The 202,124-nt window shown below is 35.6% G+C and overlaps 5 protein-coding genes across 10 annotated transcripts; 3 read left to right on the top strand and 2 right to left on the bottom strand.

Moving 5' to 3' along the window:
* Positions 1-2,278: 2,278 nt before the first annotated feature.
* Positions 2,279-87,530, bottom strand: bicc1b (BicC family RNA binding protein 1b). 2 transcript variants are annotated; one of them, XM_042767228.1, is made up of 21 exons: positions 87,198-87,530; positions 72,088-72,134; positions 48,338-48,407; positions 29,866-29,953; positions 28,559-28,715; positions 27,073-27,126; positions 22,202-22,393; positions 19,140-19,391; positions 17,124-17,255; positions 15,199-15,418; positions 13,962-14,111; positions 13,383-13,564; positions 13,093-13,234; positions 11,823-11,976; positions 11,559-11,715; positions 10,304-10,343; positions 9,001-9,155; positions 8,484-8,637; positions 7,762-7,919; positions 7,372-7,471; positions 2,279-4,399 (listed from the first exon to the last, which is right to left on the bottom strand). In XM_042767228.1, exons 1-21 carry the CDS (start codon positions 87,388-87,390, stop codon positions 4,269-4,271), a joined length of 2,928 nt encoding a protein of 975 aa, XP_042623162.1. In that variant the 5' UTR covers positions 87,391-87,530; the 3' UTR covers positions 2,279-4,268. The 2 variants fall into 2 exon arrangements, with proteins under 2 accessions (XP_042623162.1, XP_042623161.1); XM_042767227.1 differs by lacking the exons at positions 29,866-29,953; positions 48,338-48,407; positions 72,088-72,134; positions 87,198-87,530 and having other exon boundaries at positions 13,917-14,111; positions 28,559-28,712.
* A 1,121-nt stretch (positions 87,531-88,651) lies between these two features.
* Positions 88,652-94,429, top strand: zgc:171971 (uncharacterized protein LOC569690 homolog). Of its 4 annotated transcripts, none has more exons than XM_042767221.1 (9): positions 88,652-88,745; positions 89,095-89,269; positions 89,513-89,559; positions 89,833-89,981; positions 91,204-91,328; positions 91,415-91,517; positions 91,623-91,888; positions 92,184-92,336; positions 93,815-94,429. In XM_042767221.1, exons 2-9 carry the CDS (start codon positions 89,096-89,098, stop codon positions 93,965-93,967), a joined length of 1,170 nt encoding a protein of 389 aa, XP_042623155.1. In that variant the 5' UTR covers positions 88,652-88,745; position 89,095; the 3' UTR covers positions 93,968-94,429. The 4 variants fall into 4 exon arrangements, with proteins under 4 accessions (XP_042623155.1, XP_042623156.1, XP_042623154.1 ...); XM_042767222.1 differs by having other exon boundaries at positions 88,712-88,853; XM_042767220.1 differs by lacking the exon at positions 88,652-88,745 and adding an exon at positions 88,778-88,917.
* LOC109076364 (transcription factor A, mitochondrial-like) lies at positions 94,375-100,387 on the bottom strand. Its single transcript, XM_042767224.1, has 7 exons — positions 100,128-100,387; positions 99,716-99,843; positions 99,537-99,607; positions 96,218-96,367; positions 95,931-96,026; positions 95,481-95,537; positions 94,375-95,043 (listed from the first exon to the last, which is right to left on the bottom strand). The coding sequence occupies exons 1-7, from the start codon at positions 100,211-100,213 to the stop codon at positions 94,804-94,806; spliced, it is 828 nt and encodes a 275-aa protein (XP_042623158.1). The 5' UTR covers positions 100,214-100,387; the 3' UTR covers positions 94,375-94,803.
* Positions 100,388-101,144: 757 nt separating this feature from the next.
* Positions 101,145-107,631, top strand: LOC109076363 (ubiquitin-conjugating enzyme E2 D4-like). Of its 2 annotated transcripts, none has more exons than XM_042767225.1 (7): positions 101,145-101,345; positions 103,192-103,255; positions 103,346-103,377; positions 103,702-103,779; positions 103,861-103,966; positions 104,075-104,168; positions 107,129-107,631. In XM_042767225.1, exons 1-7 carry the CDS (start codon positions 101,322-101,324, stop codon positions 107,172-107,174), a joined length of 444 nt encoding a protein of 147 aa, XP_042623159.1. In that variant the 5' UTR covers positions 101,145-101,321; the 3' UTR covers positions 107,175-107,631. The 2 variants fall into 2 exon arrangements, with proteins under 2 accessions (XP_042623159.1, XP_042623160.1); XM_042767226.1 differs by having other exon boundaries at positions 101,147-101,356.
* A 542-nt stretch (positions 107,632-108,173) lies between these two features.
* Positions 108,174-124,727, top strand: LOC109076380 (inositol polyphosphate multikinase-like). Its single transcript, XM_042768271.1, has 6 exons — positions 108,174-108,986; positions 110,825-110,910; positions 112,719-112,815; positions 112,909-113,081; positions 121,063-121,071; positions 122,883-124,727. The coding sequence occupies exons 1-6, from the start codon at positions 108,830-108,832 to the stop codon at positions 123,450-123,452; spliced, it is 1,092 nt and encodes a 363-aa protein (XP_042624205.1). The 5' UTR covers positions 108,174-108,829; the 3' UTR covers positions 123,453-124,727.
* The last annotated feature ends 77,397 nt before the right edge of the window (positions 124,728-202,124 follow it).

The following is a 202,124-nucleotide window of genomic DNA, read 5'->3' as shown; positions in this document are numbered from 1 at the left end:
ATGATTTGTTTGTATTGCCACCGGCTGTAATGACTAGAGTAAAGCACAGTTGATTATAACTTATTTTACTGACATTTAAAATCTGCATTGTTTGTGGCAAACTAAAACAAGAAAATAATTCAAAAAAAAAAAAAAAAAAAAAAAAAAATAAATCTTATTGATTTTCAATAACCAAAATCAACAATATTCATCCTCTCCTTTCTGTTTTGTCCAGGTTTGCGTGTGTAAGCAGTTTGGGGTCCGTTACATAATGGGAAATACTTCACAGTGATTGTACATCCCATAAACAGATCAGATCACCTCATACGACCTGTCTTCAGTCAGTGTCAGACGAGGTGAAATGTTTTAGTATGGTTCTCTATTGATGTTTAAATCTAATATACTAATGATTGTTATGCTGGTAAGGGATGCACTAAGGCTACTGAATGTAAATAAGGTGCATTAGCAGAATGCAAAACAGAGGCAAAGCACCCCGGCATGTGAAAAGATCATGAATGTGATCCAGGTATATCATGTTCATAAAGGCTATAATATAATGAAAATATTATGTCTGCTCTGAGGTAATCCATTATTCTTATAAATGTGGGTTGCTGTTTTTAAACAATGTTTGCTAATTTCATGTGTCAGAAAGGAAATATGAATGAAATAAAGCTATCAGAATAAGTTCTGACATTAACTGACAAAAAAGTAAAATTTATTGGCAGATGCAGATGATTAATAATGCGAAATATTGCGGACCAGTAGTTTAAAGTCATGCCTTGGCGCCCCCTGTTGGAGAACAAACTACAGTAATTCATTTACATTGTAAAATGCATAAAACACAGAACTCATTAAAACTTACAGAAATATAGAGATTTAATGCTTTTCATATTTTTATGTCGTAAAAATAACACAACAATAATAAAAATTCGTTTATTCTCCATTTTTATGTGAAACCCACAAAAAACTCTTACACTGAGGTGTAACTCTTCTTACTTCTATGTATAATGAGCATATGTAATAAACATAATGTGAATTAATAATCATGAATAATAGATTAAATTACCTGAAAATAACAAATGTAAAAATTCAAAAGTGGTGCATAAGATGGCCTTTCAAATGAAGGCAGTCTTCTCAGCTTCTCAAAAGAATTTACATTGACACAATGTGGTCTGTCTGTAGACACTAGAAAAAATGGATAAAGCTCTTTTGGTCCAGCTTATGTGAGTACACACATTCTATCTAAATTAATAAATAAATCCCTTCATGTTTGTATCTGTTTATGAAAAGATGTCTGGACGTTTAGTTTTGTTGTGGTGAAATAAACACATTTCATCCTCTCAGTAACCCTTGGGCACTCTCTTCACATTGTATCCACAATCCAGACAATGTGGCAAGATTTAAAAGCTGGAATGCAAGCTTGCCAGAGGAAAATGAAAATGTTTTCCTCTTGTTTCAGCCACAAGCTGTCCTGTTCCATCTTCAGTCCAGGCCTGGCTTACAGTACGTTCAGAGATAATCCAGAAAAAACAATCTAGCAAAATAGCAAAACAATTACACCCGGTTTTCAGACTATACTTCTTTATTCTGTTCCTTACAGATTCATATCTGCTTGCGAAAAAAAAAAAAAAAAAAAAAACAGATAAAAAGAACATCCTTTTCCCAAAAGTCACATCCATTTCCCAAAAATCCATGTGTGTGTGTGTGTGTGTTTAAGCAAAGGATTTCACTGCGATCACTAACATATTTGTGACATACAGTAATCAGAGGCTCATAAGCTCTGACTGGGTGCGGTTCATCTCAAAGCACATTTTACACTAGTCTTTCCCCTCTACTGCCATTACATCTAGTTTTGTCAGAAGTTTACAGAAGTTCATGTCACTAATGATGGAAATGAATCATTATGTAGCAAGTATGCAATTTAAAAACACATAGCAACCAAATGTCACACCCAGAAATGAAAATTCTTTCATCATTTACCCTCATGTCTTTTCAAACCTGTGTGAGTTTCTTTCTTCTGTTGAGCACAAAATATGTTTTGAAGATTGTTGGTTTCCAAACAGTTGACGGTAGCTATTGACTGCGAAAGTATTTTTTCCATACTATGGATGTCAGTGGCTACCAGCAACCCTTTGAACATTCTTCAAAATATCTTCTTTTGTGCACAACAGAAGAATGAAACTCACACAGGTTTGGGACAATTTAATGGTGAGTAAATGATGACAGAATTTTCATTTTGGGGTGAACTATAACCTTTAAATGTCATTGTACAAACATAACAGTAATGGAACAAAGTACATAAGATGAAAAAGATTTACATACGCTTTATTCTTTCATAACACCTTCAACTTATGAAGAACATTCAGCGATACCACATTTATGGCAATTATACAAATACATCACCACAGAACATTATAATGGAGTATATTACAGAATCTGCACCACACTCACAGATTTTAAAAGTCATTCCCAAGGCACTGGCAAATTAACATACATTTGGAAAAACAATACTGGTTAATGTGCTTTAATATCCAGTTTTTACTTCACTGCTTTGTACATTTGTGCACATGATGTAACCTCATAACCCAGAGGTTATGCATTTGACTTTGGCCAAAAATACTCAAATATGTGCTGGCCATGTGAAGACCATGTCAGAATATTAAGACGTCGTCTGTCCCTTATTTTTCCCTCTTAGGGAGAGAACAAAACAATTCTACAAATGAATTACAATTGGTCTCTCACTAAAGAGGCATTTGATGCATATAAAAGGCTCTAATCTAAGATATATCAAGCCATTTACTGAAAACAAAGTCTATAAAATTCATTCGCTTTAAAAAACAAGAGACAACCAATAAAAGCGTACAGTATGTGCTTAAAAGGAAACATTTAAACCTAAAATGGCAAAGTGATCCTTTGCATAGTCTGTTGCATTTTTATTATTACTATTAATATTTTTAGGTAACACCAAGAGCTATTGTTTCACTCATTTGTCAGCTTAATTTGATAAAAAAAAACAACAACAAAAAAAACAATACAAACCATTACACAAATTGATCTGTCCGTAAATTAACAAAGCAAATGGCTAAAAAGTCTATAAACACTCATAATAAGACAATACACACAATACAAACTCAAATAGTACCTCTATCACGTGAGGTACAAATTCAACATACTCAAGAGCTAAATGAAAATACTAAATATATACCGTACATGTAAAGATAAAGCAATGCACTGCAAGATTACTTTGTAAGTGGTACTTCCTAGTAAAATATTTGTACCTTTGAGAGACCGATAGTCTTTGATTGCTTTGGAAAAATTGTCAGTGCAAGACAAAAGGCACTTGGTGGTTTCAATACTTCGGTGTACATCTGGAAACATTCACAGCTTTAGTTATAGTATATATACTATATAGTATTTATACAGAATATATACTATATGTCCCCCTTGGTCCGTTCACCGCGGGGACCCCTCAAGGTTCATAAAAGTTTGAAGCAAAATACTTCCGGAACTAACGCTGGTGAAAAAGTGGGCGGGCACTAATGTACTTAAATGACTTTCATTGGATGGTCGAAAACAGCTGAAACATTCTAAATATCTTCTTTTGAGTACCATAGAAGAACTAAAACTAAAATTAATTTTCCATTCAACAGTAAACCATTTCCAGGTTTAGAAATAATAGATAGAAAATGTACTGTGGAACTCAGGGTAGACTTGTTTTAATTTGGCCTGAATGAGGGATAGACCTACACTTAATTTCATTTGTGTCAAATGTAATATGTTGTCTACTCTGACTAAGATCCATAAGTAATAACAACAGGCTGGTGATTTTACTGTAATGTAGCCGTGGGATGAAATAAGCTTCCCTTATGGATATTTTGTGCAGAACACTTTGGCTTGATATCCATTTAAGTGCTTTAAATAAAATCCATGCACGTCTAGTCAGGCAAATCTGCCCATGGACAAAGTATTTAGCATTTTTTTAAAGTGCAAAGAATTGGTATGTCGAAGCCGAAGAAGAGCATATAAATAAAATCTGCCTGCTCCATATACAAGCACAGTGCAGGGGCTCCAATGATCCTTCATTGTAACATGAGTACCATATTGCATAATGTACCATACTGCATATAATATTCAACAGTTCTTTGACCCTTAACCTCTGATCCATGGACTTTGTTTAAATGGCACAGTTTCAGAAGGTCCGGGTTTTGGTCCAGTACTGTATATCAGGTTGGAGTTGGGAATGGGAATTTGTGCAGTTTAAGGCTGTCCGTTGGTGCATTGGCATGGGCTCACCAGCGCCCGCTCACACTGGCAATGTCTGTGTGGAACTGGCGTGGCAGTCGACCGCTGGCGCCCCCTTCTAGGAATGATGAGCGGATGTTGGGCGGCTCAAAGAGCTTTCTTCGGTTCTTGTTCAGCTCTGTCAAAACAAAAAGAGGGCTTAAATAATGCAGACATTCATGTTAACATCACAGTAAAATGGAAATAGTGAAAGATCTCTTATCCATATTGCCAATTAAAAGGTCAAAACATTTGTATACTATGGCACAAATGCATGTATGAATCAAACAACCGCTCCTTATCTAAGATTATAGCAAACTACTGATATTGATTTGGAAACCTGAAAACGAGTTAGCAGTTCCATCGTCCTGAAATCAGTAGATATTTGAAGCTCAAGATATCTTCATGTTCTACGACATAATATACATCAGTCTGTATACATTTTTTTTTGTTACTTTTTCTTAACACGTGGCTAAACGGGTCTAAAGAGGTTGTCAGGGACATAAACGTCTCATGCCAAACTCATCTTCTCACTAGTCGACTTTTACAGCCTCACTGTTTTTACAATCTCGCCCCCGCAAACTGTTCTAACTCAAACATTCAGGGGAAATGGTTTTAAATAAAGACTAAAAGAGTTGTTTTAAGCTTAATGGTGATTACGTTAAAGTCATGTGATGGTGGTTTAGAACATTTATAGCCTACATTTAGCTTTTTACCTCTGGTATTGTATTTAGGTTTCAAAAAATCATAAAAGTTGTGTTAATTTGTAGAGCTTATCATGATGAAAAATGTGTTAGGATAATAAAAGTTGGACAAAAGTTAGCATGATGCTAACTCTGATAGCACACGTACATCACATTTGATGTCTGCATTTACATCTGCAAGATGTATTTTTTAGTGTTTGCTCATCTGCAGTATGTCTTTTGGACATTTCAGATGTCAAATAGACGTTTAGAAGATGTCTTTAAGATGTTTATGATTTAGAATGTATAAGAAAACACAAAATATTAAAGATGTCTATCAGATGTTTGTACACAGCAGATGCTTTCCAGATGAAGTGATCTTTAACAGACATCTTGCAGACGTACGTGTGCTATCTGGGAAGCTGATACAACATAATACACTTAATACATAATAAATACACAATACATACAAATATTGGGTATATTAATGCATTTTTAAATATTTTTCTTTTTAAATCAATACTTTTCAGTAAAGAATGGATGCTATTTCAACATCACTCAGTTTGTTGCATTCTCCCTCAGTGTCTTAAAAATTGGTCTAAATAAGGTATACTGCCTTAAAATGCTGCCTGTGTTGACAGCTCACTAGTTTTTGACAGCTCAGTCTCAGTCTAGGTGGCATTGACAATTCAAACCTTCCAAAGGAGGACATGTCTCTCTCTGGGACCAAACTTGCATCAGCCCAGATTACAGTAAATTGTGTCCAAGGTCAGTCAGAGACATAAACACAGGCCTGCGGTCATTTCCTGTCTTCCTCATGCCTCTACTCTTTAGAATCCCATCCGCACCATAATTTCATTTTTAACAGTGAAAGGTCGACCTCAACCTCAGGCATTGTGTTTTATTCTCCAACCACAGGGCTGATAAAACCAGAACAATGTTTTTGTTTTAGTAAATATCCTTGCCAGACTGCAGGAAGTCATAATGGTTATCGAGCAGTGGGTGGTCGAAATATATCACAGATGTTTGAGATGTCTAATGGCCATGTTGTCACTTTCACTTGCTGTCATGTGGACAGTCAGTCAACCCTGGCTGGTTATGGAAGTGGAAAGCCAAATCCAATTTCATCTCTGACACCTCAATAAATCATAATCATAATCCCCAAACCCTGCAGCTGTCCAAATTACTCAAAGCTATTAAAAAGGCAAATCTTACATGGCATGTTGTGTCCATCTGCTATCACGGTTATTGTTCTGTTGGTTGGTATCAAGTTGATATTACACTTTCTTAAAGAAATGTAACAAGACCAGTCTTTCAGCAGTAAATAGTTACTCAGTTTGGTACCTGAGGGGTGTCTGACTAACAGGTGGCTGTTTTCCAATAATCATTTGTATTGGTGTGGGCTTTCTGTGGAAGGTGCTTATGTTAATGCAGTTGTGTGCATGAACAGTCAAATGAACTTCTTGGTATTATTGCACAGTACATCTTCAGTGAATGTACAACAAAAATATCAGATCTGTGCATTAGGATCGACCTAACAGACCTGCCACTTGTCTATTATTATCATTAATATTAATCAAACAGCCATATCAATAAAAAATACATTTTAATTAACTTCAATTACCTACTGTTTATATGAAAAAAAAAATAAACAACTTAAAAAGCTACTTGAAAAATATAGAAAAATAATTAAGAAAAACTTGACATGCCAGTTTTAATATTATTTGTTAACTTAAGATAATAATAATAATAAATAATAACTAATAAATCTGGCTGTCTGTTTTTGATCCTGTCAGTAAGATGCTTCTCTCAGTGATTAAGACATGCTGGAGTAATTGCAGAATTAAAGTGTAAATACTTGCGATGCTCGCATAAAAATATTTATACAAATTGTTTTAACAATTAATTTTCTTTATTTTTTAATTAGACTTGGTGGGGGAAAAAATGAGAGAAAGACATGATATCAAGACATAAAAATCACTATATTAATAAATAAAACACATAATATTAATGGCAGTGCTAAATGGGTATACTGTATATAAAGATTGTTTTAAGTTCATGCAAATTAAAAATGATATATTTAAAAAAAAATTATGTCACAAATTTTACTGTAATGTTTTAGGGCTATATTCATTCTTTTTATCCCTAGAAATTGATTAAAATCTATGTGGACGCATCAGTATGAGCTTTGGTATCGGTGATACTTGACTCTATTCACATTTCAAATTAGAAAAATATTTAAAATATACAGTCTTTATACTGTTTCAACATACATTTGGTGATTCAGTGGCAAACTATAATTATGATTATAAATTGTAATGTTAGGTGTGACTTATCATGATTTACTACAGAAAAATGGCATTAATAAATCAGTTTGTTCCTATATAACACTATTATGTTAACCCTAGTAGTTCAGAAGGGAACTGACCTGAGATGGCCAGCAGCATTTTCCTGCGGGCTCCGAATGTAGTAATGCCGAGCTCTTTCAGGTCCTGATCGGTCAGTGTGAGGAACGTCTGAAGGTCAATCTGTGAAATTCAAAAAAATGAGTTAGCTGTTCACTCCAGTATTTCATGTTGCTTCATAAAAGCCTATTTTGCCAAAGACTGTGTTGTTAAATAGATTTAAAGTGCATTTTCAACATGCTTTCTACTGAGTTCTGCGCATGAAAATATGTGCAGCTAAAATGGGTTAAGCACTAAAAGACATAAGACATAAAAACAACCTCCCAGTGACAGAAATCATCTAAAAGTCAATTACGTGTTCTCATTTCAAACAGCAACACTAATAGAGAAGGTATCGGCAGCTCCGTCTGTACCTCCTGCTGTTGGAAGACGTCGGTATATTTCCCGAGGCCAAGTTTACTGAAGAGCTCAGGCAGATCTGATCCTTTGAAGGATGTGTTGAGATTACAGCCATTAGTTCCCGTCACCGACGAGATGCAGTCCATGTAGTTGCTGCTGCTTAGGTAGTGCTCTAATAAAACAAAACCAAAAAAAATGGTTACCAGTGTTTACCAGGTTACCAAACTTTACACTTAAACCAGTGAGCTGCCTTCCTAAACAGCATTTTTAAGGCTTTGCAGATACCATGGTGTGGCCAAACTGCATTCATAACCTTGTGAAAAAAAGTGAACTTATTATTTTCAGATAATATTGTAATAAAAGTAGTGCACTTAATATTTTTAAAAACTGCACTTGCAGATATCATAAGTTCATATGGTATATCATACAGTATTTTTTGTGGTACTACTGTATACAGTACACTCATTTTGATGTGTAATTGACATGTAAAATACTTGATTTTTAATTTATTTGAACTGTAGTGTTGTTTAATATTACATTTAAAGTAAATATATTTTAAATGTACAAAATTGCAACTTCATTATTACAAATGATATGCATGATTCAATAGAAATTACACAAAATTTTAGTCTACTATATAGTAAATGCTTGTTAGTAGATTTGTCAGTACTCATGTATTTCAGAGTCAATATAACATAAGATAATACAGCTCAGTCATGCTGACTGAAGAGCACACCTGTTTTGTTCTGCTTTCTTTTGGGGCTGATGGGAGAGGGAAAGTCACTGTGTGCTGGGAGCCCGCTCCCATTCCTTTCCCTCCAGTTATCCGAGTCACTGCCACTCGCCACCCCCTCTCTACTGTTGGAGCGGGACAGGGCTAGAGGCGACCCTATCACATATCAAAACACATATCATATTAAGTTTATTCCTCTAAAATCATGCAGTGATGCATCAATAAAAATTATTAATAACAAGCATATAGGCATTGCCAGAGCTAATCATCTTCAGTGAGGACTCTGCACACACTTGTACACACTGAATGAACCGATTGAACTATAATCAGCATACAGCAATTCACACGACAAGGTCAAGGTTTATTTATATAGCACCTTAAAACAGCACGAATGTTGACCAAAGTGCTTCACAAGCAGAGCAACAGACACACATAATAAAACAGAACACACCAAGTATTTTATCTGATAAAGATATAGGAGATATGTGCTTAGCCCATCTGCTGGAGCGCTTGAGTTTACCTCATATGTAGTTGACATGGTGGGTTTATATGATACGTGGTTTGCCCTGCGCAACTCCTTAATAGTTTCTGCAGGCATAGACTTTGAGAAGCCCAGACCGCTCCACGTGTTAGTAGGGGTACGGACCTCCGTCACCACTGGCTTCTTTAACATGGCTGAACAGAGAAACACAGAAGATGGTGTATTTAACAAAAATACAAAAAAACTCGTAAGATGTCAAATAGAGGTCACTTTGTTAAGAATTGTCATATTTCACCCTTAAATAGTAAAAAAGAAAAAATATTAATAAAAAAAAAAAATGACATTACAAAAATTAAAAATTACATATTACATTTTTTTATATTTATATATTAAAATTACATAATAATATATAACAATAATATAACAATAATAATATATTTAATATTTATATAACTACATTATGCAATATAATTAAAATTGTATATATATCTTGTTAATAAAATATATTGTCATGGTATATAATTAAGTACTTTACAAAAAATCTGAATAAATATTTATTACATTAATTTTTATTTTTTCAAATATTTTTTATCTGATTTAAAAATAAAAATTAAAAAAATATAACAATATTTTCACACAACACAAAAAAGAACACTCTTATATAAAATTTTTTTTTTTGTTTTGTTGGAGGAGGAATTGTGAAGTAATTGTCATGAAAATAATATCACAGCACAAAATATGTAAATAGTCCTAAGACTTCTTTTAAGAAAATAAACTTCTTTTCTGTCAATTTGTGGCAAAACATGACCGAAACATGAATGTTATTGGTGGTTTTTGTAGGAATCAGGAATTATAATTAGTTGATCAAGAATTTGATGACAAATTCTCCTGCACTGTGTCAAAACCCAGAAGTTTTACAATAAAACAGTGTGCCACATTTACATAAAGTTCCAACATAAATCATTAACAAAGAACTATTTACAGTATGCAGGCAAGAAGAGTGTTAACACTGCGTGCATTCTTCATTCTCAGGTCCTAAGTTTACATTATGAACGCTGGACACAGGACGTGAGGTGTGGAGAAGCTTTATGAGGCAGAGTGTATTTACCGTAAATGTGAAACAGGACTTTAATGACACCCTACTCACTGCCAGACATTCAGCCTATGAAGACACTGTAGTCCTGGTTTGTTCATTGCTGGCACACTAGACTAAACACAACCGGTTTCCAATTCCCCCAACAGCCTACCAGCAGAATTGTTTTTAACAATACAGATGGGTGGGAGACACTCTTTAAGGCTCTGTATATAGCTTTAACTGTGATTTGATTTGTCAAGCACATACCTTTGGTTGCCAATAACTTCTTTTGCTCGTAGTCGAACGCCTGTAGAAGTGAACAGAGAAAAGAATGTTTAGGCTGTTAGGAAGGATTTAAGAATTATGTCCCTCATTTCTCCTGTCAGCTCAGTTTATAGAATAAGAAAGGCAAATGGTAAACATTGCTTCATTCTGTCAAAAACATTTACTAGACTGGCAAACAGAATAGTGACGACTTTCTGTTGTTTCAGAAACATGGCATTGTCTTGAGAGGCAGGGCTTGAGATCACAACACAGACAGAACATGTAGTACCTGTCAAAAGTTTGGAATAATTAAGATTTTTTTTTTTTTTTTATAAATACTTTTGAAAGAAATCTTTTATCCTTACCAAGGCTGCATTTATTTGATCAAAAACAGTAAAAACTATAATATTTTGAAATATTATTCATTTTTTTAATGTTTCCTATTGTATTATATTTTAAAATATAATTTATTCCTGTGATGCAAAGCCTTCAGAGTCACATGATCCTTCAGAAATCATTCTTAAATGATAATTTGCTGTTTAAGGAACATTGTTGAAAACAGTTTTTGCTTCATTATATTTTTGTGGAAACCATGAAACTCTACCATTCAAAAGTTTGCGATAAGTAAGAAAAAAATATATTTCCATTCACAAAGATGCATTAAATATAGATTTTTATGAATTTATGATTTTTATGAATGAAATATAATTTTTTTTTATTCATTGCAGAATCCTGAAAGAAAAGTGTCATGGTTTCCTACAAAAATTTTAAGCACTAAAAACAGTTTTCAGCATTGATAATAATAGGAACCATTATAAATAATTGATCACGAGTAATTATTGATAATAATTGAGCTGCAAATCAGTATATTAGAATGATTTCTGAAGGATGATGTGACACTGAAGACTGGAGTAATGATGCTGAAAATTCAGCTTTGCCTCACAGGAATAAATTACATTTTAAAATATAATCAAAGAGAAATCAGTTCTTTTAAATTGTAATAATATTTCACAATATTATTGTTTTTGATCAAATAAATGCAGCTTTGGTGAGCATAAGAGACTTCATTTTAGAAACATTAAGAAATCTTAATTATTCCAAACTTTTGACAGGTAGTGTATTATTTCCATAAGGGATGTTACTGAAACGCTGAAAGCTAACTGAGATATAGATGGCTGCTCTATTCATTTGAAAACTGTCTTTGGAACTAAGGGAAGCACTATGACTGAGTTTATAAGTCATTTTAAGAGTTCACTACCTGCATGCTGGGGAAGGAGGATTGGGGCGGCAGACGAATTCTGTCTGAATTCTGCTGAGCGGCCCGTTCGGCTGCTCTTTCACTGCCTGGAGCGCGTTTATCAGCCACCGGACTCTCCGAGGCACTGGAGTCAGAGTCTGACAACAGACAGTCTGAACTAGATGGGTAAAAGCGTAGATAAATAGAACAATATGTTTAATCACATGCTGCATTAGTGGCTAACTCTAACATCGACTAGTTGAGGGAATGTGTGTGTGTTCATACTGTAGGAGGGAGTTCTTGGTGCCCTGAAGCAGCTCCAGGGCTTGCCTCTTTCCTGACGTCGTCTTACAAGATGCCAACATCTGCTTCAGTTCATTGCTGTTTCCCGAGTGAGAGGGACTTCGAGGCATGCCCACCTCCACGAACGTATCTGATCCTGAAACACACACACGTACACATAGACGAAACAGTGTTATTCTATCCTCAAGCCCCCATATTGAACATTTTGGTGGAGTAGTTTGAGATTGTATTCCTGTTGCACTTAGCATCAGAAAATATTACATGAGATTGAATTGACTTCACCTCATCTGAAAGGAAAAACAGACTGACTAAATGGATGTTAGGCCAACTCAAACAGCTTTAACAATGCTGGAGCATGGAAAACCTTGGCCTTGTATTTCCACAGATGTCCCGTTCAGAGAGCAGGAAGGAATGGTATAATAATTTGGAACTGAGTTTATATTTATCCATAATTAGACTGACCAAAGTCAATAAATTCTCGCTTTCAATCTAGAGAAGGTCGAGGAGTTGTTTCAAGTGCTAATCAAATGGTTGACATAATTCAGCGGTGAATGTCACTGGTTGCATAAAGAGTATAATATATCTTTCAATTAATGTGGCCTTGGCAAGGGGCATGCATGAAATGTTGATTCACATGGCAGACATTGCAGTTTAAATGAAGCTTGCTGGCATTTACCAGTTAAAATGACTCAATTCTGACATATGTCAGGATATGCCATCACACTTGACTGACTGTAAAGTTTTTGTTTTTTAAATAATAAATAAATAAAAATAATAATAATCGCAGAAATTTTTTTTAAAAAATAAAATGCATTTATTTGATCAAAATTACAGTAAAAACAATAATATTGTGAAATATTAGGATTTAAATAAACTTTTTAAAACTGATTTAACTGATTCTTTGATAAATACTGTAGAAAGCTCAAAAGAACATTTATTCTATTTTTTTTTAAATATAAATCTTTTTTTAACATTATAAATGTCTTTACATTCACTTTTATCCATTTGATGTGTCCTTGCTGAATAAATTATTAATTAAAAAAAAACTGGTAGTGTGTATATGTATAACAATTAACAATTATTAATATTAATATTAATATCTTACAATTTGTTTATTTTTCTGATCAAATTGGAAACGTTTGATCTTATATTAAGCAATTTTTTTTTACCAAGAAAAAATACAAAATTACTTGTCAAGAAAGTGATTTTTGCAGTGCTGAGGATTTAATGAAGAGCCTTGGAAAATGCAGACCTTGGTCTTGGCTGGATTTGCTGGACAGCGGTTCAGAAGGGCAGTGGGGACTGGCTTCCTGTACAGAGTCGCCATGAGCTGCGGTCAGAACTTTATCTGCCAGAGACGCTGAAGACATTCTGCTGTACATGGTGCTGGGCTGCTACACAACACACATGCACACAATATTCTGGTCAAGAGGATTCCAACGAAGACTAACTATGAGATATATACACAACATTAGCATAATTATATAACATTTTTAGCATAACTATATATCATCTCACGATGGTGAAAGAATACTTGCTCACTTTGCTACTAAGGGAGGACACAGCTTTACTGCAGTCTGATACTCCGTTGACTTGGGCGTCTATGGGGGCGAGACCAGGTGGAGGGGATGGAGTGTTCTGGGTGTAGCCCGGCACCCCTGACAGCAAGATGCTGGTTAGAGTGGCCTGGGTGGCTGGGTGGATCATCAAGTGCGATGAGAAACCTAAGAAAAAAAAAATTGTTTAGATTGAAAGACCTTTTACTATTGTATAATAAAATTCTAACATTAACTATAATATATAATACAATAAGATATAATATAATAATGGACTGCGTTCTAAAAAACAACAACGTAAATGTAAAGTGGACTCTAGAGAAACATTCCTATTATATAATGAAATTCCAATATTAAAAAATAAAATAGACTGGGTTCTAAATAACAGCGTGAATGTAAAGTAGACTGAGACCCTATCAGAACTAAAGGGGAGCAAAGTAATCCACTTTCAAATTCAGGTACTTTGTTCTTTTATTTCAAGATAATGTAAGTGTTAACATATGAGATGATGAATCCATACAAAGTGTGTTTGTTTGTGGAGGAAGTCTGTCAGTCTTCTCTTGACCTGGAGTGCTGGCTAGTGAGCTGGGCCAGAGATTGGGGCTGGGTGCTCCAGAGGTGGATGTCTGTAATGGGCTGATGGAGCTGTTGAGAGCGTTGAGAAGGGAGTTGGTGGAAGGTCCTGTCATGGAGGCTGCCGTAGGTCCCAGAAGACCTATAGGTCAGACAAAAAATATGAGAAAATAAACTATAAACACAATTTCAACATAAGACATATCCTGAGCACTTAAATAAATAGTTCAGAAATGAAAATCTGCAGCAAATTTACTTACTCTTAAGCTGTCTAAGATGAATGGGAGTTTTTTTTTTTTTTTTCTTAAACAGAACAGTTTTTGAAAAATTCAGCATTACATCATTTGCTTAGCAATGGATCCAGCAGTGAATGGATGCCGACAGAATTAGAGTCCAAACAGTTGATTTGTTTCTTACAAACATGCAGCTTTTCACAGACATTAATTGATGGACTGGAGTGGTGTGGATTATTGTGGTGTTTTTATCAGCTGTTTGGACTCTCATTCTGACGGCACCCATTCACTGTAGAGGATCCATTGGTAAGCAAGTGATGGAATGCTACATTTCTCCAAATCTGTTCAGATAAAGAAACAAACCCATCGACATCTCGGACGACACGAGGGTGAGTAAATGTTGAGCAAATTTAAACTTTTGAAAGCACTTACTGTGCAAGACGTACATCTCATTCAGCTGTTCAGCTAATGTAGTGTTAATTTTGCAAACAAATTTGAACCTAATTTTAGTGATTTAGACTTCTGACTAAATTCTTTTAGTCACATTTTGGCAGGGAGACAGAAATAATAATTGATTTAGTCCCCCTACTTTTTTGGGGAAAAAATTCGTAATTTTTACTCATTTACTCATCTTTGGTGCAAAGAAAAAAAATGCAAAACTCATGTAAAACTACAAATTCAGGACCATGCAGAAGTCTAAGCCAACTGGTTTAGTCGGCAGAACCAGCAATGGCATAGTAAGTGGAAGTGGCAATCCTGTTATGCTTTGCACCCACTTACAAGCCTGACAATAATGCCCCCTTGCTTTTTGTATTGTACACACACCCCTGCATTTTAGACTTTTGAATACTGTGAAGTGTTCTCCAGTTTCAGTCCACACACACACACACACACACACACACACACACACACACACACACAAAGATGATTAGAAGTTGATTAGAAGACTAGATGTACTTTAATAGCCATGGGCTAATAAATGTACTCTTTTCTTACCCAGGCTGGTGAGGCCGAGGCCGGCAGAGGCCAGGATGTCGAGGCCAACAGGGCAGCTGAGAGGTGGAGGTGGAGCAGGGCCAGACGGAGGACTGCTGCTGTAACTGCTGCTGATGCTGCTGGTAGGGACTGATACGCCGCTGCTCTCCAAACCCAACAGATAACGCCTGGCCTCATACATGTTCAGAGCGTTCCTCTCCACACTCTTCACTATCACTGACTGACAGCCCAAACAAAAGAGTTTTACAGTTTAGAAATCAGCTCCCGTCCACTAGTAGGTGCTATATTTTATTAGTACTGTGTTTGTTTGGTGTCATTCAGAAAATAACAACAGCAGAAGTTGTTTCAGCAATGATAGAATAATTAGTAGTCATGAAGACAGTAAAGGCCCGCTTACACCAAAGACTATAACTTTAATGATAACGTTGTAAAAATCGTTCTCAATTGTTGTTCTCAATAGTTGTTGGAATCAGTTTCAAAGTAATTTTTCCCACTCTTCTGGTGTTGGCATAATCAGTATTTGTAGTGCAGAATGGCACCATTATGAATATAATGTACTTGGTGTTTCCTTTTAAAGGGAGTTTATTATTATTGTTATTATTATTTTTTTGCCCACTTATTGGATGTTAAAGGATCTGCAGAGTGGAAGGTGCTACACACAGCAAGAAACAGCACATGGTTTGGTGAACTTTACCTTTTTTACTTTTATCATTAGTTCTTTTGTTTTCTGGGAGTTTCTGCTGCTTAGATTCAATAGATGGTCTTTTTTTTCAATAGGAAGTACATTCTGATTTCAGTATGTTTTAAAGTTACTATATGTTTTAATTTAACATCAAGTTCTTTTATTTCAAAAGATCAATGATATTTTTATGTCTCATTATCCTTAAAATTCATGGAATACGAGTTTGAGCTTGCTGAACTAAAATGAATCTGAGATTGGAGATTTTCTGTGGCTGTACTTAAATTCTTCATGTCCTCATATTTCCCTCTCAATTGGGAGTTTATACAGTACTTACTTCTTAGCATATGTGCTGTATATACTAGTCAAGGCTACTACTGTAGCAATCTATTAGCAGAGTGAAAGAAGAGAAGCCAGAGGCATCAACACAAATCACTGAAATGGAAAAACAGAGGTTTATACTAAGACTGATAATTTACAGTGCAGCCATTCAGCCTAAACCCAGTATAGGATTTCACTCTTGACCATGACCAAGGATGTGAAGTGTTCCCAGTTTCCACATACTGTTAGTAAGCCACCCACAAATCCTATACGTTCCATACATTACTTTTACAAGACTAGGCATCTTAATTTTAAGCCTCTTAATGCTTGATGTGAGGATTCAAGGTCTCACATGGTGGTATCAAAAATCTGGAGACTTAAAAATGTATGAATGTACTTATATTACACTACTGGGACTACTGGGGTCAGTAAGATTTTTTGTATTTTTTTGAGAAAGTCTTTTATGCTCACCAAAGCTGCATTTATTTGACATTATATTTTATGTTACATCTATATATGTCATGTTACATCTATATATATATATATATATATATATATATATATATATATATATATATATATATATTATATATATATATATATATATAGACACACACACACACAAACATATAATATTTTGTTATAAATGTTACATATTTTTTTGTAAAGTTCTGACAACAACACCTGCCATTATTTTACTGTGAATTTCACCTTGAACTCGAGAAGAACTGACTTCATACATCCACAAAAAATCCCCATGTAAAAATCCCCATTGCTCAAAAACAAAAAGTAAGTTCTCAGAAAAGCTCAGAGTGTGACATCCAAACGTATCCACCACCATATGTGATAAATGTTGCATATGTACTGGAAGGTTGGGTTTAGGTCATGTAAATATCTTTGAGTTTGTGGCTGTGAGTGTGCAAACCTTGCTAGGTTGCTTGGGTTTGGGTTTGACACTAATGAACACATCAAGCTGTTCCATTAGGGAAGTAATGCACTGCGGTTCCACCTCGATGTCCTCTTTGATATCAAACATCAGCACCAGTGGCAGGCAGCCCTGAGGAAAGCACAAAGAAGAAACCAAGAAAAAAAATAAATGAACAAAGTTTTTCTACACTGTTGTAAATCATTCATACAGTCCAACTTTAAGTGTTTCAAGGACTCCGCTGGCCTCGGTCCTAAAGCAGCAAAGCTACAGCTATTCAGCAGTGATAAATCACCTTCTTCTCATGTTGAAAAGAAAAACAGCAGCAGGTACTCCAGGCCTAAGGCTTTCATTTTACCGGGCCTTGACCTTCTTTTCCCTTTCCCGACACAGCTAACTCAGCAGGCATTTAAGAAACTGCTACATATGCAGGAAAACTTCTAGAGCCTATTTGTGTGGTGGGAAGCCTGCTATGACAGTCATAATTGTGAATGCTAAAAATGTCCATAATGGATCTAAATTGAGCCAAAAACTGTGAATAAATTATTCCTGAGTACTGTGTCTTTCCTCGGCCTCAGCTGAGTGTTTAAATCAGGATTTGTGGGGACAGACGGGCTGATATCTGTCTCCAGAGAGGACCGCAGTGTGGTGGAGGGCTAATTATTCTGCTTTCAGAACGAAGGAATGCTCTCCACTTGTGTGTTCCTCAAAATAATCGTGTTTTTCCTGGTGCCCCTGCCTTTGTCAGTTTAATATTCTTCTGTGTTGGTTGGAAACCATTAATTTGAAAAAGACCACCACATAATGAGACAAACCAGAGCTGCTATTTGTAATGGCTTGAGGGAAGAAGAGATTAGATGAGAGTAGAGAGAAACTGAAGCTTCACATTTTCTGAAGAAAATACATGCTCGCCTCATGCAAAATTCAGCTTGACAACATTCGTTATCTAAGGTGTTCTGGGTTGTTGCTAAGGTTTACTTTACAGTTGCTAGGTGGCTATTTACTGAAAAAAAAGAATGAAAAAAACCTTTTAAACCTTTTTCATTTCATTAAAAACAAGAAACATTTCATTAAAAATAATCAACTTTAAAAATCAACACTCAAATAAAAACAAATAAGTTGTATATATATATATATATATATATATATATATATATATATATATATATATATATATATATATATATATATATATATATATATATATATATATATATGTATATAACTGACAAATAAATAAATAAATAAATATATATATATATATATATATATATATATATATATATATATATATTATATATATTATATATATATATATATATATATATATATATATATAGTATATATGTATGTATATATATATATATATATATATATATATATATATATATATATATATATATATATATATATATATATATATATATATATATATATATATATTTATTTATTTATTTGTCAGTTTTTATTAAAACTGTTTAATCATATATTAGTTAGTTGCTGAAACATAAACATTTAAACTAAAAATATAATAATGTTTTTTCAAAAGTAAATGAAATGTTATGTAATATTTGGGATATTGTTTACAAGCTGTAAATTAATTTGATCAATGATAAAATTGTTTTGTTAGAAACCGAAAATAAAATTTTTGGCCAAATATTTTTGTTTGCAAAAATTTCAGTGCATTGCTATCAACTCTCATAATTTTTAATTTTTTTTTTCAAATTAACTGATATTTTAAGATATTTATTGACCACACAAATTAATTGATACATCAGGACAAACAAAATAAGCATCACTGACCTTATTACTGGAAAACAAGAGTAGAACAGTAAACAGAAAACGAGTCACTGCGATGCAAGTGTGGATTTTTTTCACCCATTTTTTGCCCAACAAGTCTGAATGCTTAGAAAAAATCATAAATTTTCTTCAACAAGCTGCAGGATTTGGGGCATCATTCATGTCAGTAGCACAAATGCTGAGGGATGAGAAATAAAGAGCGAAAAAATCTCTCACCATTAGGTACTGGCGAGCCAGACACACAGAGTCAATGGTTCCCTGCACGTAGATGGTGGATTTCTTCTGCGGGCAGTTTGGGTCTGGGAAGTGGACCTGCGCTCCTGTGCGCTGCATGATGTGCTTGATATTGCTGCCGTTACGGCCCATCATGAAGAGGTGGTGCTGGGGTGCGATGTCAAGCTGTGTGCTGACTGTGATGGCGCTGGCCAGGCTGCCCGCGAGGTGCTCCAGTAACACTGCTGTGCCCCTCTGCAATGACACCAGTGTTGAAAATTTACGGGGACATAGGGCAAAAATGCCACCGAAATTAACAAAACTGCCTCCAAAATTCAATGAAAGCCCCTTTCTGCAATTGGATAAAAAAAAAAAAAAAAATTGACTTCTTATCTCACAATTCAGATATTTTTTATTCTTGCAATTGCAAGTTTATATCTCCCAATTTGGACTTTCTCTGAATTGTGAGTTTACATCTCGCAATTCAGATTTTTCTTATAATTTTGAGTTTACATTTCACACTCTTTGTCGCAATTTTAAGTTTACATAACGCAATTCTGACTTTTTTTCCTCAGAATCACAATTGCAAGTTTATAGACTATTATGGAAGCTTGTTTCCACCACTGAATAAAAAATAAAATGGTATTGTAATTCTGACTTTTCACAATTCAGAATTTTTTCTTGCAATGGCAAGTTTATATCTCAGAAACATCTGTTATAATGTCAGAATTGTGAGATATAATCATGCAATTGTAAGAAAATATCAGAACTGTGAGCTTTGACTTTTTAACTTGCAATTCTGACTTCATTACTTGCAATTGCGAGTTTAAATCCTGCAATTCTGACTTTATAACTCGCAATTGCGAGATCTGCGAGATTAGTTGCAATTATTCATTCATTTTTTACATTTTATTTATTTTTCAAAGAATTGCGAAATATAAATGCGCAAATGTTTATAAGTTGAAATTGTGAGATACGTTGCAATTCTGAGAAAAAAGCCATATTGTATGATGTTATCATTTATTGTAAATTTTAAGACGAATTGTAAGATTTTTATAACTTAAAATTGCAAGATTTAAACTCACAATTCTGAGATTGCAGGTGAATTTGTGAATTTGTGAGATGTCAACTCATAATTGCGAGAAAGAAAGACTTTTGAGAAAAAAGGTTACAATGACCTTTTTAAAGAAAAAAAAAAAAAAAATCCAGTGGCGGAAACAAGCTTCCACTGTTTTGTTTTTTATGCTATTAAGATGTTAAAGTTTGATTTTAAAATACATAATGCCACGTCAGATGCAGCTTCTGTGCCCAGTTTGCAGTGTAAAGATGGCTTTTGTTGATCAAATTTTATTGATAACAGTCTATAGTTTTCTTACTGATGGAAGTAATTGTAATAGTAAAGTATTTGACTAAAAGACAACACATACATTTAATAAGGTAATTATAAAAATTGCCCTTCAAAGGTAAAAAAAAAAAAAAAAAAAAAAAATGGAGCATATTTTAGTAAACAAGAACCTTTTTATGTTCTTGCTTTTCCATCTGACATATACAAACCTGAGAATGACCTAGATCATAAAACTAGGGAAGGCAGGGGGGCTCTTTTGGGGTTCCTTTCTGGCTGTGTTCATAGGCGGTTTTGTCACTTTCTGGCCACAAACTTATCACTCCTTCTCATGGAAATCCTCACTCCAGCTCTTAACACATACCAGGCATAGCCAGCAGCCCACAGGGCAACTCCAGCCCTAGGCCCTTCCTCAAGACCAGAGATGGAAGAAGGTTCCCACACTAGACCCTCAGTCTAAAGTGTTGCCGGCAGTCATTAGCACAACATGAAGAGTTCAGCGCCACCGGCAAACACCACAGAGATCAAAGGTTGTGTAGGTTTGTGCTGGAGGATTTACTGTGATCTTTTCTGGAGCTTTAGGAGATAAAAATGCTTTGCAAACATATTACCCCATAGGAATATTCCTTTAAAATTCAGGGTTTCTGTAGGTTCTATGAAGGTAAATTTAAGAAATTTTTAAGACCTTTTTAAGACAAAGTCAATACGTTCTCTCAGACTAAATGAGCTGCACACAACGAGTTGCATTAGCAATAATTCTAAATTTCAAAATACAACTTAGTGCTGATCTCTATTTAATTATGCAATTAAAGATTAATGGAGAATTAATGGAATAATTGATTTAATTGATCAAAATGAAGGGATTTTATGATAATAATAATTAAAGAAAAAAATATCCACAAATAGACTTACATTTTCATATCCCATTTACAGATATTTGTTCTTGATTAAAAACTAACAAACAAACTAATACAATTTTGACTTCATATCTTCATTTTGCATCTCAAGTAAATGTATCTTAATTTAAAGATGTTTAGACATTTGAACTGGAAAACAAGACAAAAATACTAAGGAAGATATATATTTTTAGCAATGCATGCAACATTTTATGCCCTTTTTAAGACCTTTTTTTAAGTCTTATTTTGTGGAACCTTGAATTAAGACTTTTAAGCCCTCAGAAACCCTGATATTTTTCTTATAGAAATCAGTCTGTTTCTCAGATTTTTGTCCTGAGAAAAAACTAACATTTTCACAACCCTCCTAATGTATGCAATGCAAAAGACTCCATATACTGTGGCACTGTTTTAACAATAAGTCCTGTGATTTCTTTCTTTGCTGAGAAATCCTTTATTTTCCACTACATGCAAGACTTTTTGTTTTGTTCTGTAAGATTACAGCAGATATATCAATAACACAATGTTAGGTTTACATTAGAAAACCTAACATTTTAAATGCAAAAATGCAAATGAGATCTGAGAGCTGCAGTGGAGGGAAAGATGTTATTAGTGAAGTTGATACTTAAACGATAGTTAATATTTAAATGACTGAGAACATTAATTCTATCAAAACAAACAAACAAACAAAATACCTCCCAAAAAAAAAAAAAAAAAACACAATGCAATGAAATATTCTAAATTCAGAAAGTGATGTGTATAATATAGGGGAGAAAAAAAAAACTGCAACTGGAGAATTTGCCCCATATATGAGTTTATATATGTCTCACCTTCACGGCCGCAGCATTATTCTGTGAGCCCCGCACCACTCCTGTCGCTCCATAGAGTCTGGACCTTTGTTTGAAGGCCACAGAGATGTTGTATGTCTGGGAGATGTGCTGGATGGCAGGAGAGCTGGGGTCAGGGTTCAGCTGCTGCACTATGACTGGCAGCTCGAACATCAACACCAGCGGGAGCAGCTCCTGAAAGAAGACCAACAAACCCACAAGTTAATGTAATCTAAATTATCGATGTTGAATTATATTCATTAGATTGATGTAAATTTTGTAATTTCTGCTGGTGGCAGGTAAGGATTATGGATAATTCATCAACGGACCAAATCTGGTTCAAGTGGCCATTTTTTTTTTAATTATATATATTCAGATTCAGATTCAGATTCAGATCAGATTCAACTTTATTGTCATTGCACATGTGGGCACAAGGCAACGAAATACAGTAGACAGGGGAAGAGATAACAGCAAAAAAAAAAAAAAAAAAAAAAAAAAAAAAAAAAAAAAAAAAAAAGGAAGGAGAGAGAGGAGGAAAAAACCAACACCCAGACTGTGCTCCTTTGGGAGCACCGTTTGAGGACAGGAAAAACACCTCAGCACAAAAGCACATAATCAATACACCATAAAACATGACTTTGCAACTGGGGACGGAAGTTGGGGATCGAGGTGATCCAGCCCAGGCAATCAGCATCCGGTCCTGCAGCCATTACAGCGCTGGTCACAGACCCGCTCGCCAGACTGGTGGAACAAAGCGGCGAAGGCGAGGGATGGGGGTTGGGGGGGTGAATGCATATCTGTATATGTGTAAGAGTTAGTGTATGTGTAGGCCTGGAGAGTTGCGATTCTCTCTAGATGCCTCAGTCCGCAGATTATAGAGCGTCACAGCAAGTTGCCATGGAGACAGCCTTGGCCAGGTCCTAGACAGAGTCAACAATCATCAGGTGTGTGTGGGAGGGGGGAGGAATGCGAGAGCGTCTCGCTGCCGTGCTCACCCGGGAGATATTTGTTATCCAGCCAAGGCCAAGGCTGGTAGAGAAAGCCGAAAGAAGATATGATACCAGTTGTTTGGTCTAGTAGCCGCATTCCATTTTACGGTCACTATGATTGTTCATTGTCCATTTAGGTCTCCAAATTCTCCAATTTCCTTTCCAAAGCCGTGAGCTTCTTCATGATGTTATCCATATTGCGGTTAATAGTCTCAGTCTCAATGCTGACCACTCTGCCCACTGCTTCAATCATGACGGGCAGCCTTGTGAGGCTTTGGACAGCTGTTCCCGTCTTCTGAATTTTCCGATAACCCAGGGCAAAGCCTAATCCAATCAGCAGAATACCTGTTATCATGGTTCCGAATAGGTAGATGTCTTCAATGTCCTCCACGGAAAGAGCCGCCAGACACACGACCCGCCAATTCGCCCACGCGTCCATCGTGTAGTCAGCTGCGAATGTTCCGGCAGGGCAGTCAGGTTCCCCCGAACCCAAGCTCCTCGTCGAGAAGATGGTGTCAATTGCGTTGAGAGACCAATTAATCAAATCCATGTTCGAGTTTAGGAGAGCAGTGCAGAAAGAGTCTCTCAAAGTAGACAAGACAAGAGAAACCAAGCAAAGCAGGGAAGGCAGGGAGGAGAGGAAGAAATGCGACCGCCTCCGCTGAGAGCTAGAAGAGTTCTTCTCCGCTGAGAGCTAGAAGATATATATATATATATATATATATATATATATATTAAAATCCTCTGCAGTGAATGGGTGCCATCAGAATGAGAGTCCAAACAGCTGATAAAAACATCACAATGATCCACAAGTAATCCACAAGACTCCAGTCGACATTATTTAACACCTTCTGAAGTGAAAACTGCATGTTTTTTGGCTTCAAACCTTTGCTTCTAGCTAAAATCCTCTATCCATAATGAAGCACTGTTTATAAGCAAAAATAATAATAATAAAAATAAACAGTTGTTAACAAATATGTCAGTGGATTTTGTTGTGAGAGGCCAATAGGAGGATGGACTTTTTCCACTGGAGGAAGCATTATTATGGATATTATGGACTCATATTTTGGCCAGAAGTGATGGTTTAGATTGTGCACAGGGCGACAAGATAGTGTGCGCTTGGCTTTAAAATGTAAACAACATGGTTTGCTCTGAATGAATGCTGGCAAAAATTAAAGTTACTGCTAGCAGGGCATTTGGCCGACATTCAAACCATGAAGTCTTTAGAAACAAAACGGAATAAGCAAATATTTCCCATCATTCTACTGTGATTTATGGTCATCAAAAGCCCAGCAAACAGTGCCTTACCAAACTCAATTGGTAAACAGAATGAATAGCCAAGCCTTAAAAATGCAGCTGTGATCAGTCCCATATGCTGTGGGGGCTCCGCTCACCCTAATATTCTGTACCGGGGGCCAAAAAGAAAGACATTCTCTGCCCCTTTAGATGTGGTTAGGACAGTCACTCTCCCTTCAGACAAGGAGATGTTTATTATAAGGTTCAACTTTAGCTGGGAGCATTATAACTCCAATCAATCAACCTTTTTAATTCCAATCATCAATTTTCTTTAACAATTATCCTCATTTTCATTAAAAACATAACCATCCTTATCTTAAACAAAAGTCATAAGCAAAGCCTACCAAAAAAAAACCAAATAAAAACCGTTTCTCTTATTTTTAATAACTAATTTTTAATAAGGAATTTGGAGAGGAGTGCTGGATTCCGATCTTTTACAAACAAGAGGTCTAAGCTTTCCTCTGACCTTCTGTGGAATCAGTAACTTCTGTATTTACTTTCTGTTTTCACAGACAACACGCATCCATAGAGCGAGGAAGATGCTGTGTTGATCATTCCATTGAAATGAACTCGTTTCCTCCAAGAAAGCAAGGCTAAACTCTAAACGGGCTAATCGCTCAAGCGTTGAGACGTGGCCAAACACGTGCGGTCTCACACAAACATGTAATACAAGTATTTTGCTTGTGGGTCAATGACATGATGCTCAATCTTGAATACAACTCTTCTATGATGATGTTTTTCATTTCTGAATTAAAATAAATTTTGATAGTGACTGGGGACCATAATGTAAGAAATGTCAGGGTGATAAAATTGTCCTTATATCATAAAACGTCCTTGAAATTAAAATATTGTCATAGTTTACTCATCCTCATGTCATTCCGTAAAGTTGACGGCAGCCACTGACTTCCATAATATATATTTTTTTCCATTTCAGTTTGGTTACCCATGTTCTTCAATACATCTTCTTTTGTGTTTAGCAGAAGAAAGAAACTCATACAGCTTTGGAACGACATGAGGGTGAGTAAATGATGACAGAATTTTCATTTTTGGGTGAACTATGCCTTTCAGTTTGGAACAATATGTTATTATTATTTCTTAGAGGGGGAAAAAAAAAAAACTTTTTATGACAAGGCAACGTTAGTTCAGGTTTGTAAAAAAAAAAAAAAAAAAAGAAGAAAAAAAATAATTTACATTTAAGCTTTTCTTGAAAATGGACAATTTACCAAAACTATCAAAAATTAACAATTAAAATAAAAGATGTTAAAATAATTTTTCCTTTTCTTTATTGTGGACACTGTAACTTATCATTGACCTTTGTACAACATAACATTAAAGAGACATCCCTATCTTGGACTTGGACTTTATCTAAAACTTGGATTAAACAGCTTGTTTCTACTGGATTTGTTTTAAGCCGTCTTTATAACCTTTTTGTGGTTCCCTTCACTTTTAATGGAAGGACAGAAACCTGTCAGGTTTTATATATAAAAAAAAATCTTAATTTTGCATTCGAAATTCACAGCAACAATCTGCAAACAAACAACAAGTTGGTCTAAAAAAAGACTAAACATTTGACTTGAGATTGAGAGTGAGAATTAGGCTCGCGCTATACCATTCACATAAGTGTAATTGCCCGATAAAGCACCAAAACGATTGTGGGTGAAGATCTTTTGAAGAGAGAAAAGAGGAAAAAGTGGAGATGATTAGGCGGTCAAGAGAAGAATTCCTAGCATTTCTGGTCACGTGAACGAGGAAGACAGCACCCACAAAAAACAACTTTCCCTCAATGTTTTGGACAACAAAAATTTATAAGCCTTGTACATCAAAAATACAGCATCCTATACCAATTGCTCCTACACATTTTAAACAAATTGCTCCATGAAACAATAGTGAATGCTTATGATAGTTTCTGGTGTAGAACGTCCTCGAGTTAATTGGGGCTCGGTCTTTATGCAAACACTAAGGGAAGCCCGCTGTGCTCGAATGCTTTGGCTTGTTTTTCTTGGTTCTCTCTGAGGAGGAAGCACGTGTGCAGAGCCCTGGTGCTGGTGAAATCCGAGGAGAGAGTCTGGATGGAGCAGGAGCACGCAGGCGACACCCGGCCAAACAGTCAAGATATCACTAGAACTGCAGTTTCAAACCAGCTTCAATTGGCACCATGTGTTCTGCATCAAACCATTATTAAAGCTGGTCTTCTAAGTAAAACTCAAGACCTTGAGTGTCAAATGCTTCTTATTCCTCATGTTTTATCCTATTAAAATGCTTTTGCCTGTACAGCTTTGTGAAAGGAAGGTGTTTAAGTCATTGAAATGGATAGAAGTGGCTTTAATGCTTGTACAATACCAACAGAGGGCAGCAGTTCTGATTCAAGCACCAATTTCTCAACTAGAAACATCCAGAGAAAGATGAATACTGCTTGTTGTGTTGCCGGGATGACCGCTGGGATGCAGAGGAATGTGTTTATCTCATCCAAAAAACAAAAACAAAAAAACATTTATGTTAACACCACCTGTACCTGTCAACTTCCTCAAGATAAATAACAGCCTCCCACTTCTACTTCCTGCATTTATCATAGTATGAATGTTTATTTACCCGAATTCGGGCTCTGGCAGCCTCCACTCCTCCTGGCTGGCCAGCTATGGACACCTGCAGAAAAAGGAACAAGAAAGTCACATGCATGTTCATGGAAGTAAAGGAAGTGGAGTCTAGTACATCATTTGGTATGACTTAAAACAATAAAAATAAATATTAATATATGATGACATGATGAATGAATAACATAAAAGCCATAAGTCATAAAAGCTCCTCCTATGACATTTCTATTTGATTTTTTTTATTTGTTTTCCACAGAAAAAACAACAACAAAGTGATGCATTTGGAACTACATGAGGCTGAGTAAATGATTTTCATTTTTGCGTGAACTAATCCCTTAAGAATGAAAAATACTCGTCTGCCAAATGTTATCATACGAGCACCACTAGGAGGTGAGATTTCTTCATTCTAGCCTGACTGGCTCTCATTCACCTGTCAGCAAGTACCAGCCACTCTGAACCCAACACATGAGCCCACACTGAGGGAGGGCCATGCCACCGCTCAGTTTCCACATTCCCCACTTCATCAAGTCTGGAAACATGTCTCACATTCAATTATGGCTCAGTCCTTAACCTCCCTTAGGCTGCAGACAATATGCAAACATTCAGTAGCTCAGACATACATAAACTCATTTTAGAAATCAAAACAGGCCTCCAGAACCTGAGATGAAAATTATGATTGAATATCTCAAGAAACCTGTCAAGAACATGTCCAGGTCATGTTTCATCCCAAAATAACAAGAATGTAATTTTAAATATACATATACATATCATTTATAAGTATAAATTATATTATTATTATTTTTGCATATACTCTTCCATTCAAAAGATTTTTTAAGGAGATTAATACTTTTATCCAGCAAGAATGCATAAAATTGTTCAGAAGTGACAGGACGGACTTATAATTTTACAAAAGAATAATCCGGACAATAAGCAGCACTGTTTTCAACATTGATAATAATAAGAAATGTTTCAAATCAGCATATCAGAAGGAATTCTAAAGGATCGTGTGATACTGAAGACTGGAGTAATGATGCTGACAATTCAGCTTTGACATCACAGGAATAAATTACTTTTGACAATATACTAAAACAGAAAAGAGTTATGTTAAATTGTAATAATATTACACACTAGCACAGTTTTTACTGTGTTTTTAAATCGAATACATGCACCATAAGATATTTATTTTATTACCAACCGATTTATTTAATTTTATTATTATTTTTAGAACATCACAATTTTTGACATTTATCATGATTTATATGACAATCGATCATGCTCCTATTCTTATTTTTGCAGCGATATTTATGCAATTATCTTATGATAATTAAAAAAAAAAATACTGTATTACAGCATACTGAAAATAATAACAAAGTAAAACATACACAAAAATTAACCAAACCAAAACTTAAGATAGATAGTTAAGTCAAAATAAAACCTGGCCTGAATTCTCATCTCAGCCAAAGCTGGTTAAGTCAGAATCCCACCTGGTTGCTCTTCTCAGCCTGGTTGTTGCGGTTGGAGTCAGGGAAGTGGATGTGACAGCCCGTGTCCTCCATCACCTTCTTGATATTGTTCCCCCCTTTGCCAATGACATGTGAATGCTCGGTATGTGAGACGTCCATCTTTAGAGTCACGCCAATCCTCAGAATAAACAAAATACTCTGAATAAACAAAAGAATTACAATATTCAATTAAGTTATGAACGTTAAAATATCCATCTCGGTTTAAAGTTGTAATTTCTATGACATTATTTGTCCAATAGCATTCCCATATATATCAGAAGTACTGCATATATACCAGAAGTATTTGATTTAAAAAATGTATCACAAAATATGAAGCAGGACAACTGAATTTAACATTGATAATAAAAGAGTAATGGCTGCTGAAAATTCAGTTCTGCCATCACAGGGATAAATTACATCTGAAAATATATTCAAATACAAAACAGTTATTGTAAATTGTAAAAATGTTTCACATTATTACTGTTTTAACTGTATTTTTTTTACTTGTTTATCTCAATGATACTTGCTTGCCTGGCACAGGACTTCCCAGAAGTCTCTGATTCAAAATACGCCATGTTTGCTCATGGTGGCTAATTGTGCTTAGCATCAATGAGCTGAGAAAGTTGCTTGCACTTTCAATATTGAAACACTGAACTTATTTTAAAAGTGAACAAAATTGCTTCACTTTTAAATACAGGAAAACAGATCCCGCCCCTTTGAGCAGCTTCTTTAAAGTTGTCACAGACTGAATTAGATCTATTAGCTACAGCCAAGTCAGTTTTTCATTACATCAAGTCTACAGGTAGATTTCAATACACAACATTTCCCATTTCACATCAAAAATGTGAGGGAATTACCTCACAAATATATATCTACCTTTTGTCTTTTTGTTAAAGCAGAAGCCACAGATGTCATACATTATTCATTCAACAAATTACAAGAAGAATCTACATACTCTTAAATCAGTTGTACAATTTCTATAACAATCTCAACCAACACGAATTACTCCATAATCAACCAACTATAAAATTAAAAGGAACTCCTCATTCCAATCCCCACATAGATTTAAGCCATGATTCATTCCTTATAAATAAACGAGGAGCTCCTGATGTCAGGCTCCACATATTTCCTCTCAGGGTCTTCAAATTCAATTGCTTCAAATGTCACAGCTGTCATAAAACCAAACTCATCCAGCTACTGCAGCAACCAAGAATGACAGGGATGACGAATGAGGTATTTTTGAAATGCACAATGACATATCAAATAAGAATTACCCAATCTGACTTGACATGCTCACCTTTGTGTCCAGGACAGACATGATCTTCTCCTTGGCTTCCTTCACATTGTCTCTCTTACCGCTAACTTTGATATGTGGATCTGAAAGACAAAAATAGATAGTGTAAGTCATGTCATAAGGTTTATTTACCCCATATACAGCATTTTCATTAGCAAAAAAGTAGTTGAACAAACCACTAACTAATCAGCACAACTGTTTTGAGCAGCAAATCAGTATATTAGAACGATTTCTGAAGGATCTTGTACTGAAGACTGGAGTAACGATGCAGAAAGTACATCTTTTCATCACAGGAATAAATTACATTTTAAAATATATTTAAATAGAAAACAGTTATTTCAAACGAATAAAATCTCACATTATTACTTTTTTTACTGTATTTGGTGAGCATATTAGACTTCTTTCAAAACATTTAGAAAATCTTACCAACCTCAAACTTTTGAATGGTAGTGTACCAAAAAACTAAACAAAATAACACACTCAAAATACCTCAGAGTAGCTAGTCAGTTTTCAAAATTTTCATTTTCAGAAAATGTAAAAATCTAGTTATTATATTCATCATAAAGCTTCATCAACGATATGATCGTTCATCAATATGATCATTCGTATATTCATTGATTTATGTAGCAATTCATATTTCACATGAATAATGGTGGGTTCAAGTAGGGCTGGCATAAAACTGCATATACAGTGCTTCACGGTTAAATAAATCCAGACAAAATTTATAAAATTCCAGCACTTGCTCATTCTGTCATTGACTTCCACACCATAAACATCTTTGTGCTGCAAAACAACTCCCAAATTTTCCTGAACTAATCCACTTTCCCAACCTTCATGCCAACATGAATTAAATCTCTGCTTAGTGTCCCACAGAAAAACTTTGACTAATGGCACAATGTCTGGTCCATTTTACTGTGTTTTCCACCCAAGAGCCGCCCACTTAAGGCTGATTTATACTTCTGCGTCAAAACTATGCCATAGCTATGTCGTAGGTTGTGCGCAGCATGCGTTTTTTGCACTTTAATATACTTTAATGTTACACATTCTTATTTAAAATAAAGCAAAGAACAAGTGTATTATCATTTATTATACACCATAGCATTATACATCACTTAGCTGTCTGCGACAAACAATGTTTTTATGCCATGGTACAAATCCTTGTGAAGATTGTAAGTGCCATCCTCTCCAGTTCCGTTGTCTTCTCATTTTTTTGTAGTTGTAAATAAATGATCTGTTCTTGGATATTTATTTGCCGCTGTCACAACTGCTTCTCTGACAAGCTGCTTCTTCGGCTCTCGTCTTGATACTATGGGTTACACCAGCAACATGCCTGTGGACACTGCAGACTAGCGGTCTGCAGGTGTAATTGCACGTCAACGCAGAAGTACAAACGAAAACTGACGCATAGCCTATGTCTCACTTAGAAGTCCCAATCACCTCCGAATTGTAAAAAACAGGCAATGAACTTTGACGTGTGGAATTTTCATGCCTAGCCACTCCCTCATACACAGGTATACAAGAGGGCGGCATGCATTCACTCATTTAGATTTTTGCTTCGGAGCCGAGTGGTTGCTCGTGTTTAAGCAAACATACTCCCATTCATCTCTAAAAGAGTAGAAGAGAAGCGAAACCTCTCTTGCTGCTGGTGGTTCTGGCGGCACATTCAGTGGTGTTCCGCTGAATGAGTGCAGTGAATCCCCCCTGGGTGCTTCAGCAAATAAAAGAGCAGTTTACCCTAAAAGAGCAAAACGGAAGTGAGCATCTTTTTAAAGGTTTAGTTTCTGGATGTGGTCCTTTTTTGGCCTCTTCAGATGGCCACAGTCGCTGTCTCACGTGTCTGATAAGCCTGCTGAGACTGTTTTTATGGATGGGTTATGCCCTCGCAGCGAGAGCATAACAGAGGCTCTGACTCAGGCATCCCAGAGATAAAGGGGACTGCTCTTTCACAGGAGGTGGTGGATACACTGCTCCTCCTCACCAGAGGAGGGCCGGGGTGAGAGTCTTCTGTTTTATTCTGTTTCTGGCTCTGGCTCCTCATCACAAACCTGAATGAGTAGAACCTGAAACAAGTGTATGGTGGAGTGGCTGGGCAAGCAAATTCCACTCGCCAATGTTCATTGGCCTGTTTTTTACTACTTGGTGGTGATTGGGACTCCCAATTGAGACCCCTAATGTCAGTGTTGACGTAACGTCTCCATTCCCTCCTTCAGGGAATAAAGGTTACATATGTTACTGAGATGTTATGCAGCACTTTTTTTTGCGAAAAACTTAAATTAATTGTTCAATTTTCATTTGATTACATTTTAAAAGATTAATTAAATTGTTTTTGATAATAAATTTATATTAAATGATAAAACACAGAATCCAGAAAATTTTAAACAGAATTTATACATTACTGGTCACCATCATTTTTTATAGTTTCATAAATTAATACATTGAAAAGTTTTATTAATTCAGTTAAGAAGATATGCTTTTTCATAATTAACATTTATCAAAATGTTAAAATTGAAAAGGAAAAGTAATATGGGAAAAATTAAAATGTAACTTGAAAAAAAATTAAAAATAATTTTCATATAGCCCATACATGTTTTAGTAACAGTTTTACTAAATCTAAAACAACCCACAAGACATGCCAAGCCATGTAATACACTCTCCGTGAAGGAGGAAGACAAACACAAGGCTCCAGTTCTAACACTACATGTCTGGCTTTCTGTGCTATTGCTGCTGTTCTGGCACTTAAAGGAAACTCGTGATGACAGCTTTCAGTGCCAAAGGGAATGAGTAAAAAAGCCACGCTAAATCACTGTCCCACGCAGAAGCGAATTTCTCCACCACAAAATCCTGCAAACACCCATTTGGCCTGACTGGACGGACACTGCGGGAGGAAATCACTCCAGCCTGGCTCCAGCAATATTCCATGCAGCAGAAAACATACAGAGCATTTAGAGTTAGCCACTAAAAGACTGGCTTTAGTTAAAATTCTATGTAATATGACCATTTTCTGTGGTCAAGATCAAGTGCTTACTAGAGGTTCGCAGTTTATACTGTGGTTTTAGGGGGAAAACAACTGCATACAAAGGGGCTCGTCTCATGCAAACGTGCCGATCCAGTGTGGTTTAACACTTGTAGGATTACACCCGATGATTAGGATCTCTCAGCTTCCACGTTGCCAATTATTGTCCACTTCACCAGCTTTGAGTGGTATAGGGTGGTAAGGGTTGGATTTACAAGAGTGGTTAAAACGTTGTAAGGTAATATGTCTACTGCATACCGAGTGAAGCAATGCTGGTGTGGATGGTGTTCAAGGGTGCCACATTGTGCCAAACTTACAAATTTGTGCATGCATAGCAAAAATGGCTTATTAAATTGCTTCAAAACCATAAATCTTCATGCCGTTGGTGCATTTGTTGTTATGAATATGATGGAGGGTGGCTTTGTGGAAAGCACTGACAAATTGTTTGGGATTCCTGAGATGTTCATGGAAATATCTAGGCTTAAACTATATGTTCTAGCAGTTTAAGACCTTATTATAAAAACAGTTACAATATTTAAGCTAAGGTGACCAGATTTCTGAAATAAAAAAAACAATATCATTGAAATCTCACTTGTTATTATCTATGAATTAAAAACGAGGAATACAATTATTGTATTGCTAGCAAAATGCTCTAGTTTCACTGGAGGAATGGCTATTATGGATTATTGACTGGTATTTTGGCCAGAAGCGATGGTTTAAAGTTAAAACGCCTTAATGATTGATTTGTTTCTTATAAACACACAACTTTCTGCTTCACAGGATGTTCATTGATGGACTGGACTTGTGTGCATTACTTATGGACTATTGTGATGTTTTAATCAGCTGTTTGGACTCTCATTCTGATGACACCCATTGACTGCAGAGGATCAGTTGATGAGCAAGTGATGTAATGCTACATTTCTCCAAATCTGTTCTGTTGAAGAAACAAATTCATCTACATCTTGGATGGCCTGAGGGTGACTCCATTTTCAGCAAATTTTCATTTTTGGGTGAATTTTTCCTTTAAGACGGAATAGAGTTACAACATTTAAACTAATGGGACCAGATTTCTGAAATGAAAACCATCCTATAGGTCGAATTCCAGCATCCAAACAGATAGCAGTTCTAGTCCAGAGCTTTACACACTATACACCTGTAATCAATCCATAATACATGAAAAGAGCTATTTGTTAGCATTCCCATTCATCCCAATGGAATTTATGCAGTATGATGCTTGCAACATTTTATTTTATTTACTTATTTATTTGTGTGCCAGAATTCATGGCTACTTTTGAATGGCTATCAATAAAAGACCATAATGATGTACAGATATAGTAACCACTAGCAGGGGCCAACTAGAAAAACCCATCAGGGATGTTCTTTCACATGGTTTGCTCACACCTTTTGACTAGTGTTTAAATATAGCTTCATCTAAGGATGCTTTGCTGACACAAACCTCCATCCACAGCTGGCTTTGATAAGCGCTACACTGCGCTGACTGTGGTGAGAAACACATCTGTTGAAACACATTCCTCTGAGAGTCTAAATCAGTCATTTCAAACACAGCGGGGGAATGTGAAAAAATGGAGAAATCAAACAACCAACAAGCTGAATACACCAAATCAGTTCATTACAGGAAAGAATCTGTTTGTCATTTGAAGAAAAGCTTGTCATTTGGTGATCGGTTTAGGATCCATTGATTTGTTCTTGTAATTTTTAAAATTTGGATTCGTGGGGAAGTTGAGTTTAAGAGGGAAATGTCTTTTCAGAGAGTTGTTCATCCACCCAGGGGGTGGCATGAGCTAAATGGAGCATGCTGTTTTGGAGGCCGCAGTGTTTTATGGGCTGCTTGGAAATGCCCACAGAGGGTTGTGTCATGTGTTGAGAGACCCGCAAACTGTTGCAGTGCTGCCACTGTGAGTGAAAACAGCAGTAGTAAAAGACAGCAATAGCAGTTAGTATTAAAAAGATGTCCAGGAGAATGTGCATCTACATCCTGAGAGGCGTGTCTGTTTGAGAAATATACATTGGTCACTCTCACTTTAGAGCTGGGCTGCATGATGATAAATACTGCATATATACCACGTGACAGTAGTAAAACAATTTTTTCATTTTGTTGACATATTGGAGTTAATGTTTTGCTGAGGGGTATCACGTTTTACCACTCCATAATTTAGAAAATACTGTCAACAGCCAGAAAAAAATTACCATATTTTTAGGAATAAAATGTTGTATAAAATCAGGCTTATGATATAAGAATAAACCCCTCAATAAAAACCTGATGGGAATAAACCAGCAAACTTTGGTGCTAGTAAGTCCTGCTGAAGTGGAGAATTCTGGCTCAATGCAGTCTTTAAAGATTAGTAGGCCTATCTTGATTAAAATTTACACCGCAATAAAATAAAAACTTGAAAGTATATTTTGAATGTTATATTTCCACTAGTCTAAAACAACAAAAAATGAAAATCCAAATAGGCCTAAATCACAAAACTGACCTATTTAGAGAGAGAGAGAGAGAGAGAAAGTGTAGTTATTCTGTGTAGTTAACTTGTTAAATGATGTAAGGCAAAGCAGCAGATTTGTATTATTTATGGCTGAGCAATTAATGGCCATATTAATTCAAATGATGTGTAGTTACACGTGTGGGTATATTTTATGTATAACCACTGCACTTACTGCACTTAAAAATTAAAAGTGTCTGCTGAATGCATAGATGTAAATATGCGTATATAAAATATTATAAAATAACATTTACTTTTCTGAGTGTTGCAACACAAGTATTAAATAATGCAAAGCTGTTTTTAATGCCAATCAATCAATCAATCAATCAATCAATCAATCAATCAATCAATCAATCAATCGTTTTCTTGCAGCACAAGTGTTAAATAATGCAAAGCTATTTTTAACGCCAAATAATCTTATCTTTTGAAATAAATAAATATGCTTAATTCTCTGTCACTGATGGTTTTTAGGATTGCTGTACCACTAGGTGGCAGCCTCGAGACTTTCTCTGTTGCTTTAAACTTTAAGGTTGCCTAAGGAGGAAAGTATCCTTACAAATATATTCACCAATTTTTCCAAGATGCTTAAAGTACAGAAAAATAATATACTTGCATCCATGTTTGTTAGATACCACAAAATTCACGTCCAATAAATTTCCTCCATTCATTAGCCTATAAATTTGCGTTCTCATGTGCTTCATAAGTCACATGATTTAGCACATCTGGTGTCACAACATCTTGCACAACAAACAGTGCGAAAACTATGCGCCTCTACTGCTGTGTGTGACCGAACAGATGTTCGTGAGCTAACAAAAACAAAATACACTCACACACTCTGAATTCAGCCCTATTCACATGAAAGAAAGAAATGTATTATGGAGGCAATTAATTCCATTTCAAATGACAGTAATTTTTTAAATGACTCTTAGGTCACAGGCCTTTTTGCATGGAGGAAAAGCAGGAAGCCGCTCTGTTTTTCTACTACATACTTCGGATTGCTGCGCCATCATGAACAGACAGATGTAGCGGCAGCAATGGAGACATGATAACATCTCCTCGTGTGAGGGCTGCAACCAAAGAAGGCTTGATGATAATACTGAGACCTTAATGGAGAGGATCAGGCTTTCCTGTGGCCCTCCAAACATCAACGAGGCCTCCCAAGTGACTGGATGTTTATAGCAGTTGTGTTCCTATAAAGTCACAGAGAACATACACGTGAGCTCTGAATGTCTCGTTATGTAGCAGAACACTGCTGTGTGCTCACTGCAACATTAAGAGCTCAGGCACACATAGGTGACTGCATCAGTTTTGATATTGTGGGAAAATACCTAAGGGACTTAAAGGGAATAAATTATGTTTTTGGAAGGATTGAATTAAATAATTTGGCTTTCTGCAGTCTTTTGCCTCTACCAAATAAAAACTTCAAGAAAATCTTTGTAAACTTGTCATTTTGATTATATATATATATATATATATATATATATACCCGATTCCAAAAAAGTTGGGACACTTTACAAATTGTGAATAAAAACAGAATGTTTTTTAAACAAAAAAGTTGGGACAAGGCCATGTTTACCTCTGTGTGGCATCCCCTCTTCTTTTTATAACAGTCTGCAAACGTCTGGGGACTGAGGAGACAAGTTGCTCAAGTTTAGGAATAGGAATGTTGTCCCATTCTTGTCTAATACAGGCTTCTAGTTGCTCAACTGTCTTAGGTCTTCTTTGTCACATCTTCCTCTTTATGATGCGCCAAATGTTTTCTATAGGTGAAAGATCTGGACTGCAGGCTGGCCATTTCAGTACCCGGATCCTTCTTCTACGCCGCCATGATGTAATTGATGCAGTATGTGGTCTGGCATTGTCATGTTGGAAAATGCAAGGTCTTCCCTGAAAGAGACGACGTCTGGATGGGAGCATATGTTGTTCTAGAACTTGGATATACCTTTCAGCATTGATGGTGCCTTTCCAGATGTGTAAGCTACCCATGCCACACGCACTCATGCAACCCCAAACCATCAGAGATGCAGGCTTCTGAACTGAGCGCCGATAACAACTTGGGTTGTCCTTGTCCTCTTTAGTCCGGATGACATGGCGTCCCAGTTTTCCAAAAAGAACTTCAAATTTCACAGAACAGTTTTCCACTTTGCCACAGTCCATTTTAAATAAGCATTGGCCCAGAGAAAACGCATGCACTTCTGTATCATGTTTAGATATGGCTTCTTTTTTGACCTATAGAGTTTTATGCGGCAACGGCGAATGGCACGGTGGATTGTGTTAGATGATGATAACTTCAAACTCTTCACAATTTTTCTCTGAGAAACTCCTTTCTGATATTGCTCCACTATTTTTGGCCGCAGCATTGGGGGAATTGGTGATCCTCTGCCCATCTTGACTTCTGAGAGACACTTCCACTCTGAGAGGCTCTTTTTATACCCAATCATGTTGCCAATTGCCCTATAAGTTGCAAATTGGTCCTCCAGCTGTTCCTTATATGTACATTTAACTTTTCCGGCCTCTTATTGCTACCTGTCCCAACTTTTTTGGAATGTGAAGCTCTCATGAAATCCAAAATGAGCCAATATTTGGCATGACATTTCAAAATGTCTCACTTTCAACATTTGATATGTTATCTATATTCTATATAACATAAAAAAAAATTTAAATAAATCCATAAATTATACCAACAATTTTTAAATCACAACAACTACATTGTAACAACTTTTTTATAATCATTTTACAATATACACACACACACACACACACACACACACACACACACACACACACACACACACACACACACACATATATATACACATACATATATATAATACTATTCTTATAAAGCATATTTCCAATTATAATTTAGAATAAATGAAAACTTATTTCAGGCAAAAGAGTCAGTAGTCTTGTTGAAGAGATAATTAAAATAAAATAAAATAATATGGGTATAATGAATAAATAAATAAATAGTAAGTAAATAAAAGTGCTAATGTGTGTACTCTTGCTTCTTGATGTTTTATTGGTTTATGTATTTTATTTTATAAAGTTGTTTGCAAATCTGAATTAGTAAATACATTTATGGAACTATTTATAGAACTTGTTTTGCATGAACTATAAAATCCATCCTATATTATATTATATTATATTATATTATAATATAATATTATATAAAATAAAATAAAATAAAATAAAATAAAATAAAATAAAATAAAATTATAAGAAAGAGGTTTACTATATTAGATTCTTTATATTCTCATAAAGTATACATTTCAAATTAAAATAATTATCCAAAGCAAAATTTAAGCAAAATAATCTATAGTATTGTTGGTGAGATTAACAAAATAATTAATTAAAATAGTACAAATCAAATAATTATGCCTAAGTTTAATATTTTAAAACTAAAGTACAATGCGAAATGTATTGTAAAAATAAAAATGAAACATAAAATTCTTTATTTACATTTCTATTTACCTGTAGTAAGCGTGAGAAATAACAACATGAGCACTAATTTCCCTGTGTATTATTTAAAGTTCATTGCAGTAACTCTAACTTAGTGAATACATTTATGGAACTTTTTTTATAGAACTTGTTTTGTATCTATAAAATCCTGTTGGAGCCATAAAATTCCAATGTTCCTCACATCTGTTGTTATGGTAACGTCTCATTTGCTCCTCACACTGTAACAAAGTCATTCTGGGAAGAAATTTATTTCCTTGGGATCAAGAGGGTGAGTCTATTGTATCCAAAATCTGCTGACAAAAGAGCCAAATATGTTAATTTAAAGGAAGAAACAGCTCTCCATGGAGACAAGAGCCTGGTCTGATGCAACAGAGTGGTGGACCGGGTGATAAGCACTGGAAGAACGGAGTGCTTCGGACTGTTTTTACAGCTGCTGCCCCCCTTTAAGAGCAGGCCGGTGGGAGTTCTGTTCTGTCCTCCTATAAATCTCTTCATACAGCAGCCTGAGATTTATTCAGCGCTCAGAGTTGGACTGGCCAAGATGGGCTAGGAGTGAGGGCGAGTCAGAAATGTCAGCCAGGTGCTGGGTCTTTGTGTGTGAGAAGATGGCATCGCCCGGGCAGAGGGGGCAGCGAAGTCTGTGTTGGACATGAGTTTTCACATTTTTAGGGCATTTTAAATCAATAATTTAAGTATAGCTGAACTGATAATTTTTACTTTTAATTAAAGTACTAATATGTACCTCTAAGGTACTTATGCACCATTTAGGATTAAATAAAGTATAGAAGTGTACCTTTTGAAAAGATACTGCACCAGTGACAGAGAAGCCAATCCAGGAAATGTGCAAAAATCTAATCACTAATGGGCTTCTCACAATTTCTACACAAACTGTTAATCCAGAGTCATTTTATCCCAGGATGAACAATTCTGGGGTATATTAATCCATGATTCACACACTTTATATTTAATTAAATTAAATGTAATTCTGGCAATGGAATTAAGCTCTGCTTTGGAGCAGGGCCTCATAAAATAATAATTAAAATAATTTTTTTTTTTTTTCTCAGCAAGGATGCATCAAAGGTGACAGCAAAGACATTTATGTTACAAAACTTGCTGTTAATCAAAGAATCCTGGAAAAATCATGGTTTCCACAAAAATATTAAGCAGGACAACTTTTTTTTTTTTTTTAAATTTTGATAATTATGAGAAATGTTTCTAGAGTAGCAAATCAGCATATTAGAGTGATTTGAAGGATCATGTGACTCTTTAGTCTAGAGTAATGATGCTGTAAATTCAGCTTTGTATCAGGAATAAATGACACTGCAAAATCTATTAAAATAGAAAACAGTTCTTTTAAATTGTAATACTGTTTCACACTATTTCTGTATTTTTGATAAATAATATATTAATGTATTTTGATCAAATAAATGCAGCCTTGGTGTGCAAACTTTTTTTATGATCAACATTTTTATTCAGATTTATTCACTTTCAGAAACAAATCACAGTTCACGGTTCAGAAGAACTATGCACAAACAGATGCCATGAAGCAGTCCACTTGTACAGAAAAAGAAGAAGAAAAATAAAAGTGATGGTGATAAAAGTCAGAAAAGCATAGTAGGGATGTCAACTTTTCAGCCTTTCTAGCAACATCGCAGCCACATTTGTCCAACTCCGAATAGTGTTGTCCTTTGCGCCGTTGAGCCTGGCAGTGGTACCTTCCAGCAAGACAATGTCTCTGAAGTATGACAGCCAAATGAAAGTTATGGAAGTGGATGGTTCTATCCATAATTTCAAAATAGTCTTTTTGGCAGCCATACTTGCAGCTGATAAGGTCCTTTTTTGATGAACATTCAACTGGAGACTGGAATCGTCTAACAATAGAAAAAGTAGGGGATCTCAAGGTACATCTAAATGCATAAAATCTGAAAGAACAGAACATACAGTTTTCCAAAAAGGAACCACCACGGGGCATTCCCAAAACATGTGCAAGTAAGAGACTACTGTAGATTTATTACATAAATGACAGTAAGGATCAGATCTAACCTTCATTTTGTATAATACACTGGGAGTGAAATAGGCTCTATTAATACATTTATAATGTATCATCTGATGTGCAAGATTTTTAGAAGCAGTAAAACATCTGGCCCATACCACATCCCAATCAGGTTGAGCAAGACCATCCCTTTCCCAGGAGTGGATAGCTGGAATATAAGTATACTGCAGTAAAAGGATAGAATTATAAATCTTAGAAACTAAACCACTAGAAGGAGTATCAATGTTCAACCACTCCCACAAAGGATGAGAGAGCACATTGGTGGCCCAAGGAACGGCGTAGGCCTTTAAAGCTGACCTCAGTCTTATATATAGAAAAAATGAGAATCCAGGTAAAGAAAACTCTGCACTTAAGTCCTGAAACGACTTGAGGCCATTATCACAATAAATGTCATTCAGTGTATGAACACCAGCATCAGACCAAGTTTTAAAAACAAAGGGTTTGTTGCCAGTGCATAAACGGTTATTATGCCATAAAGTGTGGAGACAGATTAGTCTCAAATATAATTCACGCAAAAAACACGATTCACACATGCGTAGACAATTTCACATGCATGAAACCTAATTCACGTACGCACAAAAAAATTCACGTGCGTGAAAAAAAAAAAAATATATATTCACAAAAAGCAATTCACATGCGCAAAATAAAATTATATATTCATAAAATACATTTCACAAATGCAAAACACAATTCGTAGATATACAACTGTGCACAAAAACCTTTGAATGTTTAAAATGTACGAGTGTCTGAATGTACAAATCGTCATTTACTACGAATCCACTCGGATTTGTGTGTGTGTGTTTTTGAGACTTTCCTGGCAGAGCTCTCTTCCCACGTGAGTCTGTCGTACTCTTTAGCCAATCAGATGCGAGCTTACCATTCAACCAATCATATCATAAGCCACTGAGAGTGCATTCAAGGAGCACGATTCTGCGCACCTTTTGCGCAATATGGATTAATTAGAACAGAAATTAAGCCTTTACATCAGTAATCCCATAGACAGTAAAAGAAATGGACACAGCGACCCAATTGGAACTCAATTGAGACAAGTGAAGCCCATTTTTAGCGATTTTTAGAACTTCCGTTTCTGACGCGCAGACTCAAACTAAGCTTGATGACGTCAGCAACCTGTCTGACAGATGTAAATCTTCTAGTAGCTGTGCGTGCAAACTGCCATCGATAATCTTGCAGAGACGGCGAGCTTGAGCGGGGAGTTCTTTGGCGTGAGTGAGCAGGAGTAAGTATTCTGATTAATTATTTTGTATAGTATTTTAAAATGTAACGCCAGGGCTTCTATGGGCTTCTCTCTTGACGTCTCCCCGATTGCCTGCGAGCTTCTGAATGCACTCTCGGTGGCTTATGATATGATTGGTTGAATGGTAAGCTCGCATCTGATTGGCTAAAGAGTACGACAGACCCACGTGGGAAGAGAGCTCTGCCAGGAAAGTCTCAAAAACACACACACACACAAATCCGAGTGGATTCGTAGTAAATGACGATTTGTACATTCAGACACTCGTACATTTTAAACATTCAAAGGTTTATGTGCACAGTTGTATATCTACGAATTGTGTTTTGCATTTGTGAAATGTATTTTATGAATATATAATTTTATTTTGCGCATGTGAATTGCTTTTTGTGAATATATATTTTTTTTCACGCACGTGAATTTTTTTTTGTGTGTACGTGAATTAGGTTTCATGCATGTGAAATTGTCTACGCATGTGTGAATCGTGTTTTTTGCGTGAATTATATTTGAGACTAATCTGTCTCCATAATAAAGGAGTTGTCTTAGTATATAAGAAAGGTCCACCCATTATTTTCTCAACCTTTTTCCATGCATCAAGTAAATATTCAATAATTGGTCCATAAGTTTTCTTTAAGGATTTTGAAATACCTGAAAAGGGGAGATCCTGTAATCGAACTGGATGGATAATATTCGCTTCCAGAACTCGTCATGGAACCGGAGAATCTGAATTAACCCAGATTCTGATTCCCCTTATTTGAAAGGCTAAATTATATAATTCAAAATTAGGCAAGGACAGACCTCCATCTAATTTCTTACGCTGCATCGTCTTAAGTCGGATTCTGGGTTTTTTCTTCATCCATATAAACCTAGAAATGGCCGTATTAAGCTCCTTGAAAAAATGTTCAGGCGGAGGAAGAGGCAACATGGAAAATAAGAAATTAACCCTGGGGAGCACATTCATTTTAATTGTAGATATTCTTCCGTGAAGAGCTAAACATAAGGGGGACCATCTATCTAAGTCCTCCTTTATCTTATTCAGGAGAAATTTATAATTACAATTAGAAATAAGATGCATAGAGGGAAATATAGTAATACCCAAATATGTGAACTGGCAAACTTTTGAATGATTGTGTATTTTTATTTTTTATCCAGTTTCACCCAGTTGGTTGATTTTAAGCCAACCAGCTAATCTAGTTTTTGGCATTTTATTTAATTTTAATGTTAGTGAGTTAGTGTAAGTGAGACTTTCAGATATCAGATATCAGTCTGCATCTTATTATCTTATTATTGTTGCTTCCATTTAAACTGACTGTTTTAAATAAAATATCAAATCAACCTTTAAAGTCAAAAAAGCAGCATTTACAATATATGTTTTTTTTTTTTTTTTTGTAATATGATTTATTTTGCGAGTAAAACAGGATATTCAACCAGAAAAAAAAAATAATAATAATACAATAAATTACGCCACAAGATTGCATCATGATTTCATTGTGAAAAGTGGTTTCTATGTGACAAGAGGTTGACCAATAGCAGTTCTCAGTGATATCCATCTGTAAGGAGTTTTCAAGAAAGATAAAAAAGGCCAGCATTTTTTTTCTTTTACAATAACATTCACAGATTTTGCATTTAAAAAGACCATGAACGTGCATTAACAAAATAAATACAGAGTACATTCTGAATCCATGTTGACTTGAAAAGATCCAGCAATAAATTAAATGTTGCTAATTTTAGAACAGGACATTCACTGCATACTGCTAAGATGCAACAAAGAGGACATCATTCTGATTTAATGTCAACATACAGTACACAGGCAGAATATTTACTCTGAAAGAAGCAAAGCCTTTCAGAGTAAATTAAAGACAACCTTTTTTGTGACAATGCTCTCTGAAGGTCTGGGGAGTATCAACCTGAGCTTTACGATGGCAAATGAGTGAAACAGACAACAAGAGACTTCAGAGACCAAGATGAAAACCCTACGTCTGCTCAGACTCTGCACAAATGGAATGCATCCTCAGGAGCCACATAAATATACCGCAAGCTGCATTTCTACTTTTAACACACTTCAGCATTTCAGGGCCATTTCTAGTTCCTAGCATTCCAGTTAGGGCCCATCCGAAAGCGATGATGACTGCATTAGTTGTGATGGCTCTTTGGCCAATAGAGGCGAGAGATAATAGCACATAGCTGTGGGTGTTGGTCCCATCCCAGATGATTCAGGGTTCCAGAGACTCTTAGGAGCCTGTGAATGTGTCTGCAAAGTATCTGTCATTATTAAACTGTTGAGGCTCTGAAATTACTTTGCACTTTCAGCCACCAAGAGACGTGCCTAGCATACAGACGAAAATATTTAACTGTAACTAATCTTCTATTTTTGGCAGACAAATAAAATGCTCAAATGCTGTTTCCAGTAATGATGCTTATAGTGAAAAATAGTTCAGTGTAAAAAGAATGAAGACAACCAACATAGGTTCACTGGGAAATCCTCAAACGATTTTACCATAGTGCGTGATATGTAAACTATACATTTTGAAGTTTGTATCACATAACCAGCTTCATATTTGTGGATTTTCTGATGAAGTAAACTTGCTCAGTAGCTCACCCGGTTACAGCATCGCACTTTCATTAAAAGAGTTCAAAGACTTGTAGAATCAAGCTAAAACGGCATGGTTGTTTCAGTAAATGCTTGCTTTTCTTAACACTATTGGTTAGCTTTATTGGGTTCAGTTTAGTTAGAATGTTATTTTCAAATGCAATAGAACATTAACCATTTAACGCCACTTCATTTAATTTCTGAACTGTCACAGTGCCTACAATGTAATAAAACATTGGCAGGTTCAAGTTCATCTGTTTCATGGCTGATTTTTAATACTTGTTCAGCTTCAATCATAATTAAATTCCTTTACGGAAAGAATTCAAATGGTTCTACTTTTGTTAAACGTCACATATGGGTTTGATTTATAAATACGATTTTCATTAAGGAAGTTTTTCCTGCATAATTTACTAATAAAAGAGAGCTAGAGGACAGATGTGCACAATACAATACATATGCAATTGCAAATTTGCAAATACAGTTTGATTATGAGGATCATATTCATATAATCATATTCTAATCAAGTTGGTCAGATTGCCCATATGTATTGTAAAGGCAAGTTTTTAAGATAGTGAATGACACACATTTAGGGTGAAGAGAGTGTTTTCTAATTGCTTAGGATTTAGTTTGTCTCAGTTTCATCTGTTTCTTCATGTAATCACAGACATATACACACACACACAAAAAAAAAAAAAACACACACACACACACACACACACACACACACACACACATATATATATACACTACATGCAATAAAAATAGGTTAATTTATGTAAGTCACATAAATGATAATGTCATGGGCTTGTTAACATGGAATTATATGTTCACATACTTCTTTTCTGTTAAAAGATATCTGAATAAAGTAGATTAGTTTAGGGCTAGCACATTCAATGCCCTGAACTACAAACATCTCTGCTCCTGAACAATCACATACACCCACCACATCACTTTCTACGTGCCTCAGAGGCGGACCCAAGGTCAAGGCTGTTGGCTCAGTCGCATGCTGTGCTATCGAGCTGACCGGAGCCTGTTTTGTTCCAGAGCCGTTGCACAGGATCAACACCTCCAAACTGTCGTAATAAGCTGCAGACAGACCCACAGGAAACAACAGATCCCTGAAGGCCACACGGGCTAAGCCGGGCCTGGTGTGGTCCACATGTCAGAACCGGGCATGTGTTTTCCATCATTAATTAGCTGGGATGTTTGCTGCATGCAGTCACCAAATAACTGCAAAAGATTATGTAACATTTCTGCCAGTGCAGGCAATGCACATGGCGGCTAGCCAACATAAACCATGCGCAGGAATGCAAATGGCCTTTGATTTGGGCCGTGACCATGAAAACATACAGTATTGTTAGCACTATTAACTTGTATGAACCTGATCCGATATTTGTTTGGAATGGCCAAGCTGTTGTTGTTATTGTTTGCATTCCGTCCTCTTGATCGCGACGTTATTACATGAACATGACTGTTGCCATGAGCTGTTAAAACTTTAAAAAGAAATGATGCACTTATAATTGCATAATAAATATTTGATTGACACTATGGCTTAGAAAATATTTCAGCATCAAATTAAGCTCAGCAAAGTTCACCAGTAGTTTGCTGTGACCTCTGTGTTAATGCATCATTTGGAAAACATTGAATTGTACCCTTAAGTGCTGTGGTAGTACCATGGTACAGTGATGTTTCAGATGGTAATACCATGGTATTGCAATTGCTTCTTGGTTTACCAGTTAAATCCATAAATCCAAGAATAAAGTTATTTTCAAAAAATCATAGTATATGTCAAAACAATGGCATGCAGGTCCAAAATACATGTAATATGATATGTTTGGTACTTTGTACTTTATTATTTAAAAATTTGGTTGGTAAAACTTAATATTTTTGAAAAAATCTCTTATCCTCATCAAGTCTGCATTTATCCTAACTTTTGAACGGTAATGTAAGAAGTAGTCAAAATCTATTAAAAAGAGCAAATTCACATAAGTCATAAACATCTTAAAAACCTCTGCTAGATGTTTTAACATTAAACATTTTAGCAAAATGTTTCAGATGAGAAACCACTATAAACAAGACTTCTACATATTCTCACAAACTGCTTTGTGTTTGCAGTGCATGCTTGTTCTGGGTGGTTGCTTACTTTTCCAGGTTTAAAGAGTCAAATATTGTAAGTCTGAATGCTTAGAAAAGCAATAGCTCACCTCTTCTCAAAAAGCCACATCATTTAATCATTCATTTCCACATTCAATTTCCTGTAGCAAAATAATTCATTTTTCTATAGCAGTAGTTCAGGTTGAGTTATGTGCCAAAGTTTAATAGGTACAGCATTAAATAGGAAGAACCAAAGTTTCTGAAGATTCCAAACAAATACAGCAGCCCAGTGCAAACCTCTCATGAATATCCACTGAAACACTGCAAATATGATGATATTCAAAACAAACATATTCTCAAAACAGAACTGATAATCCAAAGTGCAAGTTGTCCTCTTCTTATGATAACTTAGACAAAAGATGCCCATAATCAGGGTAGCCAATGCTGAGATACTACTAAAAGGATCCCTCTGACCCTGAAGCCAAGATACTGTCAGTGATGACTATGTGAAGATATTTAAAATGTTGTTTTGCAACCACACCATGTATGTAACACTTCGATAAGACAAATTCCAGTGAAAAAAGAGCAAGAGTGTTGAATGCTAAACAGTACTGTAGGTACATTTACATGCAATCGGATTATGCATTAATAATCAGATTGATAATTCATGTAAACTGAATGAAATTTTGATCAAATTGAAAGGGGCGGTGTAAATCTTAAATAATCTGATTAACATGAAAATTTTAGCTATGTAAACCCTTGAATCTGACTACTTTCTTAATCAGATTCCAAAATAGCTTGCACACACATACAGGGCCTTGATATGTATGTTTCTTAAAGCAGAGGAGACTGAGTAAAAATTTGTATGAAATTTTATGAAAAATTTGTAAAAACAGTGAAATCACATGCATAAGCATTATGTGTTCAGTCCATTGTTATGTATGCTGGCTCGTAGTGTTTCTTTACAAAGTGACATCACCAATTACTGGCCTGGCAATGCATAATACAGCATTTTTACAGATCCATGTGAACAGGGATCGATTCGACAAAGTTGTCGTCTGTGCACAAAACTTTTCAAAAAGGCAAAGGAAAAATGATTTTTAGTACAATCATTGTTGTGTAAACGTACCCTGAACATACTGAATATTTGCTAAAAAGCTTTTCTGACAGGTATGTCAAATTTCTCTTCAGGCACATCATCAAGGCAAAAATGCAGTAGATATGGTGACGTTTTTACAGTGTCTTTTTCCAGTTCTGAATGCAACAACTGGGCATTGCACATTCACCGATATCTTGCTCAGAATAGATGTAATCCATGTGTAAACAAATATGTGAATTGGACTGCCAAGTACAGAGTTCATATAAACAAAAATTTCTGAATCTCAAATCAAATTGATTTCATTCCGACTGACTGAAATTAGTGCACCACAGCTAAGAAACTAGTATATACACACACACCTTCAGCAGAGCATGTTTCAGATGTGGGACGCCAGGACAGGTCTTACCTTTCTTTGACTTGGCACCGATCTTTAGCTTGGAAGGCCATGCAATCTGAGTATCTGTCTCCTCCATGACCTGTTGGGCAAAAAGGACACACATGTTAAAATGTCAAGGTCAATTCCCACTATTACATTTAGTGTAGGTTTTTTTTTGTGTTTTTTTTTTTTTTTTGCATCAAAAATAGTCATGATTTGGTTTTAATCACAAACTCTCACTCTCTTTCTGACCCTGGACTATCATGTTAATGTGCTCATTGTTGTCATTGCCCAAGTATACATTTCAAATGTACTTTCAGCTATTTTCTTGGACAACTGTTTGTGCACAGAGATTTCAGTACTCAATAATTTCAGAGATCTCAATACTTTGTGGAACATCAATATGGTCTAAATAAGCAATGTAATTAACATGTTAATAAATTCAGTAGGAATCAATTTGAAAAGACCTTATGAACACCAAGTCACCATTTGTTCTCCAAATAACATCAATCCCCAAGATAAAACTGTACGTAATATAATATGTTGAAACCACCCAAGCTATGACCCATATCACTCTTCCACATATGTTGTTCAGTAAGAGTAAAATAATACCACCATATTAAAATACCTAAAAGTATCTAGAGCAATAAATCAAAATATCTGGAAACCAAGGAACTATATATGGAAAACAGAAAATATCCCTCTGAATAATTTTAGCATTACAAATGGAGCATGTAAATGCCCGCAGCCATCAGGAGAGAGTTTGAACAGGATATGAGGGCCAGTAAAGTGATTGTGAAAGTCTTTGTGCAGCTGTATCTAGCGATACCAGCAGTGACCAGTACAGTCCTGTAGGGTCACTGATTCAGATTGTTGTTGCCTGGATAATTACAGGTCTTATAGATGGCTCTGAGGTGTCTTCACCAAGTACAAAGCAAATAAGCTGATGTCACTTCTGGGCAGTAGGTATTTCCCAGGGCTCTTACTAGCAGATGTCACTGCTGGCTCTGTTCCAAAACCTATAAGCTCCCTCCGTAGGGATCACAAGCACTCCAAGTTGTGAAGCCAGTAAGCTGCATAATTATGCCTCCTAAGATGCCTTCTTTTTGCTGAATTCAAAACCAATATTACACAATATTGAAAATCATTGGAAATATGACTCTAAATATATTTTTGCAAAACTCCAAAAACGTACTTACTGCGTATATACAATTCACAGCAATTTCCAGCTGAGATGAACACTAGAAGCAGTAAAACACCAACAAATTGTATTTCTTTAAAAAAAAAAAAAAAAAATGGGCAGACTATGGATTAATAAACACTTATTTCTGCATAGTTCCTTGCACAATACTATGTTATGAATTCAGCGTCTGGCATTTGCAACACATAAACAGTTCCATATGTATGGCTTTTCAAACATAGTAAACTTGCTAGGTAGCGCACCTGGTACAGCACTGCACTTGTAGCATCAAGCTAGAATGGTATGGTTTCTCCAGCAAATGGATATTTTTATCTCATGTTTGCTTTTGTTAACACTATTGGTTAGGTATAAGGTAGGGTTTCGTGTTGGTGGTACGTTCATTTCCGAACTGCTGCAATACATACTGCAATCAACGTAATAAAATGTTGCCTGATGTTCATCTGATTTGGACAAAAATTAACATGCTTTTTGCACCACTCACTGGACATTTTAAAAAGTGCAAGAAACAACATATCATTTTGCAGAAATGTCACCACAGCCATGTATTTCCAAAGAGCCTGGGTTGATATTGCATGTATTTTTCACAGAGAATGCAAACCCAGAATGCACTGCAAAATGAAATCCAAGATTTTGAACAAAGTGAGATAAATCTTTATAACAAATACTTATAACTCATCAAATAACGAAAACACATTTTAACTTATCGAAAATTAACTGTTTTACCTAGCATTTGTACTGTATGCTCAAAGTATCACATGCTTAGCAACCTGCTTGAAATCAGTTGTAATTCGAGTCTTTGTGTGAGAAGTGCTACTTGTATGATACGTGAGGACTTGTTGCCTATCAACAGTGTTCAAAATGAGCTTTCATTTCAGATGCTGCTTTAGAAGGCAGTACTTTATGTTTTGGAACAGTGTGTTGAATGCTATGGTGCCACTGTACAGTAGGTCTCATTTTCCTCTTTTACGGGTTCTTTACCAATTACTCACTCGCTCACTTACTCACAGAACTCTGGCTGGCGTACTCCTATCTAACAATGACCAGCATAAACGCTTCCGTGAATGCTGTTTTTGGCAAAGCTGTGCCCGCTTGAAAGATGTTTTCGAACAGACCACACACAGCTCCCGAAAACTTACACAGCCAAAACATTTTACATGTTATAGGACACCTCCTTAAAGGGCCTAATGTTCTTAAGTGGGTTGTTAATTTAACAAGCCCAGAAGTAAAACTCAACACTGGTTGCCCACAGACACACTTTCAAGGATATTACAATTACATTACAGGCAGATTAAATTTCAATTAAAAGATGGTATGTGAATATTAAGGTGACAAAAAGCGCAAAGAGCCTAAGATGTTTTCTGATATCATGAAATATAACTCAAATATGAATAAACAATGTACAGCAACCTATGACAAAATATTTCACCAAATCAGAAAAAATTCAGTTCTAGAAATTGATTGGTCAAATTAAATACATGATATGCCAATTCATTTGTCAAATGTACATTTTGATTTACTCTACAAATGTATAAATAGGAATGTGAATATAAAAGTGATGACAAAAGCACAAATATGTCTAAAAAAATAATAAAAAGCAAATTAAATAGATGTTATGCAAAGTAATTTTTAATGGGAAAAGCCCCCACATGAAGATAATGTAAAGGCATATGGCAGATGAGTACAATAGACAAAATACTTCTTTTGAAATCAATATATAGTTACATATTTCCATATAATTGAACATTTGCCTATCTTTGGACTTTAGTCAACAGAAATCCAATGAAGCAAAATTCTATTAAAAACGTATGTGTGGACATATGTATAAAACAGAGGTTTCAAAAATAAAAATAAAAACGTGTTGGAAGCATTAAAAAATGGGACCTCTGAGAAAAAGCTTGAAAATCACTAGTGCACACCAAAAGGAATTTGCATTATATATTAAACCATGTGATTACTGTATATTTATGGTGTGAGCACACTCCTGCTGAGCTCCACTCCGAGAATGGACAAAATGATGCAAGACTGTGTTTGCCACCTGTTTCCTGTCCCAGTCCCGCTGTGAGGTGCCACAGGTGTTCGGCAAGGAATTCTGGACCTTAGGACCAGACTCATTTTGGGCCTTAGTTCACATAAACAACTTTAAGTGTCATTAAAAAAATATTGGGCCTTCTATTGACTCAGCTGAGGCACTGGAGTGTGCTTGGTGCATTGGGTCGGGGTGACACTGTTCCTGTTTTTTATCAAAGTTTAGGTACGTAGGGAGCATGGACTTACACAAGTGAGAGGGACACGTAATACAAATCCAGCTCAGCATCAGAGATGTTTGACTTGCAGGGTAAATAACAAGAATCAGTTTTTACAGAATCTCATGCTTCTACAGCACAGGCCAGATCTGTATAATATGACCCTGTTTTTCTTGATCTCCTTGATCTTTGAAGATTCTCTTCCATAAATAGAAAGCATCGGGAGAGCTCAAAAACAAACCAGGGTGCTTTATTCAAGCTCACTGAAAACAAAAGCTCATCTACTGTTTAGGCGAAGAAACCAGATGATTTCCTAAAGCTGTTTTACATCTGTGATTAAACACTCAACGTCACTCTGGACCTCTGAGCAGCATGAAAAACAAACTATTGCTAGTTTTAATAAATTATAGAGAAAAAGCAACCAAAACAAGACAAATACTAGAACGCTCTCATCCTGTTATAATCAACAAAGCTGTCACTGAATGTTTATACAGTTTTGTGCGACTGTTTGCGCCTTGAAGTATAGCTTCAGTTTCTTCTGGATTCTCATCAATACTCTCATTATAATTTACTAGGAGTCTCAAATCTCTTCCACGAGTGATATTTACCTTGATTTTCTCAGATATCATGTTTTATATTTTACCTCAATTAATATTTCAATTGATATAAACTGACTATGTTTACATGCACACCTATATTTAGGTTGCAACCATATTCTGAATATAATGTTAATACTTTTTCTCAATATTAGTACTTTTTTACAATAATTTAATAATAAGGACTCAAACATTTCTAGCCTTCAAAAATGACTCACACAATAAACGGAATAGGTCATACAATCATTAATTTGAACTGGCATCAGAATTAAGGAAATCAGAATTTTAATTCGGGAGAATCGGATTGTGGCATTTACATGACTAATTAGAATATTGCCAAATTCTAAATAAACTTTGGAATATTGATGTGCATGTAAACATAGTCACTGACACTGCTGTCTTCTTGCTAAACAAGCACAGCAATTTTTTGAGAAAAAAAAAAATAAGAGCAAATTTGATCAATGTGGTTTAAATCACATTTTTAAAAAATATATATTTAAATCACTTTCACAGTTGTACTAATCAAGAAGTGGAAATTAGCAAAAATCAGCAACCTATTGTCTACAGTAGGTAAAAATAAAAGCTGCTTGTGTTATATTTTTAATGTATATAAGTGTATATAATACATATTTTAGAATTGTATTGTATACCTGTTGCTGCCATAATAATGGCCCATTTCAAATGTGTATGTGCTTTTCTTCTCCCTCTCGCTGTTGTGGAGTGGTGATGAAATGCTGTTCTAGTAAATACTTTTCAGTATTTCAGTAATAAAAGTGTATATCTTTTTTTTTGCATGCAAATTAGAGTGAAGTGCAGCAGTTACCATACGGTGCTTAGCAGTGGTCAAAAAGGATTTAAACAGTTCATTTTGAATCGATCCTTTCTTGTAAACTCAGAGATGTGGATTCAGACGGCAATTGGTGTTAGTATAAACAGTAGATAATTCAGCTGAGGATTTTTTATGTGGGTGGAGGAAGAAAAACACTGAATCACTGGCTAACCCCTGTAAATACTGAAAAATAGTTTACATTCCCATAAGTAACAGTTACCGTCCAAACAGGGCTTTTGTCAGGTTTTTCTCAGAAATTACAGTTTAGGTCCTTTGCTGGATAAAATAACACATTTTAAAGTGCTAGGCATAATTGATTTAGGATCATGCATTTAAACACAAGGATACAGCTAAAAAAACACTCAGGGCTCCCAGAGTTTTTAGCTACAGTCCTGCATATAAAGTCTGAGGAAGAGATTGAATGAACCACTGAGTCTGTAAACTGCATGGACATAGACAAACGATCAAATGGAAACTTACACTGTTAAATGCATTCAATAAAATTTGTCATTTAGAAACTTGGACAGAACAAAGCTGTTGTTTTCATTAATGGTATCCATGATCAAAAAGCACATGGGTAAATGGCCAGATATCTGTCACTTGCATGGCTGAGCAAAGCATTACTCTTTAGCATACACAACACAGTGTATGTAACAACACAGTTTCTTTGAGATGAAAGGAGTCTCTAGAGGCCCAAAGCACTGTTAACCAATCAAAGATGTGCCTTTTGCTCCTATGAAGGGATACAACTTAGTCCAATGAAAGGAAATGTACTATCACATTCAAAACAAGCTCTCTCGATTTGACTTAACGAGAACTTATAAATTATATTCCGACCTCACACAAACATACACCCTGATCCAGGCTTGGGAAAATCCCTTGCCTTTTGTTTTGGAAAAAAATGTGTGGTAGAAAGGTCAAAAAATAAATTCGGCCAACCAGAGCACTTCATTATTTACACTCAGCGGAAATCAGGCAGACAGACAGTGAGCAAGAGCGAGTCAAGTCATCTATCATGAAGTGCGGGAAAAGCCTGGCAATATTACAAACTCGCAGAGTAATTCCATGTGATCCCTAACGCAAACAGATTCTCTTATATCTGTGTGAGGGAACAAACACCCGCTGAGGGCCAGGAGTTTGATCCATCGCGTCAGCACACAGAGGCTTACCTCACAACTTGTGTGTGAACGGGATTGTGGGTGGAGGGCTAGAAAAACGGCCCAAATCAGTGTTTCCATGAGAACATTGCTTCAGCGTACTGTGCGAGATGTTGTTGCTCACCCTGTGCATCGTTGAGATTGGCATCCTGTACTACTGATGAATAGTGTTTGTTTTTCTATAATTCAAGACATCTTGTCAAATAAAGAAGGCAAAACTCAGAGTCGGACCAAATGTTTTCGTAGACAAAAACAAGGCTTCGGCAGCTAGAAGAAATCAAAAACAGGAAGGATCAGGTAAGGCTGAGAACATCACAGGTGCAAATTAGTAAAAGTAAAAAAAAAAAAAAAAAACTTCTGTGGAACACAAAATAAGAAATTTTGCAGCATGTTCACATTGCTCTTTTCCATGCAATGAAGGTAAATGGTGACCAGAGGCTGTCAAGCTACAAAAGGACAAAAAAAAAAAAAAAAAAAAAACATAGAATCATCATGAAAGTCGTCCATATGACTTGTGCTCGATATTCTTCTCAAGTCTTGAGTTCAGCAGGTATGATGTATTTTGTAGGTTAAAACCTGGAAACAAATTAGAATTTTAGCACTTTCTGTTTCCTTTGTGCTGATGGGATTTTTTTAAATGAGTTTTTTGTTAAATGCCTGAAATGACAAATGACAGAAAAGGTCTGTCAAGCAAGATATTTTCAGAGTTTATTTTACAAGTTAAAAAGTTAATCAGTCCAAAGTCTCATTTAAAAAATAAATAAATAAACACATAAGCACAGACACCAACAGCCTAGAAGGGTTAATTATTTTAATACTTAACTAGTTAACTACAAATTAAATTAATTTTAAATGGCATAATAATTAAATAATGCATTCAATATTTTTTAATTTTTTAGATTTAATTTAAAAACTTATAAAGGACTCATCAGAAAGAGTGCTTTAAGATTTATCTTTAACTGTAGAAGCTGCTAAATATATTCAACCAACACAGACTTGCTGATGCTGTAGTTTTGTTACTCTGAATTTACTCAGACTTCGGCTTTTCAGACAGTTCTGTCCAGTGTTAAAGTTATCACCGTCAATCGTGGAACAATTTGGCAGATTCACTCACATAATTTTTTACACTCAAGTTTGTCATTCATTCATAACTATGTAAACTTGCAAAAACAAAAAATAGTTTATAATGGATTCTGTCTAACCTACAGTAAACACTGATTGGCCATTGCTTTCAACAGAGATGCCTGTGATTGGCTACAATCACCAGAGAGCATGCACAAACACATTTGGTTCATTTGAAAGCAGGTGACTTCAAGTGGATACAAAATTGAGTTGGTGCTAATGGTACTGTAAAAAGACCCCCCCCCCACCCCATACACACACACACAAAAAGAAGATAAAAAAAAATAAAAAATCAATATCAGCCAAGAGGAGACTGGTTTTCCTTAGCAGTAAACAAAACTTGGTTCTCGTGAGACTAGCATATTCTCACTGGAGCTTACGCTATGCTACGTATGCCACACTCTCGTGAACATGAGTACGAAAGTTAGCAGAAGCTAGAGATTACGGTTTATAAAGTTTTAAATATGAATATTTTTCTTACACAAATGCATAGATTCTGTCACAATCTCTAGCAGGAGTACTCATGAGCTCCTCTAGAGAGCAATCCATCCCATACCTATGTCACTTACCCCGGACTCCATTTCCCATAATCCTTTGACTGGACTCATCAGCTCACAGCTGTCTCATATCAAAACAAACACAAACACACAAAACACAAAACAAAAAAACACAAAAACACACACACACACACACACACACACACACACACACACACACACACACACACACACACACACACACACACACACACACACTCTCTCTCTCACACTACTGAGTATTGTTAGCCTGTAATGTTTTCCAGTTTCCGTGTTTCTGAGTTTTATTTTCTTGTTTTCCTGTGCCTTGTCTTGCTTTGCCTTTCATTTGTGGTTTTTGGATCTAGGACTCCTTATCTGGTTCCCTTTCAAGGGAACTTCGAACTGCGTCCTCTAGGGGTTGCTATGGGGGAACACCTCGTCGTGACCCGTGTCTGAAGCATACAAATGAAAAAACACCAACGAGTTGGCCGGCGACAGCCTCTGACGTCACTACCGGTGCGACTATAAAACAGGCATCGGGAAAACACGTCATTCTCTTCTTCGTCTTCACTGACTGTTTTGTTTGAAGCGTGCATCTGAAAGAACCGGTAAGAGCGCTCTTTTCTCTGTCTATCATGGCGACTACTAGCAAGCGTTTAGACAATGTATGCATCCGTGTCGGCGTTATTTGACACCCGATGACACACACGATCTTTACGTGATTTGTTTGGGTAAAGAGCACGCACCCGATGTCTTTGAGGAGGCAATCTGCGTGCATTGTGAGCATTTTTTCAAGAAAAAAGCTCCGCTCTCGTTCGTCTCTCTTTCCGAAAAAAAAAAAAAAAAAAAAAGGCAGTCATCTGCTTCCCGCGGTTCAGGACCCGCCGTTGCTGAGGCACGGAGGAGAATGAGCTCGTGAGAATTTCAGGTGGATCTGTCTGAATGGTTTAAAGAGGGACTTTCCCTTTCGCGCTCAAAATGGCGGCGGACTGAGAGAGAGCCTCGGGAGGATGATGTTATATCTTTAACACTTTCTGATACTGAGGTTAGTGCTCTGCTGGGTTTTTACCCAGGAAAAGCAGGAGATATTTAAGGATGGTGAAGAAGCTGAGGCTGAGCCTTCTCAATTCTCCTGCCCTGCGTATGTAGAGCTGTTGGAGTTTATGGATCGCACCTCGATGAGCGTTATCTTTCCGACCATAGCCCTCCAGCTCAGGTGAGCCTTCCATTTCTGCCTGATCTCCATACAGAGATCGAAAGGAAATGAAAGAGGCCGTTTTCTTCTCGCATCCATTGGTTTCAGCATAAGAGTTTTGCCGACATCGAGGCGATGCGCGGGAAAAACGGCTATGAGAGGATGCCCCCTGCAGAAAGAGCTTTCATTCTGCGGGGGAGACATCCTCTCTTAATCTCCCTCCTTGCCATCTAAGCCCCTTCAAGCAATGCATCTTGACTTAACGGGCAAGGCATACGCAGCACCAGGTCAGGCTGTGGCTTTATTACAAAATAAATGCTTCAAGCATATCAGACTGATCTGCTGAGAGACCTGGATAGAGGCGAAGGCCTTTTTCCTGATCAGGTAGCCGAGCCGCGCCGCACCACAGGCCTCTCTCCGGGCTACCAAGCAGGCCACCTCTGCCAAGCGCAGGACTATGGCGGCCATGGTGGTGGCGGCGAGACATCTGTGGATGAACCTGGCAGACATCGGGAAGAAAGAAAAGGCTTTCTTCTCGATGCTCAGGTTTCGCCTTCTGAACTTTTCGGTATTTCCGTTGAGACGGTGATCGAGAAGTTCGGGGAGACGAAGGCGCACTCCGCTGCTTTCAGATTCTTCGTTCCACGAAGGTCCAGGTCTGAGCCCGGAACAACATAGGGGTCCTGGCCTGTCTCGATCTGAGGATCAAAGACGGGCACAGAAGGCTAGTGTCGCGACTCACGCTCCTCCCCCACCTGCGGGCAGGGTTAAGAGGAATTGTGGGTCACAAGGGGGTAAGCAGAACCTAAGGGATGTGATCCAGACGAGGCAGCGTTCTCGTCTGAGTCAGAGTGATACTGAGGTATCTACTCGTTCCCTTTAGGGATTTTTAACTTCTGCTTTTATCCTCCCCTTCCTAATTCCCCTGTAACCACCAGCTCTCCACCTGATCGAGGTTAGGTGGAAACCTCTAACGCATAACAGTCTCCTATGCTGGACCTATAATGTTTTTGGCTGGTTCTATGTTCATAGCAACCACCTTACTGATGGTCCGGACTAAAAGGAGGCGCCCCTTGAGCGGGGCTCCAGTGCAGGAGGGTGGGAGTATAAAAAATAACCCTTTCTGTATATACTTATTTGTAAATTGCTGGTGGTTATGTGTCTACTAATAAACTCTGTGAGTTTCTTTTGCAGTGCTCAGTTACAGTGTTTACTAAACACTCGTCAGCACCAGCCATCCGGCTTCATGTTCCGGTATTAGGCGGCTGAGATCACAGGTTTCTGCGGGAGCCTCCTGGATCATCAGGCCTGGCACAGCACTGCAGGGAATTTCATGGATGCATGCCAGGTCACCCTGAGGGGTCTCCTGGCCGCTTAGGTGCTGTCGCATCCAGCGGGAAGTGAAGGTGGCAGTTACAGAAGTCTTCTTGTATATGCTGCCTCAGGTGATGCTCCCCTCGCTAAAGGTTTATAAAATTCGAGCTTGCCTCTCCCGTGCGGTTCAGCACCTCTGCGATGCTTAGGAACCTTTAGGTACACACGCTAAGCTCTGTGTACTTTCTAAAAGCCACATGGTGGTCAGTGTGCACGTGAACACTTTGCGCACTTTCTAAAAATCCACGTATTGGTAAGTGTGCACGCAAGACTCTGCGCACTTTCTGAAATCCTGTATGGTAAGGGTTACGCGCTCCGCCTCGTTCCCTTTCTTGAGATGATTAGACCTTGGTTCCTTGGGCTCCATTCAGCCAGTGTGTATTTGTTTATACACCTCAAGCATCGCTTCCCTCAACATGAAGGGCTATTCGGGCGATTCTCGTGGTAGTTTAGCAGCGCTCCCCTTTCCAAGAAGGGTCGCCTATGAGCGTGCTTCTCTGTATTCAGGAGTTCTCCTCTCTCATATATGAGACTGAGTTCACTGTTTTTCCCAGAGCACTCCAGCATTATTTCCACAGATCGAGTTGATGACTCTCAAACATACTTTTTTGAGATGCACCATTCCATCTATGAGCTACTCTATCAGAGTGCCACGAGAGCCCTTCCTTAGAACAGTATTTGAAAATCCATGATATGGTAAGTGTGCACGTGAAGTCTTTGCACACTTTCTGAAATCCAACACTGTGGTAAGTTCGCACGCTAGTACTCTGCGTTCTTTATAAAATCCTATATGGTGAGGGCTTCGCGCGGTTGCTGTGTTCGTGCCCTTTCTTGAGCTGGTAAAAGCCCCCGTTCATCTTGGGCGCCACTCCACCCATGTATCCTCGGATACCTATCTAAACAGGGTGTTGCTACTGGAGATCTGTTGAGACAGCTCCTTCAGCAAGCTTTTGCGGAAGCAAGCTGTAGCCCCTGTGTGACAGGCTAGACTTAGTATAAAATGCTAGGTTCCTAGCAGTATCCCTTTAAAGGAATCTTTCCTGATTCCAAGCCTTTAGCTCTACCACCGGGCCGAGGCCCTAACAATTAAGTTGGGTTGTAGCTTAGGCCTTTGGCCGTAAGGGGTATTGTCACAGACAGCCGTCTAAATGTCCCGGGGGCAACTCCCATTGAAATGGTAGAGTTGGTACTTAGTGTTCGCCATGATTCTGGCCTGCACTCCCCTCAGCATGGCGGCGTGGGTATACTGTTCCCCCATAGCGACCCCCTAGAGGACGCAGTTTGAAGTTCCCTTGAAAGGGAACGTCTCAGGTTACGAATGTAACAATGGTTCCCTGAGTAGGGAACGAGACACTGCGTCCTCTAGCTCCCTGCCATGCTTCGGACGCAAGCTTCAGACGAAGAAGTGAATGACGTGTTTTCCTCCCGATGCCTGTTTTATAGTCGCACCGGTAGTGACATCAGAGGCTGTCGCCGGCCAACTCGTTGGTGTTTTTTCATTTGTATGCTTCAGACACGGGTCACGACGAGGTGTTCCCCCATAGCGACCCCTAGAGGACGCAGTGTCTCGTTCCCTACTCAGGGAACCATGGTTACATTCGTAACCTGAGACGTTTTTTACTATTGGTTTGCTGCCTGCCCTGACCTTTGCCTGTTTTGTGGATTACTCTTTTGCCTGCGTTTTGGATATCATTGTTTGCTGGTGTTTGACCCTACCTGTTTTGACTACTCTTTTGAATAAAATCTGCATTTGGATCCTTAACTCTGCTGTCACACGCCTCACATTACAGATTCATAGAAGTAGCCAATCTTATAAGCTGAATAAAAAGCAGAAACGTAAACACAGTAAACTCACAATTGCAACAATATATTTATGTGCATTTTTAAAGTCATCTCCAGGTAATATGTAGGAAATTCAGGAATAAAATATTATGGAATATAAATTTGCTCTCGAGTGTGACGCACTCACATTTGAGCTAATTATGTGCTGCCTGTATTAAATTTGATCAATGTTTATATGTCTTGTAAAAGACTTTAGTGTAGGCTAACACTTAAGGTGACATGTTCCAACCCTTATGTTATCCTTAGGAAAATTACAGTTAAGGGGCTTTATGCAACACTAAATGGGTTTAAAGGGATACTTAAGAGAAATTCTAAGGCTTTATGACGTTTCACCTAAAGAAACCCTTAAGTAACATTTAAGTGATATTTTATGCAACGCCCTTAAATGTAAGGGAAACTTAAGGGCGATCTCAAGGGAAAATTACATTTAAAGGTGCTTTATGCAACCAGGCCCAGGAATTTTTTTTATATAACTCCAATTGTTTTTGTCTTAAATAATAAAGTTATATACACCTAGGATGGTTTGAGGGTGATTAAATCATGGGATATTTAAAATTTTGGGGTGAACGATCCCTTTAAAAATCATAAAATATAATACAAGTACCTCAGAGGGAGTTTAGATTTCAGAGCTGTTTAAAGGCCCAGTATGAAATTTATTAAATTATGGCACCCCATACAATACAGGTCTTTGTACAGGCACAAGTGGCATGTTTACTTTTTATGCCCACCCTTCTTGTTGAGGCTTTTTGTCGTTGCGCCAGCCAGCATGCACCTGTTTTTCATTTCCTTCCCAAAATTCCACATCAGCCTGTTGACAAATAACTTTACAACAGTGTACAATTCATCCTCATTCTTTGAACAACTAGGAGTGTTTGAAGGGACAAAGAAGAGTTTATAAAATGCACCCATTATTTTATAAAAATCCGAGATGAAAAAAGGCACCATCCAAGACCATCCAAGACCTGGAATATCATTAATCATGATATTCCAGGCCCTAAACATGGGACTTACAGTATTTTCTAGGGTTGCAAGATGTATGGGGAAAACATTTATTGCAATTTATTTAGATAAAAATTGTGAACGTGAATTAAAATGTGATAATGTGCTTGTTTTTAGGGCTGCACAATTTAGGATTTTGTTATTTATTTTTATTTATGTATTTATTATTATTATTAAATAAAAATATAAAAATACTAATTACATTATTATAAAAAAATATTGTTTTACATCATTTTTTTTTTTTTTGTGCAGCCCTAGTGTTTTCAAAAGCTGTCAAAAATTAAAGTCAAATTAAATAGAAATGTCCAATTACTTAGAAAAGTAAAAGCACTCCTCTCCTTAACAAGCTCAATTTGATGTATTACTCATATCCATTTATAACTGTGCAGGACAAGTAAAAAAAAAAAAAAAGAAACGTTTATATAAATATAAAATATGAATATGTGTGTTCTATGTCGTAACATCTGAATTAATACATTTTTTTTTTTTTATATTATTCAACATCATAGGATCGACCTACTTAAATCAGGTTACACCACCAAAACTAAATTTAAGGTAATATTAGGTAGCTTGCCCACTCTCCCCAAGTATGAGCAACAGGCCTAAGAGTAATGCTTGCACTGGCAAACACCTCTAATAAATTCAATCAATGAAACGCTCTTTCATTCAGTACTGAAACAAAAAACACAACACAATAAATGCAAAATGCATTATTTTGTTGGGAATTCAAAAACAATCTACAAAGCGACTATTTAAATAGCAGTATGAATAGCTAAGCCAATATTCTGTTAAAAAAACTCTTAATATTGCTGCATTCTTCAGAGAGATGAGGCAGGGTTTCCTGAGGTTTCTTCGTTACCTGATCGGCGCTCTCAGCATGAGGGTAACATCTAAGCAAAAAGGGCTGAATCCCATCATTGTGCAGGATCACGGAATACCTGATGGCTCAGACACGAAAACGCAGCCGCCATGGTGGACAGGAACGCAATGTTGTTATTGAAAACACACAAAATTTCAACAGGCTGGTATCACTCTACCAAAGACATGCTCTTGGGGCGTGGGACGCTGAATCGGCAGAAATATTTTCTTCACAGTCAAAAGACTCCTACAGTTCTTTTTTATACTATTTTTAAGAAAGACTCCTTTTAAAAGGATTGTTGCTGTTTTCAACATTTGTGAGATAATTTCTAAGGTCATTTTCCATGAATTCATTTGTCTCTGGGTGCAGGCTGAATTACACATTTTTACATAGTGTGTTTAGATAAAGTATTTGTTTTCAGCACAAGTATGTTGACGTGAGCAGAAAAATACCACTCTTATCTTTTGATCACATTTACAAGGTTCCTTAGGAGATACACTGTGTCATTTCACAGAGGAACTATCATATCCTTAATTTTTAACGTTCCCTAATTCAGATAAAATATAGGGCCCATCCCAAAGTCTACTCTTTGCCGCATAAACTGTCAAGTAATCATCTAGAGTAAAAGTAGCTGCAAAAGAGGCATCCATGAACCATGAACCCTCAGGCCATCCAAGATTTAGATGGGTTTGCTGAAATTTAGATCACTTGCTCACCAATTCTCTGCAGTGAATGGGTGCCATCAGAATGAGAGTCCAAACAGCTGATAAAAACATCAAAATAATCCACAAGTATTCCACTTGACTCACAATGTGGAAATCTGTGTTTGTAGTAGACAAATCCATCAAGATATTTTTAACTTCAAATCATCGCTTTCTGAATAAAAAAACAAAACAAAAAAAAAAACATGCTTGTCTGAATCAGGAGAAAAATATGCACAGATAAAGCACTGATTACAAGCAAAAAACAGAAATAAGTAAGTCAAATGGATTACTTGTGGATTATTGTGGTGTTTTTTTGTCACTCTCATTCTGACGGCACCCATTCACTGCAGAGGATCCTTTAGTGAGCAAGTTATGTGATTTCTCAAAATTTGTTCTGATGAAGAAACAAACTCATCTACATCTTGGATGGAATGGGGGTTACTCAATTTCCAGCATTTTTTTTCTGGGTGAACTATTCCTTTTATTTAATATGTTACATAGCATTCCTTTGTAACTGTTCGTGAAAAAAGCTTTAAATAAAATCCTACACCATTTTTTTTTTTCAGTGTATGGAGGAGTGGACTTCATGGATGCACGCCATCAAAGTCCATGAGACTGCAAATCCACATTTAGTGTGTCATTTGAGAAATGGCCATTGTTAACACACTGTTCGTGATATGATAGGTTGTGTTTATTTGAAAAGCAGGAACTGGCATTCCTAAATCTTTGCATCAGTGCAACTACCCAAATCTGTGGCAGCCCAAGGCTTACGGTGCAGCCAGCCGTATCTTCCAGAACAGGCACTTTCCAAGCTCTCTTAACTGGGTCTGATTATTTTCCCTCACCTTACAGTTTAAAACAAATGGAACATTGACATGGACTGTATTTCATACCAATATCGACTTGCCTGCAAGTGTGTTTATTTTGAAGGCCAGCATGCTCTGATTCAGGTGCTGATTCTCATTCCTGCCCTGAGCTGTCTGGCTTCTCCAGTCTGTATTTATTCACAGCCTGCCAATCAGTCCGGCAAGTGTTTGCCCCAAATACTGTTCTACCCCACTGAGTCCAAATACGCCAAGTGTGCTTGTTTTGGCGAGGCCATAAACGCACAGGAGACCTGTTTTGAGTATCCTTCAGGGAGAGGTGTTTTGGCGTGAGTAACTGACTAGGCTCTCGAAGCAAATGTGATTTATCACACATTTCACACTTTTGAATGGACTTCCTGTACACTTTTGTAGAGATCAATCTGAATGTAGTTATTTTGCCATTTTACCATGCAGATTTTGAACAGGGGGAGTTCAGCACTGCCAAGTAAATTAAGTAAAATATCACATTTCTCACTCATTTTATTTTGGATTATTATTTTTTTTATTTATAATAATAGTTTTATATTAAATCAAAAGTTGCCTATCAAAAGTTTAGGGGCACTAAAATCTGTAAATATTTTTGAAATAAGTCTCTTATGCTCCCCAAGGCTGCATTTATTTGACCAAAAATACAGTAAAAACAGTAAACGTGACATATGATTAGAATTTAAAGTAACCATTTTCTACTTTAATATATTTTAAAAGTTAATTTATTTCTTGGATGGTAAAACTGAATTTTCAGCAGCCATCACCACTTCAGTGTCACTAGAGCCATCAGAAATCATTTTAATATTTGACTAATTTCTGATATTTTTTTGGCCATTAAAGATGTAGATGGGTTTGTTTCTTCATCTGAACAGATTTTGAGAAATTTACCATCACGTCCTTTGCTCACCAATGGATCCTTTGTACTGAATGGGTGCCGTCAGAACAAGAGTGTAAACGGCAGATAAAAACATCACAATAATCCACAAGTAATGTAAGTAATCCACAAGCTGCATGTTTGTAATAAACAAATCCATTATTAACCATCTTAATGGTTAAAAACCAGATATAATATGAGTCAACAAGTCTAATATGAGTATGCTTTCTCCAGTCAAAAAGTTGTCTTGACTGATTTAGGAGAGAAATATGCACAGATCAAATGCTATTTACTGTGCAAAGCTAAACAAATATGTAGGTGATTTTGATATGAGAGGACAACAGGGGATGGACTTTTTCACTGGAGGAAGCATTATTATGGACTCATATTTTGGCCAGAAGTGATGGTTTAAAGTTAAAATGCCTTGACAATGGATTTGTTGTTTCTTACCATCATGAAGCTTTTTGCTTCACAAGACATTAATTGAGTGGTGTGGATTATTGTGTTTTTATCAGCTGTTTGGACTCTCATTCTGACGGAACCCATTCACTGCAGAGGATCCGATGGTGAGCAAGTGACGTGATGCCAAATTTTAATCTAAATTTTCATTTTTAGATTAAAATATAATATATATAATATAATCAACTTTTCATTTTCCGTCGGTCTTAGTACACGATGTAACTACAGAAGAGTCAAGTTTTAAGTAGAAAAAATATCAAAACGATTTGTTCATTTTTGAGTGAGATGCTAACGGTCTAATCAGATTCAGTGATCTATGCTAAGCTAAGCTAAAAGTGCATGAAGGTATATCAGTTGCAAAACTCGAAAGGTTGCTGGTTTGAATTTGAGAACTTGTCATATTAATATTTGTATTTGTAAATTGAAATTTACACTCACGGCCCTGATGTGAAAAGCTGAATCTTTCGATTTGCACACACAGACAATAATCAAAACACCCCTGTTTCGAACTTGAAGTTGCAGATTAATAGTTACAAATGTGTAGAATGGCATTCACATAAACAAAATGACAGACACAAATGTGTGTCTTTTGCACTTTACTTCAGTTTTGGTGTACAGCTTCAAGTCGGCACTTACAACCTCTCAGATCTGGCAGTGCAAGTTCAATTCCTGGCGCTTTGACCTTTGATACTCTTTTTGCGATATTCCTGTTGTGACTAACTGACTTGTGCACTTGTAAAATGAAGGGGGGGGGGGGGGGGTTGAAGCCGTTTTATTGGTAGATGCCCGAAAAATGAACAACACCGGCCAGTGTGACTTGGCATGCGGAAATATACATTTTTATGCATTTGTATGAGTTATTGTTAAAACTCTTGGACAATATTTTCTCTAAATATCATTAGTTTTAACGGGATTTTATATTACAGTAAAAGAGTAGCAAATTTGTTTATTGGTTGGAGTCAGCCAATGAAATGGGACATTTTTGTACACGATGACTTCACTACATAGAGCAGATTTCACCGTTTTGGTGGTCAATGTACTGTAGCAGCCTGTCATCACTATGGAGGCATAAAGCAATCCCAGGGTTACGTTTTTCTTTTTAATAATTATCTATACGTTCACTACTGTTAGCCAAGGACTGTGTTAGGTGGTTCTGTAACTTTTATAAGTAACTTTTTCATATAATATGAATTTTGTGTATAGTTACATATAAATAAATATATTTATTTATACCAGAAATACACCAAAAATAAATAAATATATTTATTTATATTATCAGTGTTTTTTAAACATTGTGAGTGACCCATGTAGAATCTTTTTGTAATTGAATAAATACCCTGTACCATGCATGTGGGGTGGGGGTGTGTTATTACTCAATAATAATAATAATAATAATAATAATAATAATAATAATAATAATAATAATTATTATTATTATTATTATTATTGTTGTTTTTGTTGTTATTGCATTTTACGTGAATTCAACTTGTATTGTTTTCTTTCTACAGGAGCAGAATTCAGAAATAGAAAGTGCTGTAAGGAATCTGCTTAGCTGCATCCGAAGGCATAGCAACCCTCAAGCACATGGAGATTCCAACAGTTCTCCCACCGTGGCACATCAGCCTGGTACCAGTGCTGCCTTTGGGGTTGGCCAGGCTGTTAGTAGGCTAAACACAGTTCAGCAAGAAATGCAAAGGTAAGGAATCGTGTACTCAAAGCCCTCATTTTTGCAGGTGTCAATATTTATTTTGTTAAAAATGTAATTATAGAGGGGAAAAATTACATTTATTCTATATTTGTATATAGCAATTTGTTGGTGTGATGTGGTAAAGATGTGGGCTGGTAACCGATGGATTAAATGAACCCCACAAAGACCCATCTGTGATCTGTCATCAATACAGCCCTGAACAGGGCTCTTAATCCAGGTTGTTAAAGGGGAATTCTACCACTAATTAGTACACTGCGAGTTGTTTTGGTTGAAGGTGTCCATTAAATGTAGTCAGTGAAAACCACATTTGTAAACTGTATCTATATAATATTGTATTTAATAACAGTTTACATCATATTTTTGGTTTTCTTCTATTTTAGCCTACACTGCAAATGGTCTGTTCCAGCAAGAGTTCATTTTATAACAATAACTTTGCTTATTTGAACATAATTTTTGTTGTTTTGTTAAAGAACTTTTCCAGCACTTTACCATGGAAGCTGTAAACGAATGAAAAAAAAAAGGCAAAAACCTGCAAAAGTTACATTTGTAAAGTTCTTAGAATTCCAGTTCTGCTTGCTGTCAAAAAACTCCCAAAAGACCCCCAAAGATGAAACTGTTCTATTAAAAGAAGGCCTAGGCAGAAGAACTGTAAATATTCCAGACAATGCTGATCATACTGAGATGAGCCATGGTGTAAACCTTGATGTTTAAATACAGGTCCTTCTCAAAAAATTAGCATATTGTGATAAAAGTTCATTATTTTCCATAATGTAATGATAAAATTAAACTTTCATATATTTTAGATTCATTGCACACCAACTGAAATATTTCAGGTCTTTTATTGTTTTAATACTAATGATTTTGGCATACAGCTCATGAAAAACCCAAAATTCCTATCTCAAAAAATTAGCATATCATGAAAAGGTTCTCTAAACGAGCTATTAACCTAATCATCTGAATCAACTAATTTACTCTAAACACCTGCAAAAGATTCCTGAGGCTTTTAAAAACTCCCAGCCTGGTTCATTACTCAAAACCGCAATCATGGGTAAGACTGCCGACCTGACTGCTGTCCAGAAGGCCATCATTGACACCCTCAAGCGAGAGGGTAAGACACAGAAAGAAATTTCTGAACGAATAGGCTGTTCCCAGAGTGCTGTATCAAGTCACCTCAGTGGGAAGTCTGTGGGAAGGAAAAAGTGTGGCAAAAAAACGCTGCACAACGAGAAGAGGTGACCGGACCCTGAGGAAGATTGTGGAGAAGGACCGATTCCAGACCTTGGGGGACCTGCGGACGCAGTGGACTGAGTCTGGAGTAGAAACATCCAGAGCCACCGTGCACAGGCGTGTGCTTTTGAACCAGAAACAGCGGCAGAAGCGCCTGACCTGGGCTGCAGAGAAGCAGCACTGGACTGTTGCTCAGTGGTCCAAAGTACTTTTTTCGGATGAAAGCAAATTTTGCATGTCATTCGGAAATCAAGGTGCCAGAGTCTGGAGGAAGACTGGGGAGAAGGAAATGCCAAAATGCCTGAAGTCCAGTGTCAAGTACCCACAGTCAGTGATGGTCTGGGGGTGCCATGTCAGCTGCTGGTGTTGGTCCACTGTGTTTTATCAAGGGCAGGGTCAATGCAGCTAGCTATCAGGAGATTTTGGAGCACTTCATGCTTCCATCTGCTGAAAAGCTTTATGGAGATGAAGATTTCGTTTTTCAGCACGACCTGGCACCTGCTCACAGTGCCAAAACCACTGGTAAATGGTTTACTGACCATGGTATTACTGTGCTCAATTGGCCTGCCAACTCTCCTGACCTGAACCCCATAGAGAATCTGTGGGATATTGTGAAGAGAAAGTTGAGAGACGCAAGACCCAACACTCTGGATGAGCTTAAGGCCGCTATCGAAGCATCCTTGGCCTCCATAACACCTCAGCAGTGCCACAGGCTGATTGCCTCCATGCCACGCCGCATTGAAGCAGTCATTTCTGCAAAAGGATTCCCGACCAAGTATTGAGCGCATGACTGAACATAATTATTTGAAGGTTGACTTTTTTTGTATTAAAAAAACTTTTCTTTTATTGGTCGGATGAAATATGCTAATTTTTTGAGATAGGAATTTTGGGTTTTCATGAGCTGTATGCCAAAATCATCAGTATTAAAACAATAAAAGACCTGAAATATTTCAGTTGGTGTGCAATGAATCTAAAATATATGAAAGTTTAATTTTTATCATTACATTATGGAAAATAATGAACTTTTATCACAATATGCTAATTTTTTGAGAAGGACCTGTATGTTTTGGACAAAAGATATTACAAGTTTTTGTTCCTGTTTTTTACATTATGTATTATTATTTACATGTTTATTATTGTTTTTAGTATTATTCATTTTTAAAAAGTAGGAACAGTTTTACCCATTTATGTTGTCATAAAGTATTTTACTTGAGTCTATGCCTTCTAATATCCAGATAACCAAAGTACTTCTTCAGGAGTACCAAAAGTTGCAAAACTCAAGGGGTGGTTGGTTGCTCCAAAAAGCCTCAGGTAAGTTTAAGATACCAAATGCATTTTCATATCTCTATCTTTTTACCAACATTGTTATTGTTTTTCACATGTAACCTGAATTTCATAACATGCCCAAAAACATCTGCATGACCTGTGGTACATCAGTCCCATTATTTATGTTTAATTTTATACTGTAATTAGTCCTTGTGCCTGAATGAATGATTTATAGATCTCAGCGAATGTTTTACCATTAAATCTGCCTGTACCGATGGGTCAGATGGAGGTTAAACGCCTTTTGAAGTGTAAAGTTGGGGTTTTTGACAAGCTATTTGTGCAGTGAAGTGTGTGTTAATTGCAGTGAGTGATAAGTAATGGGACTGATGTACCACAGGTCATGCAGATGTTTTTGTGCATGTTATGAAATTCAGGTGCATCATATGGCAACAGGGTTATATCGATTTCTTCTTGGAAGGGGACGATGTAGATGACATTCTTGCAGGAACAGACCATTTGCAGTGTAGGCTAAAATAGAAGAAAACCAAAAATATGATGTAAACTGTTATTAAATACAATATTATATAGATACAGTGTACAAATGTGGTTTTCACTGACTACATTTAATGGACACCTTCAACCAAAACAACTCGCAGTGTACTAATTAGTGGTAGAATTCCCCTTTAACAACCTGGATTAAGAGCCCTGTTCAGGGCTGTATTGATGACAGATCACAGATGGGTCTTTGTGGGGTTCATTTAATCCATCGGTTACCAGCCCACATCTTTACCACATCACACCTACAAATTGCTATATACAAATATAGAATAAATGTCATTTTTCCCCTCTATAATTACATTTTTAACTAAATAAATATTGACACCTGAAAAAATTAGGGCTCTGAGCCACGATGGGAGAACTGTTGGAATCTCCATGTGCTTGAGGGTTGCTATGCCTTCGGATGCAGCTAAGCAGATTCCTTACAGCACTTTCTATATCTGAATTCTGCTCCTGTAGAAAGAAAACAATACAAGTTGCATTCACATAAAATGCAACAATAACAACAACAATTATTATTATTATTATTATTATTATCAAGTAGTAATCCAGCCCCACCCCCACCCCACATGCATGGTACAGGGTAATTATTCTATTACAAAAAGATTCTACATGGGTCAAGAAGTATCTTGTCTTATTTGTATTTTTTATTTTTTTATCAATTCTCACAATGTTTAAAATCACTGGTAATATAAATACATATGTTTATTTATTTTTGGTATAAATAAATGTATTTATTTATATGTAACTATACATAAAATTCATATTTTATGAAAAAGTTACTTATAAAAGTTACAGAACCACCTAACACAGTCCTTGGCTAACAGTAGTGAACGTATAGATCAGGGATAGGCAACGTCGGTCCTGGAGTGCGGATGTTCTGCAGAGTTTAGCTCTAACCCTAATCAAACACACCTGAACAAGTTAATCAAAGTCTTCAGGATTACTAAGGCTACAGACAAGTGAGGCTTTTTTTCAGGGTTGGAGCTAAACTCTACAGGACATCGGCACTCCAGGACCGACGTTGCCTACCCCTGGTATATATAATTATTAAAAAGAAAAACTTACCCTGGGATTGCTTGATGCCTCCATCGCGATGACAGGCTGCTACACTGACCACCAAAATGGCGTGATCTGTTCTATGTAGTGATGTCATCGCGTACAAAAACGTCCCATTTCATTGGCTGACTCCAACCAATAAACAAATTTGCTACTCTTTTACTGTAATATAAAATCCTGTTAAAATTTGGTCTCTCGCATCTGCATTTTACAAGTGCACAAGTCAGTTTTGCAACAGGAATATCGCAAAAAGAGTAGCAAAGGTCAAAGCGCCAGGAATTGAACTTGCACTGCCAGATCTGAGAGGTTGTAAGAGCTGACTTGAAGTTGTACACCAAAACTGAAGTGCAAAAGACACACATTTGTGTCTGTCATTTTGTTTATGTGAATGCCATTTTACACATTTGTAACTATTAATCTGCAACTTCAACTTCAAAACAGGGGTGTTTTGAATATTGTCTGAGTGTGCAAATTGAAAGATTCAGCTTTTCACATCAGGGTCACACATCAATATGACAAGTTCTCAAATTCAAACCAGCAAGTTTTCTCGAGTTTTGCAGCTGATTAACCTTCATAAAAGTGCTACCGCCAGACCCAGAGAAAGGCTAATTGGCTTTGAAAATGGTAAAACTCAACAGTTTAAATGTAGTGGAGTTGGAAAATTAACCTATTTTCAAAAATAGTGGAGTGTTTCTTTAATCACAAACCATTTTCATAGAAAACTGAATTAAGACCCTGTGTTTTTGTAACTGACAGTTTTCTATTTGACGTAGAAAGTGCTGTCATTTCATCTTGAGATTGGTAAGCTAAACTGTATACACATGTATACACTGAATACGCACAATATTTGCAATTACACAAAAGAGAAAATCAAGTGAGCATCTTTATGTTACTGAATACATGATTTTGATTCAAATTTGGAAGCATAAATACACACTGAGCATACAACACTAGTTATGGAAGTCCTATATTTATTCTATTACCACAATGGTAGTATTTTGTGGCTTGAAAACCACAAAGCTATTGCACTGCTGTATCGTGCAGCACTAATTGCAGAAATAATTACACATGCAACATGATGCTAACCTATTTTTGACTGCTGCATGCGCCTGCCAAAGCAATGTGGTTTTCCTTACCTTTTGAAAGAAGTCCTCACCTCCGTTGACTCGCCCCTCCGTGGCAGCTGCGGAGAAGAATGGGACATTTAAGAAAAAGCGTAACATCAGGAATCACTTATGCTGGCATATTAACAAAATCAGCAATTCATATCAACACATTCTTCCACATGGCCTTGGGTGGAAAAATGTCTGCAATTTAAGCAGGACGCGGGTCATTTTCCTGTCCATTTGGAGCTAGTCCCCTCTGTAGAAAAATCAATGCATTACTACTTTATTAAAGCTTTATGCAGGATTGTAATAAACTTTGTGATGCATAATACTACATTTAGAAGGTTTAAATGAAATGTATAATTTTTGATGTGCATGGTGTGGTGGGTAAAGCTGTGGGTTCAGTTTGAACCCCATCTAGGGACGCAAAATTCTGAGGTGTAAAAATAGTAATAGTATCTTACAATTTAATGTTAATGAAATCTCAAGATAATATTTAATGTCTTCATAATGTGTATTTCTTAATTGTAATTTCACCATTGCAAACAATAAAATATTACTCAAGTCGGAATCCCCCGTGTTTTACCGCAGCTGTATTCCCCGTGAACATCTCTGTGGATAGAGAAGTGGGTGGGGGGCACAATCCAAAAACAGAGATTCTGGCCTCCATTGATAAAAAAAATTAACCAATCAGCATCGAGTATTTCTATGCGTCAGCAGAGCGGCTCTATTTCTTAATGGCTTACAAAATTTACAGAGGAGGCTAGCCTCCCTTGGTTTATCAACCAATCACTGTTGAGATCTCAGTGACGTTGTAATACATAAAACAATCTTCATTATGCAGCCGAACGCACTGTTTTAGAAACAAATTATTTAGCAAAACCGAGTGGCTAACAGGCATGCAAAGTCTCGGAGCCTGTTAGCCACTCGCTTTTGCTAAATAATTTGTTTCTAAAAAAGTGCGTTTGGCCACATAATGAAGATTGTTTTATGTCCAGATTAGGCGTGGGTCTTCCTTAATTTTTTATTTTTAGCTGCTGCTCAAAAGGGAGCTTTGGAAATTTATTTGCGATAAAATATTCAATATCTCGGCCCTCCATATTTACTACATTATAGGCGCCACTGAGTCGTTCACATTACAACGTCACTGAGATCTCAATGGTGATTGGTTGATAAACCAAGGGAGGCTAACCTCCTCTGTAAATTTTGTAAGTCATTAAGAAATATAGCCGCTCTGCTGACGCATAGAAATACCCGATGCTGATTGGTTAATTTTTTATCAATGGAGGCCAGAATCTCCGTTTTTGGATTGTGCTTCCCCCCCTCTGCTTCTCTATCCACAGAGACGTTCACAGGGAATACAGCAGCGGTAAAACACAGCGGGAATCAAATTTAAGTAATATTTTATTGTTTGCAATGGTGAAATTGCAATTAAGAATTACACATCATGAAGACATTAAATATTATCTTGAGATTTCATTAACATTAAATTGTAAGAAAGGCCTACTATTACTATTTTTACACCGCAAAATTTTGCGTAGGCTGTGCCTCCCCGCCTACCCTGATGAGCCGCCACTGGCTATATCACGATTATAGTTTTATTTAATTATTTGCACAGCCAAATGTATTTATTTAAATTTTATATTCTGTTTAATGATTAGCTTTTCATCAACTCATTTGTGAAACCCTGTTGTAGATCACGGCACTGCCAATGCTTAATAATTAATTTGATTCCCAGACAACACTGTATAAGGGGTTCTGTATAAAAGTGTCTGCTAAATATGAAAATGTAACCCACATCATACAAGGAAACTAACATGCTTGCTTGGTTTTTCAAGAACATATAATTTAAATTAATCAATAAAATACAGTATGTTATTTGTATGTTATTTAAAAACTTCAAAACCACAAAATGCAGCTTTCGATAGACGTAAACCACTTTTTTTAGTCCAGATCAGGAACATGACCTACAGTGAGAGATGCAGGCATAGTCTTGTTGGGCCAAGCTTTAAAATATGTGTCTACTGTAATCCAGATGAATGCGACATGTTTATTTATATCCAGGAATTACAGGGGAGGGTTTTTTTTTTTTTTTTTTTTTTTTTTTTGAGTAGATTGACTGAAAATTGCTCAAACCACAGGCACCGGCTGAATCAGCCCTGCTTTACCGCTAAGACATGCTATCCAGTGGAGGAACCTCAGGAAGCCCTAAGAACAAACTGAACTCTACAGAGTTAACTACATTCAGAGAGAAAACTGTGATTGGCCAAGAAATAAACCAAAACAGGATCTAATGGATTTATGAGACTGTGGAAAGACTTCAGAAAACTTTTCATAAACACCTTAACCTTCTCAAAAAATTATGAACAGACATTGATCATTTAACTCTATGTTGCTCAATACATTTGATGTGTGGCCACCATGTACCAGTGACAAGGGTGGTCTCACCCTAACGCTCTTGGACACACAGATTGTTCTCTGACTGTTTGATATTGCACACGACCCTGGAAAACACTTGTTAAAATCCAATCAGACTGCTCTTAGTAACTCTTCACATTCCTGTAGCTCAAACAGTAGAGTATGGCACCAACAACAGCCATGGGTTCAAATCCCAGGATATGCAAGAAACTGCAAAATATATACCTTGAATGCAGTGTTAGTCACTTATATTTAAGGAAGATTAAGAAGTTTCAGGAGTTGGTTCACAGGTCTTTAATCACAAAATCATGTTTAAAATAGTGATACATCAACATTTTGGGAACAGAAAATGAAACCACAAACACACACCCACGTGTTAAAATATGTACACAAAATTAATGAGCAAAAATCATAAAAGTAAACATATCAGCACTTCACCATGACCAAAAATTATGCTAGAGTAGCAATGTGCAAAATTTGTTGTGCTAAATTATAGAGAAGAGACTCATTGTTTAAGAACTTGACTAAAATGGTTTAATTTATCACCTGACAACAGCATTAAGAGTTTATACACCCATTTAATTACTGATCCCTTTATTTTCAGCTTTGGATTTTGGCTAAATGAAAACTTTAATTTCAGTTTCTGAGTTCATCTCAGTGCATCTAGTTACTGGGTTGATATTATGAGCACTTCTAACTAACTAATCATTGGTCTTGCCAAAGTTTTCCAAGTGTGTGGCATTTATTCTTTAAAAGATAGTGTTGGTCAAATTGTCGGGTCTCAGAAGCTGTGGAACAGATAGTCAAAAGTCTTACTATTGATAGGCTCAGACTCCACTGACTTCCATAATATGGAAAAGTTTTGAAACAAATATCTTCTATGTTCTACAGAACACTGTTATAAATAACGGTTCTTTATTGCCATCTAAGGTTCTATGAAGAACCTTTAACATCAATGGAACCTTTCAGTTACACAAAAGGTTTTATACTCTTTAGATTATTAAAATGCTCTTCACACTAAGAAAAAATGGTTGTTTTAGGGTTCTTTGAGGAACCTAAAATGGTTCTTCTATGGCATCACTGTGAAACCCCCTTTTGGAACCTTTATTTTTTTTTAGGAGTAAATAAAGAAAATCACACAGGTTTGGAACGACATAAGAGTGAGTAAATGATGACGGAATTTTCTTTTTTACGTGAACTATCCCTTTAACGCATTTCATCTTCACAATATTTTTATAACATGTTTGACAGGATAAGCACCACTGGAAGCCAGTGTAAAATAGACAATAAATGTACACCTGTGACTGCACATCAGCTTAATTCTACATTACTGTGCCAAGGTATTAATAATAAATATAAGTATTTACTGAACACGAGTGTTATTTCTTCTATAGCTGTCATTGCCATTTTATAAAATCAAATAAGCCACACAAGGCAGTGTGTTACTGTGGTTTTACCACACATAACATAAGGGGATTTCAGGCACTCTTGTGGATTATTATAGTTTGCCCACAGAAAGGTACATTTAACATATATTTCATTATAACTGGGAGGTCAGGCAACTACTCTTCACTGTTATTCACACCAACTTCTGTATAATAGCTTCAAAGACAGATATCTTTTTGTAGTTAACATGATTTTTACTTGGCATTTAGTATCTTAGTGCTTAGCACAGCATGCCAACATAAGCCATATCCTTATGGAACATAAGAATAAATTATCAAAATGCTCAGCTCCACAGACAAATGTCAAGGCTTTGTCTGTCATCACATACAGTGAATATATATGTGTATATATATATATATATATATATATATATATATATATATATATATATATATATATATAAATACATTTATTTTTATCCAATATGGGCTGTGTTTCCCAAAACAGACTTGTGACCCAAATGTCTTCTTTGTGACTAGACTTCTTCCCTTCAGAGCAAAGTGCAAAGTTAAAGAGTATAGCGCTGTCAACATCCTCTCATGCAAGGTTAGTGGTTAACCTCACTTCAAACAAGGAAGGCCACCAGGTTCCTGAGTCTGAATAGGCTACACCGGTATAAGAGCAGGCTGTTAGAAATGGGTTCTTACTTTACAGAGAACTTAATCTTCATGTAATATCTGAAGGTGAGTACATTTGCAAAACAAAATACATTTTTGGGTGAATTTCAATGAGCCAATAAAAATGTCTTTTTTTATACTATACTCTCCACATAAATAATTTATTATCATTTATCATGTCAATTTTGGGAATCCTAATGGACAGCTCCAGGTATAATACACCTCCTTGCTTAGCTCAGTCATAGTATTTTAGTATTTTAATTTATATTTTAGTATGTAAGTGTAAAGCTTCTGTCTCAAGTAGATTGCCGTTTATATCCTGCTCTGTCACAACTGTTAACATTATTACATATTATTAGCACTCCTGATCTTACTTAAGGCACTGGAATTAATAGTCAAAGTCCTGGCCTGCAAAAACAGGGGTTATAAGTTCAATTACATGTGGGAGTTACCCATGAACTAAGAATTAATGAGATCCCATTCAGTTCTTTAAGAATATTGGCACCTGACACAAGGTTGCTTCAGAGGGACTCTATCTTTTATTTGTGCACTTTAAATTGCTTATGATGGAAAGCATATCTATTAAATATGTCATTATGCTGTTTCAATGGACCTCTGCGGGAACAACGGCTCACTGTTGCCTGGAAACTACCAAACAATCGCACAGATGTGTGATGCTGCCGGGTCCAAGGCTCTGGATTTGGATTTGCTGACCTCAGAATTGTTGTCGTCAGAATACTGATAGCCGGATGGTTTTTGAATGCATAAACAGTGGCAAGTTAAACACATCAAAGATTAAAAAATATATATCATTTTTTAAAGGGGTCATATGATGCGATTTAAATTTTTTCTTTCTCTTTGGAGTGTTACAAGCTCTTGGTGCATAAAGAAGATCTGTAAAATTGCAAAGACTAAAGTCTCAAACCCAAAGAGATATTCTTTATAAAAGTTAAGAGTCAACCACGCCCTCCTAAAACGACTCATTCTAACACACCCCCACATGTCTACGTCACGATGTGGGAAGATTTGCATAACGCTGCCCAAATGTTCACGCAAAGAAAGAAGGAGTAACTTTGATTCTTGCTGTAGTAATGTTGCCGCCGCAGACATGTTGTGGAGATGCTGTGTGTTTCATTGTGAAAGCAAAGCTACTTTGTTTGGTCTTCCAAAAGAGGACACAACTAGAAATCAGTGGTTAAGTTGTATTTACAACACTGTTCCAGAACAGTTCAACCCAAATATTCAGATGTGTGCAGTGCCTTTTACAGAGGACGAGGGCTGTTTCCTGAACCAGTAGCCTACAATGCTTCTGTGCACAAAGGATGTTTCTATAAAGTGGGGCAATTCCAACTTTGCAAGGACAGTCTGTCACTTTTGACTCAAAGTCTGTAAGTACGTTTACATATTTAAAGAATTTGCCACTGACGATTCAAATGCGAGTTTTGAGCAGTGTAGAGTATCACTTCTTTGTTTATCATTTCTCCGATCACAAATGCAGACATGGTTTTATGTTTATGTGGTGTGATGCGCAATGCAACACATAAACAGACAGTATAAGTCAGTATTATCAGTAATTATGTCCCCACTGGATGCAACAAATGCCTCGTTTGTAATGGGTTTTCCTTTTTTGTCTCGTGGTGCCGGGATACGGCATCACAATATGGTAAGGGGCGTAACATTTTCGTTACATGCTTGAGGAATTCGGCCAATCACAATGCACTGGATAGCTGGCCAATCAGCATACACCTCGCTTTCAAAACAATGAGTTTTGTAAAAATCGATGCGTTTCAGAAAGGCAGGGCATAGAGGAGCAACAATAATGTACATTATGTGGAAAATAAAGTGTTTTTTTTTTTACCTTAAACCACATAAACACATTGCATTACACCAAATACACAAAATAATGTTCTTTTTAGCAAAGTCACATGACCCCTTTTAAAGCCTCTAGGGACTGCATTACATTGCGTTAGGAACCCTGAGCACATGAGGTTTGTGACATTCAATGACGTACAGTGACATAACTTGCACAATAACATTTCATATCTAGCAATGCAAAGATGAATAAACAACTAAATAATTTGGCTTCCCATAGATGCAGGTGAAAATATCAGATCCTGCAATTATTTGTGCTTCATCAAAGGAAATAAAATACACTTGTGTCCAAGATTCCCAATTCATGCCACTCGTAATAATACTAAATAATTTAAAAAGAAATAAAAAAACAATAATATTTGAATACAATAGGGTTGGGCGATATGTAAAAAATATTTTATCGATAATCGCTTTAACAAATATCGCTATTCCCTACCACGCGCCGCCGCTGCCGGAGACAAGTAGCGTGTGATTCAGTATTTGAAATGAATTTGGTTTCGTGAAGACAACTGTTGAATTGAACAGAGTTTAACAGAGTTCATTGTAAAGATGGACATTCTGGTGGTGATTGTAAGAATGATAAATGCATGCTGATGTCACATAGTAATGTGTCTTGCCTATTTTTTTCGTAAGGTCTGATGTTTCATTTTTGGTGTCGTCGCCTAAGTAGACACATTTCATTATAAATTTAATTTCCTTAACGTGTAGCACTGTTTTTTTAAACTTGTAGTCAAGCTATAAGATATTTGTTATTTGTCTAAAATTAGCAGTTAACAACAAATTGGTTTCTTCTGCATGACCAAAAATGGAAAGGTTATTATTTTTTTTATTTTTTTTGCCGTGTTTTTAGATCTTCGAGGTTTCTTGATAGGCCTACGGGGAAAAATGCTGCATTATTTATTAGGAAAAATAAGTAATTACAAATGTTATGATATCTGGTGGAATAACTCCTCAAAATATTCATGATTTGTACAAATACTTTCGACTTTGAAATATATTTGATTTTTATTTATTTTTATGAATAGACTACTATGGTTACCCTTCCATTAACTTGGGTGGCACAAACAGAGTTTTACAAGATTTTTCCTTTCATCATCTCAGACATCCTTTGTCTCTGACCCGTAAAAGAGAGTTAATGGAAAGCATTAAAAATGATAAACAAAGCTTGCAGTTTGTCTGCAGATTGTAGCACATCGTCCACATGTCCCAGCTGAGCATGAGTCAGTCTGGAAGAATGCATGCTTTCTCCAGATTATCTGTGGATGGAGGGTACATATCATCAACGTACGCATTATCCACCAAAAGCTGGACCCAGCAGGGTATTGAGAAACCATTATCGCCAGCTGCCTTTTTTGGCTCTGTTTACTGGGATAAGAATCCGCCAACAGAAGTGTTCTCCTATTTAAAAACACACATACTGTAGATTACCTGCTATGGGGTCATATAATAAATACATTTAAGTTTAAAATGCACATGTATAATGCAACGTTTACAATTCGTCTATTTTCTAAATGCATGTTTTAGATCTTACTGTGAAGGATACATCTATGCATATGTGTCATTTAGACAACCTAATAAATAAATAAATAAATAAATAAATAACACATCTTTACAACAGACTCCTTTTTTCAGTGATGTATGCAGGACTTTAGAGGTTTATTTAGATCGACCTCCATCCAATCAACAACTGATGGATAGAAGGTATCCACCCTGTATTTTTTACATTTTATTTGACAATCAGATTCACTAAGATGTACGTCAAAATATATCTGTCGTAGGGCTGTGCTATAACACGATTTTTGATTGTGGATGATTAAAATGTCTCCACGGTCTGCTTTTGAAGAAATATCGTAGTTTCGTGGTACAGCGCACATTCTATCAGTTGCAGTTCTTGCGCCTCTGTCTCAATATACTGTACAATGCGACATACATTCACATCAAATATTAACTCAGTGTTACACTCACAGGACACTCAACTTTGCAACCACAAAAGTACATTATTTGTGTGTACTTATATGTGCTTTAAAGCCTTGTTGGTTAAACATTTCATTCGCATGCTGTTCTGACATGTGCTTTTTCTGAGCGCCTTCACCTGAAGCTCGCGCACACTAAAAAGCCTCTCAAATACCATCTGATTACTAGATTGATATCTTTCACGTCTGATAGCACTAAAACTGTCAAAAACACACAAGGTTTACATATAAACACAGTTGTTATGTCTAAGTGAAAGTAAAGTTGAGAGAAAAACGGATGTGTGCAGCTCTTAAAGTGACAGCAGACTAATAGTACTAAACATGCTGCCGTTTGTCATTAAAGGGACAGTTCACCCAAAAATGAAAATTCTGTCATTATTTACTCACTCTCATGTTGTCCCAAACCTGTATTAGTTTCTCTCTTGTGCTGAACACAAAAGAAGATATTTTGAAGAATGTCTTTTCAACATTACATTCTTCAAAATAACTTGTGTTCAACAGAAGAAAGAAACTCATTTAGGTTCTGAATGAATTAGATATTCATATCTAAAGTGTAAGTAAATTATGAAAGAATTTTCATTTTTGGTTGAACAATCCTTTTAATGTTAATAAAACAACAAAACACAAAAAATACTCTCTGCTCCTGACTGAAGAACTTTAATACAATTGCTATAAGAAACAATACATAATTTATATGGTGAAGTGTTTATAGTGTTTTATTTTTATATTTGTTCATTCAATTTATTAAAATACACCTGCTGCACCTGAAAAATAAAGCACTGTTTGTTTTATTTATATATTATGTGCATTGTGTTCCTGTGGCTCAGTGGTAGAGCACTGCGTTAGCAGCGCAAAGGTTGTGGGTTCGATTCCCAGGGGAATGCATGTTAGGTAAAAAAAAAAAAAAGAAAAAAGTTAGCCTGAATGCACTGTAAGTTGCTTTGGATAAAAGTGTCTGCTAAATGCATACATAAATGTATTTGAAATCTGTATCTTTATTCTTATTTTTTAATAACAAAGATAAAATAATGACAAAGATTTTTATCTTCGCCCACTTTGGCCTAAATATCTGCCATTCTTTTTTATTTTATATTTTGTTACCTTGTAAGGCTTTGTTTTTCAAATTAGTCTGGATGTGATAACTTCCAAAATAGTAAAACTAACCGACAAAGAATCGTGATATAATATTTTTGCCTAATCGCCCACCCCTAATTTGTCAGTACTTCTGTTACGTTGCAACTTTAATGTCAAGTGGCGTAACAGTTACTTTCAAAAACATTTTCTTTTTCTTTTTTTCCCACATTTTTAAGATTTTTATTATCATTCCTTGGCTACTCCATTTGATGTTTAATAATCTAAACATAACTTGCCATTCCATAAAACGGGGGAAATCCATACTATCCTGTATTATTATAGGACAGTACTATAATTTTTACATATTTTTTTAAGAATTTAAATATGACAAATAACACAAATAATAATAATAATAATAAAAAAACTATATGATTTTTAATATCTAAATTAAAAATATCTCTCACTGCATAAACACATAACCATACTGCACATGTAATGTATTCCTGAACAACTTCTGGACCAAAAAAAAGTGCCACATCATTGACTCCGCAGGCAGCTTAAGCCAACATCTGGGAAGCCACAGCCAGTAGGCATGCAGAAATCCTGGAATCCTGGGAAATAATCCATCCTATAACTTATGTCTTAAACTGTATGGATTTTTATGCGCAATAAGTGTATTAAGATTAAAATGCCAATGACATTACTCATTCTGCCGGGAAACTCTTGGGTGGATTCTACAAAATTGTTTTAAATGAACGGAGAGGATCACCTAAACACAAACTATGAAATGTAATCGCTGATTATTTTTGTATATATAGTCAATCAATGCCAGTGCATAAAAGAACATTTTTTTTGTCTATTCAACATAACAGGCATGCCTATAAACAAAACGTGACAATCCAAGATGTATCACATTTACAGGTTTGACTGCTTTGAAAAACAACCATTTGGTTTTCAACTCAGATGAGTTGAGTTAGTAGCTGTAGTGTAATGGCTCGTTCTTTTCCTTGTCATAACAAAGTCTCTGGTCCATGCCAGCATTTTTTAAAAACAGAGACTCTCCAACAGCTGCGGTGAATTATGTGCTGTGAGCACAGGGACTCTTCCGCCCACCACCTCTCTAGGGTCTCTCAGACCCGAACAACACAAGCCAGCGTTTCCTGAATGGTCCTAATATACTTGATTCAACCACATTTTACAGACTGATTTCCATTCTTTCCAACATTTACTGGCCTTTAGCATTGTATTAGGCTTACTATGTGCCAACTGAGTTGCTTTGTCTGTCAGATATGCTTAAAACGCCATATAGCTATGAGCTCAAGATAGAGGCCACAAGCGATTCACCTCAGCAGTGGTTCTTGAGGAAAATGCCACGTTTACCCTCTGAAAGCTACAGAGAAAACTGTTTCCCTAGGCCTCCATCCAGAGGACAGTTAGCCCCAACCATATTCCTCAGCAGACTTACTTCCTGTCTACTTTCATCCAACAGACAACAAAAAGATAAACTATTAAACCAGGCCTCGGCCAAGCACGCGCACAAATATACCAAGAACACAGTTAGCCAAAGTACACTTAACACACAAGCAGTTTTAGAGTGTACTCTTTGTATTTCCATAAATAGTAGGCTATTTTTGTGTCTAAGTTTACTAGGAATTTAGTAAGCAAGGATACATAGTAAATAAATGATCATCAAAGTCTTTAAAATGTAGAAAAAATAAAAAAACTCTAAAGCCAAACCAGAAAGCTTATGTGTTGGTGAAACAAACTTCACCTAAAGTTTCCACATTATAAACACTCTATAAAAACTGCAGCATTTTACAAAATCACCAGGCAGCAACACTGTTTTATTTGGGATGCCCAGAATGAATCAGTCCCATCTGTGATAAGAGTTATGCTTGTTAAACAAGGCATTTGATCCCTTCCTGTTTGGACTCTCAAACCAACTGCTAGTTCACTTTGGTGCCCGGCTCTGACTCAATGCTGATCAAAGACATTGACTCTATGAGCTGTCTTGTAAACTTGTACAGGAATTTCTTTTGCAAAGGGGACTTTTGCAAATCTCAAGCCAAGATGTGTGAAGAGAAACCTTTTCCGTCTTATCTAAGACGTAATGCAAAACAATCTGGGCTTTGGAAATTTGGAAAAACCCGAAGCCCTTGATGTAGACTGAACACAGAGAACTACTTAACTGTGCAGACACTATCTAGAAAGTCAAGAAATTGTAATAAACAATAATCTCCAAAATACAGAGTCAGTGACTGCTAGACACGACTGCATTCCTACAGTATAGCTTGAACAATTGGGTTGATTGCTCCAACTCTGAATCCATCTCGCTTATTTCCATGAGTCTTTCCCATTTGGTCTCAGAGCAAATAAAGCAGGATATGTTACAAGAATCAGCCTAAAAAATCTTGATGCATGAAGAGGAAATTAGTTTAGTTGTATAGCTACTATTTATCTTTACCAAAGACTAACTGATTTAAAGGAGACATATTATGCCCCTTTTTGCAATATGTAATATAAGTCTCTGGTGTTCCCAGAATGCGTCTGTGAAGTTTCAACTCAAAATACACCACAGATCATTTATTACATCATTCTGAAAATGCCTATTTTGAGTGGAAGCAGAAACACGCTGTTTTTCGGGCCTGTGTCTTTAAATGCAAATGAACTGCTGCTCCCCGTCCCCTTTTCCAGAACAGAGCTGTGCCATTACAGCTCGGACCTGCTAAAAACATCTGTTTTGGTTCTGATTATCATGTTTATCACGCTGAAATCATGCGTTTTAAACCATATGAGTTTAAACTTCTGATATGTGAGTACTAAACTAAGTTCTCTTTCACACAAGTTTACTTTAGATCTGTGTGGCAAACACAATATACAGTAAATGAATCAATAAATCCACTGCTCTGTTGCCTGGGATTCTAAATAGTGTTCTGTTCTCGTCTGTGCAGCCAAAGGCAGAACAGTTAGTATGTTTTGCTCAAACATTCACCATGGCATTAGAGCTGGTACACTGCTGTCGCTTGCGAAATCAAAATGATGGCGCAGTGGGTATAAACTTTCAGATTAAGGGGCGGTAATATTATAATGAGATCCCTTTGCCACTTCACCAAGGGAGCAAAATCAGACACGCTTGTTTTCTCAGACGCTTGCAGAAAAAGGCTTACCAAAACAAAGTTACTGGGTTAATCTTTTTCACGTTTCATTGGTTGGTAGATGCACCTGATTATAGCACTTAAAACCTGGAAAAGTCGTATTTTCATGATATGTCACCTTTAAATAGTATTAACATTTATGCCTCTGTATGAAAATCTAGTGGGTTACCATTCTGTCTACTATACAAGCGACCGTCTAAGGCAGCATCCTAACTGAAAGGAATCTCATAAGTTTCTGACTGACCGCTAAATTGACACAATTGATTCCGTTAAGAGTTTAGCATTAGCACGTTGCTAAGATAATGATGTAATGCTCTAATAATCATAAAGATACATCGAAGAAACTTTAATGCAAATTAACTAACTATCTAAAATGCAACATCTTTTATTATGGATGCACCAATTCTAAAATTCTGTCCCATACCAATACATCGATAATTATTTTCAGGTTATAGCCGACAAGTGATATTAAAATTCAATACTATTTTGTCTAAAAAAAACAAACAAACCAACAAACAAACAAAAAAAAAACAACTCTAAAAACTAAAAATTATTTATTTAAATGCAAGTTCATTTAGGAATCACCAAACATTTATATTCATTTTGATTACATTTAACAGTGTTATTACTAGTGTTTAATGATTATTGTAACTTGTGAGCTTTAGAAGGCAATTGAAATGTAAAAATTTAAGAAATGAGCGTGCACAATTAAATATTGAATGTGTGATATGAGCACCACCAGCACCACCATATATATATATATATATATATATATATATATATATATATATATATATATATATATATATATACACATATATATACTATATATATATGTATACACACATATTAAACATATAAGATTAGACAGACTGCTCACAATTCATCTTGGTATGAACACATTCCTTCTCAACACAATCTACACAAATGGAATCATTAATACACATCTGGAACAGAAAACAAATTCAGACCTCCTTCATGTGATTCATTACTGATTCTTGAGAATTCCAGAATGACAGTGAGCCATTCCTCCACATGAGCCAGCTAAAATAGTTCTAAAATGAAATGATTAATAGATGTTCCTATCCAAGAGATATAATAAGTTTCAGAAAAGCGGTCTTGAATGTTGCTTAACTGGTACAGTCTGACATACCAGAATGTCTATTCAAAGAATTTTTTTTTTTTTTCTTACAATAAAAGTGTTTTCTATTTATATGGATCACAGACTGGTTGTTTTGGATATGTAACACAAGGTCCCTTCATGTTTGTACTCTAGTTTTATGACTGATCTTAAATCGAATTGAGTAATGCTGAATTGCTATCATTTGTTTTGGCAAATAAATCTCATAATATACACAAGCTTCTCTGTGCATCTTCTAGGAATATCCCAATCCTAATAGCATTCCTTCAGCAAGCGGGTTGATCAAATACACTCTAAAACCCTGTGAGGAGATGCTGAATGACCTCAGCAGGAAGGATTGCTGCGGTTAACTGAACTTAGAGACTTTGTGAGTGTAGGATGATGATTATGTCCCTTTCTGAACTCATTCAGAACCATGAAACAACATGGAAAGCATGACCCGACATGGACAAAGTATTACAACAGAGAGCTTCAAAGCGTTTTACCATCCATACAGAGCCGGGGAATGAGAGACCCCTGTCGATTTCTATCAACTGCTTGGTAAATCCACTAATTGAAAAACAAAACAACTATCGATTAAAGGGAAAAGTGGCATTTAGAAATGATTTGCGTCTCTACTTAAACCAATACAACATTTTTCTCTGCTCAGTTCTGTGCTCTAGGCTAGTAAATAAAAGTCACATGCAATCAGAATCGTAAGCCAAAAACGTGACACAAATTTAATTTACTCTCATCCTCCACTTTTCTGAAGCAGTTGACCACACTGTCATTTGTTTTAAAATTACTTCAACAAATTGAGAAAAACACAACATTCAAGACCAATGTCAAAAGCAGAAATAACACTGCCCCCTATTGGTTGAGTTGCACTCAAGTTCACTGCACACTCAGTTCTTGTGAAAGAATATACAGTACAGTCCTCACATCGAAACAAAACTGGGATTTTACAATAAACACCTACACATCAGAATATCATAAGAAAAAAAACATAAATCAGTCCTTAAAATATGCATAAATTACATGACATGTAGTTATGTCTAATTTCAAACTATACTACAATACTACAAACTTTCTTCTAAACATTTGGAAGCTCTCTATGCAAACTGAACAATGGAGCCTCAACTACTGGTTTTTCTTATTTTTTATAAGATTTTCATTATACTATTTATTTAAACTTATGTTTCTGAAAACAAAATGGGCATGGAAGCGAGAATTATACAGAGGAGCTGAACAAAAGAGAAGAGAAACAAATGGCTCTGCAGATGCTGGAAGCAATGCATTAGATTTTACATTACTATTGTGTTTGTTCAGTTAAACAAGACAATTATTAACAACAATTGTGCATTTTGAGTAGTAAACTTTAAGTTTTACTTGCACAGTGTTGGTTTATAACTCTTTAAACTCTCTAAAAAAATGACAATTGTTGTCATGGAAACAACAGTTTTACCTAATAACATGATCTCCAGTTTTTTCCGGTCCACTCGGAACCTCTCCTCGGTCCACTCGGGATCCGGAGGTGCAGTGGGTCCGCTGGAGTCATCCTCAGACACGGGCAGAGGGGAATCAGCGCTGCGCTCGCTGTTGGAGCCCGGATCAGACTGCTGTAAGTATCCGCTTAAGGGTTCACACTGAGCGGCCATGACTTTCACAGAGCACCGCTGACTCTCCGTAGCCGTCCGATCAGCCGTCAGATCATTCCCGCGGAGAGTGAGCGCCAGTCATCGCGGCCACGGCTCTGTGTGAGTTACACTGACCCGAGGAGTATAAAGCGAGGGCAGGCAAAAGCAGAGCGCCGCCCTTTGTTCAGTATGAGCCAGAGGAAGGGTGGATGGAAGGGGTCTGTCACAAAACTTAGTGAGCTGCCTACTGGACAACATTTTGTTTACTTCATTACGGCATGCTTTGTTTAAAAACATATGTATAGTCAGATATATTTATTTATATAACTGCTTTATTTTAATATATATATTTTTTTTAATATTTGTATTTTTACTATTATAGTAGCCTAGGTAATTATAATACTGGAGAAGCTTTTAAAAAGATGTACAACACGAAAACAGAAGAATTACTCAAGCATGATTGATCTAAAGAGTGGTGATTTCAAACTAATAATAAACAGTTTAAGACACCGTATAAGACTATATGAGATTAATTAAAACTATTTTTACAATTAAAATTTGCTGCACCAATTGCACCCCCCCTCATTTTATTCATAAATATATAAATAAAATATAAAACAATATAATATAAATAATATAATATGTAATGAATAACTGATTTTTTTTTATTTCATTATTATTATTATTATTATTATTATTATTATTATTATTATTATTATTATTTAACCATTACACCTCGGGTGTGCATTATTTTCTAAAAATTCAGTGGACCAGATCAATTATTCCGTGTATACTACGGTTACCACACCTCACATATTGTTCAGATGTTGTATTAAAAGACATTTGTCAGGTTTTGTCCTTAAGGCCGGAGCCCTGCACACATACAGTTTAATATTAAGACAAGTATGATGCCATATAAGACATATAAGACATTATACAATGTATAAAAATAAATATATTCATATTTTACCATATAAATGCTATACATTATTATTATATGAACTGTTTATTAAGGTGACAGTGTGTAAAATAATACAATATAATATAAATAATATTTATATATGTAACACAATATAAATAATATAGAAGTAATAAAATAGTTTACGGTTTAATAGTAAGACAATTATGACACAATTAAGACCATATGACATAAATATAGACTAATAACATATTTTACAATATCCATTAAAATATATTCATCATTATTATGATAAAATAACAACAGTACAGAATAATATAATATAATTATTTTGTGACTTTTGATTCTTTGGTAAATCCGTATCACGTGACCAGTGATGCTTCTGCAAGGATGTAAAGTTAGCTGTCAGCTGGACGAATTTAACAGATATGACTTAAGGTGTTTACACCAATTTCAAGTACGTACGGTCTTTAATTTCACTTATATGTAACGTTATTCAGTGCAGCCGTATTTCCGTCATCATTCCACGCATTTCCAAATCCCCCGATGCAAATGGCATAAACTGGTATTGAAGGCTTTGTTTTGATAGCTTAGGTTGCTAACAAAATGGAGGCGCGCGCTTCTTGAATGTGAGCGCGCAGCAATTGTGTTTGAATGAACGTTTGTTTTATATAACACCCATAACTCTCCGAGGCTCTTTTGCCATTGTATTAGTCTGGGAAATCACGTTTGATGCCCAAAAACAAATGTCTATAGGCATCTCACTAGGGTTGTTGTTTTCAGTAAGTGTTTCTGGGTTTGGGCAGGATGTCTGAACATGGAGATGCAGATGGGGATGCAGAAGCGAGCTCCTCTAACACCCTCAGACCATCATATGCTCTGGGTCGAGGACTGCCAGGCCGAATATCACTGAATCCCCCTCCACCGGGCAGACTGACTTCTCTGCGCACCAGAGATCTGACTCTGGGTGGCTATAAAAAGGTTTCACCTTCTAATGTCAACGGTTCAGTATCAGATGCTGCTCTAAACTTTGTTTAAAACACAAAAGTATTAGATGCAGTCAGTGTTATTTTCACAATACACACTGTTTAAAAGCAGCTTTATAGAAAATATTATATATTTTACTGTAATGTTTTCAGTGTAACATTTTAAATACTTATCCAGAGCTGTCCGATATAGATAATTTAGCATAATATAATTATTTTTTTTTTTTTTCCTCTACAGAAAACCTTTGTACCAAATGTTCACTCTGTTCGCAAAACTAAAGATGGGTAACTATTTTAAAACTCGTAATAAACTGTATTTGTCATACTTGCCATGTTCACATTCCATTAACATTTTTAATTAAAGTTACAAACACATAGTTGCATCAGAGTTTTAAATCAGTTAATTGAAACTTGATAATTAATTCAAACCCTTTTTTCCCTCCTAAAGTTTAAATACCAGAGACTCATTTTCACTTCATCTTCAGCTTTTATCTGAAAACAAAACAAAACAAAAAATCACTATGCGGCTTTACCATATAAATCACTTGTTTTCTGGAGGTTACAGGAGGAGCCTCGCATTGCACCAAAGAAAAAGAGAAGAGAGAGGGAAGACAGACAGAGAGAGAGACGGCGGCGAGAAAAGCCTCTGACCATTCAGTCTCACTCCATCTTTGAGCAGGGTCCAGCAGACACCTACAGGAAGCTAGGTAAAACACTTAGTTATTGACTTTTAGTTAACCCTCTGTTAAATTGTCAAGGGGTGGGAGATATGATTGAAGTTTTAACCCTGTCCTTCATATGCATCATTTACCTTGGTGGTGATATGCATCCCAATGTAGTAATTAGGCTTGTCACTACATCAAATCGTTATAAATCCTCAATATCACCACATAACAAATTGATAACTCCAACCTATAACTACTGTAAGCATATTAAAGGGATACTCCACCCCAAAATTAAAATTTTGTCATTAATCACTTACCCCCATGTCGTTCCAAACCCATAAAAGCACAAAACACAATTTAAGATATTTTGGATGAAAACCGGGAGGCCTGTGACTGTCCCATAGACTGCCAAGTAAATAACAGTGTCAAGGTCCATAAAAGGTATGAAAGTCATCGTCAGAATACTCCATCTGCCATCAGATGTGCAATCTGGATTATATGAAGTGACGGGAACACTTTTTGTAAGTAAAAAAAAAAAAAAGACTTTATTCAGTAATTCATTTGTCAGCGGTCTCCTCTGTGTCTCTCCATTTCACCGTATGCTCTTCTGTATCATCTGCTCCACAAGGATGCGCTGTTTCTACGTGTATTTCGCTATGATTTGAAATAAAACAGCACATCCTTGTGGACCTTGACACTGTTATTTACTTGGCAGTTTTTATCTTAAATTGTGTTTTGAGGACAAACAAAGCTTTTACGTTTTGGAACGACATGGGGGTAAGTGATTAATGACTAAATTTTCATTTTGGGGTGAATTATCCCTTTAAGTTTAACCTACCTACGTACATAAAGTACACTCTCGTAAAGCAGCAATATTGAACTATATAGCAAATCGCAACTGCTTGGCTGTTTATATTGTCACAAAATGTAAACTTTTTTTTTTTTTATCGCACAACTCTATATTTAGTTCGATATATAAGTATATCCAACTTTATTTGCAAACAGTATACTCACATAACACAATATATAAATTATAGCAAATCTCAGCTGCTTCATGTTTATATTAAATGTAAACAACATTATTGCTAATCAGTCTGATCTGCAAAATGTAACTTTAAGGCATGAAGATATGTGCATTGTGAAAAGTGCTATAGAAATAAATAAATAAATTGGCACTTACTGCTAACTCGTGGCAGTACAATGAATATTAAATATCAATGAAAATTTCATTGTCACTTTTGTGTGCCTGTTTTTGATCTTGCAGGTAACTGGAGCGGCTCTGCCCTGAGTGACTGTGATCCTGCACTTGTCACAAAATGCATTAAAAAGGAAAAGAAAAAAACTGAGGATGATGATGATGAAATTTTGCAAAAACTCCAACGAGATGATGTAAGCCCCAATGAGCCTTTATCATTTGACATATTTCATGGAGTCTTGAAAGTTAATCGGTAGCATTTTTAATATTTTTCCTGCAGTTTTTGGATGATCCTGGATTAAAAAATGATCCCAAGCAAAGACCAATCAGACTTCCATTCTATCAATCATGCAGCTTTTTGTCAACAGATGCAGCTAGTTCATGTAAGTTACAGTTTATGCTTACAATGATGTTATGTGGCTTGTTTTGATGCTAGTTTTTGTTCGGTTTACAGTAAAAAAAGAACTAAATCCAAGATATTTTTGCAGTTAGAGAAGAGACAGTGTCTGATAAAGCACTGAAATCAGTCAGAGCTGAGCAGACATACTCTGTGCCGGTGAGGGGCACGCTTGCATGCACGCAGCAGCCAACGGTTGGGGAACTGTTTCATCAGCTGAGTGTTTCAGATAAGGAAGAACTACTGTTTATTCAACTTCCTGATACCATACCTGGTCAACCTAAAACCTCGAGCCCAGAGAAAACCAGAAAGGATGGCAAGCCCGAAGACAAGCGCTCATCGCAAAAGAAAGCTCTTGTAAGATTTCATACTGTGCCTTAATAAGGGGCAATAATATCATATATTCACTGTATTGTGATAATTGTTTTTTTTTTTTTTTTTGGCTGTTTTTTATGAAAGCATTTTTATTAATGTATGTTCGCACAAGAATTTTGTGGTATGATTTCAAAGCACTCTTGTTTCAAAAGATCAAGGAGTTCATTTCCTCATGAAAATGAACATTTGAAGGCAAACCACATTCACTTATAAACATTTAATATCATCTTCAGTGTCCACATAAGGATTTTAATGCTGTTTTTATATCATTCTTCAGGATCAGCCTGATAAAGCCGCTGTACCTATGCTGTCTGACTTCTCAGAGGGCCTGATTGGAAAACTGCAAATTAGAAAGTCTGGAAAAGTCCAACTGGTCATGGGAAATGTTACATTAGATGTCTCCAAGGGAGCGGCCTTCTCTTTCCTACAGGTGAGTAACAGATGCAATGTAGCACAAATAAAACAAAAAAAACAAAACTGTATCAGTTGTCAAAACACATCAGAATAAAGTTGTTGGACATAACGACCAAAACATCTGTATGACCAGTTTATATTAATAAAAATATATATATTGGAAACATATTGCAAGAATATGTAAACTGTTATTTTTTTTGTTTTCAAATTTCATCTAGTTTCAGCATGTTTATAACATACGTTATTTGTTTACTATTCTTATTTTTTTTATTTTTTTATTTAATTTTATATATATATGTGTGTGTATAAAAGCGTCTGCTAAATGACTAAATGTAAATGTAAATGTAATATATGTGTATATATATATGTATATATGTATGTGTATATATATATAGTGAAATTGTGACAGCTGGGCCTGCCAATCTCCAAAATGTACCATTAAAGTATCATTAATCCTAAAATTTGTCAAACAACTATATAACACAGAAGTAATATGGACCACTTTTACAATAAATTTAGTTGATTTTGAAGCCATTGATCAGTGCAATTATAAAATGTCTTTTATGTTTCATGGAAGAAAGTAGGGTTTGGGCATTATGGTAGCATTCAGGTGTTTATATTTTTGCACAGCTAATGTTGAAGTCGACTGGATCTGTTTAATTCATTAAATCAATTGTTCACCCAAAAATTACAATTGGTTGACAATTTTCTGACCCTCGGGCCATCCAAGATGTTGATGAGTTTGTTTCTTCATCAGAAAAGATTTGGAGAAATTGAAAGCTTTACATCACTTGCTCACCAATGTATCCTCTGCAGTGAATGGGTGCCGTCAGAATGAGAGTCCAAACAGCTGATAAAAGCATCACAATAATCCACATGACTCGAGTCCATCAACTAACATCTTGTGAAGTTAAAAACTGTGTTTGTAATAAATCCATCAAGACGTTTTTATCTTCAAACCGTTATTATGGATTATAAAATGAAAAAAGTGACGTGACATACAGCCAAGTATGGTGACCCATACTCAGAATTCGTGCTCTGCATTTAACCCATCCAATGTGCACACACACAGCAGTGAACACACACACACCATGAACATACACCTGGAGCAGTGGGCAGACATTTATTCTGCGGCGCCCGGGGAGCAGTTGGGGGTTCGGTGTCTTGCTCAAGGGCACCTCAGTCGTGGTATTGCCGGCCCGAGACTCAAACCCACAACCTTAGGGTTAGGAGTCAAACTCTCTAACCACTAGGCCACGACTTCCCCAAGACTGGGATTTAAAGTTAAAACACCTTAATGATGGATTTGTTTCTTACAAACACAGCTTTTTACTTTACAAGGTGTTAATTGGTGGACTGAAGCAATGTGGATTATTATTAATTATTAGTATATATATATATATGATCATTTTTGGGTGAACTGTCCTTCTAATGGACTGAAGATCTCTTATATGAAGTATGTTTCATGGGATATGATTGTTTTTGTGTCTGCAGCAACTTGTGTGTGTGCGGCTGTCAGAGGGCCTGACCGGGGACATGACTGTGCTCGGAAACATCACACACAAGCTGGTGTGTTCACCTGATTTTGAGACTTTACTGCAAGAAGCCAAACTGCCATCTGATGCCAGCTCGGCTTCCAAGTCCTGATTTTATCCCTCAAGAATATTTAATGTTATAATGTAAATATCTGTTAAATGTAACATTTTTAAATGTGAAGTTTCATGTCCTGAGTTGACACTTGCATTATAAGATAATATTCAATGTTAATCTGAGGCCACTTGATTTGTATTTAAAGGGATGGTTCCTCTAAAATCAAAATTGTAATTTATTCACCTTTTATGCTATAAAAGTGAAATTTTGAAAAATCTTAAAAATGGTTTCCCCCCATATAATGTAATTAAATGTACATTTGCACATTTAGTGATTGAGGCATCGCATGGAAAATACCTGACTTTGTTTTACACAAAATAATTAGGGGAACTATAACTTTAATCTTAGCACACTTATGAATTTTTTAATGAAGCTGCATAGCATTCTTTTGTAAATACCTCCTGTTGCTTTTATAAAAAATGTTAATGTTTATTTTTTAAGTAAAGACATTATACAAAACATGGTGTCCTCTTTTAAAGCATGATATACAAACTCATTCTAAGAAGCAAATGAAAGCTGATGTCAGTCTTAGTTTTATAGCCAGTCGAGAAATTCTACTTGCCTTCAAGAATTCTTCATCCTTGAGTAGCTTAAAAGAAATATAGCTCAGGACCTAACAATTGTTTACATGATACGAGTAAATGAAAAAAAAAAAAAAAAGATTTACTGAAAAATGAGACTTCATAAAGGACTCAGTTTTCACAGTTTTAAAACCTTCATGCTTTGAACACTATATAAATGCAGCTTTACTAACAGAAAGCACTGGCTTTTTATTGAGGACGGAACTGGCCTTTGTACAGCACACTCTGTCTAACAGAGTCATACACATCATCTCACTTCTTGGCGCTCTTCACAGTCTTTTTCACTGCCGTTTCAGTCTTCTTTTTTGGCGCTTTTGCCTTTAGCACTGTTACTTTGGATTTCTTTCTGTCTTTAGTGGGTTTGGCTTTGATGGCTCTCCTCTCTTTTCTCCGAACAAGGTCTTCCCTTCCAATCTCTATCATGTGTTCCTCCCACGATTTAATTTCATTCTTGTAACGTACTTTGTCATCCTCTGCCAGCTGAATGTACATCTGAAAATAAAGCAGTGAAGTCAGATAAAGGACCTCTTTTAAAACAAAGTAAGCTTTCAGTTTTTCTAAAATGCCTAATTATAGTAAAAATTCTAAGGCAGCATCACATGTATCCTACACAGAAGGAAATCTCAGAAAACATTTCAGCAATTTCTATTTTAAGTTAAAAATGCAATTTGTTCCTGTGATGGTAAAGCTGAATTTTCATCATCGTTACTCTGGTCTTCAGTGTCACATGATCCTTTGGAAACTTGGGAAAATTTCCTCACAGTGGAACCCTTGATTGTAAGTGCTATTTATATGATTCACAGAGATACTGCTCATGTAGTGTTTTTAAATTAGCTAGTTTATGAGGTGCCTTAGAAGACAGCAGGCAGCTCACTGGATGATGGAACAGAGCCATAGTTTGAGCTACTGATGCTCAGGGCAAAACTCACTTGTTTCTGTGTTGCACTGAAACGCTCCCAGTCGTCTCTCAGCGACTTCATCTTTGTCTGGAAGGAAAAAAAGACATTCAACACACTTGTTGCAACCAATAGACATGGTATGAAATACCTAAAATGCATATTATGAAGATATTTTTTGGTTTTAATGGTCTGTAATATCTTTGGTTAAACTGAGAGCTTCAAATATATTTATACACCAGATCCAGAAATAAATAATTGAAATTATTTATACAAAATACACTACAGTTCAAAGTTTTAGGGTCAGTAAGGATCAGTTTTAGGAGTTTTTTTCTTTGCAATAATTTTTATTCTTGTAATATTTTATTTGATGAGGATAAGAGACTTATTTTTTCTTTTAAACCATATTAGAGCTATATTTTAGATGTAGAATTTTTTGCATACTGTATAAACTGTATATACAGTATGTAAGTCCATTTTCACCTGCATATTAGTTCCTTTTGCTTCCTCAAAGTGCTCCGACATGAAGATGTTGAAGGCGCTCCTGGGGCGTTTGGGCTTGCCAAGACTGTTCAACTCCTGCAATTAAAGTACAACATTCCTTTACTACAAAGGTAATCAAAATACTTAATTTCTAAAGAACTCAGAAATGAAGATTTGCAAAACAAACCAAGGATAAATATAGTGTAAAAGGGAATAAAATAATATTTTTTCAGTGTAAATATTATTTTTGGGTATACAGTAGTTACATGATGAAAGGCAAAACTCACCTTCTTTCTCCTAATTGCTTTTCGTTTGGCCACTTTTTGTCGTTTTTCAATCGCAAGAGCAGCAGTCTGTGCAGGAGACAGCTGGGCTTTGTATTTCTCCACCGCAAGCTTATATTGCTCCTTGGATGCCAAAGATGCATCCTGAAATGGCTGCACAATGAGATATAGTTCAAATTAGAGGCTGACTTAGAATTCCTTTAATGGTATAATATGATACATTATTGCTATTGAGTGTTATATCTAAGAATAAATAGCATATATATATATAGAGAGAGAGAGAGAGAGAGAGAGAGCGAGCGTGTTTACAGTATTAATTGTGACAGATTTTTTCCTTAAGAAAAATGAACACTTTCTATACCTGATTTATAACCAAATTTAATTGAATATATCCATGAAATATATACAACACTAGGTAAAAATGCCCCATAAATCAATTCCATTCTGTTAAATACTGGCTCTTAACTTTAAATATTTCACATTTTGTTATTTTGTTGCCTTATGTTAAACTACTTTAAAATTCTTTTTCACATCAGTCTACACTCCATACAACAACAAAAAAGATTTGTGAATTATTTGAAAATAATTTGCAAAAAATTACATTGCATAAGTATTCATACCCTTTTCTGGAACACTTTCTGGGAAATTTAGCTCAGGGTCAATCCAATGTCACTTGTAGATATTACTACACTTCAAGTGGAGTTAATCTGTGGCAAATTCAATCCAATGGCTATGATTTGGAAAGTCACACACCCCTTAATAAAAGGTCTAACAGCTATAAATAAAATAAAAATAAATAAAAAAAACCCCATCAGAGTAAAAACCAAGCCTTGTGGTTAAAAGAACTGTCTGTAGAGCTCAGAGACAGGATTTGTCAAGACAGATCTGGGAAAGAAAAAAATTGCTGCTGCATTGAAGATTCACAGAAGCATGTAGCCTCCATTATCCTTAATGAGAGAAGTTTGGAACAACCAAGACTCTTCCTAGAGCTGGCCGAACTGAGCAATTAATGGAGAAGGGCCTTGGTTAGACTGGTGACCAAGAAGCTGATGCTCCATGATCATATACAGAGATGGGTGAAAGTTACAGAAGGACAAACAGCACTGCAACACTCCACCGATCTGGGTTTTATGGCAGTGTGGCGACACAAGACACATGAAAACCAGCTTTGAATTTGCAAAAAAACACCTAAAGGGCTCTCAGACTGTGAAAAACAAGATTCTCTGGTCTGATGAACCTCAGTTCCAAGCACAGAGAAAACCAGGCACTGCTCATCAGCTACACAGTACCTGTAAGCTGTACCCCAGTAAACTGAGGGAGTGTTTTTCGGTGGCAGGGACTGAGGGACTCGTCAGAGTAAAAGGAAAGCTCAATGCACCAAAATACAGAGATAGCCTTAGTCTAGAGCATTCAGAACCACGGACTGGGCAGAAGGTTCCCCTCCCAACAGGACAATGACCCCAAGCACACAGCAAGAGCGGCTTAAGGACAACTCTGTGAATGCCTTTGAGTGGCCCAGCCAGAGCCTGGGCTTGAACCCAATCAAACATTTCTGGAGAAACCTGAAAGTGTCTGCTGGCCCCCCACCTAGAGGTGAGCGATATGACGATTTTTGATCGTGGACGATAAAAATGTCTCCACGATCTGCTTTTGAAGAAATATCGTAGTATCGTGCTACAGCACACATTCTATCAGCTGCAGTTCTGGCGCCTCCCTCATATACTGTACAACGCCACATGCATTCACAGCAGTGTTAACTCAGCGGTATAGTTACTCTCACAGGAGTCACTCTCTCATTATTTTCATGTGCTTTTAAATGTTTCATTCGCGCGCTGGTCTGACCTGTGCTTTTTCTGAGCGCCGCATACAGCCGAAGCGTGCGCGCTAAAGCCTGTCACACAGCGCCTGATTATTGAACTAAGTTATCTTTTGCTCTAATACTGTCAAAACACACAAGGTTTACATGTAGCATAGTTGGTTATGTCTAAAATGAAAGTAAACCGTTGAGAGAAAAACGTATACGTGCCTGTACATTAGATGCGTGCAGGTCTTAAAGAGACAGTGGGCCTATTAAACATGCAGTCGACTGTCATTAGGGATAGTTCACCCTAAAATTTCATTTCTGTCATTATTAACTCACTGTCACGTTGTCCCAAACCTGTATTAATTTCTTTCTTGTGCTGAACACAAAAGAAGATATTTTGAAGAATGTGGGTAACCAAAAAGTTGCTGGTCCACACTGAATTTGTGAAATATTATGGAAGTCACTGTGGACCAGCAACTGTTTGGTTTTCCACATTCCTCAGAACAGTGTATATGTTCAGCAGAAGAAAGAAACTCATTCAGGTTTAAAACAACTTTTGAGTGAGTAAATGGTGGTATAAAAATAAAACACTATGACAGAATTGACAGACAGCTGACAGAATTTTTATTTTTGGGTGAACTATTCCTTTAACGTCAATAAAACAACAAACCACAAAGAGAAAAATCACTCACTGCTCTTGACTGAAGAAATTGAATACAGTTGCTTCAGGAATCAGTTTATATAGCGTTTTATTTTTATATTTGTTCATTCAATTTCTGGAATGCTCCTGCTAAATACACCTATTGTACCTGAAAATAAAGTACTGTTTGTTTTATTTGTATATTATGTGTAGTTATAATGTGTATCTTTGTCATACACTTTTGTCTTTGTTATTAAAAAAATAAGAACAAAGAGTTTTATCTTCACCCTCTTTGGCTTAAATATCTGCCATTCTTTCTTTATTTTTTTATTTTTTTTTGTTACCTTTAAAGGCTTTGTCTTTATAATAGGGAAATTAGTTTGGCTGTAATGCTCAGACAACTTGCAAAATAGTAAAACCAACATTACAAAGAATTGTGATAAAATCGTGAAATTTCTAAAAAAAAAAAAGAAAAAAAAAAAAAAAAGAAATTGTGCAAAGTTTGTTGCACCATACCCCAAAAAGACTTGAGGCTGTAAAGGTGCTTCAGCTAATTACTGAGTCAATACTTATGCAATGTACTTATTTCAGTTATCATTTAATGTTATAAAGGGAAATCATATCTATCTACACACACACACATATATGTACATATATGTATGTATGTATGTATGTATATGTATATATATATATATATATATATATATATATATATATATATATATATATATAAATATATATATACACACACATACACACACACAAAATACAGTAATTGAGATGTACACATTTAATTTAAGCTGAAAATTGCACAATATTTACACAAAATACACTAAAACAAGTGAACACACATACATATATATGAAGCAAAAATGTACCTGCTTCTGTTCAGGAGTCAGCATTTTCCACTGCTGTGCTAACTTTCGGACAATATCCACATTTTTGACTCCTGAACAAAACAGATGGCTCATTATCTTATTTCAAAACAAAACAGAAATGCAAGGTAGCCTTGCGACTCAAGTGGATACAGTAGTAACCCAGAAATATTCCAAAATACCTGGATTTTGTCTGCTGATGGTGGGATGCATCTCTTTCACATATGTAATGTATGCTGTCAGGGGTCTCTTAGGTGGGCCCCCGGTTGTGGTGCTAAAACTCTTTAACACTGGAGCTACACATGAACACCTACAATTGCAAAGTACTGTCACTGTACAAAAACTGTCACTGATGTTATATTATTATTATTATTATGTAAAAACAGCACAAAACGCTTCTTACACCTTACAAAAAGTTACATTATAGCTATTGAGCTTGAGCATCTTACATTAATATGTATGGCTGTTCAAATGTGAAAATATGAATGCATAGCGGTCTATATTGTAACTGCATTTAAATACAATCCGTTATATATGATATATTAACTAATAAACAAGTCATGCATCAATAACCTTAACTTGAAGCATGCTCACCTCACAACAGATGCACTCGAGAACAGACCGAAAGACTTCACCAGAAGATTAGCACCGACTGACATCAAGCTGAACGGAGCCATCATACACGTGCTGTGATCAGCCCAATAATATGAATCAAATATTTAATATACACGGATACGCACAGGCTGTCTGGAAATGAATGTTATGGTTGTGAATTACAGTTCTGCCTCCACTAGTAAAGGCGCCATTCCATCTGCCATCTGAGCGAAATGCATTATGGGAGAATTATTCGTTTAAAAGTTCAAAGAAGTACTTGCACTAAATGAACATTTGGGAAATAGCTAGATTTACTAGATTATTTATGTTCGTTTATTGATGTACGTAAAGGTTTTAACCCTTTAAAGCCTGACATCTAAAATAAAAGTTAGGGGGAAAGACCCAAAATAAGTCAAAATATGCTGCTGCTGTTATTTATATGGCCAAAAAGTAAGAAATTCTGATATATCAATGATTTATTTTTTATTTTTTATAACAGACTACAAAAAAATGCATTGAAATATCAGCTGCATGCTATATGTAGTTTTAATAGAATTTAATAGTTTATAATGCAATGATGATTGAGAGATGTACAGACAAACATTCATCGAAAGCCGGATATTTGATATTTAAATTATATGATTTTTCTTAATAAAAAGAAGATAAACAATCAAGTAAATCTAAGTTGCTTCAGTCCACAGATAAAGCTAAAATATCATTAACAAAATAAAAGTTATTCTTATGTTAATACTTACCAGTATTAAAGATTTCACTTTAGAAAAAAAATAGTTTAAACCAATGAGGATCGCAGTGGATGTCATCGCTAAGTTTGTACAGTGCTAAAGACTTTTCATTTCATTTTTTTTTTATTATTGTTTCACTGTATCTTTAATGTACGTAATTTAGGTATTTTGGGAATATTGTATAATGTTCGTGCAAATAAGGCTCTGAATTTTCAGCGGTTTTCTTTGAGCTTCTCTGGGGGTGCAATAAAAAACGAGGACTTTTATTTTATTTTCTCCAGCTCCGCACCGGAAGTGGGAGCTTGCTGAGCTACAGCTGTCTCTCTTTCTCGCCGCTCACATTTGTTTTTTTACTCAGGGAAACCCAGTATTGCTGAGCTGATTCGTAGCAATAATATCGGACAGATAAAATAATCGCGTAAATCTGGGGCGGTACACACAGTAAAGCAGCATGGCATTAAAGAGAATACAGAAGGTAAGACCTTGGTGCGTAAATGACCAACATTAGCCAAGTTTTTGTTAACCTGCTAGCGCTGTTTATATCGATTATGGCCGATAAAACATAGCGTTTGTGTATCAAACTAATAAAATATAATTTATTTTTGTTTTGCGTTGGTAGCCTGTATCAAGTCAAACTGTTTCAGAATAATCTACATCTAAAATGTCGACGGAATGTACCATATAACGTAACAGCTAGCTAGCTAGCAGTGTTTCTTCTCTTAATCATGACGATTTTACACTGTTGACTCTGCTTGAGGTAATACAAAAAAATATATAGATTTTCTTCTATTGTCAATTAAGTTGGAAAACCAAAACATAGTACGACACGTCAAGGTTGTCAGTCATCCATCGTATTGTGTGTGCTAGCAACGATACAACTCTGCACCTAAAAAACAAACAAATAATGTATAAAGTAGTAATTTGTTTACATCTCCACCTATAGTTTATTAACGTACATTCCTCACCAAGAAAACGAACTGAGAAGATGTATCATTTTAATGATAAACCTGTAATGTGGTCTGTTCCTCCGTGTTCGAGAAGGCCCAGAACTGAACAAAGACCGCAGACTGCTCCAGCCGAACGAGGCCGATCTTTGTGTGGATTCATCCACTTTCACGAGCCACTTTTGTGTGCTTTGTTAAACCTCACAGCTGATGGGACATTTCGAGGGACTTAGGCTACAATTGATCTGGTGTAGTTTATCTGTGTATGGTCGGTAGGCGCTATTGTGTTTGTCGTGTTGTGTGTTTGACACAAAGCAGCACAACCTGATTCTCTGAAGTTCCAGCATGACGCCATCACTTTGTCATTTTGACAGTTTCTGTTTCGCAACACGGTGATGTGTATCGCACTCCGGCAGTGTTGTTAAACACCCTTTAAGGTCCCAAAGTCCTTGCCAGAGGGCACACAATCAGATTATCTACGTCTATTAAAATGGGGTTATGTTCAGAGTAATAACTATGTATAATTAATAATTAATATTTATCTTATTATTGCATATTATTTGTATTAAAATCTTATATAGGAATCGGTAAAGATTAAAATGACAATTAATTATTTTCGGGGCGGAACTATGATCATTAAACAGTCTTCTAATATATGATCTAATATTTAATTCCTATATATGAATAAACAAAGTAAACCTAAGATGCATCAGTCCAGTAAGAATATAACAAGCTATTATTGTTTACTACATTGAAATCATTATAAATTTCACAACCAAAAAAAAAAAAAAAAAAAACATGTAAGATTGGCTTTTTTATAATTGTACTAAAAAGTATTTTTCTTGTTTAGAAAGTATAAACTGTCAGTCAGACAACAGAAGGCATGAAGTAGATTTTTCAACAAAAAGTTGATTTAGATGCCTTAGAAATTCACATATCAAATGTGATAATGTATGCTTTATGACTAAATTATATACTTTGTTCAAAGCAATTTTAATGGCGACAAATTAAATTTTTTTAAACCCAATTTGGATGCCACAAAACGTATCTAAAGCCTAACTTAATTATAATTGCCATTTTATTGCACAACAAAATACCAAGCCAGGTGGCTTTTATTTTAATGAGCTAAGACACGTTTGTGAACTGAGGAGAACTGACTTCAGGCATCCTCTAAAAACCATCTTGGCACAGGAAGTCTTTTAAAAGCTTTTTCGAAATAGCCTTGAGAATTGAAGTTAGCTAAAAACCTAAATTAGAAAAGGTTTTCCACATACGCCACTTGACATTAGAATGGCTGTATAAATATATAGAGAAACGCAAATGCAGAGTAATAATGTATTGTATTTAATTTCATCCTAATTTCTTCTTCTGTTTCAGGAGCTTCAAGACTTGCAGAGGGACCCTCCCGCTCAGTGCTCTGCTGGACCAGTTGGTGATGACTGTAAGTTCACTGTCAGTCTTTTTAGTTGAGTTGTTTTACATAACATCTGACACATCGGGCAAATTTTAATACGCCTTTTTTTATTTTTAGTGTTTCACTGGCAGGCTACAATAATGGGACCTGTAAGTACTCACCTCATTAGCAGTTTGCTTTGCTTAATAATACATGCACAATGTGATGTTTTAAAGTCAATTTTAGGAATAATTTGGGGAAAATAGGGCACAGTTGTCAAACTTTGAACATATTAAAATGAGTATATAATTTTTTCTTACATCTATTTTAAGATATTTTTCTATCTTGTCTTCAGATGTGACTTCACTTATGCACTTAATATTTGTTACTAAGCAACAGCATCTTTTGTTAAAAGCCTATCTTAGATGTATGTAACTTTTTCACACACCTACACAGTTTGTCTAATTTCTAGTGTCATCTCCTTTGATTTGTAGAGTGACAGTCCATACCAGGGAGGGGTCTTCTTTCTCACAATTCACTTTCCAACAGACTATCCCTTCAAGCCTCCAAAGGTAGACACGCTACACTCCACCTCCGTGTACTTGCCATGTTTTCTCAATATGCTATTTTTAACACCCATCTCGATTTAACAGGTAGCGTTTACAACAAAGATCTACCATCCCAACATTAACAGTAATGGAAGTATTTGCCTGGACATCCTGAGGTCGCAGTGGTCTCCAGCTCTAACAGTTTCAAAAGGTACGTGTATTTTGAATCTTTCTTGTTTATTAGTTGAACTACAGAATTAGTAATTTCCAGTTTGCCCATGTTTTCATGATTGGGATTGTTGTTTTGATCTCTTTTCAGTTCTTTTGTCCATATGTTCTTTGCTTTGTGATCCGAATCCTGATGACCCTTTAGTCCCAGACATAGCACATATCTACAAATCAGACAAAGAAAAGTAAGTATTATATTATGTTTTTACTATATATATATATATATATATATATATATATATATATATATATATATATATATATATATATATATATATATATATATAAATCCTAATTAATTTTATTCCCCTCATGTTGTTCCAAACCCATATGATTTTCTTGAACAGAGCACAAATCAAGACAATTTGAATAGTGCTGGTTGCTCTTCCGCATTCAATTACAGTCAAGGAAAACAAGCATCAAAGGGACACAAAAGCACCATAAAACTACGTAAAGTGCTCAAGTCAAGTGTTGCATATTTGTGTGCTATATTTCAAGTCTCCTGAAGTCATACATTAGCTTTGTGTGTAAAAGACCAAAATTTAAGCAGTTATTCGCTGATGATATTCTCCTCCAGTGTGTTCGGATCATTGGGTGCTTCCTATTAAATTGCGCATCCTTGTTTCGTTTCCATGCATCCAAGCTCCTGCCAAGTAGGATGTGAAGAAAGGAAAGTACTTAGTATTTTGGAATATTCTTGATCACTTAATCATCACTTTAAAGCATTGCCAACTGCGCTCAAGAAATCCCTTGTGCTGTTGAGGTTAGGTTATTAAAGAAATTCAAAATAAATATTTATAAAGCAAGATGCCTGGTTGAAATACACACGTTTAAGCCTAGATGTATGCATTTATATATTATTAATAATATTAATAGTTAATAATAGTTGATCATTAATATTTTTGTATGATTAATCATGTATTATGTATTTGAATTGCATATAGAATTTTAATACACAGTTTTAAGTTAAACTAATAAACCTAATGTGATGCATATTTGTCAGTCATACATAAATTAAATGGGTAAGAATCTGCACTCAAAAAAAATATCATTGCAATGTTCCCTCTGTTTTTTTTTTTTCTTGCTAAGCAAACTTTTCTCTATTTTATATCAGAACTGTACAGCGCACACACAAAAAAAGTGTAACTTTTAACTTTGATGTGCTATTAGAACAGAATAGAAAACAAACTGAATCATTTAAACTGAGATCTGTAAGCTACATTTTTTTTTTTTTTTTTTTTTTTTTAAATGTGAATATGAATTCTTTTGGTTATCTAAAACATCCCATGCAGTAGAATTTGCACACTACTACACCTGTGTGTAACTGTAAATGTCTTAGTTTTGTTACCCTTCTGTGCGCATCATCTGCTATTTCCACCACTTAATCAAGCCACTCTTCTTTAAAACATGATGTTTTATTTCACATGGTAGTACGTTTGCGTTGGCTCTCATACGTTTGCGTTGGGAAGTCGTGGCCTAGTGGTTAGAGAGTTTGACTCCTAATCCTAAGGTTGTGGGTTCGAGTCTCGGGCCGGCAATACCACGACCGAGGTACCCTTGAGCAAGACACCCAGCATAAATGCAGCATACTGCTCCGGGTGTGTGTTCACAGTGTGTGTGTGTGTTCACTGCTGTGAACTTTGGATGGGTTAAATGCAGAGCACGAATTCTGAGTATAGGTCACCATACTTGGCTGTATGTCACGTCACTTCACTTCACTTCTCATGTTGAGCTATTTAATTCGTTTTCTACAGAGACTGATTCGGCACACATCATTCTCTTTCTATGAAACTTGTAAACCGCATTAACCAGTTCTAAATGTATAGCGACACCAACTCTAAAGTGGTTTGCTTGAGCATTGCATTTCTTTTGTAGTAACTAGACTTCAATCAAATGGCTTTCCAAACTCCTTTTTGCATTTGTCCTATGCGCGGCATATTATTTCTTCTGTGTGGTCACGACACAATCATAGGCCCTTTATTTTATTGACTTTTTCTTTTATTTAAATCATAATGCATTCAAAATGCATTGATGCATATTGCTTTTATTCAACATAAATCACAAATTTAAAACAAATGTATTCAGTTGAAAAGAATAAACATGGTTAAAATATAGCTAGCTGTGAAACAACTGATATTCAATTAGTTAAATAGGATTGAAACAAATTTGATTTATTAGTGATAAATATATAAGCTTGATTACAGTCCGGTTCATTACTACTATTACAGAACTCTTACCTGTTTCTTATCTGTTTTATGTATGACTGACAAATATGCATTACTCTAAAACTGTGTAATACAGATGGATGGAAATTTGATGTGCAGTTCAAATACATATACTTTGCCCTGCATATTATTTGAGTGTATGTGAAATGTAAAGATTGTTTAAACTGCAGTTGTAAAACTGATAGTGACTGATGTGAAGGGGTGGAGAATTTATAGTAGCGTCAGGGATTTCATCAAGAAACACTTCTGCATAGAATACAGCTGTGTATTCTCGCTCCGCTGTAAGCTTCCTCACTCCTCGTTCCTTGCCTGCTCCTGTGCAATTAGATAATTAACATATCCTTCAAGATGGCTGACTTAGATCGATTTTCAGGTCACGGGCTGGAAGATGGAAATTGGAAGCACCTATTTGAGAATTAAATAGCATATATTAAGTCAGTGAACTGTAGAACAGGATCAGCCCAAATCATGAATGAATTCAGACCTGTTTTTTGAACTAGATTATTTAATTAATTGCAAAGATCCAATGCAAAGTACAATTATTTTACACCTTGGATGTCGCTGCTACTACACTATGAATGTGTAAATCAGTGAAAGTGCAGATATCAATAATTTTACTGAACAATTGTTCAGATTGTTTTCTCTCTTCCTACAGAAAGCTATCATATGACTTCACAGGACTTTAATTTATTGCACTGACTATAGTATATTTACTTAGATACAGTATTTTCACTTTCATTATATTAACAAGAGTCACCAGGTTACTTTCAGGAATTCACCTTCTGTGTACCATCAAACAGGTTTGGAACATCACGAGTGCGAGTTGCATGGACCATACTTGTTACGTAAGATTGGAATATCTGGGTAGACGAAGTAGATTGTTTATGAACTTAATAATTTTATTTATTTTTTTGTACCAGGTACAACAGACTAGCAAGAGAATGGACCCAGAAGTATGCAATGTGAAGACTTAATGGACATATTTTTTTAAGTCACAAATCACTGTAAATTCTAGCATCTAAAAGTAAGATTAGGTTATATTATTAAACACATCGTACTGATAACATTTACCATCTGAAATGACCAATAATAATAGCTGAAGTAGTGTTTTGGAGGGGACTGTGCGCTGCACAAAATGAAATTTAGCTTTTTATTGGTTTTGTGCATTTTGGTCATTCCCCGCAGTGGTGTTGGGCACTTTGTTTTCCTGTTTCATAAATCCTATTTAAGATTGGCATGATGTTATACAACTACAGTTACCCTACAAGAGGGCAATTAAGAAATTGAAAACAGTTTTATTGTATCTCTCATTCAGTTGATTACATTTTCTTTTAGATATTTTTATTGTATAGTTAAGAGCAACTATACTGGATCTATTTTTTTCCTTTTTTTTCTTTTGCATTAAAATTTGTTTAAAAGCGTGCATCTGTGTTTCTGATATGTTGATTTGCATTTGCTCATATTTGTACACAATAGTGTTTTTATTTAGCTTTGTTGAAATGCTATTTGAGCTGGCTTCAAGTATAAGTTGCCATGAGTTCAACAAGCTTTCAAGGCTTGATTTCCACTGGATCCGATGCAGTGTTGCAATATTCAGTGTGTCTGATTTCAAAACTTAATTTAGCATATTATGTATCCATCTGAAACACAATGTTGCTTCATTCTTCTTTCCTAATCAAAGATTTCAATTCATTCTGTTGCTTTTCTGTGTCTATTAGAACCTAAACGGTAAACAAAGGACTTAATTAGAGGTTAATTTATATATCCCCTTAGGTACTTACGTAATGTTTAGCTATAAATTTGGTTGATGTTTATAAACAAGTCGTAATATATCCATAATTGCAACGATATTTTCAGTGGGATTACACAAATTATGCCTGAGGGATTTTCTTAATTGCTCAGATTATGTAAAATATTTTCCATCTCGATGTTTGTTTAGTAACTTAGTTTTTATCAGCGTTCTCATTAGTCACAGTAACTGAACGTTCAGCTGCTTAAACAGACTTTTATCGTATCTGAAGATTACACTGTTTTCTACCCGGAAGTATTTACAATTAAGGCGAGCGGCCCTACTACCCTCCGTTAATGTTAGAGTTCATGTTTTTGCTGTTAATGTTTTCCTAATCCCGAAATGATATCCCGTGTAGACGACGTTTACTGAGGAATAATAAAAACTAGCTCGACGTATTCTGTGTTGTCCCGCTCGCGCGCTGTGCGTCGTGACGTCACACGCAGCGCGTCTCTGAGTGTGCGGGGCGGAAACAAGCAGCAAAAGCGTTCGCAGAGCCGCGAGTTCCCGTGCGACATGACTAACTCCGCCAGAATATCGTGTCAATCTGTGTACTCCGCTCGTTCCGTATCTAGCATCTCGTACCAATTACCGCGGGAGGAGTGTAAACATTTCTGAAGTCAGGAAGTGGGATGTGGCCCAGGTGAAAAGCTCGTTATATGGTTGCGCGCGTGGGCACCGGGACTGATGGCACGCGATCGGTCACACACATCAGGACGGCGCGTCGAGAGTGTGCGGTCAATATGTGAATTTGTGTGTGGACAGTAGTTGAGAGAACTAAAGAGCTATTGCAGTGAAGTCTTGTCTGTGTGAGTGTCAGCTCAGCATCATTATGGACTCGTCTGTGGCGCTGGGGAGGCTGGAGCTCGCGCGTCCGGTAACGACACACGGCTCGTGTTTACCGGAGGGCGCGCACGGCGCTCACCTGAACGGCTGCGTGCCGCTCTCTCATCAGGTGGCCGGACACAAGTATGGCGTGGATAAAGTGGGTCAGTACATGATTCTGTCGTTTAAAATTGTGTGCGGGGCTAGTTGTCAATATTCTTACCCCAATACTTTAAAGTTTTATCTGCAAAAACGACTGTTTAATAAATTACCGTTTTTACCTAAGAAACAAGATGCAAGGGTAAGTTGTCACAATGGGACTTTTCGTATGATTTTTAGAAAAAGAAATATACAGTAAAACAATTATGAATAGAACAAAACCATTAATGAAAAAGAAAAAAAAATGTATATTGTACCTTTAAAAAATAATGTAAAATGAAAAATAATACTATTACATTATAAACTAAACAATCTTTCATATGTTCTTGAGTAAAATTTAAACAATTATGGAGCACAATATTATTAATGAAAGCAAAAATGTATTAAGGAACATTTTAAAAGTGATGTGAAATTAAAAATCTAACTACTACTTTATACATTAAAACGGAAAATGTATGTCAAATTTAAAATATCAGATTTGTTTTGGCTAACAAATACTGTAATTGCACAATTTTATAAATAATAATAAAATACCACGTATAAAAATCAAGACAACTCAAATATGATGGAAATTTATGGGGGATAAGAAACTCATCCTGAGAACAAGATGTAGTTAAAAAATGCCCTGGTCTCTGATTAGTAATCATCCTTATTCCACAACAGATTTAATGAAAAACGGGCTGATAGGTTTCGTTTGTGTCTGTATAGTGCTGCTGACTCAATTTGGATTTGTCTCATGACTTGCAATAAACAGCTCTACATGTATGACCCGTGCAGTGAGTCAGTGGTAATGCAAATGTAAACGGAATTTGACCAATGCGGTAAAACACAGCCTAGACTTGACTTGCATTTGTGTCCACAATTGTTCTTTATTACTGCAACATACTTTTTGGGTGAACCTCACAAGAGCCTGTAGAACATTTGTTTGGGTCACACAAAATGTTATTTTGCATAAGAGTCTTTAAAAGTCTGTTTTTAGGACTCTCCATTTATTCATTTTGCATTGTTGTAGTATTTTAATGTAAATGAAGCATATTACCATAACATTTAAAAAAAACTGACACATAATGTACATTTTTGTACATCGTTCACATTAGTGTTTGTTGTAATTAATGCTAATAAAGTGTGGCCTGAATTATTTTTATTACTGTATTTTCATTTATTTATTTATTCCATTATTTAATTTGATCCCCATAAACACTTTCTCATAATAAATGTGTACAGTTTTATTTTTTTATTTTTTGAATTAGCATAATCATTCAAGATAATAAAATAACAAACAAACTGAAGAGTAAACCATCCAGATATGATACAGTAATGAAAATAAGAGGGAAGTGTAAATGTATAGTGCATTATGTACTGTGAGTCACTGGAAGAATTGCTTCAGGTAAAAGAGTTTTATAGTATGCATTCAAATAAAGGCTTTATTTAAATAGAGTGCGTGGTTGCAAATTCCCCCTAGTTGATCACGTTTGTTGTCATAAATTCATGCTTGGCGTGTTTGCTTTTGTTTATCAATGATGTGTACAGCTTTTAAAATAGCTATTTTTAAAGAGGGGGAGCCTGACCTAAATCCAGAGCTGCACAGTCTATGACTGTAATCTCTAAGCCCTGTCAACCCAGTTCTCAGCAGCATATAGGCCAGCCTGTGATGTCATAGACACTGCTGTGATCTCCCCTCATATCAGCTTCAAAAGGGCCTAATCACAGTCCTTCACTTAAACAACTCAATGGATATGAGCATTCACTCAACTATGTGAATCAATGTGTATTTCAAAAATGTTAGCATGTGCTTAATGGTTTGGTCAATGGTAATGATTCTGGGTTGTTTTTTTAATAACAGGTATCTTGCAACATCCTGATGGTACGGTCCTGAAACAGCTGCAGCCTCCTCCAAGAGGACCCAGAGAGATGCAGTTTTACAGTATGGTGAGCGTTACAGGAATTTTTTGGGCTCAAGACCACTGTGACACGTCCTTCAAAATCAAAAATAAACCTAATTGCACCCGAATAACCCGGGGTACTGTCAAATATAAAAGTTATATTTCATCATGCATGCATCATGGATACCAGAAGGGTATTGATTTCGTACAAGAAAATTCACCCACAGGAATTACATTAGTAAAGGCCCGTTCGCACTAGGTACAATATCTATAACAATAACAATATTTTAATAATCGCTCAAACTCTGAGAACAGGGCTTAACACTTACTTATTTTCTAAGGGAGCACGTGTGCATGAGTGCATTAGAAAACTTTACAGGCCCAATGAAAACGTATCAAATAATGTGTTTTCCTTAATAAAAGGATACAAGAAGACATTTACATCAGAATTATTTCTTTTTTTTTAAACAAAAAGTACACTAGATTTTTAAAACTGTATTTTATACTTAATAATGTGCTACCAAAATACAAAAAAAAAAAACTTAACATTTCTCAAAATATCATCTTTTATATTCCACAGAAGTCATACAGGTTTAGTACTACCTGAGGGTGTGTAAATGATGACAGAATTTTCGTTTAAACCAGAATTTTCCTTTTTGTGTATTTATTTGTCATCTGTTGTTCTTGGTGATATCAGAAGTCTGGAGGGGGGGCAGAGCCATTAGGGTTTCTGATAAAGTAAAAGACTCTTAAACCCATTAATGCCTAGTAAGATCCGTGTTGGTCGTGTAATCAGCTCTGTGATGGAGTTTGAAATGTTTTGTGATCTAATGGCTGAAACCACATAGTTAGTCACACACAAGTGAACGTGTAGTATTTGTAGTGCAAACACTAATGTCCTGGACAACAGTGAAGGGCCACCTCCTCACCTGTCAGTCAAACACTGCACTAAAACAAGGGTTTACCCGTATAGGCTTTTTGATGACCAGTGCTGATGTCTTACAGAGCAGGGGGCTTATATAAAGCTGCTGCATGATATGACACCATTTGAAACCAAGCATAATAATTTGCTGCGGTTATATTTTTATTTATTTTACATATTATTTACTTAACTAATTAGATATAAATAATTTATAAACAAATTAATAATAATAAAAACATCTTTAAAATAAATGGCTTTATACTTTAAATAGGAACTTTTTGATTCTGCAATCCTGCATTTTATAAAAATAAAGAAATTGAAAATATAAACACATGAAAATAAAAATGAATAAAAAACAACAATAGTGCACTCATTAATCAAGTTTGTGTGCACTGGAAATCATATATTATCAAATAAAGACCAGGCAACAAAAATTCACCAATTTGTCTTGCAATACCCACGGAAAAAAACAAAGTTGATATAGCGCAGCATAGTTTGAGTGTTTTTATAGAGAATACAATGTGCTCTTCCTCAGGATTTGCCAAAGTTTGCAAGGTTTTTGGAATTGAATGTGTAATAGGTATTCAAAGACTCTTTTAAAATTAGATAAATATATATTTTCTGAATGCTGTTGGTGTATTAAATATATTACAGGCTTTTTAGTTATTAGTTCCCTGCGCAGATTTTGTTTGTGTTCAAGTTGGTCACGAAAATTCACCTCATTGGGCAACAGAAAGCTGCTTGGTTTGAAAGTGATTCTGTGTGAGCTGTGCTTTATGGATCAGTACTTTTTTTTTTATTAATTTTTTTTTGTCTGCAAAATTTAGCAGTTTCGCTAATTTGAGTACATATTTACAGGCTTGTAAGTGATGTATGCATTCAAATCCCGTCCAATACTACCGAAATTTCACAGTGTGATCTTGTTATGTCAGGTGTATTCTGAAGACCACTGCGACCCCTGTCTTGTAGACCTCCAAGCGCAGCTTCCCAAGTACTATGGCACATGGTCCTCACCTGATGCTCCCACAGGTACACGGATGGGTGCATGGAGCCATGACAAGATTGGTGGATTTACTGTACAGCATGAGTTTAGTCAGCATCTCTGCTCGCTCTCTTCCACAGACCTGTACCTCAAGCTGGAGGACGTGACACGCAGGTTTCAGAAGCCATGCATCATGGACGTGAAGATCGGCCAGAAGAGCTATGACCCTTATGCTTCACAGGAGAAACGGGAACAGCAGATCAGGAAATACCCACTGATGGAGGAGATCGGCTTCTTGGTTTTGGGAATGAGGGTATGATTTCTTCTTTAAAATCAATGCAGATTTTATTGATTATTTCTGAAGAGCTAATGTGATGCATTACATTTAAGTTTTGTCCCCTGAATAGGATGCGCATGCTGTACACGTGCCAACCGATTTTTGTAACTGGTCACACATGCGCATTGACTTGGTATTGACTTTTTCTCTTTTAACGATTAAAGGGTTAGTTCACCCAAAAATTAACAAAGTGAAAAAGTCCTCCTGTAGCGAATCGATGCGTTTTTGTACGAAAAAGAACCTTATTTAAAACTTAATAATGAATTTAATCTAGCTTGCGCTCACTGTTGTAAACGGAAGCAGTTCTGGCATCAGCTTTTGGCAATCAGCTTGTACAGCCTGTAAATCGGGCCAAAAATCTAGGCAAAAGTCATGTTGCATCCCTACTCTTTCATAACTAGCCATGCAGATATAAAAGGTTAATTTTAGTGTGCAGATATAGCAAGGTCCAAAGTAGGTCTATTTTTGAATGCATTTGAAGTGATAGCTGATGTCACATTCACATCCTGAAACTTGTGAATTGTGTGGGGGTCGTGTATGCTGTGTAATGTGAAGCAGAAGCACTAGGCTTGAGGTGTCAGAATGTCTTTGTATGCAGCAGACACACAGAGTCACAGACTCACCTAACACGTTCAGAGGTGGTTGTTCTACTCTCTACCGGCTCTTTTGAATCATCACTACTTCCTGTATACAACCCAAACACTGCTGTCCTCAAACAGGTAGCCCTTGTCTTTTCGCAGATGCTCTTATCCAAAGAGAAAGAGGCATAGTACTTATTACTTATAATTGCCTTCCACTTAACTCAAGACACATATATTTAAAATATTTTTTGATCTTTCAATCCTGAATGTGGCTTTGCTCTTCCAGAGGTCCTGCCATTTCATCTAATGATGAGCTTGGGTACAGCTGGTGCCAGAGCCTTGTGTTTTAAGAGGTTTTAATTAACGATCAGCAGCTTTAGAGCAGACAGAAGAGGGTAAAGCTCAGTGGTAGAGCCACAGTGCTGTGTGCACTAGAGTCTCAGATTTACTGAGCTCTGGACACAGCATGCAATAGCAGCAGTGCCGTCAACACTGCTGGAGTGACATGTTTGGATAGCTTAGGAGGGAAATTTGGTTTGTATAATCAAACGGAGCATGCAAGAACACTTGTGAAGAATCCTAGTTTAAAAAAAAAACTGGACTCAGCATTTACTGCAATAGTGGTTGAAGAAATCCTCTGTAGGCTGGTGAACTTTGATCATCTCGACCACTGTAGTTAAGCTATAGTAATGTTGTTTAAACAGTTATAATCGACCACAAAATGGAATCCAGGCTTAAAAACCGTAATCACAAATTTAAGAAACATCTGAGATCTGCTGTTACTGCTCTCATAAAAATGCGTGTAGAATTAAAAATTTGCATGTAATGTCTAACATGAAATATTTTAGAAAAATGTAAATTCTAGTCTGAATTGTTTAAATTTTAGTTATTCCGTTTATTGATTATTTACTCTTATCGATTAGTTGTTGCAGCCCTGCTTGCATTGTTGTAGTTGTTGTTGTAATATCTTTATTTGTCCCTTTACAGGGCAATTTATGTAGGATCAGACCTCACAAACATACAAATTTATAAAAAAAAAAAAACACAACCCCGAGCATTTACAGTACAGTACACAGTTCTTCATATACTATTTAAAAAATCACGGTACACTTTTGGTACATTCATACCTAGTCATGCAGATATAAGGGGTTCTTTTTGTGCAGAAATAGCAAGGTTCAACAAAGTTCTATTTTTGAATGCTTTGAGGTGTTAGATGCTGTCATATCCACATATGAGAATGTAAATTTACTGTATGCACACACAAACACACTACCAGTCAAAAGTTTGAAATAATTAAGATTTTCAATATTAATGATTTTTAATGAAAGAAGTCTATTATGCTAACAAAGGCTGCATTTATTTGATCAAAAATAGAGTAAAAACAGTAATATTGTTCAATTTTATTACAATTTAAAAATAACCTTTTTTCATTTTAATATATAATTTTTTTTTTTTACATGTAATTTATAGAGGTTCAAAGGATCACAAAACAAACGGTTCGGATCATATTATGTTTTAAGTCACAGATCAAATCTTTTTCGGACCAGCGAGAATTTTTTTTTTTTTTTTTTTACTTTGCTATCCATTTTTTACTTAAAGTACTTCCATACCACAGCAAAAACTACTAGCCTTACAAAGTTCAAACCGTATTAAAGGCAAGTGAACAAATACACAAATTACAGGCATAGATAAATACAACAGAGCAAAGTTACAAATACAGTAAGGTCTAGTGGTGTGTGCACAGCAAAAGTGAATTTAATAATTTGCTTGAGTACAGAACATACAAAGTCAATGCAAAGACATGAATAAACGCATATTCGTGACAGACGAAGCGCAAGATGCAAATTCGGTGATGTGATTGACACAGATGCGCAAAATTTGCCTCAATCATGTAATCCGCGCAAGTTGGAAAATGTAAGCTTAAGCGGGAAATTCACATGACGCATTGTCACACAAGCCAATCAGTGAAGAGCTTATTGACACCTCTGTTTTTAGCAGATTATGGAGTAGAGCACACACGATTGTTTTTATTTGTGCGAGTAACACGAAAAACATCCCGTGAGTAATCTAGAGCGAGTAACGCGATGTGAAAATTCGCTTCACTTTTGGTGTGCACCCACTATAAATGTATTTTTCAGGTACATTGATTAACGTTAAGGACACAGACAGCAGCAGGTATTTAAAGGCTGCTGTCACTTTAAGACTGAACACACGGATCCAGTATAATGATAGACATCCGATTTCTTTCTCTGTTTATGTTCATTTGAGACATAACCGACTGTGTTTATGAGAATACTTGCAGAGACGGCTATTTTGACAGTTTTGTTTGAAAGTGTCTGTTCAAAAGCAGTGAGATGAGAAAGGGGAATCAGTTTTTTGTTTGTGCATCTGAAACGTTCTTCTATGTGTGCGTTTATTTATTATATTATTTAAAAGCCTTTGCTACATGTACTGTGTTTAAGCTAACTGAGACTTGTTATAGCACTTGTATATCATTGCTCTTTTGTTGATTTTGATTGCTTCCATTGTCCTCATTTGTAAGTCACTTTGGATAAATGCGTCTGCTAAATGACTAAATGTAATGTAACTATGATGCGTTTAACCACTAGTAATTTATTCCTGTGACGAAAAGCTGTATTTTCAGCATTATTACTCCAGTCTTATGTGTCACATGATCCTTCATAAATCTTTGTAATAAGCTGATTTGCTCAAGCAACATTTCTTATGATCAATGTTGAAACTTTGGAGCGGTAGTATATGTGTATGAATGCTCGTGAAGATGTTATTGGTCAGTTATTTTATTAATGAGCACACAGAGTCATGCACATGTGCTTGTATCTGTATTAGGGCCCTATGAAATAAACCAAAATAGCGTCTGTTCCATTCATTAACAGAGACACGTGGAACATGCAGGATTCATATTTAAATCGACTTTTGCGGCTTAATAGTTACAGATACTAGTCCATATTGCGATTTAAATGTAATGACCTACTTTTTATTAATTAATTTAAAATGTGACAAATTCAGTGACATTCCGCATTTAAACTGTGAATTCTGTTTTTATGATTGGATTCCGTGATTCCATCTGCGTTTTCCACATCGCAGAAATCATAGGGCCCTACTGTATGTGTTTGGTATCCATGTTCTGTAAATGCTCGGTGTGGATCTGAACGAGGTCTCTGCACCGGCTGTCTTGTGTAACACATCGTGTTCATTTACACTACCGATCTGACTTGTTTGTTTAGTAATATGTTTTCTTGGCAACACGTATATGTGAATAATTCTTGGAAATATGACAAAATTCCAGAGTTATCTGTAATTTCTCAAAGCTTAACAGACTTTTGGGGATTGACTTAGATAATAACAGCTCTTCCTGTTTATTGTGTCATTACATATAGTATGACAACAGCGATGGACAAATGACATGAAAGGAGCATCCATTCTAAGGGCCCGCAGGTCCAAAAGGGACCATAACAACTCCAAAAAGATTTAATCACCAAATCATCGTCTATGCAGTGCGAGTAGTTTTAATAATTCCATCTGTGGTCTCCAAAGACATTCCATCCTCCTCTGCTGCACATTCTAAAACTGAACGGATGAGAGAAAAATATCTGTTCACTGTAAAAGAGAAGAAGCAGGTAACCAAATCATATTAACTATAACAGAGAAGAAATGTTGCCACACAGGTCTGGAGAATATGTCCGGGTTTACCAGTTCTCTGAAAACACTGTAACAGAAAACCCTCGTTCAAAATAAGAAGAAAAACACCAGATTGCTAAAATAAAGTGGCTTTTAATAATTATCTACTAATTATTATGTATGCTGATTATCATGTAATAATAGTCTATTTTAATATATTTTAAAATGTAATTTATTCCTGTGATCTCATCTCCAATTCCCTTTAAGAGCAAGTTGCGCTCGTGCCATGACGGATTTGCTATTTACATGGCTGAATTTGCAAGTGCAAAGACAGAAGGCGTCTCCGAGATGAAACGGAGCTGCTCGAGCACAAGCAAATAGGTAGCCTAATTCTGATACATGCGATGACTATCCATTATGACATGTAGTCATTTTTATGTAGCCTGCACAATAATATTATTTTACATTGTAATTCTTTAATTTTTAATATTTGGCATGTTTGTGTGCTGCTGTGCATCCCTGTGTGTGTAATAAGCATCGTGTACACTCGCTGTGGACCCGCCTATACTAACACGCTCTTTAAATAACAAAGAAAAAACATTGCGCCAGACTTTAGACCAGGTTTGAGTTGGTCTATGGCGCAGTCTATTTTCAGTTCCTCAAAATAGCTATGCACCAACAATGCGCCTGAACACACCTCGTTTTCACACCAGCATGCCCCTGAGCGCACAATGGGCGCAAATGCATTTGCTATTTAAAAAAACGCGGCTCAGGACGGGAAAATGAGAACTGCGTAGGACTGAAACTAGCAAAAACACTTACGCCGGGTGTATGATAGGGCCCTTTATTTTAAGGTACAATTCTCACTATTAACTAGTTGCATATTACTAGCATATTGGCCATTTATTAGTATCTGTAAAGCACATATTTTAATGCCTTAGTTTAGATTCCTTAATCCAACCCCATACCTAAACATAACAAATACCTTACTAACTATTAATTAGCTGCAAAACAAGATTTTATTGAGGGAAAATGCTTAGTTAATAGTGAATGTGTTCCCTAATCTTAAAGTGTTACCAAAAAATACAGTTTGTACAGTATAAAAACCATTATGCCTATGGAATATCCCTATAATGATAGGAATGGCAGTTTGTGTGTGTGTGTGTGGGAGCAAGAGAGAGAGAGAAGGATATATTTGTATATCTGTGCCATCGGACAGGATGAGCTTATCACGCTGTGGCCTCTCCCAGCATCCTCAGGGTTTTTGCTTCTCTCTTGAGAATCATGGGTGGAGACCTCTAAACTCTTTATCATCAGCTCATGATGGATGAGGTTTACTCAACACCCATCACTTTTGCAGAGCCATGTCGTTCTTTATTATCTCAGAGGAAATGTGCAAGTCGTCTGCGAACAGGCTTTACATGAATTGCCTTTCTTTGTTTGTACATGGATTTAAATATCTAATGTAAAACCTTCCTTATCGTATTGCATGCAAGAGTGAGGTAAGATGTGTCAGTGCATCGCTCCTTGAATAAAATAATGTGTAATGCACAAATAATGTGCATTATTTTCTAATAATTCAATGGACCGGAGTCAAATTATTTTGCTTTTACTATAGTTACCACACCTTAAGAGGATTTAAAAAAAAAAATTATTTCCTCCAGATTATGTATTTCAAGACATTTGTCAGGTTTTTGTCCTTAAAATGCCCTTAGGACTAATTTCTCATGCATCTCATCTCAAACCTCCGTTTCTAATTCCATAATGTCATTTTAGAGCTATATAGAGGCTTGAGCCACTGATAATGCACTCTAATGTAGTTATTAGAAAGAGAGAGAGATAAATTGTAGCTGTGTGGAGCTTGTGTTAATAGTGTGCTGCAGGGATGACATCAAAACCCAGAAGACTAATTCACCATGGATTCCATTGAGATTTTCATATTTTTTTTAAACAATGGTGTTTTTTTCAATATTATTAAAAAAATAAAAAGTTCAAAATATCAGTGCTAGAAACTGTTGTGCTGCTCAATATTTTTTTGGAAACTGTGATACTTTTTTGAGGATTTTTTGATAAATAAAAAGTTCAAAAGAAGAGCATTTATTTCAAATAGAAATCTTTTCTAACAATATACAGTACTGTTCAAAAGTTTGTGGTCAGTACATTTTTTTGAAAGAAATTAAAACTTTTATTCAGCAAGGATGTGTTAAATTAAAAAGAAGTGATAGCAAAGATTTATATTGTTAGAAAATATTTAGATTTTGAATAGATGCTGTTCTTCTTAACTTTTTATTTCTCAAAGAATCCTAAAAAAAAGTTTCCCCCCCAAAAAAAAAAAAATTGGCAGCACAACTGTTTACATTAACATTTATAATTCTAATGATAAATCAGTATATTAGAATGATTTCTGAAGGATCGTGCGACACTTTATACTGGAGTAATGGCTGATGGAAAATCAGCTTTGCATCACAGAAATAAATGATATTTTAAAGGATTTTAAAATAGAAACCAATATTTTATATTGTAATAACATTTTGCAAGATTACTTTTTTTTTTTTTTTTTTTTTTTTGATAAAATAAATGCATCCTTAATAAGCATAATAGACTTCTTTAAAAAAAAAATTGAATGGTAGTGTGTGTGTGTGTGTGTGTATGTGTATGTATACATACATACATACATACATACATACATACCACACATTTTAAATATTTGATTAAATATTAAATCATTTTGTTTATGGATATAAAAAAAACTACATAATGTTCAAAATAAGAAGCTTTGCTTATCTTGTATTATCAAATCTAGTGAAAAAGTGATGTTCTTCTGTAAAATATGTATAAAGGGTAGGCATAATAAGCAAGGCTTCTGCCTACACCTTTTTGGAAATGATGGTCATTTATTTATTTATTTATTTATTTGAAAGGTTGTTTGTACGGACAGAAATAAACAGGATTGATTGATTGATTGATTGATTGATTGAAGCTTTTGGGGTAGTGCATTAATACATGTTTTCAATAATGCATGTTTAATACAATACATCTGTTCTTATATTATTTGAAATGTCAATCCTTTGTGTATTTCCCATTGATTGAACTTGATGCAGCTTAGAGTCCAATTTCTTTATTTCCTTATTTATTTCAGGATGTTTGTCTTGTTTGTTGTACTGCTCCTGGCTCAAAGGGCAGCTCAAGTAAAAGAAGCACAGTCCAATAGTTTACGGAAAATGATTGGTTGACCTTTTACTATGTTAAAAAAAAAAAAAAGAAAAGAAATTTGAAGTCTTCAGGATAGGAGTTGTCTAAAATTGCACATAGAAAGCGCAGCGAGGTCCAGTTCCTTGGTGAAATATTGATGGGGAGCAGACGGTATGTAAATTCTCAGTCTCAGGCCGTCCCAGGGGTTTAGCTCTCTGCCAGCCCGTACGGAAAAACAGATGGACGAAAAGAGCCCATCTACAGCAAACAGAACCATTACTCATAATTGTGCCATTGATTTGGATGATATAGAAAGGAACTTAATGCCCCTCTCAAAATAAACCCAAATTACACAGTACGATATTACATTGGCTCCCTCGTCATCCTTTCCAGAAGTTCAACTTGAATTTAATTTCCTTACTGGAGTTAATTCAATCACAGGAGATACTGTAGTGACCTCACATGTCCTCTAGAGGGAGAGCCAGACCTCTGGAGAGACTATTCATATTCAACTCTAGTTTAAAATGTTTCTTGCTGTCTTTTAGGTGTATAAAGTACACCTATAAAACCTATGACCATAATAACAGAATAATTCAAGAGAACTACAGTCAATCAAACAATCAAAGAACGAAAAAACGACCAAAGCACCAAACCACCAACACAATAACACCATAACACAAAACACCAAAAAGATTACTACATTGTTTCTGGTGCGTTTATCTAAAATAAGGAAAACAAGCTTAATTTACTCTTAAAGACCCCTTGAAATGTCTTGACAAGCACATTGTTCTTTCCTGGATTTAAATTTTGTCTTATAAAATGCAACTGGGTTGGTACATATCAAAGTTGTTCTCTTTTTTTAATAACTAGACATTTTCTTTGTGAACCAACTTGTTATTGTTAGTCACAGGCAGCTAGTATTAGCCATTGTTACCCAGGAGATTAAAATGTTTAATAGAAGAAGTGAAATAAAGAAAGTAAGGCAGTATTTCTGTGGCTCAAACAGTAAAGGATGTTTTCAGGAAATGCATTGTGCATAATAAAATTTAATGGTCTAGTGCAATATAAGTTGCTTAGAAAAAAAAAAAAAAAACAACATAAAAAAAATAAAAAAAAAAACAAAAAAAAAAAAAAAAATAATAATCTAGTTAAAAAAAAGAGGCATGAACACAAGGAATAATTATATGGTAAAATGTTTTGAATTATAAATTTTTCACATCTCTTTTACTCACCAAGGCTGCACTTATTTAATCTACAAAAATACAGTAAAAAGTAATATTGTAATTAGAATTTAATTTTTTTTTCTTTGAATATATTTTAAAATGTAATTTATTCTTTGATGGAAAGCTGATATTTTCAGCAGCCATTACTCAATAAACATTTCTTTTAATTTTCAGTGCTGAAAATAGTTGTTGTTTAGTTGAAAATAATTTTCGATGTTGAAAATAGTTTTCTCTCTTTAAAAAAAAAAAAATGTTTTCATGTTTTGTTTTTTTTTTCTGAATTTTTGGGTTAAGTAGAATTTAAGGTAATAATAATAATAATAATACTTTTATTGAGCAAGGATGCATTAAATTGATCAAAAGCAACAACAAAAGACATTTAATATGTTTATATATATATTTCAAATAAATGCTGTTCTTTAGCTGTTTATATTTATCAAGGAATTCTGAAAAAAAAGTTTGACTTTTTTTCCACAAAATTATTAAGCAGCAAACATTGATAGTAACCATTACTAATAACTGATCATCAATAATTGCCATGCAACATTAAAGACTGGAGTAATGATGCTGAAAATTCAGCTTTGCATCGTAGGAATAAATAGCATTTTTATAATCCAATAGAAAACAGTTGTTTTTAATTACAACAATTTTTCGCAATATTGCTGTTTTTGAATGTAAGGTGAATCAAATAAATCCAGCTTTGGTAAGCAAAAGAGATTCCTTTCAATAACATAAAAAAAATAATCACAGTTATTCCAAACCTTTTACTGGTTGTGCATTTATATATGTTTATATGTGTATTTTTATATGTATATGTACCAGTATAACAGTGCATAGTAATAAAGCAGTAGTATTAATTTGTATACATTTTTGCTAAAAGTTGTGATGTCACATGAAGACGTGAACACATAAGTGTGATGATGCAAAGAAATTGAATTTGAACAGGGTTTTTATTTATTTATTTTATTTTATTTTTATCCGATTCACATTTTGTCCATTGCTTATTTGTGTAAAGGCATATTTTCATTGGTATGTCAACTGGGCCAGACAGATGGCCTGCATATAAGATTGAAATAGTTTCAGATTTAACTGTCACAGTATAAAGCATTCGACATCTTCTGTGGTTGTTTCCTGACTGATCTTATTCCAGTGACGAGCAACATCCTCATTGTACTGCAGGTTTATCCAAGTTCTTCTACAACGGCGACATTCTTCGCAAAGACGCCATCACTGCCAGCATTCTCAAAGTCCAGAAGATCCTTCAGTGGTTTGAGGGCCAGAGTCGGTTCAACTTCTACTCAACCCCTATTCTCTTCTCCCACAACCTGATCTGTGTGCCCGGTCTTGTCTCTCAGAGCCTACGGGATAGCCAGATCGCACTCGAGGCCTGTGAGCAGAACAACAACATCAATCAGAGCCTCTCAACGATGTACTCCCTGCACAAGAAAAGCTGCGCCCAGAGCCACTACCAAGCCAAACAGGACAACAGCGTTAGGAGCTCCTCACAGCAGCCCAACGGCAACCGCGGCTTGGCAAGACTGGAAGAGGACAGGAAGGAGAGCAAGAGTCAAGCGGGACAGGAAACGGTCCATGACGTGGAGGTAAAGATGATTGACTTTGCACATGTCTTCTCTAGTGACGTTCCCGACCAGGGTTACATCTATGGCCTGAAGAACCTACTCAAGGTCCTGCATCAGATTCTGGAGGAGTGATGGAACAGTTCAATGTTGTTGAAGGTATGAATTTTGTAGCCACTTTCATGTCCGCCTACCTGGCTTTCTCTAATCTGCACTACCTACACCATCAGTGGAGTAACATGTTTGTAATCCTTCGTCTAATGTATGTGCTTTAGTCTTTTAAAAGCTTTGTATAATTTGTTATGATATCTTACTCAGGTAAATGAATCTATAGTGCTTGTATAATTTTCCAGACAAAAGAAGAAACACTCTCATCATATTATGCCTCAGATATTAGTTCCTGTTTCCAGAGCCATTGCAGGATTTTTTTTTTTAAATCAGTGTTATTAAAAATAGGAATTTGATGAGTGAAGATATAGGAAAATATATTTGATGTTTCTTTCGCATATGCTGCCAGTATGACCCTGCCTGTTTCAGACCTGTTGAATTGTGAATTTTATCTCAAATTATTATTATTATTTTTTTTATGTGATTTGAAAAGAATTAAACCTTTGTGTGTTCATGTTCTGTGATTACTGATGCAATATGACTGAAACAACAATGAAAGTAATGAAGTTGAGATCATTTATTTTTTTCATTGTACAGCCCCTTCGGTGTGTCTACATCAAATGCCAAAGTTTCCATCAGTGAAGTGAACTGGAATTGTTATTTTAGTAATACAGTCTTCTTCTGACCACTAACCAATTCACTTGGGTGTCCAGGTATTAGTGATTGCATAGGACATGATAGGAACTCCTGAAAAAGACATTTAATGTGACTCAATATGAGAGGACAAATAAGAATACCCTCAAAATTGTAAACAAATATTTTAATCTCAGAAATTGATTTTTATTTTTATTTTGTTGTTCTTATTTTTTTTCTTATTATTATTTTAGCATATGTGATTTATCAGTAACCATTTAACTTGTGTAACTTGTGCTTTTATTGTTTATATATTATGTTTATTAGCAGCAGAGACTACCTTTTTTTCCTTTTTCTTCTTTTTTTAACCAAGGCCTATTCAGGGTTCCCACCGTCATTAAAAAACTTGCAAATATTAGAGAATTTCAAAACAACAATAAAACTAAAATTTTATTTTATTTTTATTTATTTATTTTTATGCTCCGAAAATGTCATTGTTTTGTGTTATGTTTTATTTGCTTGGTTATGATTGATGTCAAAAGACCACAGCTAGTATAATGCGGCAAGTGTACGAAAAAACAATTCCATATTCTTGTTCACATGCACCTTTAAAGTGGCACAACATAGGGACTGTTTGGACCAATAAAGACAAAAAGTGCATAAATAGCATAGCTCTGTGGAAATATGTCTTTGGGCAAAGTTAGAAATTGCCTTTGTGCCTATCAAAAAAAAAACAACAACAAAAAAACAGTCTTTTTGCAGCTCCTGGTGTAATAAAGGTTTTCAGTAGACCTCAAGAACTGAAGTGGTCTACTCAAGCTCTGGAATACTATAGTGCCCTCCATTATCATATGCTTTTGTTCACAAATAAATGAACTGATGTCATGTTTACAATCTACCTTTATGGTTATCTGGACAAAGACACGTTGTTATATAGTCGTACATGCATAACTCAATAATTTGTGTCCATTAATCATTTTATCTTATTTATGCACTGAAAGTATAAGTGAAAATACTATGTGTACATTTATGCTTTTTGTTAATAACTAAAAATGATCTGTCATTTCTTTTTCTGATTGTTATACATATATATAGGTTACTGCTGTATTAATATATATATATATATATATATATATATATATATAATATAATATATATATATATATATATTGCTGTATGTGTGGTGCTTATATATATTGGTTACTGCTGTATGTGTGGTGCTGAAAGCACTTTAGTGAGCCTTTGAGACTGGATATTTCCCTGTGGAATAAATTTATCAATCTTATTTAAGGGCATGAAACTGTTGAATCCCAAATGGACAAATGAAGTCTGAACACTCACATTAACATTTGTACACTGGCTAGATCTTATGCTCGTTGGAACGGCAGGAATATTTCCATGGCATTCATTTTCTGGAAGATATGAGGTTATCTCTTTGGTGTCCTATGCTTGCTGTTCAATGTGCTAAAATATAACAGGCCTGGGTTAGCAGTGATGTCTCAATATACGTCCATTTCTGAAAACCTGACTTGAACTTTGTATCAAGCTAAACTTAGAGATTAACACAAAAAGACAGAATTCTGCAAATAAAAACTACAACTCAAATGTTATCACATTCCAACGGTTTCTAAATTAATAATGAATTCTAAATGTCAGCCATGGTTTCCTGGGTAGAATCATAGCCCCGAACTGTTTTTATAGTGATTTTTCATGAAAATTCAATAAACTAAAGTTGTTGTAATGGGCATTCGTCATGGAAAAGTGAACAAACTCAAAAGCGATCAATGAACACTCTGGTTGAAGCAAATCTGATGCTTACTGACCTGTATCGTGTGTAGTATTTGGAGATATAATGTCTGTTCAACCCTGACCTAATTATTCTCTAAACAATTTAACACTTTTGAATATAGATAAATGAACTTGATATTTACTTTGATGATATTGGGTGTATATTTGGCAAATTTTCATTAATAAAATCTACATTTAATACCAGGTTTTGTTGCTTGTGCTTATTTTATGGGATGGTTTATGCATGTAAACTTGGGAAATTCATAAGTCACACATAGTCGTAGGTTGATTTTCAGCCTCTTGAAGGAATAGTTCAACCAGAATTGAAGATTTACTCACCCTCAGGCCATCCGAGATGTAGAGTTTGTTTCAACATCTTCTTTAATCCACTCCCTCAGTTAATGTCTTGTGAAGCGAAAAGCTGCATGTTTGTAAGAAACAAATCCAGCTGGGCGTTTTAACTTTAAACCATTGCTTTTGGGTAAAATACCTGTCTATAATCCATAATAACGCTTCCTTCAGTGAAAAAGAGATCACGTTGCCATCTCACATCAAAATCCACCAAAATATTAATTTAGAACTGTTTTCTCTTGTAAACATTGTTTGATCTGTGCATATTTCTCTCCTGAATTAGACAACTTTTTTTTTCTTTTTTTTTTTTTTTCTTTTTTACTAGAGAAAGCTCAATAGCAGGCTTGTATTTTTGTTTTGAACTTGATGGATTTGTTTCTTACAAACACACAGCTTTTCACTTCATGAGATGTTAATTGATGGAATGGACCGGTGTGGATTACTTTTGGATAATTATGATGTTTGTATCAGCTGTTTGGACTCTCATTCTGACGGCACCCATTCACTCATTATTAGTTAGTGGTGTTTGGCAAGGCAAATTTAATTTGTTATTCAAATAGAATCACTGTTCAATTAGACCATTGTAATGTCTTGGTCTTAAAGGCTGACTATCATAATCAGTAATGAGCTCAACTTTATGGAGAGGGTGACTGAAAGCGGTGAACTGGTCTAGAACTCATGCTGTATCTACCATATGCTGCAAGCATCAGATTGATCTGGGTGGGTGTAGGTGATGTGATGAATGCACACACACAGATTCGTGATGGGGTGTTTAATGTCACATGTATAACAGACCAGTGCTGAACCGCTTGTCTCTCCTCGCCTGCACGTGGCCAGGGGGACGTGAGTGTCATTTAAATATTCATGAGTGACTGATGTGAAGTTGAATGTTATCGCACAGGGATCGAGATGTCTTTTGACACGTCATGTCATATTATGTCTTTGAAAGCCTTCTACTGTACTGTGTAGCCCATTTGCACTGAACTAGCTTACTGTACTCTGAGTTCCACCTAGCATTTTTTGAGCCTAATATCATTTCCTGTTTTGTTCACAACATATTTTGGGATATGAACAATAACCTTTGTTAATGCAAAATTTAAGTGAGATGTATTTGTATTTCATTATCTGGAATGGTAATGCATTATAGGAATAGTTTGATGTAAATATCTCAAATTAATACTGAAATATAAATAAAAACTATAGGCCATAGACAAAAAACTAATAAAATGGCAATTACAAGAGAAAAAAAAAAAAAAAAAATTCTAAATATTAATAAACTATATATAATATATAGTAATAACACTGCTATGCAATTACATGGTTTGTAAGGGACACAAAATCAGGAAATCAGGAAGGGGGCCAACAATTTTTCACACGACTGTATGTAGGTGTGTGTGTGTGTGTATATATATATATATATATATATATATATATATATATATATATATATATATATATATATATTATAAATTATGTGTGTGTATGTGTGTGTGTATATATAAATACACACACACAGACACACACACACACACACACATACATACTTATATGATAACTTAATGTTATATATATATATAACTTATTTGTAAAAATGTACTTTTTGGTGTCATTCTGTATTCCTTAAGTATAAATATATTATTAATAGTATTTTTCTTTTTAAATCTTACTCAAATCAACAGATTTTTAATTCATTTCTTTTTTGTCACTTGTCATCCAGTACATCCAGACAGGAGTCAACAAGTTGCATGTGTTTTGAATGTTGAATTTTATTTTACAGTCGAGTAATTACAATATCTTGCATGTTGACCAAAGCAATGGTTAGATATTTTTTATTGATATTCTTTGTGCTGTTTTAGGTTTAAAATGTTTTACTGATTAAATGTTTCTAAAAATCCAATAAATAGCATTTCATACATTTTAATTTGATGAAGATAGCCTTTTTAACTTTAGATATTATTTTAAGGTTTATTTTTCTTTTAAATGCCCAGCTATAAGCATAACTTTTATTTATTTTTTTCCTGGGAGTTAACAGTTGAAATATTTGGCAGCTTTTTTGTAGCAAAGACCTTTTGTACAGAAATTGACTTTCCAAAATAAATCTACCCTGGGAAATATTTATCTGGAGTAAAAAGCAGAGCTCTCTATCTCAAAGCAAAACCAGGACTGTAACGATCTTGAATATCACAATGTCCTCTTGGGGGAGCCAAAAACCTTCACAACATGAATAAACACAATATATTTTGAGTCATCCAAAAGCTGTATACAGTCATAATGAACAGTGTCGCAAGTAAATGTAGCCTTAGATTCACCAAAAGAATGAATATTTCAGAAGTAGATTTGTCTCTTGGAAAACATAATGAGCAATTAAGAGAATTCATCCTTCCGTGGGGTCCTGTCCAGGCGTGCATGAGGTATGAGGAATGGGAACTCGGAGGGGGCTGTTGGAACCTCTCTTAATAACCGAGCTTCATAATTTACTCACTGTGCCCCTGGGGCCAAAAGAGTGACGTCTTACAAATACGGCAGCCAGTAAACTGACAGCTCAGATGTAATGATTCTGGGTGATTGAATTTTGGGATCCAAAACTGTGGAGCCCGTCTGGCGCATCTCTCTCCAGTATATCGCAAGGGAAGGTGTGCAGGCTATTCAGACCGCACTTGAATATGGAGTGACTGTCATTTCTCAAAAATATCTCATGCTCTCTGACTCTAAGAGTAGAAAAAGATGCACAATTATACTCCTTTTATAAATTATTCATCAATGCAAACCACTATTTTTTTATATATATATATATATTTTTTTTTTATTATTATTTTATTTATTGTTCAGAACTTACGCTTTCAGTGCTCAAGAGACATTATTGAGTTCTCATTTGTTTTATTTATTTGTCATCTTGGTCTCAGATGTTTCTCCTAAACATAAGTCCTGATATTTATGTGGATTCAGAAAGGAAAAGTAGAAGACTTCATCAAAAGTCTCCAGTGAAATGTTCGATCTCATTTGGGTATTTTCTTTCCCCTGGGCAGTGCTAGTATAAAAGTTGTTGTAAACTGAGCAGCTGAATGTTCACTTGCACTTGTATTTCTGTTGCGACTAGCAGTCTTAACAGAGCCATAAATAATGCAGGCTTGCACGTTCAGAGTATTAAGATGGCCTTCAAGGCAGTAAGCACACTGCTTCCCTGGTGGTTATCAGAAAAAGCCTCGCAGGCTTCAGAGATGTTGTCTACTATGTTTAGTAAATAAAACAGACGCTTCCTGAATTTTTCACTGCCAACTTTCCCAGAAGATAAAGGAAAAGTATTCCCTCAAGATAAGTTGATTATGTCCAAACTTTACTTGTGTTCAAAGTCACTATGCATTTTTACACAATAATCATTGAGGACATTTTTATTAAGCCTATATTAATGGAATTTCCCAAGAGAAATTTGAGGGATAATTAAGTAGGCTGTTTGGTTCAGAGCCACCGCAATGACTAAAACTCTGAGTAATGCAGAGGATACATATTTTGTGTTGGAGCATTGCAGCAGAAACAACAGACTTGCCAAACGTCATGTCACCACGCAAACATCCTCACAAAACTTTTGGTTTGTTTGTTTTTAACTACCTATTGTTGTTGCGGTTCTCTTTCATTGACTATAAGTCTATACCAGTGGTCATGATTTGTGTTCCTACAGTTTGGACAGCATGCTTGAGTCATGTTTTTCGTGTACACACTTGGAAAAAAATGGTTACCTAAAAATTGTACAATCTAAATTACCTAGTTTTATTAAAGTAAAAATATCCACATCACTGAACCAACCTACAGACATCAAGTTATACCAACAAAACTAAATTTAATTAATTGAAATATATTTTTTAAGGTATCAATTGTAGATTTCCACTGCATCATATATGTGGGCTTGCTGATAATGGCAACAAGCTTTAACAAGTCTCAACATTCTGTGAGGGTTTTTATTATAAAGCTCATTTCCCAGAGGGGACTTAATATTGTTGAATAATAACATGGCATTTTAATAAAAATGTGTGTCCTAAATGTGTAGTACATCTGTTAAATAAGGTAATTAAGCACTCAGTAAAGCAACTCCTGCTGGAGCAAGACCCCAAAAACTGAAAACTTTGCCTCCAAATTTAGCACAGTAACCACTTATAAAACTGATTTTCCTCATTATTGAATCATATTTCTGTAGAGACCAGCGCAGCAATGGCTCTGACTCCATCTGTGCTCCCCAAGGCTTTTGCGCCATAACTCAACCCTTGCCACAATCACCTCCCTCATCAAATATAGATGAGGAAAACAAGGCAGTGGTAAGTCTGCAGCTCAAAATCCCCTCACATGGTGAGTCTTTGAGAAGAAATTTTGCCGGAGAGATATTAGACGGCAACAAACGCACTGCACAAACTGAACGTCAGTGTTTGTTTGATGTATACAGTATATGCATGACTTTGAAATGCATTATTAAAATTTGCAAAATATGAACAAAAGTTCAGACATCAGTCACAAAAAATAAGATGGAGCATCAAAACAGTGTTAAATCCTTAGCTCTTTTCTGGCCAAGCGAGTAAAACAATAATATGCTCTTATTTCATTTGAAATTTTGTCAATCTCTTTTCCGTGGGATGCCTAACTCAAAAACAAACAAACAAAAAATGAGAATGCAAGAATTATAATCATTTACAAATCTTTGAACTTTTTTTGATCCAAAACTTTGCTAACGTCATAAGTCGAGTATGGGCAAAGCCGCTTAAAAGGGAAGTCAGTTCGCATTGCGGACATCTTGGAGCTATCTGTGTAATAGGTGTAGAGAAAAATAATAATTATAAAAAAAAAAAAAAAAAAAAAAAAAAAAAAAACTAAGGGGCCATTTACACGACACCATTTTTAGCTAAAAACAGAAATCTTTTTATAATTTTTGGCAATTCATTATTTACACAACAACAGAATTTTGGAAACCTGAAAACACAAACTTTTGAAAACAGGTTTTCAAATGCATGTTTTTCGAAACAATGCCGTTATTGTCTCCTTGTAAACTGTAAAACTGTGAATTTGTGAAAACAGTGACGTCATGTGCAGTCTATAGGCATGCATGTTTCTTTACGAAATGACATCACCAGCTACTGGCATAATACAGCATTTTTTGTTTTTTTATATGCAATACAACATTTCAATAACATTTCAGATTAGCAGGTTAAAATTTTCCAGTATTTCACTTAATGCACACAATCCAAAAACATGCAGATTAGGTGAATTGGTGGGATGTGTATGTGTGCGTGTTAGTTAATGTGTGTCTTTTCTGTTTATGCTTTGTAAAGCACCTAGAGCACTGAAAGCACTATAAATAGTAAACTTTGCATTGCAGATCATTTTAATGACATTTCTCATTTCTCATAAGTGCTATTCATTTCTTTACGTGTAAAAGTTTTAATTAGCAAAACTGCACATTTAAATCCTTAAAGCCTACACACACCCTGGACCATAACTAATAAAGATAACTAGGATTGACTGGATTCTGATTGGCTGGATTCTTTTTTTATCATGTGTTTTTGTTATTGTTACAGCTGTGGTGTGAACTTGCCTATTCTCATAAAATTAGAATGGTTATTAAAACTTTATAGTTATATCCCTTGGTGTGAACAGACCTTTACAATAGCAGCTGCTATATTGAGAATTATTATATCTCCTACTCAACTATGAGTCACCTTAATATATTATGCATGTCAATCCAACTTTCGTCTGTGTTCACTTAAAACATTTACTTGAACAAGAGTTTTAATTTCCTACAAAAATATTCTACAAAAAAAAAAAAAATCCTACTTGCGTCACTAAGAGAAAGGCCAAAGATGTTTTTCCATAAATTTGACTGCAACCCACTAGTGCTTCATCATCATGGGATGCTTTTGAAAGGAGGCTGTTCACAACCAATTTAAGACAACCAGTTGTGATCCTAAAAATGCCTGAATCTTGGTTATCACCAGCGGAATTGGGCTTCCCGAGAAGTCCATAAATAATGTTGTGTCTTATTCCACATAGTAGTCATATGATGAAGAAATACATCAAAATAACATGTATTTTCACTTATAATAATGCACTACGCTATGACAGGTTTGAATGGCTCTGTAAGACTACTGTATTTCTCACATGTCCCTGTCTGTCTCTGTCAGCGAGGGTGACAGACCAGTCAATGAGCAGGTCTTACCTCGCTGTTGAGGTGATTTTTCACCAGGAACGCTGCTAGGAATAAAGAGTTCTAATTCAGTCTGGGATTTCAGAGCAACTTCAAATGCATTGAGTCCTGTCAGAGTAGCCATCCTTTTGGGACATCCAAGTAAGCACTATACTGTATAATACGACAGAGTGCTGTGTACCGATTTCCCCATGGTTCGTAATGTCTGAAGCTATCCTGAGAGAGATTTCTGTGTGCACATATCTGGAAAATGTGCTGCAGTCAAAGATTACAGAGGGGTTTCATTTGCGGATGGTCGACAAAGTCAGAGTTTGTAATAAAGTGGCACTTTATTCAAATGCCATGAATTCATTCATTAAACTTTAGTGATTTGCTCCATAGAGGGGTTGTGAATTAAATATACATTAAACAGCATGCATTTTCTTAGCTGCATGGCCTCATTGTGAGTTATTTTCATCAGTCTAATTCATGATTTCATTTTTTTTCATCCCAATACATTCAGACACTCTTCCTTTCATATGCATGCATATTTGATTTCCTTGAGTGGAAAAAAGAAGCGTGTCATTTTCAAGTAAATTGCATTTAAAATTTCCATCGATGAACTGAATGTCATTGTATGCCGATCAAGAATCAATAAGCCATTTTTATGTGTGCCACTCTCTCTTGCAGTCTATTTTCAGCTCAACTGCTGGAGACTGTCTGTAAAGTTCAAGGCCCAAACTTGAGTATCGCTGCTCCACAAGACAAACACTCACGCAGTCTAGAGTGACGCTCACTGCACTGCCGATTGGCCCTGTCGCCTAAAGAGGTTTTTGTTGCAATGCTAGCAGACTGAAATAAAAAACTGGATCTGATGTATATTAAAACCTTTCAATTCGGTGACCTTTCAGGTTCTGCTATATGGAATCCTGGTTGAAAATCCTATTTTTATCGATGAACTTGGTGATGTGGTGAAGTTTCTGACCTGCTTAAATAATGAATGATGACTCAAACTACAAATCAGGCACCGACAGGCTTCAGTTGGCAGCACAATTGAGACCAATTAGCGCAAACCTAAAAGGAGTTTGAAAAACTAGTGAATTTACAGCTAGTCTGCCCTGCTTTTCCCCACAGGCTTTAATTCACAAGGGTGAACAGACAATTGTGCAAAAAGCATTTTAATCAATGTGTGAAATATAGCAAAGAGACATTTATGTCTAAAGTTATAAGGCTTTGTTTCTGGCTGAGATGGAAAAATGTGGTCTATAGACTTATTAAATGTCAGTATGCTAAAGGATTACCTGGTTATTTATCAGTGCTTTAGAATATTCTTAGAAATGACAGTATTTGTCTGAGAGAGAACATGAAGGATTATTCTGACAGCAGAGGGAAAATCTGAGCTCTGATTGACATCTACTGTAGGCCCATTACTCTACTGTCCTTCTCGCTTTCAAACGTTGAGTAGTCCTTGGATTAACAATTAATAAAACAACAGGATCCTCATCAATAACCACAGCAGGGCATTCCTTTTCCACCATGGGCCTGTAATGATACCTTACACAACTAAACTCTGCCCTCACATCCAGCAAATCACCTCATCATCTGTTTTCTGTCCATCTTTGACTGATAAATCTTGCCAATGGCTTGACAAAGAAACTGGGAAAGCTCTGAAGACCACTAGAATTTAATAGCCTCGACCCTCTTCAAAGAAGGTTTGTGTGCATTAATAATTGAATTAAAATGAAATGCAGTTTGTAAAAATAAAGGTTCTTTACTGGTATTTATGGTTCCACAAATAACTTTTAACATCAATGGAAACTTTTCAATGTATTAAAGGTTCTTTATACTGGATTTTGGATTATTAAAATGTTCTTCACACTTCTTTGAAGAACTGTTCACTGAAAGGTTCTTTGGGTAACTTAAAATGGTTCTTCAAAAGCATCACTTCTAAATCATTCAATCAATCAACAGACAACTTTTTTTAAAAAAAGTTTTTTTTTTTTTTTTTTTTTTTTTTTTTTTCAAACACAGCATGGATGATTTTATCTATTTACATACTGTATATATATGCACTATATAATATATAATTATAATAAAGGTAAGATATATATTTATAAATAATGGTTGAACTGTGTTCTCATTAATGTAACAATAAAGATAACGCCTTTAATTATTTAAATTTATATAAATTAATTTATACATTTAAGAATATTTTTATTTAATAAAGATGTAAGGGTTTGATCAAGTAAAAGGTGGGACAACTAAGCCCAGTTTCCCCTATATTAGGGCATACTTTTGCATAATAATAACAAAAATAATTTTCTAATTATGTTTTGTTAAAAGGATTGTGAGATTGATTGTGCTGAATTTCTTCAAACTGCAATTCACTAAATTCCCTAAATTACTCATTCTGCCTAAAATTGCTCATCCCATTCAAAATCCTGTACGTTGTGGCCAATTCCCTCTTAATTATTCATTTTGACTCAGAGACTCATGGTTAAGATGATGAATTTACTGCTGTCGCTAATGAGCTTCAGGGCTCCATCAGATGAACTGTCACGTGAAGTCCTTTAGCAGATAAAGCTCCACTCAAACGCATAATATAATGCCATTAATCTACAAAAGATATCTTGTGTCTGCACTCAGGCTGATATATTATTAGCCCAAGAGTCTAAAAACACTGTTGATTGACACTTTTTCTCTTGAATATTATGCGTTAAGCCTTGATCCATATGCTTTGTGGCCTTTAATCTTAAGAAAAGTCTCTTGAGTTAGGCCTGACTTTTACATAGTGGCGTGTCTTTAGGTCGACTGCCCTTCACGAAACAAGGCCATGGTTTCCCGTTATTACTATTGATTCCGTGGACAATATGCATGGTAGCTAAAGGCAAGAATGAGATTGTGTCTGCTTTGCAGGCTTCGGTGTATCAGTATCAATGTCTGAAGGTCTCATCTCCCATCCCTGAGGACAAGATGATGAAAGTGAATTTGACAGTCTCTCAAAGCATTGTGTGCAAAGAATGCACTATGCAGCTTTTCTCATATAAAAGATGCAAAAGTAAGACTTTGTTTGGGCTCTGTTCCGAAACTCAATGAGTTTGCTGTCTACTGCCTATACATCTAAAATGAAGTAGAGCTTGATAAGTGACACTCTACAGGCATCAGACAAATACAGAAGACTCAGCTCACAACTGTGGGGTTTGCATGTTGCAATAATCAGACACAATATTCTAATAAGCAAGAAATACATAACACAAAATATTAGGTAAAACAGCCCATTTACTCTGGTATAAGATCAGTTGTACCTTCTCTTCACTGTACTTTGTAGTCACATTGTGTAGTCTGCCCAAAGCATACACCCACTACAAATGTGCAAATGAATCACAGCTCTGCTGCACGCCGCTGGAAATATAACAATTTCATTATGAGCAGGCTGTTTGAGCATCGAACAAAGAAAAAATAAAAGTATCATCTGCATCATGTGTGCAATGGCAGTCGGCCCTACAGCTGTCACAGGCACAATAGATTGGCATGATGAACAGTGTTACATTCTAACCACACAATCAGCGTGTGGGCTGTATTTCACTACACGCACAACACGTCAAATCACCCTGCTCCTGGTGACGTTTCATATATCCCCTACATTTTAATGAGACTTTCTTTCATTGTCTATGCTTCCCATTCTCCACTTTATCTCTCTTGTTTTCAGTGAGTGTTTGTGAATGCTAAAGTTAATCATGAATAAAATACACATTGTACATGTCCCATTCGTTAGAACTGTTAGAAATGTTAGACAAACTACCATCTAACAAAAATACCTTAACTTGAAAAGGTTTTTTTTTTTTGAAAGGTTGATACCTTAACTTGAAAGTTGAAATTCTAAACAAAAATGTCTTTTTAAAATAAATATATGTCTGTATCCCTTAAAATCCCTTAAAATTGTGATTTTGGCTTATTAAAAGGTCTTGACTTTGTTGCCTGTATACAAAATGTAAAATGATAATTTTATACAACCCTAAATCAGAAAGAATAATTATAAAATGCAAAAAAAAAAAAAATCAATAATCAATAATATTTAAATTCTCTTTAACTTTTATTTAATTGACAAAAATACAACGAAAAGTGTACTTTAAAAAAAACTTAAATGTATTTTGTAAACAAAGACATTTTGATAATGATCAACATAAACCAAAAAACAAGCACCAAAAAAGTTGGGACAGAGGCAAAATGAAAGTGTAAAGGTTATACAATATCCAAATGAACCAGTCCACAATAAGCAGGTGAACTGGTAATAGGTGAGTGGATCATGTTTAAGTAAAAAGAGGAGAATCTCAGTCTTTGCAAGTAAAACTGGATTATGGCTCATCACTTTGTGGCACATAACATGAGAGAAGTGTCAAACAAATCAAAAATCTGATTTCTCATTGCAAAATTCCAAATAATTTAGGTCTTTCACCAACTACCATACATAATATTACAGCGTGCTAGACACAGAGTGAGTGTGCTAGACTGGCCTTCCTGCAGTCCAGATCTTTCTCCTAATGAAAATGTATGACCCATCATGAAAAGGAGAATCAGATAACAATGACCACCGACTGTTGAGCAGCTGAAGTCTTGCATCCAGTGAGACTGGGCAAAAAGTTTGCTCGCCTTACAGAAAAACCACATGAATTTCACATGCGCAAAAACACGTGGCCACCTATGACGTTTTATTAAAGGGATAGTTCACCCAAAAATCTGCTTGTAGAACTCTCCTGAGCGCGTTCTCAGCAGCAGACACGTGAGGTGTCTTCTTCTTCTTGCTTTAGCGGATTGCAGACTTATAAGTACATTGCCACCATCTATCTCTCAAGTGGACCATTGACACTCCTAACTGAGATTGTAGATAGAGTGTCAACGGTACACTTGAGATATAGGTGCACTTATAAGTCTGCGATCCACCATAAAGCAAGAAGAAGAAGACGCCTCACGCACATGCTGCTGAGAACGCACTCAGGAGAGTTCTAACAGTTCGGACATTGCGTGAATCAGAGGTAAAAAAACGATATAAATAATGTTCAGTTTCTTGCGCAGACCGATCGTTTTGTGTCTTTACACATCAATGTATTGCCACGAGCCGCAGGGTTTAATTTGGTTTTGTTTGTGTATGTTTTTTTTTTTTTTTTTTTTTATGTTTTAGCTGTGATTCCCATCCTCTTCCATTATAAGACTGACAGACTACAACGGTTTGTGTTAAAAATATTTGTTTGTGTTCTACTGAAGAAACAAAGTCAACTACATCGTGGATGCCCTGGGGGTAAGCAGATAAACATCACGTTTTCATTTTTGGGTGAACTACCCCTTTAACAAAGTTCGGGAGGATCACGATCAGATAATCAACCAATTCGGCACAGGTGGAACTCATTCAGATAATCGGCTTAACTAGCTCAATATATATATATATATATATATATATATATTATATATATATATATATATATATATACATATATATATAAAGCCAACTTACCTCTGTTACCTCCTGTCCCAATTCCTCTCTATTAAAATATTACCATCCCATACTAGGGATTGGGGGAGTTCTCTGGGTTTGGGCTATATTCCGATCTTGGAGTCCTCCCTCAGGACAGCATGCCAAATATGCTTATTATTTGCTCAATCCAATTATATGTGCAAACTCGTGAAATGCATGCAATTCTGCACTTGAAATTTCATGTGTGAAAATCCCATGTGAAATATTTTGATCATATGTGAAATGTGTGCTTTTGGAACATTTTTATGTGAATCCCATGTGAAACCCATGGGATAACATGTGAATCCCATACATATTCCCATGTGCTCACATGTGAAACGTATATTATAAATTGCATTAAATTTTATTGAAATATCCTTATACACCATTCATATAATGAAGAATTTAAAATGAATAACTACAGCCTAGTAAAGTTTTTTTTTTTTTTTTTTTTTTTTAAATATCGTAAAGCTGTAGTTCACCCAAAAATAAAAATTCTCTCATTAATTACTCACCCTCATGTTGTTCCAAACCTGTAAGATCTTCATTAATCTTCGGAATACAAATTAAGATATTTTTGGTATAATCCGAGAGCTTTCTGTCCCTGCATAGACAGCAACACAACTGAAACATTCCCAGGCCCAGAAAGGTAATAAGGACATTGGTAAAATAGTCCACGTGACATCAGTGGTTCAACCATAATTCTATGAAACTACAAGAATACTTTTTGTGTGCAAAGAAAACAAAAATAATGACTTTATTCACCTTTTATTCTTCCGTGTCAGTCCTCGACACGCATTCACAAGAGTAAAATGATTTGTGATCTGCTTGTAAACAATGCACATGCATGTTGTACTTTAACAATTAGTTTCCTCAATTCACACATGTTTAAACATTGTAATTAAAAAGACAGTGTTAAACATGCCTCTGTCCCAACTTTTTTGGAGTGTGATACAGCCATCAAAATCAAAAGTTGTTTACATTTACAAAACACCATTAATTAGGTTAGTGAAAACATTGGAAATCTTTTCTTTGTACTTTTGTCAATTAAATAAAGGCTAAAGAGAATAAACAAATCAGATTCTTGATTTAATTCCATTTTAGAAAATGTCCCAACATTTTCTAATTCATCATTTATACGTCATTATTTAACATAATCTATTGAATTTTTATTCTTTCTTTTTTTGTAAAAACATTATAATTAAAAATATCTTTAAACTTTATACTTTACTTAAATTATTAATTAATTTTAATATTACTAAAATGTAACATTTATGTGTATAAATAATAAAGTATTACATTAAAGCTTCTAATCTTAAACGAGCATATATATATAAATAAAATCTTGATAGCACACATCCTCTGTATCCAAAATTGAAAATTATAATTTAATACATAAATCATGCATGTCCCACTTTAAAATTTGAAACCGACATAATCTATGGAAATGATATTCTTTGTATTGAAAACATTATACTCAATAATAACTTTATACTGTACTAAAATAACTAATTTTAATATGACTAAAGTATAATGTTAACATGTGTCTCACATTTTGACATAAAATAAAGTATAACATTGAAGCTTAATGACTTTAACATTGAAGCTTAAAGGTGCCATGTGTAAAAATTGAGGTAAAAATATCCAAAAAATGACCTACACGCATCAAAAGAATGAGAAGAAATAAGGGCGATGATGTCATTAAAAAAATGTCAAGTTATAGTGCTGCAGAGATATCAACCTTAATTAGCATTAGCATTACTAGCCACGGCCCGACAGGTGTCGTAATACCAGTTTCGGCCATGGGAGGCAGTATGCGGGCAATATACCCACCAGCCAACCTGCAATACACGAATAACTCGCACGGCTTGTGGGCGTACTTGAACCTGATGTCAAGCAACCGCGCTCGGAATCACAAATCAAATCCGATAAGAAAAGGAGCCGAAACAGAGTAAACATTGGCACTGCTTTCCATAACTGGAGACAACTGATGGACTTGAAAGAAATGAGGTTCGACTCCGAACTTGCAACATTTCTTTTGGATTGGTAAGTAAGATGCTGTTAGTATTTCGCTAGAAGTTTGTTTTATATGTTTGCGTATTTTTTTTCGGGAAGTTATAACATAGAAATGTATCGAAGGCTGTTCGATGGCTAACCGTAGCTGCGTTTGATAGTAAGCTAGCTATAACTTACCCACAGATCCGATCCGGTTTTCACCTGTTATCTACCAAGCCCGTCTCTACCAAGCTGATGCTAAAATGTAACATTACCTAAGAAGCTTGAAATGTCTTCGATGATAATGAACCCGAGAGAGAGAGAGAGAGAGAGAGAGAGCGAGCGAGAGAGAGAGCGAGCCCCGGCCGCCGCGCGCACTCACTCACTATATTCAGAGCGGTCAAGTTTTTGAAAGCGTGTGAAAAGAGTCAATTGCGTGTGTCTCACGGTGAATGCTTGAGAGTTGGCAGCTCTGGTTACGTTGGTTGGCGCTAGCTTGGTCAACATCAGCTGTCTGATGTTGACCAATGATGTTGACAGAATGCTGTCTGTCAAATTAATTTAATTCAAATAATGTGTATATACAATTCAAAATGTAATATGAACAAAACGAATATGAACATATTCACTGGTAAAGGTGAAGGGGAGTAGCTTGAAGATGTCATGTTTCAAAATCACTTGACATCACCCAACCTTCCTCTGGAGGCAAAACGTCCTTTAGGCTTCGGCTATGGCTCTAGGGTTGTTGTGAAGGTAGGGGCGGAGCATAGAGACTATGGCGTTTCTCGTTTGTTACTATAGAGTAGACCAATTCACTTTATTGAGGCATATTAAAACCATCTATTATTTAATACACACTACCACTATAAAAAATATAAATACATTACACATGGCTCCTTTAATGACAAAAAAAAAAATCAGTGATGATTTTGTACACACGTCCTCTATGAAAAATATAAATGGCTTCTGTTTGGGTCTCTGAGACCCCAGATATAAAACATAACCAAATGCAATGAATTTTCTCTTGTTTGATTGGCAAACCCATTCAGAAATGTACTTATGATAAGTCATTTCAGCAGATGGAAATCAAATGTTCCTGTTCACCTCTATCTCAGAAAGCTTTCATTTAATCTCAAATGTCAACAGCTGTCTTTTATCAGTTTATACATAGATCAGACTACTATAGTAAAAAAACAAATCATCCAGAACTTTGTGCAAATTTTATTTAACAGCTAGCCTGCTTTATTTATTTAATTCCCAGATATACTGTATATCTGTGAGCTAAATGTATTGCTGTGTTAGACAAAGCGTTATGGTGTATGGAAATAGACTGATTCCATCTGCATATTATTTTCATAAAGCTGACAGTTCTTCCAGCGTTTTGCAGATTGTTGGATTTTGAATGTAAATACAATTGTGTTATGCTGTGCTGATGGTCTGCACACCCATAAAACTTTCTTTTGGTTTTATTGTTGAAGCTGAATTGTTTCTGCTCATACATATATATATATATATATATATAGAATAAATAAATAAATAAATATGATATTATATATTACAGAGTGATTTATTTACATATCTATGTTGTCTACATATTTCTTCATGTTTCCTACAATTTATGTTAATGTGAAAATAATTAGTATTCCTAGTATTATTAATAAACAAATTAATTAACAAATAATAATAAGCAATATTATTATTCCTAATAAATATTTGAAAATTAATTTTTAGGTTGACTTTTTACGGTGGAATATTATTACATTATAAATGAATATTGATACATTTTTTTGGGGGGAGAAATAATAAGGAACTTTTGCATATTTTAATAAATAAAATTATCTGACTGAACTAATTCTGCTTTAAAAAGCCATTGAAATAAATAAAGAAATAAAGAATTAATTAATGAATCAATGTACTTTTTTTCGATTGTCAATTTTTTTTATGAATTGTCAGAAATGCCTCAAACATCTCTCTTATAAGCTCAAAATGTCATCTTTAAGACAAGAACTGTGGCATGATCTCAGAGAAATTCACGAAAAGTCTTTTAAAGGACAAAAAAAGAGGTTAAATGTAAAGCTCAGACAAATTCATTCCATTTCAATGCAACTCCGACTGTAAATAAAGATTAGAGTGTAAATGATGTTTGCTGTCACCGCTTAGATGACCTTTTAATTGTGCATACAATATTCATAGAGTTAATCAGTTGAAAGACCCATCAATTACACAGTAATTTCACGTTTCACTCATTTACAGAGAAGTTTAAACTCCCATGAGCATTTGTGAGATAATCCGGATAAATACACCAATGTCTTAACTCTGACAATGGGATCTCAATAGGCTTCCTGTTGCACGGTTGTTGCATCAGCGGTGCATTGCATGCTTACACCGTGCTTCAGATATAAGAGACAAGATGTTGATCAAAAACACAAGAGCTTTTGAGTGAACCCATCTCTGCCTCCTCAGAGACTTTATCAGCTGCCATGATTATAGCTCAGCAGCCTTATCTGTTATGCACTGATATGATGAATTTTTCCAAGGGCATCTGGAGACACATGAAGCAAAGACAGTTCTGAAATTTTAACAGTAGGGCTAATTTGACATCTCAGTTCATCTGAAGAGTCCCTGACCCGAGAAAAAGTTTCCAGATTAGTCATCCCAACCAAATACAGGGGTGCCGTTCTTCCAAGCGTGCTTGTTGATGTTGTTGTACTACCACTAACCATCTGCAGCAACTGTTGCAGTGATGTTACATTGCAGTTCACAAAAACTGGGGGAGTGTTTTTGTGTGTGTTCAAGTCAAAATGAAAGCTTCTGTTCCCGCTCTGTTCCTGAGTTCCTAATGGCTGACTGTGATTGCGTTGGCTTTTGTAGTTGAAGAAAACACTGCCATCGCTTACATATTGTTTCATAGCAGAATCTCAAAATTTGTCATGTTATTCTAAATAAATGTCTGAACCTTTTTAAACAGTTTTTAGACAGTGTTAATAAATTGCACTGCTCTATGTCAATTTGAGTTATTCTCGCCTTTAGTAATGTAATAAGGGTTGACAGTTAGTGTAGTTAGAGCTTGCCTGGTCATGACACAGCAAAGAACTTACTTAAAAAAAGGTAAACTAGTTTTAAGATATATGCACACTACCAAGAAATCATTCTAATATGGTGATTTGCTGATAAATTATTATTGGTGCTCAATTAATAGCAATGGTTCTTAATATTATCAATGCTGAAAAACATTTTTGCTGCTTAATATTTTGAATTAAAGTATTCTTCAAAAAAATTATCCTCAGACTTTTTAATAATAGTGAAAAAAAATCACAACTGCTTTCAACATTGATAATAATAAGAAATGTTTTTTGATTTCTGAAGAGTCATGTGACACTGAATAATGAGTAATGACGCCGAAATTTTTAAAATTTATATTAAAATTCATGGTAATCAGGTTGGCATTTTATGGCCAGCTAAAAAACAACGTAAGGTAAAGTGATGAAAAATTTAATTGCAAAATTGACTTTCTCAAATGATGATGTTGTCATTTGACAGAATTGTTTTGGTTATGAAACAGTTAATAGACTTTGATATCATGCTAACACAGTTTAACTGTAACCTGGGGACATAACTTCTAAATATATTAACATTTGGTATGTAGAATGATGATGAAAAAGGACAACAAACACAACAAATTTAGAAGAATTTTCAGTAACACTTTAGAATAGGGAACACATATTCACTGTTAACAGAGTTTTCCCTGAACAACCTAATTTGCTGTTTATTAATAGTTAGTAGTTGTTAAGTTTAGGTATGGGGTCAGATTAAGGGATCTAAAATATGCTAGTGCATAATAAACTATCAATATATGCTTCATAAGTACTAATAACCAGCCAATATGCTAGTAATATGCACGCTAATAAGCAACTAGTTAATATTGAAAACTGGTCCTTAAAATAAAATGCTACCAAATTTTCTTCAAATAAGAGCATTTAAATGGCAAGTTATTTTGTGCAACTGTAACTGAAGTGTAAATCTGAACTGTAATGTCAGTACAATAACATCAAACTGAACCAATGTCAGTGCAGGAATGTATTATTGTATTTGTGTTCAGTCCACATCCATTGTAAAATACACTATATTGAACTGACTATAAACAGCCATGTGGTCACATCTACAAAAGCATTCAAGTTTAAGTCAGACATCTGCTGAACAATGTGACATAATTGAGAATCATAGAAATGACTGAAAACAAACAGATCTTATCTTTCTGTTTTCAGCTAAATGGTAATGCTTCTAACGTGTCATTGATTTCAGGCAGGAAATTAAAAACAAAAACACCTTGAGATCCTGGCATGGTCCACTGGTCCCAGAGCATCACTAAACTGTGCGTCAGATACTCTCACCTTCACTCTGTCAAGGAGAAAAAAGAAGAAGAAGAGAAAGAAGACTTAAAAGGATTTCCAAACCTTCCCAAAAGAGATTAAAGCTGATCGGCTGCTTGCTTTCACAGAAATTTGATAAGACTCTTTTGCATCATTTAAATTTGAACGGCTTTGCAAAAGCTGTGATTGGCCTAAACATCCCCCTGTGAGAGGACAGACAGACACTGCTGATTGAGGAAGTGCCTGCTGTTGCCAAATAGCCATTTCTGCACTTATATTTGACGGTGTATTGGGAGGGCTTGAACCGAACATTAACTGAGCTCTCTGCAGCCAATAAAAGTGAAATCCTGAAATTGAATGTGCCTTAAAAACATAGTTAAGAGAGGAAGTGCAGGTGTGTGACATTTTTTTTTCTTTCTTTTTTTTTGTATATATATATATATATTTTTTTTTTTGGTATAATATTTTACACATAAAACAAAGAATAGCACTTTTGTGATATAGTGATATAAATAAGCTGATAGTGGTGGTCAAAATGTTGTGTGGAACACAGTGTAAAAATTGTCCTAAAAAAAGAAAAAAAAGAAACAAAAACCTTTGAGATTCAAAATGAGACAGTGAGAAAATAATGACATTTTAAGTGACCTATCACCTCTAAACGAATACTGCATCCCAAAATGAAAATTTGCTGAAAATGTTCTCACCCTCATGCAGATGTAAATGCATTTGTTTCTTCATCAGAACAGATTTGTAGAAATTTAGCATTACATCACTTGCTCACCAATGGATCCACTGTAGTGAATGGGTGCCGCTAGAAATGAGAGTCCAAACAGCTGATAAAAAGATCACAATAATCCACAAGTAATCCACACGACTCCAGTCTATCAATGAGCATCTGGCAAAAAGCTGCATGGCTGACGGAAACAAATCCATCAAGACATTTTAAATTTAAATAATAGTTTCTGGCCAAAATACCAGTACTTAATCCATAATAATTTCCTGTCCTCTCACATCAAAATCTACCAACCTAATTATTGAGAACTGTTTTGAACTGTTTTCACTTGTAAACAGTGCTCGATCTGTGCATATTTCTCTCCTGATTCAGACGAGAAAGCAACATTATAGATAGAGGACTCATATTTTAGCTGCAATGGTTTGAGGTTTAAAACATCTTGATGAATTTATCACAAACACACTTGTTTTTACATCAATTGATAGTCTGCTGTTGTGTGGATTATTGTGATGTTTTTATCAGCTGTTCAGACTCCCATATTGATGGCACCCATTCACTGCAGAGGATCCAGTGGTGATCCTAGTGATGAAACCCTAAATTTCTCCAAATCTGCTCTGATTAAGAAACAAACTCATCTTGGATGCCCTGAGAGTGAGTGAATTTTCGGCAAATTTTCATCTTTGCTTTCCTTTAACACAGCAATTACAGCAAAATGTGCAGGTGTGTGCAAAAAACAAAACAAACAAACAAGCTAGTATAATTTTACACAAAACAAAAATAGCCCCCCAAAAAAGCACTGTGCGACAGTGAAAAGATACAGGCATTTTAGTACAATTTTAGGTGAAAGATCCCTTTAATGCATCTTAAATGCAGCAGTTACAAGAGGAAAAGCTGAAAACAAGCAGAGACAACAAGCTTAAATGAAGATTGTGAAGCTGGGTGATGGTATCTATTTCCCCTATGGAGCTATATCATGGAAATGGTGAGAAACACGAGCTCGCCTTAGGCGGAAAACCACCATCCCTAAATTCTGACACTGACAGATTTGCTGAATGATTCATTGTTGGGGCTCGAAGGAATTTTGCTCTGCTTTTGCATTTTTTAAATCTTCAATCTGCTGTGTGCTGCAAAAAAAAAAAAAAAAAAAAAAAAAAAAAGAAAAAAGAAAGAAAAAATAAGCCCACACTTAACAATGGATTGATCCCTTCCGCTTGAGCGGTCTCTAACATTTCAGTGATTGATCAGGGGCTAACCTTCCATCATTCATACCGCAGCCTGCGTGATAATGCAAACTAAATACACATGCATGATTAATAATTAAGATGGAGCATTGATGGGGCATTAAAATGCATCTCCGGGGAAGCATTTATCAGCGCTTCTCACTGATCACGATGGCATTTATCCTCTTGGTTTGGTTCCGACAAGTCAACTGGACAAAATAGCTCAGCTGGAATCATATATTCCACGGCAAATTGATTTAATGCAAGGAGCTTGTGTGTGTTAATGCCTAGAGACTCCAGACTCGTTATAGATCTTTTAAAAAGGCTAAATGAAGTTTTGTGTTTACTGTTTAGCGAGAGAATGCAGCTTTCGTTGCTGCACCATTTGTACAGCAGTATTGGATTGTTCTCACCAGGCAATTTCACTACTTTGTTTTAAAGAATTAGAGGCACATATTATTAGATGTGGGAGATAAAATTTTGTGTGTCATCTCAAAATCAGCAAAGGGGTAATTAAATGTAACAAATCATGTAAAAATGTCTTATCTTTTATTGGAAAATAAACAATATTTTATCAAACTTTGATGCCTTAACCTTTTAAACAACTCACTTTCAACAAATTTCTGTTTGTTTACATTGAACTACATTAGTTTTTTGGGTATTATAATACTATTCATATTATTATTATAATATGTTCAAAATACGTAGTTCATCATACTTATTTTACAAAATGTAGTTTATTTCGGGGCTTAAATAAATTGCATGTTACTCAGAGACTGACATGTTTGGACTGCCAAAAATATTACATTCAGCCGCTGCAAATTCGTTCATTCAAAATTCTAAAAGTTCAAAGTTCAAAATCAAGTTCATTTTTCTTTTCAAGTTCAGTTAGTTTATTGTCGCTTATAACAAAAATCTTTTATTTAAACCCATCAAATTGCAAATCCTGTAAAATAAATAAAGTGTAAAATAAATAAAGTGCACTTTTAAAGATTTGTTCTATAATCACCCCTTAGCAGATATAGACTTTATCATGGCATAATTTATTTATTTATTTTTTTGGATTTTTCCATCTCAACTATGTCATACAACGTCACAATATTAATGTAATCCTGTTACCTTATGATTCCCCCTCTATTAAAACAGAACATTTCTTCAAATTGAAATGCCTAGGAAGTTACTTTAATTTATGGAAAATATATTTTTACCATCATTTTTTAAGTTTTATTGTTTATTTCATTTTAATTCTCATCTTATCTTTTTGCCAAAACAATTGCAAAATCACAGACACTTTAAAAAATAATTTCCAAACTGTATTTTGTTAATTCCTTTTGAAACTAAATTTGATGCTGTTTTGAACCCTCTTTGTAGAAAAGGCCACTATTATTGACTAAAAGTCTGAAACTCTTTTCACATTAGATCTTAAAATAGGCAACAGTCACCTCTTTCCACAAGGTCTAACTAAAAAAATCATTAAAACAATTTGCTTCTTCTTTCAAACACATAATTTAGAGTGTTAAGTGTCACACTAATCAAGTATACAAAATGTATGTCGAGTCACACTGCACAAGGTCTTTCAACTTTTAATTCAATAACTGTCTAGAAAGAAATAATGTTTTATTTAGCATTTGTATATTAAATGCATAAAATCTCATCCAGACAATAAATTCATGTCAAGGCAAGATTTTTTTATTTATTTAATTATTAAACATAAATAACTTTATAACATCCTTATTATAAATGTATTTTAATGACTTTCAGTAGATGAAGTGAATCTTGTCTTTGTCTTTGCCTCAGAAGGACCGACAATCTTTAAAAAAGTTAAATTTCATTAGTTGTATTTGAATCAAAGAGCTCAGCAATTACTGTAACACACAGGCCTTAACAACCATTTTGTTTGTTCTCACAAGTGTCTCTATATGGATTTAAAGTAATTCACATTTTTCATAACTTTACACAGGTTATTGGATAAAATCTAATTTCTTTTTACCTTGTTTTTCTTCCCCTCAAAAGAATCTGTTTATTGTAATATCATTGTTTTTCCCATTTCCCCCCATAAGTTTTGTAATTTTCACAGCCATATACAGTATTATTGATCTAAATCAGTCCTTCATTTTAATATGATTTAAAGAAGATGATTTGAGATTGCAAGACACTGATTAGAACCTGGACTAGAGGAGATACAACATCTACAAATGGTCCGTGTCTCATAAAATGCACCAATGGTGCAAAATGGATTGCTTAAGCATCAATTCATTTTAAACTAAACCATCTTACAAACTTATATCCATTATCTGGTTAAGCCTCTGTTCCAATAAAGGTGTTTACATGCTCTGTAGAGTGTCCACATATAGGGATATGTCTGTATATCGTAATCAACATATTTTGTGTAAACCTTTAAAAAATAAATGACAAAATGCACATTATTTTCCTGCTTTTCTAATCTGTCCTCTCTTATCATTTGTTACACTGTATTTTGGTATTTTAATCCAAACATTCATCCTCATTCATGTCCATAATGACAGCAGATGAGGATAAAAGGATGAATTAGAAAATGCAAGCCAGTAACCTTTCAAATATGAGACTGCTACAGTTTGTCTGTCTGTATATATGTTCATTTTATTTTATTAATATTTGTGAAATAATTCAAATCAGTCTCCTCCTGGCTTCAAAATGTACGCTTGACGCTGACTGAATATGAGTAAATTCAGATTCATATTGTTGATCATGTAAATGTGGTCAAATTTCTTATATAAGAGAAACTTTGAAAAGGATTAAAACTTTCAAACAAAAATGTCATGAGTCAGAAGAGGTTATACGCCCTCGCTTTGCATCCAAATGAAAATAAATTCAGGCATGCCCTGCCTGGTCTCGATGGGAATGTTTGCACAAATGAAAGTCATCATGTGTCTTTTTTTCAAGTGAACTTTATTGTTGAATCAAGCTGATAATTTTCTAATGTTCTGTTGATTTGCTGTTGTAGTTGAAGTGCATTGTACAGTTCATTAAAACATGCAATATTTCTTGTTGATTTCTTGTTGATGATATGACTTACAGTAGACCACAATATTTACTGTGTGACTTTCCTTTCTTCTATGGAGCACAAATATATTTTGAAGAATGCTGTAATCCAAACAGCATGGTATCTCAGTGACTTTGTATCTGCAATGGGTTGCTGTATAAAGAGCACTACAAAAGAGTAGAATTCAGCAAATAAAAAGTATTTAATAATAAATCCAAAGGGAATATTCATGTGAATCCACAACATTACAACTGAAAAATAAACAATACCGGACACCGAACACAGGGAAACATAGGGCTTAAATAGCCAGGTGTAATGAGAGAGAAACAGGAATAGGTGATAACTAATCACTTATCTAGACAAACTAAAAACTAGGTCAAATGAAAGAAACAATGTAACTGAAAATAGACCAAATATGTGAGAGTATCATGTTGTATCAAAAAAAGTTTTTTTTTTTTTTTTTTTTAAGAATGTCATACATGTTGGAATGACACGAGTGTCTAAATAAATTTATATTCATAAACAAATCAAACCAGTGTTTTCTATATTATTCTAGCTTTTGTCTTTTTGTCCCTTACTTTGTGATCTGTTAGAAATTTAATTGTTTCACGTCGCTTAGAGATACATTTCCTAAAAGCATTATGGTCGCAAATTCCATCATTACCAACATAGCTCAACAATTCTGTGTTTTCTGAAACATTGCAAACTTGCTTGGTTGGAACAACAGATCTCGACCTAGGTTAGAAGTGTAATTTCTTGTTAGTAAGATGTGAACTTAAATAGATCATGCTCTTCTGCAAAATAAGTAAGCTAACATGCAGTGAATTTTATTGTCATGAAACCAGTCAATTCTCACCATGAACTACATTTCCCACAAGCTCCATACCTGGAACTAATTACACACACACCTGTTCTCCATCAGGAGCACTATAAAGGTTGCTTACTCACACACACTTACTGTGAAGTATTGTTTGCCTGTGTGACATACTGAGCATTTCTCAGTAAGCCCTTTTTAGTCTTTTCCTGTATTTGACCTTCTTCCTGTTTGTGGATTACTCTTTTGTCTTGCCCTCTTGCTACTGTTCGCTGGTCATTGACTTTTGCTCATTCTTGACTATGCTGATTTAATAAAGCTGCATTTGGATCCAACTCTGCCTTCATGCTCTCCACATATATTTTTCATTCCATTTGAATACATATGTTTCAATATACATTTTAGTGTGTCACCAATCAGTGCCAATTTTGAAGAGTGCACATGTGCATAAATGTGTAAAGAAACCCCAGCAGTCCTAAATTATTGAACTAATTCTGGAAACATTCGTTACTAGATGGTTAGTTTCTCCAACGGTGCATTCAACATCAAAGAAACACTCAAAAAAGTTTGAGAATCTTAATTTGTAACACTTAATTGCTGTTAAAATAACCAATAACTGTGGCTCAAATTAGACCCAGATATGGACTCTGCACTTCTGAGTTTAGTCCATTATTGTTAGACTCCTCTGAGCAGCTAGAGAACAAAAAAGTCCAAACCTGTCCGCTGCATTAGCACTGGAGAGAGAAATCACATCAGTCATTGTGCAATTAAATTTGAGTGCAATCTCTCAGACCTTGTTCACTACAGGATATTTGTTAGATTCTCAAATAGATTAGATTTGTTAATGGTCTTTGAATTCTGTGTAGCACCAGTAGAGCAGAAAGTGTTGCAATAGGTGTAACTATGACAAATGATGAGGGAAATGGGGAGGCAATGAAGCTCATCTCATACAATGACAGTTTAATGAAGCTCATCTCATACAATGACAGTTTAACCATTTGTTTGCAACCTAACAAAGGATTTTTAATTCACTTCAAGTTTATTTGTATAGCGCTTTTTATGATACAAATCATTGCAAAAGCAACTTTACGGAAAATTACGTTTCTACAATATTTAGTAGTAGCTTATCAGTGATGACTGTCAGTTTATGTACATATGGCAGAAATGTATGGAAAAATCAATTAAAGACGTAATCAAACAGATGAACACTATTAACAGCAATTATTATATGATGCAATCAATCTTATAGCAAAATGTGGTAGTTCTGTATGTTGTCTTTGGGTTAGCATCATCTTAGGTTCTCTGAGGGGTTGGCATCATCTCTTCTCAGGTGTTCTGGATCCAGACTGAAGCTTGTGTAAATCCTAGTTACCATGGGATGTCCTGACACCGAAGTGAAGGACATCTGGGAAAATCACATGCTGGGTGCACAGGGCCTGTGCAGAGAAACACATGGAGAAGAGGTGGTAGGACTGTTTGCAGCACACTGTATACTTACCCCGGATTTGTGAGCGTCAGCTCGGGAGGTTTCCAGCACGGCTCTCCGCTCTCTCAGCTGGGACTGTTGATACTGGTGTATAAAATTGATTTTAAAGATAAAAAAAAATAGACGATAAAAAATTAACTTGATAGAGTTCAAACTCAAAACACACGGCAGCAACAAACAGCAAAGTGACAAAGTCTTAATTTTCTTCATTATTAGCTGTTACACATAACCAGAACATATGTTTCATGATCTAAATCAACAGTTCTGATTAGCTGGTGGGTTGTGATCCAATATTCAGTTGAAGACAGCAGGGAAACAGTGCTAAATAATATTGCAACTAACCACACTTGTGGAAAAGAAGTACATTTTAGCATACTTTTAGAAATGAGTCCTTATTACAGAAATAATATACCTTAAAATAATATACTTAAAAATCTGGGCATATTTCTCTTCTGATTATGTGACTTTTTCCACTGGAGAAAGCAATATTACGGATAGAGTACTTAATTTTTAGTCAGAAGAAATGGTTTGAAGTTAAAGACATCTTAAAGATTGATTCATTTATTACAAAAACACAGCTGTTCGATTGACTGGAGTCATACGGATTACTTGGATTATTTTATTTTTGCATTAAAGGCTCTCCATCCTAAATCAAACTCTACTGCATTTTGGTTCATCTGTTGACTGTAAGAAGCAGCCAAATTGGACAGGTTGCCAACATGCCAGTATGGACAGTTTGTGTAATATGCTGTCATCCATATAGCCATCTGATGTCCAGTGTAAAGCAAGTCATAAATGATACATTAGTAGTGGACAGCAGGGATTTCCTAAATATGAGTAAGAATCAAATCTATTAATATATTTAGAAACATATTGAAATATGATTTATACAGTGACTTAAATACACCTCTGAAAGCTATGATTACTGTTTTAAGTTCTATATTAAAATAATTGTGATATTTGGAGCATAAAATCAATAGTGTTAGAGAAATGAAGAAACTCTCTTAAAATATCAAATAATTGTCACCTTATTATGACAAAGCAAGATAGTAAAAATGTCAAGTGGTACGACTCCCCCAAAACACAATGGTAATTATGAATAAATAATTAGTTATATTAATAAATCATTAATGTTATTTGTAAAATAAAATGCTTCTTATCTAGCATTTTTATTTTTTTCCAGTCATTGAGCTGTTTTCTTGAAAAGTTATTCAAAACCATATATATATATATATATATATATATATATATATATATATATATATATATATATATATATATATATATATATATATATATATATATAATTTTTAATTTTTTTTTGCCATTAGATTCATATGTAATAGGCATACTTTTATTCCTCAAAACTTACAGTATTCACTTTATATTTATTTAGAAAATGACTGTTGTGAAAATGTCTGTGGACTGTAGAAAGTAATACAGTAGATAGGTAAAACCTTTTTAAAAATATTCAAACTGAAATTTTAGACTATGGAGAAATAATGGTGGCCATTATTGTGTGGACACTTCAGCAACCAATCACAACACTGGAATGTGAAGGCACTAAATTACAGCCAGAGCCCTTCATGTATGGCAGGAGAACCCCTATTTTTTTTTTTTTAGTAAATATTTTCTTTTCTCTGATGTTGGTTAATGGCACATGACATGCAAGTAAATATGTAATATTTGTAAAATTCTGTCAACATAATTGTTCAGTTCTCAGCATTGCAATCCCAAATGTGCATTAAACTCACAACGCTCGCAGAAAACACAGTTTGTGAGAAGCAGCATTTACTATGAAACAAACTACACCAATGAGATGTTTGCACCTCAGGCTTCCAATTTCAGTCAAATAAAACTGTTAATGATAAGAGTGAGTAAACAATTTTCAAAATTTCATTTTTTAAAGAACTAACCCTTTAAATGACATGTGACCAAACCCACTATGTAAGTGGTGCAACATGTGAGAACTACTACAAATAAATGAATTAAGAAATATGCTGTTCTCAATTAAGCTATATTGTCATATATCTTGAACAAAAATTATGTAACTTGGGACAAAAAGTAATTTGCATGGTCTTTTCTGTTTGAAGTGAGCTAGTGACCTGCCTCTCGCTTTCAGTTCATCCTCACAAGCTGTCAGAGAGTGTAAACTTGAGCTGTTCTTGTCAACACACCATAAACACAGACAGAGTGTGAGCGGGAAGAACTGACATGCCGCTCATGACTCATGTGGGGAGACTCAGGCTTTCATCAAGCATTGTGCTGTCTGCTGAACTGGTGACATTGAGCAAAGATGTTTTTATTTCAAAATAATTAATCAGAATGAAACACATGTTTACATGTTGCCATATGATTATAATGTAAAAATAGACAAACTAAATGAAATTATATGAGAAAAGTTTCATATTTAGAGTTAGGTGTTTGTTTATCTGATTTTGGGCCTATGGGCAAAATCTTACATTAAGATATGAGGAATTTTATATCACAGTAATGATACATTTCATGATATACTGCAGTTATTTTTGCTGGGAATACGGTTGCAACAGTATCAAATTGTATGTCAATGAGAATTTTTCAATATATATAGAACAAATATACAACATGAAATATTGATATATGAAATACATCATGAAATATACATATTGAAATATTGTAACATCTACACTTGACTCTCTAAAACTACTGTAGCTCTCTCTATTCTAAATCTATTCTATCTACTTGATTTCTTTTTATTATTAAAAAAATAACTTGACCCTCTAACACTAGCTCTATCTGTTCTATTTCTTTTCTATCTACTTTTTATTTATTATTTAAAAAAAAACTTGCAACATGTACTGCATTTTTTTGCTCTTGTGTTGGTTTGATTGATTCTCTTGTCCTCATTTGTAAGTCCCTTTGGATAAAAGTGTCTGCTAAATGATTAAGTGTAAATGTAATGTAAATGAAATAAAGAGTGCTTTAAGTTTTTCAGGCAAGTCTACTGTGTATTTCACAAAGTACTAAAGAAATACAGTAGGATGAAACTGTTTTCAACTGATACAACAATTTTCGGTCATTTGGGACATAATCAACTTTGCGCAAATTCTCACTAAGATGGGCATTTTGACATACCTTTGACTGTTTAAGCAGAATAAAATAAAAAATAACTCACTTCACTACACCTATTACAGTATGTGACATGGAGCTTACTGAAGCCCTGAATTAAGTTTAATTCTGTGTCTAATTGCACAGTGTAATGTAAGTCAATTCAGGTATAAGTATGTGCCAAATGCATAAATGTAAACTTTGTCCACCCGTAGTAAATGGAAAATGTTTATTTCTGTATTAGCAAAAAATGCCCTACATTTGAAAGATCATTAATAGTCCATAGGTCCATCGGAAAGTGTGACTATATGAATCCAGAAGCATAAACAAACCAGAAACCAACTTGAATCTTTAGAGCTCTTGTTTTGATGTTTGTGATATGCTATTTGAACCGAGACTCTCTGGAGAGTCAAAAATCGTCACACTGGAGAAATCATGTGCACCACAGCAGGTTTCTGCAGCCTCTTTCTCCTCTCAGTAAACGGGCCAGGGTGCCGGAGCTCATCCAAGAACAGATTTTCATGCAATGTTAGGCTCGGCAAACTCTGCCACAGTCCAATTCTTGTAAAAACCTGGGACTCATAATTAAAAATGTGGTAAGTAGGCTACCACCTTCAAATAAAAACTCTGCCCTCAGAAGATATGATTGGCTTAAACAGCGCAGTCCACTTCCTTGCAGGGGCAGAGTTTAACTGCCCCTAATTAGAGAAGTCATGCATATAGAATGTTACCAGTATAAGGTTGTTCGTTTCACCAGAGGGTCCAGTTATGACATTTCAATTAAACATCAAGGTCAAAACTGCATTTAGAAAACAGATTGGGTGTATTTATTTTATGCAGACTTTAAAGCTATCATTGATTTTTCAGGACACCTATTTCAGTGATATCTGTCAGGAGGTTAGGGGACAATTTCCAAAAAAAAAAAAAAGGCTTTAATGACCCAGCAAGGCCTTGCTGTTCAAGACTAACCTGAATATTTGCTGATAGAAAATAAATACTACTGATGTGTACCTTTGCAGAATTAAATTCTTAATTTAACTGCCCTCTAACAAAATAATAATTCCTGTTCCATTGCATTTATCACTGAAGGGAACATTGCTCCACTTTTTATAGCTTAATCGTTACTTTCAAGGGGGGAGTTGTAGAGAACAGTGGCATTTGCTGGTGAATAATGTACATCACAACAGCTACAAGGATGCCAAGAACTGTACGATCAATGAAAACTCAACACTCAGCAGCAGTCTGGGGTCAAGTTCTGTCCACACCCTCTCAACTTTAATGGGCTGAGTCTCAAGAGATTTTTAAGTCAGAGAGAGTTATTGAAATCTCGAAAAATGATATGAATATTTCGACCTTTGGAAGCTTTTCTGTCACAAATACTAGAAAAGGCAGTATGCTCTCAGCTATGTTCCTTTCTTAGAAAGTATGGAGTACCACAAGGCTCAGTACTAGGACTGTTGTTTTTCACGCTTTACATGTTAGCCTTGGAAGATATTATCAAGAAACATGGTGCTAACTTTCACTGTTATGCTGATAATACTCAGCCCTATATTTCTTCATGGCCCGACGAGACATATCAATTCGCAAAATGAACGGAACACATAGTTGATATAAAAAACTGGAAGACTAGTAATGTCCTACTGCTAAATTCTGAAAAAAAAAAACAAAAAAAAAAACAGAGGTTTTAATTATTGGACCAAAAACCTCTGCATGTAATAACCTAAAACACTGTCTTACACTTGGTGACCGCTCTGTTAATTCTTCGTCATCAGTCAGGAACCTAAGTGTGCTATTTGATAGCAATCTTTCCTTCAAAACCAAGTTTCTAGGATTTGTAAGGCCGCATTTTTCCATCTTATAAATATATCTAAATTACAACAAATGCAGAAACGTTAATACATGCATTCATGACCTCATGGTTAGATTATTGTAATGCTTTAATGGGTGGTTGCTCTGCATGCTTAATAAACAAACTTCAGCTGGTCCAAAATGCAGCAGCTAGAGTTCTTACTAGAACCAGGAAATACAACCATATTAGCCCGGTTCTGTCAACCCTGAATGGTTTAACTCCTCAATACTTCAGTGAACTCATACATATCGCATTATTGTCATTCACGTCCGCTGTGATCTCAAAACTCTGGCCATTTGATAATACCTAGAATATCAAAATCAACTGGGGGCAGCAGATCCTTTTCCTATTTAGTGCTCAAACTCTGGAACAATCTAGCATTGTTTGGGAGGCAGACACACTCTGTCAGTTTAAATCTAGATTAAAGACCCATCTCTTTAACCTGGCATGCACATAATACACTATCACATTTTTATAATTCAAATCCATTAAAGGATTGTTAGGCTGCATTAATTAGGTCAATTAGACTCCCCACGTTAAAATGCCCAAATTTACAGCAGAAAAAAACATGTTTACAGCCTGGTTCAAAAAAATATTTTGGACAATATAGCTAATTTTGCCCTTCATGACATCTATGAGGGGGTGAATGTTTTCTTATAACTCTTCCATTTAAATTATATTAAGCCTTAAAGTTCTGCATAATTAAGGGTGTGGCCACTTGAGTGACAGGTGGATTGTACTTCTGTAAAGCTGTTTTACAATGATTTGTATTGTAAAAAGTGCTATACAAATAAACTTAAATTGAACTGAATTGATTGCCGCTGCTGATACTGACGTCAAACTAGGTTTTCTTTTCTTTTAAACCTTCACTTACCCTTCTTTGCTTTTGCCCTTCTTAAAAACAACCACATAATCATATACAGTATGTGCATGTACTTTTCAAAATTAGTTATAAAACAGTTGCTCCTGGCAACAGGGATAGGTAGTATGTTTGCTTAACAGTGTCAAACATGACAGTTTATGAGACTATCATGTTTTGATCACTATATAACATCAGTCGTGTTTGAAACAGTTAGCTTCTGTGGTCCCATGTTGCTTCTTATCACAGTGAGACAGAAAATATTTTTTATAAAATTCTATACTGTGATACAAGCTATGTCAGTTAACAATGCATTTCAATTGTGTTTATTGTCTTACAGGTTTTATCAGTCAAAGCATCTCTGTCTGCATGCTATTCAGCTGTAGTGATATCTGATGCATTTGTCTACATAAGATATTTTTTCTGGGTCTCACTTGTGAAACAGACATTATAGTACATGGGTGTTAGGTTTAGGGTAAATCCTGCTGCATAATTCTCACATTGTCTCATTCTGGATAAAAATTGAAAAATAATATTAAAGTACTTTGTAATGCATTAACTTGATTAGTTTTTCAGCAAACTACTTTTTTTTACTTTTACTTGAGTCATATTATTTCTCAGTACTTTTACTTGTACTCAAGTAAATTATTCTTTAAGTAGCAATACTTTTACTTAATACAGTTTCTTAGTACTCTTTCCACCACTATCCCATGTACAAATAATTATTCGAAAATGATAATTTACCTGCAGCCAGTAGGCCTCTCCCAAGTGTAGGCCCCTGGGCTTCAGCCCGTTGAAGCCCATGCATCAATGTGCCCCTGGTGATTTGACTTGACATGAATTATGTAAATACTCTTTCTGGCCAAATGTAGACATGTATAGGTCAAGAGAATGAAATAGATAAGAGATAATGGAAAGTTGTCTGTTTCTCTCTTAGTCAACATTCTTTGTCCTTTCTTTACTTTCCTAGGGTTATCCCATATTGATCTTCCCAGATCACCCCAGATTAATGGCTGTTATTACACAGCTCTGTGGAATACTTGATTCTGATTGGTCAGCCGTGACATTCCGAGGTATGTTATCCCTGGATAACAACCTGTAAAAGCTAATAAAACAGGCTCATCCAGGTAACAGCAGTCAGCACTGTACTCTTGCTTGAACTATTTTTTTTATTGGTGGAAGCTTTGCGTTTGTTTAGCTAATAAAATATTAAAACTTGATTCAAAATGGTGTACAATTTTTTATGTCATCCTGGTATCGCGGACTCGTTCTCGTTTCATACAAACGCAGCTGCTGCCATTTTGCTATGATTGTTTTGTACGCTGTAACGGATTATAAGAGAACTAACAAACTGGTAAGGTTTTAAAACATTTTCATTTAAATTATTTTATTGCCTTAATTATTTTGTGGTGAAATGTTGTGTAATATGTGGTTTACCTGCAATGTTTCCCTTAAATGTCCGTTTAGTTTGAATTTGCCGCTTGCTCGCAACTGCTGTCTTCACGGAAGCTTTGCGTTCAAATATTTCAACTCAAATCAATATTTTGCATCTAATTACTTACTTATGTGGCAAGTAGCCATGTAATAAGCGGGATAATGTACATCCAGCCAGTTGTTCTCGCAGAATAAACCCCTTCAGGCTGATGCAAGACCCAATGATCCAAGAAGGATGTACATTATCCCTTACTTATCAGCTCCCCATGCTCAATACTATCTAAACTCACTTTCCTCTCTGTTTGTCTTCAGTCCTTAATATTTACCAATGCTCACACATTCAGTGTGGCCTCGACCCATCCACTGCACTTCCACCTGACCCACATCACCAGAGAGACGACAGGTCACCAGATTCTGCTCAATCTTGCCCAAAGAATAAAACTCAATTCAATCTCTTGAGTTTTAGATACCAGTTTTTGTATTTGCTTGAGGAGTAAGTAGATTTGATTTGATTTGATATAAAGGGGTGTCATGTACCTCTTTTGTTTTGAGTAGACAGTAGTGGTGGGCATGGCTCACTTGGTACCAACATGTATCATTATTTACCCAAGAATATATTTTGTAGTACTATATATGAATATATATATATATATATATATATATATATATATATATATATATATATATATATATATATACAGTGGGTACGGTAAGTATTCAGACCCCCTTAAATTTTTCACTCTTTTTTATATTGCAGCCATTTGCTAAAATCATTTAAGTTCATTTTTTCCTCATTAATGTACACACAGCACCCCGTACTGACAGAAAAACACAGAATTGTTAACATTTTTGCAGATTTATTAAAAAAGAAAAACTGAAATATCACATGGTCCTAAGTATTCAGACCCTTTGCTGTGACACTCATATTTAACTCAGGTGCTGTACATTTCTTCTGATCGTCCTTGAGATGGTTCTACACCTTCATTTGAGTCCAGCTGTGTTTGATTATACTGATTGGACTTGATTAGGAAAGCCACACACCTGTCTATATAAGACCTTACAGCTCACAGTGCATGTCAGAGCAAATGAGAATTATGAGGTCAAAGGAACTGCCTAAAGAGCTCAGAGACAGAATTGTGGCAAGGCACAGATCTGGCCAAGGTTACAAAAAAATTCCTGCTGCACTTAAGGTTCCTAAGAGCACAGTGGCCTCCATAATCCTTAAATGGAAGACGTTTGGGATGACCAGAACCCTTCCTAGAGCTGGCCGTCCGGCCAAACTGAGCTATCAGGGGAGAAGAGCCTTGGTGAGAGAGGTAAAGAAGAACCCAAAGATCACTGTGGCTGAGCTCCAGAGATGCAGTCGGGAGATGGGAGAAAGTTGTAGAAAGTCAACCATCACTGCAACCCTCCACCAGTCGGGACTTTATGGCAGAGTGGCCCGACGGAAGCCTCTCCTCAGTGCAAGACACATGAAAGCTCGCATGGAGTTTGCTAAAAAACAGAGAAATAAGATTCTCTGGTCTGATGAGACCAAGATAGAACATTTTGGCCTTAATTCTAAGCGGCATGTGTGGAGAAAACCAGGCACTGCTCATCACCTGTCCAATACAGTCCCAACAGTGAAGCATGGGGGTGGCAGCATCATGCTGTGGGGGTGTTTTTCAGCTGCAGGGACAGGACGACTGGTTGCAATCAAGGGAAAGATGAATGCGGCCAAGTACAGGGATATGTAGTGCTCAGGACCTCAGACTGGGCCGAAGGTTCACCTTCCAACAAGACAATGACCCTAAGCACACAGCTAAAATAACGAAGGAGTGGCTTCTCAACAACTCCGTTACTGTTCTTGAATGGCCCAGCCAGAGCCCTGACTTAAACCCAATTGAGCATCTCTGGAGAGACCTGAAAATGGCTGTCCACCAACGTTTACCATTCAACCTGACAGAACTGGAGAGGATCTGCAAGGAGGAATGGCAGAGGTCTGAATACTTAGGACCATGTGATTTTTCAGTTTTTCTTTTTTAATATATATATATATTAAAAAAGAAAAATTGAAAAATCACATGGTGCCCTTGAGCAAGGCACCGAACCCCCAACTGCTCCCCGGGCGCCGCAGCATAAATGGCTGCCCACTGCTCTGGGTGTGTGTTCACGGTGTGTGTGTGTTCACTGCTGTGTGTGTGCACTTTGGATGGGTTAAAAGCAGAGCACGAATTCCGAATATGGGTAACCATACTTGGCTGTATGTCACGTCACTTTCACTTTAATTTTATTAAGGGTCCCAGTCCTGCCGGCAAATTGAGGAGCTAAGCATGGCATGGAGCATCACACCAAATGCAATAATGAACAATAAAAGCAATTTTAGGATGATTGTAATTGAAATGGCGGAAAAATCTTAAATAAAACCTTTAGTATCATGATTTATTGGCTTATCAAGTGTGACTAATAGGTGGCGTTGTTATCAAATCGATGTGGTGTGTTCTGTGTGAGTTGACAATGACACACACAAAGTTTGGTGTCAATATGCCAAAGCACTGCAGAGATACAGCTACAAGTGCAATTTTGGCATTATGCCTCATATTCGTTGCTGTGGTATGCGTAAACGGTTTTGTCTATCAACACAAAATCCATAACTTTTTGTCAGCACAGTCTGAAGATCATCTGACTTGATTTTGGTGAAAATCGAACCAACAGTTGATGAGGAGTATGAAAAATTATGTTTTCAACATAAATCAAAATGGCGGACAGGAAGTTCAGCTTACTCTGACATATTTGATATCTATGTTGTCAGCATAAGCCACAGAATATTTTGAGACCAGTTTTATTGCAATAGGCTAATGCAATAAAAAGTTATTAGAATTTTTATAAATGTAATTATTAATGGATAATGAATGGTTTATTACTCTTGACCAATAGGTGGCGCTGTTACCAAATTGATGTGGCATGGTCAGTGTGAGGTGACAATGACACATACAAATTTTGGTGCAAATATGTCAAAGCTTTGCAGAGATATAGCCTCAGAATCATTTTGGCACCGTGCCTAAAATCTGTAAAGGTGCTGTATGAAACCGGTTTTGTCAATTGACATGAAATACATAACTTTTTGTCAGCACAGTCGGAAGATAATCTGACTCGATTTTGGTGAAATTCGGACCAACAGTTGAGGAGGAGTTAGAAAAAGCAGGATTTTAACAAATCAAGATGGCGGACAGGGAGTTCAGATTTCCTACAAAAAAATTTATATGTTTGTTGTCTGCATTACTGAAGGAATATTTTGAGACCAGTTTCATTACAATAGCCTAATGCAATCAAAAGTTATTAGAATTTTTGGAAATTTCATAATTCACATAAAAAAACATTGGAAAATTTGGTATCATTCAATTCGGCATGATGCACCGAATCTAACGAGACATGTAATTAGTTTCTACCCATCACTGCCAATTACATCCTTGAAATGATAGGGGGCAAACCAAAGTGGTGAACATCTACAACAGGCGGGTGTTATTTGTGAGCTCAGTGAGTTGATTGAACTGTTCTTGTTGCTGTTCATCATTACAATCTTAGAGTGGTTCGATGCATTACAAAACCTCTGAAGTAGGCTGGACAGAACAGCTGTGTGCCCTATGGCCGATCATCCCATTTCCACTTAATGGCTTCACTGTCTAAGAGGATGTACACTGGATTAGCCAGAACAAAACAGCAGAGCTAGTCATTAAAAAACACTCGCTACAATGTTCTCCAAAAGACAAATCAGGCTAGAACATTCTTGTAAAGTTTCACTGAAGTGGTTTACGAGAAAATACTTTTTCGTGCCGAGCAACAGAAAACTTAAGATATTTGAGCTTCTCACGAAGCATTAACAAGATTTTCTCTGAATCCTTTCACTCTCTGTCCTAGGCCTATATTTAATTACACGTTTAGCCTTAATCCAAATAATTTTTTACATTTAGTATTTAATTGGTATTAAATATGTGGCCTACATGCATAAATATTTTTCCATCTAACCAGAAATGGGTATATAATGTATGATTTTTGTTTTTAAATGAAGTTACATTTATATGAAATGTGTTAACATCAAGTCATAAGGGATGCATGCATAATCAAATAAAGTGAACTAAATGTGATTTAAATACAGTGTCTTTTTATTAATATCTGTACTAATGATTATGTATTTGTGTAATGAGTAGATAGACTCAGGACACAGACAGGTTAGAATCAAAAGAAGGGCAGAAGCAGGTAATGAATGACATATATTGGAAATTGCGTTACTCTCAGACCCTTGGTTCATACAGATAACACTAACAGTAGAACATTAAATACAGATAATAAAATATAAAGTACAACTATACAAATATACATATAGCTCATGTGAAAAAGAAAGATAAGTAAAGCAGCACAAGGCGCATGGTAGATAGAGTGCAAACCAGTAAAGTAAACAGTGCAGAAATAATGATTGTAGTGCAAAAGAGCTTATTCAGTCTGATTAAAGTGTCAAAAATCTCAGAGAGACTTTATTTAAACTGACAGAAGAGGTGGTTGAATGAGGTCAGTTAACTGCTGAATGAGGTAGTGAGTAGACCAATGCTGCACAAAGTGTCTGGTGCATGTCCCAGTGTGTTAGTGGGAGCTGGGGGCGGGGGGTAGAAACTGAGGTCGGGAGGGGAGTTCAGCTTCCTGACAGCCTGATGAATGAAGCTGTCCTTCAGTCTGCTGGTCCTGGCCTGGAGACTCCGCAGACTCCTCCCTGATGGCAGCAGACAGTTGAAGAAGCTGTGTGACAGGTGGGTGGGATCACCTGTGATGCAGAGGGCTTTACGGGTGAGACAGGTTCAGTAAATGTCCTGGAGGGAGGGGAGGGGGACACCAACGATCTTCTCAGCTGCTCTCACTATGCGTTGAAGGGTCTTCCAACAGGATACGTTGCAGGCGCAATACCAAACAGTGATGCAGCTAGTCAGAATGCTCTTGATGGTGCCTCTGTAGAAGGTGCACATGATGGGGGCCAGGGCTCTAGCTCTTCTCAGTTTGCAGAGGAAGTAGAGACACTGCTGTGCTTTCTTGGCCAGTGCTGCAGTGTTTTCAGTCCAGGAGAGGTCCTCTGTGATGTGCACACCCAGGAATGCATAATGCATTCATTAATGCATTTGCCATTAAATCTTTCTCAGAGATGTTTTAGGACCTGTACTAGTGATAAACAAGCAAGCTCAGGTATTGCATTAAAAGAAGAGAAAGCCATCACAGCACAGACCAGTTTAACCCGATAAGCTTGTATAATATTTGATACACAAATTTCTAAAAAGTCTAAACTATCAGTATGATCAAAACTTTGCAGAAAAACCTGTTGCACACAATCCACTACATGCCTTCTGTCATCTGATTGATAGTTTATACTTTTTAACAAGTAACAAGCCCTGTAAAAATGTCCCTATTCAGGTTGTGGTTCACTTGTTCTTTTGTTGCAAAATATTTACTGATGTTACTTTACTGAAATAAATGTAAGAATAACTTTCATATTGTTAGTAATGTTTCAAGATGAACGCTTACCGGACAGAAAAAGTTTAGGTTTACTTGATTATCCGTATATAATTTTTTAGAAAGGTCATGTTAAAATGCAAGTATCACATACAAAGCGTTAGGCTTCAGAATCTTACTTTTTTCGCCATATAAATATCAGCGACCACACAAATTAGCATATTTTTGTTCAGTCTGGGCATCTGAATTAAATTTAAGTGTTTTTTCCTCTTTGATTATGAGCTTTATATTCTCCCTATATCATACTATATTAGTCATAAAATTCAGATTTATCTAATCTGATACTCGACAAAAAAACACACATGAAAGCTATTTTGACATTTATTTCATAAGGCTTTATAGGATTAAAAGTGAATCATGACACTTTAAAGGGGTCATATGATGCTGCTAAAAAGAACATTATTTTGTGTATTTGGTGTAATGAAATGTGTTTATGCGGTTTAAGGTAAAAAAAAACAAAAAAAAACAAAAAAAAAACATTATTTTCCACATACTGTACATTATTGTTTATCCTCTATGCCCCGCCTTCTGAAATGCGTCGATTTTTACAAGGCTCATCGCTCTAAAAAGTGAGGTGTGCTGTGATTGGCCAGCTATCCAGCGTGTTGTGATTGGCCGTATACCTCAAGGCACGATGAAGCGGATATCTTCCAATTTTGAAGGCCAGACAAAGTAGTTTTGCTTTCACAGTGAAACACACAGTGTCTATACGACATGGCGGCGACGGCAACTACAATACTACAACGAGAATAAAAGGTACGCCTTCTTTCTTTGCGTGAACATCTAGGCGGCGTTATGCAAATCTTCGCACATAGTGACGTAGATATGTAGGGGCGTGTTAGAACGAGCTGTTTCAGGGGGTGTGGACGAGTCTCAACTTTTATAAAGAATATCTCTTTGGATTTGAGACTTTAGTCTTTGCAACTTTACAGATCTTCTTTATTCACCAAGAGCAATGTTGCCTCTAAGCTGCGCGCGCGCGCGGCCGCGCACTTCTTCCACCGCTGCCGCGCAGAAGAAATAATGTGCCGCGCACACGCATAAATGAGTTGGGAAAGCTATTTGCGAAAGCGAATGAATTGCAATGCTCGGGTAAACCGCTATAGAGTTGATATCACGATAGAGTTAGAACCGGTGAATGCGGTTTACAGTTTCATAGAAAGGGAATGATGTGCGCCAAAATGAGTCGCTGTTGAAACCGAATATTTTAATGGTTGCGTAGCCTACCAAATAGCTCAACTCGAGAGCCGACGCAAACGCAATGACATGTGAAATAAAACGTCATCATGTATTAAAGAAGAGTGGCTTGATTAAGTGCTGGAAACAGCGGATGATGAGCAAAGAACGGTAACAAAACTCAGAGACATTTACAGTCACACAGGTGTAGTGTGCAAACTGTACATCATAGGGATGTTTAGATAGCTATAGAAGAATTGACGTTCACGTTTTTTGTTTTTTTTTATATTTAACTTACAGATCTCGGTTTAAATGCTTCAGTTTCTATTCTATTCTATTCTATTCTATTCTATTCTATTCTATTCTTCTATTCTATTCTATTCCAGTTTAATGCTTCAGTTTGTTTTGATATTATATTATGTTAGGCCTATATTATTAACCTAATAAATAATTGACCTTGTTTTTTAATGGAGTCTCTGCTCATCAAGGATGTATTTATTTTATCGAAAATACAGAAGAAAAAACAGTAATATTGTGAAAGCATTATTGCAATTTCTAATATTGGTTTCCTGTTTTAATATACTTTAAAATATAATTTATTCCCGTGGAGCAAAGCTGAATTTTCAGCATCATTACTCCAGCCTTCAGTGTCATATTATCCTTCAGAAATCATTCTAATATGCTGATTTATTATCAGTGATGAATCTGTTGTGCTGCTTAATATTTTTTTTTTTTTTTTTTTTTTTTGGAACGTTTTACTTTTTTCTTTGATTCTTAGATTAATAAAAAAGTTAAAAAGAACAGCATTTATTCAAAATAGAAATCTTTTCTAAAAATATGTCTTTATTATCACTTTTTATCCATTTAACACATTCTTGCTGAATAAAAGTATTAATTTCTTTAAAAAAAGAAAAAAAAAATACTGACCAAACATTTTAGTAGTGTATATTGTAACACAAAATTTCTATTTTGAATAAACACTGTCCTTTTTAACTTTTAATTTATCAAAGAATCCCGAAAAAATATCACAAGTCCCAAAAAATATTATGCAGCACATTGATTATAAATCAGCATATTAGAATGATTTGTGAAGGATCATGTGACACCGAAGACTGGAGAAATGATGCTGAAAATTGCTTTGCTTCATAGGAATAAATTATATTTTAAAGTTTATTAAAATAGAAAACTTTTATTTTAAATTGCAATAATATTTCACAATAGTATTTTGTGAAATAATATTCAATATTTTTATCAAATAGATACAGCCTTGATGAGCATAAGAAAAACTTATTTAATAAACATTATTGATCCCAAACTTTTGAATGGCAGTGTATTATACTGTATAAATATATATATATATATATATATATATATAATATAAAGTTTTCTCAGGTAATCTAAAATGTACATCATTTAGTCACGGGTCAAATTAAATACAAATAGCACATTAAAGTTAAAAGTTACACACTTTTTTTGTGCGCGCTGTACATGTCTGGTATAAAGAATGTTTTTGCACAGGTGGCCGAAATGTCCGCCCAATAGAGAAAAGTTTTGCTCAGCAAGAAAAAAAATTAGAGGGAACATTGACCAAGAGCCTGCAACACTCCAAAGAGAAAGGAAAATTTGAAATCGCATCATATGACCCCTTTAATATTATTCATGATGTTATTTGCTTTTTGCGTTTTTATTTTATTAACCAGAAGCATATACAACATTGTTTCTGTAGTTAAACACATACACAAAAAAGAACAGAGAGCAACTTTAATTTAACACTTTTAAACAAAAGCTTTACTAGCAAAGTGTTTATTTTCATTAAAAAGATGCAATAAAGCAAGGTTAATGTTTTAGATCAAGGGGGAAAAGTTAAAAGAACTGCAGCTTTGATTTTGCCACTCTTTTTATTTTCAGTATTGAGCTTAAATCTGTATTTTATCCACAACAAAGATAGCATGTGGTGGTGTGATCTACGAGCGGGACCTCCCGCTCAACACCAACCAGAATTCATCTGTGACGGGACCTTTAGCCTCAGGCTTGAGTCAGAAGTCATGAACCGCTGCTTCTCAGAGGAGCTCAGATCAGCAGGTGCTGTGGTGAATGAATCTCTGAGCCAGTCATATTGGCCACTATTGTCAGGAAAATAAATTGAGGATTAAAAATAAATGTTCTAATTGGTATTTATCATTCTGTGAAGCTCCGTTAACATCCATGGGACTTTTCTAGTGAACAAAAAGTGCACGGATAGTGGGATAAAGTTCTTTAGACTGTTAAAATGTTTTAAAAAAGTTTCTTTTAAGACCTGTTCACTGAAAGATTCTTTAGGGAATCAAAAAAAAAAAAAAAAAAAAAAGTGACGCGATGACCTTTTTTAATTTTATTTTACATTTTTTAAATTTAAGAGACCACACCTACCTAAAATGGCTCATTCTAACACGCCCCCACATGTCTATGTCACGATGTGGGAAGATTTGCATAACACCACCCAAATGTTCAAGCAAAGAAAGAAGGCATAACTTTTATTCTCACTGTAGTATTGTTGCCGTACTGCCATGTAATGGAGATGCTGCATGTGTCATTGTGAAAGTGAAACTACTTTGGCCTTCAAAAAGAGGATGATATTTGCTTCGTCATGCCTAGAGCTGATCCATGCTGGTCACTGAAGAAATACATGAACTTCGCGCTGTGGATAGCCGGATCTGCTTTCAGCGTGGACAAAGTGGAGTCCAGCCAGGGGTCATCACATGTTGCTGCCGCAAGCTCCTTCATTGAATCTGCCGGCCGCGCTGTTCTCAAGCCGGCCTCCGCTCACTCTAACCCACCGTGCGTGACGCTGTGTTTTGTTGTGAAAGCGAAACTACTTTATTAGGCCTTTCAAAAGAGGACACGACTAGAAATCAGTCGCTAAGCTGTATTTACAACACTGTTCCAGAACAGTTCAAACCAAATATTTAGATGTGTGCATCTTATGGAGGACTGTTTCCCGATCTGCCGGCTGTTCTGACTCACAGAGTAGGACACAGGGATGATCACTTCCGTTTGGAATTCACCCAGTATTTTCTTTTAAAATGTTATTTTTATTTATTTATTATTATTATTATTATTTTTATATTATATATACAGTGTACAATTTCATGGTAAAGGTATCAAGAGCAACATGACATTTGTTATTTTGGTTTGACGATATTGTATGTTGAATGAAAAGGTTACAGCACAAGCTTTTTATTAGAAATAGTAGCTCATAAAATCTGAAATTAGGTTTTAGCAGATCTTTTATTAAATCATAATGAAATACTCCATGGTGCCATATGGATAGGTGGAAGAATTATACATTAAAACACTAGAAGAAAATCAAAAAATAAACGATAAAATTTGAAGGGTGTAATCACATCTGTTGTACCAAATGGAGCCATGCTGATTCTTTGAAACAGCACCACAAACAGAGATCAAGCAAAAGTGTTTAAACGCTAATGATGAGTTTGAGGCTCTATGAACATCTGGCAAGCTGCTCTGAATCATGTCATCAGTGCACGTACTGCTCCCTTGAGGTTGTAAATACAATTTATTCAAAACATTTTTTTTTAATAAAGAGTTTATGAACTCTCAATAAAGCAGCGTGGGTCAGTTCTTGATGGGAATGTTTGATAAATGCAAACATACAGGGATGTTGTGGCTCTTATTCAGAGAGTATATAGAACCTTTCTAGGAATCTTCTTCATAATTATTGTATTTAACTACACTGTATATTTCACATGATTGTTTTTCCGTGCTACAGTACCATCCATTACTCACTACCATGTTCTTGTACAGCCAGGGGCATCATGCACTTAGTATTTTTGAGGGGGCACCAGTGAGGGGTGTATAACTGATGTAGGCCTATTGGTTTTATTTGAATTTTCCTGTTTTTTTTTTTTTTTTTTTTTGTTCAAAATATTTTTCAGACATATTAACTTGAAAATGTGAATGTTAAATATATTTAATACAACTGACTTTGTATTTAATGTGAATTTGATCAAAACTTTGTAAGTTACTAATTATAATGCTTTGATTGTACAGAAAGTGCACTGAAAAAATAAAACTCTGGCGTTTCAGCGATGACTAATCTGGACGCTTCTGATTGGACATTGCATTCATAAACTCAACAGAATTGTCTGTGATTGGTTTAATGCGCAGCGCTATAAAAACTCATAAAAGAAGATATAATGCGAAATGAGCAGATGTAATCCAGCAATCAACACTTTTCATTTCATTTTCACTTTATTTGCGACAGTGTGAGAAACATAAACTAAACATTATATGGTTGAAAACACTGTAAATTTTTGATACATGACAAGTGAGAGCATCTGTTCTGGCGCGCCAGCCAAAGTGAGAACAGATTTGAATTTAGCAGCTGGTCATGTGCCACACTGAACGTTCTAATCACACCGGTGTGTTTGTGAGGTGTAAAAATATTATTAGGCTGTTTTTTGCCTTTTGGAAGCTGCATTCAAAATCCACTTGCCTCAAAAATCTCAGAGGGCATGTGCTCCTTCGGTTTGAATGGGCTTGACGCCTCTGTGTGCAGCATAAGAAATATCCAATGACTAGTGCTTGAACTTTCGAAAATCTGCTCAAATGTCTTGATTGAAATATAAAATGATGGGATCACACACTTTGACAGTTGGAAGTTGGATGTCATTTACTTTATTTTTATTCTATTTCCAATGCTTTCTCCTGTGACCTTGATGCAGTCAGTACTTGATAGGTAACAAGGGATTGAACAGTATATACAATATCCACAAAATATAGAGAGAGCAAACAATAAATCCAGATAAAAGATGGACTGTAGTTTTCAGTACAGTGCAGATTTATCAGGTGAGAGCTGGAGGGAGGCAATCAGACAGTGCTGATGTGACACATTTACAAATCCTTTAAATTCATGCAATTCATCAGTCTCTCTTTTCTTTCATTCTAAATACTTTTATTGTAGTTACAAAGTGAAATACAAGTGAAATGTGCTTAACACCATTAAAATGATTTAAAACAGTAACAGACACATTTGGTTGCTAGCATTTTGACATTATAACGCTAGTAAATTGATGCGTTCTGTTATTTCTAATACTTGTCAGAAACATTGTGGCAGCTAAACAAACAACAACAACAACAACAACAACAACAACAACAAAAACTATACTATATACTTTACTATTTACTATATTCCTCATATATAGTTACTTTTTCACTTATAGGACGTCCCACTATCTGAACCCTTCACAGATTCGGTTTTAGTTCAGTTCAGTCTTTAGAGGATTTATAAATATGTATACAGTATGTGTATGTGTAAGTTGCACTTAGGGCAAAGGAGTTCATGCTTTAGATATTGTAATAGTTTCAGTCTTCATACAAACATACAAAACCATATGTGTGCACATTATGTACAAAAGCCTATAAGAACTTAGATCACCGTGAACTGCTTGAGGACAGACCCTGTTTGAGAATCTACAGTATCTAGTAGTTAACAACACTTGGAGGTTTCTTTGTGTGGGACAAAAAACCTATAGAAACGTTATGTATTGATGACAGCAGACTTCAACCTGTAATATGCAAAACTCTGTGCAAAACTACATATCAATGTGCAAAATTAGTATATTTTCAAAATAGACTAGTTGGCTATTCAGTCTGTATACTGTAATAAGGCTGGTTTTGACACAAAACCTTAAACCTTGACGTGCCATTTTAAAAATCCAAAGCTTGTACCAGGACACATTGTGAGTTCTGACTCATGTCTGTTTGAATGTCCACTCAGAACACAGTGTGATATGTGGCAGCCAAAGTCCATCTCAATTTGTATGCCTGTAGTGGTGGTGCTTTATAGGGGATGCTGTCATCCAACAGCTAAACCACGCTAATGAAAAAAAACACTGCGCTAATGAAAAAGAACACAAATGTCAAAATGTCAGAGATGAGGCTCACAATGACTCATCTTTGTGTCTGTGTCATGTGTACTACCAGTCAAAAGTTTGAAACAACTTTTAAACAAAGAAGTCTCGTATGATCACAAAGGCTGCATTTATTTGATCATAAATACAGCAATAGCAGTAATGATGTGAAATATTTATACAATTTAAAAGAATCATTATTTTAATATATTTTACAATCACAATTTATTCCTGTACATTTCTAGCATAATTACTCCAGTTTTCAGTGTCATTTCCTTCTCAAATTACGCTATCATTCTGATTTGGTGGTCAGTGATTATCAATTATTATGATTTTTATTATAATCAATGTTGAATATTTTATTTTATTTTATTTATTTATTTTTTGAATTTGCCCCTGATGATTCAAACGCGCGAGTTTTGAGCTGTGTAGAGCAGTGGTTCTTAAATCCAGTCCTCACGCCCCCCTGCTCTGCACATTTTGTATGTTTCTCTTATGGCTTCAGACGTTTGTTCTATTTGAACATAAGTGCCCTGCGAAGTGGACATCACAGGATATTCCGCCATGATTCCAGTTCAAAGCGAACGTATATGTTCCATTCAAAGTGCATTGAAGTGTGCGAGATGTGAATTTAAATTGTATTTATTTACAGAGGTATATGATCTCCGTGTGTGAAGACGTTGCACAGTGCAAATCCGTGAATGAATGTTCTGAAGTGAGGTAAACTTCAACAGATTTCCCCTGCTCAGGGAGAAGGGTGCAATTAACACTGTGTAGAGACCATGTCAATGGGAACACAGTCCATACACAGAGCTCACTTCTAACGAGCTGATTATCTGAATTAGGTGTGTTTACAAAGAAAGACATGCAAAATATGCAGAGCTGGGGGGCTCAAGGACTGGAATTGAGAACCGCTGGTGTAGAGTAGGGCTTGTTGTTTGTCGTTTCTCCGATCACATATGCAAACATGGTTTAGTTTATGTGGTGCGATGCAATGCAACATGTAAAAACACAGTATAAGTCATTATAATATGTAATTATGTCCCCACTGGATGAAACAAATGCTTCGTTTGTAAAGGGTTTTATTGTTTTTGTCTTGTCGCACGGTGTTCTGACCGGGTCACCCATTACAGTATGGCAAGGGGTGTAACATTTCCGTCACACGCTTGACGCATTTGGCCAATCACAAAGCACTGGATAGCTGGCCAATCAGAGAACACCTCACTTTTCAGACCGATGAGCTTAGTAAAAAACGACGCGTTTCAGAAGGCGGTGCACAGAGGAGAAATAATAGAGCACAGTGTGTGGAAAATAATGTGTTTTTTGAACCTGTGTATATGTGTATATACACAGGTATACATAAAATGTAATGTGAATAAAAGTTATATATATATATATATATATATATATATATATATATATATATATATATATATATATATATATATATAACTTTTATTCACATTACATTTTATGTATATAAATGTATATATGTATATATTTCTTACTACAAACCTTTGAATGGGCCTGTGGTCATGGTTCCCACAAAAATATTAAGCAGTATTGATTAAAAATGAAATAAATAATGAATTACATTTTAAAATATATTAAAAAAGAAAACAGTTATTTTAAATAGTAATAATATTTCACAATAATAGTCTGAACGAAAGCACTTTAAATCCCTTTTTTTAAACATTTTAGAACAAGGAAAATTATTCTTTACTACTTTCTTTCCTTCATCAGTACGGAAACAACATCCGATTGTCGCCATGTTTGTAGCAGAAGACTTCATCTGTGATCTCTCCTGTCTGCTGCTGTTTTGAAAGCAGCAGGGTGACGTGTTGACGAGGAGCATTCAAAGGAACCAGGGCTCAGCATGATATCAAATATGTGGGAGTTGCTCGTGCTTCCAGAACACACTTCACCTCCGGCTTCCTGCCTCACCGCCTCAGGCCCAACCTTGATTTTACCCGGGCGAGACCATAGAATCTTAATTTAGTGTCACTTAAGGCAGAGGCCATGCTGATAATCTAAAAATACATGCGAACAACATGAGGCATCATCTTCAGTATCGAGATGTATTTGAAGAACAGAGAAAATGTTCATGATAGGCACCATGGTTAAGCAGATGAAAGCCACTACAAACTTCAAATTAAATCAAAGAGACGTTATTCAGTTAAAGTTTTCACCAAAAAAGCTACTTCCTCAGCATATTAGAATGATTTCTGAAGGATCATGTGACACTGAAGACTGGAGTAATGGTGCTGAAAATTCAGCTTTGCATCACAGGAAAATATTACATTTTAAAATATATCAAGTAGAATCAGTTTTAATCAGAATGTTAATTTGCTGGACATGCAACATGTTATTGTAACATACACATAATGCATCACAACTAAATATGTCTAAATATGTAAACTCTGATATATATTAGAGTAAAAAAAAAAGATTCTTATATCATTATAGTGATCAAGTTAAATGGGGACTGTGAAACCATAATTTTTTGTCATTTTTTTGAACCTTCTGAAAATCTTTCAACCCCACAGACAGACATATTGGCAATTTTCAGTGCTTATCTAAAATGCCTCTTTTCCAGGGTATCAGAAATATCTGAAGTATCACTTTCGAGTGTGTTATTATAAACAGTCATTTCATATCAAGATTACATTCACAAAGAGCAATTTCTAGCCAATCAAGTTTTTTTTAGAGCTGAGTATACCTACAACAATTGATATTTACTATAGAAATATTCAATGCCTGGATATCCCAATTTTAAAATGACCCACACTCTTAAAAAGAAAGTTTCCAAAGGGATTTTTTGTAGCAATTCCATAAAACAATCTTAAAAATAAAGGTTTCAACAGAGTGTTTTTACACTGATGCCATAGAAGAACTATTTTTGTTTCCCCAAAGAACCTTTTACTGAAAAGTTTTTAAAGAAGCCATATCACACCCTTTTACAAAGTCTTAATTTTGTTCTTACATTCTGAGGTTTTCATGCATGACTGTTCAAACTTTGTTCTTTGCAACTTTATAATGCTCAGACAGCAACATTACACACTTAGGAAAGTTGAAAATGTTAAATAATAGGTCATCTTTAAAAGAACCATTTTTGTTCTTAGTGTGAAGAACATTTTATTAATTTTATTAACATTTTTTTTTTTTTTACTATTAAGAACCTATTGTGGAATAGAAAGTTTCCATGGGAGTTAAAGGATCTTCATGGAACCATAGATGCCCAAAAATAACCTTTATTTATTTATTTATTCATTATTATTATTATTTTAGTGTAATATGTTTCTTTTGTGGTTGGGAATTCAGCATGCAGTTCTGACTTAAAAGTGTTGCTTTTTATTTATCATCTATGGCTTACAGTTATTTTCAGTGCAGACTCTGGGCTTCCTGTCAGGTCCAGTGGCACAATTCCTTGTCTATTTTTACAAGATTCCTTGTCTATTTTCCAAGAACAATTCCAGAAATGTAATTTACAATCTGTGTACCATAACTTTGAAGAAAAAAAAAATCCAATCCAAGAATTTTGTAGTGTCATAGCTTATAGATTCATAAACACAAAAGTGTAATTCATTATCTATATTGAGCAATATTTGAAATGACTCCATAAGTTAATTTCTAAGCGCACATACGCAGATACGAAATGACTTCAAAATCTAGTGGGAACATGTTCATCTGCTAAAGTACAGTTCAATTGGAACCAGCTCTCATGATGTGGAGAGTGAATGCGGTGGGCTCCAAGGGGACAATTTATGTGAAGATAATTTGGTGACTGTCAGATCTCATTCATGTGGGCAATGTTCTCTGACTGTGCTAGCCTTCTGCTTTTGGGCACATGGAGCAAAGCCCACAGAAAATCACACTGGCAGTAATAGGTTTAAATTCAAAGGCCTGATAATATGATTCCGACACATCGCACAATGCTGCTTATGTGGGTAATTCAAGTTCAAATCTGGTTTGTGTCATTTCTCAAATCCACCTGCCTATTTTTGCAAATCACCTCTCCAATATGCTTCAAAATAAAAGTGGCAAAAGCCCCCCCCCCCACTCCCCCCAATCCCATTTTAACAGACAAAAAAACAAACCGTTCTATGATAAGAACATGACCCAGCAAAAATGACTACCACATTTTGATCCTGCGTGATTTATGATAAGGTGCAACTTATTTTCTGGATTATATGGTATAACTAAATGAAAAATCTGGAAAGGGTAAAGCTTAAAAATGACATAGACATAGACAAAAGACAAAAAAGTTTTGTCTCAAACAGCAATACATCAGAACCCCAGATGCTTCATCAGGTGAATGGAGCAATATTTCACTATAAACTTTTAATTGACTTTATTTCTTCCTTGGAACCCAAATTTTGAAGAATGCTGACAGTGCTTGAAATGAAAATTAAACTAAACTAAAAGTCATATTTCACTTTCTTTCCAATTCAGGTTGGGTTTTCTCAGCCATGTTAAAGAATGTGTTCTACAGTATGATTCAAAGTTTAATGGTCTAACGAAACCCAAAGTTTGAACATGCACCAATCTTGTTTTGTTTTTTTTTACTGATTTTAACATGCTACAGCATTTTCAATTAATAAACTCAAAATTTTGATATATTTAGGCTCCCTGTAATAGTAATTCACAGCACAGCTAAGAACTCTTCATCTGGACAGGCAAACATCATCACTTCCTTTTGGTCTTGTGGAGTGTTGCCATGGATTTGGCAATGAAAAGTTAATTCTTGAGCTTTGAAATAGCTTTCAATAGCTTCAGCTCTCAGCTGTGGGCCAAAGTGTATTCCATTTATGAAAAAAATGGATTGAGTAAATGCATACTCCTGCATAATCTTAAAGGCACAGAAGCAAAAGATTAATGAATTATATGAGACCTATTCGTAAAGAAACGGTTTCTTATGAGGACGTCTTTAAAAGTAAATTTGCATGGCTCAGTCATAAAATTCATGGATTCAGATGGCAATTGGACAATTAATAAATCCATTTAATAACTGGTATGGCTTCCACCTTCAATACTACGACTGAGGTGAGACCCTTCAGCAAGACACTACAGCAAAAATGGCTGCCCACTCCGGGTGTGTGGTCACAGTAAGTGTGTGTTCAGTACTCACTGCTGTGTGTGCGTGCACTTGGATGGGTTAAATGCAGAGCACAAATTCTGAGTATTGGATACCATCCTTGGCTACACGTCACGTCACTTTCAGTTAACTCACCACACAACCTTGATGTAGGTAATTTGACCATGAATTTATATAGTAAATGTTGAAATTATCTTACACCCCTAAAGGTTCAGATGATGTATGTTTTATCTATGATATGACCAGTTTTAATGTACACTGACATTTTTATTTTATATTAGAATCCAGAAAGTTGTCACACAGCTGTTGTTTGTGAAATCTGTTACACCCAAATCCTTCCTTTGAGTCTGAACTAGTAGAGAAGAAATCATTCAGCCCAAATTTTAAACATTTTGATTACATTTATTTTATCATTCCAGAATGCAACAGTCTAATCAGACAAAAAAGCAGCAAACAAGCTTGTGAACTGGCTGATAGTAGCCTATCATTACATAGTATTCAGAGCTTGTTGCAAATATGACTACAATATGCTTTGATTCTGATGCTTCACTTGTTGAAAACATGTCAAAAACTGCAGTGTGAATAACAGCAAATTACTGACCCCATAAATCTCTACTCCCAGTAAATGCATGAGCTGATATTGTATGATAATATTACAATGATCTGTGTGCAGTCACAGTTAACTCCATCCATGTCTTTTCACAGGAATAAGAGTAATTGTGACTTTATATCTCACAATTTCAACATTCTCAAAATAACTTTTTAATTTTTAATTTTTTTTTACTTTGTCATCGTGTGATCCTTTACTGCCACTTGTATTATTAAGGCAATTATCAATATGAGTATTAAGCAGATTAAAGTAGTTCATGTTGCCGTTTAATATACTGCAGGCAATATAATGAAGTGTATAATTCAAGATTGGCTCCATGTGTTTTTCAGCTCTTTGGTATTCCTGTCGAGTGGGATCATATCAAGATATGATATCATTTTAAATAAATGAGCATCATGTCATACAGCCCCAGGCATGGCTGACTGTTACCCATCTCAGGCCTGGCATACCCAAAAGCATTTAGCTCTAACAAGCGCTTGTCCTCCTCATACAAGGGCTAAATTCCCTATAACGCTCGGGGGTCGTAAACGATTGGGGTTGCATCTTAATTCCTGGAGAAGCTCCTGTCTGCAGAGAGGGCATGGACCATACATGATGGAGCAGACTGAGATGGAGTAAGAAGGAATCTTCCATTGACCTGAGTGAAAAATGAAGATATTCCCTTTGACAAAGTAGCTGTGTCTTGGGGAAAGAATGAAAAATCTATCACACTCCCTTTTTCTTGTCTTTTTTTCTGTGTTTCTTTTTAGTTTGTGCTGTCCAAGATGAAAGGAAAATGCCTGATGGTCAAATGGATGTTATGACCATATTAAACCGACCTTAAAAAGTAATATTAATAATGTTAAATATACATTAAAACAATCTAATTTGATTTAAATGCTAAACACACACACAACATGTAAACTGACGTAATACTTCTCAATCTGGCAAAAACGCACCGCTATGTCTTCCTTTGACAATTATTTCAGAGTACCATTGTTAGCATTACTCTGGAGATCAATAGGACTTTTCCATTGGCTTTTAGGTCATTGCAGAAAATATGCTCTGTGACCAACAAAAGTGTATGATTCTTACAAATTTAGTTTATCATGAATACTTTCACAAATGAACACAACAATTTGAAATTTTGAAGCCTAACTACAATTGGCAGAAGTAAAAAGTCACAGCTGAATGATTTCAATGTCACCACCATTTAGCTTTCGACAAGATCTTTAAACTTTTATCTTGTTTCAGAAGTCTGTCCGAAATCAGTTTTGTGAGATATTTGCTTCAGATTTCCGGCTTTTGTTGGCAATCTCCAGAAAACTGTCGGCGAGTGAAAATCAGGACTAAAGTCATATAGTGGATTTAGTTTTGACGTCACCAACCTGAATTCAAATCCATCTTTTTCCAATCTCATTCTTCACCCTGTTCCATTTACATTACATTTATGCATTTAGCAGACACTTTTATCCAAAGCGACTTACAGTGCAAGCAAAAATAGTAATAGAAACGCAATGCTCTACCACTGAGCCACAGAAACACTCTTGCCATTGCATATCAGCTTGGAGAGATGTTGAATAAAAAATACTTAAAAAGTGGAAATAAATTCCTAAGGGGTATTTAACAGGGTTTCTTTTTTTTTTGTCAGTCTCCAAGTCTGAGACCATAATTACAATATATATTTGTAAATCTAATGGAAAGTGACACTGGTGTTTTTTTCATGTTTAATATTGTAAAACTGCTTGCTTTAATGCATTGGATTGTATAAAGTGCTATATAATTGGCTGTAGTGCTGACTGAGCTGGTACAAACATCCACATCGCTATGATCAGATGCTCTTCTAACTAATGTTTTCTCACCACTGTCATTTTTATAGTGTTTATGTTGTTACTCAGAAGAAAACAACAGAGAACATATTTACATATTGAGCTAAATGCTGCCTACACTGCTGAGAGTGACATTTAGATTAATATATACAAATATGCACTGCATTGTTAACAAGCTAATTCAAACTTCTTACTGTATACCCCTAACCGAAGAACGATAAAGAACTTTGCCATGAGTAGGCTATATAGGAGCAGGTTTAATATGGTTAGGATAAGGATAAGAAAAGTAAGGCAGCAATAAGGCAGCATCTATTTTAATAAATGATGATTTTAATAAATATACTCTGAATAGGTTGTTATAATTGAATACTATTGTATAATGTATTACAATACACTGAGCTGAAAATCAACCATCAACTACAGTATCAACTATCAATTATAGTATAAGTAGGATTAAACAATATTTAATTTAGATTCTTAAAGGGATAGTTCACCTTCAGTTATTGGTCCCTGCTGACTTGCATACTTCTCAATACTATGGAAGTCAATGGGGATCAGCAACTAAAGGTGAACTATCCCTTTAATACTTTTTGGAAAGGCAGCCCTGATTGCTTTGGCACAAGCCTTACAATTTTTTTGAAATCCCAGTAGTAAACATAAATAGGGAAAAAATTAATGCAGCACTAAGGCAAGTAAAAAAGTGGGTGGTCACTTCAGCACTCTATTGAACATCCATACTGCGCTCTCTCTCTGAGAGTGGTACTGCTGTCACTGGCATATGAAACCGAAAGTGACCTGATAATAAGTAGCATTAATCACAGTTTTAATTACGAACAAGGGTTCAGCATGAGGTTAAAAGCTCACTCCTAATGGCATTCCAAAGACTCGATCCAATGCATACCAATTAGACTTAATTCTGCAATTATGCTGTAAAGTTGTTCATATGATGGGAGAACTCCAAGACAAATGAAGCACTGTCATGAAGCTAGCTGACATTCCTGATTGATGATTCCTGCACATCGCTGATGCCTTTCACAACATCTGATTTTAATGTCATTACAGTTGCTTTAATTTACTGGCACAGTTATGACACGCTTGTTTATTGCTACACTAGAGTTGTCGTATCATCATTTCGCTTTAGTGAACTCATATGAAAACTACTCTTTTATAAACAGCTCCAATGATGGTCCATACGGATTGTCCTAAACTGAAAAATATTTGGTGTAGAAACAATTTTCTTTTAGAAATTGATAGTAAATTCCATAAACTGCAGAGAAAAGGCAAATAACACATTGAGCTAAACATGAAATTTGGAAATAGAAAGACTGAAATTGTATATTTTTGTAAAACAATCTCCAACAATCATGTTTTTTAATTGCAACTTTGAAATTTTTACAGTGTACATAAAGTTGGCAAGATATACTGTATGTTGCCAGTTGTAATGTAATATTATGTAGATTGGTTTTATTGGCACAACGCCATAGCATAAATGTTCATTTTTCAATTAATTTTGTAAGTAAAATTTGTCCTTTCCTCCTCTATTTTCATTTCCTATAGAAAGAATGGTTGGAGGGGGTCTGGCAGAGCAGTGTTGGCTGGCAGACGCAGTTGGGTTTTGTGGGTTGAGACTACTGGAGGGAGGTGGAGGAGAGAGATGATGCCAGACCCCTGAGCACCAGAGCTCATTTCAACAGCACGTCTCAGTGGACACACACAGAGATGCCACTAACCATGCCAGCCTGCCAGGCCATGACTCCACGCTCATTTCTATTTCACATTGATCTTCATCTTCATAGGTTTTCCCTATGTGATGTATAAATACAAATATCCTAATCAATTCATTGCCACAATTTACTTTGGCAATGCGGGATGTAAATAAATAATGCTATAAATCTGCGATCAGCGAGCAAGCCAGGGGCGATTCTATGGGGGCTAAAGTGCTCCAAATGAAATAAATTCTAAGAAATTAACAAATTCTTAAATAAATTAAGTGAAATATCCCCATGCATTTTGAAATATTCTATAATAAAACAACAGTTGTTTAAATATTTAATGATTATTATGAAAAACACAACCAAGGATCATTGGAAATACATGCCTGTGGGGACAGTTGTTAGTTGTTGTACTTATCGTGGCAGAAAGATCTAGTAAGTGGTGCTAAAAGGTAATGCTTTAAATTTTTTATGTCCTTATAACTGAACAGAAGTCCACTACTGAACTTGAGTGATTGAGATTCTGAATAAAATGAGTTCCCCTAAGTTCAGAAACCTACCATGAATACAAACATAGTGGCCTCAAAAAGTATTTGGACTGAGAAAGACCACCAGACTGTATAGGATAAATGGGCAAAACAGTAAGAAGCAAGAGAAAATGGCAAAGACCCCATTTAAAGGAAGATTAATACACATGGCTACTAAGGGACAGTAATCCAGAGAAAATCATTCTTTAGCTTAGAAAATCCGGATGATATTTACAACTTTTCATGACGACCTGTGACAAGACCAAAAAGTACTGCAAAAGTAAATTGTTAAAATTACATAAATAATAGTTTGAGGGGGAAATTACCCATAAATAAATTGTGTCTGCTGATATCACTGTAAAAAAGTTCCACGTATATTTCCAGTTCAGTTGCTGACTTAAATTTCTATGTTAAAGTTGATGTAAAAACGTAAGTTGCCATGAATTACTGATCATATCTTTTTTTTATGTTGTGTTTATGTGCACAAGCTGTCTGTGCTGTTTCAGCACCAGAAGCACAACATCTTTGTTGGGAACAATTTGCAAGCTGAGAATCTTGGTCTTTGGGATCGATTCTGAGTTGTGAAGGATGAAGAAGACTACCAACTTCAGTACAATGTTTATTTCATCAGGCAAATAGCATGCCTTTTATGAATAAGGCACAATGTACAATGAGACAAATTTACATATAAAGGAGACTGAACAGATTATTGATACTTGACAGCTATTAAAGCACTGACAAAATAAACAGAACAGGAAGCGAGGCTGTATCTTGGCAGTGCTTTGGAGTGTGGAAATGAATCTGTGCAGATGTCACCATACTCTGAGCAACTGAGTCATGTTTATTTTGATTCTGTGGGTATGAGATAATTACCATTTTTCTGCAGTTGCCAATATTGTCTATCGTTCATTTTGATCTTAAAAATGTCTTGCTAAAAAAAAATTGTCTCATCACTATCACTATCACAAAAAAAAAAAAAAAAAAAAATATTTTGTTTGTTTGTTTTTATAGGTTTTAAATTTTAAACCAATTGTTGTGGAAAGAGTAGCTGCCTCTGGCCATAAAGTTTCTGTAACAGCTGGTCAAAGTCTCCTCCGAGTTTCACAGATCAAAGCTTTCAGTTTATCCATGACTCCATGACAACCCCACCACAATATTGAGATTCTGACCTTTTTTTCCCAGTTGCATGTTCTGGGCTTTGGGCTTTGGGATGGCTATTCTAAGATCTTAATTTTCTTTTTATTAAAATGTTATTTTCGATTCTTCTGATGGTTCTGTCCTGGATTGTTTTTTTTTTGTTTTTGTTTTTTTCCAACAATATTTTATTGCTCAGACCTATGCACAGAATGTGTGTTTGTGTGTGTACATGTATTTTGACATCTCAACAATCCGTATTGTATAATGCGCTATTTAAATAAAGGTGTCTTGACTTTGTTTTTCATAAAATAAGTATTCTTTTCTAAGACATGAGTTCATCCCATTAATCCATTGAGAATTTCCAGGACTTTTTTTTAAAGCCCTTTTGTGTTTGATTTGTGCTGCAAAATTGGTTTGGAGTTCACAATTCCATTAGTGAACAAAAACTCAACAATACCTATGACTTTGATGTTTTCACTTTCATGTTTTCCAGTACACAGGCCCGTACACATTACAGGCCCCCTCTCCCTCGTCAGCCCCTTGGAATTGTCCTAACCTTTGCCCCGTTATGGCCCCCCTGTGAAAGAGCACAAGAGGGACTTGTGGCCTCAAACCTCAGGCTTCATAAAATTGCAGCAAACAGAGCCAAAGTAATGGAAGCCTTTTCTAAATGAAGACTTGGCAAAGTACATCAAATACATTGACCTCTCCACAGATGACTTACCTGATCAGTGAAGCTTGGGGGTACAATGGAATGTAATATCGGACACGTTCACCTTCCAGCCTATTCAATCTCCTTGGATTCCTGGCACCAATCACAATTCAGGGACGTCTACTCTTAAGAGAACTCTCATTGCAGACACAAGAGTGGGACACATCACTACCTGAGAACAGACATGAAGAGTGGACACAGTGATATGATTCACTGCGAGACTTGAGAAGTCTGAACATTCCACACATGTATGTATCCATTCCTCTTTCTGAAGCCAAACACACTGAAAATATGTGTCTTCTTAGATGCCTCCATGAAGGCTATCTCAGCCAGGGCCGTCCTTAGGGAGGTGCAACTGGTGCGGTCGCACCGGGCCCCGCACTTAAAGGGGGCCCCATGGCGAATGGACCGAGGGTGATCTAATCTAAAACCGGACAGAATAAGGCTCTAGACAGGTAGTAGTGTTAGCACAGATCTATAATGAGTCCAGATGGTTCCTTGTATATGTGATCAGTAGAGTGCATCACATTTGACAATCTACTCAGCCTGAACAATGGAGGTATGGGTCCTCTGAGCAAAAGCCTGCCGGTCATGGCTCTTGTTCTTCCCCTTCTGCCAAGTTTGAGGCCACAACTTGGTTCACAGGACCTTCATTTTTGCATTAGCCATCAGAGCAGCATTTTGATAGCCAAGCTTATACAACCTTATTGACCCAGAGTAAAATGTTGAAATTCACTCAGAGATTAATGTCTTCTCTACCCGCATCAAAGTGGATCAATTAGGTGCCAAAAGATTTAAGCAATTCTCAGACAGGACAACAGACGTCAGAGCCGTGGCTCAACTGCAAACTGTAAACCAATTGGTGCTAGTCAGTGCACTGGTTGGCATTTGTGCTCAAAGGGCTTATCTGTAAGCAATCTTCTGAAAGCAGAGAAAATAATCATCAAGAGTGTACAACATGAAGTGTATCAGGAGGAGCTGAAATGCATCACTTTTGTTGGTGAAATTCTGTCACATAGTCCACTTTTAAAGCTGAATCCAATCATCGACAGCAATGGTTTGCTAAGAGTTGGCAGACGCATCAGACAAGCAGAGCTAGAAGATAAAGAAACAAATCCCTTCATCATCCTGGCTCACCATCACACCATAGTCCTACTGGTCAGGGAGATGGGTCATGGGAGGTGATCACACAGTGCACAAGCCAATAGCAAGAGGTGGGCAGCATTGTTCACTTGCATGTGTACCAGAGGAGTTCACGTTGAGGTGACTGAGTCAATGACTTCCTCAAGTCTCAATAATGCTCTCAGAAGATTATTTTCTATTAGAGGTCCTGCCAAGCAGCTGCACTCTGATTGTGGGACAAATTTTATTGGTGATTGGAATAACAAGGTGTATCTTGGATTCAATGCTCCTGAAAGACAGGTACACACAGCTTACTCATAAAGTCTTAGTGACTCTTATGTCCGAGGTGACAGCCATCATTAATGCACAGCCTCTAGTCCCAGTCTCCACAGATACAAAAAAGCTGGTAATCTCCCAACTTCACAGGAAGATTTCAACAATGGAGACATGCTCCAATACCAGTGGAAACGGGTTCAAACCCTGGCAGAAACATTCTGGAATAGAAGAAGGAGTTGGAACTCTTCAGAGCCATTGCATGTGGTTTCACAAACATCATATCATCAAAGAAGGTGACATTGTTCCACTCAATGACAAATAAGTCGAAAGGAATGAGTGGCCAATGGGAATAACTGTGAAGGCTGTTCCCAATACAGATGGTCTAGTGAAGAAAGTGGAGGTGAAAACTGTTCAGCATGGGACAAAATATTATTACAGACTCATATCCAAATTAGTATACCTCCTTTCTTCAGACCAGGCTATGTAGTCTAGTAGCCTATCTATTAGTGTGAATGGTATCTTTGAGATACCAGGGGGAGATAAGGACGTGAATCATTGTTGTGGCTCTGCCTGTTATAGCATTTCTGCTCCCCTTGCTGGTCATTTTGTATTCTACCCCTTGAATTTATGTTATTCACTTTCTTGGTTCAGAAGAAAAGCGTGCATAGAGTATGTTTATTTTACTGCATCATTCCATTGTATTAACAGCATTTAAGGAGGCACTGCCGGCAAGAAAAGTTGGATTATTGTTGATTGATGTTATTCTGTAAGTTTATCAATGATTGCATGTGGAAATAATCATTTTCATAGTACGTGTTCCAAACCTGTATGACTTTCTTTCTTCTGTGAACCATAAAAAAATATATTTTGAGAAATGTCCATTTTTGTTCATACAATGGAAATCAATGTTCACCAAATACTTTTTAGTTGTTTCTTACTGCCATCAAAGCAACAATCGAGAAAGAGCTGCATTGTCATCTGGAAAAAGTTTAATCTCATAATTAAACAGAGCGCCACAAATTAGATAATTTACCAAACAATGAATGAAGTGTGATTGCAACACAGTATGTGTCTGTCTGAGGGACAGTATGAGGGACTGTGATCTGACCCGCAAGTCTGTTTCTTCAGAGCACATTTTAATTTAGATTATCTTTCTTTATCATTTGATTAATATTTCTTTAAAAAGTGGCATTTGATGAAATTAAATTTTCTCTTAACTATTCATGTTTTTTTGCACTACAGATATTAATGTTCTCTTTTAATTAAACCATTGGTAACACTTTAGTATAGGGACCAGATCTCACTATTGACTAGTTGCTTATTAGCATGCCTGTTTATAAAATATTGTCTCTTTATTAGCACATATTCTGCATGGCATTTGTATGTTCTACATCCTTAATCCTACCCAATACCTAAACTTAACAACTATTAATTTACTGAGGCAAACGTTATAGTTGATGGTTCGCTAAGAGCGAGAATTTGACCTATCTTTAAACAATACTTTCACCATAACGCTGTAGATTCAGCCATTATAGACCTAAATATAATGCATGTCGTTTGGTTCCATTAATCAAAAAAAATCATAATAAGTACTGTTTCTTTATTCCCAACCTAGAGATATCTGATATACATGCTTCCGTAAAGGTCAGTAATGGTTAGACGGCTGTAGACATTTCATACATGCTTTACTTTGACTTGAATATGTGTGGTAGCACAACTGATTTATAAATAAGGAGACAAAGTCAGAACAGATCAGTGTGACCGTCCTTGGTCATCCTGATGTATCGTATTTACTATGAGGCAGAGCTTCTATTAAGATTTTCATGATACAACCAGGACATGTCAACATTGCTGAATGTTAGTGAGGCACACTTAGTTGGATTCACCCTAAATTCAGTTCTGCAACAGACTTAGCCAATTTCTTTCTTTCTTTTTTCTTATTTTTTGGGGGTATGGGGGGGGGGGGGGTATGCTCGTTTTCATTAAATATTACAACAGCATACATGTTTCATTTAGTTATTTATCTTATGCTTTTACCCAAAGTGACTCAAGTACACATTTTGTTGACTATTGATAAAGTTGTTGAAAAAAATTAAAATAAAAGAACTAAAAGCAAGCGAGAATTTGATTAGGGACCATAATAAATGTAATGGCAAAATCAGGGAGAAAAAAGAAAAGGGGAATACAATTTCTGATGATGAATAATTATTATGCTATGCTTCACTAATTTTAGCCAGGAACAAATCTTAATGATGATGTCGGCAGAAAGCCTGTCAATTTGTCTTAATATGCTTCATTATGATAATATTAACTCTTATTTCTCATATTTCTAATTACTCATATTTCTACATTTAGGCTGTAGCATTTTAATAACATTACTATGCTCAATAAGCTGATTAGGTAATTTTTCAGTAGCTATAAATTAACAAATGACAGGTTTGAGCAGTCAGTGGTCCAAAGAGGGCCATATGAACACTGCCATACATTCAGCTGAACATAACAGTGGAACTACTGGGCCCTTTTATAATGACGTTGATAAAAAGAGTGATCTGGCACTCTGACAACATGCCTTTGAATGTCACTGAACCTCAAAAGCAAGGAAAAGTGAAGCTCTTGCAAATGTTATCAGCTTTTGTTCAGTGAGATGTCAGAGCTGTTTAACTTCAAATTTCTCCGAATTTTACAATGCCTGTTTCACACCTAGCTCTTGCTCTCAAGTCAAATCAAATCACACACACACACACACACACACACACACACACACACACACACACACACACACACACACACACACACACACACACACACACACACACACACACACACACACACACACACACACACACGCACACACAAAACTATTGTGAATAACAGTGGCTGTAGGTGCATGTATGAATGTTTGCCATTGATTCTGCAGGATTACATTTCATTGATGAGTCAGTGTTAATGTATTGGGATACAAAAAGCACACACACAACACACACACACACACACACACACACACACACACACACACACACACACACACACACACACAAAAAAAAAATATATATATTTCTGCAAGTTAAAAAAAAATAGAAATGGAAAAAAATAAGATGAGTTAAACATACAGAGCAAATAATTATTTAATTTAATTTATAGGAGGCTACAAGAGGGTCTGGGGGTCCTAGTTTCTAGTTAGAAATAATTATAATTATAATAATTATATTTTTTTCCCCCATTGACAACCTTAGTTTTTTAACATTTCAAAAATAAAACCAAATCAGTTGTTTTAATTTTAAAGGTTTACAGATTTAATATTACTCTGATAGTGGGTTAAAAAGATATTCTGTCTACTTAATTAAAAGTGAATAGGCCTACTTTTAAGATAATATTTTAATTATTTATTTTAAATTTAATTATTATTATTTATTTTTTTAAACTGTTTTTTCAATACCACACTTAATATTTTCTAGTGGACATACTGATATAAAATTAATTCAACAGAGTTTGGTATTACTGTAGAATGTTGCAATGCAATATCCTAATTAAGGATGCACACACACACACACACACACACACACACACACACACACACACACACACACACACACACACACACACACACACACACACACAGGTTTCCATGTTTTATAGGGATATCCCATATGTGCTGGTTTGTATACTGTACAAACTGTATTTTCTATCCCCTCAACCTAACCCTATATTACTTATTTGTATTTATTTATTATATCAATAGTATATTATTATATATATATTTTATGAATATTTTGTCCTCCGTTTTGAATGGATTTTTCACTGATATTTTCAAAATGCATGCTGTTATTGTTTTCTCCACCAAATACATCCAATGCTACTTCAAATAAGCCAAAATTATATATCTTAATAGGCATCAAAAACATGCTGCCCACTTTTTGGAACATTCTTCTTGTTTGGGAGTATGACACCTTAAAATGTTGCCTACTTTGCCGCTCATTAGGTTTTGAAACACACTTTTATCTGAAAGTGATATACAGTACATTACATGTTTTCATGATAATTTGAACGTTATGCCACAGGTTGTTCTATAACAGCCAATAGCAGAGGATCGCTGTGGTGGTAAAATATGTGTTCAATGAGACTCAGTTAAATGTGTGGGTTGGATTAACATATTCAGGAAAATTGATTGGATTTATGGAGAGAGAGAGACAGTAATTCCAGTAAACACATACAAAGAAAAATACCAATTTAACATTGAATTAAACACAAAGCAATCATGATTTAGATTTAAGTACTGTTAAGCCTTAGTCATTCTGCAAATCTTGATGAGTTTGATGTCATGCATGGCAACATCGTTTGAATCAACTCTTATTGATCATGCAAATCTTCCTCATAAAATGGGATTAAAAGACATATGACTCTCGCCGGTGACATCGTCACTGCACAGATTAAACACTTAAGAAGCAGCTTCAAAGAAGACACTCCATTACACATCAGTGTCTCACCTCACTCTCACACCACTCTAAAAACAATCCATTCTGTTTCTCTTCTTCATAATTCCCATTCTGTCAGTGTGAATCTGGCTTCCTCTCAGTCGGGAATTCTGGGAGGCTGGATAATCCCTCAACATGTCACACTCACATGAGCATGTAACTCAGGTTGAGAGAGCACTCCAGTGTTCACCCTCTGTGATGAATCTTGTTTAGTTTAGTTGATCTCAAAGACATGAACTGACTTCTCCTGTGGGAACAGTGTGATCTGAGAGACCCAACAGAGCCTGTCCAGTTGATCTCAGGTGGTTCTCCACAGATAATCTGGTGTCTCATTACGCTCTGATTCAACCCTGACAAAACAAAACAAAACAAAACAAAGCAAAACAAACGAAAAAACAAAAAGCAAAAACTGCAATAAATACATTTATAAAAAGTTTGTATTAGAAATTGAAGCAAAAAAACATGCAAGCAAAACATGGTCAGGTCAAAGTGTCTGAATTTTTGGTCCCAAATTTTTATCAATTTCACTGGTAGTCCACAGTATGAATGTTTTTTATTTTTTTGGGGGGGTGGGGGGGGGTGTTGGTGTATAACGTCACAGTTATTTTGTTGCTATACTCGCTTGTATGAATTAACTATAGTGCCCTGCACCCAACAACAATAATAAAAAAAACACCTAGAAAATGTATATCTGGGGTGTGTGTTTTTTTTTTTTTTGGTTTGACTGTGGATTAAAACTACAAAGCAACTCAGTCAAGAGCAATGAGTGATTTCTTTCTTTTTGTTGGATTAACATTAAGGACATCAACAACAGCTAGTAAATTAGGTGAGGTCACTGTAAGAGACATTATAATGATATACATCCAATTTCTCTCTCCACTGTTTACTTTCACTTAAGACATAACCAACAGTTTTTTTTTTTTTTTTTTTGGAACACACTCTCCAAGATGGGTATTTTAAGTTTTGTATGTATTTGTTGGTACAAGAGCAAGAAGAGGCAAATTCGGTGTACAAGTGCTTTTAGACGTGTGTGTGTGTGTCTCTCCATGTGCTCCCTGAACACCAGAACACCTTTTTTTTTTTTTTCTCCCAAAGTTTGTGGAAAATTGTCAGTCCATGACTACATGAATACATTTTATTAGCCAAAATCTGTTGACTCTGTTTCTGAAAGCGAACTACAGAGACTGTATAAAATGAATGAATAATAAACACAAAATACTTGCACATCCAAATAAATAAATAAACTAAACAACCAGACAACAAGCCATTAAACTACCCAATTTTGCGTTTTTGAGTAACATTTCAGACACCTTTATTCTTCCTCAATGCATTTAGGTATATGCAATCCTAAATGACCTTTGTTACATGGTCAAATCAAAACCAAACATAAAAATATTAAGTTTTCCATTTAAGAATTCTTAACAACATCCCAATTCTTCCTGATTTTAATCCTAATCGTAAATATTGCAAGTAAAGTGTAATTGTTGGCAATTGCCAAAAGGATAATTTGAATTATAACATTTATAGAACTAAATAATGAGGTAGCCAAATCATGCTGTTATTCAGACCAACAGAACGATTACAAAAGTCCAAGATGGTCATTAGGTAATTTATATTTTATACAGCATTTCCAGTTTATTACAGCCACCAGGGAATACTGTTTCCATGTACTGTACATGGTCCGCAACAATGCTTAGGTAGGTGGTAAGTGTCAAAGTAGTCTCGGCCTCAGACGTCAAACCCACGGACCGTAGGCTAAACATCTGATGCAAATGGGACACAAAAGTGGAAACACTTCAGGAATGTCGAAGTAGTCACTGGACTGGTTGAATTCTACAGGATTTCTGTGAGATGTGTTGCGTTCTTTAATGTTCTGCCTGGAAAGAAAGATACTGTGTCGCCTTCACGAAAGAAGAAAGCCACAGTGTTTACAACTGTGATGACGAGTGCTTATCAGAATCAGCTAAACACTGCATTTTCAAAAGTATGTGAATTATTTAAAGTTTGCAGCATAGAATCTTTAAAATGCGTCAGTTTTACACACCGGTCTGTTATTGTGGCGACATTTCCACGCCTCGAAACGTGATTATGAACGAAACTAACTGTGATTGGTTGTTTGACATGTCAGTCAAACTGCCTCATAGGCAGGCCTTGGCCAATGAAAGCTGCCATGAATTCCAGACCTTAGCTGCGTCCCAATTTATGGGCTGCGTCCTTCGACGGCAGCATTTGAAGGCTGTCGTAATTCGTACGTGACTTCAAATGCGCCCTCCGTTTCTCCGGCAAATGAAGGATACATAAGATGGATCCTTCGCAGCCCATCCTATCCCAGAATTCATAGTGCACTGGTGGCGACGGGACTTATTCAAACAAATAGTGGGAGATGGTTCTGTGGCGGCCGACGAATACACTTAGAAATGCAAGTATTGTGTTTTAATTTACTCAAATAGCAAGTGAAATACATGTTAAAAGTCAGGAGTCTTAAATGTGATCAGATTAATTTGTTAGGTGGTCTGAGGCAAAAGTTCTTGTTTATGAAATTTAGGGCTGAATTTGATCATTCCTGTACTTGAGACAAAAACTCAGCCATTGTGTATCGAAGGTGAGGCATTACCCATCTGTAATAGTTCCACTAGGACCTCTTGTTCACAACAATTAGCCCTCACCCATATATAATGCCCACAACAATAGGACAAGTAGGCCTATAAGGTTACTTAATAATCGGACAAGTGTTTCACTTTGAGGGTGTGTGTGTGGGGGGGGGGTTTGCAAGATGTCCACAAATGTTTTAGGCAAACTTGATGATCCAGGAAAATTATTTCTGAAGTATTGTGTATGCACGTCCTGCTGTCATTTTCTAACCTTAAGATTGCAGCCCTGTCTTAATTTTCTTTCCTTTTTCTCTTTTGACAGTTCTGGAAAAAATGCTTCTGGGAAACCTGAAAATGAAATGAAAGAATTTGTTTTATTTTGTAATTTAAGTTATTTGTAAACGAAACAAAGTAATTTCTGTGCATTGTTTTAGTTGAAACTTGTGAGTAAAAGCCAAGACGTAGTTCTGGAAATTGTTAATTTTTGCAAAGCAAGTTATAATTTGTAAAAATATAACCATTTATATATATATATATATATATATATATATATATATATATATATATATATATATATATATATATATATATATATATATATATATATATATATATATATATAATTTTTTTTTTTTTTTTAACCCCTCTGAATAACATTTGCACATGAAAATACAGTAAATTGTTCTATACAAAAAGTACTTTTCTACAACTAATTACAGGATTACTTCAATTCAACTTTAGAAAAACATAAATTTTATTAACATGCATGAAACAGTTTTATGTACACTTTCATTCAGCTGAGCAGTGAGACCCTGGTGGTGCTGCTGGACCTGGACGTGCTGCCATAGAGAGCCTGGTACGGCCTCTGCCAGCGGGACATCATCTGGGATAGTCTCCAGAGTGTTTGAGTGCAAATTTCCACTGTCCAGCAGTGAGGTTCAGGTTTATCCTGCAGTACAGGGGTCTGATCTGATTTAAGGAAATGAGGAAAGGACTAATTGTGTAGAGCTACGACCAAGTAATTGGTGGAAGAAATTAGTTACTTTAGTAAAGTACTTTCAGTAACTACTATTAGCGAATTGAGGGAAAAAAATGCATGCATTGAAAACCTTAAGTAAAAGTGTTATTCTTCATACTGAATGTACTTAAGGTATGAAGAGTAAAAGTAGCCTATGTATTATGCAGAAAGAAATTCATATATGGTGGTCTTTCATTAATATTACTGCTGCACTACAGTTGTATTTTACTTCTGAATATGTTCAAGGTTGTTACATCTAAAATACTTTATATAGATCTAGTGTTGGGCAGTTTAACGTCCAACAGTACATGATATTGTAAAGGACCGTGTTTTTGTATTGTAGCTGTCCTGTGAGAGGGAAAAAAACAAAACAAAACAAAACTCAGTAGCCTTCTCATTTGTGTGTGAATACTTAAGGAATGTATTTCGTTACACTCCACTTTATTTAGCAGATGAAAGTTTATTGCTAGAATATTAACAAACTGCGAACCATATCAAGGCTGCTTCCGAAGCACTCAGACCGGTCTAGCCTACGTAGGACTGTTCTTGTTACCTAGCAACTGCGACAGCTGCCGCTCGTCAGTAAGCGGCAGTAACCTTTGTAAGTGAACTGTTTATATTCATCTGCATAAAACTAAACAGGGTTGAAAACCTGTTTAAATATGTTCACCATGGTCCATTTATGTACAAAATAATACAATAAGCAACATAAAATCACATTTTGGTAAGATATAAGTCTTTTAATCGCTTTATATTTTGTATTTTTTCGTCATTACAATATTCAAGTAAGTCGAAATCCAATACTTAAATTTAAAGTATAATTCAGTAATTAGCAGTCAAAAACTAACAATTCAAGCTCCAGTTATTTTCATTTTCATTAACAAAAACCATCTATGGCAGCACTCTTCTCGCACCATTGCTAAGTGACAGGAGCAATGATCGGGAACACCTGCTGGCTCAATCAGGAAATCCCGCGAAGGCTAGACTCGGAGCGTCCTTCGAAGGACCTGTCCTCCGAATGATGCGGTCTTTGAATTGGGACACAGCTCTTGAGTCTGAAGGTCTGGCTATGCGAGACTAGTGTCAAAGTAACATCCACATGGATGGCAGGACCCCAGGTTTCCCAGCAGAACACTGCCCAAAGCATCACACTGCCTCCTCTGGCTTGCCTTCTTCCCATAGTGCATTCTGGTGCCATGTGTTCCCCAGGTAAGTGACGCACATGCACCTGGCCATCCACGTAATGTAAAAGAAAACGTGATTCATCAGACCAGGTCACCTTCTTCCATTGCTCCATGGTCCAGTTCTGATGATCACGTGCCCACTGTTGGCGCTTTTGGTGGTGGACAGGGGTCAGCATGGGGCACCCTGACTGGTCTGTGACTGTGCAGCCCCATACACAACAAACTGCGATGCACTGTGTATTCTAACACCTTTCCATCAGAACCAGCATCAACTTCTTGAGCAATTAGAACTACAGTAGCTCATCTGTGGATCAGACCACACGGGCCAGCCTTAGCTCCCCATGTGCAGCAGTGAGCCTTGGCCGCCCATGACCCTGTCGCTGGTTCACCAATGTTCCTTCCTTGGACCATTTTTTATAGATACTGACCACTGCAGACCAGGAACACCCCACAAGAGCTGCAGTTTTGGAGATACTCTGACCCAGTCGTCTAGCCATCACAATTTATCCCTTGTCAAACCATTTTCCCTGCTTCTAACACATACACTTTGAGGACAAAATGTTCACTTGGTGTCTACTTGCGGCATACTAGCACAATCTAACTGGGTCACGTTAACCAGACAAACTTTGACTCTTTGTATGGAGGGAACACAAAAGAAGAATTAAGTGTTGTTGTCTAGCTCTGGATACACCACAGGTGGACCTCACACACCGTTCAACTTGGGTTACTGTGCTTGGAGGCAAGAAAACTGCAAGGTAGTATTTTTTTTTATTTATTTTTTTTTATTCCAATTTGCCATCTTTTGCCATCAAAAATTCTGAAAGTTAATGATTGCTAAAAAAAATGCATGAGTCACTGCGGTGTTGTCTTAAAGTGAATGTATGTGAATTGCTTGGTATTGGCATACTGTAGTAATGTTTTGCATTGTCCATTACCAATTAATCATGGCAAATATATTGAAAAGTATTTACAAGGTTAACTGAATGAGACTCTGTAGGTACTGGATATTATGTTTACATGTAAATTCAGGAATTCAAATGGATTTACAAATGGCCTTCCAACTAGATTCATCCAGACTGTTACATTCATTTTTTTTTTTTTAAGGCAGTGTTGAAAACCTCGGTCCGGGTGCTATAATAGGCTGTCCTACCTGCCTGTCAACGTATGTATTTGCAGACCTACACAAGATACGCCAGCAGCACAATCCAATAGGCTATTGCAAACTGAGTGAGAATGGAAGGTGTTATTATTGTAATATTATGCACTTAGTACTGTAATGTTTTCTCACCGGTGAAAGGGACATGAGGTAATCTGACAGTGTTGTATTCAACCCTCCAGCAATGCTGTCTTTCGTCGTGTCGCTGGTTAGCCTTTGGTCAGCCTGTGCACTTTCATGTGTTTTGGAGGAGGCCTGGCTTTGGAAAGTGATTATGCTGGGAGGGTGGGATCTTACTTTCAAAGCTAGCTTGCTATCTGGTGAACAGCACACTGGTCAGATGTTAAAGTGACCTTTGACATCTGACACACAAAAACAACAACAAAAAGTTCCTTCTAGAGTGGGTGAACCTTCTGCAAGCCTCAAACTTGGAGAAAATAAACTGAATAAATGCTCTTAAAATAATGGGATAGCAATACACACCATTCTTGCACATATTCAAACACACAAGCAGTTTTGCATATTAACGACTTTTATTTTTAGGTCTGTGAAAAGCATTCATCAACATTCGCCTGCAAACCAAGAACATGCTAAAAATAAATCATTTTCTCTTTCGTTTTTTGTTCCAAAGCAGAGACTTCAGTCAGAAAGGCAATTAAAAGGAACAGGCTCTTATGCCTGCATGGGCTAATTTGGTAGAAACCTTTGACTTACAGCAGTTGCCTCTTCTGCTGTCTTGCTACTAAGCAGATAGTCTTTAATTGTGCTTAAATGAGACTTGACACCAAAATTGTGGAAGCAAGCATAATTTCTAATGAAGCTGAGATGGAAGAGGACCACTCCCCCCACCCCCCTCCTCCAATTTAAGATGGATTTAGATTATTTTGGAGTATTACTGAATTAAATGCTGATGTGATTTGGTGTGGTCAGTGCAATGGAATAGTTTATTGAACCTCTAGACAAAATATTAAACTAGACAAAATATGCAATTTGTTGCAGTTGCTGATATTTATAAGGCGAAATTAGATCCAAAAGATGATAATCTGATTGTAATGTAAATCAATGAGATCTTTATTAAAGTATAACAGTCTATTTAAATAAAATGCATATAAATATCAATTGTCACTTGTCACTCTACATCGTTCAACAATAAGATGATATTTGCTTAGTTTTATGATCAAACCTTTTTATTGTGGGGCAAAACATATAATGCAATGCAGAAGGTATATAATAGATTGTGTACAACAGGTGTTTCAGTCGATAAGTGAGGTCTAGATTTTTTTTATTATTATTATTTTATGTTTTAATTTAGCTCTAATATTTTGAGTTGGAGGTTCTTGAAAGGGGATGAATTTAGAGATCTCAGAGAGACTTCTCGGAGAGAGGTTTTTGCCCATCAAAACCCATGTTCTATGAGACATTCACTGCCTTCAACAACACATTTAAAGACAGTTACTGTCTGACTTTAAATTCCCTACTGTGAGTGGAAATATAATACAGATTATTAATCCATAATCCATGGTTTATTATACATTACCCATTTGTATACATGCAGATGAAAATATTTTGCTATTCAGTTGTGAAAAAAAGGTTTTTTTAAAACCCTCTTCTCAAGACCTCTGCATACCTATTGGCTGCTCTCTGTCCAAATATTTTAATTTTTTTGTAAAAAAAAAAAAATTAAAATAAAAAATTGCAGCATCTCAGGTGAACAAAATGGACATGACTGACTATATGCAAGTCTAATGACTTGCTTCAAGCTGACAGCTATTTGTTCAAATAACAAACAACTAGTTTGTGAGGTTTCTTAATAGAAGGGCTAGAATAGAAATTTACAGAAACTTGTGCTTATGTCAGCAGGCCAAAAGAACAAATATTATTTATTTATCTTTCAACAGTCACTTGTCTCAATCTTGATATAAATAAGGTGCAATGGTGTCTTCCCATCATTCAGAGTTGAAAACCATGACAGAGGTGACAGTTGGCCGTGCTGTCAGGTGAATAAACTGATGCTGTGCTGAATAACTCAATATAAAACTGGGTTGATGCATGATTTAAATAAAACCATAATAAATTTATGCAAGAGTTCAGAAATTCTCCATGTTCTCTCAGCCTGCAATAATTGAAGTTTTTAAATGACTGTCAGTCTCGACATTGGTCATGGTACATGCTGAGTTATGGCCAATTAGTTATGAGAGTCACCTAATTGTCCAGGGAACATTGAATCCATGCTTTCGAATGAGTGGCGGATAATTTAAATACCCCCTGGAGCCTTTCTAATGGGAGCGGCCACATCAAGAACAAAGTCTTCAATCATATAAATGCTTGGCTTCCTCTCAGAGGATAACTTTACATGCATACTATTTCCTTCTATTGCTGAACACATCATGATGAAGGTGAAACTGACTGATTTTATGATAAAAATCATCAAAGCTTTCATAATATTGGAATGTTCGGCATGCTGAAAGCCGTACATGTGCTGTCAGCTCCTTTCAAGTTTTATAGAACTAGTTGTTATTTACCTAGCCTCATGTCATTCTTAATATGGAATGCTGCTCTTTTAAGTGTGGAATGCAAATGAAGACATTTCAGTCTTTATACAACTCTTTTCATATTGACCATATTTGGCATAATGAATTAAATGATGACTTTAATTTTTTTTTTACTCTTTTCACACTACTTTTATGAAAACTTTATTTGTTTATGTATTTATTTATTTGGAACTTGCTATCTATGACCATTGTGAACTGTCATCGTGAAGATTCTTAAAGAGACAGGATACAGGTTTGGAACAACACGGAGGTAAGTTTTCAAAACTGAAAAGAAGAAGAAGAAGAAGAAGAAGAAAATCTAAATTGATTGATTGATTGATTGATTGATTTTAAAGGGGAGGCATAATGCTATTTCATGCATTCTGACTTATTTACTGATTTGGATTTGGATTAATTTCCCCTCCATTTTGCATCTTACACATCTCTGATCAGCTCCTATTCCTCTGCTCTGATGATGTATGGCTGTGAGGGTGGGACAACCTGTCACTCACATGAGATCGCAGCAGTAGCAAACGACAGTGATTCAATCAATTCCCAATTGGCCAAACTAAATCACACCCTGCATTTTTTCATTTGTCACAATAGGGAAGAAAAGACAATGATCAGGTCTTTGAGTCTTCATTGCATGCCTTGTTTGTGGATTTTAATGCTATTTGAGATTAATTTAAACAATTTTATCATAAATATTGTACACTGTACATTTGAGTTAACATTCCCAAAGGACAACTCTGACATTTAGTCACATTTGTGGTTATCACGGATTGAATCAATTTAGCCACTCATGAGCTGCAAGTTTCTGTGAAAGATTAGTAGAGATATTTGTCACACCAGCTAAGTTTAAAGAATTCAAGAGATCATACATTCTCTAAAGACATTTTTCTTTTAAATAAAAGAAAAACACATATAGTGTTACTAGTTGTTTATGCTCAAGCAATGGGCAAACCCCTATCCCTAAGTATGTGCAATACTACAAAGCACTCACATTTTCCTTCAGAAAAGTTCAAAATCCAAAATCAAAAGTTCTAGACTGTTATTGAGCACCATAAAAAATGCAATGAACTTAAGATTGGACATACTATACATTTGCTATTGCAATATTTACGTTTTATGATTGTACAATCAGGGCTGGGTGATATGGCCCGAAAAAAAAAAAGAAAAAACAAATCACAATAAAATGTTTCATGTCAGTCGAAATAAATAATTATAACAATACATTTCACATTTTTATTTATTAAGTTTAAAGCAGATTTTTTTTTTTGAAAGTGAATGTTGAAACCAGACCATTAATTGTAGCTTTAAACTACTCTTTATGGTCAGAACATGACACATCACATTTTTAAATTCTTTGCAATTTTTTAGTAATTTTTCCTTAACAAAATGAAAATCTTAATAGAAATAATAATTAATTATTTTCTGCATGCTCTAATGAGTGATATTGTTTCTAATCATGAAACAGGTTTGTGTTGCCTGACTTTGATGATGTGTACCTTCAGCACACTTTGCAGTGCAGGCTGAAATATTATTATTATTATTATTATTATTATTTATTATTATTATTATTATTAACTTTCTTTTCTCTTAGAAATTCACCTTTTACATTAGCTTGAGTTGACAATTCTTAGAAATGCACCTTTGACAGTAGCTTGAGTTGACAGTAGTAGTAGCTTGAGTTAGGATACAGATGTAATTTATTTTCGTTATCAAAAACAGTAACATCTGTAAAAATTGTAACAACTTCATTTTATATGGTGGAATTTAATTATTCTGTTTGAGTTTTATTAAAAGAAACCATTGGTCTCCCATGGTAGCATACATTTAGAAATTGTAGCATACATTTGTATGAAAAACAATAGTATAAACACATTTATTATAAATGCACAAATGCTAGATTAATCACAAAAGTACCGTAATTATATTCCATTACTCCTTTAATACATTTAATACATGTCTACATCAATAATATAACAATTCGATATGAATATCCCACATTTCTGAAACAATACCATGGTGCAGGTAGTGTTACTAGTAAATCCATAGTCCATTTATGGTGCTATTTTTAGATTTAATCTGTGTGGTGCATAAACATTATATAGAACATTTATCAAACTCTTGTTATCGTTTTATCGAGGAAAAAAATATACCACAATAATCATCGTTATCATTTTATCGCCAAGCCCTATTTACGATTATTGCATTTTATTATTTACAGTTTAGCATTCCTCATTGAATCTGGTTAAATGGCTGCATTAATAGTTTTAAGAGCATTAATCTTAGTTTGGTGAATCAGTTGAGGAAAAACAAGATGATGGACATTTCATCAACTGTTCATCCATGTTTTGAGTTTCATGTTTCATGTTTCATTCTGAAAGCTGTACATTCTTTTCATTCTGTTTTAAATATTACATCCAGCAGGAAGGCAAGGCTTTAGCCTGTTGTGAATAGATCTAATTAATAAAGATAAAACATATTCCTAATGATTATGCTTCACAAAGTTATAGTCTTAAGTCTTCAGTGTTATCTCCCTTCGTTCTCCTTCTCCTGATTGCATCACTTCAATCCATTGTCATTTGAAACTCTGCGCTGTCCCCAAAGTTCAATGTAGCCTCAGTTCTTTTCCCCTGCATCAGTCTTTTTTTTTTCACTTTGGCCTGTCACCTTCCATTTGACTTAATCTATCAGAGCAGACAGTGAATGTTTAAAGCAGGCAGTGAGTTTAAAAGAACATAGAAGGTAACATAAGGTTACAATAAAGATATGTGGCATATCTGAACCTATTAGTATCAGCTTGATATGGTCTTCAATTTAACAGTAGACATTTCCTACATTAGAATACACTGAAAAAAGTTTTTTCTAGTTGAAACACAGCCATAGAAGCTGACATGGCAAAAAATAAAAAAATAAAAAATAAAAAAATAATCAAGTACCTGCACCAGACTATTTTTGGCCACAGATGTCACAGTACACACAAAACAGCAAAGCACTTTGTTAGTTTAGTGAGATTGAATCTGATTTCATTTTATGCAATGCCTATAAATTTAGCACTGCTTTCCAATTGAACGGGTCCCTATGCAGTGTTCACTGCTTCTTATTCTCTGATTGTATGATATCTTTTAGAAGTTCATGTCACTTGAAAAAAATGCATTCATTCGGAACACCCTGCAATGGCCACAAACATAGACCCCACTTGAGTCACACATATTCGTGGTGTTTAAGGTTTGATGATGTATATAGTTACTTCTGTAAATAAATATATTGCCAAATATTTAATATACACATGAAATATACATGTGTGTTGTATAATACATCCATGTATATTTGTATAAATATAAATTATTTAATAATTTAATTAACTGATAAATGTCTGTTTTAATGTTTAATATGTAATATGTATTTTAGTATGTAAATGTGCATTGGTTTTATCAAATGCCTTTTTTATTTAACAACAATAATGATTGTTGTATTGTAACTGTCACATCTTGGAATTGAATTGCCTTTATATTATTCAGACTTCAGTTGCTGGAGTGATGCGCAATGACTGCAGGGTAAATTTCCATCTCCACTGTACCCTTATTCTCTATGCCTTTTGTAGTGTCCTTCCAACTGTACATGTATGCCCCCTATAGATTGGAATATCATTTAAGATGGCCAATCTCACAGTCAAATGGAACGTACAGTACCTCAGGAGTTTTTAATCAGTTCATCTGGAAAGGAGTTAAAAAGTACCTGCAACTTAAGTTGACATGGTTAGTGACATCTTTGAAAGATACTCACTTTTGTTTGAGGCTTTTGCATCATCATTTATATTATTTTCCCTCCCCACTCTAGTGTTGTATATCTTGATCACCTACTGTAAGATCAGTAAAAAAAAAAAAACTGTTATTGTATGTCAATTCAAGATTATTTACAATGTACTTTGTACAATACAAATTGCGTAGCAGCTGTTGAAGTGGACAATTCTTGTCCAAAATTGAACAGAGGACCACATTGGAAGTATGTTGGCTAAGCGATCTATATTAGCATTTTTATGTAAAGTGTGTGTTTTCTGGATTTTCCTTGCCACGTTGTATCAGGATTGTCATGTTGTATTTGAGTTTTGCTAAAATTTACATTGTAAGTAATCATGTTGAAACTTGAACACATGAAAAAAAAAATGGCACTATTACTGTACATTTAGTCACAATTTCTGAATAGCAAAACAAACAAAGAACAACAACAACAACAACAACAAAAAAAACAACAACAAAAAAAAAAAAACCCAGAGAGATTATTGTTAAAGTGTTTTAGAGACCCCATGAAATGACTTGACAGCTAAAGTTTTTTTTTCTTCTTCTTCTTTTTTTCTCTTCATTGACACATTTCCTTTTGAAACAGGAAGCTGGAATGGGACATATTAAAGGGCCCATGCATCTTTTTTTCTATTAAAAATAGCCTAGTTAAGTCAGTTTATTGCAGTGTCAGGTGGTATCGGGGGGAAGGACACTGCCATTCTAGAGAGCATTTGATTGGATAAAAACCTGTTTAGTGCAGGATGAGTCATCAATATTTGTGCTCTGTTCTTCCAGAAAAGACTGTCATTTTTAAATGAGGTTCTATAAAAATACAGTGTACACAATACTTACAGACATGGACTAAACGACACAAAACTCTAGTTTGATTTCATGGGATAGTTTAACTTTGTGAAAGATCCCTACAGTCCATACTCATATATGCCAATGTTTGAGATAAAAAAAAAAGAGCTAAAAAAATTCCACAAGTTAAGCTCAAAGCACATTCGACCCCTCAAACTTTTTAATG

Source organism: Cyprinus carpio, chromosome A12, assembly GCF_018340385.1.
Source record: "Cyprinus carpio isolate SPL01 chromosome A12, ASM1834038v1, whole genome shotgun sequence".
NCBI classification, from domain to species: Eukaryota; Metazoa; Chordata; class Actinopteri; order Cypriniformes; family Cyprinidae; genus Cyprinus; species Cyprinus carpio.
The sequence above is the reverse complement of the archived record's forward strand: the minus strand, read 5'-3'. Positions and strand labels throughout refer to the sequence as shown.

Excerpts from the sequence above, each read along its gene's own strand:
- bicc1b (XM_042767228.1), bottom strand. The coding sequence starts at position 87,390 with ATGGCCGCTCAGTGTGAACCCTTAAGCGGATACTTACAGCAGTCTGAT. Across the intron at positions 19,392-22,201 it reads ATAATGCTGCGGCCGTGAAG|AGGGGCACAGCAGTGTTACT; the intron begins GTGAGACATATA and ends GTGTCATTGCAG. Across the intron at positions 11,977-13,092 it reads CAAATCCAGCCAAGACCAAG|GATCAGATACGTTCGTGGAG; the intron begins GTCTGCATTTTC and ends TGTGTGTTTCAG.
- LOC109076364 (XM_042767224.1), bottom strand. The coding sequence starts at position 100,213 with ATGATGGCTCCGTTCAGCTTGATGTCAGTCGGTGCTAATCTTCTGGTG. Across the intron at positions 96,027-96,217 it reads AAGCAATTAGGAGAAAGAAG|GAGTTGAACAGTCTTGGCAA; the intron begins GTGAGTTTTGCC and ends CTTTAATTGCAG. Across the intron at positions 95,538-95,930 it reads CAAAAGGAACTAATATGCAG|ACAAAGATGAAGTCGCTGAG; the intron begins GTGAAAATGGAC and ends TTTTCCTTCCAG.
- LOC109076363 (XM_042767225.1), top strand. The coding sequence starts at position 101,322 with ATGGCATTAAAGAGAATACAGAAG. Across the intron at positions 101,346-103,191 it reads CATTAAAGAGAATACAGAAG|GAGCTTCAAGACTTGCAGAG; the intron begins GTAAGACCTTGG and ends CTTCTGTTTCAG. Across the intron at positions 103,967-104,074 it reads AGCTCTAACAGTTTCAAAAG|TTCTTTTGTCCATATGTTCT; the intron begins GTACGTGTATTT and ends ATCTCTTTTCAG.
- LOC109076380 (XM_042768271.1), top strand. The coding sequence starts at position 108,830 with ATGGACTCGTCTGTGGCGCTGGGGAGGCTGGAGCTCGCGCGTCCGGTA. Across the intron at positions 108,987-110,824 it reads GTATGGCGTGGATAAAGTGG|GTATCTTGCAACATCCTGAT; the intron begins GTCAGTACATGA and ends TTTTAATAACAG. Across the intron at positions 112,816-112,908 it reads CTCACCTGATGCTCCCACAG|ACCTGTACCTCAAGCTGGAG; the intron begins GTACACGGATGG and ends TCTCTTCCACAG.
- zgc:171971 (XM_042767220.1), top strand. Across the intron at positions 91,329-91,414 it reads AAAAACTCCAACGAGATGAT|TTTTTGGATGATCCTGGATT; the intron begins GTAAGCCCCAAT and ends TTTTTCCTGCAG. Across the intron at positions 92,337-93,814 it reads CGGCCTTCTCTTTCCTACAG|CAACTTGTGTGTGTGCGGCT; the intron begins GTGAGTAACAGA and ends TTGTGTCTGCAG.